We start from the raw sequence: 288,358 nt of genomic DNA, 5'->3' as shown, positions 1-288,358 counted from the left end.
CCGTGTGAAGTATTACATATAAACCTTCCTCTTGAATCTATTAAAAATAACCGCTTCAAAATCCGTTGCGTAGCTTTAAAGATTTAAGCATATATAGGTACGGACAGACAGCGACAGCGACTTTGTTTTATACTATGTAATGATGTAGTTGTTTATGTTTAACATGTTATTGTTATAATTTTATTTTTGGTTTGAATAAATTCTTTAATTGTATTAATCAATTCTTCTTTAATCGAACCCGTGTTGTAGAAATATGTAGTAATTTATAATGGAATAAATATTTTAATGTTAGTTGTAGAGATAGTGAAGTGACATATATATAATTTTGTTTTATAGTTTTTTTTGGGTTTTTTAGAGGAAGATTATGCATTTTTTAGCGTGCGAGGTATTGAACCTCAGTAATAAAGCGAAATAGTGCGCTAAACTGCTCGACTACCGAAGACGTTATCATATCTTATCATCTATAATATATAAAGCTGCATTACGGTGACTCACTCACTGATTGACATAGTTGTTCTCCCAGAAGGAGCGTCCGGGGGTCGAGACGATGTATGGGGGAAATGTTCCTTTGGCTAGGGTGACCACGAGAAAATTCCGAAATTTGGGAAAATCCAAGATGGCGGACAAAGATGGCGGCTAACTTTTACAGTTTCGCTCGGATCGATTCCGTTCAAAGAGTGATTTGGCACGTCTCGGCGGGACCCAGAATATGGCGTAAAAACAAAAAATTAAAATCCAAGATGGCGGCGAAAAAATTGCCAAAAACTGGTTGAAAATTTTCTACGGTTTCAAAAACCGAAATTCCCAGGGTAGTTGCGGGGGTGCTGGCGACACCGGTTGTAGGGCATAAGAAACTCGAAGGACCCGACCTCTAGGGAAAATTATGATATTTCGAAAATCCAAGATGGCCGACGAGTTGGGGGCGTGTGAATTTGGTCCTAAAAATCCGGATTATTTTCAAAATCATTTTTTAGGTACAGGGCAACCCCGCAGCGAGTCGGCTTCTATGGGGCGATGATGGGTCTCGGTAAGTAGTATTGCCAGCGCTAAAAAGAATTCCCGAATTTGGGGTAATTTGGGAGAAATGGTCCAAAAAGTGGGAAAAATTTTTTCGACATTTTTGACAAAAAAAGAGGCATCAAGGCCTATCGAGAAACATCCCCTAAAGGGTTTTAGGTGGGTATTGTTGGAATTTGCTGGCAACACCCATACATGGTTTGACCAAAATAGAAATTGGGGTGTCTCTCCAAAAACTGAAATTCCTAGGGTACTTGCGGGGATACTACCGATCCCTATTGTAGGCCATTGGGAGGCTGAAAGACCCAGCCTCTAGGGAAAATTAAAATTTCAGAAATCCAAGATGGCGGCCAAGCTATGGGAGATTTAGTTTTTGGAAAAAATTTGGGATATTTTCAATCGCGTTTTGCTGCACATGGCAACCCCGTAGCTAAACTACTGACATGGGTAAGTCTCAGTAAGAAGATTTGCCAGGGCTAAAAATTTTCCCCGATTTTACACAAATTTGGAGAAAAGTCCCATAAAGTGGGAATATTTTTTTTCTACATTTCATTTGAAAAAGTCTTGTTGGTCTACCAAAAATCGTCCCCTGAAGGGTTTTAGGGAATTTTGTCGAATTTGCTGGCAAACCCATACATCATGGGACAAATTTTGAAATTGAGGTCTAGCTTCAAAAACTGAAATTGATAGGGTACCTACGAGTGTGCTAGCTCAACAGACTGTGCGGCGTCGGATAAACCCGCCTCTAGGGAAAATTATGAAATTTTAGAAATCCAAGATGGCGGCACATATAGGAGAGTTTTGCTTTTCGGATAAAATTTGGGACATTTTTAAATGTTGTTTTAGGACACTTGCCAACCCCGCAGCGAGTCGACTTCTATGAAGAAATGATGTCTCTTGACTCAAAGTATTACCTGGTATGAAAATTTTCCCCGATTTAGGGGTAATTTTTGAGACAGGTCCTAAAAAGTGGGAAAATTTTTTTTCGACATTTCAAACAAAAGAATGATGAAAATCTGTCAAAAGTCATCCCCTTAAGGATTTTTGGTGGTTTTTGTCAAAATTATCTGGCAACACCTCAGATCAGTTTTCTTAGGGAATAGTACAAGAAGAAGTCACCGAGGCTCTACATAATGTATGGACGAAATGTTTCTGCTACTAGGGTGAATACGTCAAAAGTATTAAGAAGTAAAAATCCAAAATGGCGGCAGAGATAGGGGAGTTTTGCTTTTCGGAGAAAATTTGGGATATTTTTAAATGTAGTTTTAGGACACTTGGCAACCCCACAGCCAGTCGACTTCTATGGAGAGATGATGTGTTTCCACACAAAGTATTACCTGGTATGAAAATTTTCCCCGATTATAGGGTAATTTTTGAGATAGGTCCTAAAAAGTGGGAAAATATTTTTTGGACATTTCAAACAAAAGAATGATGAAAATCTGTCAAAAACAATCCCCCTATTGATTTTAGCTGGTTTTTGTCAGAATTATCTGGCAACACCTTATATCAGTTTTCTTAGAGAATAGTACTAGAAGGAGTCACCGAGGCTCTATACAATGTATGAACGAAATGTTTCTGTCATTTGGGTGAATACGTCAAAAGTATTAAAAAGTAAAAATCTAAGATCGCGGCCGAGTTAGGGTACTTAATTTATGTTGACAATTTTAGGGACTTTTTAAAATTCAATTTTTGGGTACATTTAATCCTTGCAGCGAGTTGACTTTTATGGAGCAGTGGGAACTCTCGATGGAAAATATTACCTGGTCTAAAGAAATACCCCGATTTTGGGTTAGTTTCGGAGAAAAATTAAAAAACGTGGGAAAGATTGATTTTTCGTTAAGTTGAACAAAACAGTTATGAGCGTTGGTCCAAAATCATCCCCCAAAGGGCCCTAGGTGGTTTTTGTCAAAACCTCCTGGCAACACCATACATCGATTTTCATAGTAAACCGTACTAAGGAACTCCTAGGTGTATGTAACCTGGGCTCTGTGTATATGTTAAAAGTATTTCAATAGGAAAAATCCAAGATGGCGGCCGAATTAGGATACTTTATCTATGATGACAATTTTAAGAACTTTTTAAAATTCAGTTTTGTGGCACCTATCATCCCTGCAACGAATTGACTTGTATTGAGGAATGGAAACTCTCGGTGCGAAGTATTAACTAATTTTCATAGTAAACAGTACTAAGGAACTACTAGAACTACTACTACCTTAGCTCTGTACAATGTATGGAAATGTTACTGTCACCAAAGTGGATAAGTTAAAAATATTCAAAAAGGAAAAATCCAAGATGGCATTTTAAGTATTTTATCTCTGATGATAAATTTAGAATATTTTTTGGGGTACCTGGCTTCCCTGCAGCGAGTCGACCTTTATTGAGCCATGGTAGATTTCGATTCGAAATATTATCTAGGCTACAAATTTTCCCCGATTTTTGGGTAATTTTGCAAACCTTAAATGTGGGAAATTTTTTTTCGAAATTTAAACATAAAAGTGACGGGTATCTATAATAAATCTCATCTTAATAGTTTTATGCAATTTTTTGTAAAATTAGGGGGCAACACCATGCATAGATTTTCGTAGAAAGTAATATTTACTAAGGAACCGACCGAATATTTTAAAAGGACCGTGTCTCTGTACAATATATGGACGAAATATATCTGTCGTCATGTAATATATACATCAGAAGTATCAAAATGGAAAAATCCAAGATGGCCGCCGAGGTTGACTTTGAACAAAATTTGGAAGATTTTTTTATTTTGGTACATGGTAACCATGCAGCGAGTCCGCTTTTATGGGATGGCATTGAATCTTAGTATTGCCAGCGCTAAAAACTTTCTCCGATTTTAATATTTATGATATTTTAATTAAAAGAGTGTTGAGTGGTTATTATTTATCATAGGTCCTTTACCTACGATAAATAATAACCCTAAGGCTTTTATCAAAATTATTTGGAAAACTTTACTATGAAAACCGATGTAAGATGTTACATCGGTTTTCATAGTAAACTATTAGAAGGAGTTGACAATGTATGGACGAAATGTTTTTGTCACCCGGGTAGCTAAGCCAAAATAAAAAAAAATAAAAAGTCGAAATGGTATATAGAATGGTAGGTTAGGTTAGGTTTTGTATTGCGACTCTTACAGTAGAAATTATGGCCTCAGAATAATATAGTATACAAAAAGGTAGGTTAGGTTAGGTTTTGTATTATGATTTCTACATTAGAAACTGTGAACCCAAATTAATATATATACAGAAAGGTAGGTAATGTGAGGTTTTGTATTGTGACCATGCAATAAAAATTAAAGCCATAGGTCGAAATGGTATATAGAAAGGTCGGTTAGGTTAGGTTTTGTATTGCGACTCTTACAGTAGAAATTATGCCCTCAGAATAATATAGTAAACAAAAAAGTAGGTTAGGTTAGGTTTCGTATTATGATCTCTACATTAAAAACTTTGACCCCAAACTAATATAGTATACAGAAAGGTAGGTTAGGTTAGGTTTTGTATTGCGACTCTTACAGTAGAAATTATGCCCTCAGAATAATATAGTAAACAAAAAGGTAGGTTAGGTTAGGTTTCGTATTATGATCTCTACATTAAACACTTTGACCCCAGACTAATATAGTATACAGAAAGGTTTAGGTTAGGTTTTGTATTGCGACTCTTACAGTAAAATTATGCCCTCAGAATAATATAGTACAAAAAAGGTAGGTTAGGTTAGGTTTCGTATTATGGTCTCTACATTAAAAACTTTGACCCCAGACTAATATAGTATACAGAAAGGTAGGTTAGGTTAGGTTTTGTATTGCGACTCTTACAGTAGAAATTATGCCCTCAGAATAATATAGTAAACAAAAAGGTAGGTTAGGTTAGGTTTCGTATTATGGTCTCTACATTAAAAACTTTGACCCCAGACTAATATAGTATACAGAAGGGTAGGTTAGGTTAGGTTTTGTATTGCGACTCTTACAGTAGAAATTATGCCCTCAGAATAATATAGTAAACAAAAAGGTAGGTTAGGTTAGGTTTCGTATTATGATCTCTACATTAAACACTTTGACCCCAGACTAATATAGTATACAGAAAAAGGTTAGGTTTTGTATTGTGACCATTACAATACAAAGTTTCGCCACAGGTATATATGGTACACGTGAAACAGACATACACTGTTACAATAGGAAGTCACCTAATCGTATCAAAACAGACAACTCTACTTGCAAACCAAGTCTATTCGAAAAGAAAACCGTCTTCACAAAAAAAATCAACGACAACGCCTCGCGGGCCTCTTGAGGCCCGCGCACACACGCACCCGCTAGTCGATAATATATAAAGCTGCATTACGGTGACTCACTCACTGATTGACATAGTTGTTCTCCCAGAAGGAGCGTCCGGGGGTCGAGACGATGTATGGGGGAATCATGACCACGAGAAAATTCCGAAATTTGGGAAAATCCAAGATGGCGGACAAAGATGGCGGCTTCTTTTACAGTTTCGCTCGGATCGATTCCGTTCAAAGAGTGATTTGGCACGTCTCGGCGGGACCCAGAATATGGCGTAAAAACAAAAATTAAAATCCAAGATGGCGGCGAAAAAATTGCCAAAAACTGGTTGAAAATTTTCTACGGTTTCAAAAACCGAAATTCCCAGGGTAGTTGCGGGGGTGCTGGCGACACCGGTTGTAGGGCATAAGAAACTCGAAGGACCCGACCTCTAGTGAAAATTATGATATTTCGAAAATCCAAGATGGCCGACGAGTTGGGGGCGTGTGAATTTGGTCCTAAAAATCCGGATTATTTTCAAAATCATTTTTTAGGTACAGGGCAACCCCGCAGCGAGTCGGCTTCTATGGGGCGATGATGGGTCTCGGTAAGTAGTATTGCCAGCGCTAAAAAGAAAATTTGGGGTAATTTGGGAGAAATGGTCCAAAAAGTGGGAAAAATTTTTTTCGACATTTTTGACAAAAGAGGCATCAAGGCCTATCGAGAAACATCTTTGGGTTTTAGGTGGGTATTGTTGGAATTTGCTGGCAACACCCATAACCAAAATAGAAATTGGGGTGTCTCTCCAAAAACTGAAATTCCTAGGGTACTTGCGGGATACTACCGATCCCTATTGTAGGCCATTGGGAGGCTGGAAAGACCCAGCCTCTAGGGAAAATTATGAAATTTCAGAAATCCAAGATGGCGGCCAAGCTATGGGAGATTTAGTTTTTGGAAAAATTTTGGGATATTTTCAATCGCGTTTTTGCTGCACATGGCAACCCCGTAGCTAAACGCCACCTACTGACATGGGTAAGTCTCAGTAAGAAGATTTGCCAGGGCTAAAAATTTTCCCCGATTTTAGGTTAAATTTGGAGAAAAGTCCCATAAAGTGGGAAAAATTTTTTTCGACATTTTAAATGAAAAAGTCTTGTTGGTCTACCAAAAATCGTCCCCTGAAGGGTTTTAGGGGAATTTTGTCAGAATTTGCTGGCGACACCCATACATCATGGGACAAATTTTGAAATTGAGGTCTAGCTTCAAAAACTGAAATTGATAGGGTACCTACGAGTGTGCTAGCTCAACAGACTGTGCGGCGTCGGATAGCCAAAGGACCCGGCCTCTAGGGAAAATTATGAAATTTTAGAAATCCAAGATGGCGGCGCAGATAGGGGAGTTTTTGCTAAAAATTTGGGACATTTTTAAATGTTGTTTTAGGACACATGGCAACCCCGCAGCGAGTCACTTCTATGGAGAGATGATGTCTCTTGACACAAAGTATTACCTGGTATGAAAATTTTCCCCGATTTTGGGGTATTTTTTGAGACAGGTCCTAAAAGTAAAATTTTTTTTCGACATTTCAAACAAAGAATGATGAAAATCTGTCAAAAGTCATCCCCTTAAGGATTTTGGTGGTTTTTGTCAAAATTATCTGGCAACACCTCAGATCAGTTTTCTATACAAGAAGAAGTCACCGAGGCTCTACATAATGTATGGACGATGTTTCTGCTACTAGGGTGAATACGTCAAAAGTATTAAGAAGTAAAAATCCAAAATGGCGGCAGAGATAGGGGAGTTTTGCTTTTCGGAGAAAATTTGGGATATTTTTAAATGTAGTTTTAGGACACTTGGCAACCCCACAGCCAGTCGACTTCTATGGAGAGATGATGTGTTTCCACACAAAGTATTACCTGGTATGAAAATTTTCCCCGATTTAGGGGTAATTTTTGAGACAGGTCCTAAAAAGTGGGAAAATATTTTTAGGACATTTCAAACAAAAGAATGATGAAAATCTGTCAAAAACAATCCCCCTATTGATTTTAGGTGGTTTTTGTCAGAAATGGCAACACCTTACATCAGTTTTCTTAGAGAATAGTACTAGAAGGAGTCACCGAGGCTCTATACAATGTATGAACGAAATGTTCCTGTCACTAGGGTGAATACGTCAAAAGTATTAAAAAGTAAAAATCTAAGATGGCGGCCGAGTTAGGGTACTTAATTTATGTTGACAATTTCAGGGACTTTTTAAAATTCAATTTTGGGGTACCATTAATCCTTGCAGCGAGTGGACTTTTATGGAGCAGTGGGAACTCTCGATGGGAAATATAACCTGGTCTAAAAAAATACCCCGATTTTGGGGTAGTTTCGGAGAAAAATTAAAAAACGTGGGAATTTTTTTTTCGTTAAGTTGAACAAAACAGTTATGAGCGTTGGTCCAAAATCATCCCCCAAAGGGTCCTAGGTGGTTTTTGTCAAAATCTCCTGGCAACACCATACATCGATTTTCATAGTAAACCGTACTAAGGAACTCCTAGGTGTATGTAACCTGGGCTCTGTGTATATGTTAAAAGTATTTCAATAGGAAAAATCCAAGATGGCGGCCGAATTAGGATACTTTATCTATGATGACAATTTTAAGAACTTTTTAAAATTCAGTTTTGTAGCACCTATCATCCCTGCAACGAATTGACTTGTATTGAGGAATGGAAACTCTCGGTGCGAAGTATTAACTAATTTTCATAGTAAACAGTACTAAGGAACTACTAGAACTACTACTACCTTAGCTCTGTACAATGTATGGAAATGTTACTGTCACCAAAGTGGATAAGTTAAAAATATTCAAAAAGGAAAAATCCAAGATGGCGGCCGAGTTTAAGTATTTTATCTCTGATGATAAATTTAGGAATATATTTTGGGGTACCTGGCTTCCCTGCAGCGAGTCGACCTTTATTGAGCCATGGTAGATTTCGATTCGAAATATTATCTAGGCTACAAATTTTCCCCGATTTTTGGGTAATTTTGCAAACCTTAAATGTGGGAAATTTTTTTTCGACATTTAAACATAAAAGTGACGGGTATCTATAATAAATCTCATCTTAATAGTTTTATGCAATTTTTTGTAAAATTAGGGGGCAACACCATGCATAGATTTTCGTAGAAAGTAATATTTACTAAGGAACCGACCGAATATTTTAAAAGGACCGTGTCTCTGTACAATATATGGACGAAATATATCTGTCGTCATGTAATATATACATCAGAAGTATCAAAATGGAAAAATCCAAGATGGCCGCCGAGGTTGACTTTGAACAAAATTTGGAAGATTTTTTTATTTTGGTACATGGTAACCATGCAGCGAGTCCGCTTTTATGGGATGGCATTGAATCTTAGTATTGCCAGCGCTAAAAACTTTCTCCGATTTTAATATTTATGATATTTTAATTAAAAGAGTGTTGAGTGGTTATTATTTATCATAGGTCCTTTACCTACGATAAATAATAACCCTAAAACTTTATCAAAATTATTTGGAAAACTTTACTATGAAAACCGATGTAAGATGTTACATCGGTTTTCATAGTAAACTATTAGAAGGAGTTGACAATGTATGGACGAAATGTTTTTGTCACCCGGGTAGCTAAGCCAAAATAAAAAAAAATAAAAAGTCGAAATGGTATATAGAATGGTAGGTTAGGTTAGGTTTTGTATTGCGACTCTTACAGTAGAAATTATGGCCTCAGAATAATATAGTATACAAAAAGGTAGGTTAGGTTAGGTTTTGTATTATGATTTCTACATTAGAAACTGTGAACCCAAATTAATATAGTATACAGAAAGGTAGGTAATGTGAGGTTTTGTATTGTGACCATGCAATAAAAATTAAAGCCATAGGTCGAAATGGTATATAGAAAGGTCGGTTAGGTTAGGTTTTGTATTGCGACTCTTACAGTAGAAATTATGCCCTCAGAATAATATAGTAAACAAAAAAGTAGGTTAGGTTAGGTTTCGTATTATGATCTCTACATTAAAAACTTTGACCCCAAACTAATATAGTATACAGAAAGGTAGGTTAGGTTAGGTTTTGTATTGCGACTCTTACAGTAGAAATTATGCCCTCAGAATAATATAGTAAACAAAAAGGTAGGTTAGGTTAGGTTTCGTATTATGATCTCTACATTAAACACTTTGACCCCAGACTAATATAGTATACAGAAAGGTAGGTTAGGTTAGGTTTTGTATTGCGACTCTTACAGTAGAAATTATGCCCTCAGAATAATATAGTAAACAAAAAGGTAGGTTAGGTTAGGTTTCGTATTATGGTCTCTACATTAAAAACTTTGACCCCAGACTAATATAGTATACAGAAAGGTAGGTTAGGTTAGGTTTTGTATTGCGACTCTTACAGTAGAAATTATGCCCTCAGAATAATATAGTAAACAAAAAGGTAGGTTAGGTTAGGTTTCGTATTATGGTCTCTACATTAAAAACTTTGACCCCAGACTAATATAGTATACAGAAAGGTAGGTTAGGTTAGGTTTTGTATTGCGACTCTTACAGTAGAAATTATGCCCTCAGAATAATATAGTAAACAAAAAGGTAGGTTAGGTTAGGTTTCGTATTATGATCTCTACATTAAACACTTTGACCCCAGACTAATATAGTATACAGAAAGGTAGGTTAGGTTAGGTTTTGTATTGTGACCATTACAATACAAAGTTTCGCCACAGGTATATATGGTACACGTGAAACAGAAATTCACTGTTACAATAGGAAGTCACCTAATCGTATCAAAACAGACAACTCTACTTTCCAACCAAGTCTATTCGAAAAGAAAACCGTCTTCACAAAAAAAAATCAACGACAACGCCTCGCGGGCCTCTTGAGGCCCGCGCACACACGCACCCTCTAGTTAATATTATAAACGCGAAAGATTGTGAGTATGGATGTTTGTTACTCTTTCACGCAAAAACTACTGAACGGATTTTGATGAAACTTTACAGTAATTAGTAAAAATCACGGGATCTTACCACGTTTTATATTTATTGAGTTCTCGATATTTCGGCATTGTTTCAACCGCTATGATCACGGGTAAACTTTAATAGCAATAATCTAAATATATATAACTCAAAGGTAACTGACGTAGTGATCTATCAACGCACAGCCCAAACCACTGAACGGATCGGGCTGAAATTTGACATGCAGGTAGATGTTATGACGTAGGCATCCGCTAAGAAAGAATTTTGATTAATTCTACCCCCAAAGGGATAAAATAGGGGATGAAAGTTTGTATGAAACTTTGTCAATTTTAAACCGATCGGGCTGGGACTTTGCATGTATAAAGCTACTATGACGTAGGCATCCCCTAAGAAAATTTGATAAATTCCACCCCTAAGGGAATAAATTAACGCGAGTGAAGCCGCGGGCAAAAGCTAGAATATATATATATAATATTAATAGCTTATACATGAGAATAACATATAGCCTACAAAATTCATGCGGATGAAACCGCGGGCACAGCTACTAATACAAATATTTAGAGACTAACAGAGTTGAGTATGTATAAAGAAGAGGATTATGGATTTTTCGGCTCAAGTCGACAAAGTTTGAACCGCAAGCCGCTGCTAAGTGTTAATTGCAGAAGTTAGCTCCGCGTTTATTGCTGACTTCTGTATTGGATGTTTATCTTGTTTCGACGTAACGAGCAATTGTATCTAATGTTACAAAAAGTACACGTTTTTATGTAATTAGACGTTCTATTATGGGGTTTTTTTTTTGTGAATAATAATGGAATGGTTAACCCGCCTGCGCTAACGGTTTACGCTGGCGGGGCACCAGTGGAGGATGATAAGATGAGCATGAGGTCAGGTCAGTTAGCCCATCGTGACAAATTCATCAGGAATTTAACACGATGGTTTCCAGGGGGAACCGCGTGGAGGTCGACCTGACATGGTATATTGCTAGCAATGGGGTTATCAATCCACATTACTAACAATCTCCTTCCCACCTCTATTATGGGGTTCACATGATCCGTGAGTTCATATACATAGAAATAGTTACTATAATTTTTAAATATCCCACGGGAGCTTCTTAATTTTCCGGGATTAAAGTATCTAAGATGTTGACCCGGAATGTAAGCTACTTCCATGCAAAATTTCTTTTAAATCGGTCCAGCTGATTCGGAGATTAGCCTGTACAAACAGACATACAGACAGAGAAACAATAAATTTAAAAAAGTCTAAATGTGTTATATTTTACTTCTAACATTTTAACGTGAATAAAATTTGTATCTATCTATCTAACATCCCTCTGACTCGGTTTTTAGTTTTTTTTTTAATGTACAGACATTTGACCTCTGCTGAATTATTATATGTATAAACTATACAATATCTTGTAAATTATAATATTTCAAATCAAAAATCATTTAATCATGTGTTAATATTTTTTCCCTACCGTTCAGTTCAGTATACAGATTCAATTGAAAAGAACTGACAAAAAACTCAACTGAATTTATTGTGATTTGTGATTTGAAAAATTGATTGTTATTACCAGTTCATTAAGAATAGAATAGAATAGAAAATCTTTTATTTAAATAAACTTAATTTAAGCATTTTTGAATAGTCGTAACATTTTTTTTATCTACCGCTCGTTCGGAAAGCAGTCTCATCACAAGAAGAACGAGAAAGAAACTTGCGTGTTGCTCTTTTAAATAATCCTTGTAAGTTTACATTTACACAACATGTGTGATGTGTGAATACAAACTACCAACCAGCACAAATTTTTTTAGGTCAAATATAAATATACAATAAGATTAATATAGAGAAATAAGAATAAGACTATAGACAAATAATATAAATCTCTCCTCAATTTGACCACAGACTAATAATAAACAAAAGAGTATATATGCTTATTTGTGTTGAATATATGGCAGTTTGTGTTTTTTTTTTATTGATTTAACGTATTTTTTATCTTTTATTATTATTATTTTTAATATTACTATTCTGCACTCATTTTCTATGTAAACTACTCGTGTGCAAAATTTCATACTCCTCAGTCAGCACATTTTTGTACCCCTAGGGTAGTATAAAGTTTTGGTTCATGTATTAATATATAGATTATATAACAGAGTACCTATTTATATCAAGAAAGAAATAAATCAGTTTCGCTTGATATAACGTTACTGAATTTCTTTGGATGTCTTGTGACTTTGAAATAACATAGAATAACTGAGCCTTACTCCTATCTAATTTATTTATAGTCCCGTAATTTGTGTTCTTCCTTTCATTCGTTCCTCCTTATCGGCCCATTATTTTTGCGCTTACTTTCTATTTATACGAACTTTCTTGGCTGCTAAAGGAATAGGTAATCTTTTTGGGGAGTTGATAATGACGCTACGCCTCGGTGGTGTAGTAGTCGGCACACCGCTTTATTTCCGACGGTCGAGGATTCGATTCTTTGCACGGTGCAAACATTTGTATTCAGAGTATGATTGTTTGTATCGGTGTGGATGTTTTCTATATATGTTATTTATGTATTTATAAAAAAAATCTGTTGTCTAGTACTCATAACACAAGCACTACTTACTGTGGATGGCCATCGATCATGCCATCCTTTTTCTTTCTTAGCATACATTTTTTTTATTACTAATCCGTTAACAGTAATACTACTATATAATTACTACTACTATAATAGAATATTAAAAATAGTATACAAAAATCGTTTACCATTCATAAATAATAGCCCATTAACGTCCCATTGCATGGTATGGGCTTTTTCCCATTACGTACACATTCATGCGTTCCGTAACAAAAGCGGAAAAACCAATAGATTTATTTGCTACTTATCCTGTGGGTCTGATTTAACTCGGGTTTTATGGATATAAAAAGATGGATTGTACAGAAATTATGCTAGCATATCTGATATTACATCCTTTCATCGAGGAGACGGCAGATACGTGATTTATTTATCAGACTTTAAACCTAATGACAGTATGGTCAAATCTGGCTGAGCTAAAAAAATATACATCAATGGATATTTCTGACATTTTGGTTATAGATACATCGGTGACAAACCAAATTAAGGCCGTAACGAGAGAGAGTAAAAGAGCTGAGAGATGGTAGTATTCAGTCTCTACTACTTTCGATTTCATATTACCAGCGTAATATTTTTTATATCCCTAAGTAATAAGGGTTCTCAACTTCTAGTATATTTTTTTATTTATTGCACAATATTTATTTATTTATAATATGGCATTAAAAATACATACAACTCTAAATTTACTAAGTTCATCAGCCCCTATTTTATAAAAGCAATTTTAATTTATATGGAAAAACAACGTTAACATAAAGTTTATTATTATTAACATTATAATGTTTCATACAAACTCTAATGTCATACAAATATACATAATTCCTCAATATCAATTTTCTATATAAACAATTACAAAAAACAATCATTGTAATCCAACGCGGCACATCGAGGCAGCGTACCCAAGATACTGGCAGCGTTGCCTCTTTGAATGGCCATACTTAGCCTTTGGGCAAAATAGCTACCAGCTCTCGGGTCACAAGTAACCTCAATGAGCCGCGCTGAAATATATGTCAAAAACAATTTGGCTTCCGGGCTCCATGGGCCCAACGTCTCCACGGCAAATGGTAAAAACCAATACGACCCCTCCAGATTCGTATATTTTCGTCTTTTTAAAATTGCCGCCTGTGTTGCTGCCGTGCCAGGACGAGAGGACGATCCAGACACATGACTTGGTGCCAATGTATCCACACACGTGGCATCCCATACTAAACATTTTCCGAGTTTCCACGGGACCAGAGTCATACCATCAGGCCGTTTCCCGTCTTCGCGAACAATGCCACTAGGCTCTAGTACTGCCGGTATTTGTGCCGTCGCCAATGCTCTATGTATAATAGTGTTGATCATGGCATGACGAGGTATTCGACCAGCACTTCTCATACAAGAGAGACCATGGTGTCCTAATTCATCAACAGTAGCACCACAGTTACAGCGATGAGGCTGATTTAGTTTAGCACCCAGCCGCAAACCTACCGCCAGTGTGAGGGTACAATTATCCAGAAGCATACCGGTATGACTTGAAGGAAATGCTTGCAGCCAATACCCTGACTCTCTTTCTGCTACTGCCAGAAGACAAGCACGAAATACAGCCGCTTCACAGCGACTCAAAATATTTTGCTGACTTTTAATGCACAGTGGTTCATCCCATTGTCTCTGCGAGAGACACGTATTCGGCGTATCAGTTGACGGACATTCTATTTGCCAGGCATTCACAGCCTCAGCCATACCCCAAATCTCCACGGAACCTGACGAAGGGCTAATGATTTTACCGCAAAGAGAAATAGAAGCATGGACAGAAGCCAAAAATGCTGGAAGAGCAATAGAAGAAACCTTTCTCACGCCTACTCCTCCATAGCGTACCGGCAATGTAGCCTGATGCCAGGCATTATCAGTTAACTCACAGTTTAAAATTTTTATTAAAGTTTCCCTTAGTACTATGTCTAATTTCTCAAGTTGTTCTGGGAATTTCCACACCATTGAGCTTCGTAACACGTATGTGAATTTGGGCGCAAAAAGACACAATCTTAATATAAACAAAGCCATATGAGCATTTATACAAAATAAGCGGTCACATGATTGCTGAAACTTTCCAATTTCTTCATCTACATAGGCTGGAATAGATTCATTTAAAAGAGGTACACCCAATAATCGAAGATTATCCTCTGTTATGACTTTAATGCCTGGAGCTAGAGAATTAAATTTGGAAATAATATCTAGTTTACTTGATTCTGGCAGTGATCTTTCTAGAAAGACCTCACATTTATCAAAATTCAACTGTAGACCCAACCTACCCAGATCATTTATTAACACCTCTAAATCTGAGGACACTACCGACGCACTTCCCCCCAGAGAGCCATCATCCAAATACCAAATATTAAGAGGCGAATTAAGACGGGTTATTATAGGATTTATACCCAAACTAAAAACAACTGGACCCAATGGATCCCCTTGTTGACAACCTGCAGTCGAAAGAATTGGATGGTGATTATATACGAGCACTGATGACGAGCCATAACACTGCCAAAGGTACGGATACACTTCCGGTATATTTTGCTCCACTTCCCTCAAAAAAGAACCTCTGTCAATCGAGTTAAAGGCATTTTTAACATCTAACTTTAAAAATACTTCCCCCCCGGCATTATTAAGGAATGTTCTTGCAGCATGGACTGCTGTTTCACAGCCTCCTTTAGTACCAAAACCTAGCTGTTTGGGTTGAAACTGGTCCGAAAGTTTAGGTTTAATATGTTTTACACAAACTTTCGAAACCAAACGCCTAAAAGTTGTGCCAACAGCGATAGGCCTAATGTCAGCATTTTTTTTCTTCAAAGCGCACAAATTTGCTCCATACAATACGTCCGTTATATCCTCGGATACCGTTCCCCCAAGCATGCTATTAACCAAACAAACCAGACTTGACAGTAAGGCTCTCCCAGTGTCTCCTATTATTCCTGATGTTAAATCCTTAAGGTGCTGAGGAGATAACCCATCCAGCCCGCTTGCAGACCCATGCCGAAAGCTCGCAATAGCCATCTCAACATCCTTCATCGAAACCTGCAGTTTGAGATTAGACTCCTGCGGTGGATTCGGCAATTGTGTCTGAATAGATGCAGCCGGATGTTTAGCAACTAAAGATTGTAAACTATTTTCATTCACTGGAGCTATTGTGTCACTAGAAAAAATCATTTGCGCACCGCCTCTTATATCACCGTCATTTATCTTATTCTCTATCTTTTTAATAATGTCGAAATTGGATCTTTCCCTATCTGTTCTCTGATTCTGATTGTCAAATGCATGGTTAGAGGAAAACACAACTTCATCTGAGCAATTGTTCTTAATTTTCTGTGTAAGTGAAAGGCTGCTCCCTTTATCTTTATTTACATGGAGAACTCTGTAACTGAAAGTCATTAGTTGTTCCCAACTTACTTTATTGTTATCGGAGACCACTCTGTCTACGCATTTTCGAAGAGCAGTTGCCACCGCTACCCTGGCACCCCGTGGAATCCTTTTTAAGACAGTAACATTATGTTTATTATGGCTTAGGATTTTCCAAAAAGGTAGGTCCGAGTTTGTATATCCTATCCCATTTAAAATGCTTACATGATCCCCCGACGGGTCAACATTGGCACCAGTTGAAGTAGAAGACTGTGACTGTGGTTTATGTACTTTTCCAATATGAATATTTAGACCCCTTCGTCCCCTAAAAAAACGCGGATGAGCACAATTTGTACATCGCTCGTAACCATTCATCGACAGATCCTCAGTGACGTTAACATTAGAGGCCGAATCTGAAGGAGTCGGCAAAGACATTGCACCTACCACTCAATCACCTATCAGTTAATGTAAAATATATATATATATACAAATACAACTACTACAACTCAGTTAATATTAATAAGTCAGTTATTAAAATAGTATTCTAATGAATATAATAAAAAAAAAAAAATAAAAAAAATAATAATAAACCCATCAGATACAGATTATTAAAGCAGCAGAAATTATTCTAACGGCATAACTGCACTACCGTAGCATTGTGTACTATAGTCTACTTATTTATGCATTATATAAAACTAAAAAGCAAGATGGACAACATACATATAAAAGACAATCTATCATTAGTTTACCACTGCTATTGAATGGAATGAAATGAATTGAATAATCACAATATACAAAAATAAAAAAAAATAAAAATAAAAAAATGCACAATTACCACCTAATACAATTTAACTAAATGAATAAATAGCAATATCACATCTATTTAAACACTTTAATGATTTCAGGATGATTTATGAAATTCCATGAAAGCCATAATGATAATTATTTAAAAAAAAATATATATATATAATTAGAATATAACTATCAAATAACAAAACAAAACATACATACTAGGAAAAAATAAATTGTGAAATAGTGTTTATATTTGATCCACAACACTCGATGGCAACCGTATTGGAGATGGTTTGTGGGTAGGTAGAAAAACAGTACTTATTTCATCAACTTGAACTGGAACTATCAATCTCTTCTTGAACACAATAGGTAAACGATACTAAACTTCCAAGCACAATATCTCACAGACTTGAGTTTCGGCATTTGCACTTATACCGATTACTGCAAATCCTTGTAGAAAGACGTAGTATTGTATTCTACACAGCTGGTGACTTTGTATGTAGTTAGTAAAAACACGATGAAAACCACTGTTAACCGCCACTTCAATTGAAAACCACATTTGTGTATGTTTATTATCAATCACTGTACACAATGAATATACGTTTTGATCAAAACAATTCGTATGAATATTTTAAAATGTAAATAAATGCAGAGCGTGTTTGTTTACTAAGAGGTGGCTCCCTCTCGCCTCTATCTCTCCATAACTTAGATGGTAGATTATGACTTTTAATTAAAGAAGAAATCTGTGGTATTTTATTCACCTGCCTGAGAAAGGTTTGAATATCCCCAGAAACCAGCAGAAGACTGTGTAATGACAGAAATAGGAAGGAGAAAGCGGGACTCACCGACCGGGCTAATTTGATTGTAAATTGAAGACCTTGGGTGCACCCTTCGTCCTTGACTCCGATTCCACACACCACCAGCAGTTTATTTCACACTTGTAATGCTACATACTAGCTGATCCTATAAACAACGTTTATAGGATCAGCTAGTATGTATATAATTATATATATTTATGTGTCCAATGCCTATTTATTTTTATATAACTATTTTTAATTACTCGTATTTTCCTCAAAGCATAAATTTGTTTCTCACTACCGTTAATATATTATTTCCTTTTTCGTTATATTATTATTTTTAAGTACTATTTGCATATTACCCATATGCTCCACAATTATATGTTACCCTAAGGTTGCCTTGAAAAAATGATTTTAGCAATTCGGCTATCATATTGCATTTATCTATTCATCATCATCATCATCATCATCATCATCGCAGCCCGGAAGACGTCCACTGCTGGACATAGGCCTCCCCCAAAGATCTCCACGACGATCGGTCCTGCGCTGCTCGCATCCAATGCCTTCCCGCGATCTTGACCAGATCGTCGGTCCACCTTGCTGGAGGCCTTCCCACGCTCCGTCTTCCGGTCCGTGGTCGCCACTCGAGGACTTTACTGCCCCAACGGCCATCTGTCCTACGAGCTATGTGCCCTGCCCATTGCCACTTCAAAGTCGCAATTCTTCGGGCTATGTCGGTCACTCTGGTTCTTCTGCGGATCTCCTCATTTCTGATTCGATCACGCAGAGTAACTCCGAGCATAGCCCTCTCCATTGCCCTCTGAGTAACTCTGAGCTTGTTGATGGGGCCCATAGTTAGCGACCACGTCTCTGTTCCGTAACTCATCACTGGCAACACACATTGGTCGTAAACCTTCGTCTTGAGACACTGCGGAAATTTGGACGAAAAGATATATCGGAGCTTCCCGAACGCTGCCCATCCGAGTAGGATTCGACGATTGACCTCTTTCTCGAAATTGGATCTACCTAGCTGGATAGTTTGCCCTAAGTATACGTAGTGATCGACAATTTCGAGTGTAGAATCTCCGATTTTTACGGGAGCAGGTACGACATGGACATTTGACAGAATTTTCGTCTTGTCCATGTTCATTTTAAGACCTACTCCTTGTGAGACTCTACTGAGGTCTTCGAGCATTTTGCTAAGGTCTTCCAGGGTCTCAGCCATGACCACGATATCGTCGGCAAATCGAAGGTGATTGATGTACTCGCCGTTAATGTTGATGCCCAGCCCGCTCCAGTCCAGAAGCTTGAAGACATCTTCCAACGCAGCAGTAAACAGCTTGTCTGACATCTCGCTGCAGTTGGGTAGGCTTCGAATTCTGGTCGTGGAGGCGAACTGACATAGTGGCGTTTTCATACAAACATTTCAACGCTTCGATATATCGATAGTCAATTTGGCACCGCTGGAGAGACTGTAGCACAGCCCACGTCTCGATCGAATCAAAGGCTTTTTCATAGTCCACAAACGCCAAGCAAAGTGGCAGGTTGTATTCTTCGGTCTTCTGAATTACCTGCCGCAGCGTATGAATGTGGTCTATGGTGCTGAAGCCTTTTCGGAACCCGGCTTGTTCGGGAGGCTGGAAGTCGTCAAACCTGCGCGCGAGACGATTCGTGATGACTCTCGAAAACAACTTATAAACATGGCTCAGCAGTGTTACGGGTCTGAAATTCTTCAGAAGCGATTTGTCTCCCTTCTTGAAGAACAGAACCACCACACCCCTTTGCCATGCTTGAGGCGTTTTGCCCTCGAGGATGACGGAGTTGAATAGCTTCTGGAGGATTCGTAGAACAGTCTACCTCCAGCCCTCAGAAGCTCAGCAGTAACTCCATCATCGCCCGGCGCCTTGTTGTTTTTAAGTTGTTTAAGAGCCATACCAATCTCGTACAGGCTGACGTCCGGGATATCTTCGGTCTAGTGTCGGGTTAATTTGGCTCTAGGGTCTTTCGCCGTGTTGTTAACAGGTGCCCGTGTTGTCGTGTATAACTGTCCATAGTACTGTCTGTCCATAGTAACTGTCCATATACATACATATGTATTGATAAATGTTTAAGGCAAATAAATGCATATAATGTATATCAATATTTTATGTCTATATTATATCCTAAATTATTAGTGAAGGAAAAATAGAAGGAAAGAGGCGGAGGGAATGACCAAGGCACAGCAAATTAAAGACAATATTGGAGTCATATCGTATCAACATTTAAAGAGCATGATCGTGGAGCAACAGCCACAACCGACATCACTACAACCACCGACAAGAGCATGGCTCTTAAATTATGAATGAATGAATATTATACTTTCACAACTTATATCTCCGATAAGGTAGTCAGAACCATTCTCAATTTCCAACGTTGGCATAAGCCTAACATTTGACAAATCGTTGGGCATGCTTTAATTTACTCGACATTAATTTAAATACAAGTAAACCTTAATACTATCTATATTAGGGATCAGTGTCCCTAATTGCAAAGTGAAAATGGCCTGTCAGCTCTCCCATTTCCTTTGGGAATACAACAAAAATAACGGTTAGTTGGGACTTGGAAACAAAAAGAACGCGTTTTCTACTAAAACTTTCCTTTTTTATTGACACGCCGCTTTTTTTTTCAAGAAAAGTATTTAAATAAAACGTGAGTAAGACCAGCCAGCAATAAATATCTTAAGAAGAAGAAATTAGAAAGTTTGGTTTTCATTAATCATTTACAGCGAAGAGATGCCGTAGTGTTGCGTATTTGCAAATATATTAATATCGATAACTGAGTATTTGTATATTTTTTTGTTTAGTAAATATAGTGTCTTATGTGTGTCACCTACCTATTCTATGTACATAATTCCTCTCTTATAGGTTGTCTATAAGAAATTGATTATAGCGATATCCCGCCGTTTGTAATTACTTTTCTATTTATTGTGTTTTTTTCTTATTGTTTCTTCTATATACGCAGTAAAGAGTTTATTATAATTATTAAATTGGCGACAGACTACCACGAACTCATTTGATAATTTTTTTTTTAATTGTACGTTTTGGCACTGTTCTTTTTATGTCTTGTTAAGTATTAATCTTTGCGAAAGTTTGTGAGTATGGATAGATATGTGGACGGATGGATGTCTGTTACTCTCACGCAAAAACTATGAACGAATTTTAATGGAACTTAACAGTAATATAGCATCAGAATAACATATATAAAAAATTTCAACCGAGTGAAACCGCAGGTAGAGCTATTTTAGATATATTTACTTATCATATTGTAGTAAGCGACAATATTGTGATATTATATTATACTATTACAATCTACGTGTTTCCAGCATTAAGACACTAATACTGTTCAATGATCCGTTACAGAGTATGTAAGATATTATAAGGAGCAAACAAGCATACAGCTCAATAAATGATAACCTATATTCTCGTAATATTATATATCTTCAAACTAAATTTTTCAAATTACACCGCTTTACGATGGTCGCGGGTTCGATTCTTTGCACGGCACAAACATTTGTATTCATGAGTATGATTGTTTGTATCGGTCTGGGTGTTTTCTACGTATAATATGTATGTATTTACAAAAAAAAATATCTATGTATTTGTATCAGTTATCTAGTACCCATAACACAAGCTTTAGCTAGCTTAACTTGGGTCTAGATGGCGCTGTGTGAATTGTCCAAAATAAAAAAAAAAAAAAAAAAAGAATTAGTAAAAAAAAATTTAAGTAAGATCAGTTAAGTCGTTTAGTCAACAAAAGATGTCATACAGACATACAGACTGATGGCATACTTTACTTTTATAATATTAGTGTGGATCCATATACAAATAGTACTATATTAAACTATATATAATGTAATAATAATATCTCAGAACAACTTACACAGCGCCATCTAGCTCCAAGCTGAGCAGAGCTTGTATTATGGGTAGGTACTATCGATTTCAAAACATAGATACATTTTTATAAATACATACTTAATATATAGAAAACATCCAGACTGATACATACAATCGTACTCATGGTGACAAATGTTACCTTGCAACGAAACGAACCCACGACCATCAGAAGTAATACCACCGAGGCCATCCAAAAACAATTTGAATGTAGCACTAAATTTGATGTTAAAAACTACCAAGAACCAGCCAATCAGCATTGCCAATTTGTTTCCTGAACATAGTCTCGCAAACGAGTGGTTAATGCAAAAACCGAAATAAATCTTCTAGGAAAAGACTCACGAATGCTACCGAGCTCTCATTTAAAATTCTGCTCCACAACGTAATTCGGGTCGAATATACTAACGTACATACCATTGTTACTGTTCACAATCTGAACCGGAGTGAGATTTCATACACGGATGGAATTTTAAAACGTGAGTACACCTGCTTGTAATAAGCTTAGCTTCCTTTAAAACTCGTGCCTTCTGGAACATTTGTAGATGGCAAAAATGATATCGAAAATTCTGATATTCTATTTTTTATTTATTTTAATTGAATCGCGTTGAATTTAAATATATAAATTTCAATAAAAAATATAGCCTATACGTTATTCTAATGCATAAGCTATTTTACTGTCAAGTTCCATCAAAATCCACTCAGTAGTTTTTGCATAATAGAGTAACAAACGTCCATACTCACAAACTTTCGCGTATATAATATCTTTAATATTAACTGTAATGAAAAACAAATTATTTTTCGAACTATTCCAATAGTGGCTATAGCTGGCCTTTCCAGTTTTAGTGAACGATAGGAGACGAATGCAGATGACAGTCCAAACCCGCGGAAGGACTTATGGAGCGGCTGAAGGCCAACTGCCTGATAGATACAACTCTAATCCGAGGGCATCGCTAGGGGTTAGTCGGCTCAGGGCGTCGTAATTTTCCCCGTTTGAATTGCACGGGGAATCGATCGGAGCGATGTACATATACAGGAATAGTATAATAAGTAAATTTTTATATTTACTTTGTAAGTAGTAGTTTAGAACTTAACTTAACGTGCTACCGTCGTCGTCGATCTCTTATTCTATTAATTTACTAGTAAAGGCTATAACAGAATAGCAGAGAGGGTGGACTCACTGCCCCCTCTGAGTTATAGACCGTTTTGTCTCCTTCATTACTTTTAAATTTTATTATTGTATGGGCAGCAATTATATTTGTTTTTGTTTGAGACAAACAAGATGATTATTATTATTATTATATAACGTAATGATGTGAGTTCTGTGTTATCATACAAGGTACCCCGTAAAGCGACGTATAATTAAAAAACAGTCACCTTTTCTTCGAGCACCAAATTACTTACTTTTTAAGGTGTATTAAACTAATTAAGAAGCCAAGACGGAGCTAACATGCTCACTATTGTAATCCTTAGCTCCTAAATGAAAAAAAAAAAAAAGGAAGAGGTATATTTTGATTAAAGATATGGAATAAAGTTGATGACAGTGAAATTTATTATATTTAAATAATTCAAACAGCGCCATCTAGTCCCAAACTAATTTATATTACAAGTGCATTTTTACATATCACATTATAATTGTCTAGTTGTAATCAAAGTAGCTGTGCCTGCGACTGCGTTGAATAGGTGACGATTGAAGAATTTATATATAAACTTTCATCCCCTGTTTAATTTTACCCCCTTAAGGGTAAAATTCGTACTATATATTATTGTTATATTTATTTATATTTAATCAACAGCTTCAAAAATAAAGCTCAAGCTTCTAGTTTTAATGACAATATTTCCAAAAAAACGTTGATCTCTGTTTTCAATCATTTAAAACTCTTTTTTCAGATTTAACAGTAGCCTATGTCCTTTCCCAGTGTCGAGAGTATCTGTGTACCAATTTTGATTTAAATCAGTTCAGTAGTTTTGGCGTGAAAGTAAGACAGACAGACAGACAGAGTTACTTTCGCATTTATAATGTTAGTAAGGATTTATAATCTTAACAATAGTACGTTTGGCAAATCACTTTTACTCATGATCCATACATGATATGATTCAAAGAAATTACTTTACAATATTATAGATGTAATGCAGATTAATAAATAAAACAGATTAATACCTATAAGAAATGATGTACCAACAAACACCATATTCAACGGATAATGTATAACTGAAGATAATTTGGCCATTTTCTAATTTCTAATCTTTGTACTCTGTGTATAGTTACGTTACTGGAAACCAACGCGTTCGAATATTTGAACGTCAAATAATTACCTTTGAACTATGGTAGGGGAATTCATTCATTTGAATTCCGTTGCGTAATTTGAATTGGAGATTTTACAGCCTTTAATCTAAAACCGACGTTGGAAGATGCCAAGAACGTGTGCAGTTACCCTACTAATTAAGAACAATGAATCCGGTTGGATATCTTCAGTGATGTAAATGTGCTCAACCAACTTTCTCCAGTGGTAGAATTTGTACAAAGTGGTCTTATTTTTTGTTATTGGATTAACAAATAAGTTTACAGCCCACCTGATGGTATGTAGCTATCACCTATAAACATGTATATTATAACATGTCGACATTAGGAGGGGTAGGAAAACCTTTGTGTAACGATAACGATTTCATACTTTTCCATCTGCGCAATTTTCGTAAAAACCTGTACAAAGTTTTTGCTTCACATATATCTATATATAAACATAGATAATAATTTATTTAATTACGTAATCATATATATACATATATAATACTATCACATGTATACATCGCAAAGGTTTATATACTTCAATCCAATACGAGAATAAAGGGAATTGACAATTCAAAAGCTTCAGTGATATACGCGTAATCTTGTTGAAAGCAATGCTGTAAATACACCCTTGGTCCTCAGTATAGGAGGGTAACAATCCAATTTTGGATCCTTATGAAGGAAATAAAGCACCCGCCGTTTCTATGAGTGTATACGACGGTATTGGGTTGTAAGATGCATAAATTATGGTGACTATAGTGTAACGTAACGAAACTAACCGAAATTAAACGTATTCTGTTGAACTAGTTTTCCAAATTGTATAAAACTAGTTTCCTCAATCAGTTATTTATTTATAGGTTAGGTAAATTAAGCAAATATCATCTGTTATTGTAAAAAAGAGAACGATAGACTGTGTGAAAAATTATATGGTAAGAAAGGGAGTAAATAACGAGACGACTGCGAACAGGGATGAATGGAAGAGAAAAGCATATTACGACGACCACTAATAAATAGGATGGAGAAGAAGCCGATGATGACGATCATCTGTTATTGTAAGTCTATAGACATATGGTGGAAGGAAACTGCTAGTAATGATAACTAATGACCCAGTATCAGCAATGTCCCATGATAGGTTGACCACCATGCAGTTTTCCCTGGAAACCATCGTGATAAATTCCTGGTAAATTTACCACAATGGGCTGAATATGACCTCATGTTCATCTGACCAGTTAGCTTCAAGGAGGATGGGAATGGCTAGTAATGAGACTAATGACTCAATACTAGCAATGTCCCGTGGTAGGTTCACCTCTATGCAGTTTCCTCAGGAAACCATCGTGATATATTGGTAAATTTACCACGATGGGCTAGATATGACTTTATACTCATCTGACAAGTGGACAGACTGGTGCCCCGTTACCGTAAACCGTTACCGCAGGCAGGTGCACCATTCCACTACAATTAATTAAAAACGTTATGTGCTATCTATAGGTACATTCTATAGGTACATGGTTGGGCTGAAAGATTATAATATTTTAATGCAAATACACATATCCTATAAAACCAGTTCTTTAAATCAGCTGCTGATTCCTAAGAACTAGATTTACGGATTAGTTTTTTTATAGATAGAACAATAAGGCACTTATTAGTACTTAATTTTAATGAGCGTAAATAAAGATCGATTTAAATAATAGATTAGGAAGATGTAGAACGTTCCATGATCAACTATCTATCACAATATATATCTTTTTAATTTTTTCTATCATATAAGACAAACTCTTTGGCTTTCTAATCTTATAGGTATATAAAATTCTCGTGTCACAGTTTTCGTTCCCATACTCCTCCGAAACGGCTTGACCGATTCTCATGAAATTTTGTGAGCGTATTGAGTAGAGTAGGTCTGAGAATCGGCCAACATCTATTTTTCATCCCCTAAAAGGTAGGAGTAGTCCACCTCTAATTTTTAATTTTTAATTTTAAGGCAAAACAACGTTTGCCGGGACAGCTAGTATTACTATAGGTATGTCTGTATATTGATATTATTTATCTTGTTCAAGCAAGCCGAACGTCGAAATAGACAGCTAGTATGTACCTAATATAGAAACTCCTTCTATTCTTTCTTCTTTGTACTACAACTGTATCAATTTCTCAGAAAAGACGTTGTTAAAACTTGTAGTATTCGAATTTTGTTATGTATTTTTCATTTCGTACAAGGTAGTATGTTATATGTACATAGTATGCGTATTGTTTATATTATACAGCAGTAATTATCATAATATCGTAAAACAATCTGTTTTACTAATAATAATTTAAAAAAATAGCAGATTTATTGTTGACGGCCTCGATGGTTTAGCGGTTTTGTACACCGCCTTACTTCCGATGGTCGCGGGTACGATTCCTCCCATGATTAGTGTCATTTATATTCATGAGTATGATTGTTTGTATCGGTCTGGGTGTTTACTATGTATATGTATATATTTAGGAAAAAAATATCTATGTAGTTGTATCAGTTATCTAGTACCTATAACAAAAGCTTTAGCTAGATTAACTTCAGTTTAGATGGCGCTGTGTAAATTGTCCTCAGATTGTATATTTAATAGTGACGCCACGGAATATTCGAGAAATGCGTAAAAGATCATGTAAAGAAACAAAAGAATATTCTATGCGTGATGTTCTATTTTCAAATTAAATAATATTTTTTTTAAATACATTATAAGGCTATTTGCGACTGCAACATAGTTGACTTTTTAATATTAGTTTTTGTTGTTCTTAAATCTAAATAAAAATGTACTATCTTACTACTATATTATATTATTAAAAAATTTTGAATTTCGAACGTGAAACATTTAATTTTCAAATTTCGAACTGAAGAATTCTGTGGTAATAGTTTAGTTACACTACAACGGTGCTAAAGTAGTATTTTACTAAATAATACGAAAAATTCTTTCTTCATTATAGACTTATTTCTTTTTTACGTCGGTTAAAATAATTTTATTATAAACCCAACAACGCAAATCGCGCTACCAGGCTATACTTTCACACCCTGTGAATTTTAAGATTATCGCCGCAATAAAAACAAGAATGGTTGGATAATACGCCTCAGTTGGTTGAATTGAGGTTTTATAACTTCACGGCTTTATTGCTCATGAGAGATAGGCAGTACAAATTGGTAGACTGTAATGCTAACTTGAAGAGAAATTATCTTATACTACTAGGTAGAGTTTGTACAAAGTTGTCTAGGTAGGTACCTCGACCTACACAAGTGAAATAGGCGAGACAACTTGCTGTCTGCCTATTTATAATACATTTGGTTATCAATAATGTAATAATTATTATAATTTATAAAATATATATAATTGTATAATAAATATGTATAATATGTATATATTATATATATTTATTAATTATCCAGATTTATTGTCGCTTACTATCCGTTGGGCCAATTTGTGATTTTCCAGTTCAGTTATAGATATAAAAAGTTCCCTGTTGGAATGAATTTTGAACTGACCTTTCAAAAATATACGTCTTTCTTTGGCAGTTAGGTAACGCGATGTTTTTTTGTTACGGTTATATGTGGATAGTACTTTGAACAAAGTCCACCTTTGTAAACCATATTTCTATTAATAAAACAAATAGGTATGTCCAGCTTTTTTGTCGTGGGCCAATTTGCGATTCTCCAGTTCAGTTATATATTAAAAAGTTCTCTGTTGGCATTATTTTTGAATTGGCCATTAAAAAATGTAACCAGTTTTTCTTGTGGGCCAATTTGTGATTTTCCAGTTCAGTTATATATTAAAAAGTTCTCTGTTGGAATGACTTTTGAGTTGGCCATTAAAAAATATAACCAGTCTCTCAATGGAAGTTAGGAAACACGATGTTTTTTTGTTAGAGTTATGTTTGGATATACAGTTTGAAAAATATAATGACCTGTCTTTCTTTGGCAGTTAGGTAAAATTAACTGCTAATATACATATTAATATCAATTAGTTTTAATATCCTAATTATGAAGTTTGTTTGAAGTGAAAATGTATAAAATTATAGCGGAGGCTGTAAAATTACGTATTAAAGTTCAAATATTACAAATGATAATGAAAGCAGACCAATTAAAATTTCAGCTTCACATAATATTAATTTGCATATAATTTTCTTTCGGTCAACAATACTTATAATCGTATCGCGTTTGACGTAAAGTCGAAAATCGTATGACATACACATGTTTAACTTTTTCCACCCACGTCCGCTATTAATCTTCTAAAGCCTGTAATATGTGTAAATGGGGAAATTCAATTGAATTAAATGAATATTTTTTAGAATAATAACATCTCTGGACAATTCACAAAACGTCGTCTAATCTCGAAGTGAGCAGAGTTTGTGTTACGGGTACTAGATAACTGATAAATACTTAGATTTATTACGTAAATACATATATAATATACATAGAAAACACCCAGAGCGATACAAACAATCGTACTCATAACTACAATGTGAAATCGAACCCGCGACGTTTCAAATTTCAAATTCTACAAACACTTTTCAATATTATACTAATCAGAACAAGCAATTTCGTAACTAAATAAATAATAAAATTGATACCTACTTAATTAAAATCGTTCACCGATAATTGCCACGACGACGTTCTGATACATTAATTATTTACATTATTTCAGTATAATTTATAAAATATATATAATGAATATTTAATAGAATTGGTATCCATTTACATGGAGGACTATTTTTGGCTCCAGTTTCAGGTAACAACGCTTATTTTCAATGATGTGGCAAAAGTTTTTCACCCACACAGTTCACTTTCCACTTTATGTGAAAAGATAGGAAAATAAGAAAATTAACTTTATTGTTAACTTATAACATAAAAAGTTAAATAAGTTAAAATTATTATATTATTATAAAAAGTTAAATAAATACTAGATAACTGATACAAATACATAGATAAATTTTTTTCGTAAATACATACATATTATACATAGAAAACACCCAGACCGATAGAAACAATTATACTAATGAGTACAAGTGTTTGTATCGTGCGAGGAATCGAACCCGTGACTATCAGAAGTAAGGCGGTATGCTAAACCGCTAGACTATCGAGGCCGTCGATTTAAATGCAGTGCTGTCAATTAATAAATTTGAATGCAGTTTTCTCTAAAAACTCTAAAAATCTTAATTTAACAAAGTTATTCGAAATACTACACGAAGGTAGACGCGGGCAAAGCTAGTTAATAACTTAAGTAAGTGAGGTAAATACATTATTTATCTATTAAGTTATTCGTCTTAACATCAGACAAACTATATTATGTATAACTACACGTAGCATAAGTTATATCGTTGAAAAACAACACCTATTACAACGGTATATGAATTCTTATATATAACGCATATTTTGTAGCTTACGACACTAAGGAGATGGGCACATTGTTAGTAATGGGGTCATAAAACATAACCTTAATAGAGTGTTATTGTGACAAGGTACAGAGTACTTACATATTAATGAAGGTGACTGTACTGAGAGTCTATTTTCTGCATACGTAAGAAAGTGTATGGAAATATGACTAGCTGTAATATATATGTTTCACCCGCATGAAATTTGTAGCCTACCTATGTATTATTGTAATAAGCTATATTACTGTAAAGTTGCATCAAAATCCGTTCAGTAGTTTTTACGTGAAAGAGTAACAAACCTGTATATATTTATCGATATATCGATATATCTATCCATCCATACTCACAAACTCTCACGTTTATAATATTAGTACTATGTTGTTCTTAAAGAAATATGTACTATCTTACTACTCTATTATATTATTTAAAAATTTTGAATTTCGAACGTAAAGCATTTAAATTTTAAATTTCGAACAAATTTCTATTTAGAAAGCGTTCATCATTGGCAGTCTGTGTATTTTCAAATTATTCGAACTGTATTCATTTTGAATTTCGAACGAAAAAATTAAAAAAAAACAATATTCGATATTTATGTTTATACAATTTTTTTGCCTTAAAATATATACGTTTCATTTTTTAAATACATTTTCCGTACTAAATGATTGTATGAAAATTGTTCTTGTTGCTAAATTAAGTTTTTATTGAAAAACTTAATTTAGAACTATTCATATTTCTTTATAATATTATAATTAAAATACATAAAACTTTTTATTCCCATAATACATAAAACTAATATCGTATTCTACAATTAATATCACATTTTCATAATACACTTACCGAAAGAAGTATAAATATCAACACAGTTCACATATTTTCCAAAACCAATATTTAAAAACAAATAGAACTACCTAATTATAAGGAAATGTAACATAGATCACAGAATTTACAGGTTATTTAGGAAATGCGCGCGAAATTAAATTCCGAACGTCAACTTGCGTATTCAAATACGAACGGTGGGAAACTTGACACGGGCAAAGCAACCCACGTCCATACAGCCCGAATTTCAAAACGCACTGAATTTCGCTCGGGGCCTGTAGCATCCCCGAGATCCAGGCTTACCGAACAACTTTCTTCCAAATTCAAATAATACAGAACTAGAACTTTATAGTACACGTAATAAGGTTCAAATTGAGTTGAGTATCAAGTTTGGACGATATTTGGCTTGGATATCGTAGACATATGGGTATAGTAATTTGTGTGCGATGTTGAGGTAAGCTTCTGAAGCCGTTATAATATTACCGTGCGCAGTTATATCACCGTGGATTGTTCCCTGATTGATGTACTGGCTATTTGGAGAGAATACAGAACAGATTAAAAATACGGCTTAATTTAATTACTAAAATTACGAAGAAAAATTATATAACATATGTACGACTTACCTTAGGGTTGTCATCATTATAAATGGTTGCAATTCATTTGGATTATTTACTGATCCCTAAATGAGTAAGGTTTTATTATATATTGGTTGTGCCTGCGACTTCGTCTGCATATGACATTATAACATTTCATAACACATATAACATTTCATTCGTTATTACATCTTCTTACTAATATAATAAACACAAAAGTTTGTAAGTATGGATACATAGATGTTTGTTAATCTTTCACCCAGAAACTACTCAATGGATTTTGATGAAACTTTACAGTCATATAGCTTATACATCAGAATGACATATAAATTAAGAAGATGTTATGTAAATTGAGAAAAATATAATGATAAATATCAAGTAAGCGTGATGCAGACGAAGTTGGGCGGGTCAGCTAGTTCTAAATAAATTTATAAAATAGTACGTAGAATTGATGAACATTCCCACGTACAAAATTTTATCCCTTTAGAAGTTATCTCCATCTATATAGATAGACAAAATGTACTACTATATTTGTAACATAAAAAATATATTATTTAATATTTATATAATTACTCATATGTGGTCAAGTTCTTTAAAACACATAAAAAATATATTATTTAATATTTATATAATTACAATACAGGCGGCTTTATTAGTTCTATTTTGATGTTTCTCTACTTTATTAGTTCCTAATTCCTATAGCAGTTTTCTCGTTAAACATTAACACAAAAACAGTCGATCAGACAGTTTTAGAGTCGGCACAATGTTATTATTTTAACGTGCACGTGACACCCCGGGTGTTTCACGCGTCCATAGGCTACGGTAACCATTTACCACCAGGTGGGTCGTACGGTTGTTTGCTACCATAGTAGCATAAAAAATATATATTATATGTAAAAAGTATTGTCCATTTGCGTGGATCATGTTGCATGATCACGATTTAAAGGACTAAATAAATTTCAACTGAATCCTACAATTCTTCCAGGATTGCCCGTAACACAGAGTCTGCTTATATTGAGACTACATGGCGCTGTGTGAATTATTCTGAGATAATATTATTACTACTATACACGGCTGTTTCCTACACCATTGAAATAGTACATTCTCATGAACATAATCATGTACGAGAATCAAATCTGCGATCATTGGAACGAGAAGAATAGAATATAAAATCCTTTATTCAAATAAACTTAATTTAACCACTTTTGAATAGTCATAACATTTTTTTTATCTATCGCATACTCGTAAAGGTGTCTCATCACAAAAAGAATGAGCTTGCGTGTTGCTCTTTTAAATAATCGCTGTAACTTTACATTTTAAGTCGAAATATGTGAATAAAAACAAGTAAAGTGAAATATAATTGTATGTATGAAAACTATATGATTACGGTGTCACGTCTAGTAGATATACAGAAGGTAGGTATGGTACAGTGATGGAATAGTATTCCAGTCCTTTCTGACACATTACACTACGTTTTCATTATTCATACCGCGCCTCGACTGTATGGAATTTATTCCATCTTCCCACCATCTATCCTAGATATTATACAAAGAAATTCGGCAAGAGCGAGCCGAGTTACGTTTAAATTTGTGTTTTTACTAATTCAATAAGTATAATAATAATACTCAAGGATAAGTCAAACACGCGCTTAAATTTATAAAAAACCTAACGCCATATAGTCCCAAGGCAAGAAGGATAAAATAGATTTTTTTTTATTCAAGTAAACTTAAGTTAAGCACTTTTAAATAGAATTTGTGTTATGAGTACTAGATAGCTGTTGTAAATACTTAGTTTTTTTTTGTAATTCATACATAATATAAATAAAAAACACCTATACTGATCATCAATCATAGTCATGATTACAAATATTTGTATCGGGCGAGGAATCGATCCGAACATCGGACGTAAAACTTTCCGCTAAACCGCTAGACCATCGAGACCGACAAAGTGTACAATTTATTTATTTATTTAGTAATAACCCTGGCTTCGCTCGAAATAAGATATTTTCCTCGGGTAAATCTAATGTATCAACTCAACATATTATAGATTTAATTCGATTCGTTAGTTTTTGTTTGAGCTGTACAAAATATATAGACCTACATTAATTACATACAATTAAAAAACAATCTTGTTTTTGGCCATTCTTGTTCTAATACAGGTATATTAGAATATATATATATATATGTATATATATATTAACATACATACATTCGTTTTCCTTTTTTTTTGTAATATCTATATTATTATGAAATAGGTTACAATAATAATTTTTGCTGAAGATTCTAACAAAAAGAAAAAAAACAAGTAGAACAATTCATACAATCGCATTGATGAATAGAATAGAATAGAAAAACCTATATTCAAAAGTGTTTAAATTAAGTTTATTCAAATAAACCTAATTTAAGCATTTTTGAATAGTCATAACAATTTTCGTAATCTACCGCTCATTCGGAAAGTCTCATCACAAGAAGAACGAGCAAGAAACTTGTGTGATGCTCTTATAATACTACTTTTTAATACAAATGAAGAGAATCAGAAATCAGAAATAAGATTTAAATCGCTAAATCACCAAGGTCCATATTCAAATGATTTGATATAACAAATCATTTTAAAATATCTTCATGTAGGTTCGATTACAGACATTTATGATAAGTTGAACCTACAGTCAGTTGAAAATGTAGTTTGAAACGAAAATAACTGAAGACGACACAAAAACTGGGGTCGAAATGTCCTCTAGAACTAATGCTAATGCACTTGTACCCCGACAAGTGCTAAATCTTAATAATATTATAAACGCAAAAGTTTATAAGTGTAGATGGATTTTTGCTACTCTGTCACGCTAAAATTAGTGAACGGATTTTGATAAAACTTTACAGTAATAGGTTTATACATCAGAATAACACATGGACTCTAATTTAAAAAAGTATAATGTAAATTGAGTAAGTGTGATTCAGACGAAGTTGCCCGGGTCAGATAGTTAAGAAATATTTTTGATTTTTGGTTTGACAGCTTCATTAGATTACATAAAAAATCGACCCGTTAACTTGAACGTTTAACTTTACACTTAAATAGCATAAACCAATTTTGCGCTACATAAAACGGAATGTTTGCCCGTCTTTACATACATACTGGTATATATAAATTGTTTAGTAAGCTGCATATACGGAGCAAGCATTGCCTTCAAGACATTTGTGTATTTTCATGGAAATGTGTTTCATAATGATTTTGTATATATGTCGCTAGAATGGCCTCATTTGTGTATATTATAAACATGCTTATATTATTACAGTACATATACGATATTAGGGAACATTAAGTTACAGAAATGTGCGTGTTTTGTAAAGATAAATTCTGAATTATGAAGGCAGTTTAATTGAAGTGTCCTGAAAATTGATTCCAAATGAATGTCAATTCAGTTAAATGGATTTTGTTGATGAGTTTACTGTGTTCTATTGTATGACAATTTTCTATTAAAATATATAAATAGTTAATTGTAAAAATATATTGAATCATATCTATATATAAAAAGTATATACAAACTTGTAATTAAATACGGTAGGACAACCTTAATAATATCAGATGCATTTTAATATTTGTTTATAGTAGTATTCAGTTTATAGCTACCGTATTTTCTAATATAAATAACGACGCTATATTCATTAGTTTATATTCTATCGAATGTTTTCTTTACGCTTACGCTCTACGCTTTACGCTTTACGCTCTGCGCTCTACGCTTTACGCAATATACTCTACTCTCTACGCTGTCCGCTCTACGCTCTACGCTCTACGCTCTACGCTTCACGCTCTACGCTTCACGCTCTACGCTTTACTTTCTACGCTTTACGCTCGCGTATATAGCGTGAAACGTAGAGGGTGAAGCGTCTCTACGCTTCACCCTCTACGTTTCATGCTATACACTTCACGCTTTACGCTCTACGCTTTGCACTCTAGACTCTAAGAGCTACTCTCTACGCTCTATACTCTACTCTTAATATGCAAGTGGAGGGGATTAACGACTACTGACCCCATAGTTAGCAATTTCATTTTGGGATTATCTCTCTACCATACCTACCATAATCATCTTTCCATCATCCTTCATTGGTGCCACGCTCCTGTATAGCATAGCCGTTAGCGCAAGAAGATGCACCATACCATAATTATGCATATAAATAAAATAACTCGCGGTCTTCATATATTATTGTATATTGTATTCTATATTTCTCTTGTTTTTACAATACAATATATGCACTTATTCTAATTATAATCCCAAAAAGCCGGGTAGTCTAAAGTGTTTCACGTTTCGTAAAGTTTGCAGAAGGGTTTCGGATAATCCGGGAACCAATCTCGAAACTGCGTGAAACAATGCGAGACGCTCTAGTACGGTTTGGTATTTCGTCCTTCCCAATTCGGCGTATTCGTTCGGGTCATTTATTTCAAATATTATTTACTTCCAAAATAAATGTATAGTAATCTATACAAATATTAAATATTAATATAGAACAATATTTTGATTTTCTTGTATGTTTGTTTATTTATGTATATAATGTATTTGATTATACTTTTTTATATAGTAATTTTAGTGAGTTTATATTAATACGACGTAAGTATCGTAATTGGATATGGTCGTGAAAAGTTTTGTAATTATTAATTATATTTCTTTTTAACGATTCTTTTTCTGTATTATATCACCATCATCATCATCATCTGCTTCTTTCTTATCCTATTTATTTGTGGTCGGCGTAATATGTTTTTCTCTTCCAATCATCTTTGATCGCAGTCATCACGTTAATTATTGCCTTTGTTACTATATCATCTGTTTGCTTTATTATATATAGTCTATTTTAAAATTTGGTTCTTCTCATTTTTCGACAACGAGCATGACATTTCTAAGTCATTTCGAATTGGAGTTTATTTCTGTTATTTTATTACATCTATCTTCCCCGTGTGAAACGGAGAAGAAGAAAGTTGATGCGTTGGAGATGTGGTGCTGGAGACGGATGCTAGGAATATTGTGGACAGAGTTTCGTACAAATGATTCCATTTTAAAAGACCTCTGCATCAGACAGCGCCTATCAACCACAGCGCATTCTGAACTTCTTCGGCTATGTATCTCGCCATGGTAATGACTCCATAGAGCGTCTCGTAGTGTAGGGAAAAGTGGAAAGTACCAGGCTACGTGGTAGATCACCAATGAGATGGACAGACCATATCAAGGCCGCAACTAAGTGCTCAGTTTACGAATGTACCCGGAAAGCTGCAGTCCGCGACGAATGGCGCCGTATTATCAAAAACCTCACACATCGTGATTCAAAATGTTGACCACGACCACTCTGACAAGAGTGTACCGACTAAGAAGAATATTCCCCATTTCGTCATTTGTATGAAATCTTAATAATTTTGTATATTTCGTTCGAATCCACAAATACCGTTTGGAAAGAGACCGGATAGTTCTTGATAGCTATTTCCCGTACAAATACCACTGAATAGATTTGTCAAACGTTTGCTCAAATTGTTTTGTAGGAAATTATTTGACCAATGTCGACACTATGGCTTATTGTCGAATGTTTTAGTAGCACTCGAGAAGGGTTTTGGTATGTTAACGTAACTTGAGTAGTGTTTGCTATGAAAGCTATGTTATACACATAGCTTTCATAGATAGATATTTGTACTAATTTTCACTCGTGTTAGTGTATTTTGTATTGAAGTGTTCAAAACCGTGGTATTGCAATATATATATCTGTCTTCGGTTCGGCAATGCGCACGTGACATTCCTGATGTTTCAGATTCCATGATTCTGACTGATGAACCTCACGACTATATAGGGTAGACAGGGAATATTTTAAAAAATTATTACAATGGAATAGAAAATCATTTATTCAAATAAACTTACATCGAATTACTTCTAAATAGTCATCACATTTTTTTAATCTACCGCTCATTGGGAAAACTGTCTCATTACAAGAAAAATGAGCGCTTGCATTTTGCTCTTTTAAATAATTTTGTTATTACTTTGTCTGAATACAAACTTTAGCTATACTTCCGATGGTCGCGGGTTCGGTTCCTCGCACGGCACAAACATATGTATTCATGAGTATGATTATTTGTATCGGTCTGGATGTTTTCTATTAGAATATGTATATATTTACAAAAAAATAACAAATGTATATGTATCAGTTATCAAGTACCCATAACACAAGCTTTAGCTAGCTTAACTTGAATCTAGATAGCGCTATGTGAATTGTCCTGCGATTATTTTTACTCTATAGATTATGTTCATTGTATTCCATTTCTCCTGCAATGAGGAGTAATATAAAAATATAAGTTACTTTAATCGGTATTCATCAACCGCCTAACAAGTTATACAAGTGTCCATAACAATATTCTAATGAGAACAGTCCTCGAATCGTCAATTCGAATTAATCGCCTTATCAAAATCGATTACGACTTCTGATGGCATCTCAAATTAAATAACTTCGCAATTGCGATGTGATTTCAGATATCGAATCCCGGCTGTAATTAATGATTGTAGAATCAATATTTGGTTACTTTATGTCAATAGTAATTATAGGCACTGATCTACTCTGATGAATAATTTTATTTTTCAACCAAACAAATATTAAATTTATGTACACACTTCAACTTAACAGCCTCGGTGGTCTAGTGGTTTAATACACTGCCTTACTTCCGATGGTCGCGGGTCCTCACACGGAACAAACATTTTGTATTCATGAGTATGATTGTTAGAAAAAAATGTTTTTGTATCAGTTATCTAGTACCCACAACACAAGCTTTAGCTAGCTTAACTTGGGTCTAGATGGCGCTGTGTGATTTGTCCTGAGATTATTATTATTATTAACTTAATAATACAAAGTTACAACAAAATTATTTAAAACAGCAACACGTAAGTTTCTTGCTCATTCTTTTTGTGATGAGACAGCTTTCCGAATGAGCGGTAGATTAAAAAAAATGTCATGACATGAATTATTAGAATAAATTATAATTATTTTGTATTTTATTCTATTCTATGTCTTTTATAAATTTATGTTATTTAATAGTTTCTTTAAACATAATCTTAAAAAGTAAGACAGAGCGTTGTGCCCTAGTAGTTTTATCATCTGCTTCTTCCTTGTCCCATTTATTTGTTATTGTTTATTATGAATCAAAAACTGACATTACTATTATTAGGAATAGTTGCGACAAAATAACCCTGCAGACGACTTTGTACAAAGTTTATGTCAATGTAAATGTTGACGAATGTCAATGAGAGAATGTTCTCGAAGCAAAATAACGTGTGTGAAATCTACTGTCAGCCCATTTAATTCCGTTATTCGAGAAACTTGTTCCTAAGCGTGAAGGGAAAAATAACCCTTTTATTTCCACCGAAGACATTCTTCTTGTTGATAAGTCATGTCACGGTGGATAAATGGATTAAAAAAACTGTATATTAAGTTCATATAACAAATTGTATAATATTTTAGCTTAGTTTAAAAATTTTCTAATTCGAACGCTGTCCGCTTAAAAGTACATTTTACACCAATTTATTTTTAAATTCAGGTTTAGTTTCGGCTGAGTCCGAAATTTAGTCTTGAAATAATTTTCGGTTTGGTAGTTGTATGTTAGCTTACATAGTTTAATAATTTTGTTTTTAAAGCAGTTTCCGATTAAAACTTACTTTTTCAACCGAAGTTTAAATTAAAATTCAAGTTTAGTTTCGGCTTAGTCCAAAATTTAATCTTGAGGTAATTCTCAGTATAGTAGCTACAGTTTTTAAATGTCTAAGAATCACGATTGATTGAAAATTAATAATAAATCACCAACAACTGTTACGGTAATAAATTGAAAATCCGCTCATTCATGACTTTAATTATCATCTAAAATCACGGTTCTAAAAGATTCTAATCAGAATTACGGTAGTAGTTTCTTATTTGTAACCGAAACTGAAATTTTCTCTGAACTTCAAAACCGAAAATTCGTTTTTATACTAGGTCCAGTACCACAAAAAAAACAAAATGGCAAATAACATGGCATCCCTGATAAATGTACAAACAGTCGCCGACACGAATGGTAGGAATCACGTACTGTCATTTCCTGAGAATTAATGTTCTGACTACCCGCCTATTAAGTTTTTTTATCACTAGAATGATAAAGAAGCTAATGGCCTATGTGGTAAAAAGTGGTAATCGCCAGAGATGAATACTGCAATTCGTTCGCACGTTACACGACAAGTATATATTTTTTTTTCAACACTTGCTCGTAAAATGTATTCATCATCATCGGTTTTCGATATATAAAGCAGTTCATAAAACACGTGTTATAAACAGTAACATAAAACAGTTCATAAGCACAAATAGTGAAGTTATCATTACTAATATTACAAATACGAAAGTAACTTTGTCTGTCTGTCTATCTCGCTTTCATGTCAAAACTACTAAACCGATATAAATGTAATTTAGTACATAGATAGTCTAAATCCTGCGAAAGGACATAGGCTACTTCTTGAAGTAAAAAAAGGGTTGTAAGGGGTTGAAAGAAGAGATGAAGGATTGTAGGGGAGTATCGTCATTTTTAGAAGCATGAAACTTATTTTTTGAGCTGTTGATTAAATATAAGCAAATATGACATTCAAAATATATAAAAAGTTCCCCATAAGGGGGTTAAATAAAATAGGGGATGAAAATTTGTTTAAAAATTCGTAATTTTTGTAGCTATAACGATGATACTTTTTTCATTAACTTTTTTGGGTTAGATTATGACATGCACTTAGATCATTCTATAGTATAATTAAACAATTATAACATCCTAATGGACGCATATTGCATGTTGTAATTATAAAAAAACGGTAAATTGTATTGCCATTTGATATCTTTATTGGTGACGCCGTGGAATATACGAGAAGATAGTGTACATATTTCGCCGGCATAAAAAGAACCAAATCAATATAGCAGCTCTATGTTCGACGTTCCATTTTCAAAATTATGTATTTTATTTTCAATAATATTTAATGGCTATTTCTGATAGCATTCAGAGATCTTAGTCTTTTGGTTTAGATCTCTGAAGTCCTATAGAATTCGCTGCTAGCTAACTGACCTGATTTCGTGTACATCGAATAATTTTCAACAAATTTCCCGGTAGCATATACCGTTAGCACCATACCATACTTATTAGGTTTCCAGTCACATCTGCATTGACGTCGGCATTATATAAAGTACATTGGTCAAAATGCGGTCACTAGTCCTCTTTCCTAACAATCCCCCTAATCACTATTGGTTTTAGTTACCATTTTCATAGCTTGAGCTGTCAGCTTGTTTGGCATTCGTTGGATGAAAAATCCTGGATTCTGGTTAATTCTATAATCCTTAGAAACCAGTGCTTTTAGTTGTAGTGTAGATTATTTTTTTCCTTTTATAGAGTGGACAATACGGATCATAAAGTTTTATTGTGGCCCGGGACGGGTGGCACTGCGTACGTAATCTACATTTAATTGATGTCGTAAAACGAACCATAAAGAGGAGTTACTTTTAATTTCCATTTGGCTTAATACAGATGCTTAAATTCATAATTTTCTGTAGTTGGCATTAAATTAAATTTCATGGCGGGAAGTATTGTTCTCTCACTTTTTTTCCTCATTGCGTTATCTTAAAAGTAATGATTGTTATATTATCAATATATATGCAATTTTAGAGTTTAACTTTAATTTATGTAACTGGAAAGATAAATAAACTGATAGTAAGAGGCATATGCTTATGTAGAGGAACAACACCATAAAAATCACCTCATTACGTAACTTTAGAAGTACCACTCATAGGATGATAGAATCCTATAAGTAGTACTTCTGGAGTGAGACATGACAGTTAATACAGAGTAGGCAGACATAACATTTTAGCCCTCTAAGAGTAGGGAGACATAGCATCTTAGTCTAGACTAGATGACTAAGATGTTATGCTTCAGCCAATTAATAGTTTGAGTAGCAAGCTTAATGGCGGCGAAATATACAGGTGTTATAGAGATCCACTTATATACAAAGTCCATATAGATTACATCTGGGAACAATAAAGCACTCTATATATCTATATATATTAATTTCAATAAAAATAAATAATTAGTGTGTCCCATAACTCTAACTGTGCTATAAACTGTACGACTTCATTCAATTCCATCAAACAACGTAATTTAAACCAAGAATATTAATTACCTCACTTTTTCATTCTTGGTAAGCAAAACTTGTGTTATAGATACTAGAGAGTTGATATAATGACATAAATACATAGTATACATTTTTTTTGTAATTACTTACATATTATGTACCGAAAACATCCAGATCAATACAAATAATCATATTCAGGAATACAAATGACTGTACCGTGGTGGTGTACTAAACTGCTACACTACCGAGGCACTGTTATGACCAATTAGAACAAGTGTATTATTATTACAAAACAATTAATTATAATAGAAATCCCGACGTAACTTTTTACTCGCAATTGCTTTTTTTAACAAACTTGTTGGATTGAATTTGGCATTGTTCCAAATATATTTCGATTCCGGAGTTATAGAAATTCGCTCCCAATATCCGTATTTTCAGCCAACAATATTTTTGGACTTTAATGTTATTTACATTTAATTTGTTATTCTAATAATGATACGCTTACCTATGGACGGCTGAATCACCAGGGGTGTCACGTGTGCATTTCCCACCCTTAAGAAATCTTAATATACCCCTCTGGAAAAACTCCATTCTGCAGTCTTTAGAGAAAACCTAGGAAAGTAGATCATTTCACAATCTAAGTCTACGTGGGAGGAAGCTCTTCTATAACCATACTGTACGAGACCACTTAGGTTACATCATGTGGGGGTGAATTCCTTATCAATGGCGAGCGGTGTAATGGTAAAAGTAACTATTTTTCAGAACACAGTCCGTTGTACATTTGATAAACACACACACACATAAAACGATGCGGAGAGTCGCCCCTTATTGTCCTGTAATTCAATGCACTTTTTATATTCACCTTTTCTAATAGTAAATATTAATCGAATCCTTTTTTAATATAGCGAATTCTATGGCAATAAATAATTAAATATCCTACACAGTAAGGTAATTCTTTTATAGTGAGAACGTAGGAATTTCCGTTATGAAAACTAGAACTTTGGGCGCAGTGTTATATGACATACAATAAGCACAAAACTACATACGAGCGTGGACATAATTAGCGTTGTCAATTTAAATTAGTGAATCTAGTGACATTTTGTAATTAGATATTAGTTTTTTTTAACAATTCATATAACGCCATTTAGGCCCGAGCTACGCAGAGCTTGTGTTATGAGTACTAGACTTGATATAAACACATAAATACCTATAAAAGCAATATCAGTCATAAGCACAAATGTTTGAGAGGTGGTTACAATCAAACCCATCAAGGGATGATAGTGAGACAGCGTACTGAATTGCTAGACTACCGAGTCTGTCAAAAACAAACAAATATACTTTTTTTTCTTCTTACTGATAAAGCAAATATCATCACGGAGACTTCTGCTCTAGGGACTGGTCTCTCAGTGACTTGATCAGAAACATAAACTTAGGATTAATTTACCTTTTGATGATGTAGCAGTCTATGTGCAAAGCGTTATAGAGTGGTATCTAGCGCCTCTCGGATATCTTCGTTCCAGCTGGCTTCTTTATGATCTACGTTTAAGCATAAGTTAAGTTTAGGATCAAATTAATAAAAACTGGCGGTGTAACCGACTTATCGCCAAAGAGGCTTATTACCAATCGTCCCATGTTCCCGGATTAGCGGCGAAAGCACTTAAGATTTTATATTTCGTCGTTCCCTTAGTTCACTTACGTCGTAAACCTTGTACGTGGCTTTTGTATGTGTGGACTGAGATTGATATTCTTGCAACATTATAACAACAATGGAACATAATGTAAGATTTTGTTGCACAATAAAATCCGATTTATATCGCAGCCAAATCTTAAGATAAATAAATAACCTTGGACTATTAACACAGCACCATCTCGTCCCACGATAAACTTGTACATTTAGTGTTATGGGTACTAGACAACATTAGTTGTCACACTAAATATAATAAGTATAACACTAAATACACAGTTTTTTTAGGTGAAACAGAGGTACCGACTCATATAACTTTATTGTATATAGAATGTTATTTACAATGTTATATTGTTGTTAATTGTAAGTTTGTAAAGATTTTACCACCTGTAAAAAACTGAACTTTACTATATATTTATGTTAATTTAAAGAACGATATGAATAATACAATTTAGACGAAAAGGTGGACTTTGGTGATATTAAAGATTCATTGAAATGATAGAAAAGTAAACTAGAGTTAGTTTGCATTTCTATCTTATGAAAGTAATATATATTTTTTTAATATAGTTTTGTATAAACGGCTGAGGGATTTCATATAATTATATTAAAAATAAGGAATTAAAGACTATATATAGAATATATTTAATTATAACATATTTTCAAAACTGAATTTAATAAATGAATAAACAAAGGATCATAAATTTTACAATCCAATACAATAACTTCCTTTCTTCGTTATAGGGTAAAATATATTCAATATGAAAGAAATATTCAAACAAAACGTTGGAATATGTTTCCATATCGCACTGTTTCCTGATGCATAAAAGTACCCTCCTGCCCCCAAAAGAACCCATTCAATTCAATATTGTACACGGTTCCGGTATCAGGAACGAATCGATTTATTTCCGTTTTTTATAGAAAAGGTAGGGAAGGATTTATGAGTGGGATTCATCGGTCTATACTTATAAAAAAATTCGCTTGTACTATCTGTCAATCAACACATAGACAACTTATTCTATCCAGAAAATTTCAATTTGAAACACATAGAAATTATTAATTATTACTTTACTTTCGGTTTTAGAGCGCAGTATTAATACAGTTTAATTTTAATTAAGACTATAACTATAGCATTCAGGTATCAACACAAATATTTTTATTCTTACAAGTTCGCAAGGCAAATACCTTATTTACTATAAGATTACTCGCTATAAGACCCTATTAACTTCAATAATAAGTTTATATTATAACGTAAGTATTTACTAAGAAAGATTTTCAGGAAAGGCTTCAGTATTTACTTATACAACAAAACTGACTAGTTTGTATGTTTAAACACATAAATCTCTACAACTACTAATAGGATTTGAAAAACTCTTTTTGCATTTCATAATTTAATTCTTAAGGAAGATTACGGGCTATTTAATATAACACTATGATCCTTAGAAAGACATAATGGACAAAAGAAAAATATCTGTAAAACCTCTATACAGAAATAAAGTTATAACACAGGTTACTAACGGTACTCAATGTCTTTTATAATAAACAGCAGGTAAAACTGCAAGATATAGCTAGTTTAGTACGACAAAGAATGTGTCTTTGTACATACGTATGCATGCCACGAACGTGTCTCACGAAATATATGTCATAACTTTTCTATCTAAACTGAGTGTCGTAGAATAGATTTTCTTTGACGAAATTTAGAAACATATTTATTTATTTATTAACTATCTAGGCGAATGTACTATTTTATACTGGATAATATGGATGGACGGTTATTTAGAAAGAAAAGTAGCTTTATTAGCAAGGAAAAGTTATATTACATACATTACATACTACGCACTATAATATGCATACACACACACAAACACATACACATATACACAATAACTAAATGGAATAAAATAATAATTAAGGTTACTTATAAGTTTTAGGGATTGAGTGCATTATTAAGTTATAGTGAAAAGTATCTGAAATATATATTTGAGGAATCTGTTATGTAAAAAAATAAATAAAGTACGGTTCTGTCTTGACATCTTCCTTCTTGGATGAATAACCGAGCGAGTTAAAAACGTGTTTAATTATTATAATTTCATATATGTTATTATTAATTGGATTTATAGAATGACTTCATACAGGCTTTTATAATAACCTAGTAAGGACCTCAGTGTACATATGTAACATAAAAAAACATATCATAGATATTGTACAACTTAAAATCTTAATAACTATACTAAGTAATATAATAATAATGTTTGGTTTATTCTTACTGCAGAGTGTAATGTAAAAAAAAGCCAAAAAAGGAAACAAAGTCGCCGGTAATAGTAAGTGTGAAAATATAATGAAAAATCAAAAGGTGCTGAGTGTACCCAAAAGTGATGTAGGTAATTCGGTAGAGCGGAGGAACGAACGTTAAGTAGCGACCGTCGTTAGCGCCGTATTGCTTTCAAATTGTTTCACGGAATTTTGAAATATTCCCGCTGACAAGCGCCGAGGGGGAGTCATTTTAAAGTTAACGCTCAACGGAATGAATTTGAAATAATAATCCAAATATTTCAATTTAGATATCGCGTACACTTCTGCTAGGTGAGGTGGAATGAAATTTTTATCGTCAATTCATTTTAAAACTGAATCCGGTGGTGTCGTGAGACTGATTAAATGAATACATAAGAGGTAGTTTTAAAGTTTTTACGGAATTTCTACTATTATCTCGTTTGAGATTACATTCAGGAGGATCTATTATTCGACTTTGTAAAAAGGTTTCTATGTGGATATCTCAGTCTTAGCTATTTCAATCGCCAAGCAGCTACTTTCCTTTGTAAACGGTATTTCGATTGAAGGGTGGAGGTAAGACAATTAAAGGTATAACATCTTTGCCCTAAAATGGTATTTGGGGCGTTACATGATAATGTGATGTCTATGATGTAGAGGATGGTGAGGATACACCTTAGCATCCAAATCTAGGCACACAAAATTATTTTCTAATAACACGAAAATATGCCTACATTTTTTATTTTAATATTTCATTCTATACGTATCTTTGATTGCTCCATTTGAGAATTTTAGTCGTATAATTTATGCATATATATAGTAAAGGCGGTGTAGAGAACTAATGCTTGATTATCACCATCGTGGTATAAAAATATCCTTATTTCCATTTCTATGACAACGACATCTTAACAAGTTATTCGTATAACATTATACGAGTCAAAATGAAGATTTTATTCTCCAAAATGAATTGTCGCGCTCAAAATTTAATGATACCCATTATTTATCTGTTCTTTACTCATTGTTTTGTTTCCTGCTATCGTTCCTTTAATTGGCTTGTCTTGTATTACTTTAAGGGTGGGAAAAGGTCCAAATTTACTTTTGTCACGGCTTCAAAATAATCGATATTATTATCATATTTGAGTTATAGCAGTTAGAGTTGTGATGACAGGTTAGTCTTATTTTATAATGTACTAGGGGCGTCGATTTAATATAGTATTTGATATTTTATTAATTTTTACGTTTCTTTCATTCCACGCGGCTTATGATTTTTCTACTCCACCCAAAGTTTGTCTGAAAGCAATCGATTAAGTGATAACGTCGTCTTTTGTACCTTCATATTTTATAAATTTTGTTGTATCATGTAACGTTGTTGCAATTTTTAAAAATTTAAACAGGATTTTGAAATTTTTATATTTTGTACTTTTACTGTCATATTTTGCCCATCTAATGACTGTAATTAATGAAACACAGATACCCAAGCAGATGACTTTGTGCAAAGTCTAATAATTTTGTTTACTGACATGACATACAGGTTTTCTGCATAATGTTACATACGTGTTAGTTTATGATTATAGCAAATCTACTATGAATTGTATTGAAAGGTACGTAGATAGATCGTACATACACCACCGAGGAATAAAGTTAGTTTAAAAATAAAATCCCACATTAGCATTCAATGTCCGAATGGAGTATTCAATAAAACAAGGCATTCCGGTTCTCCCTGCATCAGGGAGATAAAAGCGACAAAAATCGGATATACATAACAAGTGTACATTCACAATGTTACGGGCAAAATGTAGAAAAAATAAAAATTTTTTATGTAACCTGACTTCTTTTTAAATGTAATTAGAATTACAAACAGGCTGTCGATCTGTCTGATGGTGACCATCATATGTCCATAGTGTTGTTAATGCACTATAGACATCATGTGACTTATGTATTAATATTCCTTTACTCTCCAATCTGTATCCTCTCCAATCGATTCTCCGTCGAATTCAAACAGGGTTTAAAATTAAGATGGCCTGAGTCGAGATTCGAACCCCTAGCGGCGCCCTCAGACTAAACTCGTATCCGTCAGACGGGAGTTGGCCTTCGTTGTATAAGCCCATCTACGGGTTTGGAGTACTATCTGCATTCACCCCCTATCGTCCGGTGAAGCTGTAAAGGCCAGCTGCGGCCAACAGCATTAGAGTAGTCATAATAAAAACTCAAACTGTATCGAGTGAAATATAGCTTACAAAGCAAGCTGCTTGACGGCTGAAATAGGTAAGACAGTGGTATCTCAGTAGACGACGTTTTGTCTACCTCTGGTGGTAGTTGTCTTACTTTAAATATATTACCTGATTTAATTAATTTTTTATATCATACATATATATATTTTTATTATTTTTTATAATAAATCTAAAGTCAAATTTAGTTCATTTTATTTATATTTATATGTATAAATATAATTAAGGAAATGAAATATATATTGATATCATATTATATACCTTCATACGCATTTAGCGAAAAACTGTACATTTGTAATTACAAAGAGACACTTCAATTTGATTTATTTTTCCAGAGGGGTACCATAATTAAATGATACAAAATATTCACTGGATGCATTGAAAAATGAATTACCAATTGTAAGTGTTCACACAATTTTTCAAGTACATACTTACTCAAGTACTTACTCGTATAGAGACGACCGCGACTGTGGCCAATGTTGGATGAAAGCCAAAACTTTGAGAGTCAAAATGTTATTTTTTAGTACATACGTAAACTGGTATAGTTATATAGATACACATTTCTAAATTTGAGTTTAAAATTTACAAATTCAGAATTTGATTGCACTTGTTTGTAAAATACTTTGTTTTAATACCTATAGAAACTTGTATCTTTATGTACGAGTACATATATAATTCTAAATTTGAATTTAAAATTTTCAAATTCACAACTCGAATGTTAATTGTTTGTAAAATGTATTTTTAATGCCTACATAAATTGATATTTATTTTTTTTATAACACAGGGGACAAACGAGCATGCGGCTCACCTGATGGTAAATGATTACCGCCGCCCATAAGCACCCGCAACACCAGGGGAATTGCAAGTACGTTGTCGGCCTTTTAAAAAGGAATAAGCTCTTTTCTTGAAGGTTTCAATATCGTATCGGTCATATAGATAGACAATTCTAAATTTAAATTTGAATTTGAAGATTTTCAATTCAAATTCAATATTTCAATAAAATAAAAAACAATGTCAGAATAACTATTTGTAAAACCATGACTGCGTAATACGCAATTACACCTAATACGAAATAATTGTTCATTTGATGTTTGTTTGTCTTAGATATCTTAGATATCTTAACAATAATAATAAACTCTTTATTATGCACATACAATACAATAAGAAAAACAGTAAATAAAAAAAAAATTATAAAAGGCGGTCTTATCGCTATAAGCAATTTCTTACAGATTTTTCTAGCAATGCGTTAGGTTTTTCAAAGTGGTCTCTGTGATTTCGTTATTTTATCGCATTAGAGACAGAAATACATATATCACACAATTTTTCGATGTATTCTGGATTTGAACTCATAAACTTTGCTATCAATAAGTTAGGTTAATAAACTACTATGCCAAGACATTCACAAGTTTTTTTTACTAACTTATTATATGATATATTTGATATCTTTATACAATATGAATCGTCAAAAAGCAGATGTAATTAAGCTTAGAACTTGATCTGTATTGTGAAACCAAAACTCGCGGCCACAATCAAAAGACATTCAAACTAAATCATTATTACTTTGAAACAAATTTATGTTAAGACCCCTCTGACTACTAATGATGCCTATTCATTGTTGGAATTATTTTCCACTTCTACCATCACCAGTCAAATCTCTAGAAAGGGCTCTAGAATATTACGCTCTCTTCAAAAAGGACATGATTTTTAATCCTCCCATATTTAACGGCCTCGGTGGTCTAGCGGTTTAGCACACCGCTTTATTTCCGATGGTCGCGGGTTCGATTCCTCGCACACAAACATTTGTATTCGTGAGTATGATTGTTTGAATCGGTCTCAGTATTTTCTATGTATAATATGTATGTCATAACAAATATATATCTTTGGATTTGTAATTAAAATTATAATGTATAAACTTGACGTTAATAAGCGGCTAAAATGTCCTACATGAATAAATGATTTTTAAATTTGAATTTGAATTTAATAGTTGTCTAGTACTTAAACACAAGCTTTAGCTAGCTTAACTTAGGTCTAGATGGCGCTGTGTGAATTGTCCTCCGATTATTTTCTTTTAAACGTAAACTGTGGGACTGCTATCAAAATTTGTAAGTTTGTTTTCATTTCTCTCGTTTCTCTTTACCTTATATATTTTTTTACTCTCTGTGGTTTAACTGTCAGATTGTTTGTTATGTATTGTGTATGAGTATGTATTTGTATATCATATTATATATTCCTTCTATGAATATGTATGTAGATTTATATTTATGTATTATTGTAAATGTAATAGTATAAATATCATTATATCACTTTTTATGCCTTGTTTTTTAGTTTTTTTTGTTATGATTATTTTTGCTGATTATTTTTACTGCATATGGTTGACTGGTAGAAAATACCGCATGGTGTTAATTCTGCCAAATGTACTTTTGTACTGTGTGAATTAAAGTTATATAAATAAAAATAAATAAATTATTATTATCATTAACGGTAGGACTAAAATCTATATGTATACCACTAGATTACACGACATAGACTAGTGATTTACTACCGTGATATATACTAGAAGGTTGTGTGTTCAAATTTGGCGGACACCAGATTGAGACAAATGTTGGCATGTCAAGGATTGCTTAACTTGTGTCTAGATGGCGCTGTATGAATTATCCTGATATTATTATAAAGTAAACAAACTTTACTACGCGTTTTTAAAATTAGTTAGTATTTATACAGTTAATAAATTTACCACACCTACTGCAGGTGGTACAAAGTTTCAGCATATATTTCACTAGTAAACAAGCAAGACCATTAACTTAGTTAATACCACTGAGTATCAAGTTGTTTTATAATGTGGAATTTAACACTTAGCGGTAGCGTAATTGGAAGGTAAATTCTGAGCCGAACTTCTAAGACGAGAAGGATGTTAGAATTTTAGATATTTATATTATACTAGCTGTGCCCGCCACTTCGTTCGCGCAGCGCACGCAACGGAAGCCCGCAAATATGAATAATTTTCCGCTTTTTTGCAACAAGAAGGCTTTAAGCTAGCCAACACAAAAGAAAACACAAGAATTTTTCACATCAAACTAGTAGTTCCTTAGATTAGCGCGTTCAAACAAATAAACAAAATTTTATTTGTTTGAACGCGCTAATCAGCTTATTATTATTTATTTATTAATAATAAATAAATAAATAAATAACCCTGGACAATTAAGGTAGCGCCATCTAGTTCCACGATATACAGAGCTTGTGTTATGGGTACTAGACAACTGTTGATAACTGAGGTATGATCTGTGATCGGTATCCTGTCGCAGGTTCGATTCCTCGCACAGTGCAAATATTTGTAATTAGAAGTATGATTGTTTGTATCGGTCTGGGTCTGGGTGTACTATGTATATTATGTATAAAAAAGTGTAGTAAAAAAAATAAAGTATTTAGTACCCATAATACAAGCTCTGCTTACTGTGGGACTAGATGGCGCTGTGTTAATTTTTAGGATTCTTTATTTATTCATGAAAATATTCAATAAAAAACTAATAATGTAAATTGATTAAAAACTAACGAATCTATCGTATTGCATAGAAAAACAGGCGAATTGAGAACCTCTTTTCTATTTTGCAGTATAAAAATATGAGAAGCACTTTGATATTTTATACACCACAGCTGTCGCATCCCTAAAATCTGCATCCCTGGTGCACCGCCAACCCTAATTTGACACCGCGAATGCATTGATGCAGCGTGGTTGTTATTCCTTCACGCAAAAACTACTGAACGGATTTTGATGAAACTTTACAGTAATATAGCTTATGCATCATATATATGCATATGTTTTTATTGAAATTTATATATATTGAAATTTAACGCGGGTGAAAACCGCGGGCACGACTAGTAATATTATAAACTCGAAAGTTTGTGAGTATGGCTGTTTGGTAATCTTTCACGCAAAAACTACTGAACGGATTTTGATGAAACTTTACAGTAATATAGCTTATGCATCAAAATAACACATAGTCTATATTTTATATTGAAATTTGTAGTATTCAATAAAAAACTAGTAATGAAAATCGGTTAATAACTAACGAATCTATCGTAATGCACAGAAAAACAGGCGAATTGAGAACCTCATTTCTGTTTTGTCGGTATAAAAATATGAGAAGCACTTTGATATTTTATACACCACAGCTGTCGCATCCCTAAAATCTGCATCCCTGGTGCACCGCCAACCCTAATTTGACACCGCGAATGCATTGATGCACCGTTTGAATACAACAATACACTTGATCATATTATTATATTTTTGACAGCCTTGATGGTGTAATGATTTAACACCATCCATCGGGATGATTGTCCATCGGAAGGATGGTCGCAAGTTCGATTCCTCTCATAGTACAAACATTTGTATTCATAAATATGATTGTTTGTATCTGTTTTGGATATTGTTTGTACTGATCGGGGTGTTGGCTATGTATATTATGTATATATTTCCGAAAAATCAATATATCTTTGGATTTGTAACAGTTATCTAGTATCCGTAACACAAACTTTAGCTAGCTTAACTTAGAACTGAAACAAACAAATGTGATATACATTTGTTTGTCCGATACAAGGAACACGGTACGAATTCCAAGTTACACGGTACAAACATTTGTGAGGAATCGGAACCAAACTATAATGTATTATGCTGAAGATCTTTGTTTTACATTATGGCAAGTATACTTGCTTAGTAAACAGGTATTCAGACCTAAACTGAAATTCATACGCCGCCATATTGTTTGCCACCCACTGTCACGAGCCGACATGCCGGAATTAATGTGCTTCAGTTTTTTTCAGCATTTTTTTCTACATTTCAATGCATTCGTGTTGGATATGTTTTTACTCGACCACAATAGAAAGTAGGGTAATGTTTTCTAGTGTGTTATCATTATGTTGCCTAATGTCTTTCCTCGTCTACGATTTTTAGCTTTCAACAACTTGAAATAACTGGGTTACTGGGTACTGACTGTTAAATATGTTTGGTATTTTACTGAAGGTTCTAGAAGAAGAAGGTACTTTGTACTGAAAGTTAAATTTGTTTGGTATTTCACTGACGGCACTAGAAGAAGGTACTTTGTACTGAAAGTTAAATTTGTTTGGTATTTTACTGACTGTACTAGAAGAAGAAGGTACGTTGTACTGAAGTTTAAATATGTTTGATATTTTACTCAAGGTACTTTGTACTGAAGGTTAAATTTGTTTAGTATTTTAGTGACGGTACTAAAAGAAGAAGGTACGTTGTACTGAAGGTTAAATATGTTTGATATTTTACTGACGGTACTAAAAGAAGAAGGTACGTTGTACTGAAGGTTAAATATGTTTGGTATTTTACTGAAGGTTCTAGAAGAAGAAGGTACTTTGTACTGAAAGTTAAATTTGTTTGGTATTTTACTGACGGTACTAGAAGAAGAAGCTACTTTGTACTGAAGGTTAAATATGTTTGGTATTTTGTACTGAAGGTTCTAGAAGAAGAAGGTACTTTGTACTGAAAGTTAAATAAGTTTGGTATTTTACTGAAGGTACTAGAAGATGAAGGTACTTTGTACTGAAGGTTAAATTTGTTTAGTATTTTAGTGACGGTACTAAAAGAAGAAGGTACGTTGTACTGAAGGTTAAATATGTTTGATATTTTACTGACGGTACTAGAATAAGAACGTACTTTGTACTGAAGGTTAAATGTCTTATTTCTCTCTAGAAGAAACTTAGAAAAGTTAGAACCCGTATCGGTGCTCTTAGACTAAAATCGTATCCGTCAGGCGGGAGTTGGCCTTCAGCCGCACCATAATTCCTTCCGCGGGTTTGGATTGCCATCTGCACTCGCTCCCTTTCATCCGGTAAAACTGTAAAGGCCAGCTGCGGCCAACAGCATTAGAGTAGACAGAAAAAAACTAACAATCCCCTCCAATTCATATGTTTAAGGCGATTTAATATCACTTTGCATCTTTAAGAGATGAGCATGAAGAAAAAAGTAATAATACTTTTTTAAATCATAAGCGGATGCGGGCGATTAGATGCGGTAAATCCCGAACGAGCCAAATCGTTACTCAAATTAACCTGCGGGTGAAGCCGCGTGACATAACTAGTCATCTATAACTTAGCTGCAGAGTAATTATCATGAAAATGCAACCAATTTGAAGAGGTCCCTGTTCACACACGACATAGCTTCCACCGACGCGTACGTAATTCGATCGGACAGTTATAGTAGAAGCAGATGTGCCCAACGCCGCCTCAATTTGCATTGATATAGCATTTCAATGCATATACATGTTACTGACAAACAACGAATAGAAAATATTATTTAAACGTTCGGTACATTCATCTTTAACCTAATCATTATTACATAGTATAAAACAAAGTCGCTGTCGCTGTCTGTCCATCCCTATGCTTAAATTTTTAAAACTACGCAACGGATTTTGAAGCGGTTTTTATAATAGATTGAGTGATTCAAGAGGAAGGTTTATATATATAATACATGTACACCCGGGCGAAGCTGGGGCGAGTAGCTAGTAATATTAAAAACGCGAAAGTTTGTGAGTATGGATGGATTGTTTGTTACTTTTTCACGCAAATCGGGAAATTGTAAATCACGGAGTTTTATTTTGATTGAGTTCCCGATAATTCGGTAGTGTTTCAATCGCCACGATCATAGGTAAACTGAGCAGTAATCAATAAAAGTAAAACGTGGTAAGGTCCCGTGTTTTACTCATTATATGTAGAAACAATAGAAAATTCTTTACCATATATGATTGCTTTACGCTTCAACATATCTGATGGCAAGGAATTAGACCGGCTCTCTGCCAGCACCGGCCCACGTAGTAGAACGGACCTCCCAGAAAATACTTTATTCAAATAAAACTAAATTTAAGCACATTTGTATAATACTCATTTTTTTAATCTACCGCTCATTCGGAAACTTTTCCCGTCACAATAAGAATAGGCAAAATTTGTTCTATTAAATAATTGTTGTAACTTTACATTTTAAAGTCGAAATATATGAATACAAACTACAAACTAGCACTTATTAATTAGATTAAAAGTAATAAATAAAAAAAGAATATAATTAAAAAATATTGGTCATTTTTAAGAACATATAAAGATGTGAAGTTTAACGGTAACATAACCTACCAAGTCATTCCATGTGGGGTATATTGCATACTATTATATCTATTTGTATGCATACGCTGCAAAATGTTTACTATATCATAGATATGTATAGGCAAACGTACTCGGTATGCAAAACAATATCAATTTTAGAGATAGAAAGAAAGAAGAAAGAAAATGCGTTCATTTGATACACATTACAATAACAAAAATAATCTTTAATTACAATTTGGATTATTTTAATACCATATACGTCTCGGCTCAGCATATGCCGTGACGGGGTGCTACATCATACATATATAAGTATATAAGTATGTCATACATATATAAGTGCAGTGTGCATGTGTGCGTGTATACGTATGTGCGCGTGTTGGTTTCGGCCCGTAACGTAAGTGTGGTATGCTATAAAGCGTAGAAAACCAGCAAAAGTTCAGAAAATGTAGTGTAAATAATAATAACATACATATACATGAATCCAGGCGCATAATAGTAAGAAAACATTTAATATATATTGCTATGCACTGAATAAAAAATAAGAATAGAATAGAATATAAAATCATTTATTCAAATAAACTTAATTTAAGCACTTGTATAGTCATAACATTTGTTTTTTATCTACCAATATACCACTCGTTCGGAAAGCTGTCTCATTACAAGAAGAACGAGCAAGAAACTTGTGTGTCGCTCTTTTAAATAATCCTTGTAAGTTTACATTTACAAGTCGAAACGTGTGAATACAAACTACCAAGACACGTTATGTCTTGGTAGTTTGTATTCACTAGTGTCTGGTGTCTGGTGTCTGGACTACTATCTGGTGACTAGGAATCACTAGCAGACAACTAGATATGTCTGTATATATATGTAGCTTGCATTACCCTGCATTTGGAGTGCAGACATATCACACCACAGTTTTTTATGTAATAAGTAGAAGTTTTATAAATTTGTTTTAAAAATCTGCACAGTTAATAATGGATGCAACCACAGCGTTATGTATGATATGATGAGGTGTCGTTACTTAATTTACTTGTTTCCTGTAGTCTCTAATAATTATACAGGTGTAATCATTGTATTACATTAGTAAGTTTATTTCATAATCTGCTACATGGCTTATTAGTAACGTACACTCAACGGAGTCATACTTATTAAGACTGACTTTACATAATTCGACTGAAGTTAAATCTAAGTTATGTGGAGACGTAAACAAAATAGATAGGTGCAACTATGACACTCTATGAACAATCTCATAGAAATATTATCAGTATACATACAAATGTATAGATACAAATATCTTAGTTTTATACTAATTCTAACATTTGAAGGTATATATATACGCACGTCGTACAGATAGTTTACTTTAAGATGGGAGGGTGTGATTTTGATTACCAGTCCTAAGTGATAAGGGAGATCCACCATTTTTTTAACACACTCACAAACTTTCCCGTATAATATTAGTAAGGTAGATGTAGCACTGTTTTGTTCAAACCTTATTTAAAGCGAAATTTCTAGAATTCACTTCGAATTACAAACATAGGAGTGTACACGGATATCGGGAGATATGCTAGCAATGTTGCAATAACATGAAACCATTTGGTGCAATCCGCAAACCGAATTTCGGCTATCGCCACCGACGCCATGCGGGCCCCGCGACGTTACTAGATATGGCCGCAAACGGTTTATGCCTCGTTTGATATTAACTCGCATCACACAGTCTAATCACTCCTCTCCATCCTAAGGTTGCCTGGAAGAAATCGCTATTTAGCGATAAGGCCGCCCATTGTTACCTCTATATTATAATTATTTTGTTATTATTTTCATATTTAATGTACATATTAATTTATGTAATTACTCTTTCTGTGAGAGGAATAATAAAGTGTTTTTCATTCATTTCATTCATTCATTCATTATTTACTGTACTAGTGGTAGAAATTCGACCATAATTAATTTCAATTATATGTTTGAACATAATAATGTTCTATTGTCAAAGACTGGATTATATGTGTGTGTATTAAGTAGTGTGTGTAATGTTTTTTTTTATAAGTATAATGTATTATTTATGCAATCCGACACCGCGATCCTCAGTCCATGAAATTTTCGAAAAAAGAAGTATATATTATTGGTCACTAAATGTAATTTTAAAGCAATCAATAACAGCAATACAAAATATATTTAAATATTTATATGGATAATGCAAATGATTTTATTTTTTTATAGGGAAAGGTAAAAACGAAGGGGAAGCAAGGACATAGTTTGTATAGACAAAAGTAAAAAAAAAGTTTGAGTACTATAAGTATCAAAGAGAACACTGTTTTAAATATCGGGAACTCATAAATAACATTTTTATGGAAAATATAATTAGTACAGTTTAAAGAGAATAAATAGAAATAGTAATTTATAAGATAAAAATTTGGTACTTAGTATGGCAAGTTAGAAACGGACTGATAGAAATTTGTTGATAAAATGCAAAGTTACAAACTTCCTCTCGAGTTCTTAATTTCAGGATTTATCAAGTAAATAATATAAATAACAATATCCAAGTATTAACTTGTATTGACTGCGGCGTTATTGGAAAATTTCAAAAACACTGTTTGCCAGTAAACTTGCTCGTCCAAACGAGGCAAAGGCTGTAACAACATGCTATCTGGGCCGGTCGGTCAAGCATTCAGGATGGGATGAATTTTAACTGCAAACGCACGCTAGTTTTCGCTTTACCTATCAAAGGGAAATAATACATACCGTACGAAATTACATTTGTATAATACTCCTAAATATAAAATTAAATTTCATTCATTCATTCATAACTTAAGAGACATACTGTTATCGGTGGAGCTCTTACTATATTCCACGATCTTCCAACATACTCTTTTAATGTCGATACGATACTTTTGTTTTTAATTTGCTTGATGTGGAAATTATATTTTATATAGACTTTTTGACGGCCTCAGTGGTCTAGTAGTTTAGTATACCGATGGTCGCGGGTTCGATTCCTCGCATGGTACAAACATTTGTATTCATGAGTATGACTATTTGTAGCGGTCTGGGCATTTTCTATGTAAATTATGTATGTATATACAAAAAAAAGTATATATATATTTGTATCAGATATCTAGTATCTATAACACAGGCTCTGCTTAGCATGGGGCTAGATAACGCTGTGTGAATTGTCCAAGAATATTATTATTATTATAGAGTAAATTTATCATTCATCAGTCTTATATATTGTTAAATCCATAAAGTCCCCAACAATCGTTTCTTTCACATATCTATGTATGAACAGCGATTTATTAAACATATGTAGTAGTTTTTTATATATAAAACAATTCGTTGCAAAATCCTATACATAAATATCAGTGGAATATCTAATCCGCTATGAATTTTGGAGTAGGGTGACATTCACAGGACACAAAGCCGTCCACTAATTGGAAACTGCACGGTCCGACACGAAACTGATGGTCAACAGCATTACACTCCGGAACACAGTGACGTGTACACTATTATATATTAATATTTGTGGGATATTAATTTTATCTCACAGCTTTTTGACACAAAGACCAATTTTTTAAACAAGTATCCATTTGGTGCCAAACGGTTTCTTTTTAGTTTTATATCATCATTCGTCATCATCATCAAATATTTTCTCTGAAATAATAATGTCCTGAACGTGAAGATAATAATCATTTATTACTACACTCATATCAGACTGTCTACTAGTATAAAAATGGATATTACCGTTAACATGTTTGTATTCCATAGATGAAAAGGATTCCAAAACACTTTGTATTCCTACTCTATTTCTATACAGATAATAAAATAAGTCAGTAAAATTTCTTTAACATCATCATCATCAGTCCACTGCTGCCCACAGCTGGACATAGGTCTCTCCCACGACATACCACTGGGTACTATATTCAGCCCTCGTCTTCCAGTTATTAGTCGCAATCCTACGTATATCATAGCTCCACCTAGTTGCGGGGCATTCTACATTACGTTTGCCAATTCGCGGTTTCCACTCTAGAATACACCTACTCTAGCGAGCATCGGTTCTGCGACAGATATGACCAGCCCACTGCCACTTCAATCTTAGACCCTTTTTCTCTGGTGAATTATTTCGTTTCAGATTCGATTCAAAATTTGTTAATATGAAACCTAAAGACGTCCTATTCCAGTATGCCGTGTTACGGCTATCAAACTTGAATGGTGCGAGTATGTATGACTTAAAAACTTTGAAAAATCGGGCGTAGTTCATTCTACAAAACAGATAAAACATTGAAAGGATCATAGAAGGAATCTCTTGTCAGGTTTTTGTCACATATCACATCAGATTTTTGTGTACACGTCTCTATGCACTGCAGTGTAGAACAGGATGACCCACTTTTTCGATGTACAATAGACTCTTTCATATAGCACTGAATACTGGATTCCATCCATGTTCCGCCGAATATACATTTTTCTGTTAATTTCGTTAGTTATTTAACATTCATAGATTTGATGGCGTTCGCTGTCTTGTACTTTGTACTCATGACAAGTTTGAAATAATTTTCTACACAAATAAGTAGAGATATTATGAGTATTTTTGGTGAACACGTTAATATACGAAATTACCAGACGGATTTGTAAAAGAAAAGGCACTGTTTGGGACAAGTTAAGTCTGACTTAGCGCCTAAATCTTGAAGCGTTAAGTTAAAATAATCCTAAGTCAAGTCATCGAATATACCACATATTCTCTAACTTGACATTTATTTCATATCTTTTAATATTATTTTGTCTCTAGTGAATATACAAATACTGTAATTCTAGCTTAATTTATTTACAACGAAGTTCAAACTGGAAATCGTATTCTACTCAATTCAACAGATTTTTGCGTTTTTCTTTGTGTCTACGAGAGAGACTTTGCATGCATAAAGCTACTATGATGTAGGCATCCCCTAAGATAGAATTTTGATAAATTCCACCCCTAAGGGGACAAATTAACACGAGCGAAGCCGCGGGCAAAAGCTAGTATATACATATTTGTGTCTATATATTTTATTTTATATGTTAATAAGTATAAAGAATATTAGTCTATACTAATGTTGTTTTAATAGATGACAATGGAATGGTGCTCCCGCCTGCGCTAACAGATGATGCTGGCGGGACACCAGTGGAGGATGATAAGATGAGCATGAGGTCAGGTCAGTTAGTTCATCATGGCAAATTTACCAGGAATTTAGCACGATAGTTTCCAGAGGAAACCGTAGGGAGGCCAACCTAAGATGATACACTGATGCAATGAGCAATGGGGTTATTAATACACATTACTAATAATCCCATTCCTTCCTCTATAATAATATTACAGTTGCGAAAGTGTATGTCTTTCTGTCTGGATTACCATTTCGTTGATACCTTTTCACGACTACATAATTGCCTGAATGAATCATAATGAAATATTGGAAAATATTGTTATTGTATCACGAGAATGGACAATTTTTATCTGAAAAAGTACAGCAATTCGCAGGTAACTGCTAGTATTTTCATAAAATCGTTTCATATCGTTGTGGACGAGTTAAAAATTTTAAATCAATGCCATTTGGCGTCCGACCAAATGTTACCCACTATGTGTATGGAATAAAAAAGGTTATGTGCCCAAAAACTTGTCGAAGTGACGCCATTTTTGTTATGAATGTGGATGTTGAAATCGTACAGTTTTATGAATAAAATAACAATTATTATCAATTAAATTGCATATTTCTTTCAAAACTAGGTTTTAACGACTGTATATTTATTACGTTATATGACGAGAAACTAAGGTTGCTGATGGTAAAAGAAATATAATTAAAAAAGTGACAATAATAATTGAGCAAAGGGTAAAAGTTATTTAAAATGTATAAACAATACATAAAAAAATACAATTAACATATAAAATGTGCGTTATACTAGGTTTATTAGGGATATAAATAATTTGTATTCAAATAAATAATAATAGAACCTCTGGGCCAAGTACACAGCGCCATCTAGTCCCAAGCTAAGCAGAGCTTATCTTATGTGTATTAAGCGTGATATAAATACATACATAGAAAACACCCAGGTCAATACAAACAATCATAAGCGTGAGGGGGTAGGGAATTGTTAGTAATTTGGACTGTTGACCCCATTGCTAGCAATGTACCATGTCAGGTTGACCTCCACGCGGTTCCCCCTGGAAACCATCGTGATACATTCTTGGTGAATTTGTCACGATGGGCTAACTGACCTGACCTCATGCTCATCTTATCATCCTCCACTGGTGCTCCGCCAGCGTAAACCGTTAGCGCAGGCGGGTGCACCATTCCATTATTATCCACAAAAAAAAAAATCATTAGCGTGAATAAATGTTTAAAGAATCGAACCAGCGACCATTGTAATTAAAGGTGTGTTTTAAACTGCTAGATCACTGAGCCTTTTGTAAACATAATATAAAAATATTTAAATAGTAACTTATATTTTCTTTTATAACACATTACTCACACTCCATATTTTGCAAGTTGAGTTAGCTATACGGACGATATTTTACAAAATATACCATTTTAGTGTTTATATAACAGATTTTTTTTTATTTGCCAGTTACTTAAATAATTTATTGCTAAATTCACGTGTAACACTAAACTTATCTTGATATCTTAATAATATTAAATTAAGTAAGTATATTTATAGTAAAGTAAAAAGTACAAATTAAATAAGCGAAAGTTTGTGAGTATTGATGGACATTGGTTACTCTTTCACTACTGAACAGATTGTGATGAAACTTTACTACTGTATAAGCTATACTACTATATAGCTTATATATCAGAATAACACATAACCTATAATTTTAAAAGTTATTATGTTAATTGGGCAAAATTTAATGATAAATGTCATTTAAGTGTGATTGATACAGACGAAGTTACGCGGATCAGCTAGTTTTAGAATATAGAATATCATGATTTATTGAGTCGTATTATTATGTCAAGTACAAGAATAATTACATAAACAGTATAATTTAAGGGTCGGCAACGCATATGTGACACCCCTGGTGTTTCAGGTGTCCATAGGCTACGGTAACCGTTTACCATCAGATGGGCCGTATGCTTGTTTGCCACCTAAGTTGTATAAAAAAAAAAACAATAATTTACACACATTAAAAAAAAGAGTCAATATGGACCAGCATAATGCTGGAAAGTTAGATTCCAGCGCTGTTTCATTTTAAAATCATACACGTTATTTCTCTTGTATTTCTAATTATCTAAAACAGTAAAGCTACTAGCGAATGCAGTAATTGGTTGTTCGCATCTAGAATTCATTGAAGTCGGGCCATGTTTGTCTGTTGGGACCGAAGTAATCACGATGTTTGCATTACATCGCTGCTATATTGTGTGCTAATTTATCACTGATTGCTGCCTTTGAGGGTATGTAATGAAATCATTTATTTATGACTGAACATGAATTGCCAGTTGTACATTGTTACAAATCTTGAATGAGCTATGGACAAAATCGTGGGCTACGCTATCTTTGTCTAATATATAAAATTCTCAGGTCACAATGTTAGTTAGTACACACCTCCGAATTGACTTTACCGACTTTTAGGTGCACATCGAGTAGGTCTGAGAATCGGCCTACATCTATTTTTATTTTGTTTATGTTTAGAATTTTGCACCGCCAACAATTATTCTCTGCACCACCTATGGTTGACTAGTAGAAAATGCCGCATGGTGTTAAGACCGCCAAATGTACTATACTATATATCATATTGTGTGCATTAAAGTTAAATAAATAAATAAATATTTTTCATATCCGTCAAAGATAAGGGTGACCAACTTTTAAATATTTTTAGTCATTTTTTTACATTCATATTATTATGATTTAGCATAGAAAAATACATACAACTTCAAGTTTTCATTCTTTTACGGTCTATACCTATTTTTACAGCGATATTAGAACTTCAGTTTACATGGCAAAACAACGTTGGGTGAGTCAGCTAGTGAGATTATATATTTCACTAGCTGTACCCGCAACTTGGTCCGCGTGGAATTTAACCATATTTTCTAAAATAAAGGTAGCCTAAGTTACTCCTTAGTACATCAGCTACCTGCCAAAAAAAGTTCCGTCAAAATCGGTCTAGCCATTTCAGAGATTAGCGTGAACAAATATACAGACAAAAAAATTGTAAAAAATGTTATTTTAGTATATGTACCGTATTTATATTCATATATAAGTACTAACAAACTGCTATACACTCCAATTTTATTTATATGTATAGATTTAGTCTTATGTCATACACAGTATAACATCTCTGATGTCTCAATCAACCGACCGATTGAGGTAGAGTTTCTTCTAAGTCGTCTGAGGATATGATTGATGAGTATTTCTATCTCACCTATTTCTGCCCCTAAGCAAATTGCTGCTGTTGCGTTTTGAATATTTTCTTTTATAGATGATTCTGGAATGATACACCTACCTGCACTAACGGTTCACGCTGGCGGGGTACCAGTGGAGGATGATTAGATGAGCATGAGGTCAGTTCAGTTATGGAGTAACTGAACTGACCTCATGCTAACAAATTCACCAGTAATTTATCTTGATGGTTTCCAGGGAAACCGCGAGGTCAACCTGATATGGTGCATTGCTAGCAATGGAGTCAATAGTCTAGATTACCAACAATCTCCTTTCCACCAGTTTTGAATGGTTCAAACTTGTCTTCTTGATACTAATTGTCCTATATATACAACAGCACAATTCTACTAAGTTATTACGTCTCCGTACTATAAAATAACCTCCATATTTCCCCCTACATGTAAAATTACAGTTTAATATATAAAGCAAATATAGATAGATAAAATAAATAAAGATAAAAAAAATTGTTATGACTATTCAAAAGTGCTTAAATTAAGTTTATATGAATAAATGATCTTCTATTCTATTCTATTCTAAAATTACTTAAAGGCTGAAATAAACGAGATATTTGTGCAAAGTATGTTACACGAAAACAACACGTATGCTCTAAACACTAGAGTGTTAAATTATGTAGCACTAAACACAGCCGGTGCTGTCGGTTTTAAAACTGTACTCAGTTTTATGTTTTCTTTAAAATATATTGCAACAAGCTGCTTAATTATATTTCATTTAATTTCACCCCACAAATATTCAGTAACTAACTCAATTTAAACAAAACACACTCAGCAAAAACTATCTTCTACCAAAAATATTTATTATATCACTTATTACCACCGCTGTAGAATCTACATTCCATTACAACATTCAAATGGAAATCTAGTGGAAGTACTACGATCGGCAGAGTTAGATCTGCGTTTAGTGACGAACTTATTAAAAGGGAGTAAGCTTCATTTTAGATTGAACTGATGTAGACTCAATACTGAAATACAGAACGTAGAACGCCCAGTGTAAGAGTAAGCCGCAATCCGCCGACGACCCAGGTATTTGCGCTCAGTTTAAATGGAAATGGCTTTACTATTTAAATTAAATGTGCTTAGCTTTCGTCGGCTGAGGCTGAGCTTGGTTTACTAGTACGATGGCATGATTGTAATGAGGCATGTAATTTAAGTCGATGCGCATTTCAAAAAAAGCAAATAGGTTTAGTTACATTTGAAATGTAACATTTTACAAATTAGTTTTTTTTTTATACTACTATGGTGGCAAACAAGCATACGGCCCATCTGATGGTAATAATTTTAACTCCTCATCCCAAATGATTCAAGTGACTGTGCAATTTTTCAGTGGTATAAGTACTAATTGGCTAATTTTTTTAGGACTAAACCTGTTAATATTCTTACTAACAGACCTGAGCAACTTTATATGTATCACATAAGAGAAAAGGGTGTCCTTCTTATTACAAAAAATCATAGATACTTCCCTTCTATAGGCTATAGGATGACGTTATATAGATTATGGCCTACTTCGGAAACTACTTCTGTTGGAAACAACACAAAACTTCCGTCGGAATACCAGACAAACAAATAAAGATTGTCTTAGCTATGTATTAAGCAATAATAATAACCCTGGACAATTAACAGAGAGCGAGTACCGAGCTGAGCAGAGCTTGTTTTATTAGTACTAAACAACTGTTAAATATTTTTTTTAAATACATGTATACATCTTATTAATATTATAAACGTGAAAGTTTGTGAATATAGGTGGATATTTGTTACTCTTTTACGCAAAAACTACTGAACGGATTCTTATAATTTTTATTTCTTATAATACACCAGAATAATATATAGGTTACAAATTTCACGCGGATGAAATCGCGAGCATAGCTAGTAATATATATACAAAACACCGATACCAATACAAACAATTACACTAGTGAATATAAATATGAACACCATGCAAGGAATTGCGGTCCGCGACCAACGGAACTAAAACTGTGTGCTAAACTGCTAGAATACTGAATCTGTATATTTAGTACAGACTTTGTCTCGAGTCATATCTGTAGTTTTATTAAAAATATTATATCCCACGCCACTCAGCGGTATCCCTTTATCTGAATTTGAGCAGATCTCACCGTGAAATATCGACGCCGTGCACCGAATGTAAAAGAGGTAGTCCTTCTATTACCATATCGTTTGACGTTTCAAAAGCCAATTTTATTGCCTTTGTTATCGAACAGACGATGGAATTTAAACAGCCCATTAAAGGTTTTAGAGTATTTTACAATACTCGAGGTATTCAAATACTTGCTTGCTATGCATGTATTAGAGCAGATAATTTTCTTCAAATGAAGAAAAAAACATGTAGGATTAATACAAACACAAAACAAATTAACGACCCACCTGGTTATAACCGCGAGGCAACTGATATATATAAAATGATTTCAAATCTAAATTTTTTTATTTATGCACTTCTAAATATTAATTACTATAATATACATATATCATAAGTACAAAAGTTGACCTTATCACTTAGCAACCTCTTTTAAACTAATTTAAACCAATAATATGATACTAATATTATGATATATATTATGTTTTACTCGTAACACAAACAATCCGACAATGGAACGAATTTTGTTGGCGCGTCCAATGAAATACAAAGGTTTCGCGTACTCGAATGTTGCATCTGAAACAGCGCAACAGGGCATCTCATTTATTTCACACATCACTCTCCTCATTTCAATTCATTAGCAGAAGCTAACTCATGAATACAAATGTTTGTACCGTGCGAGGACTCAAACCCGCAACTATCAAAAGCAGTAAAAGTGAATAATGAACATTGCTGTCAAGTTTTACTCAAGAAAGGTGTCCTTGACTTAACTTGAAATATTTCTAAGTCTGTAAGTTACACACTTCAGAAGTTTTAATAGTGAAGTTTGTAACACGTAGCGATCCGCGGGCGAAACTTGTTGTAACTATCTTGTAGTTAGAGAGACAACAAATTATTTCCAATTTAATTTTATAGTGTGAACTTTAGTGCTTGATACGAAACAATGTACTGTTTCATGTATACACGTATATATTCATTTATAGAAATAGAAATAGAAATAATCTTTATTCAAATAAACTCATTACAAGCACTTTTGAATAGTCATATTTTGATTCTACCACTCATTCGGAATGCAGATTTATCACAAGAAGAATGAGTAAGAAACTTGTGTGTTGCTCTTTTTAATAGATGTTTTTTTTTATATAAATAATTACAGTATAACAAGTAAGAGGCATGCGATAATCAACATAGAAGTCGCTCCGCACTCATTATTAATGTAATCAGATAATATTGTCAGTGCTATAGATTTAAAGTTTTTTTATAAAAACATTATTATCGTTAACGAATTCTTAAATTTTATAGTAAGCTTTTTTGCAAAGGACCTGTTTTATTTGACATTTAAATCTTTTTTCTGGCAGATTTATAACAGACTCTGGTATTTTATTGTAAAACCTTACGCAATTGCCATAAAACGAATTACTAACTTTAGCCAAACGACATTTAGGTAAAATCAGTTTGTTATTGTTACGTAAGCTTTTATTAGTGCAATCACTACTATATTTGATGAGTTCGGGTTACGGCTCCTGATTATGTTGCCTTTTGACTAAAATGCAATACCATATGATAGTGGTCACTAAATTCTCCTTAATTTAATTTAAAAATATATTTTTTTTATAATCATATATAAGCTCATTTGGTAAGAAAAAGGGCTGTTTTTCTTGACAGTTATTCTTAGCTCGAAAGCACATTGAACTGAAGGTAGATTTGACATATCATAAGTCTGTAATAGACCTACATGAATAAAGATTATATTAGAAATAGAATATTTTGATTGATTAATTGAGTAATAGATATTTAACTAGAATAGTAAATAAGCTAATGGCTCAGTTAATGGAAAGTACTAGTCCACTATCTATTATAGATTACGTCTTCATGTAACGCCTTGCTTAACATCAATCTGCAGATTTTGCCAATCAGAAGAGAAAACGCCACTACACATCCTACCTGGTTGTAGCCCACTCATGCATAAACGAAAAATCTCTTGGAAAGTATACACTATATCCTGAGGAGATAAAGATTATCGCTTGTAAGAATATCCTTCAATTTTTGTCCCTCATGGGTCTAGGTAGCAAATTTTGAATAAAGGCGAGCAGAATAGATATATATAGGTCGCAGTGTTACAGGTCTTAGCACTTGACAATAGCCCAAACCACCCAATAAAAAAAAGCCTTATGTTAGTTGAAGACTTCTTGCGTTGCCATTCTGGAAAACGAAGACGTAATGCTTCAGTACCCTGTAATTTCAGTACCATATCTCACCAAAATACAACAAAATTAGATGTAAACGAATTGATTGATGTAATGAAATCATTACCGTTTCCATCCATTTTCAACTTTATTAATCAACTAATATGGTTGCGATTTAAACTGAAACGTCGAAATTATATTAAAGTATGGCATTTCATCAATTTGAAGGTTTAATACGGCTCCCCTTAATGATGTATGCAGATTTCCCGCAAAACAAACCCCTTTTGATTTGTACTCTTGGTTATAAGAAGAATAAGGAAATTATATGAGTAGACGCTCTTGCTAATAGTATTAAATAAAGTAGTATATATTATTTTTTTGATGACCTCGGTAGTCTGAGGAATCGAACACGCGACCAACGGAAAGTAAAGCGGTGTGCTAAAGCAAGACCACCGAGACTATAAAGTCTAATTCAGTGTAGTAAAAGCTACAAGGCCACAATGCTGTAACTACATAAATAATATACGTCAAATTTCTCCAGAGTATCCCTAATTCTAATTTAAAATGTTTAATTGAGGGGAAAATTGTCTGTGTGTAAATAAAGCTAAAAGATCTTCCTGACCTTTCCTCTAGTAGAATTTACCCACCAAATAGACATTATAAAAATATCATCAACTTTGTAACGTCAACTCTATGGAGTCAGGCTGTCCTCATTATGTGAATTATGGATGAGTCGAGACACGGTTGCTAACGACATGCAGATTAAGCCCGCAATATGGAAGGCTGTCTGGATTTATGAATATTTGGATGTGGTAATCTAAATCTTTTGTTGCAGACCAGCGATGTAACAGTTCTTTGTGACCCTTAAATCTACACCCGTCACAAGTCCCGGGACCTGGTCGGAGTTTCTCTTTCTGCCACACTTTCCTATCTACATTAATTTCATAACTGTATTCCACGTCTGGAAGTCTCGCATGTCTCGAATAGAGAGAAGACCGATGACCTTTTTTGTTTTTATTTTTTATACTACTTTATTGCTGTTGGCTGCAGCTGGCCTATACAGCTTTACCGGACGATAGGGGGCGAGTGCAGATGGCACTGCAAACCCGCGGAAGGACATTAGAGCGGCTGAAGGCGAACTCTCGCTTCACGGATACGACTTTGGTCCGAGGACACTTCAAGCATGGCAACCTCAGCTCGGGCCTTCGTAATTTCAATCCCCGTTTGATCGATCGGAGGGGTCCGCTCCCTTTCTCTTTCCCATATATGTACATATTGAAACTAACACTGTTATTAAAAATCCCCTTCCCCATATTGTGAAAGGATCGAATTGCCGCATCCATATAGATTTATATTCATACCCGAGTGTACGTGTTGTCAGTGTCACCGCATTAATTTATTCTACCTGGGATCCCAGTTTGAGTTTCGACTTTGAACTGATTCTATATAATTTCGCGGTTTACAACCCGTGTCAACTGGAAGCGGATTCCTTTATGTTATAAAAGTTATGAAGAGATTATAAATTTTGTATATTACACAATGTATATAGACACTTATTGTTTAACGTCCTATTTTAATATGTTTCACCTAATTTTACCCCAAAGAAAAAGTATTATACTGTTCATATAAAACGTTGCTAGCGCCTTTATTTGAATCCTTAGAGCCTAAGAGCTTTAAAAATAATGTGTAATTTTTTTGTGTAAAAGACTTGTATCCAGAGCCGTAAAAAAATATAATAAATAAAAATAAACTATGTCATTTTTTACTTTATTGTGAGCCCTTTTAAGACTAATATGTACATACATATATACGCATAAATATTTCTTAGTTTTCTTAAACAACTGTATTATCATATTAATCTTGCCTCAGTTAAAATAAAAACAGATTATAATATAATATGCTGCAAACGCCTGTAATAACGAGATTTTTTTACCAGTTGACGATGATTGGGTGAGGATCAAGTCAGATCAGTTTTTTTGTAAGGGATGATAATGGAACGTTACACCCCTGCGCTAACAATATACGATGGCGTTCCACCAGTGGAGGATGATAGAATAAGTATGAGGTCAGGTCAGTTACCTGACCTCATACTCATCGTGGTAAATTCACCAGGAATTTGACATGATGGTTTCCAGGGGGAACCGGGTGGAGGTGAAACTGACGTGATACATTGCTAGCAATGGAGTTACTAATCCACGTTACTAACAATCCCGTCTGGTCAGTTAGTAATACCCTCTAATTCTAAAGAACTAAGTTATCATGACTCTTATCCCATAATTTCTTTTTACATTGTCAAACTGTAAGGAATATTAGATTGAGAATCATTCTTTCATAGCTCGTAAATGGCTGTGAAGAACGATCTTTAAAATGAGATATTATAGAAATAGAAATAATCTTCATTCAAAGGAACTCAATGTAAGCACGTATGTCTAATTGATTTCTTTTCTTTCTTTCTTTTCTTCTTAATTGTCCCGTTTTTCAACCGCCTATTTGGAGTAGAGATTTATTACGAGAAGAATGAGCAATATACTTGCTTAATACACCATTTTTATCTTAAATATAAAATTCTCGCATCATAATGTTAGTTACAATACTCCTCTGAAACGGCTTGACCGATTTCTATTCAATTTTATATGCATATTCAGTAGGTCTGAGGATCCGCTACTATCTATTTTTTATACCTCTAAGTGTTAAGAATTATCCACCCCTAAATAATATTATATTTTTATTTATTTATAATTTAGCCAATGAACAATACATACAACCCTAAATTTTCACACTTCCATCACCAACTTAATTTTTTTAATAGCGGTTTTAATTTATATGCAAAACAACGTTTGTGGGATCAACTAGTATAATATAATATTTTCTATTCTATGAAATTTCTCATACCAAACAGACCTTTAAAATTAAAGAATTTTATATACAAATTTAGAGAATTCCAGTTCATTGTTTACAGACTGATATTGTCTTGTTAGTTGTTGTTTACTTTGGTTGTTGACTTTACAAGTTTCTTTGTAATAAAAGCAAATAAGTTAAGTAATTATAACTTGATTATTCAAACATAAGGCTCTGTGAATAGTTTTACCATTCCTCGGTATTGTCAGGGACAATATTTGTGTTTCAATTTAAATTGTCTGTATGTCGAGGAAATCCGATTTTGCAATGATATATAAATACTATCTTTTTTGTATCTATATAAAACTATCCTAAATATTATAGTTATGGTATATTTTTTTTTATTTTTTATACTATGGTGGTAATTTACCTACGCTGCGGTTACCACAAACTCATAGTCTACATTTGAATAATATGGTTATCATTATTTATTAAAAAAAAAAATAGGTGAAGACAATTACTTTATCAAAGAGCTGAATGGAATTGATTACAGTTTTCACTGTTAGAAAGAAAGAAAGAAAGAAAATCATTCCTGGCTTTATGTTCGATGTTAACACTGATACTAATATGAACATCGCTATACAGCTATGACGCGCTTGTCCTACTGCGACTGCGCGCCGCGCCTTGCAATATTATGCATCTGTGGCACATTACGTTTACGCGGAAAAATAAAAACTACTATAATAGCTTCTTCAGCAAACAATTTGTTTTAAACTTTAATAAAAATTTTGTGTATTTTATGTGAAAGAACAGTAGGGAGCCAGAGGCTCAGCTTGTCTTAACAATTTCTCAATGTACAGCTTTATGTCCGCACTATTTAAACTTTGGTATGGTCACCCGAACTGTAAGGCGAGATTCTCTGGAATTTGCGGGCAAATCAAAGGGAGTTTGCAATGAGACACATCGGTAACGAGATTACATATTCTGATTGTAGTGATTGTGATTGCTTGAGCACATAATCGAGTTATGTAAATGGTTTCTTAATTGCGAATAAATAGCGTGTGATTATATTAGAATACTGTTTAAGAGAGAACTAAATGAACCCACAAATTAATTTGTTACAGTTGTTATATTATTGACTAGTTCAGCGGCAACTTTATAATTGTATAATGTTATTTTTGTGTGTAAACCAATTTGATTGAATAAACACTAGTTTTAAGTGTACAATAGATTAGTGAAAACCGTACCCAAATCTGTTTAGGCGTTTGTGATTAGCGAGCATGAACGCAAAAAAAAATAGAAAAAAAAAATATTCTGAATTCTAGCACTCGTTAATAATAGCAGTGCCGTAACATATATCTATCTAGTATATCTTCTATGTACAGACAGCGAACAGTTATATTTTATTATTTAAACTAAGCAGAGCTAGCTGTGTACTAGACAACTCATAAATACAGATACATTTGTAAATACAGAATATACGTGGAAAATACACAACTCGATACAAACAATTTTACTCGTAAATATAAATGTACCGGGATAGAAATCGAACCCGCCACCATCAGTGAAGTGTATTAAAGCGCTAGACTACCAAGGCCGTCAGATAACTTATACGCAGACTACTTCGTACAAAGTGTACCTCGGTAACACTATAAGAAGCAACATTTATATAAATAGTGTCACACTTGAAATTACAGACTGCTATTTGGTATATCTATGCACTGTCTGTTTATTTATTTGTGTATCTGTGCGGCATTGGAGATCTTAAACTAGCGGACGGAATATATTGCTGTTTTTTCAAAGCTGACATGTTAGAGATCGTTTTTAAGTATAATTTATGCGGAGATTGTGTTATGGGTTCTGGGCAACTGTAATACGGTTTTTTTTTGTAAATACAAATATAATATACATGGAAAACACACAAAAGACACGAACAATCAAACTAATGAATATAAATGTCTGTACCATGCGAAAAATCGAAACTGCGACCGTCAGAAATAAAGTAGGCTAGACTACTCAGATAACTTGTACTACTGTGTACAATATCTACCTCGATATCACTATGCAATATTATCTTATATGTGGTACCACTATATGAAGCGACATTTATATAAATAGTGTCACACTTGAAATTTTCATCAGCATTCCAACCCGGATTAGTTAATGGTATCACTGATAGCTATTACAGACGGCTATTTGGTACACCTGCGCCACGCTTGTTGCAAATAGCTAGTGGCTATAGATATTCTCGAAGTGATATTTACACAATCTACTAATGTTGGAAACTTCAACATTTTATTTAGATAATTATTAATTTTGTAACACGGCAACACTTTCACTCTCTTGTTGCGAATTTGATCTGAATACGGGAATATACAAACCTCCTCTGAATTTAATTAAATAGAAATAGAAATAGAAATAATCTTTATTCAAATAAACTCATTACAAGCACTTTTGAATAGTCATATTTTGATTCTACCACTCATTCAGAATGCAGATTCATCACAAGAAGAATGAGCAAGAAACTTGTGTGTTGCTTTTTTGAATAGATGTTTTTTTTTATATAAATAATTACAGTATAACAAGTAAGAGGCATGCGATAATCAACATAGAAGTCGCTACGCACTCATTATTAATGTAATCAGATAATATTGTCAGTGCTATAGATTTAAAGTTTTTCTATAAAAACATTATTATCATTAACGAATTCTTCAATTTTATAGTAAGCTTTTTTGCAAAGGAACTGTTTTATTTGACATTTAAATCTTTTCTTGCTTTGATTTAAATCTCTTTCTGGCAGATTTATAACAGACTCTGGTATTTTATTGTAAAACCTTACGCAATTGCCATAAAACGAATTACTAACTTTAGCCAAACGACATTTAGGTAAAATCAGTTTGTTATTGTTACGTAAGCTTTTATTAGTGTAATCACTAACTCTTTTGAAACTGTTTATATTTTAATTGTTTTTATTACTAAGCCCTCAACAACAATCCAATGATTATCATCGCTAAATTATACAACCAGCATTATGGTGTAGTCCTGACCACAATTCTGTAATAAAATCGATGGTTGACAGAGTAGACGTGTTCCAGAGTGAGACTGCGAATTGGCAAATGCAGCCCTGCATGGCAAAAGATGTCCCGCAGTTAGGTGGAGTTACGACAGACATAGGGTTACAGGTAATAATTTGACGAGAAGGGCTAAAAATTGTACCCAGTGATACTGCTGATGATGATACTAGCATTGTTCTAAACGATGATGACTTCGGTGGTCTATCTGTTTAGCACATCGCTTGATTTCCAATTTTGAATCATAATTTAAAAAAAATATGAGTATTCTACATTCCTTCTCTATATAAACTATGAGTGTGATGAGTCTCTGTATAAAATGCACGAACTTAGGTATGTGAAATGTGCAAAATTTCACATTCCGTGCATTTTTCTAATAAGGAGTGCAAAGTTTATGGTTAATATATACGTATTAATATATAGAATGGATATAGTAATAATAGAAGTTGAAATAAAACTAGTCCGCTCCATTTTGCTATACATCTGTGGAGACTGGATTGCGTTCTAACATCTTCCTTTTGTAATAAAACCCTTTTGACTGTAGTTCCTAACTATGGTAAGTTTGCTTATGAATTAGATTTTATCTTTTAGACCTCAGTACTTACTAAAGGCACTTTAAGTGTATAAGGATAGGCCAAGATTCTAAAGCATGGCTCTCTCGACGTATTTTGAGAGAATAAAAACTTTTTATTGTTGTATAGTATGTATAGGTACTTCTAAGTAAGATAACAATTGTGGGTCTAAAGTGGGAAAATGAGTTTTTACCTTTATCCGTACGTAATAAGTTTGAGTAGTATAAAGACATATATTCTTTTTCCCAAATATTCCATGTTTTTTTCGGACTACTCTAATGCTGTTGGTCGCAGTTGGCAGCTTTACAGCTTCACCGGACGATAGGAGGTGAGTGCACTCCAAACCCGCGGATGGAGCGGCTGAAGGCCAACTCCCGCTGGACGGAGGTTACCGCTAGGGATTCGAACCTCGACTCAGGCCGTCGTAAATTCGATCACCGTTTGAATTCGACAGGGGATCGATCGGAGGGGTATTCCATATAATACAGGGGAATGTTACATACTTCTCAACTGTAAAACAAAAGTAAATTATTTGTACGTAATTAATAAGTGGATAATTATTTTAAATCCTATTAAGACAACCAAATTTCATCTGTGCAACCCCGATCTATATTTCAGTAAACTTCACTAATGACGTGATTAGACTAAAGCATGTGATGGGCTACCCTAATTAAATTTAATATTGCCATCGTGTGGGGAATGCGGTGATTATAAAGTTACTCAACTGTGTTAACTGAGAATTAAAACTTTTCGCTATTTAGTTGGACGTGAAATTTGTCATATATAACGGAAAACTTATATTATAATAAACGATGCGCAGTTCGGTTTTCAGCCAGGACTGTCGACGGAGACGGCTATTATGGCGCTCAAGGACACGGTCAGGTATTATACTGATAGAAGTACACCTGTCTATGCAGTTTTCTTGGATCTTTCCAGGGCGTTTGACCTGGTTAATTATGATATATTATGGTCAAAAATGCATCGCCAAGCTGTACCTTGTCAGCTGGTTGATTTATTTAAGTATTGGTATGATCATCAAGTTAACCAGGTCAAATGGTCGGGTTCGTTCTCGGAAGAGTATAGGTTGAGGTGTGGGGTGAGACAGGGGGACTGTCTTCTCCTGCACTCTTCAGTTTATATGTGAATGACCTGATTGATGGGCTTAGCAGTGCCAGGATCGGATGCTCCATACATGGAAACATGATTAACAGTTAAGTTACGCGGACGATATGGTGCTGCTGAGTCCATCGATTAGTGCACTTCGTCGACTGCTGAAGACGTGTGAAGAATATGCGGAGTCACATGGCCTCCGATACAATGTTAAAAAGAGCGAGGTCATGATATTTCATGGCAAAAATAGCACACAGAGAAGTATGCCGGCGGTATGTCTTTATGGCACACCATTGAATCGGGTGTCGCGGTTTAAATACCTGGGTCACATTGTATCGGGGGACTTGAATGATGACTATGACATAGAGAGGGAACGAAGAGCGTTGTCGGTCCGATGTAATATGCTGGCCCGTAGGTTTGCACGGTGTAATAACGACGTGAAGACAACGTTGTTTAAAGCGTATTGTCAGTCGTTTTACACGTGCGGCCTATGATTTGGGTATACGCAGAGGGCATACAACGCTCTTCGTATACAGTATAATAATGGGTTTAGGATGTTGTTGGGGCTCCCTCGGTTCTGTAGCGCATCAGAGATGTTTGCAGCAGCGCGGGTAGATGGATTTCAAGCCATAATGCGTAAAAGAGCTGCATCACTGATGTCCAGAATTCGGGGGAGCTCAAACAGCATCCTAAAAACTGTTGCTAATATACCTGATTGTCCGCTCCAGAGGCACTGGATAACGTTGCATTGTGGACCCAGTGCTTCTGGACGTGGACACAGGTACATGAATTAAATTTATCTACGTATATGTATATTATAAGTTACTAACATAGTTTTATAAGTTTTTTACTAACACTATATGGATGTAATTCCGAATTAAAAATAAATAAATAAATAAATAAAATAAATAATAACCGGCTATTTTACCCGGTTTTACCGGAATGAACACGTTGTATTGCAGTCTCATGAGACTTACAAAAAAGTTTGCTAATTGTTCACCCCGGTGCAGAAAGAGAGGTGTTAAAAGTTTGATATGTTTGTGTATTTTTTTATACTACGATGGTGGAAAACAAGAAGATGGGTCATCTGATGGTAAATGGTTACAGTGGCCTATACCAGAGACGTCAGGAGAGTCACGTGCGCGTTGCCGACCTTCAAGAAACCTTAATATACCCTTCTTAAAAAACCCCATGCTGTAATCTCATAAGAGAACCTCGGCGGGTAGTTCATTCCACAATCTAAGTGTACGCGGGAGGAAGCTCCTCTGAAACCATACCGTCCGAGATCTTTGAGGTTCTAGCGTGTGGGGATGAATTCCCTGTCGATGGCGAGTGCGATAGTAAAAGGTAACCGTATTTGTTATTCCTAGATCCTAAACAAGTGGACCGATTGTAATGAGTTTTTTGAAGATAACGTGGTCAAGATTAACCTTACTCAGGATTTATTAAAGTTTTTTTAGCGTTAAGATTATAATTTTATAGATAGGCTAGCTACTCGCCTGGCTTCGCACGGGTGTACATATTTTATATATATAAAGCTTCCTCTTGAATTACTCTATCTATTAAAAAATACCGCTTCAAAATCTGTTACATAGTTTTAAAGATTTAAGCATACATAGGAACAGACAGACAGAGATAGCGACTTTGTTATTAATATTATTATGATGATAAGAATTTATTTGGGTCTTCAGTAACTATATATATATAAACGTTCAGTAATAGTACAATAGGGGATGAATGTTTGTGTAACGAAGTCGTAGTACATATGTACTACGACTTCGTAATGTATATACGAATGTATATACATTACATCGATAGTAGATACATAGTTTATAAGACTAGTATTGATATAAACTTTTGAAAAGCTTCCATAGTGAAATCTTCACAAAAAATATTTCTCATTATTCCCTTTTTCTGATTATAGTTTCAAAGGCTGATCGAAGGTCAAAGGTCATATAAAATTACCAGTAAGCCCTTTTTCCCCTTTACTTTCGACAAGACCCCAATATTTCTACAGCAATTGCGTTATATGAATAATAAGAACATTTCGTATTTGCTCCTTATATTTCTATTTGTCATATATATATTCGACGGCCTATCTAGTTTAGCGATTTGAGATACTTGTTAACTTCTAATAGTCGCGGGTTCAAATCCACGCACACCACAAACATTGTACGTTTTCATTCTTCATTTTTATTATGCAATTACAAAAAAAAAATGTTTTCCTATCATATGTATAATAGTGCCTATAACATATGCTATAATTAGCTTGCGATTAGATGGTAATTTGTGAATTATCCAGGATTGTTACTTTAGATTAGGAATGGCAAACATGTTGATCTTTGTAGAAAAACTTAAAATTCATAGCGCTGACATTATCTAATTGCACTAAGAATGAGTGCGTAGCGGTTTCTATGTTGATTATCGAATGCCTCTTACCTGTTATTGTTTAATAGTTTATATAACAAAAACATATATGTTCAAAACAGCAACATACAAATGTTTTGTGTGTGATGAATCTGCATTCCGAATGAGAGGTAGAATAAAAAATATGACTATTCAAAAGTGCTTGTATTGAGTTTATATGAATTTGAATTTGAAAGATTATTTCTATTTCCATTTCTAACTATATACTTGAATAGCACATCATCATGTGATACTAATGGTACACCTCATACAGTTCCGAAGAACAATGTTGTCACGTTTCTAAACCATGTAATTTCACTGTCATGTTCCATCTCGTCCAAAACCGATTACAAAGTAAGCAATTTGACGTCTGAAGTAGACAAGTCTATTTCGCTAAAATACAGTATTTACATATACGGAAATCATATAGAACACTTAAGTAACATATTTTACACATATACTAACTGCCCGCCTCAGCTTCGCACGAATAATAATAATAATAATAATAATTCAGGACAATTGACACAGCGCCATCTAGTCCCAAGCTAAGCAGAGCTTGTGTTATGGGTACTAGACAACTGATATAAATACATGGATAATTTTTTTACATATATAGAAAACACCCAGACCGATACCAACAATCATACTCATGAATACAAATGTTTGTACCGTGCAAGGAATAGAACCCGCGACCATCGGATAGTAAAGTGGTGTGCTAAACCACTAGACCACCGAGAATGTATGTATATGTTTATATATATACCAAGACGTTGTATAAATTATATCAATTCTATGTTCATTGATCTATAATTCGAAATAAATAGGTAAAGGTAAACAATACAATATCAGACGCAATTATTTCCGCATTTATTCCGCATCAATACTTTTCTCATTTATATAACATCCCGATGAAGCTGTGTAGACTTGTCGAAACTCGGGTAGGTACCAAATAGAAGGACGGAAGATATAAGGTATTGTACATAAATGTGTGTTTCGATTAAACGATGAGATAAGGTCCTGAAATTACATAGTAAGTAAATGACATCTAAGTTCTCCGGAATAAGAACGCAAGGCTTCACATGATAATGTGATGTTCATATATACTTGTGTAATTTTTCTGCAATTATTGTCATTTTTCGCGGCACTACACCTTCAACATACCACAACAAACCTGCACTATAAATGTATATATACGTCCCTATAAAGTCTTAATGTTGGGGATATGAAAAAATCCTGCCCTCTGGCGGACGCGGCGCGCAACACTAGTGACAGATTCGATCGCGGGAACGAACAGCGGTTACGGCGGTCATATTAAAAACTTGGTGCAAATTGGCGGATTTTTGGTGTATTTGGGGTGAGTATAGGGACAATTTTATATTTTATTTATTATTTCGTGTACACAAAAGTGATTAGATAATAGGCATCGGCAGAGGTATATTTGTAAACGCCCTGAACCAGCGACTTTAACGCGGGGTGAACAGTAGGTGACGAAATTATTACCACCGAATACCACTAATATATATAAACTTAACAATACTGTTTACCATTCCAGATACATAAGAGTACCATCGGTGGTTTGTATTCACACACTTAAACTTAAATTGTAAGTAAGAATAAATTATTTAAAAGAGCAACACACAAGTTTCTTGCTTGTTCTTCTTGTGATGAGACAGCATTCCGAATGAGCGGTAGAGAAAAAAAAATGTTATGACTATTCAAAAGTGCTTCAATGTAAGTTTATTTGAATAAATGATTTTCTATTCTATTCTATTCTATTCCATTTTTGGTCAGAGCAGATTGATATTCAGCGTTGGGGTAGAAGCAATACATATATTTTTTATCCCTTTTTCCATCTGCCATCAGCCTTATGGCTATAATCAGATATATTGTATTATAATTTAATTTTTTTTAGAAGCAATACATATGATAATAAATATTTAATGTTTAATAGGTCTTTTATTAAGATTGCAAGTACGTTGCCGGCCTTTTAAGGAGGAATAATCTCTTTTCTTAAAGATTTCAATATCGTATCGGTTCGGAAATGCCATTGCTGAAAGATGATTCTATAATATGGTTATGCGGGCCAAAAAAGGTTCTAGAAAACGCACCGAGCAGGACCACTATTCATCCAGTAGTACGTTGTCGAAATTCAGCAGCTGATATTAATCCAAAGAATACATCAGAACACTCTCTGTGATATAAGTGGTAGAAAATTCACAGATTCCAATATATCTTCGCAAAGCCAAATGCGTTGAGTACGAGTGAAACCCAAGATACAATATAAGTTGTTTAATAATATTAAAGTAAACATAAATTGAAGAAAGCTATGATAAAGGTCCGCATTGGAGTGAAATCATTAATTTTGTGCTTATTTTATTGTTATCCTTTGATAAATCATCAATAGATACCGCTTCCAAATATATATGATCAAGGGAAAAGGATTGTTAGTAATGTGAACTGGTAATCCCATTGTCATGTCAGGTTAACCTCCATGCTGTTCAGAGCCCCCTGGAAAGTGTACTGATAAATTCCTGGTAAATTTACCATGATGGGCTAACTGACCTGACTTCATGCTCATCGTATTATCTTCCAGTAGTGCCACGGCAGTTAATACCGTTAGCGCAGGCGGAGCACCATTTCATTATCATCTATTTAAAATATATGAAATGAAATGAAATAATATTTATTGCTTAAAATGTGGTACATGTGTGGTTTTTAAGATCTTTAGAACTAGTTTCACACATTTTGTCATTTCTGACATGCAACAGACAAAACAGATGTCAATTTTGGTTATTATTCGTTAGTCAATATTAAGTACGTACATTATTAATTAATATGAGTATGTCAACTATATATATAAGAATTGCTGATTAGCCATCTATATATATGAATTTATTTCGACATAAATTTACAATTTCACTTGGCAATTTATTATATATTTTAATCGCCATGGCGTGACAGTTTGAACTGCATAATGACGTCTTTATAGATGGTAATATATATGGTATATATATTATTATCTATATATATATGAACAGAATCCGCAGGTACATGTACATTTCTCTCGCCCACGAATAGTGGGGTCGAGACCAATATATACAAACCCTTAGTGAAGCTGGAGCGTTCCAACTTAGATTAGTTGGTCTGTTTGCCTCGCTCTGTAATTACTCAAGAAAACATTCCCCAAGCCACACGACTAACTACTTATTAATATTATAGAACGTTCGCTAGTTCCACGATTTAGGTAAACATTGAGTATCTAGGGCGTACATCTGGATGATGTAGGTATAAATTCAACTATAGCAGATATATACTAACATTATTGTATACTCGCTGTTTCTTCAAAAATAAATGTTCAGGTCGGGAGAAATTATAATACTTCTTTCACGTCAAAGATTTAATGGTATCTGAATTAATAAGCAAAAATATCTACAGAGATAAAACCTACCATTCATTTTTTTCATCGTCGGAGTCGTAGTGGATTATATTTGAAAAAAATATCTTAGAAAAAAGTTAATCATGATTTTAAAAAAATACACATACATACCCAACAAAATGTAGAACTTTCAGAATGAGGGTAGACACCACTGACTACCACGTATGGCCCAGCATCAGCCGTGAAGTTATATTAGACTCCAAAATATCTGTATTCATTTAGCTCTATTACAGACTCAGATCAAATCTACCGTCAGTTTGGAATGAGAAGAACTGACAAGAAACTCAGCTCGTATTCTTTTCAAATAAATGCTGTACATATTTACAATATATTTGTAATTATATATGCAAATATGAAATGCAATGTATAATTAATGTACAATTATTAACTTAACAAGTATTGGATATAATTCGTTCTTCATTCTTTTTTTTTCTTCTAAAAACCGAAATTTGTTAAACAAAGTCTCATTAAAAGAACGAAGCCAATTTCCGCCCTTATTTTAGATACAATTAGGTTGGTATAGGTTTCTGAAACAATTAAGTTCTGTACAGCCTCACTGGCGTTAATTATATTTAATAATATTAAAGATTTAATTAATTTTAATTACGTTTCGACGCTCCAACCATAATTTATTTGGAGAAGTTACAAAGTTTCCTGTTATACAAGGTCGCTGATATTACAACTTACATCAGGTGTGTTAGGATATATGGCTTCCTTATTAATCTGCTGAGTTAAACCTCGGTGGTCTAGCGGTTTAGCACATCTGATTCTGATAGTCGCGGGTTCAATTTTCGCAATATATAAACATTTGTATACATGAGTATATATTTTTGTATATATAAACTAAAGAGTTTATATATAGTAATTTTTAATCAGCTCCGCTCTTGTATTTCTAAGCATGATATTATATACCTAGTTTTCCTCGAAAGCCTGAAATGCTAATTCCACATACAGTTACTTTGTGGAATGAACTTCCTGCCGAGGTTGTCTCGAGAGACTACAGCATGGGGATTTTCAAGAAAGATATATTAATGTTTCTTACGGGTCGGCAATGCGTACGTGGCACCCCTTGTGTTTCAGGCGTCCATAGGCTACGGTAACCGTTTACCATCAGATGGACAGTTTATTGTTTGCTACCATCGTAGTATAAACAAAGTGGGCTATGAAACACATAAAAAATTCTAAATCGGATTGATGTATTCAAGTATATTATTCAACTATAGTACCTAGTACCATAATTGAATACTACCATATACGGCTAATTTATATATTACTGATACTGAGATTTTTTACGTAATTTAAAAAAGTAAATGAACATACAGAGGGAGAAACAAATTGTTAGTAATTTGAACTAATTACTCCATCGCTAGCAATACCAAGTCCTTGACCTCCACGCGATTCCCCTTTGATTTGGAATCTTTCGTGATAAATTCTTGGTGAATTCTGACCTAACCTCATATTTATCCTATAATTCTCCACTAGTGTTCTACCAGCATAAACCGTTAGCGCAATTCCATAATCATCCATAAAAAAAATAAGTCTAAAACACTGAGTTTGCTTTACAATATTTAATTTATCCAATAATTTAATTATATACTCATTATTTCAAACAAAATAAGCATCGACGGTGAATCTGCAAATGTTTTTAACGCCTTCTTGTGTTTGGACGTGGTTGTCGACATATATTTCTGGTGATGAGCATCGAGAACAGCATTTGTGGTTACAAGTACATCTCTGAAACAGTATTTAAAATCAATATCATAATAATAATTAATCCGGTATTACTCAAAACTAGTTTTAAAAAGCTATTCATCCTACTGAAACATATTTGTAACGAAAAGCCATAATACTAAATACCTAAGTAATACCTTGAAATATAAGGAAGGCACATTTATATTTGGCTGGGGCACGTATAGGTGAGTATTACCTTCTTTTATACCAAATCAAAGAAGAGAAGATAATAACAATAATATAAATCATCTATATGTCTTAAAAAATGAACGGTTAAAATTGCTTCTTATAATAAACTTAACAGGATAATCTAAACAAAACCATCTACAACACAGAGGGGGCAGTGAGACCACTCTAACTGCTAGCTCAAACTCTGTTTAGCATGGGACTACTTGGGCTTTGTGTCAATTGTCTAATATTATTATTATTAATATATACTTCTTCTTTATTCCTTGTTCGACGCCTTATTTGTAAGCATCTAGGTCTTCTATTAGTACAGGGGCAGTATCTTCTCTTCCTACGCAATTCAGCTGATTGCTGTAATTTTGATCGCACTCCTGACCAGGTGTCACAAGCTGGTCCACAAGAACATGTTGAACCTTATAATAAAAAAATATATATTATATATAACAATATAAATATATATTTAGCTAACTGTCACAATCATAACAAAGAACGAAACTTTTTTACGAAATTGTATATATGGTTCTATGCAGTCGAAGTGGACGCAAGAGGTATACCTCTAAAATCTACGAAATATCTCTAAAATCTTCTAAAAGATCTCCTAAAAGAGCCAGTCTAGAATTGCAATAAGTTCTATACTTATAGAACATTTAACTAGACTCCTACCAGATTAGCCTGAACAGGGAGGTAAACACGAGCGGTGAAATAGAAATAGAAATAATCTTTATTCAAATAAACTCATTAGAAGCACTTTTGAATAGTCATATTTTGATTCTACCACTCATTCGGAATGCAGATTCATCACAAGAAGAATGAGCAAGAAAGTGAGTGAGTGGTAAGGGTGAGTGTTGTGTTGAATGGCTTACTCAGCAAGAGGTTTTCAGACCTACACCCGTGTCACAAGTCCTGGGATCTGCTCGGAGTTTCCCTGTCTGCCATGGTATACTAAGAAGTTCGTCTCTTATGAATAAATTTATACATATAAATTTACTTTACCCATATGATTGTTTTTATAGAATTACAACAACAACCGAACAAATACATTGTCATTTTCTTGGCCATCTGGATATAAAATTTCTTTTATAATACTGAATTACTGACTTAAATAAATAATACAATAAACTTACTTCAGTAAATAATAATATTTTTTATTATTATCATCAAATTTGGCCAATATTTTTACTTCGAAAATCGTACATGAAACTCAACTGATCATTTCTATGAAGATGATATATTAAATAACTGATTATCATTAAAAAGTAATCAATATATGTATTCTAAATTTATGTATTGAAGTTAATATGATCTATCACAATAGAAATAAAAATATTGATCCAAATTGAGATTTATCAATTGTATTGCGAGTTCAGTAAAAAAGGTTTTACTAAAATATTGAAATAAAAACAAAAACTATTATCTATTGTTTTGTCCATCCGTGCGGGGTAGTGAAAATTTGTCGGCGTAACCGATCCCACGAGTCCTTCCTCGTCCAATTCAAAAGGGGCTCTCCACCTCGGCTCAGGCCATCATAATTTCAACAAATTACAACGGCATGAGTCGAGGTTCGAACTCCTAGCGGTGTACTCAGACTAAAGTCGTATCCACGTGGGAGTTGGCCTTCAGTTGTTCCATAAGTCCTTCCACGGGTTTGGAGTGCCATTCGTACTCGTCCTGTGAAGGTGCAAAGTCCAGCTGCTGGCCAACAGCATTAGAGTAGTCCAAAAAGAAATCCACGAGTCTAGTTTGCACCTAGATGTAAAAGACGCTGCATGCCCTTTTTTAAAATTCAACTATTGCGTGTGCCGTGAATAAATTTAATTTTTATCAAGTCTCTGTGCCTTCCATTTTGCTTCGAATTGCCCTACCAGCTCCTTCAATATATTTATCAAGTCGAAGTGCCTACCAGCCTACCAGCTTCTTCAAGACATTAATATTTCAGTGTAGACGTTCAATAAATATGCCACGGATCCCAATATTTATTGACCTACACTTCGCCTATAAACGTACTATTAATGCAATATAGTCTGTCGTCTAGATATAGCAACTAAAAGTGCGATCTAACTCAACAATGTAAAGCTCTGCTCTCATCAGACCAGAACTCCATTGGAACTCCAGAGGCGGCGCGAGCTCAAACAAGCAATTAAACTATACCCAGCAGATTAATTATTTGTTTACGCGACAAACTGAACGGGATTGCAATTTTAAACTATCGGTTCTCGATTTGAGTTCATTTAAGAAATGTGATATTATGAAAAATACCCTCACACTATTGCAGATATAATGGGTAGACTGTATGATCCCCTTTTTATAGGGCTTAATAGGGTCTTATAGGATATCTCAACTAAACGACTGAACCAATCTTAATACTTATTAAAATTTTACTAGACGAAAGATTGTATCACTAGGAAGAACATAGGCTATCCTCTATCTCAAAAGAGTAGACGAAGAATAGAATAGAAAGAATAGAAAATCATTTATTCAAATAAACTTACATTGAAGCACTTTTGAATAGTCATTACATTTTTTTAATCTACCGCTCATTCGGAAAGCTGTCTCATCACAAGAAGAACGAGCAAGAAACTTGCGTTTTGCTCTTTTAAATAATTTTATTATTACTTTACATTTTTAAGTTTATGTGTGTGAATCCAAACCACCAATTAGCACTAATTCAATTAAATACTCAAATAGAAAAAATATATAATATATAACCAATTGGTTAAACAATTAATAAGAGGAAATCAGTCATAGTTATTAGACCAGAAATCACGTGTAACAACTAATTTGCTAATATTTTTTCTATATGAGGATTTTGATCCCAAATTGTTTAATTTTTCTTATGAGTTTTGAAACAAATCATGTTCGTGTAATCCATAATTGGTATGGCTTCATCTCATTATTTGCTTCAAATTATATGGCTGCCTTTTGTTAAGCACATTTATAGCAAGTGTTTGTATTGTACGTATTTTTTGAGTGATCAATAGAATTATTATTATTATTTATCGGGTTACGAGACCTGATTAGACTATTTGATTTTGCAAAAGCTATTACTGGACAATAGACACAACAGTCCCCAATTTAAGCACAGCTTGTGTTATAGGTACTAAGTAACTGACAGAATAAATATTTTTTTTATTTGTAAATACATATATAATATACATAGAAAACACCCAAAGCTTATGGTCACTATACTTACAAATTTTAACTTCAAAATGAATCTGTATTATTGTAAACATGTACAACATTTATTTGAAAAGAATATGAGCCTCAGCTCATTTCTTGTCAGCTCTTCTCATCTCGAAATCATTCCGAACTCATGGTAGATTTAACATATCATATAAGTCTGTGATATATCTACATGAATAAAGATATTTTGTTTTTGGAATACTTCTAAATATTTCTATTTTTTTATGGCTTTTTTTTATAGAAGGATGTAAATTTAAGAATTAAGAATTTCTATTTTTTTATCGCATTAAAATACATACAGATTAAAATACTGTATGTATTTTAATGCCATAAAAAAATAGAAATTCTTAAATTTTCATCCTTCTACCATCAACACCTATGTATATTTTAAGAACGATATTAGTACTTTAATTTATATGTTAAAATAAGGTTTGTTGGGTCAGATAGTAAAATATTATGTATAAAATTCTCGTGTTAGTTACCATACTATTCCGAAAAGGCTTGACCGATGTTTATGAAATTTTATATGAATATTCAGTAGGACTGAGAATCTGCTACCAACTATGTTTCATACCTTTAAGCGATAAGGCTTGTCCACCCCTAACATTTATTTTTTATTGAATTTGTTTTTTTTTTTTGTAATGTGGCATTAAAAATATATACAACTCATAATTTACCCCATCTGTCATCTTCTATCTCTATGAGTTTAGTCTCCAATTATTTGTCACTTTAATTAAAAAGAGAAAATAGTAGTGGTAACTCAAGCACTACAATTTCTGGGCTCAACTTTATATTATTGGAGTTGGCAAGTTGTCGTGGTCCCGCAACTAAAAGTGTTTTGCAGTTATGAACAATTGGTTTGTTAGAAATTGGCGCCTGAACGGGTTTATAGACAACTAACGACCCGTCCCGACTTCGCACGTATGCATTGCAAATCTTTGAATTTTTGTCTTGCTCTATACTATACTAAAACACATGTATTATACATATAAACTTTTCTCTTGAATCTTCACTCTATCTACTGCATTAAAATCCGTTTAAAAGATCTAAGCAGACATACAGCGGAATAGTAAATAGTCTATACTCTGTAAAGATATATGTAACTATCTGTGCCCGCGGTTTTATTCGCGTGAAATTTATAGTCTATGTGTTATTATGATGTATAAACTACATTTCTGTAAAGATTCATTAAAATCCACTTAGTAGTTTTTGAGTGAAAGAGTAACAAACATCCATCCATCTCACCATTCGTACTCACAAACTTTCGCGTTTTTAATACAGGCTGAGCCCGCGGTTTCATCCGCTTGAAATTTCATTAATATATGTATGTGTTATTACGATTCCGTATGACATTTATAGTATATGTGTTATTCTGATGTATAAGCTATATTATTGCAAAGTTTCATTAATGTCCATTCAGTAGTTTTTGCGTAAAAGAATAACAAACATCCATTCATCTAACCATCCATAGTCACAAACTTTCTAGTTTACAATATTAGTAAGATAGTAGATAACAGAAAAAATACACGTATATGGAAAACTTCTTCAAATTAGGCTATCGATTTAGACAGGGAATCCAATTTTACACTCTAGTGCCCACACTCCCTTGTGATTTGGGACACCGCGTTTTTTCCCCAAAAATCTCTATATGGCTTCTACACAGATATGCAATATTAGTTCTTGGCATTTCAAATTAAGAATACCGTTATGGTTTAGTGGTATAATACATTTACTTTTGAACGTAATGGTATTCAGTTCATGAAACTTCAATTCAATTTGTTAATATTATATTTAAGCTTTATTAGTCGTATACCAATCCGAAATACCTACAAGTAGTTTTTTTGTGTTAATAAATGGTAACCGGACATCACGTTATTATGTGCACCTCTAGAATGGCAACGCATGATGAGGGTATACATAGGTATACCCTCATCACTTTAGTCCTCTCGAATGGTAACGCATTAATAGTCATGAGTTACCATTCGAGAGGACTAAGGTAATAATATTATTAATATTACTGGACAATACACACAACAGCATGTAGTCCCAATTTAAGCACAGCTTGTGTTATAGGTACTAGATAACTGGTAGAATAAATATTTTTTTATTTGTAAATACATGTATAATATACGTAGAAAACACCCAAACCGATACAAACAATCATACTCATGTATACAAATGTTTGTACCGTGAGGAATTGAACCCGCGACCATCGGAAGTAAGGCGGCGGTGCGCTAATTGATTCCTCGAATGAATAGTTCAGTTTCAGGAATAAAATCATAGAATTTGTTCATAATAATAATAATAACTCTGGACAATATCACACTGCCATCTAGCCCCGAGCTAAGCTATAATGCATTTTTTTTGTAGATACATATCTACATGCAGAATATACATAGGAAATATCTACCCCTTCGATCGATCTTTCTTCCAATTCAATCCAGGATCTAAATTACGACGGCCTGAGCCGAGGTTCAAACCCCTAGCGGTACCCTCAGACTCAAGTCGCATCCGGTAGGCGAGAGTTGGCCTTCAGTCCTTCCGCGGGTTGGGAGTGCCATCTACACTCGCCCCCTAACGTCCGGTAAAGCTGTAAAGGCCACCTGCGGCAAACAGCATTAGTAGTAGTAGTCTGAATACAAACGAAGATACTCATGAATATAACTGCTATGAATATCTAATACTTGTGTTAGAGTTCACATCAATAATTTAGAATAAAATTCGATATTTTAAAAAGATATTAAAAGAAGGTAGTTTGTGTTTAGTCCTAATGAAGTACCCAATCTAAAGATTATTACAAATATTGTGAATAGCGCCATCTAGTATATATAGATCGACCTACTGCAGTTACTTCAGTCTATAAATACGGAGGTCGGTAGTTGAATAATCCTCTTTCGTTGCGTGAGCCGCGGCATTCAGTCGACGAGCGCAGAGCGTGCCGGTTGTGTTTTGGATACTAATGTGAATTGTATTAGAAATGGGTTTATCCCGGTCTTAGTTAGGCCTAGGGGGTACTGCAAGTAGTGAAGGTAAGTGTTAATGCATTCTAAAGAGGTCTTTTAAACCTACACCCGTGTCACAAGTCACGGGCGCTACTTGGAGTTTCCCTTGCGATAGCCGGTTTCAAAGCCTAAGTCATCATCATTTATTAGTGCTTCTTACACTTGGTAGTTGGATTCACACATTTCAACTTAATAATGTAAAGTTGCAACTAAATTATTTAAAGAGCATCACGCAAGTTTTGCAGGTTCTTCTTGTGCCGAGTCAACTTTCCGAAACAGCGGTAGGAAAAAAAAAATAAGTGATATCTAAAATATACTAAAATGCTTCAATGTAAGTTTATTTGAATAAATGATTTTCTGTCCTATTCTATTCTATTTTGTGTAATGAAATTGTCAAATCAATATCTATTATTTCAAGTACCGATCGTTCCATCTCGGCCAAGTTTTCAACCAATTTTCCGGTCTATGGCGCCGAACAAAACGGTAGTTCCGTAACACTTTATACGAAAAGTTTCCGTACGCTCATAATAAACTCGTAGAAGATCGCTTTCGTGGGTCATAAAGCATTTTTATATTAACATTGAGTTGGTATTGATGTCTAATAAGCATGATTATGGAAACAGGCCTTGACGGCCTCAGTACAGCACATCGCCTTACTTCCGACGGTCGCGGGTTCGATTCCTCGCACGGTACAATAATTTGTATTCATGAGTATGATTGTTTGTATTCGTCTCGGTGTTTTCTGTGTATAGTATGTATGTATTTACAAAACAAATATCTATGTATTCATATCTGTTGTTTAGTACCCATAGCACAAGCTCTAGGTAACTTGGGAGTAGATAGTGTTGTGTGAATTGTCCTGAGATATTATTATTATTACAGGTGTTCTCGAGTAAACACTTTAATAATTCTGAATTCAAACATTATTTCTTTTCGATATAAGATTGGAGTCAATTTGGTAATAATTATTTTATGATAATTTGTAAATTTATCGTGTTATTTGAACTGACTATAGAGGCATATGATTATTTAATTGAATGAGTGCTAATCGGTAGCTTGTATTCACACACTTAAATTGTAAAGTAAGAATAAATTTGTTTAAAAGAGCAACACACAAGTTTCTTGCTCGTTCTTGTTATGAAACAGCGTAACGAATGAGCGGTAGATTAAAAAAACAATGTGATGACTATTCAAAAGTGCTTCAATGTAAGTTGATTTGAATAAATGATTTTCTATTCTATTCTATATCTTAATCGTCATATTCCTCTTAATCATCTTAAACCTCTGGAATGACAACGCATTAGGGATAGTACTGGCGTCATATGATCTGTCCATTGTGTTAATACAACTTACAATCATGTTGTAGCTTATTTCCCATTCTATTTACATTAAAAAAAAACAGAATCCGTCATCTTATATGCTGGTTTACATATGTTTCAAAGTAGTCAAAATTTTTATGGGTTTATACAAAATTTTATCTGATTATTAAACTCCCAAATAAAATAACTGTATCATTGTACTATTATTGGCAATAAATAGATTTATTATTCTATATTTTTAATACAATATATACACTGTTTTAAACTTTTTTCACGTATTAATTAGTATTATGGTAAATATAGGTAATAGTAATTGGTTAAAGGTAATGTATAGTATGTAATTCTTATTTATTACTACTTTATATATATTTAAGAGCTAATCATCTACTTTGCTTAACTTCAATGATCGATTTTAAAGTACATAGTAATTATACTAACGGTATGTATAAATAAAACGAATGTTTTTATACAACTAACATTTATATTTATTTCGTCGAAATTTAATTTCTATACGTAAATTAATTTACATAATTTAGCTTCAAAAAAAATGGTAAACAATCAGTCTTCTTCAAGATAACTTAGAAGTTATAATACACAGGATGTAAATAAACGATTTTAGTATTTGATGGTAATTTATTTCTTACTGAATAAATCCATTTTATCTTCTTTAAATTACCCATTAAAATGGAATAAGAATTAATAAAACAATTTATTTACACCCTGTATTTTTAATTTTCACTACATTTAATATTATTATATAATTCACAATCGATAATTATCATTTAAATAGAATTTTATTATAAAAAATGTAAAGAGAACTATACTAACAATATACAGTCATAAAGCCAATGTTATTTTACAAGAAATCTACTATTGTTCTATTAAAACTCAATGTTTCTGAAACTTCACTAATTTAGACTTATACACCCTTATAGTTAAATAAAAAGTAACTTAATAATATGATATTAAAACTACACAGGTATAACAAAATTATAGTTGTAGAGTAAATATATAAGTATCACAATGACTAACCATAAGTGAGTTTGTTGAAAATCTGTGATTAAAAAAAAACAGATAAAGAGCTAAAGTAGCATCATAACTAACATTTCTAAATTACCTAGCAAATCAATATGAAACAAAGCAATGCGTCTAGAAACTGTCTTAAACATTTGATAATAAAATAATGAACACCAAGCCTAAGATTAATGTTAATTTAATTGCTAGGCTGTAAAAAAGTTTTACTATTGAATAATGAGCAACAATACTAATTAGTTTTAGTCAATTTTATACAAAATTTAAATAATTTAAGTTAGTGATATAATTCTGACTACATGTAATCATTTAAATAAATACCTTACAATAATAATAATTAAAATACAATACTTTAAATTGAGGATAAATGCTATGAAATTAAATATTGCATATTTGTAAGATAATTTATTATATAATTACTTGGTTATTGTATAAATTACTTGTATAAATTCTGTATTGATATCTAAATTATATAACTAAATCAGTAGATGTATTAATTAAAACTAGATCGGGTTTCACTTCTCAGCTACCTGTGGTGAGGGACTCTGCAGGCTTCTGAAAGTAATGATAAGTAATATAATAAATCCTTACTAATAAAATCTGTCTGTCTCACTTTTACGTCAAAACTACTATACCGATTTAAATGAAAATTATACACAGATAGTCTAGATCCTGAGAAAGGACGTAGGCTATTTTTTAATGCGAAAGAAAGGTTGTAAGGCATTGAAAAGGAAGATGAGACATTGTATAAGAAAATATCGTCATTTTAAAAGTTACGAGCTTGAAACTTATATTTTAGGCTGTTGATTAAATATAAATAAATATGACACTCAAAGTTTACAAAATTTTACCCTTAAGAAAATTTGTATGGAAAATCGTCATTTTTGAAGCTATAACGATGATTTTTTTTCTTTGGATTAGTTTATCAAATATTAATATTATTTGGTCAATGGCACTAAAACACGTCGACGAAGTCGCGGGGGCACAGCTAGTGTATATAAATACTTTGATAGATTTTTTAAATATATAAAAATAAAACACTCCAATACAAAAAATCATACTCATGTTTACTCGTGCTAAGAATCTAGTTTATATCACAAATCGAATCTAATTTACGAATCGAATTTATGTCTATATATATATATATATATATATATATATATATATATATATATGTGATATTGTAGGTGTAAAGGTGACTGACATAGTGATCTATCAACGCACAGCCCAAACCACTGGACGGATCGGGCTGAAACTTTGAATGCATAAAGCTACTATGACGTAAGCATCCACTAAGAAAGGATTTTGATAAATTCCACCCCTAAGAGGACAAACTAACGCGAGCGATGCCGCGGGCAAAAGCTAGTGTTATATATAAACTATATTAATGTTGATATTATTTTAATAATAAAAATACATACTTCTGGGCACACTTTTCAATGTTGTAGTTCTCGAAACGCAGTCGCTTTCTTCTGACTCCGATCTCATTTGGAAACTTGTTTCTAAAATGAAATTTGTAGTAAGTAAATCTATGCTAATATAATAAAGGTGAAAGTAAAAGAGTCGGTTATCTGTTTACATATATGCTCTAATCTCAGGAATCACTAATTTAAATTGAAAAATTCTTATGATGTTGGATCGATGAGGACTATAGACTATATAATATCACTCTATATCTAATAGTACTCAATTATTAATGTAAAGTAGTAGTAAAAGTTAAAAAAACAAAGTGTAGTAGTAAATATTTATATATATAACTATATTATATGCATGTATTATTTATATATTAGTTGTGATACCATGTGCACCACCTATATACACTTTTCACTATATCTTTACCCTCTAAAGATTGCGTGTAGGATATTGCTTAGCGATAAGACCGCTTTTTATACTTGTGATTATATATACATATTTATAATAATTAAGATCGTTCTGTATCTGGAGTAATAAAGTGTACAAATAAGAAAAAATAAAATTTTTTTAAAGTAATGTTTGAAAAATACGACTCACCGCTATCGTATCTAGATTTGCTGTTTCCGGGCATATGTATTCTGCTAGGAACCTCTTGATTGTCAACGTGTCCAAAAGTACGAAAGCCTATTGCGAATTGAGCATAAGGACTAATTTCGTAGAGCTCTGAAAAATATATGATAGAAAAATATCTGTAGGTATATAAAAATGGGATAGATATAAATATATAATTTTATTTTTTATTATTTTTTATTTTTTTCTTTTCTTTTATGACCTTATTATTAACACTAGTATTAATATTAATGTATGTATTGCATACGTTTTATTCCTTGGTGAGTGCATTGGTATTGTACTGTAATACTCACTGAGAGCATGTAATTTTATAAATAAATAAATAAATATGTTCTTTGTTATTATAATTATAATTCTTTTCAATTAATATAATTTATAATTTCACCGATTTTAGATATATGAACAATTTCATAAAACACGTGTGCGTTATAAACGCAAATAGTGCAGTTATATTCCATCACCGCACTATTTGGTATTTTTTAAATCAAATTTCGAAATGATCACCGGCCGGCACCTGCCAGTAGGCAGAGCGCTCATTTTAAATAGTAAAACGGCAAACAAGTTTTATGATTGAGTTTATTTAAAACTAGCTGTACCCGCGACGTCGTCCGCGTGGAATTATACTTCATTTTTCTACAATAAAATAATATTTCTAAAATAGAAGTGGCCTAAGTGACTCCCTATTACATCAGCTACCTGCCAAAAAAAGTCCCGTTAAAATCGGTTCAGCCGTTTCAGAGATTAGCCGGAACAAACAGACAGACAGACAAAAATTTTAAAAAGTGTTTTTTTTGTGTATGTTCCGTATTTATATTCATATGTATGCAGTAAAAAACGGTTATTTCAATATTACAAACGGACACTCCAATTTTATTTATATGTATAGATAAAGTGTATTAAATAATGTTCTATGTGCGCGTTTAACACTCAGCTGTATTACGCCATCGCCTTCAGATCGGGCTAAAATTTTGTGTGTTTTAATCAACATAACGAACTTCACTATATAATATATACTATTATTTTATGTAAATAATATGTATATTTAATGCTACGCCTCAATCGTGTATCTCTAGACTTCTGAAAGCCCTTCCGATCGATTCTCCGTCTAATTCAAACGGGAATTGATATAATGGCCTGAGACTACGGTACCCTCAGACTAATGTCGGGCGGCGGCTGGCGGGTGCTGTCCTTCAGCCGTTCCATAAGTCCTTCTGTGGGATTGGAGCGCCATCTGCACTCGCTCCTTATCGTCCGATGCAGCTGTCAAGTCTAGCGGCCAACACCATTACAGTATTCGGAAAAATCTTCCCAAAGGTACACTAAGGTAATGCTAATGTATTAATTCCACCTTTGCACCACATTTTATGCTCACCATGCTTGCTGTCTGCATTAAGATGCACCGGCGTGCTATAAACACGGTTGTTGACATCTGCCGGAGGCTGAGGTGTGGTGGTCGTATTAACATGTTCCGACTTGCAATCTGCTGTTAACGAGTTACGATACTCTGTAAGTTGATGGTGACTGTGAACAAAAAGTCGAATCAATGACTGTTACTATGGTTCTATAGACGGCCTCGGTAGTCTAGTGGTTAATCTTATATACAATGGTCGCGGTTTCGATTTCTCGCATGTTACAAACATTTGTAATCATGAATATGATTGTTTGTTCCGATCTATCCGATCTCTCCGATCTCGGTATATATTATATATGTATTTTCATAAAAAATGTATTCATTATGTTTGCTGGAGGAATATTACAATCAATGTTTTAATTGTAATAAATAAAATATTTAGAATATATTGTAAACAGATTTTAATAATGACGCCACGGAATGTTCGAGAAGGAGTGCAAAATTATATATAAACTAACATCGATGTTCTGTGCCTGACGTTCCAAATTTGAATTCTTAAAATTTTATTTTTAAATATATTAAATGGCTATTTGCGATCGCAAACACATTATATCAGTTGTCTAGTATCCATAACACAAGCTTTGCTTAACTTGAGACTAGATGGCGTGTCTAAATTGTCCTGAAATATTATTAACTTATTAATTAAACGAGATTATTTGATTTAGACTCATTATGATCAACAATCAATGCATACTACTACTACTAGCGACATCTATATTTACTTTTACATAGTGCTGTGATACCAACCATAGTGATGACATCACTATGGATAGTAAATTAAGTACATTCTAGTTATGAGACAGAGGACAGAATTGAAGAGAAGGATATGAGAAGAAGTTGAAAGTAATAGAAGAGAAACATAGTTATTGAAATAAATGAGAAATAAAGTTAAAAGAATATGATTAATTCAAATGGATATTGGCAAGGAACTCAACGTGAATATCGTTAAATTTATACTTTAAAATCATTCTATTCTTCTCTATTTTCATTCAGCACATTCTGTCAACTTCCATTCACTTTCATTCAGTGATAATGTTTTTATCATTATAGAAATATAAATAAACTTTCTTCAAATAAACTACTATTGTGAACGGAACTTAACTTAAAAACTAAACTTTATGGTAATTTATTACCATAATGGTATCATTTGTTATTGTAGTAATAGCTAAATAATACTCACCTATGTCTCTTGACTAGTATATAAACGCATGTAAGTGAGCAAATCATCAGTAGAATGGAACTGCAAATAATTACTAACATGTTTATGTCGAAGTACTCAGATGGGGGGCCAATCGATTCTGAAAAAAAAACAATTTTGTTACTTAATAGATAATTAATAGTTAAATATACATGTTAGAGAGAGAGAGGTATATACCTTTATTTGTCATAATGTTCGTATTTAACCCCGTTTAACTACATATATGTTTAACTAGCTTTTGCCCACGGCTTCGCTCGCGTTAATTTACCCCCTTAGGGGTGGAATTTATCAAAATCCTTTCTTAAGGGATGCGTACGTCATAGTAGCTTTATGCATGCAAAATCTCAGCTCGATCGGTTTAAAATTGAACAATTTTCATACAAACTTTCATCCCCTATTATATCCCCTTGGGGGTAGAATTAATCAAAATCATTTCTTAGCGGATCATCATAACATCTACCTGCATGCCAAATTTCAGCCCGATCCGTCCAGTGTTTTGGGCTATGCGTTGATAAATCACTATGTCAGTCACCTTTGAGTTATATATATTTAGATATTTAAAAATAAGTATAAAAATTAGTACCTCCTTGTAATGTAGTAGTGGCATAATTATATATAGAAATGGATATTCCAGCGGAATTCTCAGCGGTGATCCTAATCTGATACCATTGGGCTGCCGTCAGGTCCGCTATCACGAATGAATTTGGTTGATTTAGTATTGAGGAACCAACATAGTGATTCCACTGTTGTTCCAATTGAGGCTAAAAATATTTTATTAATGTAAACTTAAAAATATAAATAAATGTAAATTTTATGTTTAATATTTTATGCAATGCGCATGTGTTTCAGGCGTCCATAGGCTACGGTAACCGTTTATCATCAGGTAGGTATTGCACTGCCTATACTGCACTACAACCAAAATACAGGAGATAAAGCAAGCTACTTGGAGGCTGAAATAGGTGAGACTACACTGAGACTGTATGTGTATGTGTATATGTACACATACACATACACATACACATACACATACACATACACATACACATACACATACATACATATACATACACATACATACATATACATACACATATGCATATACATAACATGTAATTGAATACTTACGATTCTGTTGTCTGCTTTCCGCCACACCTTGCTACCATATTCTCTATAATCTACCTCAAATTTAGTTATTTCACAGCCATTGTCGTCCCAGCCACTCAGTTGTATGTACACATGGCTTGCATTACTCCAAAACCATTCTGTACTGGTTGGCGAAATGGGCACTGAAAACGAGTTGTGAATAAATCTTTTAGTTGATAAATATGGTTAAGAAAATGAGATAAATATTGCATTAGATTTAATAATTGACTGGATAAAATTAAATATTCTTATGCCTTAAACTTGACAAGAATAAATTAATGAGCTTTAAAAATAGATGTAGACAATCAATCTCTCTTAATATAATCGAAAGAAAATTCAAGAAACTAATTCAACAAAATGTTTGGGACTAAATATAGATTGCGGCTTAAATTGGAAGATACACATTCTAAGTGTCTGTAAAATTTAAAAGAATAGAATAGATAATCACTTATTCAAAAAAACTTACATTGAAGCACTTTTGAATAGTCATTACATTTTTTTTAATCTATTATTACGTTCATTTTTAAAGTGTCTCATCACAAGATGAACGAGCAAGACTCTCAAATAGAAAAAATATTGAATATATAACCAACTGGTTAAACAATTAATAAGAGGAAATCAGATATAGTGATTAGAGCAGACCAGTCCCTACAAACAGCACCTGTTCACAAGTATGACGGATGAGCAAGCCATCACTGCGCTCGACCATATTTTAGGAAGCCCAGTTAAATAATTTTTCTTACGCTCTCGAAGGTTGTAAATGGATTTACGGCTCTTGTATCATATCATGGACATGTTGGGTCCATTCTAAGATATGGTATCATATTTTGGGGTAACTCAACGGATAAAGAAAATGCAATTAAAGCCCAATAAAAATTTATTTGGTCTATATTTAAGATAAAACCAATAGATAGTTCCCATTCGTATTTAAAAAAATATAAAATTCTAACTTCTAATGAAGAATTGAATTATTTATATGTATCTACGTACGTGATTCCTCAGGACTATCGGAAGTACATACAACATCAATATGTTATATGTACTTCCGAACATATAGTGACCTGGGTGATCTAGGTCATTATATGTTTATGTTTTTGACATAATCATGTTCACAGACTTTCTCGTTTTCTCAGTCTATCTATTTATTTCTCACTCATCTTTCACTCAGTCAATCTATTTATTTTTATTGATTTATTATAACTAGTGGTTGCCCTACGGTCGAAATTAGACCAGATAAGTTTGAATAATTAGTAAGATTGTATTGTCAAAGACCAAACTTGTATGCGTATGTATGTCAAATACATAGTAGTGTATGTAATGTATTTTTAAGGCATAATTAAAAATATATATTAGCGTACTTCGTTGCCTCTCTGTATAAATTATTACCGGTTTCGCTCGCATTGAATCAAAAATATATTTTTTTTTAAATATAAAGTATCCTATATTCATTCTAATACCTCCAGGAATATGTGTTCAAAATTTCACGATGATCAGTTCAGTAGTTTTTGTGTGAAAGCGTAGCAAACATCCCTACTTTCACATTTATATCTAATACTAGCTACTCGCCCCGGCTTCGCACGGTTGTACATGTATTGTATATATAAACCTTCCTCTTAAATCACTCTATCTATGAAAAAAAAACTTCAAAATCCGTTGCGTAGTTTTAAAGATTTAAGTATACATAGGATAGACAGCGACAGCGACTTTTATACTATGTAATGATTATTAAGAATAAGTGTGCGAATTACATTCTCTTCCGTCCGCGCAATTTCCTTAAAAAGGGGTACAAAGTCTTTGTTTCACGTATTCATTACACGATGAATAACCTCACCTCCGCCCAAGGTTGTAGCGTCAACGTAAGTCGGCTGTGAGGATCCAACACTGTTAGCTGCTGTCATCCTCAGTGAATACTTGGTACCACATTTCAGGCCTTGTAGAGTATACTCCTGCAAGCTTTGGAGTGACGTAACCTTGTTTGACCAAGCATCTTGCCAAGAACCGTTGCCTTCCTTCCATGTTAAGTTGTAGCCTGGAATATTATGATTTTGTAAAATTAACATGTGAATTTATTAGTATTTTGTCACAGTCACATTTGTAGTCATCTATAAATTAGGTTATACATTCTTTTATACTATATTAACAAGCATACGGCCCCTCTGATAGTAAATGGTTATCGTAGCTTATGGACGCCTGTGACGTTAGGGGTGTCACGTGCGCGTTGCCGACCCTTAAAAACCTTATTTTACCCTTCTTGATTTTTCAATTGGGGTTTTCCCAAAGCTGTATTTTCGTGAGAAAACCTCGGCAGGTATGTAGTTTAATCCACAATCTAAGTGTACACGGGAGGAAGCTCAACGGAACTGACTGACTGAACAGCACTATCCGAGACCATTTAGGTTCTCTGACGATGGCGAGCAGTGCGATGGTGAAATGATTCTTTCATATTTAGAGATTTTCTTACAAATTAAAATCTGCCAGTCCCATTGTACCCTATAATAACTACATAAAACTTTACCAGTGATGAAATTGCCTTAGCCACACTATCTGAAGGAACGGCTAAAACACTATGTATGGCATCTAGATTAGACATTGAAGAAGCCCGTCATCCTCAATCGACAAAGTGTAACATTGTCTAAGGGGACCTAAATTTCATAAGCCTAAGTTAACCTAAGTTTATAAGCCTAAGCCTAACCTAAGTTTATATATCAAAATGTACGTATTAGACATGCTGGTTTATTATCGTTATTTAATAACATCTACGTATGAAATTACAACACACAATTATCTATTAATAAACTTTCATCGTAATATGGTAGAAATTTTTTAAAGTAATCGTAGCGGTAAATCAGTCCACTTCATCATGGATATCACGTTATTATATCTCGCATGTGATTATGAGGCATTGCGTTTTGGAGAACTAAGATATCATGCCTCTTATGTAACTTCACTGCCTTATCACCCTAAAACCGATACACGACTTAGAAAGCAAACTGCTTGGCTGCTGAAATAACTGAAACTGAGATACCCGTGCAGAAACTATAGCAAGTTCTACCTTCGTAAATGATTCCTATAACGTATTCCAAAATTTAAAAAATAACTCCTCTTCTCGCTAACTTACTTATTTTTTGTGATTTTCCAATCCTCCGTGGAAGTTCCCATTGCAAATTCAAAGCATTTTTATGAGGTGTCACCCTCATGATAGGTGGCTCAGGGGTGGGCAGCACTGATACTTCATATGTCACTGAATCTGAACCGTACAAGTTCTTAGCCAAGCAGGTATAGTTACCGCTAAGCGATTGGTCTATATCTAAAAAAATATTTATTAATTAGAAAGAAAGAAAAAGAAAATATTTTGGTTTTTTTTTCGGACTAATGCTGTTGACGGCAGCTGGTCTTTATAGGTTAATCGGACGTTAGGACGCAGGTGCAGAGGGCACTCCAAACCAAAGAAAGGACTTATGGAGTGGCTGGAGGCCAAATCCCGCCTCTCGCATAGGTCTTTAGTCTGAGGCCACCGCTAGGTATACGAACCTCGGCTCAGGCCGTCGTAACTTTGATCCTCGTTTAAATTGGACGGGGGATCGATCGGAGGGGCGGAAATTTGAATATAGTTTGGTGATAAAATATGACATCATATTTTATCACCAGACCGAGTGCAGAAACGGAAAGTTCTATCATCAAATGAGGACCAGTGGCCTTAATGGTAGCAATATAACAAATGGTAGAAATATATGAGTGAACGGAGATAATTATACTCACTGTTAATAAGAAGACTATCATCATGATTTCTGGTGAATCTAGGATGGTGGGTGATGATGTTGTGTTTATGGTACCACACGGTTCTCGGTGGTGGTGTCCCCACACATTGGCATGCCAGCAGCAATGAATTTCCTACTCCCACTGATATGGGTCCACCTAATGAAGCCACTCCGGGAACAACTGCAACATATAATAATTTCTATTATGTAATTACAATAGCAGTCAAGCTGCAGTCCCACCTGACGGTAAGCGATAACCATCTCTTATATATAACATGAACAGCACTATGGGTATCACATTAGAATCTGACACTCGCGATACCATTCATGCTTTGCTATGCTAACATACGCTTGTGAGACAGTCAGACAGACTGCGAAACCCTGGGATTAGAAGACGCACTCGAGTTACTGACATCACCAAAAGAATCGCGCAGCGAAAGAGCCGCTGGGCTGGCCATGTATATCGAAGAGAGATAACAGTTGGACATATTTAGATCCCTAGGATGGGAAGTAGAAGCGTAAGCAGACTAACTGCCAGATGGTCAGATGATATCAAAAAGTTGGCAGGGCCGACCTGGACGAGATGTACCGCAGCTTGGAGAAAGTGGAAAAATAAAAGGCATATGCCCAGCAGTGGACTAATGCAGAAGAAGAAAAGTTGCTATTCCAGAGGACTAACATGTCATTCCTCTTATCCTTTAATTTCTGCCTAATTCCTACTGCCTACGATGAACCTGAAACACACCATTTTTTTTTATTGAGTTGTTTGGGTTATTGTTAGGTGACTGTAGAACCTGCACGTGTAAACACACCTTACAAGTCACAAATATGTTTATTCTATGTTTCATAACTAAAGACAATAGGATAATAACGAACCTTTAGAAGATAGTGAAGCGTGTACCCTATTGCTTGGCATTCCTTCACCGGCGGTGGTATGAGCTCTCACAAACACTTCATATTGCCTGGCAGTCGACAACCCTGGTAGCGGAAAGGTCAGCTGACGGGATGTTTCTTGAGACGGTTCCACTCGGTAGCTTTGTGGAGGACTAGTGCTAAAAATGAGACGTAACCCTTATAAAAGGTTTTTCTTGTGAAAATTATTATTTATTCTAAGAGAATTGTAACCTGTACTTCACAAAAAAAGAATTTAAACTTATAACCTTTTTGTGCGTAAATCGATTGGAATTTATAAGACATATAAATATATTTTAGAGAAGCTTACCACAAAATAATAAAGAAAACCGCGCGCACACACATTTCACATTGTTCCATGTTCATCGATAAAAAAAACATACAAGATACTGTGTTTACAATACTATAATAGTTATGTATTAGTATGATGATCTACAATCGCATTAAAAAATAATGAGGTCCGAGTTTCTAATCAGTTCTTCTCTGAACTACTATTTAAACAGACTACTGCCGTAGATATGAAGTATAATAATGTCTATAATGTCTATATATGAATAAAAATATTTTTATTTAATATAAGCACTTTTGAATAGTCATTATTTCTATTGTACCACTTAATCGGAACGCAAACTCTTCACAAGAAGATTAAGTAACAGAATCTTGCGCGTTTCTTTTTTTAAATATTGTTGTTTAGAACTACATGTTTAAGAATATGAAATTGTTAAAAATAATATCAATATTACCTAGAAACTGGTTTGACGTATACAGTATAGTGCGTGATTTCTCCATTAGGTTGTTCCGGTCTCTTCCAACTGATTAGTAGAGACGTAGGGGATGAAACTAATACCTTTATTGGCGATGGAGGACCTGGTACTGGAAGAATAGAATGCAGTTGATGAATAAAAATATTGAGGAGAGTGACGAAATTGGTATAAAAAGAAACTACTTCCACTGTCTCTTCGCTTAGATTTTTTAAACTACGCAACGAATTTTAATGCATTTTAGCTATATATAGACCGATTCAAGAGAAAGCTTAATATGTATAAGTACATATTCGTCCCAGCTTCACCCGGGTGTACATGTATTATATATATATAAACCTTCCTATAGAATCACTCTATCTATTAAAAAAAATTCAAAATCTGTTGCATAGTTTTAAAGATTTAACAATACATAGGGACGAACATACAGCGAAGATGTGTGTACACCCGTGCGAAGCTGAGGCGGGTAGTTAATCCTTACTCCTTACTAATATTATAAATGCGAAAGTAACTCTCTCTGTCTGTCTGTCTGTCTCGCTTTTACGCCAAAACTACCGAACCGATTTAAATGAAATTTGGTACACATATAGTCTAGAACCTGAGAAAGGAGATAGGCTACTTTTTAATCCGAAAAATGGGTTGTAAGGGGTTGGAAGGGGAATTAAAGGTTATATAGAAGTATCGATAATTTACGCAGACGAAGTCGCGGGCACATCTAGTAATTGATAAATACCAAATGTCTTACCATCCTGTAACGTAGTACAAATAATGGGGTAACAAAACGGTCCAAGTCCATAATTAGAAAATCCAGCTACTTTCACAGAGTAATTCGTGTATTTCGATAAGGCTTGTATATATAATTCTGTATGTGGTGACGTCACATTCTGCCAAGTACCATCTGAAAAAAAAGAAAATATCTTCTGTTTCTGAAAGTACACAAGGTAAGTCGATATTTTTAATTAAGTAAGTACAGGTAATATTAATATATTACCTATACTTGAGTACAGGTCATTGTAGGTTTGCGATTACGTCAGCTTTCAAATAAAAAATACATCATAATCGGTTCATTCGTTTAAGACTTACGATGCCATAGACAAATACCCAGGTACATAGATACGTCAAACTTATAATTTCCTCTTTGATACCGTTAAAAAACAAAAATACACAGTAGTTTGCAGCTGCTATTTCTTAGGGAAAGTAGTCTGGAGGACTACTATACTGCTGAAAAACTATATTAGACTTGTTCTAGTATAGTTAATTTTTAATTATATATTCAATTTAGTTAAATTTAATCATCACAAAATTGGTTTTATGAGTATTTATAGGTTTCAGCTTCATGTACTCTGCACAAATAACCTTGTATTTATAAATTAACAAGACCAACCTTCTGTGCTGTAGTAGACAGTGTAACCAAGTAAAGAGGCTCCATGTGATGTGATTGGTTGCCAAGATATACGCAATGATGAAGAGGATACTCCACGGCATTCCACTCCTGATGGCGATTGTTCTGGTGCTGTAAAGGGTACTCTGTTAGTTTATAAATCTGGCATTTGATCACCAATAGAAAAGCGTAACGCTTTCAGTTGCGATGGTCAGGTTTCCGCACTAAATATTTGTGGACTCATGTGCTAAAGATAGTGGAATTAAACAAAATAATATAAATTCATTAAGTAATAATTGGCAGCCAGCCAAGACATACGTAGTGATGAAGAGGGTACTCTGTTAGTTTGTAAATCTGGAATTTGATTATCAATAGAGACTGTCGTAACTCTTCCAGTAGCGATGGTCATTTCCGCACTAAATATTTATGATTTTACACATACTATAATATAAATCCACTAAGTAATGAAATGGACGTCGGCAAAATACCATCTACTTCGAGAAAACATATACATACCCCCTTCTCTAGTGGTCTGATAAACAGGTAAGGAAAAAGGTCCATTCCCCGCTGAATTGAAGGCACTCACTGAGACCGCGTATCTGTAAATCAAAATTAGTAGTATATTTATAACTTTATAAGAACAAAGTTACATAGAAAGAATATTTTTTGCATTATACTTATTTGGGGAATAATTGAATTTAAAGTTTAACGAGGACAATGACGATAGGACTGGTTCCCTAACTCAAAGTCGCTCAACAAGCTATGAAAAGAGCTATACTCGAAGTTTTTCTGAGGGACAAAGTCCGAAACGAAGTAATTTGCCAGAGTACTAAGGTTACCGATATAGCTCTTCGTAACTGTAAGTTGAAGTGGCAGTGGGCTGGTCATATCTGTCGCAGAACCGATGCTCGCTGGAGTAGGCGTGTTCTAGAGTGGAGACTGCGAATTGGCAAACGTAGAGTAGGACGCTCCGCAGCTAGGTGGAGTGACTACATGCGTAGGGTTGCGGGTAGTATCTGGATGAGAAGGGCTGAAGATCGTGCCCAGTGGCGTGCCTTGGGAGAGGCCTATGTTCACCAGTAGACTACAGTAGGCTGATTATGATGATTTTCAGTTTAAAGAGGGTTTAAGAGGGTATCTCAGTCTGTCTGAGTTCTATTTGAGTAGCTTGCTTTGTAAGCTATGTTTCTGGTAAAGTGTAAATGTTTCAGATAAGGCAGTGAAATAACAGAATAATAAACATAACCGGTTCTCACGCTGTACTAAACAAGTTAAAAGCATTTTGCCAGTCACTTTACACGTATAGCTTATAAGAGTGTATTTATATTTTAACTAATGTCTATTATTGACGACCTCGGTGGTCTAGCGGTTTAGCACACCGCCTTACTTTCGATGGTCGTGGGTTCGATTCCTCGCAAGGTACAAATTTGAACTCATACTCATGAATACGGTTTGTATTCATGAGTATGATTGTTTGTATAGTTCTGGATGTTTTCTATGTATTTGTATCAGTTATCTAGTACCCATAACACAAGCTTTAGCTAGCTTAACTTGGGTCTAGATGGCGCTGGGTGAATTGTCCTGAGATTATTATTTTATTTTCATATGCAGATAGATCATATTAATGATTAACATATAAGAATAACTTTTATACTATATTTACCTCGTGTTCTTAAGTAGTCCACCAAGAGTTGTCTCCTGTTTTCCTTTTCTCGATATCACTTTCACCATTTTAGTTTGTGTGTCGTTTGGTCCTGAAACAAAAATAGATATTGATCAGAAGATATTTTCTTTATTCAAAACAATTACTTATTTATTAATTATAATACAATATTACATTGGTAGTATAATAGTTTAGAATACCGAATTACTTCCGGAAGGTCGCGGGTTCGATTCCTCGCATGGTACAAATATTTGTACTCATGAATATGTTTTTTTATATCATGTTCTATATATGTTATTAAAAAAAATGTATCTAAGTGTATATTATCAGTTATATAGTATTTGGGTACTAGATAACTGATTACTAGATAACAGAGCTTGGGCTCCGCTTAACTTGGATCTAGATGGTGCTTCGATTTGTCCAGACATATTATTTACTAACTACACTCATAGGATAATAAACTATCCCTAATCTACAGATGATAAGGTGTTATCATCTCCGCGATACCGACTCTTATGAAAACGTAACATTCTTTAAAACTCCATGCTGTAGTGTATAAAGTTTTTGTGTGAAAGAGTAGCAAACATCCATACATACTCACAAACTTTCGCGTTTATAATATTAGTAAGATATATCTCTAAAAACCAGGCAGTTCAGTCCATTATACTTTGAAATACTCTAAATTTGATATACTTGAAACCGTATTGTCCCAGTGGTCATAATTAAGGTTCTAGAGTGTGGGAATGAATTATGTGGGAAATTCGATGGAGATTTCAGATTCAGGAATTTAATTTGTGAACAGATTGTGTTGGAAGACGGTAGCTGCCCACCATCATAGTTCTGAGGAATTATATGATGCCCACCATCATAAACTTCCTCAGAACACAATCCATTGTCTCCATTGTGTCCATTCGTTAGTCTCCCTTCAAATTTAATGCCCAATACCGATAGAACAGACTAGAAAATTCTTTATTCAAGTAACCTTACATTTAAGCATTTTTGAATAGTAATTTTTTTCTTAACTATTATTCGGAAATCTTTCTCATCACACGAAGAACGAGCAAGAACAAGTATAGTAACGAATATAGTATAGTGTCTTTGTGATTTATACAAAAGACTAGCTGTACCCGCGACTTCGTTCGCGTGGAATTCAGCTTTATTCTTTTTAAATAAAAGAATATTTTTAAAATAAAAGTAGCCTAAGTTACTCCCTATTACATCAGCTATCTGTCAAAAAAAGTCCCGTCAAAATTAGTCCAGCCATTTCAGAGATTAGCCGGAACAAACAGACAGACAGACAGACAAAAATTGTAAAAAAAGTTATTTTATTGTATGTACCATATTTATATGCATGTAGTAATAAACGGTTATTTCAATATTACAAACAGACACTATAATTTTATTTATATGTATAGAGGTATAGATATATTTACCCGATTCTCCGCTAATCCTGGGAATAGCCTTAATATGGTAACCCTGGAGAGGCCCATTATGGCTTTCCCGTGGAGGTGGAAGCCACGCTATAATGAGTTCCCCGGGATTTTCTGTAGACTGCACTTGTACTCCTAAAGGGGTTGATGACGGTGCTGTAAAATAATGAAAATATTCCTGTATATAGTCCAGACTACGACCCGTATTGAATGTTCGAATTACTAATAAGCTATGTAGCATACTATAGAATAAACTTTTTTTAAATCGGCCCAGTACTTCTGTATGAACGAACTTCGTCCATCGTTTGGCAGAAAGAGTAATTCCAAGTAGTTCTCGGGACTTGTGACCCGGGTATAGGGTTTATGGCCCCTTTGCCGACAAATCTGGCAGAAGCTGGTTAATGTAGCTTTAGATATAAGTATTCAACTTACTGCAGTTCTAGTCGGACAAGATATTATTCATTAGCACTCCAAACATACAAAATTTTTTCCTCTTTATAATATTACTTCATATAAGACTAGCTAACCCGCAAAACTTCGTCTGTATCACACTTATTTTTACATTTATCATTATATTTCGCGCAATTTACATAATATCTTTTTAAATTATAGCCTACGTGTTATTCTGATGTATAAGCTATATTACTGTAAAGTTTCACTAAAATCCGTTCAATTGTTTTTGTGTGAAAGAGTAGCAAACATCCATACATACTCACAAACTTTCGCGTTTATAATATTAGTAAGATATATCTACCTTCCTGTTGAGTTGTAAAATGTATAGGCTGGGTGTATGGACTCAAGTCTACTTGATTTCCCGATGACACGCGAACTCTATAGTTGGTCGCCGGTTGCAGGTCCCTAAGTTCAATACTCTGACGTGCATCATTGTCTTGTCTGGAAAAATATAATTAACCAACTGTTATCTACAACTATGGCTGAGTGGAAATTATCTAATCTTTTATTACGAAAAGAAATAATTTTTCTAAAAAAGAAGTGCGCCTAAATTTTTATTTAGTCTGAATTTGTTTCACTCGCAGATAGCTACAGTTATAAGCAGTATTATAATAGTAGCTAACTACGAGTGAAAGTCTCGCTAAGAACGGTACAGTCGTTTCAGAGATTAGTAAGAACAAATAGACAGAAAAAGATACAATATTAGTATGTAATGCAATTTTAATTTATATTATAATATTATTAATTTATATTTATATTTATATTTATAATATTAATTTATAATGAAAAGCTGTTAATTAAAAATTACAAACAGTTGCTTCAATTTTTTTTATTTGTATTGTATAATTAATAATTTCTGTAATATTAATCTTGTGTAAATTTTGTAATTATCTCATGTAAGTAATTTGTGCAAATCTTTAGAAAAACGAATATCTTAAACGATAATAACATTACCTGGTAATGTTGATATTTTTCGCAGTGTCCCACATAACGAAATCTGTAGTTGTGTACTGTACAGTATAGTACTGCACGTGAGTGCTAATGGTGTCTCGCCATGACAGTTTAGCTGAATTGCTTGTTACAGAGTCCACTTGCAGATCTAACGGTGGAGTTGGAGGCTCTGTGAAAAAGAATATAAATTAATGATTAAAATGAATAAGATTTCATGGTGACCTGACTTTGGTAATAGTGACAAGTGCCAAGTCAGAGTCGTAGCTTAAAGAGAGTGTCATAGCGTAGCGTAGTGAGAGCGTCATGGTCTCATGAGAGCGTCATGGACTAGATAGAGCGTCGTGACTTAAAGAAAGTGTCATGGAGTAGTGAGAGCGTCGTGTCTTTTTTCCTATATAACACAGGTTACAAACGAGCATACGTCTCAACTGATGGTAAGTGATTACCGCCGCCCATGAGCACCCGCAACACCAAGGGGAATTTCAAGTGCGTTGCCAGCCTTTTAAGAAGGAATAAGCTATTTTGTTGATAGTTTCATTATAATGTCGGTTCAGAAACATCATTTCTGGAAGGTGACCTCAAACTCAAACTCTTTTTGCGTCGGGGATTAAAAATACAATCTCAACTTACCAAGAATAGTAAGATGAACATTGTAAGCTGCAACTCCATAGGGATTGCTTGCTCTACACTCGTATGTACCACCATCTCGACCTTCCACGTAGTTTATATTTATCACGCTCTTTACACCGTTGTGTGTGATAGTTTCAGAAATTGTTAATCTGGAAAAAGAATATTTTTTTACTAGCTGACCCACGCAATTTTATCTGCATCACACTTACTTGACATTTATCATTATATACCGCCAAGATACAAAATATATTTTTTTAATCATAGCCTATATGTTAAGCTAATGTATTGTATAACTGTAAAGTTTAAAAAAAATAACACTTTACAAATTGGCATGCCTTGTAAAGTGTTTCCGATAAAGTATAAGAAAATGATTGTGAAATTACAGATTATTTATAGTTTGTATTGATACAAAATACTTGTATGTACGACAAGTATTTTGCAGCTAGAATGTCTTACATGAATAAATTATTTTTTATTTGATTTGATATTCACACATAACTTTAACACATCATAGATGTTTGCGGCGCTCTTCATGTATCATACATAGACGATGGTTATCACTTACCATCAGATGGTACTATGGTATGGTGAGTAATTAAATCCTTCCAATTACATAATAACACTACCACTGTTTGTTTCTTTATATACCAGAAATATATAAAGAGTTAATAATTACAGAACGAAAGGCACTTTTACAATAATTATATTTAAGGGATAAAATCGGAATATCCTGTGTATTCTTAAATCTTTAAAACTACGCAACGGATTTTAAAGCGGTTTTTTAAATAGATAGAGTGATTGTAGAGGAAGGTTTATATGTATAATACATGTACACCCAGGCGAAGCCGGGGCGAGTAGCTAGTAAAATAATATATAATATCTAGAATATGAATCAGAGCCATCTATGTGATATATGACAAATTTTTTACAGTCTCTTTAGTAGGAAAATTCTTTCCATCCGTCCATTTTCATAGTATCTTAAATTTCAGTACTCGATGGATAGATGGCGCATAATCTGGTTTGTTTACGCAATGTCCATATTACCATAGGACAGACATAGCGTCATCTACTCCTCCTAGGAGGATGCATGTTGAGCCTTAGGCCAAATGCCTGTATCATAGATTCACTAATATAAAAGAATTTATACAGATGGCAGCACAATAAACGAATCACATTCACGAAAACGTAACAAATGCCCCTAATGTATAATTAACTACTATTTTACTAACTTTAGTACACTGATAACTACTATTCTCTATTTTAAAACTCTTTGGTCATTTTCTTTCACGCTTAATTCTTAATTTGAAAGGTAGTGATAACAGATTAATGACAGTAATAGTTTCGCAATGACTCTGTCGAACCTATTTCTGCGGCCAAGCAGATTTCTTTCTGTTTCACTTGAATGAGGAAATAAGGCAGTGAATTTACAGATGTGATACGGAGGTAAGACATCATTCTCCTGAATAGCGACTAAAGTTTAAGTCCATGGTGCTATTTGTGTGTATAAGCCACAGTTCGGTTGACGTCGAACGGGTCGTCTGCTTCTTTATCGTTTTAATTATATAAAAAAAAACTTTGTAGGTGTATTTGTTAATCTGATTACAAATACAAATATTAAAGAAAGAAAGTCTATATATATAAGAAATAATATATACAAAATATAATTATAGTATCTAATTATGTAACCATAACATAATTTGAAGTTACCTTGATGATGTAAAGTCTATTGCTTTTCCATCCAAACTCCATTTGACCCTTATTGGGTTGTCTCCTAATGGTCTACAAGTTATCGTGACTGGCAGCCCGATTTTTGTCGTCAGGTTCGATCCTACGGACTCGAAATGCACTGGCTCTAGAAATAATTTTGTAGTTAGAAATATTGACATTAACAAAAACACTTTGTTAAAAATTATTTCTAAATATACCGACCATAACCCTGTATAGTAGGTGAAAGTCTAAAGTAATAGAGGTTTAATGTTATGGTGACTCTATTGCTTGTAATGTTATAATGATTTCTAGGGGCACTGTGTTGTGGTCATTCTGACATTACTAGAAATGGGTTAATTAGTCCCTATTTTTAACAATTCCCTCTCTGAGGAATGGCCTAAGTTTGGAACTAAATGATAATTATATACCATTTTAAATTTGACGCGGTTATTAGTTATACCTATGTATAATTAATAAAAATCTCGGGATTAACTCAATAGTAGCAACAAACGAAGACGTATGAAGAAAGACGATTATATCTGCCCATAAAACATTTTATTTACATCTAGACGCTGCACCGTGATCTCGGATAAAGTGAATTTATCCGTGATCATGGTGGTTGAAACACTGGCGAAAAATCAAGAACTCAATAAAAATAAAACGTGGTTGGATCCCGTGTACTAATTATACGTATAAATAACAATTAATGTTAATTTATACATAATTCAATTTAAGTTCAAGAGAACTTACTATTAACGCTGATCCACAAATTTTTATTCAACGCATCACCAACACCATTTTCGACATTGCAAGCGTATACTCCTTCATCAGACAATGACACCACTTCGATGATGAGAGTGCCGTTAGGATAGCTCATGACTCCACCACCAGCCAGATCAAGGACAGGACGCCAAATTCCAAGAGTTGCTGAAACATTAGGATGTGATTTATGTTCTTTAATGTTTCGAAATCTCACAAAGTCAAAAAATATTAGATTAATTTTTATTCTAATCAGAGTTCAGGATTCTTTTAGCAGAAGGTAGTTTATAGAAATTGTATTGTTCAAATATTGCACTAATGCCTAAAAAGTGAAAACAGGATAAATTGCTCGCAAGAGTATTTTTTAAGATGTGCCACTAATCGAGGCATGCAATCCTTGATTTCATTTGAATACAAAATGTAGAATGATTATATAAGATATTAAACAATTATATTGTTGTTTAAATTGTAATTTATACATGTAAGTACATAAATTACGAATGTACAATTTCGACGAATTACTGCTTTTATGATATTTATATATCTATATAATATATCATTTTGGACAATTATCACTGAAAAAACATTTCCTGCAATATAATGGATGTATGAAGTGAAACTTCTAGGTGATGTCTTTGAGTCCAAAGAGTGCTTAATCATACAGCCAAATTAACAAATATTCTGAAAACTGTTGATATACAATAAACATAATATACAGATATATAATATATAGATATATAATTTTACTATAATATATATAAAGATGATAAAATTGAACCTATGTATGAAGTTCGACATCTAGACATTGGTGATGTAGTAGTTTGAGCGCAAAGCGTGAATAATACAGCCGAATATTATGAAAACTGTTGATCTAAAATTACACATAATGTGCAGATATTACCCTGTTTCAATTTTTCTATAATGTATATAAAAATGGTCTCACCATCTCGCTTCATCCAGTGTATCTGTGGTATGGGGTACCCATTAGCATTGCAGAAAACTACGCCGCGCTGCCCCAATAACAATGATGTGTTTGACGGCTCCTCCATCCATTTAGGAGCAACTGGAGTTATTAAATCATACATGTAAATTTATCTATTGTAACATTGTAAAGAGCTAAAGTTTCTAAGTTTGGATGTTCTGAATAATTTTCGGTCATCTCATCTGATCTGCGCTTAAAAAAATTGTATAGCTCATTTATCAAGGAAGACTATAAGCTATATGACATTACAAACTAATAGAAGGGGAGCTACAATGATAAATGTTGTAAAAACGAGGAATACTTAAAGCAGACGAATTTTTGCGGTTGAGTTAGTAGGTATTTAGCGCACATATAAAATAATACAATATACGAATTGTCTTCTTAAAAGAAGAAGAAAAGTCTTCTTAAAAGAAAAAAAAAACAAGAAAAATAATTAAGTGCAAAAGGCGTAACATCACCACTTCTTTTATATAGAAGTTCATTTTTATATGTTACATCGAGTAGATGAATGAAAGGCTAGAGACATGATATAATACTTAATTACAGTATGTTAACAAAGAATAATTTGTAAACAAGAAGAGAATTCATGAAATAAAAAAAATGTTATCGAAAATTTTCACTAGGCAGTTAAAAATTCTAACATTACTAAAACAATTAATGATACTGATCTTTGTGAAATATTCAACTATTGTTAGTAACTATATTGCGTTAACTATACCATATATAGGTTAACGTAATATATTTAAATTAAATATAAATATAGACTCGGAGTATCATATTTAGAATTAGATTTGTCTAAATGAAATTTGACAAGTTATTTTAAACGTTAATCCCCTTTTATTCCACAATTCCAACCGAAATTGAAATTCCTCTCACAAAGAATTTGAAATCGAACAGATAAGTGAACCTCATAGACCTTAAAATTCAGATACATTTGTTACAGAATTAAATTTAAGTGATAATATAAAATCTAAATTAAAATAACAATAATTTATCATCACTACAGTAAACAATCAAAATATGGGGTAATCAGAATCAGTAACAAATATCAACGTCGCAGTTAACACTTGACATGCCCATTCGCTGAATATATTTGAATCCAATATGACAGAGGGGATGACGTCGGTGCCATACATACAAATAAATTAAATTGAAGTGCCTATTTGTAATTTCATTGTAATTTCAGACTAATAGCTTTTCACTAAATCCGTATGAAAGTATATCATCACCCTCATCATAAACATCATCATGAAAGTATATATGGCATTTAAATTAAAAAATGTTTATCTATCTGCCTGATTTTTCTTGTTAATCTCTGACTCGGCGGAAGCTATTTTGAAGGGACTTTCACTCGTAGATAATGTCACATATAAGTAGTAACTCAGGATACTTCCATTTTATGAAATTTTGTTAATTTTAATGAAAATGTTAAATTCCACGCAATCATGACAACACTCGAACGTAAAATAGGAAACAAACCCTATTTAATTAATTATTTGATATTGAACCTATATTTGAACGCAGAAATATAAAACTAGGGATAGATGTTCAATCGAATAACTAATAACATAAGCCATCCAACAATACCTAATTAAGCAAGGCAATTGCGAACTCACCATTTATATATAGGTCTGTGGTTTTGTTGACCTTTCCAACATGATTGGTTGCAATACAAGTATATTTGCCACAGTGTTCCAAAGACACACGCTTTATAATTAGTACACTGAAAAGTTCCGCGCTTCTTTCTGTAATCTGTAATTGTTGTCACACAAGGGTCAGATATAGGACCTATTACTTCTGTTCCTTTGCAGTCTCACTTAATTAAAATTGGTGGTCTAGCGCTTTAGTAAACTTCCTAACTTCCGATGGTCACAGGCTCGATTTCTGGCACGGTGCAAAAATTTGTATTCATGGATTGTTTGTATTGTTCTTTAATAAAAAAAACGTATTTAAGTACTTGTATCATTACCCAATGAGGTCTTAGTTCTCTTATTGCTGATGAGTATAATATTATATCATTTGAGAGAGTTTAGTTGGGATAATAATACCCACGCAAACAACTTCGTATAAAGTCTACCTATGCTTAATACCCATGTACAGACACATAAAATGTAGAACTCAAGATTTGTTAAAATAATGATACATTCTTTAAAGAAAGTTATTATTAATATTGGTTCCTCAACCAATCCTCTCATTAAATTTCCGAGCAAACAAACAAACAACATTTTAATTAACGTCGCATTAATTAAAATTTCAGAAACTCTTAATATTCTTCCTTTTTGATGTATTATATTAGAAAGTTCGACTAAATAATGAACTTTATTAATAGTGCACAATGTACAATTTAACAAACCTTACATGAAGTATTCTAGTCCCAAATTAAGCAGAACCTACATATATTATGGTTACTAAACGACTGATACTTAATTATTATGCATTGATTTTTAAATATATAAAAATAGTAATAACCCAGGACAATTCACATAGTCCTAAGCTAAGCTGAACTGGTCTTATGGGTAATAGTGAACTGATAGAACACCTAATTACATTTTTTTATAAATACAATCGTAATATACATAGAAAACACCCAAACCAATAAAAATAATCATACTTGTGAATACTTGAATAATGAATACTTGTGAATTTGTACGGTGTAAGAAATCGAACCCGCAACCATCGGAAGTAAAGCGGTGTAGTAAACCGCTAACCCACTGAATCCGTCATTACATATATGTATATACATAAAAATATTCAAAGCAATGGAAATAAATTTACATGGATACCATATTGTGTGGGAATTAAACCTACAAGCATTAAAAATGAAGATCATATATTAAAATACTAGACCACCGAGGTCGTGGAATATCAAAGAAATTCTATTATAAATATATTCAAAGAAAATATGTACCTTCAGACTAGCGGGAATTTTCATACCATCTTTGAGCCACGAAAAATAAATGGGTGGGTCGCCACTGATAATATTACAAGTTATTTGAACAATTTGTCCCTCCTTCAGTCCTGAACCAACCCGTAGTTCATCCAACTCCGGTGCCTCCACTACTTGGATACCAAATGCTCTGAAATCAGTATTCATTTAAGGAATTTCAATTGTAGACTATTTGAAAAACTAACTTTATGTTTTGAAGATAACATCCTCTTCAACTATATATTTTCTTAAATTAATGACGAATAAGGAAAAGAAATAATTTAGGGCGACAAATATAATAACCCAAAAGTTTCTTTTAATGCTTTTTGATGTAAAAAGTCATATAAAATATATAATCAACGTTCAATCATTAAGTACAATTTTATTAAAGCTTATGCGTTTTGTTGCTGGCAGCACGAAGAATAAACGATATTTCGTTGTTTATATTTTCTTTTTATTTATACAAGTATAATTTTTGGTCTGTGTTATAATAATATTTCTGATTTTCTCCCGCAATGACAAGTCTATCACACCACCAAAGGGAGATATATAAAATAGATATACAAAGAACAATAATTCTACAATTCAAGATATTTTAGTACTTCTTTATACAATATTTATCAAGGAATACAAAGAAATCTGGTTACGTAATTACGTGAGATTCTTGCTGATTCTTCTTATGATGAATTTACGTTCCAAATGAGTGGTATAATAAAAAAATTACACTAAAAGCGCTTACGTTTATTTGAATAAAGATTACTTCTATTTCTAATATTGCATGTATTATATAACTCGAGTTCGATACAATTTAGTTATACTATCGACTTAGCTATAAAATCGTACTCTACTTAAACAAAAATAATACATTTACAAGCTGGCGATTCGCTTGAAACACTAAATCTTTTATATTTGTAAAAATTACCGTCTCGCTAATTCTCCTGAAGGACTGTAGACTATACAAGTATAAATATCACCGTTTTCTTCCTTAACTACTTTAGGTATATTCAAAACACCGTCTTCACTCTGCTCAAAGATTTGTCTTTTTCTGCGTTTTCTTGTGTTTGTGTAATACGTTCTCTTATATCTTGTATGCTGTGGAAACGAGGTGCTGATAATTTTCTTGCCTCTGTGCTCCCATTCAAGTTTACTGTAACAATGTTATTTACTTTTAGTACTATTATCCAAAAGTTAAGTTTGTTTTGGCTAAATAAATCTTCTTATTTTTATAAACGCGAAAGTTTGTGAGTATGGATGGATGTTTGTTACCCATTCACGCAAAAACTACCAAACGGATTTTAATAAAACTTTGCAGTAATATAGATTATACATTAGAGAAACACATATGATATAAATTAATAAGATATTATGTAATTTAGCCGAAATATAATGATAAATGTAAGTAAGTGTGTGAGCAGCAGCGGAATTTTGTGGGTCCTTTGAAGGAAGCTGGCGTGGTGAGATGGTGATATTTTAAATAAAGTCCAAAATTTGTTCACAGCACTCTATTGTCTCCGATGTAGCGGAGGAAGGAAGAAGTAGGAAAGAATGTTGCCATATTACATAAATAATAAATTTTTTTTAGTGTTGCAATATAAAAAGTTGCAATAGTGTGCAGACGAAGTTGCACGGGGCAGCTAGTAAGGTATAATTGGTGAATATTTAGACAACCTTAACTCTGATTAAATTAGAAGTTTATCCGAGTACAATTATATTACTGCAAATGCAGATGACAGCAAATGCTAATTACACAAATTTGGTTGCACCCTAATATGACTTCACACAGGACAGTAATTTCAGATGAGTTTTGGATGGGAAATTTCATCCGACAGGCAGCTTACTTTGTAATCTGTATTTCAGTTGAGATAAGACAGTGAAATTACAGGATTCGAGATAATTGAGATAAGACAGGGAAATTACAGCATAAGGCGCAGGATATTTTAATCCTCTCGAATGGCAATGCTTGAGTGGTATCACATAAGTGATGTCGTACTGCGAATCATGTATATAGGCGACGGTTGTCACTTAACATCAGGTGGACCGACAGGAATGTTGCCATTTTATTCCCTTAAAAAACTGTCACATTTTTTGTTTTTGTCTGTTATATTTTAACTCTCTATATTTGAGGATCTGTAGGTGGTAATAATAATACTCTACAACGTATCCTACTAGGCTACGTTGCTCTAAATATTCTAGAAACACTATTAACCCTTTCAAAACTGGCGTGCATATAAGATATAATCTAAAACGATTTTATAATTTCCGATTGAAAACGATTGCATTCATTTGTTCTCTTATTAACTACACAATTTACTAAAACTACTAATTTGTTTTGAAAAGTTTAAAGATAAAATTCTTTTATTGTTTTTATAGTCTCCTTATTATTCTTTAGACACATGCAATTTACCAAATCTATGGGATGTAAACATAATTCAGGCCTGAAAGGGTTAAAATAATAATATAATATTTTAACCCTTAAGATATGAATATGTAATAATAAATAAAAGCTTATACCTAATTGGGTATCCATAGTACGGGCATCTGAGACGAAGCGGTTCTCCACTCTGCACTTTAATTGGCGGCAAATTTCTTATATAAGGTGGACCTGAAACAAATATGTCCTATTACTTTGAAAGATAAATTCTTGTTCATTTATTTTTTTTTATTCTCTTCATATATACTTATTATGTGTGTGCTGAAGCTACAAATAAATCATTCATCTATCTATCTATATAAACATCTGTAACTTTTACTATTAAATATAGATAAGATTATACTTTTTAAATTTATCTCTAGAGTTATAATAAGAACAGGGTTTAATACAATAAACAATTTGTAATAACAATAACAATAATGTCATGTAATTCACACAGCGTCATTATGTATACTAGAGTTGTATTATGGATACTAGAGTACTGATATAAGTACTTAAATATCTTTTAACTTTACTCAATTACAGCAAATACATACATAACATACACAGAAATCATCCAGACCAATACAAACAATTATACTCATGAATACAAATTATAGTACCGCGCGAGGAATCGAAACCGCATTCATCGGAAGTAAAACAAAGTGCTAAACCGCAAGACAACCAAGTTCTGGAAGACAAAAATAAAAACTGAACTAAATTACCTAACAATTTCAATTTATTAGTGTGTTTGTTTGTTATACTTTAACAATTAATTATTAATACCGAACCGAAGAATTTATTTGGTTACATAATTTCTTATAATATATGGAACTCACCATAAATATCAACCCTCGCTTCATGGGTAGAACTACTATCCCCTTCTATAGCTATACAAGAGTAAAGCCCTCCATCATTTACCCTTGTTCTTGATATGTTTAAATGCGAGACAACCTCCATACCTGATGGCGACATAACCTGGCCCACCGTATATCTACAAAAAATTGTTCCAATTAAAATTGGTATAAATTAATTTAAAATTTGCTGGAGTAGTATTGAATCTAATCCAACTGTTCTTAGAGTAGAAGATTGTTTGAAATGGGCTCTATAGGTACCTTTATTAACAATGCTATGTCAGGTCGATTAATCTTACCATTGCTACTAATTTAAGAAACTTATGTTCCTCATAAAATCCCTAATATCGTCAGCGAATAAAACATTCTAATGTTTTGAATATTGTCTTACCTAGAATCAGTATTTAAAGATATACCAACACCATCTCTCTCCCATATGAATCTTGGAGGTCTATCTGCTGTTGCAGTACATTGTAGACTAATCTGAAAAATATTGAAAAAAATTTAATTATTCTTTTTAGATATTTCATTATGTAGTAGGTACATAAAAAATATCATGGAAATTATACCATCATGTAATACCCTAAATAATGCATACGTTACTATTTCGCAAGACTAAATTTCAGTACCACACTCTGAAACCTAACTGGTCTCGGATAGTGCCGATTCAGAAGAGTTTCCTCCCGCGTACACATAGATTGTGGAATGAACTACCTACCGAGATTTTCTCGAGAAATTACAGTATGACGTTTTATAAGAAGGGTATTTTATATTAAGTTTTCTTAAGAATTGGCGACGACCTGACAACCCTATTGTTTTAGGCGTCGTAGGTAATTATTTACCATCAGTTGCGCCGTATGCTTGTTTGCTACCATCGTAGTATAAAAAATAAGATCTTAAGTCTCTATATTCTTTAATTTTACTGCATTACCTCAGTTTTTAACTGAAACACTCCTTTAAAATTATCGTAAGCTGCTTGAAATAGTAATAATAACGTACCCATGTCGATGACTTTACACAAAGTCCAACGTAGTGCTCATAACTTTTTCACTTTTATATACCTATATTAACGTAATACTACTCTGGAGTAATATACATTTCAGACACTGAAAACTGTCTCAAATCGGTGCGTTAGTTCTGAAACTATGTATAACAAAACCTGCATTCCCATTCTCGTTTCCATTACACTTATCAATATATTTCGCCTAATTTACATAATATCTCTTTAAATTATATGTTATTCTGATTTTTAAGGTATATTACGTAAAGCTTCCTCAAAATCTGTTTTGCGTGAAAGAGTAACAAACAAGAGAGTTTGTATGGATGTGTGTGTATGTATATGGATGAGTGTGTGTGTGTATGGATGAGTATGGATGGATCCATACTCACAAACTTTCCCGGTTATAATATTAGTACTATAAAATGTACATTATACACATTATACATAAGGACTATATTTGATTAGCAAATAAAATTAAGTTATTACTCCCTTAAAGAGTACAATTATTTTGGTAAACAACTAATTGATACAAATGATCCTATTAATAATTCCCGGGCGATCTATTTCCGACAACGGTATTTAATTGATTGGATCAATTAAAAGTTTTCACCTATTTATCTTACTAGTAGGTCAGTCCCTAACTTGTAGTTCATGAACAAACAAGCCAACAAACAGAAAGGAGGTCGACCGCCTGAAATGAAAAGTTTATGTCCTTCCCCATGCCAAAGACCTGTATTCATGCCTAATTTAATGAAGTGAGGCTGGTAGGTTGTTATAGAGTGTAGATGAAAACAAACTGATTTGCCGCTATCTTTAAAATTATCTAAGTCATAATATCACAATTTTTTGAAATGATAGCTATCTAGGTATCTCTAGAACTTTGCGAACACCTGCCAGCTAAAGTTTTTTTTTTTTATGCGATAGGATGATAAAGCTGATGTCCCATATCATTGGTATATTTGGTATATAAATACATATTATAATTAATTACTTACATCTTCTCCTGGAGTAATAAATTTATCGTTGAAGTGTTGTGTAATTACGACGTTTCCAGATCCTATATCTCTTTTATGTCTGTATGTTTTGATATCTGGAGTAGAGAAATATGAAACAATAAATCAATTATATTTAAACTACAAAAATGAACTATACCAACTTTGAAAAAGAACACTTATTTACATTGAAGTCTCAATTATAATATCTCAATTCACATAACGCCATCTAGTCCCAAGTTAAGTAGATATTATAATATAGGTAATAACGGTCTAGCAGTCAACGGTTAACCACAAGTCCTTACTTCCGATGGTCGCGGCTTCGATTCCTTGCACGATACAAACATTTATATTCATGAGTATGATTTTTATATCTGAATATTTTTTTATGCCTAATATTAATGCCTTTACAAAAAATATTTACTTGTGTATTTGTATCAGTTGTCTACTAATTACAACACAAGCTCTGCTTAGCTTGGGACTAGATGGCGCTGTGTGAATTGTCCTGAAATTATTACATATAGATTATATTATATATAATCTATATGTAATAATTTCTTTATATTATATAATCATACGTAACGATTGCCACTTTCCAACAGGTAGACTATTACCGTCTTTGATATTACAGTCGTAAAAAAATAGGTGACATTGTAGTAAAAATAACTTTACCATGCGAAAGTAAAAATGAACTAGCAACTACTTTGTGATATTATTACTCTTGTAATATTATATATTGTACACGTGTACAGGTTTTATGTCATTTCAAGCGCAAATGCTTAATTAACGTCCATCAACATTGTAATATAACATGAGCTTCATGTAATACAAAATCTTTCATGTTACCATCACATAACTCACCGGGAAATCTGGACGTTGCGTCGTGAGAGGCACTTTCTCGCCGTTCCGTTTTCCTGTGGGAGCTTGTTCTGAAATAAATATAACATTTGTAGCGATTCCTATTTATACACCAGTAGCTATGTTGTTAATTAAAGGTATTTTAGGGATCCATGTCGATATAGAAAAAATGGAAATTATATTTTATCAGCACATAGTAACATCCATTCCTCTGATCTATAACCTCATCCTATTCAAACGGAGATCGAAATTACGACGCCCTGAGCCAAGCAATGAACTGCTAGCGGTGGTCTCAGACCAAATCGTATCTACAAATCCTTTTACTGTTTACGGGATACACGGTGAAATCCACCCTATGCAGATTGAATAGTTTTTTTTTATTTATGACAATGTAATGGAACATACAACCCAATTTTCACCCTTCTACAGTTAACTCTAATTTTTTAATAGTAATTTTAGTTTATATGGCAAAACAATGTTTGCGGGGTCAGATAGTATTAATATAATAATATTATTTCATATGTATGTTAATATATAATATAGGCCATTAGACGCCTGAAATAGAATATTGGTTCGGATTAGAAATTCAAACGTACACATAAGTTTTTCGTGAATACAAACACAATAAATCCAACGATCTAATTATTCGGCGTCTCGTACGCAAACACGGCGTAGTTTAACAACGGTTAACTATGCATAAATTAAACTGAGATTAATGAAATTACCGCGGGCGGCCATGCCCCCGCATAATGTTCAATTTGAATTTGTGACTTGATGTATTTATGTGTTGGGTGTGTGAGCGACACATGAATCGTGTCCGTTTGAAGTATTAATGTGATTTGCTATCTAAAATAGAAGGACAGGTGATCTGTATTGAATAGAATACATTTATTTAACCATAGCACAAATTAAGTTCTAAGTTAAGGTAGTTAAAGCTTGTGTTATGGGTACTAGATAACTGATACAAATACATAGATTTTTTTTTGTAAATACATATATATTATACATAGAATACACCCTGACCGATACAAAAAATCGACTCATAAATACAAATGTTTGTGCCGTGCAAGGAATCAAACCCGCGACCATTGGTAGTTTGCTTATCCATTATACCACCGGGGCCGTAATAAATGTAGCTGTTCCCAATCAGGTCGGTTTCCGACTTTTTCCGACCGATGGCTAACCTGACTACACAAACATTTATAATCTATTGTAATAACGTAATTAACTTATTCTACGAGCTCTCGTTTGCTCTCATTACTAACAATCCACCCAAAATATAGCCTCAGAAGAATATATTAAAGACTCCAAAATCTTAAGTGCGCTTATAATCTTGGTAGATTTTGTAGGTTTATGGGGTCAGGGATAACAGAATAATGGATACCGGTAAGGATTATAGAGATCGTCCGCCGGCCGCCTGAACACGGCTACGTTGAAATAATATCCCATTTTATTCGTTACAAAGTGGTGACTACAATTTTTCATAACTCCAACGTAGTTTTCCTAACTTTAAAAAGCAGCCTATAGTATCTTTACAATTGTAATTTTAGATAGGATGATTAGAGGCATTGTCAACAGTCGAAGTATTGATGAATACAATCATCATTACATAGTATAAAATAAAGTCGCTGTCGCTGTCTGTCCGTCACTATGTATGCTTAAATCTTTAAGCAACGCAACAGATTTTGAAGCGGTTTTTTTAATAGATATAGTGATTTTAGAAGAAGGTACATGTACACCCGAGCGACGCTGGGGTTAGTAGCTAGTAATTAATATTTTGGTCATCTTTACCTAGTCCAATGCTTCTAGTCTATTATTTAGATCTTTCAAAGAATGCAATGGACTTTTATGCAATTTTTAGAAATATATAGAGTGATTTAAGAGGAAGTTTGATATGTATAAAATGGACAGATTATATAGAAATTTTATTTATTCTGCTGTGAGGAGTATAATGCTCAATACCAGAAGCGCATCCTCAACAACCACTGGTTGACAATAGACATCGCGTTGATGACGACATCACACCATCAACCAGTAAAAAGCACCGCTCATCACGCTATATATATGTATGTACATATTCACAAAAGTAGTATAATTATAAGATACCGAGCAAAACCAGAGCAAGTCACTAGTACGATATAAAACTAAGATGACAAAGGTCGACATTGAGGGAACAGTATCACTTTAATGTATATCTTTTATATATTAGTTACAAACATTTCATATTTTCTCATAACAGTAAGCGAGAATTTTATGCATCGACACGTGAGCAAGCAGCAATGTTCATTAAAAATGTATAAAATCGGATTTCATTCATTCCCCAATGAAGGGACTTATATATATATAAACTTTTGGCCGCGGCTTCGCTCGCGTTCAGAAGTATTATTATTCATTAGGTATAGTTTTTGCGGCTTTACTATTGTTTCCTTTCTTAGAGAATGCCTACGTCATAGTAGCTTTATGCATGCAAAGTCTCAGCCCGATCGGTTTAAAATTGACAAAGTTTCATACAAACTTTCATCCCCTATTTTATTCCCTTGAGGGTAGAATTAATCAAAATCCTTTCTTAGCGGATGTCTACGTTATAACATCTATCTGCATGCCAAATTTCAGCCCGATCCGTCCAGTGGTTTGGGCTGTGCGTTGATAGATCACTCAGATTTATTGAGAGCTTCTCTGCACATCATATTTGATATTTTGTGTAGACACAGTTCACCATGAGTCACATCACCTTTTCGTAAGTAATCTACTATAATTTATATTAAAACATAATAAATAATAACTACGGAACTTACTTTGAGGTATGTAGAGTCCTTTCACTTTGCGATAGATCTAAAAACAAAAAAACATTATTATATAAATTAATATATTGAAAATTCTTTCTTATCTATACGATCATACAAATAAATAAAATTGGTGTGTCTGTTTGTAATATTGAAATAACCGTTTTTTACTACATACATATGAATGTAAATACAGTACATACACCAAAATAACATTTTTTTACAATTTTTAATTAATCTCTGAAATGGCTGGACCGATTTTGACGGGACTTTTTTTGGCAGATAGCTAATGTAATAAGGTGTAACTTAGGCTACTTTTATTTTAGAAAAATAAAGTTATATTCCACGTGAAGTCGCGGGAACAGCTAGTGGTAAGTAATAATAATATCCTTGGACAATTCACACAACATCATCTAGTCCAGAGGTGAGCAGAGCTTTACAGGTACTAGAGATTTTTTTGTAAATACATAATACAATGTACATTAAAAACACACAGACCGATACAAACAATCATACTTATGAATACAAATATTTGTACCGCGCGAGATATCGAACCCGCCACCAGCGGTATACCAAACTGCTCGACAATCATCCAGGCGCTGTGTGAATTGTCCTGAGATTTATTATTATTATTTATTCTGTCCAGTTTAACTGACTGCAGTCATTTAATAGCACAGATAAGATAATATACTTCAGAATAACTAGTCATTTATTCATCGTATTTTTTATTTCTTACTCGTACCTAAAATACAGGTTTATAATTAACTAGCCACTCGCCCCGGCTTCCCACGGGTGTACATGTATTATATATAAAGATTATATATAAGATTATTATATTATTATTATTATTTTATATGTATAAGATTTTTAGAGACGGACAGACAGCGTCAGCGACATTGTTTTATACTATGTAATGATTTAATTTACCAGGAAACGACGAATAATGTAAAAATAGAAGAATTAAAATCATTATTACTATTATTACGTTCAAAACAGTTCCATTATCATGACGTCACATTTATAAAGGATGTTCATTTATTTAAAAGATATAAAATGAGAACAAATTGAGAGCAGTTACCTGCCCGAATACTGCAGTCTGGTGAATGTGAGGGTGCGGATGTAAACCTTTAGCACGGATGCTGTGCCATCACATCCGTACCCTTATACTCATAATCGTTAATATACAGGGTGTTAAAAAATATGCAGGCAGTATAAAGGACAAGTAGGTATGTTAAATATAGAAGGTCGTTATATTTTTAAAATAAGAACAATAGTTACAATGTTAGTAAAACTTTTTTTAAATTTCTTATTTTATTTTATGTAACTGGAATGGAACAAAATAATTGATGATCCGCTTAACGGAAAGTGGCATTCACCGCCTATAAATGTAAAATAAACGTATATTAATAAAATTTAACATCTGAATAATAAACATAAATGCAGATAAAAAAAATCAAAGAAACAGTATTGCAATTCATATTGGTGAAAGAGATTGCTGTTGCATGTTTTTGCGCCTGGATGCAAAAATACACATTAATATATATGTGTATTTTTGAATCACAAATTATTTTTTTTGTTTGCGTGTATCCTTCACCAGAGTTATAAAGTTTTTTTTTCGGTGTCGTCCAGATTTGATCTCACAACTTGGTTCTTATTTTAGCCGACTTACTAAGTCATAGTAATTAATCACTGAGCTAGAATACTTTCATAATACACTCTAACAAAATCATAAAGTTTTTACATATCAGCACGTATCTAATGGAAATTATCTTTATGTGCTAAATTATAAGATTCATTTTCATAAAAATGAGTAAACGTATAAACAAAATTATAAGCAAACTCTCGATATCGCATTGAACAACTAAAATCAAAAACAAAACACTCGAAGCCGTTGAAAATTTGTTTAAAATCACTAGAGAAAAAAAACTATTAAAAACAAATGCAGCGATTTCCAAGCAGTTTAGTTAAAGTGCACCGACTGACGAGACTAACTCTGCAACTACTCGTACATAGCTCCGCAACTCAGCTATACTCTCGAAACTCTCCCGCGGTTGCCGGCAAAGTTATTCGACTCCCGAACTACTAATCCATACCAAAGTTACCTAATAATCCGAACTAATTTGAACTTTATAGTCTACAAATTAAAGTTCTTTAAAGCTGTTAACGACTAAGGGTTTTTGATAAAACTCCCACGAATCTGTCGAGTGGATCGCGTCTTGAATAGAAAATTTATCATTTTAAATTTTCGAATACGTATGTTTACTCCTGAACTGCTAATCTATACCAAAGTTTGCTAATATACGAACTAATTTCAACTTTATATCCTGCATTTAAAGATCAATAATGCTCAAAGCGTGAGGTCTGGAGGTCTTTTTGAGAATATATCCAAGTATATAGAACGTTTTAGTTTTAAATTTCGAATGCGAATTTTCGAGATCAAAAACATTCACGAGTTACTCATCTATACCTAAACTAACTAATAATGCAAAGTAGTTTCAACTTTATATCCTAGATATTAAGATTCAGAAAATTTAAAAATATAGTCTTCAAAACGCATTTTTAGTCATCAAACAGGTTGTCACGGAAGCGGAAATTGGAAAAATATGAATATATTTTACTATATCCTGGAAAGAATTTATGTACAAAGTATATCTGACAGCGATGAAATATTTTTCTAAATCATATTATATTGTGTCATGATGTAAATGTGAAATAAAAATTTAAATACACTAACACGGAAATTGAGTTTAAAAGGTTTTTTTCGGACTACTCTATGGCTGTGACCAACAGCAGCTGATCTTTACAGCTTCACCGGACAATAAAGGGCAAGTGCAGATAGCATTTCAAACACGCGAAAGGACTTAAGGAAAGCTGAAGCCCAACTGCCGCCTGAGGGATATGACTTTAGTCTGAGGGCATCGCTAGGGATTCGAACCTATGCTTAGGCCGTCGTAATTTCGATCCCCGTTTGAATTGTACAGGGAATCGATCGAGAGGAAACATTTCTATGTACATGTAGAAGTCAATATTGTTTTATTCCAGTACAGTTAGATGGCGTTGTATTAATTCATATATTTTTATTTTTTGTAGAACTTTATAGAGTCGTGTTTTTGTATGTTTGGAATAATATTCGGCTGTAACCTCATAGTTATATTTTCATTCAACTAGTACAAAACACTCCTGATTTCTAGAACTTTTGTACAGTCACCCATATTTCAATTTGTCACCCGTCCATCCATACAACTGTGCATTGACTTACGAAGTATTCGGTTAAAAGTATTAGCTAAGCATTAAGCTAAGCTTTTTATAGTATAGAAAAAAACATCAAAAGACTGTCCCCCCGTTAGACGAGTGACGATGGGGTGAAGGGGATTCTTGCCCTCTAAAAACCACTGTCTGTAGGGTTGAGTTCCACCGCCATAGGAGACGCGGTAGAATGCTAATGCGTCTTCGACGGGATGGAACTCAACCCTACAGATCGGCCCAACTAATCGGGTGTTAAACTGTATGAATTTAATTTCTCGCCACCAGGGAGCAAGGAACGGAGTAACTGCGTTGAATATTACTATCTCAGCATCCAATTACGTCTTAATGACACAATAACGGTAACAATATGTTTATGGCTGTTCTAAGCCATGTTTATGATAAAGGCAGGTGAATTCGCAGTAATTAACATGTTAATTATAATTTTGTTCATTATACATTGACGGCCTTGGTGATGTAACGGCATACCGCCTTACTTGCAATGGTCCCGTGTTCGAGTTCCCGCAGGATTACAAACTTGTGTATTCATAAGTAGAATTATTTGTGTAGGTCTGGGTTTTCGCTATGTGTATTTTTTTATTATTATTTATAAAAAATGTATTTAAGTATATCCATCAGTCATCTAGTACTCATAATACAAGCCTTGTTTATCTTGGGACTAGATGGCGCTGTGTTAATTGTCAATTTCGTAAATACATTATCATTTAAATAATACTGTGTGGAATAATATCATTTTATCTTTATTTATAACTTAATAATAATAATATCGAATCGGATAAAGCAAATTTAATATTTTTATAGCATAGGGAACAAACAAGTTCCGGCTTATCTGATAGGAAGTGATTACCGTCTCCCATGAGCACCCACATTAACAATGAATTGAAATCTTAGTCTGTCCATTCGTTAGTTATTTACAACTGAATGCGTCTGCTTTTAACTCGAATAATTAATTCAATATTATTGAGAAAGGTGAAATTGAGAAAGAAATTTGTGCAGGCAAAGTTGCAGGTAATAGCTAGTTTTTTATATTGATAAAACTGAAACGAAATATTAGTTATTATTACGAACTTAAATAAGTTGCTCTTAAGCTGTTCTGTCATATTAAAAACCGCATTTATCACGCATCGTACTCTCGTGAACCCGTATAGTGGGTTCACACATCCCTTTCTTACCTCTTACCCTTTAATTTAACCGACCCTTATATCCCGGATACGTAAGACTACATGTCCAAGGTAATTAAACATAATGCTGACTTTAGTGGGAAACATTTTTTTTTTCATTTCTCCGATAGTAACAAAAACATGAACACTTGACGACATGAGGGATAGTAAAAGAATATCTCAAAAGATCTCAATTGTGTAACTAAAGCTGATGATATTCAATAGGTTCTAATGACTTTTTTTATTGTATGGAAATATCTTCAATCGTCCCCCTCGATGGGTGGGCGAAGAATTCGTAGGCACACCGTTTTAGTGGGTAAAAATTCCTCATTCCCCAAGTGGGATTTTCACCCACTAAAAAACCACACGGGTACCTACGAAAGTCATTACCGGAGTCTCGAGGTCGCTTTAGCATAACTATTGTAGCTCTGCCGGTGTTAGCCCACTTTGATGGTGTATATCAGGGAATAGGCACTAACTTATTGGTCAACACATTGCAATTGCCCTGGTGTTGCGTTTTCCAGCAATGATATTTCTGAATCGATACAATATTGAAATATTCAAGAAAAGCCGACCAGGCACTTGCAATTTCCCTGGTGTTGCGGGTGCTCATGGGCGATGGTAATCACTCATCATCAGATAAGCCGCAATATCGTTTGTCACCTATGCGTTAAAAATAAAACTCATCGGCCTGTAAAATGAAAAAAATATTTATTAACTAGTTGTTTCAGAGATTAGCGCGAACAAACAAAACTCTCAACTTTATATGTTAGTATATTTAGAAGTGTATTCAAAACGTGGAAAAGTTGTAACACAGTTCCAGAGGTAACACAATAGAACTTTCCTATCTGCAATGTAACTTTCATATATATATAGTTTTACTAACTTTCCGTTTGTAAGTGACAGACAATTCAATACTTGTTAGGTTTCTGGGGAATACCGTGACAATACTTTTAGTGGGAGCTCGTATTGTTGGCGACTGAAATTTTACTTAGTACGATGTACCTGTATATTTATTGTTGTTCAAGTATATATTCTTATTTTTAAAATTTCATACTTAAGAAATAACAGCTTAAATGTTTTTTATCTAATTTGAACGAACTGATGGAAAGTACTGGTGAAACTGGTGCCGCTTATATACTTCATCATCTGTTTCTTCCTTATTATTATTTGGGGTCGGTGTAATATGTTTTTTTTTCTTTCATTCATCTCTATTCGCAGTCATCGGTATTTACTCCCATTCTTACTATATCATCTTTCTCATATATATACTTACATGAATTATTTTATATTAAATAGCACGATTTTATTTCATTTTTGCAATAATAGGTACATGAAATATGATGTTAAATTAGAATGTAATTTTTTATTAACGACCTATAGAAAATCAGGACTAAAAAAAACTGGCTTTTAAAAAAAAAGTAATTCAATTGAGTTTCTTGCCAGTTCTTCTCAAATGGAGCTATATTCCGAACTGGACGGTAGGGAAAAAAATAAAATTATAATGTAAAAAATTTGACGTTCATAAGCGGCTAATATGTCCTAATAAAAGAAATAGAAATAGAAATAATCTTTATTCAAATAAACTCATTACAAGCACTTTTGAATAGTCATATTTTGATTCTACCACTCATTCGGAATGCAGATTCATCACAAGAAGAATGAGCAAGAAACTTGTGTGTTGCTCTTTTTAATAGATGTTTTTTTTTATATAAATAATTACAGTATAACAAGTAAGAGGCATGCGATAATCAACATAGAAGTCGCTACGCACTCATTATTAATGTAATCAGATAATATTGTCAGTGCTATAGATTTAAAGTTTTTCTATAAAAACATTATTATCGTTAACGAATTCTTCAATTTTATAGTAAGCTTTTTTGCAAAGGAACTGTTTTATTTGACATTTAAATCTTTTTTCTGGCAGATTTATAACAGACTCTGGTATTTTATTGTAAAACCTTACGCAATTGCCATAAAACGAATTACTAACTTTAGCCAAACGACATTTAGGTAAAATCAGTTTGTTATTGTTACGTAAGCTTTTATTAGTGCAATCACTAACTCTTTTGAAACTGTCTATATTCCTTCTGGCATAGATGATATTTTCATAAATGTATTGAGAAGCAACGGTGAGGATATTTGATTCCTTAAAACACTCTCGCAATGACTCCCTGGAACCCATACCATAAATGGAGCGAATGGCCCTCTTTTGTAAAGTAAATAGTGTATTTATATCAGCTGCTTTGCCCCATAACAAAATACCATACGACATAATGCTATGGAAATAGCTAAAATAGACAAGTTTAGCCGTTGCCACGTCTGTTAATTGTCTAATTCTTCTTACCGCGTAAGCGGCAGAACTAAGTCGACTCGCCAATTTAGTAATATGAGCACCCCATTGCAACTTGGAATCTAATGTGATACCTAGAAATACAGTATCGTCAACAAAATTAATAGATTTATTGTCCAATACGATTTTTGAATCTACCGGCCTTACATTGGGGAGAGTAAATTTGATACATTTAGTTTTATTTGCATTTAGTAGCATATTATTTGCCGTAAACCATTTTAAAACATAAGAGAGAGAACCGTTTACTTCGTCCATATCATCAATATGTCGATTGACTTTGAATACTAATGAAGTATCATCAGCAAACAGAACTATGTCAGCTATCTTTTCTACCATATAAGGAAGATCGTTTATGTAAACTAAAAATAAGAAAGGACCTAGAATAGAGCCCTGAGGAACACCCATTTTAATACTAGTTCCCTCAGACTTTACACCATTTATTTCAACAACTTGCATTCTATTATTTAGATAGGATTTCATCATGCATAGTGCTTCATATCTAATACCGTAATATTCTAATTTGAGTAAGAGTGTTTCATGATCAACGCAATCAAATGCTTTTGAGAGGTCACAGAATACACCGATAGCATCCTGTGACCTCTCCCAACAGTCAAAAATGTGTTTCATTAAAGCTACACCAGCGTCAGTAGTTGATTTACCGGCCGTGAAACCAAATTGCCGACTGTGAAGCAGTCTATTTATTTTAAAGTGGTGAAGCATCTGATTGAGCATAATTTTTTCAAACACTTTACTTAGTACTGGTAAGATAGAAATGGGCCTATAATTACCTACTTCAGTTTTATCCCCTAACTTAAAAAGTGGAGTTATTTTACTATGTTTCATTAAATTGGGAAAAACACCGTCAAAAATACATTTATTGAAGATAGTTACTAAATATGGAGCAATAACATCTATAGCGGTGTTAATAACTTTAACAGACATGCCCCAATGGTCTTCAGTATTTTTTAAATTTAATTGTTTAAATGTTTTCGTAATTGTAGCAATGTTAACAAATGTAAATTTAAATGTAACCGGACACGAAGCAACATTGTCAATAAGGAATGATTTAGCTGTACTTGGAGAAGAGTCCAAAGAGGACGTAATATCAGTTGGAATACTAGCGAAAAATTTTTCAAAAATATTGACTATTTCTTTTGTGGACGTTACTAGTTTATCATTATAATTTAACGTAAAATCATTATATGGACTTTTAACTTTGCCAGTTTCTTTATTAATAATATTCCACACTGTCCTAATCTTATCCTTGGATTCTTTAATTTTTTTATTTAGATAATTAGACTTTGCTACATTACATACCTTTTTAAAAGTTTTTGAGTATCTTTTTACATAATTTACGAATGTACTATCGAAACGGTATTTTTTTTGATCATATAAATCAAATAATATATTTCTACTTTTAAGAATTCCCTTTGTAGCCCATTCTGAAAATTTTGTTTTGTTACTAATACTGATAGTTTTTTTGTTAAAAGCCTTATTATACTCGTAAGAAACAATATTGAAGAAATCTGTATAAAGTTTGTTTGGTTCATCAGATTGAGGACAAAAATCTAATTTACTACGAACTGATATTTTAAATTTATTGATCTTATAACTAGTCAAGTCTCTTTTTAATAAATTAATTTTCCTAATTTTGTTTACGTGATTTGGAAAAATTACTAATTGACCACAGTGATCAGAAGGAAGGTTGTTTAATATTATTTTATCTAAATATTCACTGTTGCTAAATATGTTATCCAAACAAGTAGCAGACGTGGCTGTGATACGAGTGGGTTCGTGGAAGACATTACTCAAGTCAAAAGATTGAAATAAACTCATTAATTTAGTTTTTGTGGTGTTATGTGATAAAATGTCAACATTGAAATCACCACACACTTTAATTTTTTTGTTAATATTAAATACTCTTTTTAAAATATCCTCCATTACCTCTTCAAATAAATTATAATCACTATTTGGAGGTCTATATACACACATAACTATATAATTTTCTAGTTCCACGCAGGAAATTTCAATACAACACTCAACGGAAAGATTGCCAATATCACTACGTTCTTTTACTTTTATATTATTTTTCACCAATATCATGGAACCTCCTCTATTTACTATTTTTCTATTAAAGCAGCTGACAATATTATAATTGTTTAAGCTTAACATCATATTGCTCACTTTGAGCCAATGTTCAGTTAAACATAGAACATCTATATTATTTTTTTCTAAAAACAATTGAATAATTAATTCACAGCCGAGAAAACTTTGTATGTTCTGGTGAACAATTTTCAATTCTGATAGCTTTCCCTTTGTCTTTTTCAGCAGTTTAAATCTGCAGTCATATTTAAATTATTGTAAATAAAAGGATTCTTACTAGAATCAATATTTATGTCAATATTTTCAGAATGTTTAGTATTAACATTAGTACAAATACTACTAATTGGATTAGTGCAACCCATTATATTACTTATAATGGGGTCATTTATATTATAAGCTAGTAAACTAGCTATATTTCTTATTTGTTTTTTAGGCAGATAAAATCTATCTCCAGTCATACAAAAGTTTGTAACAAATTTGTTACTATCAAAAAATAAAAAGTCATTATGACGACAAGTCATATTATAAATTAAATTATTAATATTATATATGAACTTATTTTGTTCAATAGTCAGAGAATGACAGTAAGGAAATGCACATAAAATTATTTTACCTATGCCCAGCTCAGCAATATTAAGCAAAGAGTTTACAAGTTTAATGACATGACTTTTTTTTACATTTAAACAGTTGCCTAAAGCAATGACTAATGTGGTTAACTTATCATACCTACCATTAACCACCTTATTTAAAATATTAGGCAATGAAGCACCAGGTAGACAATTATTTATAACATGTTGAGATAAACTTTCTGATAATGAACGGCCCAAACCCTTACCATATTCATCTGAATAAATAATTGTCCTTCGTACTGGTGCAACATTACAATTATCAGTTTTTAAAGACAAGTTAGAATTGAGTAAATTTGAACAAGGAGTGATTGACTCAGTCAAGACTGATGTGATTGACTTATTGTTATTTCCATTAGGGCTATATTGACAAGATTTAGGAGATTCAGGTGTCTCACAACAACATTTCTCTGTCAATGAGGTGAACCGCTCCATGTTGTAATTACCCAACTCTATTAATTTATCCAGTGATTTACTATAGTTATTAATTTCATGTTGAGCACACTCATATTTATTTGTTAAATTATATAATAAAGATTCCAACTCTTGAATTTTACTCTTTAATTTATTTTGTTCTAAATCCTTATCATGTAAATTTGTTTTACAATTTTGAAGTTCTTGTAACAGGTCTAATTTTTGTCTTCTAATATTTATAGATTTTAAACATTTAGTATGAGTTCTCACTAACTTTTCTGACTTTTTAATAAATTTGTTTATTTTTATATATTTTTTTAATTTATTGACACTATTAAATTGACTAGTACAACTATTTGAGCTGGGTGTATTTGTTAAATCTATGGTCACCAACGGCTGAGTAGACTTTTGATCACAAGTGACATTTAACAATTCTGTATACAGATCTAAGGTGTTATTATAGCTACTCACCCGTTTGTGTTCCAACATAGATTCACTATGTGCTTGAGCTTCCTTAAGGTGTCTCTCGAGGTGAGTGATACGCTGTAGATTTGACTCATATGTGTCCCTGCAGTGATCATATTCATTAACAATTTCCTGAAGTCTATCCCTGTCAACGCGTAGGTCTTCACAGAATACATTAATGTTTACAAGTTCCCCCTTCAGGGCCACATATTTGTCAAATAGAGATTTCATCTCTATTTCACTATCATCCCGTTCCTGTAACAATACTTTATTCAAGTCTTGGGTTTTCTTTAATTCAACGAGTGCCACCTTAAGTTTAGCATCAAGATCACAGGCTTAAAAGATTTTTTCATTTGAATTTGAAACCATTACACTAAGTTTTAATCCACATTGATTATGTGTTGTAATGTGTGTATATTGTTGTTTATTTTTTTTTTGTTTTAATATTATTATATGTGTCAATTATTACATTCTAAATAGATATACAAAATCATTTATTTACTAAACATTCTTGTTTACCGTAAAATCATTTTTCCAAAAACAAGTTTTTAAAAGCTTATAAAAAACTTGTGATTGCTAATTCTTTAAAGTATGGTAAATTATTACATATATATGCCATTACTAAATAACATTTTTTTTTCATACAATGTGATTCTACAAAGGGGCAACAATAAACGTATTAGGTTTCTAGATTTATGTCTGCTATTGATATCAGTCGTAGTATAGAATTCCACATAACTCTTAACGAAGATTTCAGTCTCAAGTATATATACATCGAAGCTGAGACATATAAGTTATGGATATCACGTTATCATGTGACACTCGTAGTATCACATATTTCAAAGACTAAGATGTGAAAATTATAGGAGAAGAGGCATTTTTGAATTGTGGTACTTTACTAAATGCAAAAGGCATTTCCTGTAATTTCCCTATCATATCTTACACTTTAACCATAACACAGCATACAAAACAATTTGCTGTCAGTTTGTTAGTCATTAAAATTACATACACAAAGAAACAAAATTAACTAGTAAATTTTTTTATAGCATAGGAGACAAACTGGATTACAGCTCACTTGGTAGTAAAAGATTATCACCACCCATGAGCACCCAACACCAAGAGAATTGCAAGTGCGATGCCGGTCTTTTAAGAAGCAACAAGCACTTTTCTTGAATGTTTCAATCGTATAGTTTCAGAAATATCATTGCTGAAAGATGATTCTACAATGTCAATCACTTTGTAGATTTGCGTAGCAAAAAGTTTCTGGAAAAACGCACTGTGGAGAACCGGCAAAATATCAAATATTTAATAATCACACACCTCGTTACAAAAAAAAATTCCTCTAAGATCATACGATAACATACCTTGCATCGAATAACGTGATAACTGCGAACAGGGATGAATGGAAGAGAATATATATTACGCCTATATAACATATTACGCCGACCACAAATAAATGGGATAAGGAAGAAGCAGATGATGACGATGCATACAAAACACATTCAGTAAAAAAATATCTTATACACACGCCTGTATACTCTATTCTTTATTTTTAATAATGAGTATGATTGTTTGTATAGATCGGTCATGTATGTATTTACAAAAATATATGTCAGTTGTCAAGGACCCATAACACAAGCTCTAGTTGGCTTAACTTGGGTCTAGATGACGCTGTGTAAATTGTTCTGAAATTACTATTATTATTATTATTCATTAAGCTTAATATTATATATACTATATGTAATTTTCAAGTACAAGTATAGTACTATATCTTTGTTTCTATTAATACTTTTCCAATACTTCACAAGGCACAAAGTTTTTCGATCAGTACAAAATTATCGATAGAACTTTAATTAATATATCGTACTAATTAACGAAGTCGATACATCAATTAACTAAAACAATGGACCAGTAGACTATTAATTAACTAGTTAAAAGACATCGCAATGTAAATCCCGGTACAGCTCGCATTCCGGAACAAATTTCCGCACAATCTACTCTTCTCTACAAATTCTGTACCGCCCTTCTGAATGAATAAGTTTCGTACAATGGCGAGCCGAATTAGTTATACATTATTAATTTTATTGGATTATTTTAATTGTGTTGTCATAATGTATTTTTTTTAATATATTAATTTGACGGCCTCGGTGGTCCTGCGTCTAGCACACTGCTTTACTTCCGATGGTCGCAGGTTGTTGGATTCCTCAGGTTGCAGGATGTTCAATTCCTCGCACAGTACAAACATTTATATTCATGGTATGATTGTTTATAATAGTCTGGATTGGATATTTTATATTTTATCTGGTTTCTATATATTATCTGTGTATTTATATAAAAAAATATCGAAGCATTTATATCAGTTGCTTAGTACCCATTACACATGCTCTGCTTACTTTACCGTGGGGCTAGATGGAGCTGTGTGAATTGTCCAGGATTATTTATTATTTAAACAATTATTACAATGTTTGTAAAACGTTTTGTATTGTAACTTGAAATTATCCAAAATTCTTTCATATTATTTGAACATTGAGAGAATCATTATATTAATACGTGAAGCAGGAACTTTATACCCCTGTTTAAGAAAATTGCGTATGGAGTATGAAATTTCGCACACTTACAGAGAATTAGTGCAGAATTATTATATTTTTTTTTTAAATTATGCATAAAACACATTATATCAATAAAAATAACATAACGCGTACGCAAGGTAGTACAGTCTTTAATAATTTAACCTTAATATTGTTTAAACTTATAATTTAAAGTCGAATTTCTACCTTTGGGCGACTACTAGTAACATTTATTATATGGAATATCTTACTAGTTACAAAATCTTTTACAGTCTGTAAATATTTTTTGTATAGTTTTCCTTGCACGGATGTGCACTCTCTAATGTTCAGTACCACAAAACATTGGATCCGGGATCTAGACTAAACTTTAAAAGCCGAGACGCGTTTCGCTCGCTGAAACATTTTTATTTTATAAATTTTTATTCACCGAAATAGCAAAATTCTATTAATGCGGTAAATGTGAAAGTTTGCAAAGATCTTTGGATATTTGTTAGTGAATTGGATTTTAATAGACAGACGGATATGTAGGAAATTCAGATCTCCGATTAATATATAGCATATGGACGGCTTTGGGGGTTTGATGGTTTGATGATTTTACATCCAATGGTCGCGGGTTTTATTACCAACTACGTCACAGCGTCAGGTTGCCTAAAAGGCATCTTTATCCGAGATAAGCCCTTCCTTGTGTTCGAGCGCTATCGAACATGAACAGCCGCTAGGCCGGGTCACCTGTCACTTTGCCTTGCGCCTACGACGTCGACGCACGCGTACCTTATTAATTAGACAATTAAAGTGCCTTGTATTAAATATAATAATTCACAGTCCAATACTTATTTTATTTTTTTAATTCATCGACACTTGCTTATTATTTTTAATATTCAACTTTAAGTTACAAGTGCAATAAAGAGTATTTATTATTATTTTTAGTTAATAACATTAATAAATCTGTTATATATATATCACTTGTGGTATTTTAGATAACAATACATGAGCTTAGGATTACAGTAGTGAGCAGGTTAGTTCTCGGTGTGAAAGTTTATGATAGTGGAAGGAATTCTCCTCCCACTATCATATCATTGGACACAATGCGAGAGAGAGTGGTGAGACAGTCTTAACTCATAGATAGGCTGGGAGTTAGAATTTCGTTCCGTGTTAAAACTCAAAGGCCCACGACAATCTATATCTACAAATAGGTGTAATAAACCGTCTACATTACTTACCATAATTCCCTTTATTGCGCGGTGTGTCTGGACTAATCCCGGGGGAGAGGAAAGATGACGCGGCATCCTTTGTAGCGCTGAAACAGAGGTATTAAATTTTATAAATGTTTTAAGAAATTTACATTTTTATTAAGCGCTAATTCATATCGTTTTCATTCATATTTTTACTGTACTTATTAAATACGACATTTCTTTTTCTTTAGTTAGAACTGTATCTATTTGGTTTCTTATAAGGTATAGTTTTTATATGTATACTATCTGTTCTCGTGACTTCGTCCGCGTGGAATGTAACTTTATTTTTATAAAATAAAAGTATCCTTATTACATCAGCTACATGGCAAAAAAAGTCCCGTCGAAATCGGTCCAGCCATTTCAGAGATTAGCCGGAACAAACAGACAGACAGAGATACAGACAAAAATAAAAAAAAATATTTATATATTTTGGTGTATGTTCCATATTTATATTCATATACATGTAGTAAAAAACGGTTATTTCAATATTACAAATAGACACTCCAATTTTATTTATACGTATAGATTAAAGACTAGGGCTAGCCTTATAGTCATTGACCCGAGTAATATGTGCCATCAAAAAAGCCCATTGTGTTCATAGTAATTTATATTAAATGATTGTTGACATATTAATATTGGGTTTGGACTATTGTTAGGTGCTTGGCCCTGTAGCTCTGCGACTTACATAGATCTATTGTACTCGCCCTTTTTTCAGATTTCACTACCTAGACCCGTCAGGGACAAGAATTGAAGGATTCTTAAGAGTGATGGTTTTATCTCCTCAAGATAGAATGTAAACTTTCTAAAGGATTATTACCTTTAGGCATGAGTGGACTATAACCACATAATATGTTTAGTGGCGTTTCTACTTCAATTTGGCAATATCTGCAGATTACCATATTAATTGTTGACAGAACAAAATGGCGAAAAGACCGTCATGTATGCGCGGCAGGGCACCAGTTCAGAATTACGGGACAAGAATAAGACTTCGAACCGTCTGGCAAGAATCGGGGACTCTAGAACCGTCTGGCAGAGTATCAGATATAAAAAACAGGACGTAAATAAAGTCTGGTCAATTAGTCCCATAATGCCAAATTCTCCAGAAATAGACCACTATGGTAGACCGCGTGGAAGTCAACCTGATATGGTACCATAGGGACCAACTACCATTGGGGACACCAATTCCCATTACTAACAATTCCTTCTCCCCTCAAGATATATTTAATGTGCGCATAAAATACACAACAATCTTGTATTTCAAGGTAATTTAATTCACGCCCCATATATACAGACAGTAGCCGTAATAAACAAAATGCCAGGGATTTAATAACGCAACTGTATAACGTTTTGACACTTCACAATGTTGTTACTTTGTCGGTTTCACTCATAAAATGTATAGGTTCGTGGTACAATGAGAGCGGATGCATATATTGGAGTTTTTTTTCTTTCCAATTGTTAATAAAAATATGAAATAAATGTAATGATTGAAAATGAAACGAAATGAATTAAATGAAATGATTTTAATTTCATTTCATATTGATGATTGGATTTAGTTGGTAATTACACATGTAATAGTCAATAAAATTTCTATTATTGAAATAAATGAAATGATTTTCATTTCATTTCATAGTGATGATTATAATTAGTTGGTAATTACACATGGAATAGTCAAAGAAAATGACTATTATTCACATGGTAGTAAAGTCACCAACTTATCAATACCGCGTACCATTCCATAATTATCACGTCAGAGCAAAAACCCACCACCATCTCACCTCGAGCTAGTAAGCACATTGTCTTTTGATTGTAGAGTGAAGATTAGGTAGTGAAATTACAGGATAAGATAACATATGTCTTTGTCCTCTGAAATGGCAACACATTTGGTTGACTGACCGCCAGTTTGTTCGTCATTCATTCAAATGAAAAAAAAGGGGACTGCAACCATATATTATATTTAGAAGCATAAAGGAAAACATAAAGGGAAACCGCGTTCCATCTCTCATTGTGCTACCAGCGTTATCTGGCACGTACATAAAACTTTAAAGGCAATAAAAAGAGATCTCGGAAACGGTTGATAAGCGCTTTTTTATTTGACTGTCCGACTTCACCTCCATTTTCTACTATTTCTCCAATCATTCTAGCTGTTTGTGATAGCAATTTTATAACGAATATAGAGAATTTATAGTCACAGTGTTAACTTCTATTCTAGGGTTTGTATATAAAGTAGAACCCTATGGTTTTAGTATAATGTTATATATGTGAGATTTTTTTCTTATGTAATGATTATACCATTTGCGGGTTGCGGATAATAACTAGTAGAGAAGGGCTGAAGATCGTGCCCAATGACATACCTTGGAAGATGCCTATATTCACCAGTGGACTGCAGTAAGCTGATGATGATGCTATTGTAATTATATAACCAATTACTTCTATTCTAGAGTTTGCATATAAAGTAGAATCCCATGGTCTTAATATAATCTTATATATGTCAGATCCTATTCTGTATTCTTTTTATTTTCTTCTTTCGTACCGATTATGACACTGCGGGTAGAAACTGGATGAGAAGGACTGAAGATCGTGTCCAGGCGTGCCTTGGGAGAGGCCTATGTTCAGCAGTAGAGTGCAAACGGTTGATGATAATGATGTAATTATAAAACCAATGCACCCTGATAAAGCTAAAAATGATGCTAATTATATAACCAATGCAACTTGGTACATAAAAATAAGTAGAAATGAATAAACTCACCTTATAGCTTGCTTGTTTATAATTCTGTGGCAGTCCTGGTTTCCGTTTCTACATGTTAATTCATTGGCAGCGACTGTAAGAGAAAACATTAAATGTTTTAGTTTTTTAACACAGACAGTAATAACTACAATAGTTTTAGAAATGGAAAGACTGTCTACAGTGACAGGATTACGAGCTGTTTTAAACTTTATGTTTAGTAAAGTTTAGTTTAGTTTCTAACAACCGCAAATATCACTAGAATATTTGTGTGGCAATTTTGTTGCTAATGGATTTATATTATTTTGTTGAATTCCGCTACCACTAGCATGAGTAAGGCAACAAATATTCAAACCTAACCATCACTACGGGAATCATTACGACCTTCTCTATTGGTGAATAAATTATTACCGTTACTGAGTCTACACCCATATTGCGACACGTGTTTCGCCTCTGAATGAGGCATTATCGAGCATTAAATAGAGTTCGGGATATAGCTTTAAACCCTAGTGTTAAACTAACTACTACTAAACTGCGTCAATTTGTATTTCTGACTGACACTTAAATATCTATATTCATAAATGTGAGTCAGTCGGAAAATACCACAGGTACTAACCTCTGGTTTAGGTATTATGAACTTTATACTTTATTTTTTTTTATATGAATAGAACAATAAGTATGTTGACCGCATCTGGTGGTAAGCAGTAACTGTCACCTGTATACATGAACAGCCAGATATCACGTTATTATGTCACTCTAAGATTCCACTTATGCGTTGCCAGTCCAGTCGACATGCCTTTAATCCTGTAATATCACTGCCTAATCTGCAGTCTACAACCGAAACACAGCTTACAGAGCAAGCTGCTTAGCTGGAATAGGTGAGGCTACGGTATATATATAGATGACTTATAATAATGGTAATCATTTATTCAGCACAGTACAGTGTGGAAAATATAAAAACTAAAATTGCGCAATAAGACTCCACTCAGTTGGCGCCGCAGCGTGTCACTGCAGCGCTGATTTTCAATTAGTTTTCCTTTGTTATATTTAATAATTAATCTTTATATATAAAAATTACGTGTTACGTTGTTTGTCCGAGATGGACTCCTAAACTACTGAACCGATTCCAAATTTGATTTGCGCATAGTGTGCAACTTGATCTAACTTGAAAGATAGGATAGCCTATATCTCAATTTATAGTCGCAATATTATTTTATTCAAGAACCTTAGCCACAGCAACGTGTGGCTAGTGCTGCTAGTGTATGTACTATAAAATATGTTTATTACGGGATGAATGACCCATTTGTTAGTATTTTTTTCTAATCTAATGTCAGTAAAATTCTTAACTATTTAGAACATAAACACTAACGTAGCTATACTTTGCTAGACCTCTAACAAGTACACTAACAAAATGTCTACCATTGTAAGTTCAAATTTTTTCATTAAAATTTTCAGAATGTTGTTGGAGCTACAACAATCTGTTGAATAACGATGAAGTTTTTTTCTGACCATGGCACAAAAGGGAAAGATTAAAAAGGTGTTAATTGTTGTTTGTTTAATTAAATTTATATCGTTATCTCCGAGTCTATTTGAATCAAACAAAGTAGTAATGAAAGCACATAATAATATCTTTATTGCTTGACCTATAAAATGTAGTCAATCGTTGCTCCCGCAAACGTAAAGTAATTAAACTTTACAACGCGTAAGATAAATTAAACGTTTACGACATGCAGTTAAACGACACTCTAAAGGTAGCAATTTGAATTGTATTAGAATTAGTTTTATTTCATAACAATGTTTCTATCACCAGAAAGTCAGACAGATAGGGATTGGTCTGTTCGAGTTACTTACGGTCACTGATTAGATTATTTTCTTTTAACAGAAATACAATAGTATATGCTAGTGGCCACTAGGTTCTCCCTAATTGGATTTTAAATAAATCTGCATTTTTGTAATCATGTACCAGGTCATTTGAAAATAATACAAGCTGTGTTTCTGTCAGTTCTTCTTATCTTGAAATCACTCCGAACTTACAGTAGAATTGACTTATAATAAGAGTGTGTTATAGACTTGTATGAATAAAGATATTTTGATTTTGATATTTTTAAATATGGATAGATGCAGTTTTTTTATGTCAGTTAGATATAGATTCAAGCCCGATATCTTCATATCTAGCGTTTTTTAAATAAAGACTACGATAAAATATTACGATTTTCCTTTGTTTTTTAACACTAAAACCGGAGAAATCTCTAAAATTGCATTGGACAATCTCAATCCTATTTACGTAAATAGCATATTGTGGATTATATATTAAACATGACGGTGGTTTAGTGGCTTAGTACACCGCCGTACCTACGATAGTCGCGGGTTCGATTCCACGATGAATATCTGTTTTCATGAGTATGATTGTTTGTATTGATCTGGGTGTTCTATGAATATTATGTATATATAAAAAAACTAATATATTTAAGTATTTCTATTAATTGTTTAGTATCCATAACACAACCTTTTTTGAGTTTGTGACCTAGATATTGCTGTGTGAATTGTATAGGGTTATTATTATTAATATATTTAGCTCTTTCTTGCTTGCTTTAGTTATTTTAATGTTTGTTTATCACATGATATGTTCATAATTTCGTGCCCAAAATGTTGAAGCTTTAATATTAGAAGCTCTATTACGTAGAATATGAACTTTTATAACAGCAACCTTCATGTATGTCATATATTATTAAACATGCTTGCTAATCCTCTTTCGGTGAAATGGACCAGAAAAAAGTCGCTTTTATCAAACGTCTAATGTTTATAAACACAAGAAACTTCATATATGTTACATCAGGTCTACCCAAGCTGTAGTTACAGGGCCTGTAAAAGTTAACAGAAGTTTTTAAATTATGTAATGTATTATTATAATAGATTTAACACTGTATAATAGTAACACTATCTGATATGAGAGAATGTTTTTAAATCATCCAAGTAATTGTTTAATTCATCTATTACCATACAAAGAGGTGGTTTGCGATGGTATAATTCCTAGAGGTATGAACAAAGTCAGATGCGTTTTTTTTTAAATCAGACGTAGATGTGTTTAAATCTAATATATTATAGACACTTTCTGATAACGTATCGTTCTATAATTGAATGTTTTTAGATCGCTCAAGTGATTTTTTTATTCATCTATTACCGTCAAAAATAGGAGGTCTGTAGCGGTATAATTCCTAGGAGAATGAACAGATTTAGATTTTTTTTTGTTTATAGCTGACCAATTATTATATTAATTAATTTTTATTGTTAATTACTGTGCCTTGTGTATGTATGTCTTTATCGTAAATAAAATTTTTATCTATCTATCTACCTAATAGACATTGTTCTTATAATATAAAATCAAGTAACCCTCCCGAATAAAAGAACTGCAATAAATCAACTACAATTTATTACAGTCCTTCCATATATCTTATATTTAGTTTTATATTTATTACAGATACATTTTTATGTGTCTAAAATGGTAAAGACTTTTATGGGTAGTCAGTATTTTTGCCATTTAATGTAATATACTAAATATCGCCAACTTGGTAAAGTGGGGTGCTGCTTCAAGGGAGGCTGGTGACTACAGAGCGCCATCTTAGACTATGGCACACCTGCTGACTTGTCCTTTGTGCCCAGCATCCTGCACAAAGGGGGACCTAAGGGATGCGACGGAGTGCGCAAGGGTTGTCGCGGCGTTCTGGGGAAAATATATTCAAATATATGTATTTAGTTGCCGTTGAAACGAAGAAGAAGACTAAATATCACCTATACATGACCAGCTACAATAGAATTTATCTTTATCAGTACAAGAATGCTGCATTAGCACGACTGATGGAAGTTCTATTGTCGCGAAAGCAAACGCTGTCTTATAAATCTCACAAGGAATTTAATCGGAAAGTAGAACAGAAGTACAAACACTTTGTTTTATTTCTTTTAACTGGTGTTCAAATAAAGGAGTAAGTAGTAAGTAGCGAATATCGAGTCGACTATATGAACTAGTTTGTTCATGTGCTGCCATACTTCCAGACTACGACGATAAAACTAATGTTTGCGATCGCAAATAGCCCTTTACTTTATTTAAAAATAAAATTTCAAATTTCAAATTTCGAACGTCAGGCACAGAACATCTATGATATTTTAATTACAATTTTGCACTCCTTCTCGAACATTCCGTGGCGTCACTATTAAAATCAACGTACAATACAATCTATGTAAATATTCTTTTTATTTAAATTTAAAACATATCAACCACCAATATTCCTCCAGCAAACAACTAAGTTACAGCGATTCACGCGTCTTTAATAATATTATAAATGTGTATATAATAATAATATTTCAGGACAATTCACACAGCGCCATCTAGTCCCAAGCTAAGCAGAGCTTGTGTTATGGGTACTAGACAACTGATATATGAATAATTTTTTTTGTAAATAAATACATATTATACATAGAAAACACCCAGACCGATACAAACAATCATACTCATGAATACAAATGTTTGTACCGTGCGAGGAATCGAACCCACGACCATCGGATAATAAAGCGGTGTGCTAAACCGTTAGACCATCGAGGCCGTCATAGATAGATGAAGAAAAGTTAATTTTTAATTAATTATTTGTTAATTTTAAACACGTATTTGAATTTCCTTTATTTACATAGATTGTCAGTTAATTACAAAAGTAGTAATGGATATATCAGAATATATTGCGGGCCGTGATTGCGGCCCTTACTTTCAGCAGGACTGCGTTAGATCGAGCGAAAGCAACGCGTCATTAGCCTAATGTACAAGAAACCGCATAGGTACCGTGTTTAGTTTTTTTTACGCGATGGAAAAAGTATTTGCGGGTAAATCTCTTATATTTTGCTGGTTATTAAGTTTTTCTTGCATGAATTTCGCTTCCGATGTGCGTGTAAGCGTATTTATTGATTGTTGGATGCTGCAGTGTTTGACACTCGATCATTTATATTATTATGTTCTGATATATTAAAATAACTCATAAGAGTTCCTTTAATAATAATATCCTAGTGCCAAACTAAGCAGAACTTGTGTTATGGGTAGTAGATAACTGATATAAATACATAGATACTTTTTTAAAATAAATACATACATAATATATATAGAGAACACCCAGACCGATACAAACAGTCATACTTATGAAAACAAATATTGGTACCGTGCGAGGAATTGCACCCGCTACCATCGGAATAAAGTAAAAGTAAATGCTAAACCGCTAGACAACCGAGGCCGTCAAATATGATTTATTAGAACTTCACATAAATATATATATAATCATTTTGATAGTATATTTTAGTTATTATATTATATTTTTAAGGTTTTTAATTATAGGTTCTTAGTTGTACAATTAAGTTATATAAATAAATTTAATTTTCGTTCATATATTAAGTATGTATTTACAAAAAAATTTATATATCTATGTATTTATATCAATTATCTAATACCTATAACACGAGATCAATATATATTATCTATTTATGTTCAAGTGCATTAATATGTGGTCCAAAATATATTTTTGAAAGTGAAAATACAAAATCATATTTTCCGTATTATGCCCATCTACTCTCGAAAAACCGAAAGTATTTTTTGTATATGTATATTAAGACAAATAAAAAAAATCTTAACTAACTTCCTAACTGATTATCTTACTAAAATGGCATATGGGATTTTTAGTAATGTGGACTAATAGCCACATTTCTATAACTATGTCAGGTCGACCTCCACGTTCTTCCTCCTGGAAACCATCGAAATAAATTCATGGTAATTTTACCACAATGAACTAACTGACCTAACCTCATACACATCTTATCTCTACGGTTACCTCGCCAGCGTAAATCGTTAGCGCAGGCGAGTGCACCATTCCGTTAAAAAACATTCTAAAATAAATTAATATTTCCCCAAAAGTAATGACCTAGAATCCTAGATTCTTTGAAAGTGTTTTCACGTTTTCATACTAACAACCCTGTAAGCTTTCACAGTGTAACACAGCAACTTGGTTTTTCGTGTATATATACTTAAGTACTTGTTATTCAAGTAAAATTGAAATTTCAGTGTAAAATTTTAGCCACCGCGAGTCACTGAATGAAGTCTCATTAAACGTGATGCTGCCGCGTAAATTGCAATTTATTGTGGCGGTTTAGGGTTGCCATTTTGGGGTTTTAAGACGACAAGTAAATTAAATTAAATGTTGCACCGTATAAATAAATTAAACTCAGTTATACCATAAATATCAAGTTTATGGAGCGTAAAATATGTAGTTTATGATGATTTGGAATACGATGTTAAAATGATTAATTAGTAAAATATGACAATCTGTAAATAGGTTTATTAATATACTATTATCTGTATCCCGAAACAATATTATCGATACTAATATTTTAAAGAGAAAGATAAAAAGCAAATTTTTCAATTCTACTAGCGCTGAAGGGCTAAATATGCCATTTTGTTTAAAACCGTTTACTGACAAAAAAATAAAAAATATATTTGAATATTTGAATTTGGAATTTAAATTTCAAGTTTTTGTGACTCTTCATTTCCAGTTTTTATTTGTGTCATGGAATGGGAATTTCTAAATTCAAACAATTCAAATTCTGCTCGCCCTGAAGGGTCAAAAACGCTATTTTGTTTAAAGCCGTTTACTGAGAATAATATAAAAAAAAAGTTTTATTTTATTTTATTTTATTTGGGATACAAACAGTTTTACAATGTAGTATGTATTTAAGTACATATATATGAATTAATAATAGTAAAACCAATACAGATATCCACGGGTTATGTTACTCTTATTATTATATACATTACTAGCTGTCACGGAAAACGTTGTTTTGCCTTAATATAAAAAAAAATAGGGGTGGACTACCCCTAACATTTAGGGGATGAAAAATAGATGTTGGCCGATTCTCAGACCTACTCAATACGCTCACAAAATTTCATGAGAATCGGTCAAGCCGTTTCGGAGGAGTATGGGAACGAAAACTGTGTCACGAGAATTTTATATATAAGATATATTACTGGTTTCTAATTAATATGTCTAATAGGATTTTCTTAAATTTAAAATATATCTAGTTTGAATTTGGGGTTTAAAATTTCAAGTTATTTGTGAATTTTCATTTCCAGTTCTTATTTGTATCATGGAACGGGAATTTCTAAATTCCAACAATTCAAATTCTGCTAGCCCTGAAGGGCCAAAAACGCCATTTTGTTTGAAAATGTTTATTTATTTCGTCGTTACCATTTGGCCGAAATTGTCGGTGAAGGCATTGTCTATTCGGTGAAAGCTTGCTCTCGCAATTTAGCTCCTTTGGGTACTCGTGATAATTATATTTCGTGGTTTAACTGTAGAATTAATAGAGGGCGCTGCATTTCCGTCATTGTATTGAAGCCTTTTGTTGTTGAAACTTTTTGGGTCAGGTTCTTTAGTTCAAGTAAAAATGTTTAATTGGAATTCTTTTTTTATTTTTATAAAATACATAAAAACAAGAATATTTTAGAGAATTTTCTAGAATTCTGTTGTATTTTTTTATATAATTTGAATGGCAAACAATCTGATCTGTAATAGCAAATTTTATTTATAGTTTATGTGTATACAAACAGTACTAACTTTCTATCAAAATCAGTGGAATAGCCATTGGGCATTTTGATCAATATTCCACACATCCTCAAGAGTAAGCTGGATACTTCAATGAAACACTCATTTTACATTTTTTTTTATACACAGAAGTCATCACTCATCAATCAACTTCAGACTACTAATTTACCCAAATATACATAATATCTTTTTAAATTATAGCCCATGTGTTATTCTGCTGTACAAGCTATTTTTTTTTTCTCTTTATTTATTTAAAGTCGCATGTTAGCGTGTTGTCTTCTTAATGAATTTAATCTAATCTTTAAATTACTATAAAAACAAATCTTACCTACTTTTATCTACAAATTTATAAATTAATATATTTTGATAAAATACTCTGAAATATTCCTAAATTAATTTGTTTAAATTTATTTTTTTTAGTAAGTTTTGCCATTCATGACGTTCCATCAACAGATGTTAAACATTATCAATACCACCACAAGTTTGACAATTAGGGGTGTCTACTCTTTTCATATTACTGTAAAGTTTTATCGAATTACGGTCAGTAGTTTTTTTAAAAGTAACAAATATCCATCCATCCATACACACAAATATTCGCATTTATAATATTAGATCTTATATGTGATATTAGTAAGATGTATAGACAATGAAAAATAAGCTAATGGCCCACCTGATGGTAAGTGGTAACCTGATGGTTGACTATATACATGAACAGCACAGGACATCACGTTATTATGTAATACCGTGGTCAATCACATACTCCTTCTTTCTTTTCTTCTCTACCTAAAAGTTGTCTGGAAGAGATCACTTAAGCGATATGACTTTTGTACCTATAGTACATACTATGAATATTGTATTGTTTTGTTTTTTTAAAGGTGCCATAAAGTTATAATTAAAAAATAAAATAAAATACTCACAAACTATCACTTTCCTAATATTATTAGGAAGACATATATATATACATATACGCATGTATGTAGGTACGTACAGCTAATATTTGTAATATTAATAAGGGTCGGGCGAGAGGTCTACGCTCGGCCACACTCCATATTGCTAATGTAATGAGCCAAGTGAACGCAGTTAACGGCAAATGTCGATTTCGGGTCAACGCTTACTGACGCACATTAAAATAATAATTATAATATTAATAAAATATTTCTAAATAGAAGTATGATGAAACGAGAATACTGACTAATGACTAATGTTATTTTGTAAACAAAATAAATTCTCTAAAAAAGAACCTTTATATGTACAATATAAAATAGTTACCAACTATATTGCTTCCATAATATCTGTACATATACTAATAAAAAATTATCTCAGCGCTGTCTGTCTATGAAAAATGTATATGTGACTGTGACTATATCAGTATAATAGTATTCAAAAGAATGTTTGTCTGCACCAAGACCAAACAATAGTTTAATTAATAATAATAGTCAGAACGTACAGACGGTATACTAATTCTATTGGGGTTTTATGAAAGAGCAGAGCTAAATGATATTTCAGCTCCTCTAATGACTCGCCAATACTTTTCAGTTTACTATGGCTTTCAAAGCTCTTAGCTATACTATGATTGAATCGAATAAAAGGGGTAATAATTATATGCAATGATATACTTTACATTGATTGATTTCTGTAACCAGGAATGAACTGTAGTTGGATGATATAGAAATCACAGGCTACAGGCTTTGACCGATTTTTATGAAACTTTGTATGCATATTCAGTAAGTTTGTGAATAGGACGCTATTTTGTATACACAAACTAAACACGCAATGATAGCGATGGTCCATGGCAGTTCTTTTTTGTATATTTCTCGGCATTAAAAATAAAAACTAAAACTACACCTTAAACACCTATCAACAGATGAAACATCGTTTTCTGGCTGAGCCAGTACATTTACGGTAATAATCACCAAAAACGTCGAAATGACAACACTTGCGTTGAACCTAAACAAAAATTTCATTATTAATAATGTACATTATTCGGACGGTATACCAATAGGCGTCAGGGTTTATGGCAGAGCAGCGCCTAACGACGTTTCACCTCCATTAATAGGGACCCGATGTCTCGTGACTACTCGCCAATATCCGACACTAATTGTTTATTTACTATATTAACTATTTTAATACTGTGCTGCTGGTTATTAGAACGTATACTCTGGTGTCTATCTATACTATATATTTTATACTTTAGACCTGTAACACTGCGGCCTACATAGATCTACTGTGCTCGCACTTGTCCAAAGTTCGCTACCCGTCAGGGACAAGAATTGAGGAATATTCTTAAGAGCGATGGTTTTTATCTCATCAGGATAGAATGTATACTTTCCGAAGGAGGTATTTCGTTTATGCATGAGTGGGCTATATAGGAGGTGTAGTGGTATTTCCTCTTCAGGTTGGCAAAATCTGCAGAATTTTGTTGAGGCAGACATCTATATATTACAAATACTGAAAATTATGTAACAATAGCTGTTAATAATAATAACCTAAGAAAATTCACAAAGCTCTATCTAGTCCGAAGCTAAGTACAGTTTATGTTTTCGGTACTAGACAACTAATAAAAATATTTAAATATTTCTATTATAAATACATACATATTATACATAGAAAATACTGACTCCAATACATATAATTATTCTTACGAGTACAAATGTACGTATTGTGCAAATCGAACCCGAAACTATACGTACTAAGGCCATCTGCTACACCATTAGAGAATCGAGAGCTCAAATATTAAGTTACGTATTGTAACTCTATCCGTAACTTTATACTTTAATGACATTGCAAAATAATTCTTCCATCTCTGAACACTAAACATAAAACTCATTACAAGAATTTGTTGATTTCAATTCATATCGTGTTTCAAACAACTCCAATTCCATCGCTATTTGTAACTAGCGATGTTTGAGACTTCGTTAGTGAGTTTTAGATTTATCTGTGAACATTCCTGGAATTGTAGCAACCGATTGAACGTACCTAAAAGGTAGTATAGTATATAAATAAATCATATACTTAATAATGAATAGAAATTATTAAAACATTTTCAGGAAACTGACTTTATAGTTTAGTCAAGATATTGTATTGTATTTCTTAAATATTAAAAGTGAGATACGATCCTTGGTACGGTAAATGTAGGTGTTCCGCTTCAAGAGAAAAAATGTAGTACAAAACTAGAATAAAAACACCATCAAATATAGAACTCGAGATTATAAGATATAATTCTTACTAATATTATAAATGTGAAAGTAACTCTATCTGTCTATCAGTCTCATTTACACGCCCAATCTACTGAACCAATTTAAATGAAATTTCACACCAGATAGGCTAGAGATAGAATACCCTAAGAAAGGACATAGCTACTTTTTAATGTGAAAAAGGGTTGAAAGGGTAGATGGAAGGTTGTATAGAAGTATATGTTTTTAAGGTGTCGATTAAATTTAAATAAATATTTCATTCAAAGTTTCAAATCTACCCTTGTAAAATAAAAATTTAATATAGAATTTCGTCATTTTTTAAACGATGACATTTAGTTCATGTATGTTTTGGGTTAGATTATTAAATCATTTTAATTTTTTTGGTGAAGTTATATTCCATGCGGACGAAGTCGCGGGCACAGCTAGTAAACTGTAACTGTGCCAAATTTCGTCCACGCAATTTTCGTAAATAGGAGCACAAAGTTTTTGCTTCTCATATAGATTAATTGTGAACTATATAAAATGTATTTATAATAATACTGTAGATACACCAAATAAATAAAGTATCATAACAAAACAGCTCCATAATTATTGCTTCCGTTCTTGTTATCGTTTATAACTGAAACTGCTAACGACATTTCGACTCCATTAGTGAAAGGGTCCACTGTATCTTTCAAGTACGTCCGCTCGATATAAGTTTAATTACTAATATCTTTAAATATTACGGTAACTATATAATTTATTTATATATACTTTATTGCTCTTATAACATTAAATAACAAAGAGATATCATCAAAAGTCACGACCACCCTGTCAAGAGTGTACAACTAAGGAAGATTAACATTAAATAATTGAGATAGTTATAGAAAAATATGAGCAAGCCTGGGTATTTTTTTTTATACTAAAATGGTGGCAATCAAGCATGGCTCATCTAATGGTAAATGGTTACCGTAGCATATGAACGCCTGAAGGATAATCTGAAAGAGATCTCTTCCGACCAACGTAACGCTGTGACAGAAGTAGTAGTTAGTTAGTTACATTTTTTTTGTTATTGTATTAAATGTTTTACTTTGTATATAATATTAAGCTTCTTATTTTTGAATTAAACTATTTAAATGTACTGCCACAAACAATTAAAATAACTTAGTATAAAAGGATGTAAGACTTAACAGTTATATAAATAATGTAAAGATTAAAAAGGTAAAGGCAAAAGGTAGGTGACGCGCGGTACTACAGAACCAATATGTAATAATAATAAATAACCCTGAACAATTAACACAGCGCCATCTAGTTCCATGTAAGCAGAGCTCGTGTTATTGGTTCTAGTCAACTGATAAAAAACCTTCGTTTTTTTTTCTAAACACAAATAATATACATAAAAACACCCAGACCAATATATACAATCATAAACACAAATGTTTGCACCGTGCGAGGAATCGTTCCCGCGACCATCGGAAGTAAAGCGGTGTGTTAAATCGGTAGACCGTCGAGGCTGTCATAAATAGGAAATAAATTAATATTTATAAAATATGCAATACAAAAGAAAGTGAGTAAGTTACGCACGATTGTGTGTATGTTAATCTAACTCTACCAGTAGCTGACTTTTGCAAGACAATTTCCGCTTTAGTGGTTGAGATTATAGAAAGAGATCTGAGATTCAAACCAATCAGAAACAAAATAATGTGTTTACACTGTACAAGCCGCGATAAAGAGCTAGTATATTTTACGCGCAACCAACTTAATAAAATTACTTATGATGAAAGGTCCGGTATTACCATCAATTCCCCTCCGATCGATCCCCCGTCAAATTCAAACGGGGATCGAAATTATAACCTGAACCGAGGTTCGAACCCCTAGCGGTGCTCAGACTAAAGTCGTAACCGTCAGGTGGGAGTTGATCTTCAGTTACGGCATAAGTCCTTCCGCGGATTTAAAGTGCCATCTACACTCGCCCCCTATCGTTCGGTGAAGCTGTAAAGGCTAGCTGCAACCAACAGCATTATGGTCCGAAACAAATTTACCGTCAATTCTGACTGATATTAATTACCATAGCTACCAACGATGCGTTATTGAAAACCTACAATCTCGATATTATCGTATATTAATTAATTTTACGAACCGTGAATGAGTTTAAATTAAATATATATTACTAGCCGACCCGCGCAAGTTCGTCTGCGTTACACTTACCTAACATTTATCAATGTATTTCGCACAATTTACATAATATATTTTTAGCTTATAGCAGATGTGTTATTCTGATGTATAAACTATATTACTGTAAAGTTTCATTAAAGTCCATTCAGTAATTTTTGCATGAAAGAATAAGAAACATCCATCCATTTATAAAATTTGCGATTACCTATAACATTACCAAGATTGTATTGCTATAACAGCTTACATATACATAATTTATAATCGATATTTCTAACTTTACTCTTTAAGAAATTAAAACAGTGATATTTATATATTTATTTATAAGGATACAAAGCAGATTAAAATCAAATCAAACTTCCAGTCAATCAAGTGAGTCGCCATTTTCACTACATAAAAAAGTTCAATCCAATCCGTGACACATACTTCTTAGCATTCCATGGATTGGATTCACCGTGCGGGTGCCGAGTCTATCGTGTAGCACTTGTGACTTGTGTAGGTTTAAGCTTTGCCGACTTACAACACTCACCTTCACCACTCGTCTTTCTCTCCCTGCTCAGCTCAATCTGGTAGGTGCCAGCTAGTGTAGCTTTAGATACACGTTTTAGGCCTTAGCAGTGGGTTCTATAAACCCACTTCTAGACAGGCCAAGATCTTTTAGAAGATTGCAGAGAGATAATATTTATGATCTTTAGATCTCTCGGTCAAATCTCAATAGTTAATTATACATAATTAATTAACATAATACATAAATTAATAATAAAAGTAATACATAAATTGACAATAAAAGTAAAACATAATTATAGACTTTAAAAAGGTAGGCATTCCTTACCGGTTTTAAATATTGATAAATTTTTAAAAGATAAATTCAAATTTCAAACACATTGCAAATTGTTTATGAATTTCTGGAAATAAATTAAAAGAAAAATGATATACGTATTTCTTTTATATTGGCAGTAAAAAAAGTATTTCGTGTTTGGATGAGTATACAATTTCGATATGCATAATAACTTCTCGTCCCCTGTCATAGCTGAAAACTCGCACACTCACGGTATTGGTGTCGTAGCTTGAAAATATTAGTATACCGTGTATTCTATATAGGTAAAATACATAATGCATCACGCTTCATATAAATTTTATACGTCGGAGAATATATAAAATTGAAAAAATGTACCAGAGAGTTTATATGTAAAAATGTACCAGGGATAAATAAATAAATAAATAACCCTGGACGCCCCACTGTAAGTAAAGATTGTGTTATGGGTACTAGACAATTGATATAAATACTTATTTATTATTTTTATATTTTTTTTGTAAATATATACTTACATAATATACATAAAAAATACCTATACCACCACACATACAAAACTGTTTGTACCGAATAACGAATTGAACCCGCCACGATCAGAAGTAAAGCAGTATACTAAACCATTATACCACTGATCGTCAGTCAAATTTAAAATAAATTTACATCTTAAAAAAAAATTCAATTGAGTTTCTTGACAGTTCTTCTCAATTGGATCTTTATACCGAACTGGACGGTAGGGAAAAAATTAAAATTAGAATGTAAAAATTTGACGTGCATAAGCGGCTAAAATGACCTACATGAATAAATGATTTTTGAATTTTGTAAATTATATTAAAAAAATATCCACTATTTAATATTTCTAACTTCTCAAAAAGTACAGAGGTGTAGACCTCTCAGCTAGAAAAGCTAAAAAAACACGAACGCATGATTTCGTAGAACATATTTATTTTATTTTATTTATATTAAAATATTCCTCTGAAATTTTCGCATACACTTTATATAAAGTCTACTTTGTACTTCATTTAACTAACAAATATTTATTATTATACCAAAATAATTGTATCTCGAGCAAAATTATTTACTTTGCTGTAACCTTAAACTTATAAAGTATCAAGCATCTCTGATCTGTCTATAGATTTCAAATAAACTAATCCGCGATAACAGTTATAATTTAACCGTTTCAAATAAAATTCCATTAACTTCTTAGATTAATAAAAACAAATTATTCGTTCCGTAACAGAATACCGAAATTAAACAATTCAAATTATTCCGTTACTGAAATAGGGCCTCGCTCGGATAATTGAAATGTAAGAAGGAAACAAATGCGGTCCTCGTCTACACCACCGCCTAGATACACGATTCGTTTTTGATGCGGCATTTTTTTTATTTATTTACTTCAGGCAACTTAATATTGACATGTTACGGGTATAAACCCCTAGGTCCATACAACTATTTGTAGTTACACAATCTGTATGGATACAGCGATTGTTATTGGAAAGTATGTCCCAATACATTCCAACAGTTGACTCAAAAAAACGGCGTCCAAGTAGACTAGATTTAGTCATGAATCAACGTGAATAGGTTAATATAGTTATACGTCGAATCAATCGAGATTCGTAATTGTAATTAGACTTAAATAAATAGGTTAATTGAACTTTCTTTGTCTTTTGAAAAACCCATTACCGACCGTCAGAACGTAATTAACACAATATTGGTCCCTATTATGTATGGCTTAAGGACTAACATATATTTAAAATAATAAAACATAAAATAAAATAATAATATTGTCTTTTCGGTTACCACACTTACTATGGCAATGTGCCATGGTAGCACCGAAACACCACTCCCTTTGGCCAACAGTCTTTCTACGGGAAGGTGGACAGCATGTTGGTAGGTCCCGGGCGCTTTGAAGATAGCATTGTGACTCGATTACAGCTCTATTACCCTCACGTTCAGGTTACTCTTGGTCCGGATATAGTTCATAATGTCCTGTTCTTTTTATACTATGATGATGGCAAACAAGCATACGACCTAATTGGTGCTAAATGGTTACCGTAACCTATGGACAGACAGACATCTACCTGTCCTATACAATAATAATGTTAACTGATGTATTTTAAAAAGAATAATATTTTAGTTTCTTGTCAGGTCTTCTTAACTGATATTGTAGACTGAAATAGTTAGCAGCGAAAAATAAATAATATAAAAAAAAAACTATCTATAAATCTGACTAAAATGTCCTGGACATATATGTAATTTACTATTAATTTGAATTTGGAATGGAATCTATCATGGTATGGACATGTAATGCGTAGGAACGAAGATAATATTTTAAGAAAGATGTTACAAATGAATGTGGATGGTTATAAGGGCAGAGGAAGGCCAAAAAAGAGATGGATGGACTGTGTGAAAGATGATATGGTAAGAAAGGAAGTAAATAACGCGATGACTGCGAACAGGGATGAATGGAAGCGAAAAACATATTACGCCGACCCCAAATAAATGGGATAAGGAAGAAGCAGATGATGATGATGAATTTGAATTTGGAATTACAAATAACAGTAAGATAGTGGTGTATAATTTGAATTTGAATATGGAATTAAGATGAAATATGATTAAACTTATGATAACGTTCAGTCAGATACACATATCGTATGTGTGTATTGTAATTTGAATTTGGAAGTATTGATCATATTCAGACGGATGTATGTTTATTGCACTTTTGTTTAAAACATCGGAGTTTAATCATATTTCATCATAATTACCTAAAAATATTTTTATATACATAAGTTGCCATATCTTAAATACGATTTTATCAATCCTCGTCCCTAACAACGGTTCAGATTGCCGAGTTCAGGGCAGCAATTTTACTCACAATCTTGTTTTATCCAGTTAATTCCAGCTCATTTTGTGGCCGCAACTAAATTGACCTTACCCATCTTGTGTACCACTAAAACAAAAATGTTCCTAATTTAATTATTTATTATTAACAATAACTATTGTGTCGAAATTGAAACACATAATTATAATCTAAATCTATAATTGTAATAATGTCCAAAAAAATATCCACAAAAACTTTGATTAAGAATAATAATATTATTAATAATTTATGAATTGAGCTACAGTGTCGGTCATTCATTAAAAATTCATCAATGGAGTAAAAGTATTTTTAGTTAGTTTTAGTTAGTTTAGTAAAAGTATTTTTTTAATAAAAATTTCTTAACCTTTGTTTTGAAATTGCTTTTATAAAGACCATCTTTTAAATATAATAATATACCATCAACGATCTTATCTCAGATGGGGTAGACAGATACATTTTGAACTGTCGACATCGTGTCAAAAACAACAGATATCATGGCCACATTCTGCTGGTTATATGTGAAACTAACATCAGTCTATCATCCATTAATTTGGGTTGTTAAAACAACGATGTTTCAATCATCAGAGAGATAATTAGAATAATTTGCAAATAATTTTAGGTGTCCTCCAAATTCAAACTCGCGACCATTGAGTCTAAGAAGAGTTTTACACCACTATTCAGACTAATTGGCAAATAATTTTAGGTGTCCTCCAAATTTGAACTCACGACCTCTGTCTCTAAGAAGAGTTTTGAACCACTAGACCACAACGCTCTCAATATAATACCTAAACAATGTAATATCGACAAAATTCACTCATAAGCCTTGTAAAGTGCTCATTTTGTTCAAAGCTCTAGCAGCCGTCTTTCATCATACTATATTACGGGCGGGAAAAATACAAAATTCAGCTATGACGTGTTGGGAACACCTGCTGAGGGTAAGAAATAACTTTTTGCTTTAGAAAATTGGTTTCATGGCGAACCGCTTTGGTTATTCGCGCGTCTTTAATGCTGGAGAAAAGATATGCATTAAGATGCATATCTTTTCTCCAGCATTCGGCCCTTTCGCGGTTACTATAAAATAAAATGGCGAATTTTTAACGCTGGGTAAGGCAAAAGGTTTTTAACCATACAATTATTGTCTTTAGTCATAGAGTATGACTAAAGATTATTATTATTATTTCTTCGATATTATTTCTTTGAAATCTTATTTCCATAGAACAGATTTTATCATATATAGCGATGTACACATAACTGCTTTCAAAATATAATGATATACATTTTGAACACAATTGCCGAAATAATATTTTTTATCTAAATTTCATTGCTTCCTTTCATTACATTATATTACTAACTAGTCATTTTACCTGAGTAAAATTTATAGCCTATTAGTTAGTTATTGTTAGTTAATATGTTTCTAACTATATTACTGTAAAGGTTCATTAAAATCTGTTCAGTAGTTTTTGTGTGAAAGAGTAACAAACATACATCCATCTATCCATCCATGCTCACAAACTTTCACGTTTATTATATTATTATCTTAATATTGTTTTAAAATGTATCTCCTGAAATAACTAAAAATATATTACTTATTTTTTATTTATTTTATATTTACATTATTCATTATTTATTTATTTATTTGTACATCTTTTCTACGTTATAGTTGCCAGAATTAGTTTTTTTTTGTTACGTTCTATCTGCTGTTGCTATAGAACAATTTTTTTTATAGAACAAATTTTGCTGACAATGAATGTCAGACTCTTAAGTATTTTATATGATATGTATATGGTATATTTAGGTATGTATTTTATTCATATTTATCTATAGCTTTATATATATATTGTATGTATTTGTATATATACATATACAAATTTAACATTTACATGTATTAAACATTTACATGTACTTAATTTTAGTAAATATATACTATTTATGACATAGGTATTATTTTTCTTATTGATTACATTTGCACCGCCTACAGTTTCTCTGCACAACCTGTGGTTGACTGGTAGACAATGCCGTAAGGTGTTAAATCCGCCATATGTACTTTTACCTTGGTATTTTGTGCATTGAAGTTATATAAATAAATAAATAATTTGGTAACTTGTTGTACAGAAAATAAAGTCTATAATGTACAACTAAAGTTGTATTATTTCATATTTTTATATCCGTTATTTCGTTTTTCGTGTTGGTACTTTTATTTCATCTATTCTTTCCGCTAAACACGTTACTTTGTAAACTGTATTTCAGTTCGTAGAATGTAATATGTGAAATTACAGGATACGACCGTGACTTAGTACTGTTAAAACCACAAGATCCTAAGGGTACTATAGACCAAAACAATACACTTGTGTATATAAAGTCTATTGGTAGGTTTGAAATAATGGTACCAAAAAAATTTCCATGCCCGTAAATTGCGGTAATTAAACAGTTGCCAATAATATTATTACCTGAACATATTACCGAATATCTAACTGTATAATACGCATAATAATTTCATTTCATTTAATTTCAAAAATATATAATACAAATAATACGTTCTAATTTTGTTACAGCGCCATCTATTGGCGTTGCATGCAATCAATACTATTTTATGGATTACTATCTATTTTAACTCTAACAAGTACATAAAATATCTTACTATCAGGTTGTCCGGTAATCTTTTAAATTTTATTTATATATAAAAACTAACTGTGCCCGCTACTTCGTCTGCTTGTTATATTGACCTTGACCTAATAAAGAAAAATATTTAATAATGTAAATTTAATAAATAAGTTTCTAGCTTCTAGCTTTACAAATGGCGGTTCTTCCATACAACCTTTCATCTCCCCTTACGACCCTTTTTCACATTAAAAAGTTATCCTTTCTCTGACTATCAGTGTACCAAATTTCATATAAATCGAATCAGTAATTTTGGCGTTTTCACGCCAAATAGACAGACAGAGTTACTTTTACATTTATAATATAAGGATAACTGATATGTAACCCCAGCCATTGTTTCCAAGCTTTCACTGCCTACTTCCGCGATCGATGTGGTTGTTTAGAAGCGAAACACGTGTCGCCGTATGAGTGTAGACTTAATAACAGTTGGTAATTAATCACTAATCTGTACATATAAATAAAATTGGAGGATCTGTTTGTAATATTGAAATAACAGTTTTTTACTATATGCATATGAATATAAATACGGTATATACACCAAAATAACAGTCTTTACAATTTTTGTATGTCTGTTGTGCCAGCTAATCTCTGAAATGGCTAAACCGATTTTGACGGAACTTTTTTTGGCACGATGCTTATATAATAAGGAGTAACTTAGCCTAAGATACTCCTTATTTATTTACTTTATTTTAGAAAAATAAAGTTAAATTCCAAGCGGATGAAGGCGCGGAAACAGCTGGTATAGGAATATGTGTAGCTGTACTGTAATACACCATATTACACCATTTAATCTACGTTGGTGACAAGACTTTCATGCCAAAATATTATTGTCATCCCGTGTACAAAATCAGTGATCTGAGTAGGTATTCTCTTCAGGTAGGATATTCTCCGAATCCTAGGATTAGATTTTTAAGTAGAAAAACAATAAAAAGCTCTTTATGCCTTAGGGAGACTACTCCCTAAGGCGTAAATAGCTTTTTATTATTTTTACAGAGAGAAAACATTTACTTCTTATAACTATAAGGACTGTTTAAAGGATAGTATAATAAATAGATAGAAATTTCATTAATTAAACTACATATATTTTTAATGTAAAAATTTCTTAAATTTATACAAGAATCAACAATCATTTAACATTTTCACTTCTGAACTTGTACATAAACATATACATTTGTGCTTCAAAGATCTAAAAATGGTTGAAAAAAACAAACTTAACTACTTTGTACTTAACTAAAATCATCAACATATATACAATAATAAATTACTTATTGAAACAAAAAAATCAATAGTCTATAATTGATTATCCATATTAAGATCAATGTTTGAGGTCAATCATCCGAAATAACTATACGTACTTGTATCAGTGATAATAATAATAACTGAGAACAATATATCAGTCGTCAAGTTCTAGATAAGCGGAGCTTGTGTTATGGGTATTGTAAATTGGACTCTATTCTCCGCACACAGCCTCTCATCTGGGCCGTTGTGCGTGTAGAGCCAAGGCTACTAAAGCAGCCAGCCAAGCTCCTCCTAGAAGTGATCCCTGATGTCTTCACAGGCTTCACAGTGCGAGTTTACCGTTCCGAGGATTTGTGTTATGGGAACACAACTGATACACATATTTAAATTTATGTATTTTTCGTAATACATTATTTATATCTGTGTATCAGTTGTGTACTATATGTAAAACATACACAGAAAACATCCATATTCATACAAAACATTGTACTTATGAATAAAATATAATTGTTCGCAGTTTATTTTTATATTATTACCTAGTAGCAAAACTATTTCAATTACGGACTGTAATGCTATAATTATAGAGATGAAATTAATACCGAAACTGATACGATAAACAAAAAATATAACCCAAATTCGCCCAGAGACAATAGAAGAAACGCATTAATTAAGAAAAAAGAATCGGATCTCACGGTGAATGACAAGGAAAACTATTTCGTATGGTATATTTATATGTTCATAATAAATAGTTATTATGTGTTGTCTGACATGAATAGTTTTTTTTGTATAATGTCAGGTAGGTACATTAATATATATCTAGGTTTGATACTGGTGTGTTGTTTACACACCATGTCACATGTTTTCTTTTTGTTAGAGGAAGATAATGGAATGATGCGCCTGTCTGCGCTAATGGTTTACGCTGGCGGAGCACCAGTGGAGGATGATAAGCAGAACATGAGGTCAGACCAGTTAGCCCACCGTGACAAATTCATCAGGAATATATCACGATGGTTTCCAAAGGGAACCGCGTAGAGGTCAACCTAACATGGTAGATTGCTAGCAATAGTGTCAACAGTCGACATAACTAGCAATTACCTTCCCCCCCAAGTCACATGTTGAGTGGAGCAAGTTTATTATTAAAAACTTGACCTTGAACGATCGGATTTTTATTTTTATATTAAACGATAGAGACCCGTTCTTCGACCTTCGATGAAATTATAGTCTGGATACGTACCTTCGATGAAATTTTAGTCTGGATCGGTCAAGCCGTTTCGGAAGAGTATCGTTACAAAGAGTGCAAATTTGATCTCTAAGATCGCTCCGCGCTCGTGCTCCGCTCAGTAATACTAGCTGACCTTCTCAACTATGTAATCTCAAATTAGCAGCTTTTCATTAAATGCATATGAAAGTATATACGAAACTTACATATAAAATATTTAAAAAAAATTGTCCGTCAGTTTACTTGCCTGGAACTATCACTCGCAGATAGCTATATTATAAGCAGTAACTTAGTTTCATCATAATCACCTTAGCTTACTTTTATTTTAGATATTTTATTAATTTTAATTCCACGGGACGAAGTCACAACTAACAGGTAGTATAATAATATACACATACATCATACATCAGTATAGTCATCTCGGTGGCTTAGCTGTTTAGCGCACCGTCTTACATTCCGATAGTCGCGAGGTCGGTTCCTCGCACGGTACAAAAGTTTGTACTCAAGAACATCACTGTTTGTATCGGTCTGGGTATTATCTATGTACATTATGTATGTGTTTACAAAAGTAATATGTATCTATGTATTTATATTAGTTCTTTAGTACCCATAACACAAGCTCTTCTTAGTATGTGACTAAATGGCGCTGTGTAATTTGTACAGGGTTACTATTATTATTATAGTAGTATAGTATCCACGTATTTTAGCAAATTAATAATTTATCTTCATATAGCTGCCTTACTATACGGAACCCGAGAAACGGGAGTCGTAAAAATTATTAATATGGCCGAATATCACGATAAGGCGAAAACTTATAACTCTTTGTGGAAACACAAATAGAATGGGAATGTCTGATATTTATAAGAGAATGTAGGGGCGTGAATGGTAACCAGATTTGGACGGGTAGTTATTGTTTCTGTGGTTTTTTTTATATAAAAGAGAAGAAAATAGGTGAATCACCAGAGGACAGTAGTAAATATCGCCTACACATATACGTAACCGGAGTTAGGCGGGTACACAAATAGGCGAAGTAAAATAAATTTCGCTCGTTATTCTTATGAAATATAATTTCGTATAAAATATAATTGTAATAAATAAATGAACCTGGAAATTAACACAGCGCCATCTAGTCCCACGGTAAGTAGAGCTTGTATTACGGGTACTAGACATCTAATACAAATACTTAGATATATTTTTTGTAAGTAAATGCATATACATAGAAAATACCCAGACCGATACAAACAATTATATCAATGAATACAAATGTTTGTTCCGTGCGAGGAATTGAACCCGGCACCATGGAAAGTAAAGCAATGTGCAAAACCATTAGACAACACAATATAATAATTAGTAGTCAATACATATATTATAGGTATACATCATTAAATAAAATATAGCTAACTAAATAAATAAAAATATATTATTCATTTAAGTCTCTACTTAGATTTGACATATCATAGGAATATGTAATAGACCTATATGAATAAAGATATTTAGATTTGATTTGATTTAATAATAATATTTTATTGTTAGAAAACATAGTCCATTTTGTTAGTAACCACTTAATAACATAACTAAACCTATGTCAGTAATAAAAAATTTAGGAGAATAGAGTAATCACCGGTATAAAAATAAAATAAAATGAAATACACATATATAAATATTATAGTGGAATAAAAGAAAAGCTATGGAATATGGAGCAATGATCTGAAACTAAAAGGGGAGATTTCGATAGAGCCGCCGGTTTTGTTGGGGTGCAGTCATATGGAAGATGCACTCTTGCGATTTCGCGATTCCTGCACCGTCGCATGTGAATTGTGCCTCTAATCGGAAATATTTTCAATCTGGAAACTTGAAAGAATCACGTTGCACTTTAATCTCTGTGATAAAAGTACGACGTGATCCTCTTGAGTATTTTAGATTTACTGACTTTTATTAATACAGTTAAGAGATAAATACCTTTATTAACCATAAAAATATTCGTGTTGAAATTACTGTTTTAACACAAATAATTAGACCACTGAGACTGTTAAATCTATCAACTCATTAATATTCAGTTAGATCCGTAAAGCTATCCTAGTCCTGAATAATTTGAAAAAAATAATATGGTATGGTATGGTATGGTATGTTAGACTCCATTCTCCGCAATTAGCCTCACATTCGGGCCGTTGTGCGTGTAGAGCCAGACTACTAACGTAGCCAGCCAAGCTCCTCCCAAAAGCGCAGAAGACTCCTGGTGTCTTCGCAGGCTTCACGGAGCGACCTCACCGTTCCGAGGATTTGTTTTCGTTGTTCGGCCACTGCCGTGCACTCCAGGATTACGTGAGCCGCCGTTTCTTCAGCTTCAAAGCAGCCCCGACAGAGGGGGCTGTCTGTAGCATCAATTTTGTATAAGTGTTTGTTTAAGGAACAATGGCCCGTTATTGTCCCTATCATTATTTTTAGGTTTTGTCTATCTAGATTAAGTAGACGTGTTGTTAACCGATGGTTCGTTTTTGGAATTGCCACTTTAGATTGTTTGCAATCAGTGGTTAGGTTCCATCTGTGGTTTTGTATTTCGGTGGATCTCTGGCGAATCCAGGTGCGAAATTGCGAGAATGGTATTGGCATGAGCGGGAGGGGGCCTGCAACCACCATGCCGGATCCTACTCTCGCTAGTTCGTCCGCGGCGTCATTGCCATATGATCCGCTGTGCCCCTTTATCCACTGGATAATTACTCCGTTATGCGTTGCAATTTTTTCCAGGGCGATGTGGCACTCGATTATTAGTTTGTTGTTGGATTTATTTTTAAAAAAATAATATATAATTTGAAAAAATGGCAGAGATGCACTATTGATTTTATAATTATTTCAGTTATCAGCAACTTCGGCAGTTTTTTAACGAATTATCTCTATACCTTAGAACAGATTATATTCATTCTCAGGATATTCTTCACGTATATTTAAATCAAAATCGGTTCATACAATTGATAGTGATGACAAACAGACAGTCACACTTTAGCATTTGTAATATTTATTAATAGAGATATGATTGTGACATATCATCCCAGTATAAATAGTTAATAATTGATTAATTATACATTTTTAGGCATCAGTATCTAGTCCTAGCGTTAAGAAGTTTCAATCAGTAAGAAGTAATAGTAAATCATGAACATAGCCTATATTTTACTACAAAACCACAGATAAAATCACGAGTAAAAGCTAGTATAGTATATTTATCTATATCCCAACCTTTTATTGCCATCCGGCTCGATGTAGAATTTCCGTACCGCTTTCTTTAATGTAACAGTATCTACAATTCCTCTTAGAGCAATCTTTCCGGTTTTTCTGTATCATCTGAGAGGCGTTTAAGGAAAAACAATAACGGCCTGCCATACGGATTTCCGATGACATACCCCTATCAATGAACAATGTGTGGAAAATATACTTTCAAATATATGAGGATATATGTATCTTATTTGTGTTATCATAGACTTTAGCAGCAAACGAAGACGTGTGAAGGTAGACGAATATAAAACATTTTATTTACCACCTACTCGCTGCTCCAGTTTACCGGTAGTCATGGCGGTTGAAACACGGGCAGAATATCGAGAAGTCAATAATAATAAAAAATCCTAATCTTAATAATGTTATAATGGATCGGTGGACTGTATGGGTGTCTAAATGATGAAAACACGTAGTTTGCAATAATAATATATTAATATGTGCAATTGCGAACTATATGAAAGACAATGATAGAATAATAAAATAAATTGAAGTATATCAAATAACATGACATATAAAAAAGAACACTACAAAAATATAAATATAAACATAATAAAAATATCAAAAGAGTTCGGCGGTCGGTCGCCAACAAATGTTATAGACGCAAAAATTTGAGTTTGGATGTTTTTTACTCTTTCTGTAAAAGAAACTACTGTAATATAACTTATCCATCAGAATAACACATAGGTTATATTTTTATTGAAATATATATATTTAAGTTAAACGCGGGCACAGCTAGTATGTAATAATAATAATCTCAGGATAATTCACACAGCGTCATCTAAACCTAAGATAAGCTAGCTAAAGCTTTTGTTATGAGTACTAGATAACTGGTAAAAATACACAGATAGCTTTTTTTTCATAAATACATACGTATTATATATAGAAAACTCCCAGACTGATACAACCAATCATACTTATGAACACAATATTTGTACCATACGAGGAATCGAACCCGCGCCCATAAGATGTAAAGCGATGTGCTAAGCTTCTAGACCACCGAGGGCTTCACGTCAAACATGATAGATATAATTTACGAAAACAATTAGTTACGAAATTTCCATATCATAAGTAGTGGCCGAAATTCCGTTGCGGTTTCGTATCTTGAATGCAGTTAATCACAATTATATGTTAAAAAATAACATCAACCACATGTAGGTATATCAAACCAAGAAGCCACTTAGTCACAAGTACACTTCCTTCCGAAAGTATTATCCCGGACAGTTCCTATTTACTAAACGACATACACATTTATTTTCCTCAGATTCGTATCTCCTTTTTCCATAAGATATCAGTTATCATCCCCACTGAGCGGCTTGCGAGTAATAGCTGCTTTTATTGCCAAAAGCACTTCGCAGGAATTTACAGCGTTCAACGTCTCGGCGCTTCTAGCCGCACTCTCGGTACTAATGACTGAAAAACGTGAGATATTTAAGATATAGAGAAACTCAGAAACTCAGCAATGTTAATAGAGGATTTAATTTTTTGTGTTGAGTTTTTATTTGAAAATGTTGTATGAACGAACCAGTATTACTATGTAATTGAAAATTGTAATAAACTTGTTAAAGAAAACCTTTGGTATTTTGTGTAATTAGAGACTTAGTATGAGCCGTTCTTGTTACTACCAACTTGACTCTGAAGAGACAATTCAAATAATGCCATCTAGTGCTAAACCAAAGACTTGTGTTGTGCTTCATTGATGACTGATATAATTACTTTTTTTGTAAATACATACATAAAAAACATCCAGACTGTATCGGTCTGTAACAATCATACTCATGAATTAATTTCTACTGTGCGAATCGAAACCGCGACCAACGGAAGTAAAGCGGCCTAATTCTGGACCACCGAGATCGTCAATTGTACATAATATTATATATTTTACTCGCTATTTAATAAATCTGAAATTGAAACACTCATACAGATCAGCATACGTCTGTTAGTTAATACTATTAACTTTAAATGGTACTAGTTCACAAATCTACCATCAAGACCTAAGTGTCCTCTCGAATGTATTCTCTCCCCAGTAGTCGCTAAAACCCCACCACTAATGTGTAATGGAGCGCCATAGACTAACCACAGACACAGATATTCTAGATAGAACAATAATCTGTAAAATATAGCGCTGCTATCTCCACAGCATAACTCAGTGGCGCCATCTATCAACTTTCTTACAATAGTAGCAACAATCCACATTTTATGCCATTAATAAATCAGTATTTATGGGAAATCACGATACATCCAAACGGAAATTTATCAATCAATTACAATCTGTCATTACATGCCAAATTTCATACCGCATTCGTTAATTGGATATTACAGTATGGTGCAACTGAGGGTTGTAAGCTGAAATTAATGACTCTAGCCCGTTAAGGGTAGGCAGAGAATGGAGAAATAACGACTTTTTTATTACAAACCGTTAATGACCATGTTGAGGGTAAGGGTACTTCCCATAAGAAGGGGAAAGGTTATTTGGTAACGGAAAATAATGATTGTAAACGACATTGTTATGTTATTATATACTGCACGGATGTCGATCCAACATTACATCATGTTGGATCGACCTCCATGCAGTCCCCCATGAGGTTATGTCCTACTGAATTCACCTTCTTGACTGCACTGCTCATCCTATCATCCGTTAAATTGCTAAATCGCTTGATCAGCAAAATTAATAACTCCTCAAGGTTTTTTTTTTTTTTATGATAATGAAATGGTGCACCTGCCTGCGGTTTACGCTGGCGGGGCACCAGTGGAGGATGACAAGATAAACATGAGATCAGGTCAGTTAGCCCAGCGTGGCAAATTCACCAAGAATTTATCACGATGGTTTCCAGGGGAAACCGCGTGGAGGTCAAACTGACATGGTACAACTCCTCAAGGTTGGAAATACCGACCTCGAGTAATGGATAACAAGAGGCGAGAAAAAAAAGGATGTTCTAATTTCGATCACTGGCAAACTCTGGTTTAGAGTTTCTTGCTTCTAGAATATAATTTACTAGCGGTTTCACTTATTCTGATGTATGAGCTATATTACTGTACAGTTTCAGCAAAATCCGTATAGTAGTTATTGCGTGAAAGAGTAACAAACATCCATCCATACTCACAAACTTTTGCGTTTATAATATTAAAAAAAATTGATGTAACTATTTATAACAATTATCTAGTACCTATAATATATGCTCTTACTTACCTTGGGGCTAGACGGCGTTGTGTTAATTATCCAAGGGTATTTTTGTTATATATATATAGCAATACTACCTTCGTCACTTATGTCAAATTACATCGCTATTTACTAATAAACTATAATAATGAACAGGAAATTAAGCTAGATTAATGATTATTACTCTCCAAAATTAATATTACACCAGCCTGTACAGTCCCTAATAAATACTTAGCAGGTTATTAAACAAATAAATATATTTAGGACTGTGTCTACTGATAAATGCTTTGAAAATATAACCTTAAAATATTTTACATACACACACGAAAATTATTCAATTGTCAACTCTAACGACAGAAAGATAAGGGTTATTAAAATCCGTACGCGTTTCTGAAATATGGACCCATTAAAAGCAACATTGCGTATATTAATGAGTATACAATTTCAGATCATAAACATAACATAATAAAGTCTATTATACACTGAATGGTTGCGTTGGACGCAGATAGTGCCAAATGGTCGGATTGTATATGAATAAATATTAATTAAGTTTCTGTGTTATACATGTTTGTATATATTCAATCAAGTCAACAGAATTTAATAATAATAAAGGTCTAAGACAATTCACACAGCGACATCTAGATGGGCTTGTGTAATGGGTACTAGACAACTGACAGAAATACTTAAATATGCATATTTCTATTTGTAAATACATACATAATTGACATATATACGGTGGTCTACTTGGTTTAGAATACCGCTTTATTAACGGATAGTCGCAGGTTCGATTCCTCCCACGGTACGAACATTTGTATTTATGAGTATGATTGTTTGTATTGGTCTTGGTGTTTTATATATATATATATCACTTGTCTAGTACCCGCAGGAACAGCTCTGATTATCTTGGGACTAGATGGCGCTGTGTGAATTGTGCTGAGATATTATTATGTACATAGAAAACACCCAAACCATTACAATATTTATGAGTATATTTTTTTGTATCATACGTAGAACTGAACCAATGACCGCGAGTAATGCAAGCAGTATGCAACATCTAGAAGATCGAGGAAAAAAAATATTTTTAATGTCATTTAGTACATTAGCATTTGATATGGAAAGCGACACCGAGCGGCAGACGCTTCTCAAGTAATATTTCGCTTCATCGCACAAAAATCTCATTACGAATTTGCAGAGATTTTTTTTTTCGCTGCGATAAATTGTTGTTCTTACGTCTTTCAAGATGGCCGAAAAACCTATAATTATATTTGTAAGTTATAACTTTTTTTATGTAATACATCAAATTGTATCAAGTTAATATTAAATTAGGTTCATTGTAATATAATATTATTTTAGAGGGTATCTTAATCAAGTTATTTAAGAGAATTTAATATTAGACAAGAAATTTCGAATTTATTTTATTATATACATTGGACATTTGTCTTTATTTAAATGTCTTTTTTAATTAACTTATTTCAAAAAATGTTAAGGTTTTATTTTCTATCACTATATACTTTTTGTATATACCTATGTTCATTAATTAATAAATAAATAACCCTAGACAATTAATACAACGCCATCTAGTCCCACGGTAAGTAGAGCTTGTATTATATGTACAAGACAACTGATATAATATTTAGATACATTTTTGTAAATACATACATAATATATATAGAAAACACGAAGACCGACACAAACAATCACGAATACAAATGTTTGCACCGTGCGAGGAATCGAACCCGCGACCATCGGGACTAAAACGGTGTGCTAAACCGCTACACCACCGAAGCCATTGTTATTAATATCTTAGTTGTTGTATTTCAATATTGAATTGTGGATTTATTTTCAAATTTTTTTTATGTCGTTTACCTACTTCTAAACTAACGTAATGAGGCGAGAAGAGGGACATATGACCAAAAAAGTCCTGCATCTTAATACCGGCCCAAAGAGACGAGGAAGACCCCTTTTTGTAGTCCGTTATCATGAATGACCTGAAGAATACGGAAGTAACCGAATCGACGACCCAGGACAGATGTGCCTGGCGAAGAAAGACTAGGAGAGCCGACCCCAAATAAAATAGGAAATGGCTAAGCAGAGAGAGACTTACTTCTAAACTAACAACTTAAAAACTAAACTAAGCAAGACTTCAAACAGTCTAATTATTGTGTAGAAAGACGAACTTCTTATTATTCCATGGATTCACCGTGCGGGTGCCGGGGCCATCGTGTGACAGAGAGGGAAATTCAGAGCAGTTTCCGGGAGCTGTGACCCAGGGGTAGGTTTAAGGCGGGCCCGTTGCAACACTCACCTACTTTCACTTACTATCAGTATATCATTAACAACGTGATGTAAAAGATGCGATTTTATGAAATCAGATATTATCCGTCGCACTCACAAAAGAATTTAGTCTAATTGACGATCTTTTTTTTTAAAATCGGTTGAATAGATAGTTAAGGAATGTACCTACATTCAATGTAAAAATTGTGATTTTGGAAATCAGGTATATATCCTGCATTCACAGAAAAGTATGGACTAAGTGGAGAACTTCTTTTTTAAAATCGGTTGAAGAGAAAGTTATTTACCATCAACCCTTATTCTCAACCATAAAAAAAAGAATTGACCAGCCAAGCCATTATGTTTTGATGGAGGTAGCATGGTATCATTACGCTATCTACCGTACCGGACGTAGCACTTCCTGTCGTTAGAGTGTGCCTACAAACTCAGTAGAGGTACAGGTGGAGCGGTGAAAACTGACAACTACGTTTTTTTATTTTTATTTATTTTAGAAAAACCTACACTGTATATATGCTGACAAAATTTATGAAAAATAATAAGCCATTGACAGGCTTTCATAAATAACAAGAGAATAATAATGTTAAATTCAATATCACTACATATAAAGAGAACAGAAATCGATATTATAATGTCAGGAAAAAAAGATTAATAAACAGAATTTAAAAAAAAATACTGATGTGTGCACAACACATCAGTATTTTTTTTTAATTCGATTTTTATATTATACCCCTTAGAGTGGAATTTCCAAGGTTTGTAATTTTTGACTTAATCCAATATTAGTTGTTTTGTAACTTTCTTTAGATTATTTCTATACATTATATTATTAGCTGGATGATAACGGCTAATACATCCTAGTCAAAACGTCTAAGGAGATAAATACCTTGATTAACCATAAAATTATTCGTATTAAGAGCCGGTTAACAATTAAATTAATTTAGTATTATATTAGTTGTGCGATATGTCATAAATAAAATATTTAAAAAGTAATCTGTCGCTAACACTTTTTTATTCCTGAGTTCCTTTAAGAAGAATTTGACTTAAACCAAGATAAAAACAGTTCGCTCCAGCGTTCGTTGCGCGGTGTACACGAACCTATTACCTCGGGTAGTGTCTACATCAAACACACAATGCTCTTGTAGCTGCTACTGAGGTTATTGTCATCGTCGTATTTTATGTTGAACATTGCTGTACGGTAATATAAAAGAGGTAAAAAAGAAAGAAAAATCTTTTTATTTCATGCAATTGCGTTAAAAATATTACGTATCATTCCTGTTTTACTTCTCAACGTGTTGTCATATCCATATATATTACGTTTAACGTAAAATATGTACTATTTTGTTTGTTATTAAATACTAGCGGGACCGCGGCTTCGCTCGTGTGAAATTTATAGTCTATGTGTTATTCTAATATATAAGCTATATTACTTGAAAGGTTTATCAAAGTGCGTTCAGTAGTTTTCGCGTGAAAGAATAACAAACATTCATACTAACAAACTTTGGCGTTTATAAAATTAATAAGATTTCGTTTATCTACGCCTCGCGTCGTCGCGTCATGTATTTTGAGGTTTGCGGTTATACATTGGAAACAAACATATTTATATAAAATCAAGTCTTTGCTCATTATACTAATGTAATGCTAAAATGTGTCTCACTATCTTTCTGGTACGTTTTCACAATTATTTCACACATAATAATAAATATTATATACTTTATATTTATATATCATGTTTTTGACATTTCTCATTTATATTAGTGCACCGCCAGCAATCTTTCTATGCACCACTCATGGTTGACTGGTAGATAACGCCGCGTGGTGTTAAGTCCGCCATATGTACATTGTTTTAGTGCATTAAAGTTAAATAAATAAATAAATAAAAAAAATAAAAAATATACCTGGAAAATGTACACAGCGCTATCTAGTTCTAAGTTATGTAGAACTTGTATGGTACTTGACAACTGATACTTAGATACAGTTTTTTGTAAATATTAATTATATATTTACAAAAGACCGTATATTTTGTAAATTATACATTATACGTCAAAATATATAATTTTCTTAATAAAATACTTGAATAACTAAAAAAATGGGATCATTCTATAAAAAAATAATATCTTTTATGGAATACTTATAATTATGGAATACTTCATAGCGTTATTTATGTATTATATATATATAATACATAAATAACGCATGAAACATCAAACACAGCAAAAAAATACAGCTCAATTTAGAACATCCGCCTCTTTTTGTCGAGTTGTTTAAAAACAGATAAATGAAACTTTCAAAAATGTTGCCATATGCAATAATAACGTTAATAACCAGGACATTATAGTGGTATGTCGTAACATGTCTAATTTCTTGTAATAACAAGGGAAGCACGCGTTGCCCGGAGCTACCTGGCTATATATTATTAATACACCATGCATTCCCGCTTGCTCGCCAGTACCTCCCACAACCCGTACTAAATGTACTTCAATTATGTCGTTTATGAATAAAACGACAGTACCTAGTGGTTTAGTGGAAAAAGCGATTGTTAGTAATGTGGACATAATATGTTCATATTGCTAGCAATGTGCCATATCAGGTTGACCTATACGCGGCTCCCCTGGAAACCATCGTGATAAATTCTTAGTGAATTTGTCAGGATGGGCTAACTGACCAGACATCATGCACACCTTATCATCCTCTACTGGTACCCCGCCAGCGTGAGCTGTTAGCATAGCCGATGGATCAAATGGAATATATCGTTACTATTTTTTATTGGGTGGTTTAAGCTATTTTTAAACCAGTAGCACTGCGACCTACGGAAATCTATTAAACTTGCCCTTTTTCAGAGTCCACTATACCCGTCAGGGACAAGAATTGAAGGATATTCTTAGGAGCGATGGTTTTTATCTCCTCATGACAGTGTGTATTTTCCAAAGAAAATATTCCTTAACTAGTTATCAAATGTATTTACAACTTATATTTGATAACTATATCTTTCCTGCGGCTGCGTCTGCTTTATTTATAGATAAATAAAGCCTATAAATGGCTATATATTTATATCAGTTGTCTAGTATCCATAACACAAAAACTGCTTAGATTAAAGCTAGATGGCGCTGTGTGAATTGTCTTGAGATAATATTGTTATGGTTTATTTTTCACTGTTTTTGTATTGTGGTATTTCACACTTACTATCGGAAGCAAATCAGTTGTGTGTATGCGTGTGTGTATTAATCTACTATAGTAAAGATTTGTTGATATAATACATACTATAGTATGGATAACATTTAATAACAAAGCCACTCAACGCTAGCGTTTAGCTTCCGAACTACTCCCGGGAGTATAGTTCCTAAGTTAGACAGTTGAGAGCAGATAAGCCGACAATCATAACCGCTGCATGACATTCTGTCTACCTGGGGACTGAATTTGCATCTGTCTGTTGATAACTAACTGTAAATTTAACACTATTCGTATCAGTTATATAGCGAGGAAGAAAATTATGTTACATTTGTTGCGTTGAATTTGTAAGGTGAGATTATGGTGCTTCAAATGTATATGCAGTGAAATTGCATGGTTCTTCAACATTATAGTATATGACGGTTTTATAATACCTCAATTTTCTTTCATATATGTTATATAGACATGATTACATTCCTTTATACCGCCATATATGTCTATATTTTAAAAAATATATCTAAGTATTACTGCTATAGAATTGTCGATTATCCCAATCTCTCTGGCGGTATGGAACTACTTAGCTTGAGGTGAGACTTCGCTTCTCTTCGTGTGTTCTACCGATTATACAACGGACTGTGTTCTGAGGAATTGTTCGACATGATACCTACGGCCACCTTTCACCATCGCACCGCTCGCCATCGACAGGGAATTCATTCCCACACGCTGGAACCTAAGTGGTCTCGGACAGTGCGGTTTCAGAGGAGCTTCCTCCTGTGTACACTTAGATTGTGGAATGAACTTCCTGCCGAGGTTTTCTCACGAGACTACAGCATGGGGTTTTATATTTTAGAAGGGTATATTAAGGTTTATTATTGCCCATTTTTCCAGTCGGCACACAAGTCGCGCATCTTTTGACACCCCTGGTGCTTCAGGCGACCATAGGCTACGGTAACAATTTACCATCAGATGGGCCGTGTGCTTGTTTGCCACCATAGTAATATAAAAAGAATATTCATATCAGTTGTCCAGTATCCATAACACAAGCTCTGCTTAGCTTGGGACTAGGTGGCGCTATGTGAATTGTCCTGAAATATTATTTTTACGATGCGTGTATACATGAACAGTATCACGGATATCACATTATCATGACACCCGTGATACCACTCATGCATTACTATTCCAGCTGGCATCTTATGTCATGCCTTTTATCCTATAATTTCACTGCCTAATCTGCACTCCATAACCAAAACCTAACTTACAAAGCAAGCTTCTTGGCGTCTGAAATGGACAAGACTGACACACCCACGCAGACAACTTTTAAATTAGTTTAGTGTAAAGTAATTTAGTGGTATGGAGAGAACGTCTCGTTTTCTTTTGTTTGTTATATCAAATCAAATCAAATTTATTTACAATAAACCTAAATTAGTCTACATGAGTTGTAATTGTAAAATATATTATCCCATTATGTTTTGCCTCATTAAGGATGCAAAATTTTAAAATTACTTCCTTATAAAAAACATTATTTGTCACATATATCACATTACTATAATAGATGTGTAAATGTGTTCCAGATGCCGTAAAGTCGAACACAAATATGAGAGATTATGATAATAATATCAATGAACGATTAACACAGCGCCATCTAGTCCCAAGCTAACCAGAGCTTGTGTTATGGGTACTAAACAACTGATATAAATACTTAACTACATTTTCTAAATACACACTTTTATTATCAGCTAAATGTATTCTATTTTTCTAATAATTAACATACATAAACGATAATATTGACTACCAATAACAATTTTCTTTATCTAGCATATACGATCAGAGTTTAGTAATATTTCAGTTTTATTGTAATGAAATAGGGTTCATATTAGTAATAGCTTTGTTTCTACCCGTTTCTGGCCTACAGCGTACACTGTTATTGCCTCTGCATATTTCAGACGGCCCCGATCGGTTGCTCCCTCTGTGAATATTCAATTATATTTCTCCATATTGAAAGTTGAATAATTTTGAATTTCTTATTCATCTGCTAATTTAGTAGATTGTTTACCTACAGTTAGGTACAGTTTGTTACCAAAATCATACTTATGAAAATAGGTAATATATATGTAAGTGAAATCTATTATAAAACATGATATTATACAAAAGGAACAATTATAAAAATATAAATTTAATAGTATATTACGATATAAGTGCGTTATGATGGTGCGTATAACACACGAGGCGTAATTTCAGTTCGAACCGTAGGGAAGGGCGTAATAGAGCCGAGTGTGTTTTTACAACTTACAACTTCCTATATCGTACAACGTTTTTCAACACACTTGATTTTAAATAAACTCAACTATAAAACTGTCATGCATACTGTTGCTTTCCCACCGTTTTACTGCAGCACGGCGCCTACTGGCTGGCTCAGCTTCGTGGCCAGTTCGAAATTTGATAAAAAAAAAGCAAATAATGCTTTTATAGAATATAACTTTATATAACTTCACTAATTTATAACGCACACGTTCTTTATGACACTGCTTTATATATTGAAAAATGGTGAAATTAGATCCAATTTATGAGCAAGTGTATCGTAACACTTCCAGTAGAGGTGATCAGGTTTCCGCTCTAAATATTTGTAGTCTCACACATACTAATCGTATCTGAATTGAAAAAAATAAAATAAATCCGTTAAGTATATAAAATTCTATTTTTTCGACCGAGATCACCCTACGATTCACTAACCCGTTTCAAAACCTCTGCCAAAAGTGTACCGAGTGCTTAGAAGTTTCTGATCTTAACCCTTGCAATGAAAAGAAAACACGCCCAACTCATCTACAAAGAAAACAAACGGGTTAACAAAACCATACAAAGCCGATACGGGACGCGGTGACCATGGCTTACGAAAAACAAAACATTTTCCCGCGGGCTATTTGTGCCCCTACATGATAGTGAAACGTTTTAGTCCCTGTTTGGGGTGACTATTCCAGGCTATTTCTAATGGACATTCCGAATACATTAAAAAAAATATATGAGAAAATGACGATGATTTATATGCCTACAGTTATTTTATTTGGAAAATGGAATGAAAAATGTTAAAAAATAATTACACTGGCGAGGCACCAGTGAAAGATAATAGAATCAGCATGAGATCAGGCAATTTCACCAGGAATTCATCAAGATAGTTTCTATTGGGACCGCGTTGAGGTCAATCTCATATGGAAAATTTCTAGCAATCTCATATGATAAATTTTATGGCAAATAAGAAAAATGAGAGGTAAATACCTTTATTTGCCATAAAATTATTCGCAATCCCATAATCAGTCTTCATAACTGAAAATGCCTTTCCCCCTAATCCCACAGGTTCTGAGATCGAATTTAGCTAACAACAAAAATAGTTTGTCAATTTATATCTAGCTGAACTTTATTTTCCTAAAATAAAATATTTTTCTAAAATAAAAGTTGCCTAAGTTACTCCTTATTATATCAGCTACCTGCCAAAAAAAGTCCCGTCAAAATCGGTCCAGCCATTTCAGAGATTAGCCGGAACAAACAGACAGACAGATAAAAATTGTAAAAAATGTTATTTTGGTGTTTGTACCGTATTTATATTCATATGCATGTAGTAAGAAACGGTTATTTCAATATTACAAACATACACTCCAATTATATTAATATGTAATATGAACTAAGTAGTGACGGCAATATTGATAACTGATCAAAATAATCCGAGATATCCGATATAGTTCGTAAATCCGTTTTTGGATTGAAACATCAAACTCAACAAAAACAATATATTTGAAGCGTTTCCATGAACTGATCTCTCATATAATACATAATTGATCATTAATTAAATTTTATTGCAAAATTATTTCATCTAATATTATGTATGAGAATGTTTTTGAGAATCGACAACTACTAGACCAATTCAAATGAAATTTGATACACACGTCTACGTGTGTATCAAATGCTATATGCTAGATCTCATATGCTAGAATTACATAAAGGAGAATTTTTGTATATAAATTTCTTTATTACTATAACTGATAGATATTGTAAAGCTATCATAATAAATAATTATATATTTGGTATTTTTTCATAAGATTGGAATGTCAAACAACTTAATCGGTTAGTAAGTGGTACCCGTCACATATGTATAAATTCAAATTCAAATTCAAATTAAAAAATCACTTATTCATGTAATACATTTTAGCCGCTTATGAACGTAAAATGTTTTACATTATAATTTTAATTTTTTCCCTACCGTCTAATTCGGTATATAGATCCAATTGAGAAGAGCTGGCAAGAAACTCAATTGAATTACTTTTTTTTAAAAGCCAGTTTATTTACAATGTATATTTACATAGGTGTCTATATCTAACATTAAATGAAAATCCAGTGCATGTACAACTATTGGAATGCACGCTCACGCATGCTATATAGATGTATATTCATATTATATATATATATATATATATATAATATATTACACACATCATAATACTCGTGTGTTCTCATTCCAGAAGCTTAAGATGTGATTTCTTTTATCCTTTAAAATTTGACTTTTACTTGTATCTGCACCGTACAACCGAAACATTACAAAAGGGAGCTACTTGGTGGCTCAAATATGTTAGACTATTAAAACGATTACATTGTTACTGTTGAATATTAATTTATAGGCTACAAGCTGTCCCGGCAAATGTTAAACGCTATAAAAAATAGGGGTTGATTATAGAAGGGTGAAAATTTAGGATTGTCTGTATTATCATAAAAAAATATTGTAAATTAAATAATGTAAACTAAAAATATTGTCTAAAAAATAAAAAATTTATGTGCTCCCTCAAATATGGTTGAGTACAATGATAGCTGGACTACCTGGTCTGTTCAGGTTGTGAACACTGATTAAGTTTTTTGTTCTTTGCGAACATTTAGGGGAATTTTAATAACTGTATTTATCATAAACATGTTCCACTATTATTTGAAAAAAAATAGATGTTGTCAGTTCTTCTCATCTCGATATCATTCCGAACCGATTCTCAGACCAATGAATATAGATATTTTGAATATTGAATTTTTTGAATTTTTAACTCAATACGCTCACAAAATTTCATGAGAATCGGTCAAGCCGTTTCGGAGGAGTATGGGAACGAAAACTGTGACACGAGAATTTTATATATAAGATTAAATGTATTAATTTATAGTCACCATACGCTATCCTTCTTTAATACAGTGCTCGCTCCTTTATCAGTGATCTTTAGGATTGAGGTACGAGCAGTTGCCTTTTTCCTAGCCGCGGGGCAACATCGGCGTCTTGGTCAGACGGCCATGACACAAGTGTATGTACGAGTATTTATTTACCATAAAGAACATTATTATATTTATACTAGCTGTCCCGGCAAACGTTGTTTTGCCATATAAATTAATAACGCTATAAAAAAATAGGGGTTGATGATAGAAGGGTGAAAATTTAGGATTGTATGTATTTTTGTATGTTGTATCTTAAAAAAATAGGAACTAAAAATTTTGTCCAGAAAATAAAAATAAAAAATTTAGGGGTAGACCACCTCTAACATTTAGGGGCATGAAAAATAGATTTTAACCGATTCTCAGATCTACTCAATACGCTCACAAAATTTCATGAGAAAAGGTCAAGCCGTTTCGGAGGAGTATAGGAACGAAAACTCTGACACGAGAATTTTATATATAAGATTATTCCAACTCTTTCACTATCCAATCCATTCGCCTATGGAACTCTCTACCACTACATTCGATCTGCTGAATCTCAAACAATATTTAAAAATCGACTAGGGCCTCATTATCTCCTTCTATAGCTCTTTTTTTCTATTTTGCACAAAGACGTAACAATATATAGTATACATGTATGTTCATGTGTAAGTTTATATATTTATACGTATATATGTTTATTTATTCGTTTAAGAATTACAGTGTCTCGTGTGTGCCATATACCTTTCCTGTGTAAATTCTAGGTTTATGTAAGTAATTGCTTATAGCGGTAGGATCGTCTTTTGTTATTAATTTCTATTGACTATTCTTCCTATTGTATTTCTTATATGTGCTTAATAACGAGTTTATTATGCACATATAACACATTTGTATGAAACAAGTTTAGTTTAGTTTCTTATTCAATGGCCGATTATTATTAACTGTTTACTCTAACCATAATTATTAATACTACTGGTATATACGAATATATATATAATTTATAAATTATAATCATATATATATATATATATATACCAGTATTCCGATGTACTTACGTAAATTCCAGTAATAAGCTTATTATGTATTAAACCAGAATATCATCTATCTGTGTATTAAATTTCATTATAAACCATTTAGTTACTTCATGACAGAGTAACAAACATCCATTCAGACATCATAAATTTTCGCACTTATAAATATCATTTGATTATACTTTTTCAAAAGCTAGAAAATATATTTATTATTTTATATTATATATATTGTATATATAGTATAAGTTTAAAAATATTTAACTAATCTTAATGAGAATACAGAAAACATTCCGTTTCATGTAAAACCGTTTTTGCGTTGAAAAATGTAAAACAGTTTAGGAAATTCCCCAGCCGGAAACTGTGTAGTGGTGACGCCTCATAAATATTAATTGGCGAGAGAGACGTGCATCCTGAATTATGCTGAAATAAACAACTTAAAAAACAATACCGAGGTTTATTTCTTTTATTTAATTAAAGCTTTATCTCTTTTACGATTTCTTTTTAATACTCTTTATTGCACTTATATATATAGTAAGAAACAATATATCTATACATCTATACATATAAATAAAATTGGAGTGTCTGTTCGTAATATTGAAATAACCGTTTCTTACTACATGCATATGAATATATATACCAAAATAACATTTTTTATAACTTTTATCTGTCTGTCTGTTTCTTCCGGCTAATCTCTGAAATGGCTGGACCTATTTTGGCGGGACTTTTTTTGGCAGGTAGCTGATGTAATAAGGAGTAACTTAAGCTACTTTTATTTTTGAAAAATTCTTTTATTTTAGAAAAATAAAGTTAAATTCTACGCAGGCGAAGTCGCGGGAACAGCTAGTTTATAAATAAAAATGTGAGCAAGGGTGGGCTTATCTCCGAAAGAGATCTTGTTCAGATATTTTTGTGTTAATTTACAACTTTAGCACTATAACGGTTTATACAGAAAAGATAACACGAAGGTTTATTATATTCATAGTTTATTATATTCATATCTTGATATTTCAAATTTAAGAACAATAAAACAATACAAAAGTTTATAATTCTTATTTAAGTAGAATCTAATATTTTTTTTTCATCAAATAATTACTAAATAAGTAATTATTTGTAATCAATAAAGGTTTATAACATTTTTAATTAAAATTAAAATTGTTAATAATCATTACTCTATGTTTATAAACTTATTTAACTAAAAAATATTTTTCACAAATCAATTTAGTAAATAAGGTACATATTTCAAATTAAATAAATTTATTAATACTTAAATAAAAATTATAAATATTTTCTCAGATTTACAATATTAGTAAGAATTATATGCCTCAAAATACGTTTATTTAATTATTTATTCAATCATATATAGTATAGAGTACTAAACTCTCCAGATTTGATCCGTCTGCGTCTGGTCTGACTCATAAATATTCAAATAGGAAAACATGAATAATACGATCATACTACATACAGTAAACAATAAATTTATGTAAAATTTAACGGCAACTGTATTTTACAGACAAATTTAAAATTACTACAACATTATATTATCTGTGCTACAACATTACAGCATCAATCCGCTCTATATAGTCTAAAAATAAAATACTATATGTGTGTAAATACGATTAATAAAAAAAATATTTTATTGCGTCAAATATCTAAATATATATAACTCAAAGGTGACTGACATAGTGATCTATCAACGCACAGCCCAAACCACTGGACGGATCGGGCTGAAATTTGGCATGCAGGTAGATGTTATGACGTAGGCATCCGCTAAGAAAGGATTTTGATTAATTCTACCCTCAAGGGGATAAAATAGGGGATGAAAGTTTGTATGAAACTTTGTCAATTTTAAACCGATCGGGCTGAGATTTTGCATGCATAAAGCTACTATGACGTAGGCATCTCCATAGAATTTTGATAAATTCCCCCCCTAAGGGGTTAAATTAACGCGAGCAAAAGCTAGTGGTAGATAAAATGTTCTTGTTAAACACTATATAGATCTGAACATCACAATGATGAATCCCATATTTAGCCTATATAGCAGGCATGCACCAACATGTACGTAACATTATAAAAACAATATTATCTATGACTAAAAGTCAACCTGTCATAAATTTATTTATTGGAGGGAAGGGGATTGTTAGAAATGTGGACTAATGACCCCATTCTAGCAATGTACCATATCAGATTGGCCTCCAGGCGATTCCCCCTGGAAACCATTCTGATAAACTCCAGGTGAATTTATCACGGTGGGCTTACTGACCTGACCTTATGCTCATTCTATCATTCTCCACTGGTGCCCCACCAGCATATACCGTTAGCACAGGCGGGCGAAATTATTATGATTACATTATCATCCTTTAACTGTTTTGGAACATTTATCCAAAAGTCACTTCAATACGCCTACGATGGTCTAGCGGTTTACCACACCGCTTTATGTCAGATGGCTGCGGGTTCAATTCCTCGCACGGCACGAACATTTGTATTCATGAGTATGATTGTTTGTATCGGTCTGGGTGTTTTCTGTGTATAATATGTATGTACATGGGAAAAAATATATCTATGTATATGTATAATTATCTAGTACCCATAACATAAGCTCTAGCTAGCTTAACTTGGGTCTAGATGGCGCTGTCAGCCGTCTCGAGGGAAACCAGTACTGTGCTAAACTGGTGTAATATTGCACTCAATCAGACGATAACGCACGTAACAAGAAATATGAAGTAAGCGATGAGATTGTAAGAGAAACCAAGCTGTGTGAATTGTCCTGAGATTATTATTATTGTTATCATTAATACAGTACTTTTAAATAGTCGCAATAACTTTATTTCTTTAAAAGAAAATTTGGAAGATAAATCTGTATAAACATATAAAAGTATTTCTTTAAACATTGTAGTAGTCTTGTAATTGATTGGATTAATAAAATTATTCATCTGAATTGGAAAATAATTGCCTCAGATATTGCAGACACACAAAATACCTATTTTTTTAAATGAAATGCTAGCTAAAGTTATCTCATGACATGTGAGTGACACTCCGGGTGTTGCATGCGCTGTGGTGGCGATTTATCATCCGATAGATCGTATGCGTAATGACCACTCAAGTGACACATGATACGCATACTGTATGTATCTAGGTTCACTCCTCCAAAGCAATGGCAAATTAGACAGAATCAAAAAGCACAGAATTAACGTTGGATGGATGAAGTGGCGGCACGTTTTGGCGACGACGTGTGACTCACGTGTTAAGCTTAAGGAAAGGTTTGTCCACACCTAACATTTTTTTTTTTATAATGTGGCATTAAAAAATACATACAATCCTAAATTTTGACCCTTCTATCTTCAACCCTTATTTTTTAATAGCAATACTTATTTATTTATATGGCGAAACAACGTTTGCTAGTCATTACATAGTATAAAATAAAGTCGCTATTGCTGTCTGTCCCTATGTATGCTTAAATCTTTAAAACTACGCAACGGATTTTGAAGCGGTCTTTTTGTAGTAGTTAGAATGATTCTAATGAAAGGTTTATACATATAATACATGTACACTCGTGCGAAACCGGGGTAAGTAGCTAGTATAATATATATTAGTCTATAAGGTATATATTATATAGGCTATGAAGTTGCTCGAAATAAGAAAATAAATAATTATGAATGGACCCAGCAATAACGCTTTCTTTGTGCAACGTTTGAATCTTGAGCTAATATTATTTTGCGAGACGCGGTGTTTTCACAAATTACACAACTGGGATCACGGTTAATTATTTTCTCAGTTAACAGTGAAGCCAATTAAGAATCTCTCTTCATAAAGTATAAGATAACATTGGGATACTGCGCATTTAGGAGGAAGTAATTATTCGATTCGTATGTAGAGACCAAAGCAGACTTTTTATAAAATCGTATGCCTTAGTAGGTACCCTTATCCTTACCACTACCTTTTTGTAATATATGGAAAAATCTTAGCAAAAACCGTCATCCCACCGGAAGGATGGCGAGGTGGTGTGTAAGATTTCATTCATTATGTCCAGCAGTGGACTGCAGTGGGCTGATGGTGATGGCTGTTACTACTATATATTCTTCCCTCATACGCCATCGTTTAGCCAAGGTAGACAATAATGCTTAATTTTGAATTTTATATTATGAATATGATAATACTATACAATAAATTATTTTATTCTCTATTTATGTTGACAGTGTCATTTTGTGAATTTGTATATTGTTTACATTAGTGAATAATATTGTAACTGAAATAAAATACATAAATTTATAAATCCGTACGACTGACATTAACAAGTATGGGTTTGTGACCTTATAAACAGTTACAACTCTCTAAGCATATATAAATTAGATAAAATAAACTTTGCAATTCATATGGGATGTACCTTAGTTCGGACCCGACTCTATAAAGGCCGGACTTTTAGCCGCCCTAAGGACGCATTGTCAAAATTTACTGCGTTCTATGTGACATGTACAGCTGTAATGTTTTTTTTATTATAATTATAAAATAATATTACAATTGGACATGTTTTGACATTGCGTCCTTAGGGACGGATTAGACGGATTGATTTTATATATATTTTTAACTAAAACATAGCCTTATACTCGTTCTCCTCAACTGATATATCTTTATGTGAATTGTCAATAACATCAAGAGTTTCCAATGACAGGTGAAAAGTTAATCCAGACCATAAAATACAATCTAAATATCTCCTTGTAACAAAGACAAAAAAACGAATCATTTTGTATTAATTATATAATTTATATATTTTTTTCTTCACATCATTTGTCAATAACATCTCATCAACCAAACGTTTAGATAAAAATGAAAAAACAGATAATACAAACATCCAGTTGGTCTTATAACTTTTTACGTTAAGGTTTTTTCGATAAAAAAATGGCCTACGTCTACCATGCCATCACTATGCTATGTTTTACAGAGGAACCACCAGAGGTCGATCGTTTGTTCTAGTAAATTGACCTTCTACAAGATATGACCAAATTTATACTTCTCGAGAAACTATGTTCTTTGTTCTACCATCCATCATGATATAATAGAAAATTTGAGACGTTTATTCGGGAAACAGAAAGACATACATAATTTATGTACATACTTTATATACATACTTTTTTTTATCATATATTACTAGTATTAATATCTAAATTATTATATACACTCTGATCGCCCTACCAATGTAACGTTAACTGTCAAACCTGCTTTGATTTCCACGATACAGGCATAGCCTGGTGTGGGGTCATAGTTACAATGTTACCTAAGTTAAGTTTTATAAAATAAATGTTATTCTATTCTATTCTATTCTTCTTATGTACATGTATATATATATATAGAATTTATTATCTTATATATAAAATTCTCGTGTCACAGTTTTTATTCCCATACTCCTCCGAAACGGCTTGCTTCTTATGAAATTTTGTGAGCGTATTGAATAGGTCTGAGAATCGGCCAACATCTATTTTTCATCCCCCTAAATGTTAGGGGTAGTATCTAATTTTTTTTTTTTAAAATTTAAGGCAAAACAACGTTTGCTGGGACAGCTAGTATTAGTATATATTGAGAATCTTCTCCTTAAAAGTTTGTTGAAAATTAAATTAAATTGTTACATAATAATGGCGTCATTCGTTTAATTAAATCTATCTAATGTGGAGTAAACACAACTTTACGCCAACAAATTGCAACATAATACCTTTTACTGTAAATAAATTAAAATTCACCGCATTAACAATTTAATTGTCAACCCTAAAATTCTCAAAGAGTCACGAAAATCCGTGAGGCGCATTTCCGAAGTTCCTTTAACCATTGTTAAGACGCGAAATCCCTTGCTCATTACCACGTTTAAATGAATAGCACAGACTCCTATTGTTAGGGGAACGTAAAACTATTAAGCAAATAAACACTACGTTTTTAGAGTTGGCACTGCTTTTATGAGTACGAAACCTGAATTGAAACGACCTACTCATAACCCTAAAACTAAATTGTACTGGATCTTTTTAAAATAAATAATAGTGCGAATTAATAAACGAGTTGACTAAAAATATCTATGTAGTTAATTTATATGTGGTCGAAGTGGTGGAGAAATATGTCAGCAAAATCTCTGTACAATCTTCTGAAAGATCTTGGCCTATCTAGAACTTTTTTTTTTTTATTTTTCAGATTACTCTAATGCTGTTTGCCGCAGCTGGCCTTTACAGCTTCACCGGACGATAGGGGGTGAGTGCAGTTGGCACTTCAAACCCGCCGAAGGACTTATGGAGCGGCTGAAGGCCAACTCCGGCCTGACGGATACGACTTTAGTCTGAGGGCACCGCTAAGGATTCGATTCGATCCCCGTTTGAATTGGACGGGGGATCGATCGAAGGGGTATCTAACTGCAGTAAGATCTTTACTAGAACATTTATCTAAAGCTACACTAGCTATCTCATACAACGCAAGTCACTATATGTCGTTTAAATTAAACCAGTAATTAACTTTAATATTATCATATCCTTTTTTTTAGTAAAGATAAATTGTTCGTTTCAATTTAAATAAAATCTTTTAATAAAATTCGCGTGTCAGTCTCGTTTTAATGTTGGTTACCATACTCTTCCGAAATGGCTTGAACGATTTTTATGAAATTTTATAGGTATATTCAGTAAATCTAAAACCGCTACTATCTATTTGTCATGCCCCTAATTGATAAAGATTGTCCTCCAAAAAAAAAAAACCATGTTAGGGTTTTTTTGAGACAGTTTTTTTTCTAATATGGCAATAAAAACTACATTCAACTCTAAAATTACACCCTTCTATCACCAATTATTATAATAGCGATTTTAATTTATATGGCAAAACAACATTTTCAGGGTCAGCTAGTATTGTTATAAAAATATTTTCATACAATAGATTATTCTGTAAATATTTATAAGGAAGAAAATTAATCTAAGCAATCAATGAATTAATTACTAGTAAATACACTATGAAATTTAATATAAAGTTTCATACTCAATGATGTTGTTGAAAATGATGCGAGCCTACCTAAAACTGGAACATAGAGTGAATGAAACAACACAAAATACTCTGAGTGAATGGAACTGAACGTATGAATGAGAGAATGGAGCCGTACGTTGCCCGCGGGTTGGCGTCGTGTAAAAATAGCTTAAAACAATTCTTTTTGTCATGTATTGAGGAAAAATTGTATTGTTTATGTACACAATAAGATGTTCAGCTGAATCATTTCATTTTACATGTATTTTTTATTGTAAAAAACAACTATTTTGTAAGAATCATGGAGTAGTAATCAATGATAAAATACTGGTGATACAAGAACAGAAATAGTATGAATTATAATATTAGGTCCTTACATATGAAATTGGCGTTTTGTCGTACTGGCCACTTTGATCAAATATCTTCTCTTTGGTTAGGAATTCCAATTTCAAATTTATACAGCTATTTACTCATGCATTTATTTTTCGAAAACCGTAATCCATATGTTTTTTCCATCTTTAGTTTTTTCTTTGCGTCACTCAATTTACAAAATGGAATATTTAAAATATCACGTTATTTACGAGTACGAGTTTTGCCGTGGCACCAGTGCTACAGGAACTGCTCGAAGAATTAATTATGTATATGGCGGTGGTGTCGCAAGGAGAAAACAGTGCGTTTTTGGTTCCAACGTTTTCGAAACGTTCTGGAAATTTAGACCTGCTAAACAAACCCCGTGGGCGGCCGGAGTCCAAGGTTGATAATGAAGAATTGAAGGCTATTGTGGAAGCGGATCCATCGCGAACCATGTCCGAGTTAGCTACAGGCTGCGGTGTTAGTGACAAAATTGTTTTAGTCCACTTGAAGCAAGTTGAAATGCTGAAACACTTGAAAAGTGGGCCCCTCATGAATTGAGTGGAGCAAATCGACAAACGCACGAAGACTGCTGCATTACATTAGTCAGCCGGCATAATAAAGAAGAGATTTTAAATTGAATCATTACCTGTAATGAAAAGTGTATCTTGTAAGATAATCGGAAACGCTCATCGCAATGGCTGAATCCTAGCGAACCAGCCAAATCCTATCTAGTATTGTTCACATCAGGTTTCTTTGGAGCCTACAGCATAGTATATGTAAAGACTACGGTAACACAATATGTAAGTAATCATAGAAAACTATCTTTATTCATATAGGCCCATTACAAACTCTTATGATATGTCAAATCTATAGTCAGTTCGCAGCGCATTGGCTAAAAAGAACTGAGAAGAAACTCAGTTACAATATTTTCAAATGAGTTCGTACAAGGAAACATAATTAAAGGTTAATTTTTTAATTAAATTAGGGGTAATGTGGTATCTATGCTATAGCATTATTATCAAAAGGAAATAATTGAATCTGTGGTCGTAATCCGAACATTTATAATTAGATTAGGTAATACCACCATCGTGGTATAAAAATAATAGTGAAACCGATACAAAATACAGTGCTACATTTCAACACACATTGCAATTAAAATAAAAATAGTATAAAGATAAAACAAATAATATAATGTGCTTTTTATAGAACGGGAATTTTTATACATGCCGAAAAATAAAAATACATATATCCGAGTTAGTAATTTTTTTTTTATTTATATTCTATAAGCTGTGCTCGTGATTTTATCCGCGTGGAATAGTGATCTTAGATAGCATAAAATTTAATATTCTACCCTAAAGAATACAAAGAAAAAAGTTTCAAGGTTCTAGCTTCAAATATAACGAATTTCCATAAAAACTGACATCCCCTATTTTATATTTACCCCTTAAGAATAAAATTTTTACAAACTTTAAATGACATATTTACGTATATCTAACATGGGTAATCGACAGCTTAAAATATATATTTCGAGCTTCTAGCTTTAAAAATTAAGATACTTCGATACAACCTTTCATCTCCCCTCTCAACCCATTATGACCATTTTATCGCATAAAAAAAGTAGCCTATGTCTTTTCTCAGGGTATAGACTGTGTGTGTAAATTTCATTAAAATCGGTTCAGTAATTTTGGCCTATAAGCGCGTTAGTTCCGCATTTATAATATAAGTAAGGATTTTTCATAGTCCGTCAATAAAATGTATTCGGTATCCCAAAAAGTGCTATTCAGAGCCAGAGACTCCAATTACTGCCGATACGGCTGTATATTGGAGTTACTGTTCTACATGAACTAGTAGTTCTGTACACATTTAGTTATACATTTATAGATAATTCAATTAATACACCAGCTGGCAATGCTCTCTTGGATTATTGATCGAAGTGGAGCACAAACTGTACCTATACACTCGAATAGAGTAATCTGAAATTTAATTCGTAATCCATACTAATATTACAGATGCAAAAGTTGTAATGCTAGATTTCTATTACTCTTTCACGCAACTGCTGTTCGAATTGAAATGAAATTCCGTGCACAGATAGATCATGTTCATGATATTTTTTATCGGAATACACCGGAGCGATGAAGCGAATTAAAAAAAAAAATATAAGTAAAAATTCAGTATTAACAATTACACATGATGATAATTAAATAAAAGAAAGATAAAAAAATATTTCAAATGAAAACAGAAATAACCTTTATTCAAACAAACTCAATACAAGCACTTTTGAATAGTCATATTTTTTATTCTACCACTCATTCGGTACGCAAACTCATCGCTTATCTCTCGCTAGAAACTTGTGTGTTGCTCTTTTGATTAATAATAAATAATTTCACAATAATAAGTAAGAGGCATGCGTTAATTAACATAGAAACCGTTACGCACTTATTATTAATGCAAACAGATAATATTGTCAACGCTATGAATTTCAAGTTTTTCTACAAAAACATAATTATCGTTAACGAACTGTTCAATTTTATAGTAAACTTTTTTTTTACAAAGGAAGTGTTTTATATGACATTTGAATCTTTTTTCAGGTAGATTATGGTAGTTTGTCGTAAAACCTTACGCAATTATCATAAAAAGAAATACTGACTTCAGTTAAACGACATTTAGATAAAAATTATTTATTATTGTTACGTAAGCTTTTATTAGTGTAAACTTAAAAAAAAAAAACAGAATTAAATTAACACATGAATTAAAGAAAACCTTTTAAAAATCTTGACTTTCCATCTCACGAAATTAACTCCGAGTGAAAGAATGATCCAATGGAAAGAATTAATGAGTAACTTCCAATCAATATTCCGAGAGAGTTGTCTTTGGATTCCAATTTTAAACTTGGAAGTAATTTGCTTGCGAATTGTCGCTGTGTTTTCGGTGAATGATTGAAAAATTCGAAATTTGAATACAAGTTTCGTTTTTTATTTGTAACTGGAAAACAGATTTAGAAGGGTAGTAACCCTTCTAAACCTGTTTTCCAGTTACAAAAAACGAAGAAGCGTGTTATCTTACACAAAAGATGTGCGGAAGACCTCGACTTCATGTTTAGCTACAATTTTAAAAGATCTTAAACGTATTAATTTAGCATCCTCATTACATAGTATAAAAAGAAGTCGCTATCGCTGTCTGTCCCTATGTATGCTTAAATCTTTAAAATTACGCAACGGATTTTGAAGCGGTTTTTTTTAATAGTTTGTGTGATTCAAAAGGAAGTTTTATATATATAAGACATGTACCTTGCGAAGCCGGGTCGAGTAGCTAAGAGTCCTCTGGAATGGCGATGAAATGAGTAAGTAGGTGTGACAAGATAACCTGATATTTATAGTGCTGTTTCTGTATATAATCACCGCTTACCATCAAAAGGGTGAGTTTGTTTTCCATACCGATGGCATCGGTGGTCTAGCGGCTTAGCACACCGCCTTAATTTCAATGGTCGCGGGTTCGATTCTTCGCACGGCACAAACATTTGTATTCATGAGTATGATTGTTTGTATCGGTCTGGGTGTTTCTATGTACAGTATGTATTAATGAAAAAAATGTATTTGTATCAGTTATCTCGCCATAACGCAAGCTAGCTAACTTAACTTGTGTCTAGAGGGCACTGTGTAAATTATGCTGAGAATATTTATTTACTTTTAATTACATAAAAAAGGCGAGTTTACACAAATTCTACGTTGATAAAAGAGATGGTTTGTTATACAGACATATAAAAGAAATATTAAAAAGAGAGAAACATTTAGCAATGAATGTATTTTCATTAAACTAACTAGACGAAACTACCGCTATTTATGGTGAGATATTCCGCAAAACTGGGCGAGCTTTTTCACTTAGTTCTAACAAAGGCGTACTAACGAACTCGCTCTAACCGCTGAAACAGCGATGTCGCTCAAACTTTACCGCTGACACGGATTTTTGCTTCTAGAGGGAACGATGCATTTACTATGTAAAAAATACCCTCACAACTGCTGTATTGGATGTCCCAAAAAATAAACTACAAAGTGACGACCTCGGTGGTCTAGCGGTCTAGCACACCGCTTTACGTCCGATGATAGCGGCTTCGATTCCTCGCACGGCAGAAACATTTTTCTGGGTGTTTTCTATGAATTTACATAGTATATATTTATATGTATGTATTTACGAAAAAAAAAATCGATGTACTTGTATCAGTTATCTAGTACCCATAACACAAGCTTTAGCTAGCTTAACTTAGGACTAGATGGCGCTGTGTGAATAGTCTTGAGATTATTATTATTATTATTAAATTACAAAGTAAACAATCTGTTGGTATATTACGACTACAAACTGCAGTAGAAATCTGATATTTTATTCAATTACCTGGGTTGAAAATCCCCAGAAACTAGTAGAAGATTTCGTATTGATAATATATATAGTATCTGTTATAGAAAGTATTTAAGTACGTATATATTATTGTTATGTAAGCATAGTATTGACACATTTACCTAAGTTAGGTAAATACAAATAGATATACAAACTGTATATCTATTTGTATTTACAAATACAATATGCCTTTTCTCATTATTGCCCTTCAACCGCTTTTTGTTTTGTTAGAAAATGCCATCTGGCATTTAACTCGCCAATTGTACATTATTTTAGATAGTGTAATAAAGAATAAATAATAATACAAAGGAAGAAGTGCTTCTCAGAGACTAGGCTAACTTAATGATGAGTTGTAGATTTTGCTTTTGGTGCCTATTCCACACTCAGTTTGATTTAAAATTAGAACGCATTAAACATATGAGTTCATATTTCTGAAAATATAAAACTTTGATCCTATCGTTAGGACCTCACTGAATTTCCACACTGAATATTTGTGGTCATACATACTAATGATAGCGGAACTAAACAAAATAATCAAAATTGAATAAATAATGAAATGGACTTCCGGAAAATAATACCTAATTCTATAATATATGAAGAAAGATATTTTGTAACGGAATATCCCAAAATTTACTGAATCGATTTCAAGTATTCTTTCACTATTAGTATAATAATTTATACCGGAGTAACATAGGCTATATTTATTACAATGAATAATTAGGATTCTTTACACAATGTCTACATGTGTAAAGCCGGAATGAGCCGCCAGGTAGATGCAAATAATATATGGATATACATATGTAAAAGTAATTGGAGCTGTCTATAATGTCACTATGATAAAGTATAAAAGAGTTTACACGTGACTCTACGAAATACACAAAACTGTACAATACTACATATTGTTATATATCTGGTGATACATTTACTACGAGAAGCTTGAATAAGGCTTGTTAGAGCCCTACTCATTAGGCCAGTATTGTGTTGAATGACTGAGAATAATTTCTTTTAATCGAGTCTGCTTCTATTGCATGCTAGAAACTTTATTATACGTCTAGTCATCTTTTTAATTACAGCTATTTTATCTCCTAAATTAATACCAATTGGTGGTGTAGCGGTTTAGTCCACCGCTGCATGGTCGCGGGTTCGATTCCTTCGATGTCTATTTTCAAAATATGTCGACGAACGACGTAAACTACTTTAAAGAAGAAAGAAGTTGTATGTTAGAAAATATCTTTCTAAATCTTCTGTTTATTCTGCTTCAGTGACTGTTTTGTTACGTTATATAATATAGTAATATATTTTTAATTTTAATTTTTAATTAAAAAATAAATGCACTTACTTGCAATTATGAGTACGGATACAGTAAAACCGTAAATAACAGCATTCATTGTAGGTATCTGAAACAATATTTAAAAGAATTAATAGTAGGTAAAAGTTATTAATATAATAATATATATACCAACATATAATATGATTATAGAATTTATACATGAAAAACGTTTTACTGATTTATATGTATATATTAATACATATAATTTAATAATTTAAGTGATTTTATTAAAAATTATCAGTCAAATTAGTTATTATTAATTCTCAGTTAATTCTCTGACACTATTCCATTTCTTTTATTAGAAGTTTTTTAAGTTCTAAATATTTTATTTTTTCTTATATATTTCAAATTGTCCGGTAGTTTATTATAAATTTTGCCGACATTGACTAGATGAATGCAAGGTAAGTTTGGAACCTAGAAGCATTAATCTGTTTTTTTTTTTTGTAATAATATTTAATATTATTCGATTTTGTATTTGTAAGCTATAGATTACTAGCATATGTAATAATATTGGAAATTAAAGTGCAATTCAGTAAAAATATTCACATACAACGATATAAGTTAAATTAAGTTCAATTCTCTTTGAAGTTCGTTAAATATTAACTTAAATCAAGTTGCATGAAAAAAGTTTCCGCGAATAATGCAAAAGATAAAGGTCGCCCGCGAAAAATAGTCCACATTTTTTTCTAAATCTTTTCGAATTTCTTACATCGACCTGATTCTTTGTCAGCTCAAATCATCTGATTTTTTACTCGAGTAATCAAAAAGAAGTTCAAAATGGTTTTAAGTGTAGTTCTTTTTTGATTTCCCTTATTGTACCTACTCGTAAATATTGTACAATGTAATTTTTGAGACTATGTCTCACCTATTCTATCGCTATGTTTTAGATATAGAGAATTACGCAATAAAGAAAATATTAAAATATATTAAAATTGCAATCCTTAATAATATTTTAAATGCGAAACTAACTTTGTATGTTTATCTGTCGCGCTTTCACACTAAAACTACAGAACCGATTTAAATGTAATTTTTTGCACAGATAATCTAGACCCTGTGAAATGACATAGATTACATTTTAATGCGAAAAAAGGGTGATAAGGGGTTAAAATGGGAGAAAAAAGTTTGTATGGCAATTCGTCATTTTTGAAGCTAGAGAAGAACTTTCCTCTTTGATTCGCCTGACTTTAGTGTTATTTATTTGAGGTCGTACCTTCTGGTTAATCTTCGCTAGTACAGTCTGTTCTGGGCTAGAATGATGAAACTTTCTTATTTTATAATTAGCCTACATAATTAAAAATGCTATCTACATACTATTCCATGTGGACGAAGTCGCGGGCATAGTTTGTGGTCTATACATTGACACTAAAAAAATTGCAAAGGTAAAGTGATATATTTTATAAAAATGTACAAAACATTTATTCCTATACATGTAATACTGACCGTATTACACTTTCAACACTAAGCAGCTTGCTTCGACAATAAAATATAGCGTGGAGAATGTTCCAATAACAGCTTAGTCCTCAAGAATATCAATGCATGAGGGGTATTACGAGCAAGATGACATAACGTCCATGGTGCTGTTCATCTTAATAATAAAAAGGAAGGTCTGTCTGCTTATCCTAAAGCCTTAAGTCTTGGCCCTAAAAAGTGTTTTTTTTTATCACTGTTATTGCTCTATGATTATAAAATGTTAAAACATGTAACAAATGTCTCATTATTGGCTTCAGATTATGGTATCATTAACATTATTTTGAAATTTGTAAACAGACATTTCCGAATCACCAGTGAGTAAACGTGTAAAATGAAGAAAATGCTTATTCTAGCAGATTCATTTTAAATATGAAGGAAATACAAGTTCATTATTATACCATATTAAAAAAATAGCTCTCAAATAGGAGGAGTGTATGAATGCGCTCCAAAGGCTTCCGTTTAGTGTATTTTGATATTGGTTAAGCTGTCAAGACCAGCTACAACCAAAAACATTAGAATAGTTCGATAATTTAAAAAATAACTGATCCTTCCAGGTAACTCGATTCGACTCGAGTAAACTTGAGTCATAATTATTACGAGTTAGCACATTTCTATACTGTAGCTACTTCTTTCTATTCAAAAAAGAAGTAGCTATAACAATAATAACATGGAGACATCAGATTGTTCATTTCGATCGTACGTAGTGTATATATACCATTAAATTAAGGTATTGTGTAAGGCACAACGTCTTAAGTCAATCAAAATTAACCAAGACGTCAGAACCCGTTCTGTACAACTTTGTACTGATTCTTCAATTTTGAAGATTCAAAGTTTATTCCGTTGTGTTTACTGAAGCACTTTCCGAGAAATTGATATTTATTACTTGTTAAAACTCCAGCGTAGTTCCACTTCGAGATGTTTGATTAATAAATTTTGTGTAAACAACAATTATGAATGCCCAAAAATTGAAGAGTAGAAAAGGTAAACATTGATTTCTAAATCAATGGTCTTTAATGAATCGTTTAGTTTTCACAAATACAGTTTTTGCTGAGTCAATAAAATTATATAACCTTACTAGCTGTGACCGCGCGTCAGTGTATATATACCGGTTATTATAACTTAAGGTATTTGCGTTTTTAACGCACATGTTTTATGAACAGTCAATATATACTCAAACATATATACAGACCGTCAGAAAAGGTTCTGTACAACTTTGTAGCTGATTCAGATGAATGGTCTGAATCAGATTCAAAGTTTATTCCGTTGTATAATTAACGATTCTTACTTTTGACGCCGAAATGTGATATTTATCGCGGTGACTTAGTTAAACTCCAGCGCGGGGAGTTCCAAATCGAGATGTTTGATTAATTTTATATTATTTCGCTATGAAATATTATTATTTCTTTATATTATTACATAATATCATAGTTCACATGATTTTAAAAGAATAAAATTTAAAAAAATCCGGGAAGAATTTCCATTGGTTTTCAGTTTCAGTCAGAATAATGGTCTGAATTCACAGTTTCAGTTTTCACAAATACAGTTTTTGCTGATATATATATATATATATAATATAAACCAACTTTACGAGTGTGTGAAAAAAATGTATTTTATATTCTCTCTAATAGAGCTCAAAGTTTTACTATAACATATATTTATAGACTGTGAAACAATTTCTAGGATACTGTCGCTTTGTACGTACATAAACAGTCTTACGAAGTCTTCAAGGATTTGGAAACAACATGTAAACGATAATCGAAGGGCGAATCGATGTCGGTCTAATCCTGAATAAATTATTAGATGTAGGTGCTCCCTTTATAGACAAGACATCGAATAGTATGCGACTGAAACATTATTAGATCTAAATATTTAGCAGGAGAGAGGGTATTGTTAGTAACGGATAGATATGTCTATTTAGTTTGAGTTTATATATTTTTTAATTGTGTTGGTTATACCATGCTTCCGCCTGTGCTAATGGTTTACGGCATGACTGAAAACATACACAAAATAAAATATAATAAATAAATATTAAAATTAACACAACGCCATCCAGTCCCACTGTAAACAGAGACTTCTGTTATGAGTACTAGGCAACTGATATAAAGAATTAGATTTTTTAAAATATATACATAATAATACATAGAAAACACCCAGACCGATACAAACAATCATACTCATGAATACAAATGTTTGCGAGGAATAGAACCTGCGACCATCAGAAGTAAAGCTGTGTTCTACACCGCTAGACCACCGAGGCTATCAAAATAGGTTTTTAAATTAAACTTACCAGATCAGTTATTTATGTGTGTATTGTATGTGTACCTATGTCTGTGAATGTGTTTGTATGTGAGGGTGTGTATATGAGTGAGAGGGTGAGATATATAATACAAATAATTATTTTAGATAATTGTAACAATCTACACATAAAGTTAGTATAACGGTGTGAACACTGCACTGTTAATACTAACATATATAACGAGTACTGATACCTACCCTTAATTATTTAATATAGCCTTAATTGAACTCAACACTCTCCCGCTGAATGAAGCATAGTATTATTCATTCTTGTTAATCTTATATATATTATAATATAAATGCGAAAGTTTGTGTGTATGGATGGATGGATGTTTGTTACTCTTTCACGCAAAAAGTCTTGAACAGATTTTAATGAAATTTCACAGTAATATACCTTATACATCAGAATAATACAGGCTATAATTTAAAAAGATATTATGTAAATTAGGCTAAATATAATGATAAAAGTCAAATGAGTGTGATGCAAAGGAAATTGCGAGGGTCAGCTAGTTATAAATATATTTATGCTGTTATTAATGAATTCATATTTTAATTATTATATATTTATTATCACTAATTTTAGCATCTATTTACTATACGATAGATGGCCCTGTGTACGTATAAATCTATCCTAAATTTTAGTACACAGTAATTAATTCAATTGTAAATATTTACTGATGTCGTTATTTAATAAATAAATACAATACAGATAGATTAGTATTTTGATTACAAACACATAGCATATATAAGATACAGAAATTTATATTGTACTAATTAAAAAATGGAAGTGCCTTTATGTGTCCAAAAGATGAATCGGCAATCAACTCAGCATAAAGCTACAGATAAATCTGCAGCGCTGATATTCCGTTGGCTTCTATAATTATTATAATTATCTTATACATATATAAAATTCTCGTGTCATAGTTTTCGTTCCCATACTGCTCCGAAACGGTTGGACCGATTTTCATGAAATTTTGTGAGCGTATGTGGGTCTGAGAATCCGCCAACATCTATTTTTCATCCCCCTAAATGTTAGGGGTAGTCCATCCCTAAATTTTTATTTTATTTTATTAGACAATATTTTTAGTTTCTAAGTTTTTATGAGACAACATACAAAAATACATACAATCCCAAATTTTCACCCTTCTATCATCAACCCCTATTTTTTTATAGCGTTATTAATGTATATGGCAAAACAACGTTTGCCGGGACAGCTAGTATTTATATAAATATGTATATGTATTATTCTTTAATATGTGAATGCAAATCATGATATCTTATATATAAAATTCTCGTGCAATACTATTCCGAAATGGTTTGACCGATTTTTATGAAATTTTATATGCATATTCAATAGGTCTGAAAATCGGCTACTATTTTTCATATCCTTAGGGATAAGGGTTTTCCACCCCTAACATTATTATTTGTCATTTTTTTATAAAGTGGTATTAAAAAATTCATATCAATCCTAAATTAGATAGCTATTAAAAAATAGGGGTTGACCCTTCAACCCCTATTTTAATTTATATAGTAAAACAATGTTTATGCGGGGTCATCTAGTAATATATAAATATATAGATTTCAAATAATGTGATGTGTTCTGTTATAGATTATTAAACTAATTATACACACATAAACAATAAGAGTTATATTGTTACAGACTTAAATGGTAGACTCCCCAGATAAAGGACCTCCTATTTTAATTAATTGTTCAGATAATAAGTGTATATATAAAATAAATTAATTCCAAGTCCTTTCGTCTGGAATCTAGCTACATAACTGACCTAACTTATATCCTTTCCCATATTTCTAACAATTAGATACTGATAATTTTTGTTCACAACTAGTTCAAAACTCTGAATAACGAGAAACGAGTTTTCACTCGACACGCATCACGGAGTGTTCATGAGTTCAGCTTTAAATATTTTGTTCTAGACTTGTTTTTGTTGAGTTTTGATTAAAATTCCATAACAGAAACGTTGTTGAATAGCTCCATTGTTTCTGTTCGGGGTATTCGCGTGTTGCTTTATATAACTACAGTTAGGTGGCTTCGTCTGCAAGAAAAAATCTTATACATTATTCACGTGTTATACTAGAGGTAAATTTGGGCCGCAAAACATATTCTTTGTTAACAGTATTTCGATAGAACGTTGAAATAAAGCAGTGATATAACAAGATGGCAAGAGGAATCATATCTTAATCTGAGAAATTTATATGTAAAAATGTAAAGTGATAGATTTATTTAAAAGTGTAACAGGCAAGTTTCTTGCACATTCTTCTTGATTAAAACTGCAATCTGAATGAGATTAAAAAATATGACTGAATATTCAAAACACTTAAAATTATATTTATTCATTTGGATAAAAAAATTCATTTTCTTCTCTGTTCAAACTCTTGTTTGTTTGATTGTAATACTTTATTGTACAATAAAATAATAACAAAAAAGACACAATTGACTTAAAGAATCAATGATACAAAGTATTTATTTTACTATCATTAGTGTCTGTAAATAGACATATTTGAATAAAGATGTTTTAATTAGGTAACGTTTAGTAATAATAATTCAGGACAATTCACACAGCGCCATCTAGTCTTAAGCAAAGCTTGTGTTATGGGTACTAGACAACTGATACTAGAATACATAAGTAGGAATCAAAGCCTACTACAGGGCTTAGAAGATAGAATAAAGGGCATTTACGATAGTCACAGTACAGGAAGCAAGTACGTAATTCCGATTAATAGGGCATAATTAACTTGTTCGCTTTGAGCGAATCCAACATTATAAAGGGAATCCGATAGAATCTCTTTGGAAACTTCTCTCAAAGCAAACATAAGTTCCATATCTTAATTCCGCCATTGTTTACCATTGAAGAATAAGAAATGTTTTTACATTATGGTATTACTCGGGTCCTCGGGCATGGAGATCTTGTAAATTTATTCATGATCTGTTGATCGCATTCGCAGATACGACCGTTGGTTTTTATTACCGTGGTGTTTATGTCGATGGCGTTTTAGGACCGTTTTCTGTTTAGGCAACAGATAAATAAATAGTAAGCGGGATTGGGGGCTTCACTATTTTATGTTAAACGTCTTCTGATGGAATATGCAAGGGTTGTTAAGATTTGCACGATTCCCGCAGAATCACATCTAAATGAGTTATTGGTCGTTTTAAAACTAATATCAGTTGTTGGAACATAGATGTTATTATCTAGACACGCGGTAGCGTGTCAAGCCGAGTTTCAAGTAAGAGAACTATAGATCAAAATTATAACCCACTTCCAGGTGACCTAGGTAGTTCAAATTTGGAATGCAGATAGGTAATTAGGTGAATATAAAGGAAAAAATCTGAAACTGGTAAATTGTAATATACTGTAGCCTTCGCAAGTTCTAAATATGTTATTTGTCGGTTCCTATTTTATTATTAGTAGTAACTAGCAGTCGAAAGTAATAATTGGTATATGAGAACTGGCCAAGTCAGACCTTAGGCTACAGTATATTATCCTAAGTTATAAGAAGAAATGATATTTTATATTGTTATAAATACATTTCAGGACAGACCATTGAACTTGGCACCCATTTAAATCCCACCTCTTTTGTCATAGAAGTCAACAATCAAGGCATATATCATAATATTAAACTCGGCTATCATTTCACATTTATGTTTTTGATGGGATAGTAGTATTTCTTTAAGAGTTGTAATCTGCAGATCATTTGCAATTGTGTCTAACTTTATTTTAATTTTTATACTCTTAATTGCACTCATTAAGAGTATAAAAATTAAAATAAAGTCTTAATTCACACAATTCAAAATTAACAGAGTAATAGGTTAAAAACGGCCTTATCGCTTATGCAATCTCTTACAGACAAAGTTTGAGTAGAGAAGAAAAGATAAAAGGTTAGAAAAGAATGGAAAATAAATTTATTAATTAATTAACGCTTTACTTTTATTCTGTATAGAATATTTATAAAAGAAAATAATAGCTTTGTATTATATTATATTACAATTAACAAGTACCTACAGCATAAGAACTTACTCTTCATTAATGACAATGCCTATGAGGAACACAAGGTAAGTTTCACACTGTATTCATATATATGTATATATAAATATAATGGCACACCGTTAAATAGGCTGTCAGCTGTAATTTCACTGCGATACAAATCTCATTCAATATACTGGAATATAGCAAAGGAAAATACTCTCACCAGAATTAGGCGAGACAGAGGTACCAACTCAGACGAGTTTGTTTTTTCTGAAGGTATTATTTTTATTTCTGTTACTTTGCGAAGTACAAAACATAGAAACGAATTCGAACGTTGCAATATGAAGTCTACACTATACTAAAAAATTACAAATTTAGAAAAATCCACTCTAAAGCTTTAACATTAAAAATCTAATATGCTCTAAGTTCTAATTCACATGTTCCTCACAGGACACTGCAAATTGAACAAACATAACATATATACAAAAATCTGCGGATTGTACCGAACTGAAGGGGAAACGCCTACATTGTTGTAGCCCATTCATGGACAAAAGAAATATCTCTTTTGAAAAGTTTACACTCTATCCTGAGGAGATAAAAACCATCACTCCTAAGAATATCCTTCAATTCTTATCCCTGACGGGTCTAGGTAACTAAATCTGAAAAAGGGAGAGGACAATAGACCTATGCAGATCGCAGTGCTACAGGCCAAGCACCTGACAATAGCCCAAACGACCTAATAAAAATGAAACCCTAACTTCAAAAATGACATATTTCGAGTATAGCATTTTGTTGGGAATGCAATATAAACGTCCGAATATTATATTTGTGTTTTCAATGTGTAGAACTGTTCAAAATAAATTTTCAAATTGAAATTCTATTCCCTTGTGTTAAAGTGCATTTCCCTATCTGAATTGTTGTATCATTCGTCAATGTCTCAATGGTATTTCAGTTTATGTATTCCTGAATATCCTGAAACGATAGCTACTATTTATTTCGCATTCCTGGCGTAGTCTAAAGTATTACAATAAATACGTAAAGATTTAACTTTTGTTTGTAACAAAAATATATCTATTCTAAAAATTCTTTCTCCTATTTAATGCTACAAGTTTAGTAAATGAAGAATATTTATTGTATTTGGGTTTCTATAATAATAATAACTATAAAATACGTACTATATAAAAATAAATTAGGTACCAAAAATATCAATAAAATTTAATTGGAAAAAAAAATAACCCTGGACAATTCACACAGCGCTATCCAGCCCCGAGCTAAATCGGTACTTGTATTCTAAGTACTAGACAACTGATAGAAATACTTAAATATACAGATAATATACATAAATAACACTCAGATCAATACAGACACTCATTCTCATTAATACAAATTTTGCATTGTGTGAGGAATCGAACACGATACCATCGTAAGCTACATAAACCACTAAACCATAGAGATCGTCAAATAATTGCAACCGTTAGAGGCTGGGCCTGTCGTTAGATCGTGATAAACGGATGTTTTAAAATTCCAATTAGTCATTCCTTAGCCTAAAATCTATAAAATGTTAATTAGTCTAGAAATTTTGATGTCGTGTCCCACTTTAGTGTAATATCTTATTAATTACCTCACTTTTCATATTCTAGATTCTTCTTATAAATTTCCTTAATAATTACAAGTAAAACTGTAGTACAAGAGATACTAATTAATACAAAAGTTTGTAAAAATGTTTTCCTAATTTTATTATACAGAATGAAATATATTCTATTATGAAGAAATCAGATGGTAAGCCATTATTTCTCATCGTACTGGCAAATGGAGGATTATTCCGACTGCATTTAATAAATCATTTGGAATAAAATATAATTTAATAAATCTTTTAGCATAAAATATACAGTGCAAAACTATATTTAATTTTATTGCTGTAGATAAATTACAATTAGTGATCAAACTTTATAAATTAAATTTATGTTTCTAATAAACTGTTAATAACAAAGTAATCTTATATATAATACTTACATTTTAGTAGTTTCTTTTTTCATTCTTTTAAAATCTTATAAAAAACACACATTCATGGCACTGTATACAGAAAAGCGGTACCTGACACAGGCATTGTTATTCTTAATAGAGTATTATTTACTATTATTATAATCCAATGGTATTTAAAAAAATATACATTCATAAAATTTTCACTCATTTTTTTTTTAAATAACAGGTTTTTCAAATAACAATATGGGTCGGCATATTGTATGTGACACCCCTGGTTTTCAGGCGTCCATAGGCTGACAGAATAGTTTACCATCAAATGGGAATATTGTAATAATTTTACACTATTCTGTCATTTTTTTCGAATTAGGAAAATAAGTAAGTATATATCAATTAAATATTTACTTACTATTTTTCCCAATATATATCATTTATTGTATTAAAGTATCGACTAAACTAATTGTCGAAAACTCTAAAATAACAATATGGTGAATATTGTTATTTTACACTATTTTCCCAATTCTAAAAAAATAACAGAATAGTGTAAAATAACAATATGGTGAATATTGTAATAATTTAAGCTATTCTAAAGCTTTTGTTATGGGTCCTAAACAACTAAGTATATATCAATTAAATATTTTTTTTTTAAATATATATCATTTATTGTACATAAAAGTATCGACCGATACAAATTGCAAAACTCTAAACAAATGTATATGTGCCGTCAGGAAGCGTAGCCGTAGCATCGGACGTTTTTCGTAGCAGACCGTCTACGCAGATGATAATGATGCAGCGCATGAAGTTTATATTCGTGCTTTCTACTATAATTATAGTCATGCTGAAGCATGTGTTTTAAGCTTTTTTAGATAGTGGTCTAGTTTATTGCCAGGTGCTTTTGTAGCACTGCGATCCACAGATATGTATTGCGCTCGCTCTTTTTCAAAGTTCGCTACATAAATGCATCAGGAACAAGAATTGAAGGACATTCTTTGGAGCTTTCTTTGGTTTTTATTGCCTCAGGACAGAGTACAGGGGATCTAAAGGGGATATTTCGTTAACGCATAAGTGGGCTACAACCACATAGTATGTGTAGTGTTTCCTCTTCAGCTTCAGGTCTAAGTTTCCTATGTGTTTATTTAATTTGCACTGTCCGAGGGCCCAAGTCATGATGCATATATGGTTTTCACTCAATGGCATTAGCTTATTGGAGTATTGTTTCAAGTAGCTCGTTTATTTTTTAGGGCATTTGAATGTATTAACCTTGTCATTTTGTATTTTTAGTGAGTGTCTTCCTTTCATATGCACTTATTACATCGTTAGTTGTCATAGCAAATTTCAATAACATAAACAGTGTTTCTGTTGAATTTCTTCCCTGCACTTCTCAACTGAAATAACAAGACCAAGTGAAAGGTAGGGATAGTGACAAAAATAATTATGTGCATTTAAGAAAGATCCTATATGAAAAAATATTTTTTTTATTTTTGACGGCCTCGATGGTCTAACAGTTTACACACACACAGTTGGCACACCACCTATTATTTCCGATAGTCGATTCCACGTTATTACAAATATTTGTATTCATAAGTATGTTTGTTTGTATCGATCTGGATATTTTCTATGTATTATGTGTAAGTTTTAGCTAGCTTAACTTGGGTCAAGATGGCGATCTGTGCATTGTCCTTAGATTAATATTATTATTCATGTACCATTTCGTAAATAGATGTTTTTCATAAAGGCGATGAATAGATTTTACACATTTTGTATTAAAAGAACTCATCTTGAATTCATATACCATTATTGCCAGTGAGAACTTGGATGAATATTACGCCGTCTTTCTAACTTTGTCTATATATCACTTTTATGTGTGACTAATGTGTGACTAACTGTTACGCTGTCATCTCTATATATTTTTTTTTATTATAAAACACTTTCATCAGTATATTTGACTGTCATTCTCTACGTTCTACGACCAAAAAACCTAAAAGGAACTTTGAAGTGAAGTTATATTGTAATACAAGGATAGGAAAAACAGACGAAGTATAGCGCAGTAGCAAGTAATCCATAAAAAAACATTTAAAAACTCTTGTAAGCCATTATATTACAATTATAGTATTTATATTGACGATCTCGGTGGTCTAGCGGATTAGCACACCGCTTTACTTCCGATGGTTGCGGGTTCGATACCTCGCACGCAACAAACATTCATGAGTACGATTTTCTGCATCGATCTGGATGTTTTCTATGTATATATTTTAAAAAAATATTAAGTTTTGCTACTAGATATTATTATTATATTGTATATATCTTATCTTAATAATATTAAAAACGTGAAAGTTTTTAAGTATTGATGTTTGTTACTCTTTCACGCAAAATCTACTGAATGGATTTTGATGAAACTTTACAGTAACATTGCTTATACATCAGAATAACATATTGGCTATAAATTTGACACGAGTGAAACCGCAGGTACAGCTAGTAATATTATATAAGTAGAAATACTCATCAGTGAGTATTAACCTCTCAATACTCCTTCAGGGAGCTGTCATGAAGTAAATACAGATCATATATCTCTTACTTGTCTAGTTCACTACAGTTATTAATTCGCGTACAAAATTTTTGTATTTATTTTCCAAGTTCTAGCAAAGTTGGAGTTGTTGCGTGTTGTTCGAGAGTTTACGCAAACTTTGTGGTTATTTCTTCGCTGTTATTGTTAAGTTACATTAAAAATACAACCCTTTCTTTATAACAGTCTATTAATTATATAGATTTTGTTGTAATTCCACGTGTAATAATAATTCAATTTTTGACTGGCAACTCGACCTGACTTAGTACGTATCCAATCGTTGAGGTTTGTCTCTTATTAAAACTAAGATATCTCCTAAAGTGTTCGTTGAAATTAAATGATGTATAGGACAATTTTGACGACCTCGGTGGTCTAGCGGTTTAGCACTCCGCTTTATGTCGGGGTTCGATTCCTCGCACGGCACAAACATTTGTATTCTTTCGTATGATTGTTTATATCGGTCTTAGTGTTTTGCATGTTGCAGATTTTTTTCGTAAATGCATACATGTTATAATATGTATGTATTTACGAAAAAAATCTATGTTTTTGTATTAGTTATTTAGTACCCATAACACAAGCTTTAGCTAGCTTAACTTAGATGGCGCTGTGTGAATTGTCTTAAGATTTTTATTTTAGTATATCAGCAATATGCACTCAATATACAATATGTATTACAGATATGATCTAACGATTTTTTATAAGGATATATAGCAGGTTAGGTTTTAAATCAGCTTCAACACGCAGAGCGAACGAATCCCAAACGGTTGCACATTCTGGTAATAACTTGCCTGATATGTCATGCTGACGTCGTTTAGTACATCATAAAACAAACGCATATACGAAAAAACAAAAACAGAGTTAGAAAGAGCAAACCAACATCTTTTTGTACTTCATTTGAACGTGTCTGTCTATTTGTTACGATTTTAATGAAAATTGACATGAAGCTCTACGAATAGAAAATCGCGGTCATACACATTGACGGATCTTCATTCCGTTTTTTGAGATAAATATGATTTTTTTAATATGGCATGATATATGCGATGTACTAATATTATTAAGCTGAAGAGTTTGTTTGTTTGTTTAAACGCGCTAATCTCAGGAACTACTGGTTGGAATTGAAAAAATATTTTTGTGTTGGATAGTCCATTTGCCGCGGAAGACTTTAAGTTATACAACATTACGCTACGACCAATAGAAGTGAAGCATCAATGAAAAATGTTGCAAAAACGGGGAAAATTGCAAAAGTTTGTGAGTATGGATGGATGTTTATTACTCTTTCACGCAAAAACTACTGAACGGATTTTAACGAAACTTTACAGTAATATAGCTTACACATGATAATAACATTTACATAGGCTATAAATTTCATACTGGTGAAACCGCGGGCGCAGCTAGTATGTATATATATATATACATATATACTAGCTGCGCTAATATGTATATATATATATAATATATATCTACAATATATTATATATGTATATATATATATACATATATTGTGGAATAAATACGCATATGTTTTTTGTCAATGTATTATGTAATAAAGGCTACACATCCTCAGTAACTTGTCAGATCGTAACAAGCTCCCACCCACATCAAAAACGGTGACAACTGACAAACCAACAAATTGGGACGCGAAATACTAAATTGTGTAACGATAAATTGTATGCGACGGTAGTGTGGGCCAGTTGGTTATTAAAAAAAGACGTGCGGATGTCATTGTGTGAACGATAATAGAGGAAAAATATTTCATTTTCGTTTATTAAAGTTCTATGCACAAAAATAATCCAATTAAGATTATAAACGCGAAAGTTTGTGAGTATGGATGGAGGTTTGGTACTCTTTCACGCAAAAACTACTGAACGGATTTTAATGAAACTTTACAGTAATATAGATTATACAATAGAATAACCGATAGGCTATAATTTAAAAAGATATTATGTAAAATAAATGTGATGCAGACGAAGTTACGCGGGTCAGATAGTGAGTACATATTGCGGACTTAATACCTTGCGGCGTTATCTACCAGGCAATCCTGTCAATCTATCCAGAGATTTAGCCCCAACAATCTAACAGATATATTAATATAATATTTTTTAAGATAAAAAAATAATGTTAATATATTTTTTATCGTCACAGACTACCAATTTTCCATCTATGTATTTTCGCTGTCGCTACTGTTATCTCAAATTTTGTATAAAAAAAATAGTGCTGTGACTACCTTTAATTTCATCGGTAATATAGTTATATATTTACAATGTAAGCTTAGTAGAGAAGGAAATTATTATAATATTATTTCAATTTTAATTATTTACCTATCACAATTTAAATACTGTATTTACTAAACAATTACAAAATACTGAGAAAGTAATCAAGAAAATAGTGGTAAGAACACATGATTGTATTATATGAATATATTATTCTGCGGTATCCAGTTGAAACTAGTTAAATCCAGTTCAAACCAGATTACACTAGGCAAGACAAAGGATCACATTAAAATGGTGGTTACATCGTGTGTACCCGAGGGAAATTATCGTTTGGACACTAAATATGCTGCATGATATATCGTTGGCCGCTACGGAAATGAGGTATGAATTTTTTTTCTTAATTTGACATTTCAAAAATGATTTACGGCCCTGGAGTGGCAAAGTATCGGCCGTGAGCCATGATAAATGGGTTTTGACATCGAGTAAGGTTTCTGCCTTGTGGAATGGTTAGGTGTAGGTGTTTGACGGAAAACAATTTTTATCAGTCGACTGTTACAAAAAGGCGATTCTGATTTCAATGTTATATTTTATAACTGCTTATTCTCTACTGAAGAAGAGCTTGTACGAAGCTGTCTGTTTAGATGTTTGTCTTTGTCTTCCCAATTGCGTCCGCCAAGCTAACTATATTATATTAGTTTCGGTTGAGGTTTGAAATAAAAAAAGAATTTTTTTTTTTTTTGACATGACATCTTAGTCATGCATTTAGGCGTTATATATTGATCTAATCTCTGTATACTTTTTATATATACAGGCTATAATTAATCACTTATTCTTAGACGGGCTGTTTCCCTATTTTACATTCAAATTATATAAAAACTTCCTCTGTAAATAATTTTAATATTTCGGGACAATTTACACAGCGCTATCTAGCCCCACTAATTACTTGAATGACGAGCGTGCAATGGCACTTGTTGTTCCTGTACGGGATTTTCATTTAATGTTAAATATAAACCCAATATATCAATAAACATTGTAAATAACCTGGCTTTAAAAAAAAAGTAATTCAATTGAGTTTTTGCCAGTTCTTCTCAATTGAATCTGTGTACTGAGCTGGACGGTAGGGAAAAATATTATGTTGAAAAAATTGTCGTGCATAAGCGGCTAAAATGTCCTACATGAATAAATGATTTTTAAAATGTTACTGTATATTATACATGCTACAATTTATTTTTAATAAATACAGCCTAAGTTTCTAGTAACTGTAGATCCTTTTGTATTTACGAGTATATACATACATATATATATAAATAATAATACATTTTAGTTCTTATATTATATTTTTTAAACTTTTTAATTTTAGGTTCTTAGTTGTACAATAAAGTATAATATATATATATATATATAAAAACTTGACGTTCTTAAGCGTCACAGGCTTCATTAAGTGTCAATGTTGAGGTGAACGCAACAACAAAATGTGGGTATGTCAAAAAAAAAAATATAAAATTGTCATCGACACAATTGTTTATTCTAGCATTGTAATTGACAGTCACGACGTAAGGCGCCATACATATTCTCAAGTGTACGTCGGGCCTTATGTTATTCACGTCTGTCGGATACGTGACGAGGGGTTTATCGCGGTAAAGGACATTTAATCATAATTTTACAAGATTCTAAACAATAATTAAGTAAGCGTTGTTTTATCTTACTAATCCTTAATTAATATTAGAGACGAGACCCTTGGTCCGTGGGGTCCTAGCGCTATAAGACTTTTCAAAGAAATAACGAAAAGGTTAGTCGACATCACAGAAGACCGAAGAGCTGGCAGCTACCTCGGACAAAGAATTAGTCTAGCTATTCAAAGAGGAAACGCTGCCAGTATCTTCGGAACGTTGCCTAAAGGGACCCCTTTTAATAATATATTTTAGTCATCATATTATATTTTTTAAGCTTTTTAATTTTAGGTTCTTAGTTGTACAATTAGGTTATGTAAATAATAAATTAATATAGTATTAATATTATAAATGTCAAAGTAGGGATGTTTGTCACGCTTTCACGTAAAAACTACTGATCATCATGAAATTTTATACACATGTTCTTGGAGGTATTGGAATGAACATAGGATACTTTTATTTAAAAAGAAACTAATATTTTTATTCAATGCGAGCGAATCCGCGGGTAAAAGCTAGTATTAGAAAAATTTGTGATTATGGACGGATGTTTGTTACTCTTTAACGCAAAAACTACTTAACGGATTTTGATGAAACTTTACAGTATTACAAGCTGTATTACTGTAAAGTTATACAAGTGTATACGTTAGAATAACACATACGTAGGCTATAGTTTAAGAATATATTAGGTAAATTGGATGAACTATAATAAGTGTGATGCAGGCGACGTTTCACGGGGTAGCTTATAATAAAATAGAATTAATTTGTGAGTACGGAAAAGCTACATAAAATTCACTACGCTAACTTACACACAAAGGATCGTAAGTTCGATTCTAAACCAAAGTGAATATCATTTAATCATATAAGGATACTTTCAAACACTAATCAAGATATTTTGTTTGTTACTATCCCTACCGCCCAATTTGACTAGCAACTCAATTGAGAACAAGAACTGACAAGAAACTCGACTGATAAATTTAGCTGACACAAAATCGTTCGAAACGCCTTGACCAATTTGAATAAAATTTTAGTGTATACTTAGTAGACCTAAGAAAGCTAAATTATACCCGCTAGGTGATAAGAGAGTCCTTATTAAAAAAAATAATTCCTTGAAATAATTAATATGGCAAAACAACATCTGCCAGAACAGTAGAATATTAAAAAAGTCAGACAGATAATAACAAACAGATATTCTCATGAATACAAATGCTTGTATTACCTCTAATAGTAATATTGCAAGTTCTTTTATTAAAACGTATTCAACACAAACGAACACAATAAAAGTAAAGTCAAGAATGTAATATCTTTTAATTAAATTTAATTCCCCTTTTAAAAGCGACCATTATAATAATACTTGAAAATAAATATCCTTTTGTATCAAGAGTTATTGTCCGCTTTCAAACGAGACACTTTCAATTTTATTCTGTGGTTATTTTAAATAACAATTATTAAGAAAATTATACTATACCCTTGAAATATTAATATTTTCTATAGTTATAAAATAGATTGACTTTTTTTATTAAGGACTTTCGGCTATTACTTGGTGCTAAAAAGACCTGTAATACTGCAACCTGCATAGACCTATTGTCCTCGCACTTTTAGAAATCGCTGCCTAGACCTATCAGGGACAAGAATTGACGAGTATTCTTAGAAGCGACGGTTTCTATCTCACGAGGATAGTGTATACTTTCCTAAAGAGATATTTAGTTTATGCATGAGTGGACTCATAGGATGTGTAGTGGCGATTTCTCTTACATTTGGCAAAATCTTCAAATCTTTGTTAAGCAAAGGTCTGGGTTTGCCACGTATTTATTTAATTTGCAGTGATCCAGTTAGGGTCCTAGTTATAGTATGTCCTAATCTATTAAAGCACACACATAGCGAAGTTCCACTTATAAAAAATCACCTGCACGGGGTACCTCAGTCGTACCAATTTCAGCCGCCAGCCTGCTTTGCAAGCTATACATGTTTTTTTGTTTCTTCCTCTTCTGTTCTGTATAATTTCTCATTGTATATGTATATTGATAGATTTCATTTTACAGAAGTGCTTAGATAAATAAAATTTAATTGTTTAATGTGTTTCTTCAGAGATAATGAGTAAGTTACGCTTATATACATAGTAATCTATTATATTATCATATATGTATAATAATTAATATATCCAAATATATATAGTTTTTTTTTTATTTTAATTATTATTATATACGTGAACAGCGATACGGAAAGAAGCCCTCGGACAAGATGGACCGACGATCTGATCGTCGCTGAAGACAGATCGCTGGAAAGCGTTGGTTGCGAGCACCGCTGGACCGATCGTTTTGGAAATTTTTGGGGAAGGTCTTTGTCCAGCAGTGGACGCCTTCCGGGCTGAAATGATGAACAGCGATACGGATATGAGGTTATCATTTGATGCGCATGACACTCATGCGTTATCTTTCCTAAAAATTTAGAACTGAAGCCTTTTATTCTGAAATTCCACTAGTTCATGATAAATAGAAGGCGCGACCAATGCACATTGAGGGTGACGCGACTCGAACCGAGTCAGAACGTGAGTTTCAAGGCGTTTATGGCCCAGGTTGCCACCAACATACTGCCCACCTTCATAAATGAGAAATACTGGCCAAAGGGGATGGTGTATCAGCACTACCGTAACAGATTGCCGTCGTCAGAGCCGCGACCACAGAGAATATTCAATATTAATATTATAATATAATATTATTACCAGCATACGGTCCATGTGATGGTAAATGGTTACCGTAGCCTATGGATGCCTGAAAAACCAAGGGTGTTACCTGCGCGTCGCTGACCCTTTAGAAACCTTAATATACCCTTCTTGAAAAACCACATATCTATACATGTGAATAATTGTCTGTTTGTAATATTGAAATAACCGTTTTTTACTATATACATATGAATATAAATACGGTACATACACCAAAACAACATTTTTTACAATTTCTGTCTGTCTGTCTGTTTGTTCCGGCTAATCTCTGAAATGGCTGGACCGATTTTGACAGGACTTTTTTTGGCAAGTAGCTGTTATATTAAGGAGTAACTTAGCTACTTTTATTTTAGAGAAATAAAATAAAATTCCACGCGTCCAATTAAAAATAAATTCCCGTCGCGGGAACACGGGTTTATAAAACTAGTAGTACCTATAATTAAATAAATAAATTGCTCCATTGCTAGACTACTGAGATCATCTTGTATAGCTGCAATGTATAACAGAAAGAGGTGATAATGTATACCTAATTAATAATCACTTCCACCCAACTTAACCAAGAAGCATTAAAGATATCGCAAATTCGTAGTGTGCATATTAAAAACCAATTTACTCTGATCCGCATTTACATATAGATACCAGGGGAAATAGTATCAGACTATGCTGGTCCTTTCGGCTTAGTCTAATCCTTACTTGTGTTATAAACTAGCTCAGCCAGCGGCTTCGCATATAACCGTTTTATTTGTAAACAGTTTGGAACAAAGGGACTAATTTTTAGTAAAACCACAGATAACATAATATTACACAGTAAAACTTACCACAATACATTACAGAAAACTGGACCAAATTGGTTGTTTCTAAGATTAGCGCGTACAAACGGACAAACAAACAAAAATTTTAACAATTATCTTTTTCGACGATAACTATACGCATTACGCATATAGTTCATGTATCAACTTTTCGGAATATTCTCGAAAAGATTGTAAAAACCCTATCAAAATCAGTAAACGGAGAAACAGACAGACAAAAATAGCGACTTTGCTGTACAATTTTTGATATATAAAGAAGTTCTCTAAAGTAAAAATAAAAATAATATTCTAAAAAATAGCAAAAACATGTCATGTCATGTCTTACTGGGCTTAGAAGAAGTAAACGGAGAAACAGACAGACGAAAATAGCGACTTTGCATTACCAAAATATATAAAAATAGAATTCATTTACTTGTTACATTTGAAGGCTAACTAATCACCAATTACTATGTAACGAGGTAAAAATACTATCACCAACATAAGTATGGTGATGATGGCCACTTGTTGAATAATTCATAGGAGCAAAGTCACGTTATACTACATATACTTACTCAAATAGGTAAGCTTATATTTGTATCTTTATTACAAGTACCGTAAGGTATAAAGTAAAAAGAAGCTAATTATTTTTTAAAGTAGTTGATGTCCGTGTTTATTGGGCTTATTATTTTTATTTAAATTATTATACATTCTAAAATTAAAATAAAACATCTTTTAAATTACCAGTTTTGTAATTCTAATCATTTTAATACTACTAAGTATTTATTCTGAATATTACAAAGACTACAATAAAATAAACAATAAATTTATTCTAAATAATTTCGAACTGGCATCTACATACGTATATATATATTTGAACCATAAAAATCATAAAAAAAATCATAAAAATTTTATTTAAACCATCACTGTATTCAAGTAAATATAACTTAAAAATACACATTAAAAAAGTGGAAACTTACCAAATGAAAACTGGAACGTAAACACTACTCTTCTATTTACAAAATTTTAATTGAACCAATACAATAATATCCCAAACATAACTGGCAATTATTTAAAAACAAAACTTTTAAAAATCGAATTCTATTCGAAATACAATCGTGTTTTCCCGCCAAAGTTGTCAAGCGATAACACGACCGCCCTTCGTGAGAGTTGCGACTGCACTGGGCGGATAGATTAGGCGGAAGCCCGTGGCTGCGAAAGTGTTGAATGATATCGTATTAAAACTTTGAGAAGCTTGTTATAAACATACTTAGCGTGCTCAGAAACGGATTATGTATTTTATAATAATAAAATTAAGAAATAATTACTTTTGATGGTCGCGGGTTCGATTCAACGCAGCTAACATTTGTAATCATGAGATGGTTGTTTGTATTTGTCCGAATATTTTTTCTGTATATTATATATGTATTTAAGAAATAATAATAATAATTTCTGTTATTTTACATGTATAGTAACCATAAATTATAAAGTCCCTGACTTTTGAGATAGAAAGCAATGTACTACAGTATTTTTAACAATTGTTTAGAACCCATAACACAAGCTCTGTTTATCTTGGGACTAGATGGCGCTGTGTAAAATTAAGTACCACCTTTTAATTTTACATGCAGTATCGATAGGATGTAATAGAATTGGCAGAGTTATAATAACTTTCAACCCCATTTTGAGGATGAAAAAAGAAACTGTTCTAAGATAAATTGCGCAAAATAATAATTTTAAACTGATATGTCTATTTTCGTTTTTTATTCGTCGTATAGTAATAAATATTTCTTTTATAACAATAGAGATATTGTTAAATTTTTAATAAAGACACTTTCAGTTAGATATCATTACATAGTATAAAATAAAGTCGCTGTCGCAGTCTGTCCTTATGTATGCTTTAATCTTTAAAACTACGCAACGGATTTTGAAGCGGTTTTTTTAATAGATAGAGTGATTCCAGAGGAAGGTTCATATATGTAATATACGTACACTCGTATGAAGCCGGGGCGAGTAGCTAGTTCATTATAGAAACAATGTGTTTCAATATAATTTAACGTTAATGTTTCTACAAATATTACTATACGATCAACCGTAGTGGGTGGTAGGATTTTGCTGCAAAGTGCCTATGGCGACCTATATTAACCTTTAGACCACAGTTGTTTGCTGATGACACATCACTTATTTTCAATGTGAAAAGAAATAATAAGGATTTTAGTAATATAAATAATACTCTTGAAGATATTCTTAACTGGTTTACATCAAATAATCTAGCGCTTAATTCAATGAAAACAAAATGTGTTAAATTCTCATTACCAAATGTAAAACAAGAATGACAATTTCTGTAAAGTTCAACTTAATCACTGTTATATTCACACTGATATCTGTTTTGCTATCATTAACTGATACTGAACATATGCTTCCATAGTATAATGTCGTATGGTATTATATTGTGGGGCAGGGCCCAAATATTACAAAAAAGGAGTTCGTTCAATATATAATTTACTGTCGCCTCTTAGAGAACCAGGTCATCAATATATATATGAAAATATAATGTACGTAAATTAAATTTATTTACAAAGACGTTAATAAAAATAAATTAAATATGCCTAGTAATCTAAACAAAAAATTAAGAACATCTTTCATGGGACATTGTATACGTTTTTATAATAAATTGCATAATGTTTTGAATTTAAATGAAGGGAAATTTAAGATACATGTAAAAAATACAGAACTTTTACAAAATAAACGACTACTTGAATCTACAATGTGTGGAAATTACAATTTTAACTTTTGTTATGGATATAACTTTCTCATTGACATAGATAATATAATAAAGACTTATCCTAAATTTAGTAATGACATATTGTAATTTAAATAATGTAAATTAAATATTGTAATGGGTGACATTGGTCCTGTAAATAATATAAATGACGTAGTGGAGTCCAGTCATGCTCGCTATAAAGTTCACTGCTGGCGGCGTGGTGAACATCGTCGATGGGTTGAGTGCAATGATGGCTGGCTCATCCGTCATACTCGTGTACGGGTGCTGCTTGTGGGGACTGGTCTGTTCAGGTTGCGAACACGGATTAGATTTTTTGATTTTTTTTTTTTATATAGCATATACTGGTGGTCACTCTATTCTCCCAAATTTGAATTTAAATGAGTATTATTGTAAATATGTACAACATTAAAAAAAAAATGCGAGCTGAGTTTCTTGTCAGTTCTTCTCATCTCGAAATCATTCCGAACTGACGGTAGATTTGACATATCATAAGAGTCTGTAATAGACCTACATGAATAAAGATATTTTGAATTGAATTGAATTTGAGTATAAAAAGGTAAAAGACAATTTCTGTAAAGTTCAACTTTCACTGTTTGATATCTGTTTAATTGAAATATGCCCTGTGGCGCCCAAAATGGAGCGAACTGCCCCAGGTCATCAGACTAAATTAGACGTTAATAATATGACTATAAAAATAAAAATCAAATGAACTATCACACTTCAGAATTGTTGTAATTGACATTTTTTTTCTGTTATTTCATTATTATTATTAGAATACAGGGTTCAAAAATAATGTGTTTGAAAAATCATACGGAAATTTAATTAAAAATCTTCATAAATTTTATTATTATAAAGACGCGAAATTTGACGCGAAAGATTTTTAAAACTATTTTGCAGTTCGTTATACCACCTATCCTGGCCGGGACTAAAATGCTAACTGTTAACCTATAATTTCTCTGCTTCATCCCAACCGTCAACCTACACAGTTTACAAAACAAGATATTTGACGGCTGAAGTAGAAGAGACTGAGTGGTCCACGCAGACGTTTTTTTACAATCTCTGGTAAAGAAATAGGTCAATACCTATTTCTACAAGAACGGTCCTGAACTGCTAGCCAGAACATCGTGGGGTCTTAGCTTAGCTTAGATGAAAAAAGTTATAAAGAACTTTAATTGACATTTTATTTCATTATAGAGAAAAATATTAATTTGATTTCATTAAAATACCAATGAAAAGACGCGACGGATTTTTTACAAACTATTTTAAAGCTGTTGGCTGCAGCTGGCCTTTACAGCTTCACCGAAGGATTGGGGGCACTCCAAACCAAAGAAAGTACTTATGAACGGCTGAAGGCCAACTCCGAATACGCCTTTAGTCTGAAGGGCATTGCTAGGGGTTCGAACCTCGGCGACCAGTTTAAATTGAACGAATGATGGATCGGAAGGGAATCTAATAAGTAAATAAATAATTTAACCTGAAATTATTACGTTTAGATCTTTCATTATGAGATCTTTAGGTATCTATTAAACACAACAGGACACAAGAGAAAGGGTTCCGTACATACGAAGCTGTGAAGTCACTGCCAATTTACAACAATGTCAAATACAGGAGATGTCAATCAACAAATACACTCATTATAAAACTGTCCAATTTACGTCAGCCATGTTTGGTGAGCCAAGTTTTGATTTGTGATTCATGAAATCATTAAGAACTTTGTTACAAACTTAAATCGACTTCTCTTGTACTGTTATACATATTTAAATATTCAGTTATAATAATATATTTGATACAATTTTCGACCTTCGTATCCTGATAATAAAATGGGAGTGTAAAACAAATATTTGGGAGCGGCTGCAAATAAAACTTTGTCGGAAACTGTAACACTGAGTGACATTGACACATTTTTCAGAAGCATGTCAAATAATTTGAATTATGTTTTCTAATAGGCATATATTATATAAAGGTAGTCGATTTCATTTTATCACTTGAAGAATACACAAAATATTTTTGAATAAAATACTTCTATATATAGTATTTATGACCTACTTTCCGGTATTTTTCTTGTGGATGATAATGGAATGGCACACTCGTCTACGCTAATGATTTACGCTGGCGGGGCATCAGTGGAGAATGATAAGAGAATCGTGATGTCAGGTCAGTTAGCACATCATGGTAAATCCTCCTTGAATTTATCATATGGTACCTGACCTGGTACATGCTAGCTATTGGGTTATTATTCCACATTACTAAGAATACGCTTGTAAATAATTGAAAACACCGATAACAAATGAAAGCAATCGCATTCATTTAAGTTTATTGTTCTTTTTATTCATCTACTTTTGATGGTTGTCGATGTCACTTTAGTGTAAAAGAATAAATAGATTTTTTTTAACAATATGAGTGACGGACTGTAGTTCCACCTCTTGTAAAGTTGTCTCTAAAATATGAAAGTAAAATAGGTACTCAACCAAATGTATCATTTATCATAACGTCCTAATCAACTGAGGTTAGTTACCTCTAACTACCCTATCTAAGATTACATATAATTTACTAAACATAATATGTTTGATGACTGTAATCTCATTAATAAATCAATGAATGTAGAAGAAATCGTGTTTATATATTACTTAATAGCTTCTGCATGTGACTAAATCCACGTGACTGGGTGACGTGTATAGGTACTGACCGACATAAAAAGTAACTTGTACCCTTCTCAACACCAAATACTACGGTTTTTTTTTAATATTTGTCTAAACAAGCTCTAAATATACTGCCATTCTGACAGTAAGTGGTAACCGTCGTTTATATACATGAACAGTACTACGTAGATACGTAATTCTACGTGGTGATATGACGCCCGTGATAACACTCATACGGGGGGGGGCAGGGGATTGTTAGTAATGTGGACTAATGATCCCATTGCTAACAAAGTACCATGTCAGGTCGACCTCCACGCGGTTCCCCCTGGAAACCAACGTGATAAATTCCCGGTGAATTTGTCACGTTGTGCTAACTGATCTGACTTCATGTTCATCTTATCATCCTCCACTGGTGCTCCGCCAGCGTAAACCGTTAGCGCAGGCGGGAGCACCATTCCATTATCATCCACTAAAAAATAACACTCATACGTTGCCATTTCGGAGGACAAAAATGTTTATCCGCTCAACCGAAACCAAGATGCATTAAGAAATAAATTTAATATACATGTATATGTACATGTCTATATATATACATATACATGTATGTACTTTCTACATAACATACACATTTTGATTAATATTTATATGGAGTATCCATATAAAATATTATAATTTCATTCAAATTTCATCAAAATCGGTCGGATAGGACTAAGAATAGGTTGCTACCATTGCATTTTTTTAATCCTCCTTATAACACTGCCTTAAAAAATACATACAACACTGACATATGTGGATATAATAGGGACTAGAAGGGGTACAATATATGATATATAACAAAGTAAGCTTTAAACTTACGTAACAAACACAGCTTCGCATATATAATATTAAAAATTATATGCAAAGCAGACTTGAAGTTGAAATAATCTGTTTAAAAATCATGAATGTTCCAGTCGTAGTTTTGCTCACTATTAAATAGCAACAATCAAGTTAAGATACAACTTACTGAAAATGCCGCCTGCAGTCTGCGGAGGTACAATAGCAAATAATGTAGTTTGCGAACATGAAAGTTGTTTAAACTCCCCGTACAACGGTAAATTGGGTTAATTTTAACCATTATTACGGTATTGTTACAGGTTGTTTGTTTATAAATAGTTTTATTTAACTATCTCGCCTGTTGACAGTTAAAATTGTTTTTACAAAAGTTGATAAATTTCTGCCATAAGTTTGTGCGAAGAGCTTTGTGTGTATTGTCTACCTGTGAAAGACAATAATTCACAAATAACTAATTTCTCACATCTTTATGATCGGATAAATTTAACAGCCTCGGTAGTCTAGTGGTTTAGCACACCGCTTTACTTCCGAAGGTCGCGGGTTCGATTTCTCGGACGGCACAAACATTTATATTTATAAGTATGATTGTTTGTACCGGTCTGGGTATTTTCTATATTATATATATATATATATATGTTTACAGAAAAAAGTATCTATGTACCTATTTGTATCATTTTTTTAGTACCAATAATAGAAGTTCTGCTTAGTTTGCGAATATCTTTAGGGCGATTCAAAAGGGGATCTAAATTACAACGGCCTGACACGAAGATCAAAGCCCTATCGGCGGCCTTAGACTGAAGTCGTATCCATCAGGTTGGCCTTCAGCGGCTCCATAAGTCCTTCCACGGGTTTGGAGTGCCATCTGCACCCGCTCACTATCGTTCTGCGAAGCTGTAAAGGCCAGCTGCAGCCTACATCATTGGAGTAGTCCGAAAAAACCACATTTCCTGAAGTCGGTTCAAAATCTAATAAAATAAATCCCATGTATGTATTAGGGGTGCTTGTAAGCAGGCATGTATAATTCGTAGCCTGCTATTAGATCCCGGCTAAATATTTGATTTGTGCCGAGATGAGATTTAACCCGCCAGAATTATGAACGTCTGCCGCGTCTGGTTATAATGTTATGATTGGGACACAGTGGGCGTAATATTTATTTTTATTTACTTATTTGAAATGTTTATTTACTACTAGCTATGCCTGCGATTCCGTCCGCGTAGAATAGTGAACTTAACCAAATAAAGAAATATATATTTAGTTATATTAATAACCAAAAAAAATTCATACTACTTAAAAAATAATGATACTTTCATACTACCTTTCGTCTCCACTTTCACCTTACAACCCTTTTTACCGTCACATTGTTATCCTAAATGAGGTATTTGTTGCTTGTTGAGGTCATTGTTTTTGCAATAGAAAATCTAAATGTGGTGTCACTTCTGACATCTCTATGACTTGGTTTTTAGTGCTTTTTCCTATGTCTAGAAAACCGACATCTACAGTTTTATTATATGTATATATTTGAAACGTTTATTTTCGAAGTTTTAAGTGATGTGCGCAAAGATTATGGACTACCATACTGTATCTTTACATTGAATAAAATCGTAATGATCATAATGAAAACTATCTGTTAAAACAATGAAAGTATTAATTAGTGTAATTTTTACAGTATATATTATTATATATATTATCAAGAATAATAATAATATTACACAAGAGCGTCTTACTGAATAATGAATGAATATTATCTTACTAATAAACCCGAAAGTAACAGTTGTTGAATATAGATGCATGATCATCCATCCATCCATCCATTCATCCATCTATACTCACCATTATTGATACCAATATCACGAGCAGTAGTGAGACTAGACGGCTCGCATCACCAAAACCAAATAATAATAATCTTTATTTCCTGCTCACAAGGAAACTTACAATATTAAACAAAAAAAAAACATATATATTTAAAATTAAAGTTATTCCTTGCGAGAATCTTGAGGGTGAACTAAGTCGAAACCTGTACTACAGAACTCCAAATCTTTTTACTATATGGATGTTTGTTACTCTTTCGTCAGATTTGACGAGAATAGTATTATATTGTCAATGGGATAAGAATATATAAAAACTAGATTAAAATACAAAAATAAAATTAATTGTACTGATTAAAGTGTACAATATTAAATATGAAATATTAAGAAATATGAAGTATAATATTAGAGTACTCAGTGTACAACTATCTTTAAAAACGAATGAGCAATCGTAACATATAACGTTTTCAATTTAAGGGAGAAACATTTTATTGGTGGCTATATATTACCAACTCGATAGAATATAAATAAATTATAGCTACAAAATTTATAATTGAAATATATTAAAAAGCGTACCCACCCACATAAATTACGTTTTATTTATTAATATTGAATCTATTTGTGTTTACATCAAATTGATTGATCAATTAGCTTTGAACCCAATAGAAAGCTTCTAGAAAGGGCTCACGAACTTATATATATATACATATTTAAATATATATCTTTAAATTATGTCCCAACATCAATTATAATACAACTAGACGTTACCCATGACTTCGTTTGCGCGTTTGGAACAAACGCGGTTGCGTCTCAGATGATAGTAAATGATTACCGCCGCCCATGAGCACCCGCAACTCCAAAGAAGTTGCAAGTACGTAGCTTTTTTTTTTGATGGTGAAACCACATCGTATCGGTTCGGGAATACCATAGCTGAAAGTAGAAGATAAAATATAACTGTAATAATAATAATAATATCAGAACAATTCACACAGCGCCATCCAGTCCCAAGTTAAGCTATCTAAAGCTTGTGTTACGGGTACTAGATAACTGACACAAGTACATAGATTTTTTTTTGTAAATACATACATATTATATATAGGAAAGACCCAGACCGATACAAACAATCATACTCATGAATACAAATGTTCGTGCCGTGCGAGGAATCGAACCCGCGACCATCGGACATAAAGCGGTATGCTAGACAGCTAGACCACCGGGGTCGTCACTATGTTCGTCATACTCGCTTCTCATCATAACTTTCAAAGTATTATATTTATCCAAATTACTTACCGTAAAAACTAAAGTTACTTAAATTTTACTAAAATCGTTTGAAACCCATTTTTCCTTATTCAGAGAATCAGTCAGGAATATAAATCATCTCGAAATCATGCCGAACTGACGATAGATTTGATATATCATAAGAGTCTGTCATAGACCTACATGAATAAAGATATTTTAAATTTGAATTTGAAATTTGTTGTAATTTTATTTTATTTATGTATGTATAGGTAAAACAAAAAAGGACTAGGTATATGGAGAAAATATATTCAGAGAGTATTGATGTAACAGAAAAAAGGATAAAACAAGAATGTAATATAAAAGAACTATAAATTCAAATACAAATTTAGAATAAAAAATATATTTTTGATTAGCTTGTTACAACAAAATTGACTCATACAACACTTTTTTTGATGTCGCTCGAACTTGAACTTACAACCTCTTTCTTGTTTAATTCAGGGTAATCCACTAGTCCACAACGCTATATTAATATCGTATTTATATTCATATGCATGTAGTAAAAAACGGTTATTTCAATATTACAAACAGACACTCCAATTTTATTTATATGTAAAGATAACCAACTAAATCAAAATACCTCCTTTGAAACAGTAGACATGCGATTAGACATCGCCTTATTAATTTACTCGGGTTATAATTGAAGAGCTCGCGCGGTAATACCCCCAAATCGATTTAAGTAAACAAGGGTGGTAATTGCTGGCGAACTTGAGTGTATCTTCATTGATATTGAAACTCTTGATGGAACTTTGTCGTTTTAACTTTACGAGTAATATTGGGGCGGCGTATAATTTGAAATGTATTAGGCACTTACGAGTATTTCAGATCGAATTTCACTTAATGCGTGACCATATTATATTTCTTTAATAATATTCACCTCGTGTTTTCTTAAAGGGCGATAAACACCATTTATTCATAACCCTTTAAAAAATATATAAATTTATTGCACCCTCTAATGGAATACGCTAATGAAATATCAATGAAAAAACTAAACGTGTAATAAATTCAAATTCATATTCAAAATGGTAGGTCTATTACAGACTCTTATGATATGGTAAATCTACAGGCAGTTCGGAACGATTTCGAGATGAGAAGAACTGACAAGAAACTCTACTCGTATTTTTTTTTTAAATTAATATGTACACGTTTTAAAAAGTACAGATTCATTTCAATTCAAATTTGGGAGAATAGAGTGACCACCAGCGTATGCTATTGCAAAATCAAAAAATCTAATCTGTGTTCGCAACCTGAACAGACCAGTCCCCACAAGCAGCACCCGTTCACGAGTATAACGGATGAGCCAGCCATCATTGCACTCAACCATATTTGAAGGAGCACATACAATACTGGTAAACCTCACTACCATGGGCACATAGATTCAAAACTACTAGAATAAATTCAGAACCAGTCGTATTTCTCTCCCTGCCTAACAAAATCTGGTAGGAGCCAGCTGGTGCAGTTTTAGATACACGTTCTAGTATAGAACTTACTGCAGTTCTAGATAGGCCAAAATCTTTCAGAAGATTGTAGAGAGATTTCGCTGGTATACTTGGCGTGCATGTACATTAACCATATAACCATTTTCCGTTTATTCGTTCATTAGTTCGTAATATTTAATTGTTTTTATTGTATAGTATTTAGATATATAGAGAGATTTGGTTGGAAGAAGCATTCCTGGTGGTCACGACCCTCAGTCTTGAGGAATCGACAAAGAAGAAGAAACAGAATTTAAATATATTTGTATCCCAAGTAAATTTTTTTTTTGTTATATATTTCGCTGAGTATTTTTTACTTTTACGTAGGACCAGTCTATTTCCATATATTAAAGTCATAACATGACCACAAAATCATAACTCTCCTTTTACTAGGGGGAAGGGGATCGTTAGTAATGCGGACTAATAACCCCATTGCTAGCAATGTACCATGTCAGGTTGACCTCTACGCGGTTCCCTCTGGAAACCATCGAGATAATTTTTTGGAGAATATACCACGATGGGCTAACTGACCTCATCTCATGCTCATATTTTCATCCTCCACTGGTGCCCCGCCAGCGTAAACCAAAAAGCGCAGGCACCCGCCCGCAAAATTCCATATCGTCCATTAAAAAAACCGTCCTTTTACTTCTTTATAATCGGGTAATAAAAGCTGTATAAATAAATATTATATCACATTATGCGTTAAAAGGAGACTTTACTACAATACCAATCTAAATTTAGACTCAAAGTTTGAGTGAGGCATAATCCCCGTCCCACTTAATTCCGTACTAGAAAAGCAACTTTATCCATTTAAACAAAACAAAGTAATCGCGACACTGATCAGCAAGTAACAGATTTATAATTTTTTCCCCGAAATTTGTTGCGGTGAACTTGTTAACTCTGATTTGTAATTCATGAATTTTATTATGAAGTCGCCGGGCAAGTTAAATCGAGTTTCCTTGTCGAGTTCTCTAGACGGAAGCTCGCTGCCGGCGCTCAACGTTCTGAATTTGCGCTACATTTTTTCCTAGTATTTTGTTTTTAATTATTCTTTTGTTTTGCTTATTTATTCACCCTTTTTAATTTTAGTGGAATATTTTGGCCTTAACTAGAATTGCAAAATTATGGCTTACCTAATCGATACCTATATCCATTACTAGCAATGCACCATATCAGATTGTTTGCAATGGACTCTCTATTCTTCCAAATTTGAATTTAAATGAATCTGTATTATTGTAAATATGTACAACATTTATTTAAAAAAAAATCCGAACAAAGTTTCTTGTCTGTTCTTCTCATCTCGATATCATTCCGAACTGACGGTAGATTTGACATATCATAAGAGTCTGTGATAGACCTACATGAATACAGATATTTTGAATTTGAATCTCCACGTGGTTCCCCCTGAAAACCGTGGTAATAAATTCAAGGTAAATTTACCACTATGGGCTAATTTGGTATTTTCAAAATAAGTAGTGAACTCTCTATTCTCCCAAATTTGAATTTAAATGAATCTGTATTATTGTAAATATGTACAATATTTATTTAAAAAGAAATACGAGCTGAGTTTCTTGTCAGTTCTTCTCATCTCGATATCATTCCGAACTGAGGGTAAATTTGACATATCATAAGAGTCTGTGATAGACCTACATGAATACAGATATTTTGAATTTGAATCTCCACGTGGTTCCCCCTGAAAACCGTGGTAATAAATTCAAGGTAAATTTACCACTATGGGCTAATTTGGTATTTTCAAAATAAGTAGTAGTCTATCACTTGTCTAGTACCTGTAATAATACATCTGCTTAGCTTAGGACTAGATGGCGTTGTGTGAATTGTTCCGTCATTCTTCCAAATTATTACGATGGTATTATCTGTAGTACAGATTGGTTACTTTAAAGTGAGATAAATAACATTGTAAAGATCCTTGTGAGTGGTAAGTAAAGATTAATTGAGATTGAGTGAGTAATTAAAGAGTAAATAAAGATTAATATTATTGTCTCTCCCAAAAAATAACTATTGTTTACTTAAAAGTTCAACATTAAGGATCCTGGTGAGTGGTAAATAAAGATTATTATATATACATATATACTTCTATACTATATATATATAGTGCTATATAGCACTAGCCGTTTTCTATCCGGTAAGCAGCACACACTCAATTTTTATTCTCATTCGAAAAATATATCAGTAATCGAATAAAAACTATAATAATCAAATTTTACTCTACAAACAGCCTAATTCCAACTACGTGATAACTCGAGATTTGTATTTAAACATCATTGTTGATTGTCCACTTTCCTATTCACCGAAAATTTCAATTCGCTGCGTAAATTATGGAGATTACTGTTATTTCATTGTTACACGGATGTATTTGAATCTGGAAGGGCAGAATATTAATTTATTAATACCTATTCTATTTTTTACTATATTAGTTTGCAAGATAGACTTTGAACAATGTGGTCTGAGTGGATCTGTTTAATCTAATTCAGTTGCCAATCAGCTTGCTTCGTAAAGGCCGACAGCCTCGGTGGTATTCTATTCTATTCTAAAATATATATTAAGAAAAAATATATAAGTATTTGTATCAGTTGACTAATAGTCATAATACAAGCTCTGCTTAGCTCGGGACTAGATGGAGCTGTGTGAATTGTCCTGGGTTAATTTTAAATCACATGTGTCAATATACATTATATATTATTAACCGGTATTTATATCTACATTGACATCGTATATGTATTTATCGTACCATCGGCTAGTGCATATTTAGTCGAAACGTCGAGAGATATTTTTATTTGTTATTTGCCATAAAATTAATCATGTTAAGACCCGGTTAATAATTTAAATTGTCCTGTGTTATTATTATATAAATAAAGTTAAAATGAACACTTTCAAATTGATTTTTGAAAGTGTTCATTTTAACTTTATTTGTGATGAGTCACATCACAATCACAAGAAGATAGAGAGAAACTTGCATGCAATAGATCAACTATTAAATAAATGTTTTCAATTTTTACATTTTTATATCAGCATAACGTGGTCTATGTGTTTACCGCCGCCCATGAGTAGTCATGTCTCACTAAAATGTCCTCTTTTCTTGAAGGCAATATCGTGGTGGGAAATACCATTGCCGGAAGGTCATTCCACAATGTGGTTGTGCCTAAAATATGTCGAGCGCAGTGATGGCTGGCTCATCCGTCATACTCGTGAACGGGTGCTACTTGTAGTGTATTTCCTTTTATTAATTGTATAACCAGTTGGTTGTGTAAATACTCAAATAAAAAAAATGTATATTTTTTCTTTTTGAGTATTTAAAGAATAAAAATATTTGAAAGAGCAACAGTGTTTTAAATATTCTTTTTGAAAAGATTTCAATAGAGCGGTATATTAATAAATATAGTGATGACTATTCAAAAGTGCTTCAATGTAAGTTTATTTTAATAAATGATTTTCTATTTTATTCTATTCTAAAAATTGTCAATAGTACCTATATTAATATAATACAGTTACTTAAGTAACGAAAAATTAATTACTATTATTTTGTTACCTTACAACTAGTTCATGTATTAATATTCATTTTTTTTTACTACCAGAATTATTACATATTCATATTCCATAGACTAACATACATAACATAATCTATACATATAAATAAAATCTATATATAAATAAGATTGTGTCTGTTTGTTATATTGAAATAACCATTTTTTGCTACTACATGCATGTGAATATAAATATAGTACGTATACCAAAATAACATTTTTTACAATTTTTGTCTCTCTGTCTGTCTGTCTGTCTGTTTGTTCCGGATAATCTCTAAAATGGCTGTACCAATTTTGACGGGACTTTTATTGGCAGATAGCTGATGTAATAATTTTATTTTAGAAAAGTTCTGTAATAAACTTTTTTGTCAAATTCCACGCGGACGAAGTCGCAGGTACAGCTAGTAACGTAATATAAATTGTCGATGTGGTCATAGCAACAATTTTTTTAGCCCTAAAGTTATTTACTATTTCATATTCCATACGCTGTATATCTTTATACAGTTTATTATTGGAACAGAAATTGAAAATTAATGGTTCGCCATTTTGTATGATTTGGTGATTCCTCATTGTTATGATAAAATGTTGTTGGATTTCAATATGAATTACTCGTAATAACCGTTGTATTTTATTGGTCATCAATTATATGATTTATCATTAATGCATATTCAAAATATAATTACAGTATCATTACATAGTATAAAATAATGTCGCTGTCGCTGTCTGTCCGTTCCTATGTATGCTTAAATCTTTAAAACTACGCTACGGATATCGGCCAACAGTATTGGAGAAGTCCGAAAAAAAATATGCCACGGCATTCGGTCTTTGAGCACAAGATTTATTTATTTATTTAATTCAGATATATTATAAATACCTTATAGTTTAAGAAATAATAATCAAATTGTAAATAAAATTGTCTGGTCACGGCAGTGAATTGCCACGTTAGAGACATAATTAATGAAGGTATATAGTTGTTATTATCAATGTTACTATATGTAGTCAACAATGTCTTTCCTACTATTAGGCGGGATAGGTACATTGCCGTGGTCGATATATCGGCACGTAACAAGTTGGGCCCTGTCAGTGCTGTGCCACAATGGTTTCGAGCTTGTGTGACAAAACCATCATCGTCATATCCTGTTTGTATTTTAAATGCTAAGTGAATTGTGTTAGAGACATAATTAATGCTATATAGTTGTTATTATTACTATAATACATACTTTTACTATTACATAGAGTTGATATATCTCATACAAGCTAAGCCGAGCTTGTGTTATGGGTATTAGAAAACTGATAGAAATACATACATATATATATATATAGGTAACAGTCACGAATGTTTGCGTCATACGAGGAATCGAACCCGCGACCATCAGAAGTAAAGCGTTGTGCTATACCGCTAGACGAGAGAGAGATTATTGCATGTTCAAATATGTACTAATGTAAACAAAATGTCTATTTCTCTGATTATAATCTTGACAAAGTAAATTTTTTATAAAGGTTGGAGTGTCCCAGGTAAATTATCAATGAAAGTTTTTTAGTGTCCTCCAAATTCGAACTCACAACCTCTCTGTTTAGCCAACAATTAGATCTTGAAGGTATCTCTAAAAATAACAATTCAAGATTAAAAATGACAGTCAATACAAAATGTAAATATACTAAACTCGACAAACGAGACTCTCCAGAGGCAATATGTATAACTAAGATAGACAGACAACCGGTGCATAACGGCCAGGTATTGTGGGTGGGGTGTAGGGTGGTTGGAGGCTGCACTGGTATAAGCTGATTGGCCATTAGGGATTCAAGTTCATAATTTATAGGGAATCACATATACAGCATCGTACACACAAATGCAGGATAGACAATAAACTATATCTTATTAATATTATAAACGCGAAAGTATGCGAGTATGGATGGATGTTTGTTACTCTTTCACGCAAAAACTACTGAACGGATTTTGATGAAACTTTACTGTGATGTACATACGCACTAGGCTAACCTGTATCGCTGGAATCCACATATTGCCAGATGATAAATACCTATTATAGGTCAATAAGTAGAATAAATTTGACGTGTCAGATAAATCAAGATATTTCAGTTTTACTTCCTAAATACATATTTTTGAATGATTATGTACACGAATATTATATTCAGCAAACGGAGATATTAACTTCCTTATTAAGTTGACGGCCTCGGTGGTCTAGCGGTTTAGCACACTGCTTTACTTCCGATGGTCGCGGGTTCGATTCCTCGCACGGCACAAACATTTTGTATTCACGAGTATGATTGTTTGTATCGGTGTTTTCTATGTTTAATATGTATGTATTTACGAAAAAATATATATCTATGTATTTGTATCAGTTATCTAGTATTCATAACACAAGCTTTAGCTAGCTTAACTTGGGTCTATATGGCGCTGTGTGAATTGTCGTGATATTATTATTATTATTATTAAGTCAAAAAAAAAACAATTGCTGGACCTTAAGCGTCAGCTATTGAAGTTTAAATTGCACTTCCAAGTGACCAAACAAATAAGGTTCAAAATCCAGTGTACCAATAACTATCGACTCAAATAAACTCCAGCGTCCGTCCACAGAGCCTAAGTCCCTCTCACTTAGTGCAAAGTGGGTTTCAATTTAGATAAAAGGTTTCAGACATTTATATCCCAAGTCGACACCGCACACTTTGGTAATGAAACCTTATTGCATTGTGATAAATGCAATTTTTAATTGCAAGTCGGTATTCTAAACCGCATCTAGAATAGAGCAATCAAAATTCGCCGGAGTTCTTTAGCATGTTCCGTAATTCTTTGATGATTGCAAATCGATACATTTGATTTCTTTGTAAGCGGTGCGACTAAATTCATTGAGAAAAAATTCAAAACCAGAATATTGAAACTAACTCAGTGTATTATCTTTTTATAATATAATATCCGGGAATATCTTTACAGATACATAAATTAATAAACATTGTGACAGTATATAAACAACCTTATTTTGTCTTTTATACTAATAATGGACCATGTTTTTTTTATATGATAATGAAATGGTGCACCCGCCTGCGCTAACGGTTTACGCTGGCGGGGCACAGAGGATGATAAGAGGTCACTATCAGGTCAGCTAGCCCATCATGACAAATTCACTAGGAATTTGTCACGATGGTTTTCATTCATTAAACTTCATTACTCATACGAATATTATAAATTATTTATACGTATAATTAGTAAAAATCACGGGATCTTACCACGTTTTATATTTTTTTGCTGAGTTCTCGATATTTCGGTAGTGTTTCAACCACCATGATCACGGGTAAACTGAAGAGCAGCGGTAATTATACGTATAAATAATGACCGCGTCAAGTTTAAAACAGTTTATAAATTATTGTCTTTTTATATGCCATAGGGGCAAACCTATGGTATAAGAAAAGCAAGCGGGCTCTCTACCATTTTCTGCCTGTCTGTTTTATCTGTTTGTTACATTTTCAGGGCTCAACGGCTGAAAATAAAATGATGTATAATTACTACTATTGATTATAAATTATAATACTAGCTGTGCCCACGGATTTATCCACGTGAAATGAATATGTGTTATTCTGACGTATAACCTATATTATCGTAAATTACATTAAAATTCATTCAGTACCTTTTGCGTGAAAGAGTAACAAATATCCATCTACCCAGACTCACAAACTTCCGTGTTTATATTAGTAATATTAAAGTTAGAAATGGTCGCGCAGTGGTCGAAAATCGATCATAATTCATTTTAATTATAAGGTTGAATATTATTTAAGTTGTGTTGTCTTGTTTCACGTATTAGATATATAGATAGATAAAAATCTTTATTCGTATCCCGATAACACAAACAAAGAGAGTACAAATAAAATTCAAATAATACATAAGAATAGTAAATAATTATCAAAACACAACACATAACACTTTAACTTCCACATAAAATAAACATTAAAATACATATTAGGTGTCACAGGGAAACGAAAGGGTTGAGCTACTCAGTGAAAAATTTGCTCAACGAGCAAACCACTGATTTTCAGTAGCATATTCAGCAGTATTCAGTAGTATTAATATACATATTACTTTGATAACAGCAAAAAAGCAAACCTCGATAAGCTAATATTTACATTATTTGATATTGGCGTTTTGTTAATAGCCGTGTAATAGAATGTTGTAATATAATTTTTGTTATTATGTATTCAACATCATCTGCTTCTTCCTTATCCCATTTATTTGTGGTCGGCGTAATATATTTTTATCTTCCTTTCATCTCTGTTCGCAGTCATCGCGTTATTTACTTCCTTTCTTACCATATCATCTTTCACACAGTCCATCCATCTCTTTTTCTGCCTTCTAACCATCCATATTCATATGTAACACCTTCCTTAAAATATTATCCTCATTCCTACGCATTACATGTCCATACCTTTTATTATTATGTATTATTATGCATAATTAAAAAAAAAATTAGCATTCTGCATTTCTTCTCTATATAAATTATAAGTGTGCGAAATTTCATACCCTCCCGTCCGCTCAACTTGCATAAAAGAGATAGAAAATTTTTGCTTCAAGTATTAATATAAAGATTAAATTATAATATATTTAAAAATTGCTAGTCCATAAATTATTAACATAAGAGAGTTGCCAATAATCACTGCAAATAATCATTTCATTTAAATGAAATTTAATATGAAAACAAATTTTATTACAATAACGAATATAGGCAATCCAAAAAAACAGACGAAGTCACGTGTAATAGCTAGTTGTATCTATAAAGGTGAATTCCTTTACATTAATATGATCTTGCCACTTCACGGTATCGTACCTTATCTTCTCCATGGAAGTAAATACATGAATAATTGATGACAGTTATCTATTTGGCAAAAGGTGAGAACTACCCTTTTGGAATACAGTGACGTCATTTGGTATAATATCTACATTATTTTAGGGCAACTTTCCTGCCTAGTGTCATTGATCTACAATGCTCCTAGATATATGGTAAAAGCAACAGAAATGTACAAACGAATGTGCTCTTACATATTTTAATGATGCAGTACTTACTAATATTATAAATAACTCTGTCTGTCTATCTCGCTTTCACACCAAAACTACTGAACCGATTTAAATGACATTTGGTACACATTCTTGTCTAGTGGCATTGATCAACAATACTCCTAGATATATGGTAAAAGTAACAAAAATGTACAAGCGTCTGGCTTAAGCCTGCGACTGTGTCCACGTGGTATTTGTAATCACTTCGATTAACATTTTTAACCTCCTTATTGCAGTGAACTCATCATGGTCATTAAATAAAAGATTTTTCTTTTAGAGAATTCTGTCTTACGACTTCTATTGATACGACAATTTTATGATACAACATTTTATGACAACATTTTATGTTACTAAACTTACTTCAATCATATTCCAAGACATGGGAACCTCGAAGTGATGCTGATCCATCACCTGGAATTGAGGGAGAAAAAGAGAAAGAAGAATAAGTATATAATAATAATGATTTAACATATTTGGACAATTCACACAGCGCCATCTCGTCTCAAGTTAAGCACAGGTTGTGTTATGTGTCTATACTACTTATATAAATACATATGAATAAATACATAATAATACAAAATAAATACAATTGTTCTATTTATAAAGAACAACTAAGACTGATACTAACAATCAAACTCAGAAGTATAATTGTTTGTATCGGTCTGGGTGTTTTCTATGTATATTATACTGTTTGCAAAAACAAATGATCTATCAATATATATTTATATCAATTGTCTAGTATCTATAACACAGTCTCCAGTCTCTAGCTGTGTCAACTTAACTTAGTACAATAAAGATGGCTCTAATCGAATTAATACATAAGTGTGACAGAAAAGAGATATGGAAGTACAAAAGGCGGTCTTATCGCTAGATCTCTTCCAGTTATTATTATTATTATTATTATCACTCTTGTCTCATTTTCTAAGCTTTTGCTGGTTTTCTATGCTTTGCGGCGTATACCACACTTACCGGCCGAAACCAAGTAAGTGCAGCGTGCGTATGTGTGTACCTGTGAGCATTTTCATTTATGTGAAAGGTGTTATGTTATTTTCATATATTTACAGGAATTTTCGGACAGTTCTACAAGTATTTAAAATGGCAGCCTTTTGAAGGGTATGTAAGAATGTAGAGTGGATTGTTATTATTATTTTTACTTATATCTGTAATTTAGATAGATAGATAGAATATACTTTATTTGTAACACAAGAAAATTCATAAACAATATAATAAAGAAGTATTATTACAATTAGGCGGCCTTATTGCTGAAAGTAATCTTTTCAAGGCAACCTTACGGAAACGAATTGAAAAATGTGACAGGTAGGTAATATACATTCAGGAGAAAACTAAAAAGTAACAAACATATAATGAATTAGGACGCTAGCTTTGCTTAGCTTGGGTATAGATAAAGGTCTGTATTTGTGAAATCATATCTATATACTTGTGAAGTGATTGGTCTGTTCCTTCATAGACAATTATCAAACAATTCATGAACGTCAATTTCCTAGATAGAGTACAAAGAGCGGTGTAGTGATCAGATAAAGACTCTATTTACATCCTGGACAAACAATACTCCATTGTCTACCCAGATATCTCTTAATGCATCGCCTTTGATGACCCGTTCGACAAATTGTGGTGCGCTTTTGTTAATTTAATAAAAAAATATTTTTATTTCTTCGAAAATAGATTTAACGATGTGCATAAAAAAATTACTTTTTCGTTTCACTTTTTAAATTCATCTGTACAGTTTTTGGAATTATCTATAAATAAATTTAGAAATAGAAATAATATTTATTCAAATAAACTTAATGTAAACACTTTTAAATAGTCTTTTTTATTTTACCAGTCATTCGTATAACAAATTCATCATAAGGGGAACTTGCAAAAAACTCGCGCGTTGTTCTTTTAAATAATTGTTGTTTTTGTGTGAATACAAACTGACAAATAGCAGGATTGACAAAAGTAAATACCTATAACAGCTACTTGAGTAACAACTTTAAATAAATGTTGTATATATACATATTTATGATTGTATGTGTATACAAACTGGCAAAATAGCAAGGTTGGCAAAAGTAAATAAATATTACAACTACAGGAGTACCGAAATAAATCAATGTCCTTTTTGATATTTGAATTTGAATTTGAAAAAATCCATCTATTTGTTCGTGATATTCTAGGGAAGGTTTAGATATATAATAATTAATCAAATACCCGTCTAATCTAATAAATCAATGTGTGCACCTTAATTGAACGAATGAATTGTAAAGTTTCCATGACTGAGTGAATGAATGAGCGAGTGAACGGGGTAAGAGCTATATTGTGTAAGGGATGAAACTTGGGACCAGTCAACAAATAGCCATTGTTTTACATCCCTCTTGGTTTGCGGTTCTCTAGCTTTGTTAAACTGATGACACTTAAATCGTAAAAAATAGGTCTATTTCAAAACTTCCCAATTAATACTAAATAGAAAGACAGATGTCTGTCTTTCTATTTAGTACTTGGATCCAAATAAATAAAATATTCCTTTAAATTCCATAAAATGTATATTTTAATTAATATTATTTATTATGTATTTATTTATTATTTTTAATAATTTAATGAAGTTAATTATTACTTTATTAATAAATTATATTTAATAACAAGCTACCTTCTGTCTGTGTTTCGTGGTCGATGTTAAGATACTTTTTTGTAGCCTAAATATAAAATCTTTACTCACCAACGAGTGACAATAAATCGTACAATTTCAGAACTGAACGGATTAATGAATTTTAATAAAATTTCACATAAAAATAATAATAATCCTGGACATTTCACACAGCGCCTTCTAGTACTAGTGGTTACTAGACAACTGATATAATTCCTTAGTTTTTTTTTTAATACATGCATAAAACACTCAGACCGTTACAAATATTAATGCTCATGAATATATTTGTATTTATGAGCATCTACCATGAGCTACCATCGGGAATAAAACGATCTGGTAAACCGTTAGACACCGGCCGTCAAAAAATAATAAAATCCTTAGCTATACATTCCAGACAGAAGTAGAACGTTACATGTATATTTGTGTTTGTTGTTTGAAGCTGTCTGGAGGATTTTCACTAATTGTCTGAAAACATCAAGTGACTGCAACATACAAATAATGCCAGTCTGACAACAAGTATTGTGATGGTACACTTAAGACAATACCGCAGTGGATGAGTCCACAACCAACAATAATACTAAAAAATAATTAACTATAATAGTCTTGGACAATTCACAGAACGCCATCTAGTTCCAAACTAAGCAGCTTGTAATATGGGTACTAAACAACTGATATAAATATACTGACTGATAGATAACTGCCAGGCAATCGTACTCATGACAACAAATATTTGTACCGTGCAAGGAATCGAACCCGCTACCAAGGGAACTTAAAGCGTTAGACCTGAGGCCGTCAAACTAAATTAACTAGCGGTATTAAGTACCTATTATAACTTTCTTAATCAAAATACTTTTCAAGGCAAAATCAAGCTAATCAGAGCTTGTGTTATGGGTACTAAACAACTTATATATATTTTTTGTAAATACATATGTAATATATATAGACCAACACCCACATCGATACAAACAAATATTCTTATACCATACAAAGAATCGAACTCACGTCCATCGGAATTGAATCGCACTAGATCACTGAGATCGTCAAATGTTCTACACAGTAAAACTTGGTAAGTTGATAATTAGTCTCAATAATTCCATTTTAGTTTGTAATCGTAAAGATATATGTATATACAATATTAAACTTACTATGTAATAGCGACTTTTAGCGAATTTTACCTTGCGAGGAATCAACCATCAGGAATAAAACAGTATCGACAACTGCTTCCAGAAATATAATAATATATATATATACTTATATATTTTAACGTAACATACGATTTAAAAAATGAAATAACTTTTGTAATAATTAATATAAAACTAATTTGAGAAATAATATTTGTAATTATTAAAATAATTTTTTAAACTATTTTTAATATATTAAATAAATTAAAAAAAATATAGAAATATTTTTAAAGCATCTGTGAAAAGTTGGTTTAAATGAGACATTACAATATATATATATACATATATTCGGTATCATAGAAAAAACATGATGATAAAAACATTTGGTATTTGTATTTATTTTATTTATTTATTTACGCTTTATTGCACCAGAAGTATATTTCAAATAACACAAACAGATAGTAAGTAATAAGGCACAAAAGGTTTTATCGCTTAAGCAATCTCTTCCAGACAACCTTTGGGTAGAGGAGAGAAGACAGAAAGTGGAAGATGTCGCAAGAATGGACTAGAGATATAAAAAAAAAGACAGCAATACTAAATAATAATAATGTACATATATGTATATAGACTACATTTTTATTGTACAAATAAAATATAGAAAAATCTAATAGAAGCCTTCGGGAACAACGGCCTCGGTTATTGAAGAGGTAGTTCTAAACCGCTAGACATAATTATAATATAAAAGTATCTTAGATAATACAATTTTCTAAAACTGTACTTGAACATACCTATCTGCATGTACAGAAGTTCCACTAAGTAGTTGGTAAGTAAGATTAAGTTTTATGGAAGGTAGCGAAATGAGCCAAGTTTGCTAAATCGTTCAATATATTTAGACAAACTCAGCAAAGTCTGCAATATGTTATGAGATTGGGCAGAAATTTATGTATGACCATGCTATGATAATAAAATTAAAAATGTACATACTAATAACGGAAATTTTCATTGAACATACTAGCTGTGCCCGCGGTTTCACCCACAGGTAATTTATAGCCTATGTGTTATTCTAATGTATCAGCTATATTACTGTAAAGATTCATCAAAATCCGTTCAGCACTTTTTGCGTCAAAGAGTAACAAGCATCGCATAACATTTTTTCGCCGAAGAGTCCACACTAGGTTTCCAAGCTATATCCGAACTCTATTCAGTGCCTAATGAGGCGAAACATGTTTCAGATATATGGGTGTGGACTCGATAATGATCGGAATTTGATCACCATTAGAGAAGGTCGTAACAGTAGTCAAGTCCCCGCACTAAATTTCATTGGTCGAACACATGTTAATTGTACCGGAATTAAAGAAAATAATGTAAATATATTCAGTAGTAAAATGGACTTCTGCAAAATAATATCAAATATTACAACCAAAGTATGTTAATGCGTCTCGTACCAAAAATATTTTTAAGCAATTGCGTAACAGCCTTTATAAACATGCCGATCATTGTCAATGTCCACGTGACAAAAACCTACATCTGCTAATGGCATGTCCTATTGTTAAATATTTTCTATATTTCCGAGACATCATGATTAAACAATTTTATTGTCATAATATTTATCGTTTCTTTATTTGTAATACTTCATTGTACAGTAAAAACATTTAAATAGACAGGATATAACAATTCTAAGAAAGAAATTGTATATTGAGGAGTTATCCTAAACGAGGGATTTCTTCCAGTCAACCTATTGTTGTATTATTATCAATAAAATATTGTTTAAATTGAAAGAGTTTTCTTTTAATTCTTACAAGTCTTCTATATTCTTACATTGGTCTTGTCTATTAATATTTCAATTTAAGAGTTTGTTACATAGAAACGAATCTTATATACAAAATTCTCTTATCACAATGTTAGCATATGTATAAATATATATGTATGATGTATATATGCATATGTATGATGTATATCATAATCCTCCGAAACGGCTAGACCGATTTTTATGAAATTGTGTATACAGTACATCCGAGAGTCGCTATTATCTATTTTTCGTACCCCTAAGTGTTAAAGGTTGACCATCCCAAACATTTTTTTTTATTTTTGGATGAAATTTTCTAAATTTATTTTATTATGATTTAGTATTAAAAATACATACAACTCTAAATTTTCACCCTTCTACCATCAACCCCTATTTTTAATAGCGATTTTTTTATATGACAAAACAACATTTTCGGGGTCATCTAATTAACTATAATATTACTAATAATAGAATATTATCGAATTAATAACGAGTAATGCTTTTGACCAATAGTCCCTAAATAGTAATAGTCACTAAGTATATGTTATTTACACATCACATATCACACCTATTTACCTTTATAGGTAGACATTAAAAAGATATCTATATACCTCAGTCTCACCTATTTCAGTCGCAGAGCAGTTTTACTTTGTAAGTTTCGGTTATACTGTTTTCTCAGATTAGGCGATGAAATTACAGGATAAGAGGCATGGCATCTTAGTCCACTGGAATGGTAACGTATAAGGAGTAACGAGGGCGTCATATGATAAGGTGATGTGTGTAGTGCTATTCAGATTATAGGCGTTGGTTATCACTTACTACTTACTTGGTGGGTCGTCAGTTTGTTTGTCATTTTAATTACTTAAATTAAAATGACAAATATATATATATTATATATATATAGTTATATTCAGTACTGTACTCTTAAATACAAGATTTCAAATACATGTTAGAAATTTTGTTAGCAAAGAAGGACTTATCTCTAAAAGAGATCTCTTCCAGTTAACCCAAAACTTCGTGACACTGAAAGTGGTGTGTGAGTCACAGTGCACTAGACAAAAATAAATTTAATTATATTCTTAATGAAATTGAATTAAACAATACAACTTGGCCTTTTTGTGAGCGTACCCAAAGGACTACCTACTTATAATTACTATACCGAGTACATGTAGGAAGTTTCACAACGAGACAATCTTGTACCAACTTTGTTCATACAATAACTTAGTATAATACTCTGTCCAGGTAGAATTTCTATTTCGTGTTACTTACGTATCGTTTACTAGTATTTGCCCGTGATTTCGTCTGCTTTACCATAATTAATTGCGATATTAGTAGCATCTTCATTCAAATTTTTTTATAGCATCCGTTATGCTCTATGCTAACTAGCTTGCGGCTCACCTGATGGTAAGTGATTACTGCCACCCATGAGTACTCGCAAGACCAGGGGAATTGCAAGTGCGTCGACGAACTTTTAGCACTAGAACCTACTAGATTTAGAAGGAATTAGATCTTTTCTTGAACCATTACTCGTGGCAAACCGATTGCGCCCATATCTTATAACTGCAGGTATAGAAACAACTCTACACAAAATTTCAAAACTTTGTAGTATGGATAGGATTTACTTCCTATTCTTCATGTTATTATTCAGTTATCTGTTAAACTATCAACAATAATGAATAATTCGTCAATATTTATTCATCACCATCGACTCGGAAACTCTTTCTTCGTCCCAAACATTGAAAATTCGGCTCTGTCCGATTTTTCACCAACCAATATTAGGGTTGCTACCTCTTTGTATTTTCCATTTCTTCACAGAAAACTATTTGTTTTTTTTTTCATTCTATTTTTGATATAATCGTCTATTATACTTACTACTTATACTTACGTACTTTTTTTTTTTTAAGTATTTGGGCTATTACTCGGTCCTAAAGAAAACATATCATCCTGAGATCTGCATATATCTATTATGTTCTTTTTTAGAGTTCGCTACCTAGGCCAGTTAGGTACAAGAATTGAAGGATATTTTTTTTAGTTTAGTTTAGTTTAGGAGCGATGGTTTTTATCTCCTCAGGATAGTGTGTACTTTCCAAAAGAGATATTTCGTTTATGCATGAGTGGGCTACAACCACGTAGGATGTGTAGTGGCTCTTCCATTTGGCAAAATTTGCAAATCTTTGCTTCATGGCCTAGATTTGCCATATGTATATTTAATTTGCAGTAACCACTGTGGGCCCTAATCATTAAGCATATATTAGTATTACCACAGATAACGTAATGTTTTGCTCAATCTCATTAGTCTATTAGAGTATTGATGCGAGTAAACCGATAATAAGGCTTTTGGATATCCTAAATCTGGAATTTCACTCATAACTTTATACAAAGTCTATCTTAGATGTCGTTAACGATTTTCCGCGTGACAACCCTAACCAATGACAACATTTGTATTTCTAAAACGCATATTTGTTATCTCTTTCGCTCACACTAAATCTTCGTATTGCTATTTCTGGACACGTTCGTCTAAACAGTCAGGAGTCGAATGGCGATCGTGAGCTAACATTCGTATAGTCCACATTTAGAATAAGGGATTTGGACTACTGTAAGTATAACAGATGACTTTTTGACCCTGTAAAAAAATATTACTTCCATTCTATTCTCGTAAAGGAATTTTTTTAATTAAAATAAATTTACATTTTGATATTATATTGATGTGTAGCTACTACCTACCACTATTATTATGACTACCTCCTAATAATGTTAGAGAGCTTGTAACTCAAACACAGTTAGTAATAAACCAGTACTTGTGCATAACAGTTGTTTCTATTACTACCGTGTCACCTTATACATATCAGTGGCGACGAGGACGATCTTACCTGCAATAAAAATTAAAAATGTCTTTTATAGGAAATTTAATCTTTGACTATAAAAACTGTGAGTATCTATTTTTAAAGGTAGATTGACCAGTTTTTAAAAGTGAATAATGTGAAGGAGGACAATAAATCTGCAATACTGATTACGCATTTATCAGACAACTCATACCGTCTCGTGCGTAACCTAGCTTACCGTGAAGAATTGGAGGAACTGAGTTTTGTACAACTGGTGGTGTTACTCGACAGCCATTTTAAACCGAAACAGTGTTCATTTGCTGACAGAGCAAAATTTTACGGCGCCACAAGAAATTGCGGCGAGTCGCTGGGGGACTGGGCAGCACGACTAAGAGGATTAGCAAGTTACTGCGACTTCGGTGTTGCCCTGGACACAAACCTTACGGACCGGTTCGTCCTAGGCTTGGGGTCTGGCCCCGAGCGTGACAAGTTGTTTGAACAAAATGTTTCCGAGTTGAAGTTAGCTCGTGCTATAGAAATAGCGGAAAAGGCAGAATGTGCTAGAGATGCGAAGTTCCTAGTATCAGACTCGGTGGCTGTAAAAGAAGAAGCCATGTATAAACTATCGCACAGCTCAACAGGTAGAAAAAATGGCGGCGAAAACAGTGGCGGCAGTAAATATGGCGGATGAATTCACGAATGGCGTGTGCATCACAAGCGGGCCGCGATCAACATTTTACGCGATTTACATTGTTTAGTGTGTGGTTTAAAAAACCACAGCGAAGATAAGTGCCGTTATAAAAACTACAAGTGCCAAAAGTACGGTAAAAAGGGCATTTAAAAAAAATGTGTAATAAAAAAAATAAAAGTGTTTATGTAAACCAAATCGAAAACGAAAATAATGATACGGATAGTGATACCGGATGTGGCGAGTGTCATAACTTTAATTTAAGGTATGTAATTAATAATAAGCCGATCCAGATAGATTTATTATTAAGTAATAAAATGGTGACTATGGAGTTAGACTCGGGGTCGGGGGTATCAGTAATATCAAAAAATATGTACAACGATAAGTTTTTGATGCATAATCTAATTCATAGTAATATTAAAATGTGTTTGTATAATGGACATAAAATTGCGCCATTAGGGCATTTCGTGAGTGAGGCTACATTTAATAATGAAATCAAACCGTTAAAAATATTTGTAGTAGATTCAAACGGCCCACCCCTGCTGGGACGTGATTTTATGTCCTCTTTTGGTCTGATGTTGACTACAAATATTAATAAGTTGAGTCAGGATGATAATGTAAACACATTGCTGGAACGATATCCTAATTTGTGGCGAAATGAACTGGGTAGTTTTAATAAGTTTAGGGTTCAATTACAATTGAAGGAAAACGCCGTGCCAAAATTTTTAAAGCTCGTACCATACCCTTTGCCCTAAAAGATAAGGTGGAAGCAATTAAATAGACTTGTAAAATTAGGTATATTAGTTCCAGTTTTTAATTATGCAACGCCTATAGTACCGGTGTTGAAGAACGACGGTAAAAAATTGCCGGTGATTACTCTATTACACTCAATAAAGATTTAATAATTGATAAATATCCTTTACCGAGGATTGAGGAGGTGTTTGCAAAACTAGGTGGGGGTGAACAATACTCCAAAATTGACCAAAAAAACGCATATAATCAATTTATCTTGTCCGACGACTCACAAGTATTAACAACCATAAATACACCGAAAGGGCTATTTAAATATACGCGTCTCGTCTACGGTCTCGCTAACGCACCTGCTGTATTCCAAAAATCAATGGAAATATTGCTGTCAGGCATAGATGGTATCAGTATATGGTTAGATGACATATATATATTTAGAAAGGTTAGAACAAGTATTGAGAATATTAAACGACGCAGGGTTAAGGTTACAAAAGGACAAATGTGAATTTAAAAAAAAATATAACATATCTAGGTTACGTAATTGATAAAACTGGTTTACGTACAAGTCCTGAAAAAGTAAAAGCTATAATGAACGCCCCAGAACCCACTAATGTCACAGAAGTAAAAAGGTTCTTATATAGTTAATTACTATAGAAATTTTATACGGAACGCGTCGAGTATAATGAGCCCACTTCACGAGTTGTTAAGAGATGGCGCTAGGTTGGGGCGAGCGGCAGTTGCGCCGCGTACGCGCTGAACTTGCATCGGAACGGGTGCTGGCGCACTTTGATCCCGAGGCGCGGCTTGTACTTACCGTAGACGCCGGGCCCACCGGTCTCGGGGCGGTATTATCGCAACTCGACACTTCGGGAGCGCCCTCTGGGATTACGGTTCCCGTTCACTCTCAAAAAACGAACGGAATTATAGCCAAATACAGAAAGAGGCCACTGCGATAATATTCGGTGTAAAACATTTTCATCGATACTTATATGGTAGAAGTAACCCGTTCGTTCTTAAGACGGACCATCGGCCGCTGGTTTCGATATTTAATAGTAAAATAGGTATTCCGACCACGACAGCGTTACGTCTACAAAGATACGCGATTATCCTATCGGCATATAATTACACCGTTCAGTACATTAGCAGTGAAAAAAATGTGGTGGCGGATTATTTTTCCAGGGCGCCGGTTTCAGATGTAGTATGCAAAAGCGACAAAGAATTCGACGCATACAGTGCCATAAATTTTTTAGACGCGACCTCGTCGGCGGTGTTGTATAACGATGTGGAACAGGCAACTAAAAATGATAAAACATTACAAACGGTGATCAAATATATGAACGTCGGTTGGCGAAAAATTAAATGTAAAAGTATTACTCCATATTTTCTATGTAGAACTGATTTACAATTTGAAAATGGTGTGCTATTGCGAGGTCATAAGGTAGTTATTCCCTTATTATTGCGTGAAAGAATGTTGCAGGAGTTACACAGTACACATTTAGGTATAGTGAAAATGAAATGTAATGCGCGCGGTAGAATGTGGTGGCCAGGTATAGACAGTGATATCGAACACTGGAGCGGCGCGTGCGAACAATGCATGAGTGTGCGCCCCTCACCCCCTCGCGCCCCGCCCGCGCCCTGGCCGCGGCCGCCCGCGCCCTGGTGTCGCATTCACATTGACTACCTGTTTATAGGGCAACGGGTATCCCTAGTAGTAATCGACGCATTTTCTAAATGGCTTGAGTGTATTCATATGAATGCCGGCGTCAGTACTCAAGCACTCATAATAAAATTAAAACAGATTTTCTCAGTGTTCGGTATACCTAACACATTAGTTTCGGATAATGATGTTAAAATAAACTGTAAAGAATTTAAAGATTTTTGTTCCAGTAATGGTATTGAATATATTACGTCACCAATTTATCACCCATGTAGTAACGGTCAAGTGGAAAACTCTGTTCGAACTTGCAAAAAAATGTTAAAAATTATTTTAAAAGAAAATTTAAACCACTGTTATCTAAAGGAAAAATTATATTTGTTCGAATACAGAAATACTATACATTGTTCTACAGGTCAATCACCCGCAAAATTAATGTTTGGTAGAAATTTAAGATCAAGACTTGATTTAATACTTCCTAAAGTAAGAAAAACATCTGATAATAATAATGACGTAGTTGAAACAAACTGCAGACATTTTAAAAAGGGTGACAGGGTACTGGTACGTTGGTATAGCGCTAGGAAGGAACATTGGAAAGTAGGCGTAGTCGAAGAAATTATTGGGAATAGGTTATTTAAGATATATATTCACGATATAAATACTAAATGTATTAGACACTTGGACCAAATACTACAGTATAAAGGCAAAATAAATATGGATTGTAAAAAAAAGCCGGAGAATAGTACAGCTCGTTCCGTGTACGGATACGGTGCTTCTTCATTTTCACCACCCCTCACTGTGTCACAAACACAACAGTTGGTTGATCCCAAACCTTCTGTAGTGATGAGGGGGGAAAATATCGAGGTACTGCCCTCAAATGAAGAAAATAGGGTTCTTTGTGATGATAGTGACTGTAGGGTTACGGAACGTGTGGATGAGGATTCGACGCAACAAGAATCCGCGGCTCAAATACCGCATGCCACATCTACTTTTCAACCGGTGTCTATGCAATCATCACCCGGACGTTCCAAAAGGCCCCGAAAGAAAGTAGACTATACTGTATATTTTAAGTAAGTTAGTTAAGTTGGTAAGACTAGTGTAAGAATATTATTGTAATGTAAGATGTACTAAATGAGCCGTACTTAATAAATGTAAATTTTTTCTCGTGAACAGGTTTCAAAATTAGGGTGGAAAGATGATGTGTAGCAACCTACCTACCACTATTATTATGACTACCTCCTAATAATGTTAGAGAGCCTGTAACTCAAACACAGTTAGTAATAAACCAGTACTTGTGCATAACAGTTGTTTCTATTACTACCGTGTCACCTTATACATATCATATATACAACTATGTATAGGTACATATTATATATGTATGAATACACATACTTACATATATGTTAATTGACATACCATTTTAATTAATTAAGACAAAATAAAAGTAACTTTTGTTTTGCAATGAATTTGAATTTTAAAGATTATTTGACATTTTATATAGTTTATTTTTATAGCGGAAACTACTTGCATATTTGAACAGTTTTTATAAAGCCTTATTGAAATTTTAATGTTGAACCAGGATAGACAGACACATACCAGGATAGAAGACATACACGTCTTTAAGCAATATTTTTTTTTAATCTTGTATCATGTTTCGATGTTGGTTGAAATGAAATGAAATATATTATTTAATTGAGGTTTGTTACTGATATTTTAACATAATGTTATTTCTTCATTTAGTTTGTTCAGTACACATTAATAATTTCTGACGTACAGACAACATGTCATTTATCTATTATATATACTGTAAGAATCCTAACTGTAATAGCCTCTAAACAAATACCTTTCTCATGAATACAAATAATATAATATCTCCCTAGACAATTCACATAACGCCATCTAGTCTCAAAACTAAGCAACGCTTCTATTATGGGTACTATAAAACTGATATAAATAAATAGGAACATTTATTGTAAACTAGCTTTGGCCCGCGGCTCCGCTTGCGTTAATTTATCCCCTTAGAGGTGGAATTTATCAAAATCCTTTCTTAGCGGATGCCTACGTCATAACATCTACTTGCATGCCAAATTTCAGCCCGATCCGTCTAGTGATTTGGGCTGTGCATTGATAGATAACTATGTCAGTCAGTCACCTTTGAGTTATATATATTTAGATACATATATAACACCCAGACCGATAAAAACATTCATACTCATGAAAACAAAGATTTGTATAGCGTAAGAAATTGAACCTGGGACTATAGGAAGTAAGACAATGTATTAAATCGCTACAGCAGCGAGGTCGTCGGGTCTTTATTTTGTATCTAATTATATTTGTTAATAAAGGCTATACAACTAATAACATTGTACTTAAAACTAAACCGAATTTCTAAGCTCGAAGCGAGGAAAACAATTTAAGCTATCCTAAACATTTCTAGCACAGTGGCCGGGATTAAAGGATTTTATAGATTTTTAGCACAATCCCAGTGATTACTTTGGTTCTAGTTTAATGTATTTGAATAACATTAGGCATTTTTACACATATTACCTAAACATTCATATATTTTTTTTCGTTCTCACACAAATTAATACAAAAATACATACATCAAACCTCAAAACGACTTAGTAGTTTGTCATATCTTTAATGTAACTTATTTTTTATTAAAATAGCAGAAATTTCTAAAATAAAAGTAGACTAGTTACTCCTTATAATATTAGCTATCTACGAGTGAAAGTCCTGCCAAAATCTATCTAGGCATTTCAGAAATTAGAAAGAATAAACAGACAGAAAACATTTTTTTTTTATTAAACGAACAGTAATTCATTTATATATATATATATATATATATATATATAGATTACTAGCTACCCACCCCGGCATCGCACGGATGTACATGTATTATACATATAAATCTTCCTCATGAATCACTCTATCTATTAAAAAACCGTTGCGTAGTTTTAAAGATTTAAGCATACATAGGGACGGACAGACAGCGACAGCGACTTTGTTTTATACTATGTAATGATTAGTAAGATGATACATACCGCACAATGCTCCTTCTAGAAAACAATTTCTCTTAAAGTAAAGAGTGGCAACACTAACTCGAAGTATATAGGTACGTTAATAGACGTCTATAGGAGGCGAAGACACCCGGCCCCGCTTTTAAATCGGAATTGAATTCGTATTGAATCGCACTCAGTATTCGGATGAGGCGCCGTTCACTTATTCGATTTGTTGCGAAGACGAGATTTGAGTTTGTAAAATCTTAGGGGACGCAGATATGAACAGAATGGAAGCGATATTGTTTGACGGCCTCGCTGGTATAGCGGTTAACATACCTCACTTCCTATGGTCGTGGGTTCGATTCCTCGCATAATACAAACATTTGTATTTTAGTAAGAATATTACAATCATTCCAATCTACATTACCTTATTCTACTTCCATTTTGTCCAAATCTAGGTCTCCTAAGATTTTATATTTCAATATATTATTTCTTTCCTGGAGCAGTAAAGTCCATAAGTGGCAACCGCGGACCAGAAGATGCAGCGGGAAAAGGCTTCCGACAGGGTGGACTGACATCTGGTCAAGATCGTTGGAAAGCGTTGGTTCCGAGCAGCGCAGGACCGATCGTCGTGGAAGTTTTTAGGGAAGGAATCCTGTATTCAGCAGTAGACGTCTTCCGAGCTGAAGTGATGATGATGATAATAGTATTTCTATCAGTTGTTAAATACCCATAATACAAGCTCTGCTTATGCCTGATCTAGATGGCGCTTTGGAAACTAATTATTATCCAATTATTAGTATCTAATTATTATCCGTCATACTCGTGAACGGATGGTGCTTGTGGGACTGGTCTGTTCAGGTTCCGAACACTGATTAAATTTTTTGCAATAGCATATGCTGGTGGTCACTCTTTTCTTCCATATTGGAATTTAAATGACTCTGTATTATTGTAAACATGTACAACATTTATTTGAAACGACTTGAGTTTCTTGTCAGTTCTTCTCATCTCGAAATCATTCCGAACTGACGGTAGATTTGTTATATCATAAGAGTTTGTAATAGACCTACATGAATAAAGAAATTTTGAATATGAATTTAGAATTTTTTATACTTTCGTGTTTAGAACACAATATTAATGGAGTTAAACTGGTTTTACCACGGATTTTATGGTAAAGAGGTCTCTCATGTCGACTAGGTTGCACTAGCCACATTCTCTTACTCCAGTCAGCTCCACGAGCTGTGATGAGAGATGTCAATGTTGATAGATGCCGGCAGTTTATTCAACTACCGCCATTAGATTGTCCGACGAAATATCGCGACACGCAATACTCACGGTACACTTATAGACGATGCTACTGAACTTTGAGTCGTTAGTCAAACAAATATAGTATAAGCTCTGATTAGTTTAAGACTAGATGGCGCTGTTTTAGTCGTACAAATTGTATTTAACACGTTAAACGCCATGTATATATGCCACCGGTGACGTCATAATGTCTGGATCTTTGCGCCGCATATGTCACCCGTGACGTCACTTTAGAGATGTGTTGAGCGCCGGCGCGTGATTTTTTCATACATTTGTAGTACTAGAATCACCAGATCGGCGCTCAACAATACTCTCTCATGACCTCGCGGCGCACGCGATTAGAAAATGTGTTTTTGTCCAGCGCTACGGTGGTCACTGGTATCCGTAATGAATTTTCTATTTTCATGAAAAATTTCAATCCCAAATTAAAAAATAAATACGTTTTAATTATTACCGATGTCATAAAAGGATTTTTATTTCGTCAAAAAAAAATGTATTTTTGTTATTTTTACAATGGCGTTTAACGTGTTAAATAAAGCGGTTTCAGAGGAGCTTCCTCTCGCGTATACTTAGATTGTGGAATTAACTACCTGCCTAGGTTTCTTCGGGAGACTACGGCATCGGGTTTTTCAAGAATGGTATATTAAAATTTCTTAAGAGTCGGCAACGCGCACGTGACACCCCTTTTGTTTCAGGTATCCATGGGCTATGGTATCCGTTTACCATCAGATGAGCCGTATGCTTATTTGCCACCTACGTGATATAAAAATAAAAAAAAAACGTAATTTAATTGACACAGTCTTTAACATAGTAGTGAAATAGTACATCTCATATAAAAACTTCCCATTTCGTTACTGAAATGGAAAATTCAACATTTTCTCATTGTCTCTACATATATTCAGATGTCAGAATGCATTTGCTGACTCACTCTAACACTAGTTCTATTATACGAGTGAAAGGGAAAGATATAATCATAAAACTACACGCTAATTGCACACTTGACTTGTTTGTCGGTTGACCATGCTTCTAAATATTTTTCTATGGACTACTTTATTCCAACATTATGTGTTCTATCAAATTATTTAGTGGTTATTATTTGGTTAAAGTCCTTTTTATTAACCAACTTCAAAAATAGAGGGGAAGTTCCTTTCGTTTTGGTGTTTCTTTTTGATAATGAATGTTGCACCTGCCTGCGCTGCGATGTAAGTTGGCGGGACACCAGTGGAGGATGATATAAGATATGTACCTATAATGAACTGCAAGAATATTGCCAAAGCAAAATATTACCCGGATTTTTACAAATGCACGTTGTCACCGTAGTGACACTGGATGCTTGAATGTACCTCGTTAATTAGTCGGTTTATTAGGGATTCAAGTGTTGTTTGCGGAGGTCGCTACAGATATGAGAAAATATTAATGTTTTCAGTTTGCTAGGGTTTTATATTTATATAGGCAGTTTACTCGTTATATAAGTTATTAAATCGTATATTATATTTTAATGACTTTATAATTAAACAAATATTTGATTAGTTTTAATTAGTTTGTTGTCTTACCCGGACTTAGACAGCAAAATTAAAAGTCACCAGATTCACACGACCTGTGAATCTGGTGACTTTTAATTTTGCATAAAGTATTACATAGTATAAAACAAATTCGCTGTCGCTGTCTGTCCGTCCCTATGTATGCTTAAATCTTTAAAACTACGCAACGGATTTTGAAGCGGTTTTTTAATAGATAGCCGGGGCGAGTAGCAAGTTTATGTATATAAAAAACTAGATTCTCGTCCCGGCTTCGCCTGGGTATACATGTATTATACATATAAACCTTCCTCTAGAATCACTCTATTTATAAATACATATTCTTTTATAAATACATACATAATATACACAAATAACACCCAGATCTTATGTTAATCATACTTATGAATACAAATGTGCGAGGAATAAAGCGGTGTGCTCAACCGCTAGACCATAGAGGTCTTACCATCCTATATCCTGTGGATTATTACCACTTACCACCAGGTGAGCCCTCAGCTTCCTTGTTATTCCAATTATACAAACTACGAAAATACTCGGTGGTCTAGTGGTTTTTACACACAGCTTTAGTTCCGATGGTCGCCGGTTCAATTCCTCGCACGGTGCAAACATTTGTATTCATGAATATAATTGCTTGTATCGGGCTGGGTGTTTTCTATACATAATATAGTATGTATTTACAAAAACAATTTCAGTTTATTTATATCAGTTGTCTAGTATTCATAAGACTAATTTTGCTTACCGTGAGACTAGATGACGTTGTGTTAATTGTCCATGGTTATTTATTTATTTAGATTGTATGACAAGAATTGAACGACAAACGTACGGTCTGTTATCTCAACAAAAGCAGACGAAGTCACGGGTAATAGCTAGTAATCAAATATATCTATCAGTCCATATTATTCCAACTCCATTAGAATGTGAAACTTCAGTGCGGACGGGGAACTTTGGTTCAATTATCTCGCGCCAAAGGGCCTTCAAACTGATCCGAACTTATCTACTGACAAGCTTTAACCTGGCCTCACATTATTAGCTACAGTCGAATGATTATATTACGCGACAGTTTTCTGATTGGAGGAATTCCAATATAGGCGGGGCATGAGGACAAATGCGCCAATAGAACACCATTGTTTCAGGCAATCGTTCGTTAGAATCGAATAATATGAGGCCAGATTTAGAATATAATACCTAGAATGCTGGTAATGTTCTAGTTGAATATTGAGTAGACGTAATCCTTTATTTGCTATCTATATTCACGCTAGCTACTATGTGGGGTAGATAGTATTATGTATAAATATATTTTATCCGTAATAGAATGTGAAAGTGTGTCTGTCATTTTGTCGATTTGTTTTCTGTTGAGGACATTTAACATGAATATGCATAGCGTGATATTATCTAAGTCATTATCTCAAAAGAAATCTAGAAAGGGTGAGATAGGGAATAAAAGTTTGGGTAGACAGAATTCTGCGTTATATTAGTAGCTAGTACTAATACTTGACGTTCATAAGCGGCTAAAAATCCTACATGAATAAATGATTTTTGAATTTTGTGTTGAAATTTTTATTTAAGTGTAATAATATATTGTTCAGGCGACTATCAAATTTGAAACGTTTTGGACAGTATTCGTTTCTAACTTTGCTTGAGTAGAAGTATAGAGCACTTTAATTCTAAAATTTTAAACATTATTTAGAATTCTATTACGTTAGTAAAATGCCACAATTATTGTTGTTTCCATATATGTATGTTCCATATATACACAAATTATTACATGTACGTATAAATCTTTCCAGTCAATTATAGAGACAACCCTAAATTTCGACGGCAAGTGAGTCTTGCAAATCGACGGCATTCCCTATAGACTAAGAGATAAGAACCCGCTTATCGCTGTGGGGAGCCAGAGCAATATTTTACGAGAGTGTCGAAATGATGAATAGGGCTGTCAATTTTAAATAAGTTCCTATTCAAGACGTACAATATTTTGAGTAGTATATTTCCCGTATTCATTACAGTACCAATTTCGAAAATATCCTAAATATTAATGTTTTGCCAATTAATAACATAATAATTACCGTTACCTGCTTGTGAGGACTGATCTGTTCTGGCTACGGCTACTGATTAATTTATTCCCTTTTGACAAAAATGCAGTATGTTGGTGGTCACTATTATACATACTCACTAATTTAATTTAAAAATAAATATGTATTTTTGTAATCAAATACAAAGTCGTTTGAAAAGAATAAGCTAAGTACTCACAAGAAACTCGGCTGAGTTTCTTGTGAGTACTTAGCTCGGAAGCACTACAAACTGACGGTAGATTTTACATGTCACAAGAGTCTGATTTTGTGAACATGAAATTTGGGATAGTATTGAGTAAGTCTGAGAATCGGCCAACATCTATTTTTCATCCCCCTAAATGTTAGGGGTAGTCCACCCCCAATTTTTTATTTTTATTTTAAGGCAAAACAACGTTTGCCGGTACAGCTAGTAATATTATAAACATAAAATTATGAGTTTGAGAATTATATGTATATAATTAAATTTTACGTTTTTACATACATGACATCAATCTTTACAATTACAATGTACATAGTTCAGTTAATACAATAAGTTTGAAATACGTACAAGTAATATTAGTACACAAAAATAAGACTTGAAATATGCAAAGGCTAGTCAAATAAGATTGCGTATCTCCTTACCAAATCCTTTGAAATAAAAACCAGTGGTATCGGGAGCTATTCAATTCAGATAAAAGCGGTTCCATCCAGATATCTCCGGTTCAAACTAGATAGCACAAAGGAAAACTAAAACGTATTTTAGTGTAAAGACAAAGACTCAGCACTCCCCGAGTGACAAGCGGATGCTGTTTGTATATCTAGAACTTTCTAAAGCGTTTACTTCATTAAGTATCTTGTTTGACTATCAGTTAGTGTAACAGGCAATGTTTCGTGTAAAAGTTACAATAGGAATTATTATTAATTATCACAGAACCTGTTGTTTAATATGGATTACACGACGAATCATGATTTTCCATACAAACTTTCATAGCCTATTTTATTTTACCCACCTGGGAGTAGAACGTTTAAAAACTTTGAATATAACATTTATTTATATTTACTCAACAGCCTAAATAATATGATCAAGTTTCTAGCTTTAAAAATTACGATACTTCCATACAACCTTTCATTTCTCCTTTCAAAGATTTACAACTCTTTTTTTGCATTAAAAAGTAGTCCTTTCTCAGGGTCGAAAACTATCTATGTAATTATATACTTTAAACTATGTGTATACTAAAAGTGCGACAGACAGACATAATTACATTCGCATTTATAATATTACTAACTTCCCACCGCAGCTTCGCACGGGTGTATATGTATCATACATATAAACCTTCCTGTGTAAAAAAAACCGCTTCAAAGTCCGTTGCGTAGTTTTAAGGATTTAAGCATACTTAGGGACGAATAGATAGCGACAGCAATTTTGTTTTATACTATGAAATAATTAGAAAGGGATTGTTAGTAATGTAGACTAATCGGTCTGTGTGTTTTCTGTTTATGTATATTATAATCCCATCAAAAACATAAATGTGAAATGATAGCCGAGTTTAATATTATAATATATGCCTTGATTGTTGGCTTCTACGACAAAAGAGATGAGATCTAAATGGGTGCCAAGTTCAATGGTCTGTCCTGAAATGTATTTATAACAATATAAAATATCATTTCTTCTTATAACTTAGGATAATATGTCACGGCTTGTCTAGATGTATTTCTCAAAAAAATGTATACTATCAGTTCTTTACCTACTACTACATACAAGCTCTGCTTAGCTTGACACAAGATAGCGTTGTGTCTATTGACCAGTGATATTGTATATCTAAATATATATAACTCAAAGGTGACTGACATAGTGATCTATCAACGCACAGCCCAAACCACAGGTCGGATCGGGCTGAAATTTAGAATACAGCTAGCTATTATGGCGTAGGCATCCGCTAAGAAAAGATTTTGATTAATTCCATCCAAGGGGATAAAATAGGGGTTGAAAGTTTGTATGAAACTTTGTCAATTTTAAACCGATCGAGCTGAGACTACTATAACGTAGGCATCCCCTAAGAAAGGATTTTGATAAATTCCACCCCTAAGGGGATAAGTTAACGCGAGCGAAGTCGCGGACAAAAGCTGGTTATATTTATATAAGCTTTTATTGAAAATTGAATATACGTAGTTTGTATCTAGTTTGCCAACTCCATCTCGACAAAACGTACAAGAAAACACTTTCCCAGTGTTTATGGTATGTTTTATTTATCACAAACTTGGGTTACCTTCGTTCAACTTTTCTGTCTGTCTGTGGCGAAGTTTGCGAAAACTCCATCCGCGCGAGTTGTGTCAATACTTCATTAACAACACGGCAAACTTGTATGGCTTACATACAAATAGGACATGTTTGTAAACATAGTCGTGTCAATGTCTCATCGCGGCCGAAAAAAAAAGTCTTTAATAATAAAGTCAATATGTAAATGACGAATAAAAGATACTTAATATATAACAAGAAACGACACACTGCCCAAGAAATCAAGCGGTGATATTTATAATAGGTTACCGAAGGATCTTAAATTATTGTATAAATTGAGTTGCTTTACAAAAAAATTGAAGTCACTACTAATAGAGAAATGCCTGTACTAAATTGACTATATTTGATATTTTTTTTTTATTTTTGTTATTAATGACATTCTTATGACAATATGTAAATTTATTAATTTTATCAATCTATTATATATCAACCATCATATCAACATTCAAATACAATGTACTTTAAAATAACAAGAACGGTGGTCGCACTGAGGTCGAAATTCGACTATAAATAATTTAAACTATAAAACTGAACATTGCTAAAGTAACTAACACTGTGGATAATAATCCGAATCAAACATAATTATTATTGTACAAAATCGAGGATTCTGGAGATCAGCAGCGCTTTGTACTTATAGAATGTAAATACACTTATGACGTTACAACATTATGTTGATCAAAGCCATTAACAAAAACAAATTACACACCTCTATAAAGTGTAACAAAAACATCTTAACAGCGCGTAATAGAATAATGCATGAATTTGGTACAGCGCCATCTAGTTGTACTGGTATAAAACAATATTGACTCAAACAATTACTCGTATTTGTTTTTTATTATTTTTCTCCTCGGTTATCACTGGTATTTTTGCTATGTACGATCCAAGTACATAGCAATATTATATTTTTATGACCATACTGTTTGTGAATATAGTTGATCAGTTTGAAGGAATTTTCTAACTATGCAGTTCAGACATTACAAAAACGCACCGTACTATCAAATACACCTTACCAATTCTATTGACTCAATAAGTAATTAAATAATTTATTTTTATAATATGGCTTACTTGTTACAATTTGGTTCCAAAGGCTAATCGCAGTAATATTTTTGATTACAGAAAAGAAAATAACCCCTCCGATCGATCCACTGTCCAATTCAAACGGGGATCAAAATTACGACGACCTGAGCCAAGGTTCGAACCCGTAGCGGTGCTCTCAGACTAAAGTCGTATGCGTCAGGTTGGAAGTTGGCCTTCAGCCACTGCATAAGTCCTTCCGCGGGTTTGGAGTGCCATCTGCACTCGCCCCCTATCGTTCGGTGAAGCTGTAAATGCCAGCTGCGGCCAACAGCATTAGAGTAATCAAAAAAAATATAGAAAAAATAAACATCAAATATATATGTTTAACAGTATCATTCCATAAACGTCCATAAAAAAAATATTGAAATTTTTTTTAATTATTTACCAACTCACTGTTGACTGGACTATAACAAAACTAAATCAATCCCACCTAATCAGAGAAACTCCCAAGTGTGAAACGGACTGATTAACTCTATACGGTTCACTAGCTTAAGTATAAGCTACAAACATACATGTATATAAATACGAGTATAAAATATCCTATCTAGTTATCTTTGCTGACGTAGTAGGGATACAGTATCACTATCCCTTTCCATTCCTAGTAAGAGACAGAGGATACGCAATACAAACCTTATATTTAAAATTCTCGTGTCACAATGTTAGTACCTTACCATACTCCTCCGAAACAGTTTGACCGATTTTATGAAATTTTATATGCATATTTTATTTGAGAATCGGCTACTATCTATTTTTTATACCCCTAAGTGAAAAGGGTTGTTCAACCCTAAATATTTTTTTTGACATTATATTTTATTTTTATTTTATTATGATTTAGCATTGAAAAATACATATAACCCTAAATTTTCGCCCATCTAACATTAATCATAATTTTTTAAAAGCGATTTTAATTTACATGGCAAAATACCCAGACCGATACAAACGAACATACTCATGAATACAAATGTTTGTACCGGGCGAGGAATCGAACCCACGACCATCGGATAGTAAAGCGGTGTGCTAAACCACTAGACCACCGAGGCTGTCAGTTTAAATATATATAAAGAAAAACGCCATACTATGTGTTTGTAGTCCGCTTATGCAAAAACGAAATATATCCTTTGGAAAATACACACTCTATTCTGAGGAGAAAAAACAAATGTTTGCACCATAAAAGGAATTAAATCTGTGACTATCAAAAGTAAGACATATGCTAAACCGCTGGACCATCGGCCGTCAAAAGCGACCGATAAAGCGATCATCTATTTATCTATTTTATCTTATATCTGTTTATTATCTTCCTACACTGAAACATATCCAGATTTACAGAGCCACACCACACACTGTAATATCCGTTTGTCAATCAATTTATGTACATATTGGAGTATTCACATTAATGTTAATAGGCATCGAATATGCATTGCGGCCGGGCCTCGTGGTTATATTGGCATTCCGATTGTGGTTTACTTAATTAGATACTATTTAAAAAATAAACAAATAATTTATTAATTTACAGTACGTATGTGTTGCTTGTAGCTTGGCGACCATTCTTTTTTAAATTAAATATTATTTTAAAAGGGGTATACCCTTTTTATATGTGTTATTTTTTAATTATGTTTCAATTTATTGTTTTTTTCTAATAATTCGACCATTCAGTCTAATGGTTCGATTCCTCGGTACAAAGATGAGTTATTCATAAGTTTGTGATACTATTATTTTGTGTATAATTGTACGTATATTATATACTTATGTTTTCTAAATACTTATTGACAAAAAAATGTACCTATGTATATTTATCAGTTGTCTTGTTACCTTAGCTTGGGACTAGATGGCAGTGTGTGATTTCTCCTATAGATATAGATTATTGGCACTAAAATATACATATAGAATGGGCACTTAGTAACTCGATGTTCAAACCTCTACAATATAAATATAGATTATTGGCACTTCTTTCGTTTCAATGGCAACTAAATATATTTTCTCCAGAATGTTGCGACTTCTTTTGCGCACTCTATCGCATTTTTTAGATCTTCCTTTGTGAAGGATGTTGGGCATTATTGGCACTAAAATATAGATATAGAATTGGCACTTAGTAACTCAATGTTCAAACCTCTACAATATAAATATAGATTATTGGCACTTCTTTCGTTTCAATGGCAACTAAATATATTTTCTCCAGAATGTTGCGACTTCTTTTGCGCACTCTATCGCATTTTTTAGATCTTCCTTTGTGAAGGAAGTTGGGCATTATTGGCAATATAGATATAGAATTGGCACTTAGTAACTCAATGTTCAAACCACCACAAATGATCTTCAAAACAAACAAACATTTCATGGAATTCACATCGGTATCTCAGTAAGTTACCCGCGCGCCGTCATTAAGGAAGGCGAATTATAACGCATTATTCATAAGCTGCCGAGATTTATGTAGCCTCTGAAATGTCTAAAATCTCAAGTATTTCCGCAACTGATCGCCGTCTTGTTCCACAAATCTCCACAGTAAGTCGGCGTTGTTTTGTAATTATTGTTATTTTCAACCGAATTCAAATAGGAGGAAGGTTTCTTTTCGAATATATTTTTATCTGCTTTAATCTTTTTGCGTTAGAACGTATACAAATATATGCATAAAAATCTTCCCTACAGTACTAGAGCTTACAAATAATTATATAAGGAACTACAAACATGTTATTATAATATACCTATCGAATTTTTTGGATAAAAAATCTGACGAAATGTTTTATTAGTTTTATACTACATATACTTAAGTTGTAGTTTTTGTACTATTATGACGTCATTCTTATTTTTTATTACTGTTTGACATTTAAATTTAATATTTATTTTAGCATTTAAGTATATTGTATGCTATCTTGGCCAAACATGTCCGACAAATTCCTTATATATGTATATCACCTCCTTGTGTAATCAAGCAAATTTTACAAATAAATAATCTTAAATCTTGAATCACAAACACAAACAAACAGTCCTCTGGAATAACAACGCATGAGTGGTATCATGGGCGTCATATGATAATATTAGAAAAGAGTCACATAAACCTACATTACGTATGGTGTTTACTCAAGGGAAACGAGAAATGAACTTCTTAAACTACAATGTATGGTAAAAATTAACAGAAATAGTAATATCTCAAAATGCATATACTCTTGGGCACTGCTGATGCTGTGAATACAACGTTTACGCGTCCTTTTTTTCGGACTACTCTAATGCTGTTGGCTGCAGCTGACATTTACATCTTCACCGATGATAGGGAGCAAGTACAGATGGTACTCCAAACCCGCGGGAGGACTTATGGGGCGGCTGAAGGCCAACTCCCGCCTGACGCATACGACTTTAGTTAGAGGACACCGCTACGGGTTCGAACATCGGCTCAGGGCGTTGTAATTTCGATTCCCATTTAAATTGGATGGGAGACCAATCGGAGGGGAAGTGTTGCTCATATATATAGGTGACGGTTACAGTTTACGACGATTAGGGGGTACGTCAGCTTGTTAGCCATTCCAATAAAAATAAAATAAAAAGTCTGCGCCCGTTTCTTCCAATTCAACTCAGCTCCTATAAAACTGGAAATGAGTCTCAAAATTAAATATAAGACAGTCTTAATTAGCTGACGTCCTGTTACCAGTATCAAATAGCAAGGATGGAGTATCTTAAATATGAGCCAATTAACTTAAATAAAATAAAAAAGATTTATTTATATTTATATATAAATATTAAAAACATGACAAATGAACGACCAATGATGTATAACCACGAATGTACCATATACATAATTGTCCGTTCATTCGTCGGTCCATGAAATCCGATTCGAAATTTTGAATTCTTTTAAACTAGCTAGTACCGCGGTTTCACTAACGTGAAACATAGGTATTTTATTTATAATCTAACTAAAATAATAATGAGCATCTAGATGAATGGAAGTCCCCCGCCGTGCGTTTTTCCGGAAAGTCTTTACCATGCACAACACGTCGTGATTCAGGTGAACCAGGTTCCACCGTCCAGCAATAGTACTTCCAAACTGATATGCTATTGAAACCTTCAAGAAAAGAAAATATTTTCTCTTAAAAGCCAACAACGGACCGACTACGTACTTGCAATTCCCCGGGTGTTGCGGGTGTTCATGGGCGGCGGTAATCACTTATCATCATGAAAGCCGTAAGCTCGTTTTTCACCTATCGAATAATAAATACTATATTGAGATAGAACATGTCATCAGACACATTGAGTGTAACCTGTCAAATTCAAAATATCTTTATTTCTATTACAGATTCTTATGATATGTCAAATTTACAGTCAGTTTGGATGATTTCAAGATGAGAAGTACTGTCAAGGAACTCTGCTCTCTTCTCTTTTCTTTTCAAATAAATAATGTATATATTTACAATAATACAGATATATTTTTAAATTTAAATTTGGGAAAATGAGTGACCACCAACATAAGCTAATGCAAGAACAAATAGTCTAATCAGTGTTCGTAACTCGAACTCTACTTTATACTTATTTGTATCTGTTAGAATTAAGATCGTTTTGGCCTACTAGTTTGTTATACTAACTGTACACCAAAAGGGTCGTGATTTCCGTGCTGTAAAAAAACTTCACCTATTAACAACAGCTATTCCGACCAAGTTGGCGAAGATGCGGGTAAAACCAGTAGAAAATAGAACGGTACTCATTACACGAATCGCGCAATCATTACTGACTCTGTTTCCTCTGCAAAAACATCTGTTTTGCAATTCAAACGATTTTTGTAGTGACGCCATGTATACTGAAAAAACGAGACTGACGTATTTTAAACAAATTGTTGCTTTTTTTATGTAACTTGAATAAGTAAGCTAATGATTCACTGTATAGTAAGTACCGGACTAACTGTCACCCATATACGAGTATATTTATTTGCATAGCTTGTAACTAGATGGCGCTGTATGTATACTAGTTTTTTACAATGTCGAACACAATATTTCATAGAGCGTACAATAAATCTTTCTCTGTATTTACTTGTATATTTTTCTAACCGAAAACTGCTGAAAACCGAGCAGGTGGCCACCCTTTCACGTCATAAATGGGAAACAACGGACTGTGGTACAGCTCATTTGCCTCTCAAATACTTCACTAGATACGAATACGATGTTACCAGAGAGATATACACCATAATCAAACAAACAGATTGTATAGTTATAGAAGCTATAGGTTATTACAAGCAAAATCTATTACTCACTAAATGGCAAAAAAGGGCGGAGAGGTTGAAGAGAAACCGCTGTTGTGGTCTGGGCATGTAATGCGTAGAAATGAAGATAATAATTTAAGGAAGGTGTTACAAATGAATGTATGGTTATAAGGGCAGAGGGAGGCCGAAAAAGAGATGGATGGATTCTGTAAAAGATGATATAGCAAGAAAGGGAGTAAAAAGATGGCTGCGAACAGGGATGACTGAAAGAGAAAATATATTACGCCGACGTCTTATCTCATTTGATAAGGAAGAAATAGATTATGATGAATGGCAAACAAACTGACGGATACGGCCACCTGATGGTAAGCGGTCACTGCCTTCCATTAGATAGGCCGTATGCTTGTATAAACAACACCATAACCACTCATTATATGACATTATGATATCGCTCATGTGTTGCCACTCATTGACGGCCTCGGTGGTCCAACTGTTTAGCACACCGCCTTACTTCCGAGGACCACAGTTTCGAGTCCTCACACGGCACAAACATTTGTATTCATGAGTATGATTGTTTGTGTCGGTCTGGGTGTTTTCTATGTATAATATGTATGTATTTACGAAAAAAATATCTATGTATTTGTATCAGTTATCTGATACCAATAAAACAATCTTCAGCTAGCTTAACTTGGGACTAGATGGCGCTGTGTGAATTATCCTGAGATTATTATTAGATTCAATTATTCTAGAGTACTGAGACGCAATGCATCTTCTCCTGTAATTACACTACCTTATATGACCATTATAGTTATGAAAAAGCAGCAAAGTACATTTTCTTGTTCAAATAGTTCTATCTATCTTGTCTTAGAATCTGAAACTTGCATAAAAATACGTACTTCATTCACGAACAAAACAATGAAATGTAAAAAAGGAAGTTGAAATTTAGTTTGAAAGTCCATCAGAAAACTCGCGCGGAGCCCTGGGTGCTTATACATTTAAATAAACCTCGTACAAAAAGTCTATAATCCATCTTAAGATCTCGTTCCCAGTCATAATTCCCCGGAAGTGGACTCTGTTTGATAAAATCCGCGTTTTCATTTTGCTTTAAGTTATCACCGCGGATTCTGAATGTAAATTGATCGACTTTGTTGATGCTATCATGAATTTCATTATTAAGAAGTACAGTTGTTTAGTTATCATTCACAGCTTTCTAAATATTATTATATCTTTATTATTTATGTGTTGGTACATGAATTTCATTATTAAAAAGTTTTCAGATATTATTCACTACTTTTTGAACATTGTTATATTTATTATTTATGCGTTAGTGATTATTATTAGTAAAAATACTAGTTTTTAGTTATCAGTCATAGCTTTATGGATATTATTTTATCTTTTTTATTTATGACTAATATTGTGTTTGTGACACTTAAAAATGTTGGGTAATGACTGCCCTTTTATTTTACCATTATATTATGTATTTTTTAACAGAATAGGGCAAACGATTATATTGTGGCAATATAGAGGTAGATTCGATAACAGTCGGAAATTTATCATCATCATCATCATCATCATCATCATCAGCCCACTGCAGACCACTGAAGGACATAAGCATCTCCCAAGGCACTCCACTGGACACAATCTTCAGCCCTTCTCTTCCAGTTATTACCTGCAACCCTAAGTCGTTGCTCCACCTAGCTGCGGAGCGTCCCACGCTATCACTAATAGAGAAAGTTATAATGCTTCCAGTAGCGATGTGACTATTTGTGATCTCACGCATAATAATGTCACCGAAATTAATAAAGTAATATAAAAACATCATTTTTCCTATCCCATAAGAATGGTTCTTGTAAAAACCATATAAAGTGAGTTGTTAGTTTCTTTGTGATGCTTAAGGCTTTATAGCTTAATCAATAATTTAGAAATTTTGCAATCAGTGACGTAGAATGGTAGATATGATGTCTGTATCTATATACGAAATATATCTACATATATTTATAAACTAAGAGCTTGTTTGTATATATATGTATATACGGGTATATACAAACAAACAGCTCATGTTATTTATCGGTTTACACGAATCTTACCATAAAATTTGCACATTAATTAGTTTAACCAAAAACAACACTTGTTCGGAGTAAACTCACTGAAATATTTCAAGGCTGAGTTCTGAATCGTGTACTTTCACATTAAATCAATGTTCTTCGACCGAGGGATTTTTAGGGATTATTCTCTAAAGCAGGGTTGCCACTCGGGTTGCCAATACTTGATGTTAGAGGATTATTAGTAATGATCCCCTTGTACCTTGTTAACCAGGATGCAGTTCTCCCTGAGAACTACAGTCAATTCCTGGTGATTTCAGCACGATGGGCTAGCTAACCTAACTTCCCAGGGGGGAAGGGAATTGTTAGTAATGGGAACTAGTAACTCCCATTGCTAGCAATGTACCATGTTAGGTCGACCTCCACGCGGTTCCCCCTGGAAGCCATCGTGATAAATTCTTGGCGAATTTGTCACGATGTACTAACTGACCTGACCTCATGTTCATCTTATCAGCCTCCACTGGTGCCCCGCCAGCGTAAACCGTTAGCGCAGGCAGGTGCACCACTCCATTATCATAGGCAAAAAAAAAAAAAAACGTAACTTCCCATCCCATTCTCCACTCGTGTTTAATCACTCAATATTTGCTACATTACAGTGACGTTAAATAAATTCATATTTATTATGATGTATATAGCTAGCTAACTTTAAGAATCATTGCACAAGTACCATGGTGTATAACTAACACTGAAGTCCAGAAGTACCTTGAAATGGGAACAGTGAAAGAGGAAATTCGGAGTTCAGGAGCAGCTGTTCTTTGTATTTGGCTGCCACAAATACAAAGAACGTCTGATCCATCACCCTAACGAACTTGCTCGACAATGGAATATAACGTGAGATGACCAAAACGCCATCATATCTTGGAGCTAGAAAACCGGCAGTAGATTTGGATGAGTGGAAATTTTCCATGAGTATTACTGAACAGATTCACTCATAGTCTTAGAACTAATTGTAAATATAATTAATGGGCTGACTGAGCTGACCTCAGGCAGTGTAAATCGTTAGCGCAGACGGGTACACTAGTACATTAAAATCTACTACTTGTGCCCGCGATTTCACTCGCATGAAATTTATAGCCTATGTGTTATTCTGATGTATATAGCTTATATTACTGTAAAGTTTCATCAAAATCCGTTCAGTAGTTTTTGCCTGAAAGAGTAACAAAAATCCATCCATACTCACAAACTTTGGCCTTTATAATATTATTAAGATTATAAAAAAGATGGTAAGCATACTCTCGATATGTTACAATATATAAAATAAATACAATTCAGATAATATATTCAGCGCTGTATTTCTGTCATCACCACAAGACCTAAAGTGCTGACTCTCTAGACATAATACAATACAATACAATAAAGAGATAATACACATAAGAAAATATGCGATTTAAAGATTTCTATATTTTTATAGTCGGTTGAAAATATCGCCCCAGTGACAACCCTGCTGTGAAGCTACTTCGCTTTTTGTTGCATAAATTATTGGCTGAAATTATTCACTCCTACGAATTCGCTGGTTTAAATAAATTGGACAGTCTTCTTCTTCGCTATTTATTTATTTTATTAAGTGTGCCCTTGTTATAAGGATATTATTGTAAATTAATACAATAATAGCCTATTATATAGGATGTAATAATAGCCCCGTCCGATCGTTAAAAGTAGTGTTGAATTTACAAATATGAATGTTTACGTAAAAATGTAGAAGACTTTTGTCTGAATAAAATTCAATGAAATAGAGTGAAATAGAGAAATTACCAGGAAACAATTAGCAAAGTGTTTTTTTTTTGCCAATAGGAATAAGTCATTTACTGCGCTAAATTACACACAAGAGGTCGTAAGTTCAAACATCGGCCACTCTAAAAAAAATATTCCGAGCGACGGCGGCGCGGCGGTACGTAAAATTCAAATATACCGAACGTAATGTGGATATGTCAAGTGTTGTGTTCGTCACATCTAATCGACAATCGATAATAGCTCTGCCTACTACCACATCTGATTTCTGTGATGTTGTTAAATTTACATCGTGTTTTTTTTTCGGACTACTCTAATGCTGTTAGCCGCAGCTGGCCTTTACAGCTTCACCGGACGCCCCTATCGTCCGGTGAAGCTGTAAACGCGAGTGCAGATGGAATGCCAGAATAAATTTTATACCGAATTTATCACAGAAATATGTTATAACTTACCCTTTTAGAGAATAGTGGGGCACAAGATGGCGGCCTATGAACAGATGAAGCGGGACAAGTCGTGAGCAGGATTTCAACATGTAGAGTTAATATATAGGTTTCTGCGTCGGTGCATCTACCTCCACTTTCACTTTCAGCAGGTAAACAATTTGCTGTTCATGTTGAAGAGTAAGAGTTGGCAGTGAAATTACATAACGTGCATGACATCTTACATAGTTCTCCGGAAACAGAATGGGGACACAAGAAATATATCATGGTTGTTGTGGGCTATAAAACAAACCAGGGAATTATCGTAAGATGCATATTACATATATGTACAAAGAAAACTAGGGCCAGGAAGGAAAAATAGAAATAAGTGAAAATTTAGAATAAAATTTGATATTCGAAATTAAAGAATTAAAGAATTAAACTCATATATTGAATATAGACTATAATTGGGCTGTATTCCACAAGTGTCACACAGTAAGTCCATTCATGTCTATAGTGCTGTTCACCTATATAGGTGACCGTTACCCGTTACCATCACCTGATGATAAGTGATAACCATGGCAACTGTGAGCAAAACAATTATTCGATTATTATTCAATCATTATTCCAATTCTATCGATTATAATTGCGTCTATTCCATCAATGTAGACCTATTTATTCTAGGTACCACTTTTTGTTGTTTTTTTTTCTCTAAGCGAAAGAAGACAATCTTGATAACCTAGAAGAGATAGCAAAACTGCCTTTTGTACATCAAAATATCTTGTCAGTTTAATTATTGTATTACATGTTTGGTGCAATAAAGAATTAATAGATAATGAAATAAAATAAGGGACGTATTAATATTCATATATTATCCTTAATCCAAATTAAATAAAAATGCATTAAAAAATATGACGGATAGTTTATAGAGATTAAAAAAAGCAGGATTTCCAGCATTCGCATTCGTGCAGATAGAAATTGAGTCAACGTCGCAAAATCGAGTTAAGCTGAGGTGGATTAGGGAAGCTGTAAAAATTGGAGCTTTATAACAAATTATTAGTTAAAGATATTACAGTCTAGAGTTTTAATGACACTCTCAAAATAGATGGTTATAAGAGCAGAGGAAGGCCGAAAAAAGATGAATGAACTGTGTGAATGATGATATGACAAGAAAGAGAGCAAATAACGAGATGACTGCGCACAGAGATGAATGGAAGAGAAAATGTATTACGCCAACCACTTATCCCATTTGATAAGGAAGAAGTATGATTATAATATGATAGTCTAGTAATTACCACTCCTTTTGTGTGGAATCGAAATGTTTCTGACTGACTGTTCGGTGATGAAAACACCAATACCAATTTTGCTAGTAATGTACCATATCAGGTCTTCCTCCACGTGGTTCTCTCTGAGAACAATCGTATTTAATTTATACAGTCTTTATCACGATGTGCTAAAGACTAACCTTACGTCTGTTCATCTTATTCAGCATATACCGTTAGTGCAGGCGAATGCACCATTCCATTCTGTTAGGGAATATACTATATGTGGAAGTTTCCGTCACGTACCTGTATGCTCCTAATAGGGTTTTTTGGCTCCTTAACATGGGCATCCAGATGAGGTTTTCACTTGCTTTCACTGACTTTCGCACTCATTTTATAATTCAATTATATTACAACTAGGGAAAGTGCGCGCACGAGACAATAAAAGGAAGGGGAACAGAAACTAACGGGCCCTAATGTATGTAATAATCTGTGCTTACAACGGGTATAGGATAGACGATAAATATATTCTAAGGCGTTAAAAAAACTAAATTTTACTAAATTTTTGTATAAAATGTTCCCTAAAGCCAGCCCTGTAAATGAGAAAATCAGATAGCGTGTCTAGCCTGCTTTTTGACGTAAACAGATTTAGTCATAATTGTACAGGCAAATCCGTTTTATCATTCAGTTGTGATTGATTTAGCAAAGAATATATTTTCCTGTATTGACTGTACAGGGAATACCATAGACGATATACGTATAATTTAAAAAGATATACAAATTGGGCGACATATAATGTTACGTAGTATGATGAAGACGAAGTCGCGCACGTAAGCTAATTAGATTATAGCAGATTATACAAGTGAATAATAAATACATTAACAATTAATCATTTGCCAGACGGCCTCGGTGGTCTAACGGTTTAGCGCACCGCCTTACTTCCGATGGTCGCGGATTCGATTCCTCGCACGGCGCAAATATTTGTATTCATGAGTATGATTGTTTGTGTCGGTCTGGGTGTTTTCTATATATAATATGTATGTATTTACGAAAAAAAAATCTGTGTATTCTATTACCCATAATTATCTAGTACCCATAACACAAGCTTTAGCTAGCTTAACTTTGGACTAGATGGCGTTGTGTGATTGAGCTGAGATTAAAAAAAAATTGATTATACTAAATTATACGAGTAATAGAACTAATATAGAAGGTTATTAAACAAAATATTATACTAAATTATACGAGTAATAGAACTAATATCAAAAGTGAATTTCCAAATTTAAACAAATAAACAGGGAACAATTTAAACACGGATATTAGCAGTAATCGCTAGCAATCGAGTCAGCATTCGCTAAATCGAGTTATTGCAGCGCCGCGAGACACCCGCAAATTCAGTTGTTTTATTTTTTATTTTCATGTCTGTCGATCTTTTTAAAAATGGAATGTATTGCTCGATGGAAAATCTAATCTCTGGTTTTGAATTTGAGAATCATATTCGAATCGACGAGAAGATGGAATTGCGAAATAAGTTATGATTATAATCTTGACATTTTGACAATTTTTTGTTGTATTGTGAAAAATATGGCTTTAAATCCATACTTTGTTATAAAGTATGGATTTACAGCCATACTAATATCATAAATTAGGAATCTATTTGTCTATCCATTAGTTTGTTCCCTTTTAACGATTAAACGGCTGAACGTATTTTTATAAAATGACGAGTAAATATGAAGATACATTCTATGACTAACACGAACACAAACTGTGTTATAACTTAGATATTTAAAAAAGCAAACGAAGTCGCATGTAACATATAGTATACTTACATATATATAAATTTAGCATCTAAAATCAATACAACACTTCTAATTGCCTTCGAATTAATACAACTGTTTTATACTTCCCGCTAATGGCTTCAAAATAAAACTACTAAAAACAATCTCTCCTCATTTATAACGCATTTTGTTTATTTTTAAATTGCACAAAACTCTTCACGGCTTTGAATACATCAGCCGCATAATCTTCGGGCAATTCTAAAGCCGCAAAATGTCCACCGTAGTCCAGAGTGGTGGAGCCAATAAGATTGGTATATTTCCACTTGAGGATGAATTCTGGATGGGACACTAACTCATTTTTAAGCCGAAGAATCCATGTTGGCACTATTGTAGGTATCCTATAATAGAAATAGATAATAGTTATGTTGAGGGCCACAGTGATGTAGCGATTTAGCACGCCTTACTCCTGACGGTCGCGGGTTCGATTCCTCGCAGAGTACAAACATTTTTACTCATGAGTATGGGTATTGTCTGGATGTTTACTCTGTATGTACGCTTTACGCTTAGTTTGGTTCTAGATGACGTTGTGTGAATCGTCCTGTGTTATTATTATTAATTAGTATACATATGTGTATTAATAAATTCATCGCTGGTTATTATTAAGTGGAATTATGTATTGTTACATTAATAAAAGTATAATTATGTGTAATTAGTACGAAACAAAAACATAATTATCTGGATAACGTGATAGGATCCGCACGTAAAAGCTAGTAGTTTTCTATTCTGATTATTGACAATCTCTTTATCTTCAAGCAATAGTCCAATCTGATGAGACAAAATATCAAACTGGACTATTGTATGAAGACAAACGAATGCCAATATAATAAACATTTTACTTAAATGGTTGTATCCCTTTCAAGTGATGAGGCTGCTCCAATGAAACAGCTCTCAGACGGTATTTAAAATTATTTCCACTATTCTTTGATAAAACATCTTTGAAATAAGTTGATTTATTGATACTAATGTTATAAAGAGATATTTTTTTTTACTTTCAGAGTTTGTAGGCTGTAATCTCTGGATGTTAAAAATTCTTTTAAAATTATAAAACCCTTTTTTGAGGAACGCTATAGACTACTGTATATTATCACCCTGCGACTATCAAAAACTGCAAAAACGGGGGAAATGTAATTCGTAATGTAGCTTGTAAAAAACATTTTAGTCCTTATTAAATAGGTGGTAAACGTTATATTTGGATGAACAATTTCTGGATCTACTAAACCGATTCTAAAAATTCTTTTAGTGTTAGATAGCCCATTTATTAAGAAAGCTGTAGGATATATAACATCATGCTACAATCAATATGAGCGAGGCTACAATGAGAAACATAGCAAAAACGGGGTAATGTAACTCAGATGATGCGTGTAAAAATAATTTTAGACCTTATTTATTAGATAGTAAGTGTTCTATTTGGATGAACAAATAATTAGAATTATCAACTTACTTAGTCACAGTTTGTTCAAACTCAACATTGGCAACACTCTCCTTGTACAACCTTATTGAAGTGGTGATACAACCAGACGCCCAATACAGCATGATGTTATCTAACAATTTGGTATGGTCGTAGTACTTTGATAGACCACCGTCCTCTACGTTTTTGTTATTAGCATCGGTAAATATCATCACCCTGTCGATTATATACGCTGCAAGACCAGGCGGAGAATCCTGCAATGCTATACCTATAACGGAAATATTTATTTATTTATTAGAAAACCCACAGTTTACTATTAGATATTTATATCAGATTTTATTATAAATATCATGAACAGAATTTGTGGAAATCGGTTCACTTATTTTCTACATATATAAAACTTCATATTTCAGACACCAAATAGTAAATTGTCATCTCCTTTTTCCTGTTGTTGTTCTTTTGAATAAATGTTGAAACTGTACATTTTTAAGTTGAAAAGTCTGAATACAAACTACCAGCTAGCGCTAAAAATATTAAATACATAATACGATTAAATCAATCGTAGTAATTTTTTTTTATTTATTTACACACAAATTTATACAAAATGAAATATAAACATAAAGCAGCAAAACTGCTCAGCAGTTTGTCTGCAGCAAATAAAGAGTATGACGCATGAGCCAGCCATCATGGTTGTAGTTACACTAATACTAGTAGTAAAATAAAATACTACCTACCAATGGTATCAGGTTTGGTCGACTGCAAATGTAAATAACCAAATTCTTCTAAGAAGAATTCAACTCCATCTTTCAATGGGCATTGGACATTTTCCACAATTTTTTTCCAAACAGCTCCCAAAGCCCAAGCCACATACGCCTTATTATCAAAGTGGGCTGGCAAATTGGTGTGGTATCCAAGAACTTCATTTGGAAACAGCGTAGCTATTCCTGAACCAATACTATGACCAAAATCTCCACCTTGTATGTAGTATTTCGTAAAACCAAGCCGTTTCATTAGATTCCTCATTACTATAGAAATTTGTGTTGGACTCAAACCTGGCCTGACTGGTGCCTAAAATGTTAAATATATTATAAACCTCGATAAATATGGGATTATCTATGCAAATTCTTATGATTGTATATACATCGAAAAGTATTTAAAAAGAAATGTTTTGTTTATCTGTGTATCTGGGCGTTTTTCTTGCTAATCTCCAAAACAGCTGCACTGATTTTGACAAAAATTCCAACCCCATAAAACTAATATTATAAAGAGTAACTTAGACTACATTTATATTAGAAATTAAAAAAAAATTTAAACCTTACACAGACGAAGTCGCAGATAACAGCTAGAAAATAATAAAAAATTAAACTCACTTGTGAATAAACAAATCCAGGTAAACTGGGCACAATAACTTCAAAAACGAAATCGTATCCTTCTCTAATGTTGGTCAATAATGGGATAGCCTCATAGAACTCCCGTACAGAGCTAGGCCAACCATGTAAAAGTAACAGCGGATAAACCTGAAATATATAAACGAAATCAAGATACAGAAACAAAAATAGTTATCATTATGATTAACGACCTGTAGCACTTCGACCTACATAGATCTATTGTCATCTCATCCTTCTTTTCAAAGTATATCTAGGCCCGTCAGGGACGAATATTGAAATAATTTTTTTGAGATCAGTAAACAGTAAAAATTCGCTTCTTAAAATATAGAAGTGAGGCAATTAAAATTATATAATAAGACTATTATAATCAGACTTTCTTTATGTCACCCACACTGTTCACAGCTAGACAGCGATTACTCAATACATTGTCGTATCTATAGAAAATGCAGTATTTATATTCTTTTTAAATTAACTACTGAAAAACATGAAAAATTGAACGAAGAATCTTGTCTTTTGGACATACCTTCACGCCTTCCTTGACCTTCGGCTTCACGTGTAGAAAATGAATATCTAGGCCTTGTATATTAGTTTTAAAGTGATTAAACTGATTCAGAAACCCTACTCGTTCTTCAGGTTTGTACTGAAAGATCCAATTGGAAAAGAATTGGGCAAAAGCCTCTGAGTGTACACCGTAAGTCCATGCTGCGTCCTGGAGACTCTTCACCTTCTTTGTTTCAGCTCGATACGAATCGAATCTCATTCGTAGATCTTGTAACATCTGGAAGAAAAAGAAGTACATATTAATGTTTTATAATAGTTATAAATTGAAGGAATATAAATAACAAAAAAAATATTTCAAATAGGTAGTTTTTAATTTGAACATTCTGCTTTTGGACATTAGTGTTACCCACTCACTACAAGATCAGGCGAGAGTTGGCCTTCAGCCGCTCCATAAGTCCTTCCCGCGGGTTTAGACTGACATCTGCACTCGCTCGGTGAAGCTGTAATGGCCAGCTGCGGCCAACAGCATTAAAGTGGTCAGAAAAAAAAATAACAAGTTATGCCAAGCTGATAGAGATCTCTTTTAGTGAATGGACCACAGTGATGTGAGCACACATTGCCTATAATTAAATGTGTTACTGCATTTCAAAGTCCAATAAAGAATATATATTGAAACCTTTTTTAATATAAATTGAGTAGCGAACTCAGACTTATTATACGCAGTTGATGTGATAGGAATAATGAACTTACTCCATCACCGAAGACTACCCTGAAAGGCCTGATTTCCTTGTTCTGGTTACTTCTGGTATCATTGGGCCCCCACCAGTAGTCCAAGTCCAATTGTGGTACCTCAGGTACTGTTACTATATGTTGGTACACATGATAAGATGGATACGCTAATACCAATGCCAGTGTGGGAAGAATAAATGGTAAAATCTGAAATTAGGCAGATATAGATAGATTATATATATACATATATATAAGTAATAAAAATATAATATCTGAATAATGAACATAGCGCCATCTAGTCCCACGGTAAGCAGAGCTTGTGTTATGGGCACTAGACAACTGATATAAATACTTAGATATATTATGTAAATACATATTATACATTATATACATAGAAAACACCCAGACCGATACAAACAATCATACTCCTGAATACAAATTTTTCGAACCTGCGACCATCGGAAATAAAGCGGTGAGCTAGACCAGCGAGGCAATCAAGCTAATAGTATAAAAAAAATCGAAAAGCAGAAAATTTTACAAATATTCATATAACGCAGCGATGTCTGCTGGAATTCGGTTAAAAAGTAATTGATTTTTCATCCATCATTCACTTCAACCGATAGGTTTATTCGATTAATTTGTAATAAGTAAACAACAGCTTACTGAACATAGAAAATAACGTTATTATTATTAAATCTATAGTATACATAAAAGTGTATATAATTATTCCAATCAGAAATTAATAAAGAATGTAAAACGACTTACATTGAAACCGCTGTTTTTCTTTTTCACTGCATCCTTTTTCGTTTCCTCTTTCTTACTTATTACTTTTTTATCTTTTTTACCCATAATTATTACTGTATTTTTTTATTACCTAATATAGCACAGAGCAAATAATCATAATGCTTTACAACTGATCGGTTGATTACGATATCGTCGACTAACATTGTTATCTGCGTCCTGCAACCTTATCACAATATAATCGTGTTTTAATACTAATCTTTAGTTAAATTAATGATAAACGATTAATTATTTAATATTTATGAACGAAAATAGGGCAAAATATTTTAAACTTGTGTGTTATAATTATTATTGGTAGAAGAACAACATAAATATCACGACTGGGCTAATTTACACTTTATACACAGTGCTCTATAGAAAAGAGTGAACTCATTGCTATAAACATATTATAGGAAATTAGAAGGATAGTACGACCATTTTATTAACATTATTTATCTAATAATAATTATTATTATTATTTAAGGACAATTCACACAGCGCCATCTAGACCCAAGTTAAGCAAGTTTACTGATACATATACATAGAATTTTTTTTTGTAAATACATACATATTTTACATAGAAAACACCCAGACCGATACAAATAATCATACTCATGAATACAAATTGTTTGTGCCCTGCGAGAAATCGAACCTGCGACCATCGGTCGTAATTAATTTTTCTTTAATTCTCATTTAAATTATAAATACATATGATAATTTAAATGAGAATTAAAGAAAAAAATCACACATAATAGAATATCTAATTTAGCTATGTCACATTTATATATATTTATTTATATTACTCCAATTTAAAGACTTTTAATGAAGCGATAAAGTAACTACAAATATGATATGCTTTGAAATATTCAAATATTGAATTAACAGTGTATTGCTGATAGAATAGAATAGAATAGAATAAGAATAGAAAATCATTTATTCCAATAAACTTACATTGAAGCACTTTTGAATAGTCATATTTGATAGTTTGTATAATTACTAATTAGTGATATTTCTTAGTAAGGTGAGGTTATTTCTACTAAAAAAACAGTAAATATGTGTATAGTTTAGGATAAATATATATATTCGTCGGAAAGTATATTTATTTCGTTGAGTAGTGTATATTCATGTTTTAAGTTGTATTGTTTGTAATGCTCTGTCTTGAACATTTTGTTGGTCTTTGACATTAATAATTCACTTACTATACGTACCTGTGTACTTACTATAGTAATCATTTTATCATTATCACATAACGCTCATAATACGAAGTAGGTATAAACACGTGTACCTATAGCAACTAATTTAGGTTCATTTTAGACTACTGTGCTTACGACTTCAGTTGCGTTGTATTGGTTAATACCGTATTTTTTATGCGATTGGAATGAAACGGACACCATTACTTAGCGACCTCGGTGGTGTAGTGGTTTAGTACATAGTCTAATTTCCACATGGTCACAGGTTCGATTCTCGCATGATACAAAAAATTTTATTCATGAGTAGGTATAATTATTTGTATTAGTTGGAATAGTATCTAAACTTATTTACAAAAACAAGCAGCAAGCATACACAAACTAACAGACGAACAAACAAACCAGAAAGTATTTTTACGTCCTCTTCGTCTCTTCGTTTTTAAATGTTGAATGTCAAAACAGAAAAAATACAAACAATTTTTCTTATATACTTTAATACTTAGTATAAGCAAAATTTCAGATAATACTGTAAAAACAAATGTTACAAAATAAACCCGAAATACAAATGTCAGCGCGCGTTACCACGCGGATGTCACGACGGACTTACAAATGTTAAAACTAGCAACAAAAAAATTTAAACTACCGTTGTTTGGTACTAATATGTATTATAAACTAGCTTGACGCGCGGTATTACTGGCATTAAATTTATAGCCTATGTGTCATACTGATGTATTGACGACCTCGGTGGTCTAGTGGTCTAGCACACCGCTTTACGACAGATGGTCGCGGGTTCGATTCCTCGCACGGCACAAACATTCGTATTCACGAGTATGATTGTTTGTACCGGTCTGGGTGATTTCTATGTATAATATGTATGTATTTACAAAAAAATATATATGTATATGTATCAGTTATCTAGTACCCATAACACAAGCTTAGCTAGCTTAACTTGGGTCTAGATGGCGCTGTGTGAACTGTCCTGAGATTATTATTATTATTATTATAAGCTTTGTTATTGTAAAGTTTCATTGAAATTCAGTCAGTGGTTTTTACGGAAAAGATTAACAAATATCCTTCCATCCATCCATCTACAATCACAAAACTATAATATTAGTAAGATTCGAAAATAGATCTATCTGATCTGATCGATATAGCTGTTTATGACCAAACGGGTAAATGGCATTTCCTGAAATTTGGCATAACGATATATAGTATCAAGAAGACGAACAAAGGTTATCTGATATCTTAAGAAAACAGATAAAATCACTGGAATTAGAAAACACAATATAAAATTATGGTTTCAAATTATAAAATCTCTGAGAGACGAGCTTTTTAGCATTCCATGGATTCATCGCGCGGATGCAGAGTCCATCATGTGGCAGTAAGAGTTTCCGAACTGAACAGCAACTCCAAGTAGTTCCCGGATGTAGGTTTAAGAGGTCCCTAGCCGACGTACGTCGACATTCACCTTCATCGCTCGTGTTTCTATCCCTACCCAGATAAATCTGATAGAAGCCTGCTAGTGTTGCTTTAGATAGACATTCAAGTATAGAACTTGCTGCAGTTCTAGACAGGCCAAGAACTTTAAAATATTGCAGAGAGTATATATCTCTCTAGCTTTCACTTTTACGGCATATAAATATTGAAAATAGAAGTAAATTAGGTTAGATTATATTATCTGTGGTATAACCTAATTTATACAAAAATTTAAATTACTCGATAGCAAAATATAATGTAATCATAGCAAGTTGAATTGGAATGAGGGAAGCGAATCGTTTCCCCGCATTCGATTGTACAAGACAAGCAGACGTCTAATCTACATAATACCGACTACGCTTAAGTATCTGTCACACTTCTCAAGCGAAGCTAATGCTAAAATAAAGCTATAGACGAATTGTTAAATATTTGGAACAATTTCAAATATATCCATTAAATTTGTAGTGATCTTTCGTTGGACTATCTAGTGACAGTAGTTTTTAAACTGTTAACATCATTATACAGTCAACTGAGGACTGGCTTGTAAAACCTAGTCAAAACGTTTCTTTAAAAATTTATTCATTGTATTTAATAATACAATTTTTGAAATTATTAATAACGGTAATCAAGTTTAATAACTTGAATAACTTCATTAATAATTTCAAAATCATCTCAAACTTTGGTTCTGTTTACGATGTACACTTAATTCTGGATAGAGACAATCAGCAGTCGATTGTTAACAATTATGATAATAACAATAATCAGAATGTTTTAGAAATGCGTTGGTAAGTATTAAACAACAAGGGGAAATCTTACACATCTGTTTATAGTTTACACTTAACAAAGATTTTATATTAAAACTAATACTTTGTTTGTGTAGATCAATATGAAATTATGTTCCACCCAAGCAATCTGTATACACTGGTGGAGTACCAGTTAAGGATACAGCTGACTTCATGCCAATCCTTCTAGGATTAGGATGAAGTCAGCTCTATTAGCCTATCGTAGTGAAAATTCATTACTTAATAAACCACAATGCTTCACGGGCCTTTACTATCACTGTGCCAATTTTAGTAGTCGAATTTTATTTTTTTAATATAATTTTCATATAAACACTGATTGTTTCGATGTATGAATTTAGAATATATATTTGATAAATTTTGTAATTTAACGTGATATTGATGGCACCACCGTCGTAGCCAATACGCATAGGGTAAAGATGGGAAGGAAAAGGAAGTGGCAATCTGTGCAAGGCGGCCAAGTCGACCAGACGTTGAATACAAATTATTAGCCGCTTGTACAATTTAATTACGCAATTAATGTGGAGTGTAATTTGAAAATGAAGTAAAAATCAAATACCGCGCATCGACGTATCATAAACAAGCATATGGCTAAACTAGGCCTATGCACGACAAGAATCTGCAGATTCTGCCAAACTGAAGAGGAAACGCCGCTTCACATTCTATGTGGTTGTAGCCCACTCATGCATAAACGAAATATCTCCTTTGGAAAGTTTACACTCTTTATCGAGGAGATAAAAACCATCGCTCCTAAGAATATCCTTCAATTCTTGTCCCTGACGGGGCTAGGTAGCGAACTTTGAAAAAGGGCGAGCACAATAGATCTATGTAGGTCGCAGTGCTACAGGTGCTACAAACATCTGACAATAGCCCAAACAACCCAATAAAAAAAAATAAATCAAATCGACGCATCATTCTGAAAAGTCTCAATGATACATTTTTCGTTATTCAAAAACCCAAAAAGATATTCATCGCATCGCTTTGACAGTGCAGTCCGTTCATAATACACATAAAGATTCCGTTGCCTTAATCCTGATAATGGACGAAGATTCGACAGAGCGAATTGAGATTTGTAACAGATTCTCCTTCAATCAACAATTGATCGTTTGTTGACAATGGAACTTAATATTTTTTAAGATCTATTATCAATATATGATATTAAGTATCTACATTTTTATGGTATAGATATAAGCTATTCAGCTTTACGTTTATCATGATATATAATGTACTCGACATTGTGATGAGCGTGGCACCCTTTCTTTTTGTTTCTTCTTCAAATCAAAGGGGAGACGAGGGGATGTACTCGATTCTTTACATGGTATATAATGTACTCGACATTGTGATGAGCGTGGCACTTTTTTTATCGTGTGGCAAAATCTTCAAAAGACCGTCCCCCCGTCAGAGGGGAGATAAGGGGATATGCGGGATTCTTACCAAAAACACACGGTGTAGGTAGTAGGGCCATTGCCGGAGTCGCGAAGTCGCGTTGACATTCTACCGCTCTCTAGTGACGAGCGTGGTACCCTTAATGCATTCATTGCCATATCAGTAGGTATGCCATATCAGTAGCTACACCTGGTATAATTTCACTTTCTTACAGAGAATACTGCTGCCAAAAATAGGTTTAACATGTATAACCCTACACTTGACTTTGTAAAGTTGTAAAGTTGTAAAGTTGAGTTTTAAAGTTTGACCCGGTAAATTCTCGTCGTGTATATTTATTATCAAGTTGTGATATTTTTTTAAGATTTCTTAGTGTTGTGAAATATATGACAGTCCAAAGTAACACATGTTACGTAGATGACTTGCTTTGATGTTGCACTCACTGTTATGAGACGAATGACCCAGAAACACATTGAGATAAGGCTTGCTGAAAACTGCGCTATATGACATCTCAGAACTTTGTAGAACTCAACACAATAAAGGAAAAGATGGAAAAGTGTTAAACTAAATAATTAAACTTAAATAATTGAAACAAACTCTATGACGTCTTATAATATAAAATGGATTGTTCGCTCACCAAAACTCAAAAACAGCTGGACCGATTTGGCCAATTTTGATTTTAAATTTGAAAATTTTCAAAGGTGTCAATTTTTTAAAGTAAAATAGTGAAAAGGAATCAAACAAACAAACTGTTCTAACTTGTCAAAGAGGGTGCGTTCAGAAATTAATTTATCAGATTTTTTTATTTTGTTTGAAATATTATTCAATCTTTAGAAGTTGCTTTATTAGCATATATAGCGTACACACGTACATATACATACACACAGCCACACCAAAATAATAAAACAATTAAAAAACCAATATGCTACTATAAAATATTTGCTAAAAAGGACTGTGATCTGCATATCGCTGCAGCCAAAGTTATATGGAATTAGAAGAACGTAATTAGTGTAGGCGGTCTATATTTTTGATAATTATTTTATTTTTAAATGGAAAATATACCAATATAAGACATAATGTGAGATTTTCAGCGGAGGCCTTACATTATGTTTTTAATTAAAAATAACTATAAAAAATATCTGCTTCCTACACTAATTACATCCTAAGTTTCAATTACAATCCTTTCCACCGTTCTTGTCTTTGACGTAGACAGCTCATTGTTCTACATTACTTTATCTAGGAGCCTGATCCTCTTTCAAATTATCAATTAGGCGTAGATTGAGAATAGTACCCACGCTCCTCGATTAGTTGATTTAAAGCAAAGATATTGAACTAATATTTTAAGTTCATTACTTGGAGCCTTTAGAGTGGAGTTTGCCAAATTATAATTCAGTCAAAGAGTTGATTATAAATTGATTATCACCACAGACTACGCAGTATTTGCATAATAAAGTTATTTACTTTACAAAAACCCTGTTTAGGTTCGCCGGTTTTATTAATTTCTAACTAACTAGTTTTTATGTAAATTTTCTTCACTCCATTGATATATATTTAACGAGTAATAAAAAGTATAAAGACATATGATTATATATATTACTCACCGTCGTAATTGCATGGTCACGGATTCGATTCCTCGTACGGTACAAATATTTGTATTGTTTGTGTAGGGTCTGGGTGTTTTCTATGTATATTGTGTATGTATTTACAAAAAAAAATATTACAGTTTTAATTTGCGTTGTCTAGTATCCATAACATACGCTCTGCTTAGCTTGGGACAAGATGGATTATTATCATGAATATAAATGTTGGCATCTTGCGTGGAATCGAGCCCCGAACTTTCGAAATTAAACAACAAAATAATTAAATAATTAAATAAACGCAATGGATTATATCTTTGTATCTGAGTCAGGTAATGATGGAAACACAAAGCAAAGTTAAATCACATGACGGACTCGGTGGTCTAGCGGTTCAATCCCGATGGTCTAGGATACGATTCCTCAGTCATATTTTATTACTAAATGAAAAAAAAACAATATGAAGTAATTTCAGAAATTATCCAACTTAACTGCCAATAATGAAGAACCTCACTTAACAGGTATATTGCAACTTATCGACGCTTTATTAACGATTCCTTTTATGTACGTTCCGTAACACAAAATGGCAATATAGGAAATGTCAGTGAGTATTATAGGACAATTTGTCACAGCGATATGGCTGACCCATTTCTATGTACATTAATTGTCATCTACAGTTCGGGAATATATTGCTGTGTAGCCAGAAATAATTATGAACGGAATTCAACCAGACATAGTATGTATTAACACCTAGTTGTGAATTTGGAGGAGCTATTGGTGTTTATAAAGAATGTTCCTACTGATAGATTGACTGAAATAGGAATGACTGACTGGAAATTTGACAGTCTCGGTGGTCTAGCGGTTTAGCACACTGCCTTATCCCGACGGTGGCAGGTTCAAAAAATTTATACCAAGATTATTTGTAATAAAAAACATTTTCTATCGGCGGAATTTAAATAAAATTTAGAAATTAAAAGAACACCTATTGTGACATAACTATATTAATTAAATACATGCCGTCACGACATTTTTTGTAGATAATGATTTGTTAGTACATTATTTTGTTCTATCATCAATAGGTTTCGCAGCGCACGCGGTGTAAGATATTTTTTAGGTAATTTTTTACACCTTGGGTTACATTATTGGAGTTTTAGTAAAGATTCCTATTTTTTTGGAAATATAATATAGCCTATGTCACCCAGAGATAGTCTAGCTTCTGAATGGTGAAAGAATTTTTCAAATCGTACCAGTAGTTTCACAGCCTATTCAATACAAACAAACAAACTTTTTCTCTTTATAATATTAGGTTTCATTTATCAGCATTTGTACTAATCCAATATCAAAAGACATTATATGTAGATAGCAGTAAAGAATAAATAAAATATACGTCTTCGTCAAGTTTACCCCACTTATGCAACATTTCTCATTGCAGATCACTTCCTATTTATCGTAACTTGATGTTACTTAGTCTATAGCCTTCCTAGATAAATGGACTACCCATAACTAAAAGAATATTCAGGGTTTTTCTAATATTAGTATAGACAAGTAATATAAGTATATATGTACAGTATAGATATGTCGTATACACTAGTAACTCTCTGCTAAGCGAGACTCTTGACTTCTAGAGAATGCCACCAGACATTCAGACCGTAAAACTGTCAAATACAAGAAACATGTCAGCTCTAATAAAACCGTCTGTTGTCATGAAAATGTCTGCATGTGACGTCACAAATTGTCCTCTATTCAGTTGCGAAATTACAGGCGTCGACGCGTGCCCAACTAATTTCAGGCGAAATTTTCAGCGAAAATAACCGGAATAATTCATGAGTTCGACGCTGAGTTTTGTTACACGGTCATAGCATTATTTGCTGAGATTACAATGTAATTTGCAGAGTTTAACGACTTAAATGCGAGTAGGTATACAACTATACTAGCTGTGCCCGCGGTTTCAACCGCTAGAAATTTATAGCCTGTATGTTATTCTGATGTATAATCTATATTACTGTACTATACTAGCTATGTTAAATTTATATTACTGTACTATACTAGTATGTTTTATTCTGTATATTTAATGTATAAGCTATATAACTGTACTGTACTAGCTGTGCCCGCGGTTTCAACTGCATGAAATTTATAGCCTATGTGTTATTCTGATGTATAAGCTATATTACTGTAAAATTTCATCAAAATCCGTTAAATAGTTCTTACCTGAAAGAGTAACAAACATTCATCCATACTCACAAACTTTCGCTTTTATAATATTAATAAGATGGAGCTACTCTTACACGGTCCTAGTATTATTTGCTGAGATTATAATGTAATTTGCAGAGTTTAACGACTTAAATGCGAGTAGGTATATGACTATACTAGCTGTGGCCGCGGTTCCACCCGCGTGAAATTTATAGCTTATATATTATTCTGATGTACAAGCTATATTACTGTAAAGTTTCATCAAAATCGTTCAGCAGTTTTTGCGGGAAAAAGTAACAAACATCTATCCCAAAATTTCGTTTCTTTCGTTTATCATCTAAACCCTTACTTCAGCAGTTGTATAAAAAATTCCATTCAATGAGAATTCATTCTGTGTATCAACTCTTGGAGCACTTGAAAATAGTCAATAGCATTGATTCTTTTTTTATGGTTCTCGAAAGCATAGGATGAGTTCGTACAGATGGATCGATGACGTCATTAACACGCTCTCCAATTACCGCGTAGTGACGTGTACTGCGCTATGGGCGTAGTGTTTTGAAAGAGGTGTTATTAATTTTAACCACCTTCGCAAATGAGAGTTCTGTAACTATTAACGAAGATTTCTGAGACTGTCGTGGCTTAATGATATACATCTCTAACTTATACGGTGTTATAAATCTGCTCACAATTCGTCCGTTCCGTTCGCGGGCTTCTCATATAATGCCGTTTTTGTGCGAGTCACTGTTGATAAGCCGCCATCTTGCGCCCCAATACTTTCGAAAAACCGGAAGTGATAACAAAAGATAAATAAATAAATAAATATTATATGCTAAAAAAGTAAAGCTAATATTAGCTTAATAGTCTGTTTTTAAAATGTTTCAATATTTAAATTCCATTTGGATTGAACTGAAACTTGTTCAAAGTAAGACATGCTTATAAAGTTTTGTTGATGCCGCAAAACAGTGAAGAAACTCTGCAACTTTAGCGCAGTATGTAAGTTACTTACTTACTTAACTAAAACTTTATCTACATCAAATACTAGACTATGTGCTAATTAATTATGGATTTTTTTCTCATGTCATCTCTTTTTACAGAAGGTAAAGAGATGAGATGGGAGAAAAAGAGTAATCCAAATATTGTAAGATATTGTTTAGAGATAAGACTGCCATTTTTACCAAATATCGTATTTTTGGTCTACTGATTAATACATATTTTTGCGTTTATTTATTTATTTATTTATTTATTAGCATACAAAACAGATTACAGTCAATATAATAATATAATAGGAGCGTGTAGTTCGGTACAGAACTGGATTGTAATCCAACACTACATATGTATGCCTAAGAGCTAAATTATATAGACGCATTCAATATACGCTAGATAATTAGATTAGGTTATATAATAATAAAAAGTAAACAAGAAAAAGAAAATGATATATAACTACGTAATGCAATAAATTATCATGTTAACAGAATTTTATTCATATTAAAGAAAAGAAAATTGGTATAATGTTAAATATAATTTGTCACTTTACGGTGGAAATTTAATTGTCTCCGGAACTGGACCAGCGTTGAATGGAAAATATCTATATTTCTATTCGAGACAAGAATTTCATTATATTGGCGACACATTCGAACTATTGGATTATAATAAGAAGTATTATTTGAGTAAACCTGAAGATAGAAGGTGTTATAATTACGGTTGCGTGATCTAAATCTCGTATTAAAGTTTAATAGAGAAAGACTGGAGTTGGACAGAGAAAGACTGGAGACATCAGTTGGACTCGTCCACTCTGGACGAGTCCAACTGATGATGAATAATTTTATGTAACAAGGTTAGGTCATTATTTTGTCGTCTTATATATAAAGGGTCCAGATTAAAGTATTTCAGACTTGTTTCTGGTGCAAAGTGTATAATTAAAAAAAAATACATCCTTATATACTTTTGTAGAGCATATACATTGTAATATAAATTGGTTTTTATGAAAAGTCTATTCAAAATTGTATATTTTAATAATTATATACGTTTCACTTCAGATGGTCATGGGTTCGGTTTCTCGTACGCTACAAACATTTGTATTCATATTTAATTTATTGTATACATGATTGTTGGTTTTGGTCTAGGTATTTTCTATGTGTATTATATATGTATTTACAAAAAATGTATTTAAATATTAGTTGTTTTACCCATAACACAAGCTCTGCTTTGATTGGGACCAGATGGCGCTGTATGTATATCCTGACTTATTATTATATATTAATGAGTTGGTTAACAGAACGATCAACACTCGCCGCTTTTTTGAAAGTTGAATATTAATAACCTGTTTTAAACAAAATAAATATGTTCTTTTAAGTAATTCGGACATGCAAATGTATGCATAAGTTTCACAAATAATATATGCATAAAAATATTATTTGATTATTGCCATGCCATGCTAAAACATATTGGTATCATAGTTTCAGACAAAATTGTTTTTTGTTCACTATTTCAGTATTTATATGGTCATTTATATTCAATTTAAGAAAATTGAATATAATTATAATGTTATATATTTCCTTATATATACCTTATATATACCTTTCTCTAATAAAAAATAATAAATTATTAATTACTATTATTTGAGCCAAATAAACAGAAAAAAAGAAACTATAATACCTACCTATAAATATCTAACATTTCACTTGGTCAAATTTAGACATTCGAATTTCAAAATGTTATAAAATTAAGAATTATTTTTCAGCCTTCATTTGTTCTAAATACTTAATTGGAGACATTCAAAATTCGAATTCCTATTAAAATCAAATTATCATAGAATACAACCTACTTGTATCAAATCGAATGCTTTATTTAGGACATTTAAAATTGGAATACCTATTAAAGAAACAATAAATTATTTTTTAATATTTATAATAAATACATTTTGAATTTCGAACGTCCGACGAGAATTTGTATCGAAAACTCAATTTGAGTTACTCAAATAGAGTCGCGAGAAGAAACCACAAATTGATTTAGTGTAAAATCAGAAGCATAGTTGCGAAGGAGTATTCAATGTATCGAAGCATGAATTTGACATCGCTGCCAGAGGTGACGTTGACACAAATTGCCTCACAGGTACACTCGGATGCCAATACAACAGTATCATGGATATTCAGTATATATCTGAAACTCCTTGCCATTTCAAATTCGATCACCACAATAACATGTCATATTTCAAAATTTACTAAAATCTCATTATATCTCCCTTTAATTGAAACATCTAAATTTCTACATTATATTATAATATGTACCTATGTGTTCAGGCGCGGTTGTACTAATGTGTGGCCCAAATTGTATTTTTGTTACTGCAACACTGAAACGTTGGTATTTCAGCGGGCCGGAGACAATATGCTAACCGTTATACGTTCATATTCGAAAAGCTAACATAATCGCATACACATTGTCATACACAACCATTGTAAACCAATTTCATTAAACTAAATATAATAAATATATGATATGTATTAATGTGTAGGTTTATTTATTTATGCTTATAAAATGTATGTTTATCTATAAGTGTATAATGAATATATAAGAAATATTCCAATACCAGCCTTTTGTAATATATTTTATTGCATCCAGATTAACATTATTATTTACCTCTATAGTAAAACAACTAACAAACTTAGACTCAATCATTTATTCACGTAAGACCTACGTTCTAGTTCGTTCCAACTGAAGTATCTACTTGAGCTCCTGTGCTTGTAATTCATTCAAGCTTCACGCCAAATTTAATAGAAATCCGTTGAACTGTTTAGTAGAGAAATGTTGACACACAAACAAACACATTCGTATTTATAACCCTTGTATAGATTTACAAAAAGAAAAAACCGAACTAAAGATTTTTTATCTATTTCCAATTATTTTAAACATGCTACGACAAAGTTGAAACCTTTCTAACACATTATTACCAAACAAATTATCTTATTTATGAAGCTGACAGTACATGACCTATATTTCTCAATGTGACACCAAAATGCTTTGCTTAAAGCGAATAACAATTGAATCAGATTCAGCGGTGTATATTATTTTAAAGCTTTTGATTCCATAAATCATTAAACACTGATCGTTATCATTATCCCAATACATAATCATTACAAAAAAAAAACATTATTAAACTACTATATTTGTGGGGATTGTCATAGCAGTTTTACCGGACGACATTGGTGAAGTTTAGTTTTAGTGGGGCACTTTAAACCGCTGAAAAACTTATGTAGCGGCAGAATACAAACTCCTGCCAGATAGATACGACTTAGTCTGAGGGGAGTGGAGTTTGAACCTCGGTTCAGGCTATCGTAATTTCGATCCGGTTTCAATGGTCCAGGAAATCAGTCAAGAGTCTTGTAAGTATAATATCTATGAATGTTACCTGAAAGCCTCCAGAGTCTGACTTACTTCATTTTTGAGCTAAAGAATTACAGTTGAAGAAACTGCAAAGACAGTTTTTTAAACTGTAATTCTTACTTATTATTATATATGCGATAGTCGACTAAATGAATCAGCTGAAATGATTTTAATAAAATTTTATATAAAGATAGATTGTATCATGTCATTATTGAATTATAATGATTAAATACGTGATGACGTACTATCAATTTACGGGGAAAGAACAACTGGGTTTTTGGTTCCAAAAAAAATATATATCAATTTAGATGGGTTACAACGAAATTCTAATTTAAGTAGACCAGTACTAAAGTCGAAATTAAGTAGAGCAATTTTAGATAAAATTAAAAAAAAAACTGTAATTATTGCTAAATTTCTGTAAAAACGTGTATTTATGTGTATAGATGAATATGGGTAGATAAGTATTAAAAAAAACAGCGATATCTTGCCAACAAACTGTTCTGCAATTTGGTGAGTCAATGTATAAAAATAACTGTACTTATCTTTATTAAATAAATTAAAAAAAAAATGATCTCCTTTTTACTAAAATTACTCGGTTGGAGAATTATTAGGCACATTTTAAGTTTATATTAGGGTTGCCAACTATACTGTTTTTCACTAAATTATACTTTTTACTGTTGAACAAAATACTGTTTTCAGCATCACAACCTCAGCATTTATTGCAAGAGTTTTTTCAGTAATTAATGCTAAGTGGCCGGATGATAGAAACAGAGCATCTAATAATTTAAAACAAAATGAGCTCCACACTTATTTTGATTTCATTTATACTTGTGGTGAGGCGTATGAAGTTTTAAAAAAAGATTATAATAAAACTATATATATTTAAAACAATAAATAAATAAAATAATGTTTAATTTTTCTAAAATACGGTTTAATTTTTCACAGACCTGAATATACTTTATTTCTCGTAAAAAAACAAGCCTAGTTTATATAGAGTTCATAATGTTTTTACATATACATATACAGTTCCACATATAAATATATTCAATCTTTCACATAAAATGGTAATGACTTTCAAACTTAAAATTTAAATTAATAATATTATGGTCGAATTTCGATCACTAGACGACCAGTAGTATAATATTATATGCATCAGAGTAGCTTCTATCTCGACGTCACGTTCAAGCGATGGCAAAATACAAACACACTTAAAATATTGTCTATACACGAGCAACCGTTAAGAAATTGAATATCGACAGAGTCACGATTCCGATATTGAAAATTGAAACGTGTCCCGACTCAACGGAAATTTGTGGTTGGACTCCAGTCTAGTAGTTCTGGACTGTGCACTAAATTAATTCGAATATCGAACAAAGATGTGGCTGATACAATTTTGTCTTTAATTCAAATATCGAACGAAGATGTAGGTGATATAATTTTGTTTTTAATTCTAAATTCAAATAAAGGCGTGAATGATTTAATTTTATTTATAATTCGAATATAGAATAAAGATCGTATTGGAGCGGATAAATTATTGTGTCATTACAGTTAGTACCAACTTCTTATTTACTTATTTTCGCACTAGCTTTTAGCCTTGACGTAATCAGTACAAGTTTTCATCCCCTAGATACTAGATTATTATACACTAGCTGTGTGCGGAGTTACACCCGCGTAAAAATTATTATTAGCAGCTTATGTGTTGTTCGTATGAGTTATATCACTGTAAAGTTTCATCAAAATCCGTTCAGTAAATATTCCGTGAAAGAGTGAATTTATTACTCTGTCACGCAAAATACAATTCATTCGTCCATCAATACTCGCAAAATTTCGCCTTTATAATATTAATCAGATTCGAATTTGGAATAAAAATGATTCGACTGATATAATTTTTGTCGTCTGCACAAGTTTTCATCCCCTATATATTAGATTAATATATACTAATTGTGAGTCTAGTCTATACCTATCTCTATTGATATAACAAAGTTAGAATGAATTTTGTAATTAGAACAAACTAAATTGTTCAAAACAAATATCAACTAAATTGTTCACTTGACTGAGCAGCATGTAGGTGTTAAAAAATATTTTTAAATTTCCTCTTTATTTCTTAACGATTTTTTTATGTTTCACATACCTATGGCTAAAATTCTTTCATTTCGTCTATAGGTAATAGAGTCCTAGGTAATAGAGGAAGGGCAACAATATATCTACTACGTAAAAAAGCGGGCTTAAAAAACAGTTGAATTTCTTTCCAGTACTTCTCAGAAGAAAGGCAACATTATAATACTTAAATAAACGGACTTTAAAAAAAAACTGTTGAGTTTATTGCCAGTTATTCTTAGAAGAAGAGCAACAAAATAGTATGTGAATAAACTGGCGTTAAAAAAAAGAAATTCAGTTGAGTTGAGTCTTGCCAATTCTTCTCAATTGAATATGTATACTGAACTGGACGATATAGGAAAAATAAATGTTAATATAAAAACTTGATGTATATAAGCGGCTATAATGTCCTACATGAATATATTATTTTGATATGACT

The 288,358-nt window shown here is 32.9% G+C and overlaps 4 protein-coding genes and 1 pseudogene across 4 annotated transcripts; 2 read left to right on the top strand and 3 right to left on the bottom strand.

Moving 5' to 3' along the window:
* Positions 1-81,958: 81,958 nt before the first annotated feature.
* LOC131848603 (uncharacterized) lies at positions 81,959-83,379 on the bottom strand. Its single transcript, XM_059198521.1, has 3 exons — positions 83,297-83,379; positions 82,556-82,716; positions 81,959-82,120 (listed from the first exon to the last, which is right to left on the bottom strand). The coding sequence occupies exons 1-3, from the start codon at positions 83,298-83,300 to the stop codon at positions 81,992-81,994; spliced, it is 294 nt and encodes a 97-aa protein (XP_059054504.1). The 5' UTR covers positions 83,301-83,379; the 3' UTR covers positions 81,959-81,991.
* Positions 83,380-90,873: 7,494 nt separating this feature from the next.
* Positions 90,874-214,409, bottom strand: LOC131848591 (cell adhesion molecule Dscam2-like). Its single transcript, XM_059198507.1, has 36 exons — positions 214,328-214,409; positions 193,682-193,739; positions 140,772-140,844; positions 138,014-138,090; positions 123,854-123,890; positions 121,062-121,129; positions 120,204-120,298; positions 118,600-118,691; positions 118,194-118,348; positions 117,456-117,546; positions 115,867-116,091; positions 114,927-115,095; positions 113,635-113,770; positions 111,980-112,099; positions 111,028-111,204; positions 110,278-110,422; positions 108,571-108,719; positions 107,944-108,109; positions 107,291-107,430; positions 106,540-106,692; positions 105,107-105,197; positions 103,960-104,042; positions 103,447-103,575; positions 102,808-102,960; positions 102,045-102,174; positions 101,266-101,441; positions 100,391-100,570; positions 99,750-99,938; positions 98,463-98,660; positions 96,614-96,774; positions 96,072-96,249; positions 95,471-95,588; positions 94,252-94,400; positions 92,847-92,972; positions 92,258-92,338; positions 90,874-91,391 (listed from the first exon to the last, which is right to left on the bottom strand). The coding sequence occupies exons 2-36, from the start codon at positions 193,728-193,730 to the stop codon at positions 91,363-91,365; spliced, it is 4,488 nt and encodes a 1,495-aa protein (XP_059054490.1). The 5' UTR covers positions 193,731-193,739; positions 214,328-214,409; the 3' UTR covers positions 90,874-91,362.
* Positions 214,410-241,212: 26,803 nt separating this feature from the next.
* LOC131848606 (uncharacterized) lies at positions 241,213-242,589 on the top strand (annotated as a pseudogene).
* Positions 242,590-243,291: 702 nt separating this feature from the next.
* On the top strand, positions 243,292-245,309 carry LOC131848605 (uncharacterized protein K02A2.6-like). Its single transcript, XM_059198523.1, has 2 exons — positions 243,292-243,426; positions 243,717-245,309. The coding sequence occupies exons 1-2, from the start codon at positions 243,292-243,294 to the stop codon at positions 245,307-245,309; spliced, it is 1,728 nt and encodes a 575-aa protein (XP_059054506.1).
* Positions 245,310-268,042: 22,733 nt separating this feature from the next.
* Positions 268,043-272,982, bottom strand: LOC131848600 (juvenile hormone epoxide hydrolase-like). Its single transcript, XM_059198518.1, has 7 exons — positions 272,818-272,982; positions 272,074-272,259; positions 271,346-271,600; positions 270,805-270,951; positions 270,169-270,502; positions 269,468-269,702; positions 268,043-268,364 (listed from the first exon to the last, which is right to left on the bottom strand). Exons 1-7 carry the CDS (start codon positions 272,899-272,901, stop codon positions 268,142-268,144), a joined length of 1,464 nt encoding a protein of 487 aa, XP_059054501.1. The 5' UTR covers positions 272,902-272,982; the 3' UTR covers positions 268,043-268,141.
* Between the last annotated feature and the right edge of the window lie 15,376 nt (positions 272,983-288,358).

The sequence above is a fragment of the Achroia grisella genome, unplaced genomic scaffold, assembly GCF_030625045.1.
Source record: "Achroia grisella isolate CSIRO2021 unplaced genomic scaffold, CSIRO_AGI_Agris_v1 utg5640, whole genome shotgun sequence".
In the NCBI taxonomy this organism is placed as follows: Eukaryota; Metazoa; Arthropoda; class Insecta; order Lepidoptera; family Pyralidae; genus Achroia; species Achroia grisella.
This window is presented reverse-complemented; position numbering and strand designations above follow the sequence as displayed.

Bases quoted from the DNA above. Each gene is read 5' to 3' on its own strand.
- LOC131848603 (XM_059198521.1), bottom strand. The intron at 82,121-82,555 runs GTATATATTAAT...ATACTGTTTCAG, and splicing joins GAACAAGGAATAAAGAAGAA to AGATGTACTTGTAACCACAA.
- LOC131848591 (XM_059198507.1), bottom strand. From the start codon at position 193,730: ATGAATGCTGTTATTTACGGTTTTACTGTATCCGTACTCATAATTGCA. The intron at 106,693-107,290 runs GTAGATATATCT...ATTATTTTACAG, and splicing joins TTTTACAACTCAACAGGAAG to CACCGTCATCAACCCCTTTA. The intron at 102,175-102,807 runs GTAAGACATTTG...CTATTCTTCCAG, and splicing joins TTGTACTACGTTACAGGATG to TACCAGGTCCTCCATCGCCA.
- LOC131848605 (XM_059198523.1), top strand. From the start codon at position 243,292: ATGGCGCTAGGTTGGGGCGAGCGGCAGTTGCGCCGCGTACGCGCTGAA. The intron at 243,427-243,716 runs GTATTATCGCAA...TACACCGTTCAG, and splicing joins GGCCCACCGGTCTCGGGGCG to TACATTAGCAGTGAAAAAAA.
- LOC131848600 (XM_059198518.1), bottom strand. From the start codon at position 272,901: ATGGGTAAAAAAGATAAAAAAGTAATAAGTAAGAAAGAGGAAACGAAA. The intron at 270,952-271,345 runs GTATGTCCAAAA...TATATATTTCAG, and splicing joins AGGTCAAGGAAGGCGTGAAG to GTTTATCCGCTGTTACTTTT. The intron at 268,365-269,467 runs GTAAGTTGATAA...TTTCTATTATAG, and splicing joins TTTGAACAAACTGTGACTAA to GATACCTACAATAGTGCCAA.